The sequence below is a fragment of the Callithrix jacchus genome, chromosome 16 (genome assembly GCF_049354715.1).
Source record: "Callithrix jacchus isolate 240 chromosome 16, calJac240_pri, whole genome shotgun sequence".
NCBI lineage: Eukaryota > Metazoa > Chordata > Mammalia > Primates > Cebidae > Callithrix > Callithrix jacchus.
In genome coordinates, this window is record NC_133517.1 from 50,741,457 (window position 1) to 51,029,814 (window position 288,358).

Consider the following 288,358-nt stretch of genomic DNA (forward strand, 5'->3'; position numbering starts at 1 on the left):
TGCGTTGAGAAAGATTCTGAAGTCACATTTGAGATCAGAAAGAAAAAGGGCCTATGACAATATCTGACCTGAAAATAAGAAGGGGAGGAATCACTCCTGTTTGTCATTCCTGTGGCAGCTGGAGATCCTCTGTGTCAAGACAGAGAGCCCCACTACAAGGCTGTGAGTTTCCTGAGAGCTAAACATTGGCCTATTCAGTTCTGGCACTTATTTGGAGGTGAATAATTGTACATGAGGGTGAAATTTTATGTAGACTTCCTCTACTGAGAATTATCACTAGGAAAATTCTTTGTGATTAAAATCTATTCCACATTTTCTAAATAAATGGAAGAGGAATTGATTAGAAAATGAGATATATCATCCCACTCTTCATTACCACATGATCAAATTGTGCCTTTCTAGTGCATATGGTGTCTTTAGTTGCATTAGTATTTTGATACTATTATCTTCTAAATTTCTACTCCACCCATAAAAGATGGCAGTGCCAAATACAAAAAAGTTAAAGTATATCAAATTGACAAGATATGACAAACATGTAATAAAAGGGGCACATTTTGTCTTCTACCTTTCTGATGACATGGTCTAAATAATCCAAGTACTTATAGGATAAAAATTCAGGAAGTAAAGAGAAATAAGAAAAAAATATATACACTAGTACTCCAACAAAACCCTTGTGAAACTCATTATATTTTGAGACGGCGTCTAGCTCTGTCACCCAGGCTGGTGATCAGTGGCACAATCCTGGCTCACTGCAACCTCTGCCTCCCAGGTTCGAGTCTCCTGACACAGCCTCCCAAGTAGTTGCGACTACAGACATGTGCCACGGCGCCCAGCTAATTTTTGTATTTTCAGTAGAGACAGGGTTTCACCATGTTGGCCAGGCTGGTTTCGAACTCCTGACCTCAGGTGATCCACCCACTTCGGCCTCCAAAACTGCTAGGATTATAGACATGAGCCACCATGCCCAGCCAACCCTCCCCCACAAATTCTTATACTTTCCTCTGAAATAAAAATGTTTTGATATGAGCATATATGGTCACTGAATTTTTCATCTGGACAAATTGTGATGTTTGTTCTAAGAAGATTTTTCTGTTTCTTAAGGAACAGGTATTTTTTCAGTTTTCTCTTTACCAGCACATTTCCTGGGTCTTTCTCCCCAAGTGCACTGTTTGTTCTGAACACCTTGTCATTTCACATGCTTATTTGGCACTTCCCTAAGTGCTTATAAAAAGCCTTTCAAATAATCATTAAACCAGATGAAAACTTTAGAAGAGAATGAAATTTGTACTTTTGTTGGGTGTAGGGTGGGCAATATTTTTAAAAAATTATTAATGTTGTCTATCCCACTTACACAGGCTCATGGTGAAAAATGTTTCTTAATTTATTGCCTTCACCTGAACAATCTATGTAGAAAATCTGATCAAATAACACTCTTTAATAATGCATCATCTCTCACTATTGACATTCTTAAGTTGTGTTGACTTTTACAACACTGATTGTAAGGTAGGAGAAGCCTAACATTCATAAGTGGACTGATATTTAAAATATATATTCTCCACTTGGAGCATTTTGAAAGTTATTTGTATGGTGTCTGGAATCAAATATATGTTTAAAAAATATCTCTGCCAATGGTTTATGAAACAAATATAGGTAAGCATGGACTAGTATTTGTCTCTGCATTTTCTTCTCATCTGTTAGAAAAATAAGACATACACCCTGCTGTGAATCAGGGCTGCACTTTAGTTATTGGGTATCCAGTGGATTGGTCATGAAGGGACTGATTTGTGAGTGGTGAGTTTTCTGATTTCAACACTAGCAAAGGTGTTTCAAGAGTGTTGTCTCCTCAGTCGGTATTCTAATGACCTTTCAACACTGAATTGAGATAAAGCAATGGATGCTACTAATAGAATTTGCTGCAGAGAGGCCCATGGTGAATTGCTGACTTTACCATGAACTCAGTGCTATGTGACACTGAAACAAAGCTAGAGTAAAGGAAGCAAAAGTGAACAGAAAATAAAGAAAAAGCACAATTGTGTTAAAAATCTGAATATTCAGAAGCTGTGTAAAACATTGTATAATTTAGCATCCAACAATTTTGTTTGCTAAACATGCAGCCAGGCAGCTGTCTTCTTAGGTTAAATAAGCTCTATGGCAATGCACATGTTTTATGCTGCTCTGTAATACTTACGGTGGTATTATACATTATAATAAACAAAATGCAGGAATGTCACAGTTGGCTAAATTCCTATCAATTATGAACTTAATTTTTATACACATTTAATGCTTATCTCATTTCAGACTTTGCTATACTGAGAAATTTTCTTTTAAAGAAAAATGGTTTATACAGTTCACTTCCTGCCATAATCAAGGTCTTTCTAACCTGATATCTGAAGGTTATGCTTCAGTGAATAATTCAGTAGGTTAGTGAAACTCTGGCAGCAAAGAAAGTGCTAATCTTAGATGGAAGCTGTGAGGGATATTAAGAAACAATTGCAAAAAGTGACATATTTAATAGAGAAAGATTACGCTGTGCTACATCTATTTAATTTGAATTGAATAAATTTTGCCAGTATTTGATGAGATGCAGACTAGAAATTATGTGAAACTTCATAGTGTCACTGAAGTCTAAGAGAGAGAATAAAGGCCTTAAAAATATTTTATTGTAATTTTGTAAACTTCCAATTCAAGAGAATTCTGAAGAAACTGAAAAAGAATTCACTCCAGAACTTTGTTGATTTGAAATAAAAATAAGGAACAGTAGAAGGTGATTTGTCAAAAAATAAATAAGGTGTAATAAGGCACGGACCTAAAAGGGAATAGTCATTTGAGTTTTCAAACCAGGATTGCCTTCTGGACTGTAACTGAGTGAGGCAGGCTTCCTCCTCCATTTTTCAAAGGGAATTTAGTTGATCTTGTTAAGACAAGTCTAAAATTATGAATAATTGTAAGTGTGAAAAATGATATGGGGGCAGATGGGGGCCTTGATCACTAACTAGATCCTCAGATGAGCCCATCTCTAACACTTACACTTACCTTTTGCAGTATGTTCACCTGACATAATTTCTACAAAAGAAAGCATAAATATCTCAAATGCTCAATCTAGCACTACTTAGTTTAGGAAACTTAGAATGTCAAATTTATTAAAATATTAACTTGAATGGCATTTAATTGTGACGAAGATGTCTAGTATAAAATATCACAGACCCATTCCATCTATCCAGAACCTGCCCATGAAAAGTACAAGTCCATATCAAATAATTTGGGGAAACATGTACACTTTATCTCTTTCCTGGATAGTCACAATATAATTTAATATATTAAAAATTCTAAAATGTCCTGAAGTAAAACAAATTAAAAGGTTAAAATATATATTAACCAAACTAGCTGCTTAATCTCAAATCTCCCTAGCTTATTTGGCCTCCAAAGTTGATCCCCACTGCAGACAATATCTACTAACATTCTGCAGAATACATTTTTCTGAATTGCTCTTCCATTGCTTTACTTACTTATTTATTTATTGGCTAGTTTGAATTGATTTTTTTTATCCTTTAAGTTCTGGAGTACATGTGCAGAACATGCAGGTGTGTTACATAGGTATACACGTGCCATGGTGGTTTGTTGAGTCCTTATGTTTTATCTATTCTATATCCTTGGGTCACCAAAGGTTCTTCTGTCTTTAGCCCACATTGGGACATGGATTTCAGTCTTTTAAAGTTAGTGGCTTTTAAAAGCGGAAAGAATCATGGCCTTGCTATCTGTCCTCACATCCAGGTTCTGCTACTGTGTTTCCTGGACTCATGTCTATACTTTCTTGAGCATTAGCCCTCTCATCTAAAATTGAGTGCAGCGATGCTGCATTGCTGAAGTGATGCAAAAATGAAATGTTACCTTACATTAAAAATTTAGAACAGCACCTCTAGATGGTAGCCTTTTAGTGTGTGGCAGGAAATTATTATAAACATTATTAAAGGAAACCTAAAAACCAAACCAACTAATTAGACTATTATCAATATGCATTTGCATGCTGTAATAATACCACAGCAACTTTGAAGCACTTTAACATAGAAAGCAGCCTCAGAACACAAGTCCACTGGGTTTCTGATCCCTTTCCTGATTAGTCTTGTGGCAGATTGAGAAATAAAACCTTGCCCATTTAGTTACCGTGGCAGATGCTGTCAGTTTCCCTGCTCGCATCCTGCAGACCTACTGATTCAGCGTACTCCTGCCAACTTGCAGTCACCAGCCAGCTGTGTGTGGGCTAAGTATGCCTGAGGGGCTTTTTAGTTGGCCACTTGGTCCATGTGCAGCAGGCTGGAAGTGCTGGAGGAATCTTTATCACCCCCCCAGGATGTTTCAAGAAATTTCTCTTGAGAGTTGAATATAAATCCCCCAGTTCACTTGCCCTTAGGTAGGATAATTCTGAGCTTTAAGGACATTTCTCAGAATTTCCTTGAGGAATTAAGCTCCCTTCCTTCCCTTGTGGTGTTCTCTATACTTTCCAAACAAACTACTTGAGCTTGAAGCTCTTTCTCAAAGTCTGGTTCTCGGAGAAACCAACCTAAGACACTTGCAGCTCCCTAGAGTGGACAGGAGAAAGCCTGCGTAGATTGTCATGCACACACATAGAGAGTTTCTTCAGGGATGATATTGTCTTGGTCAAGCTACTTTCAAAGTCCAGGCTTCAAACTGCAATTGTATGAGTTCCACTTGACTTCATCACCGTTTCCTAAAAATTTTAAGGATTCATTTTTGGCAACATTATGAAAATATTTTTAAAAAATGAACTAACTGAAAACAGAATCCACACTACATATAACAGGGACACTAATAATATGATTGACTCTTGAGTTTCAAATCATCTTGTATCCCTGGACTCCATGCTGAAACAGTAAGTCCTTATCAAATGTCTTGAAATTTTCAGGGAAGATTATGAATTCTCATAGTTCCCTTTGCCTCTGGGACCACACTTCTGGGCATGCTGTTTAACTTAAACACAATTCCCACTCACATGAATTAGCAGTAAGTGTAACTAACTGACTTTACTGAAAAATGAGGAGGTTGGAAAGCCAAAAGTAGTTTGTACAGTAACAGAAAGGAGAGCCATTTTTTTGCCATAAAGCTTTAGCAAATCCATTGTCAAAATATTATCTGGCCACTATATTCTATGCGTTATAAAATATTCTCTCCACTATGGTAGATGCTACCCTGGCCTTACCTCAAATCCATTCACCGAAGCAAGCTGTCTCTCACGCTTCAACCCATCTTTATCTCTCCTTTCTTTACTCCCCTCTTTGAAAAACAAATTATTTGTTGCTTAGACCCTCCGAGTTTCATCATCTCCCGCAAGGTATTTTCTTCTCAGGTTGAGAAAAGTTCTGTGCCATTTCTTTACATACATATACCATGTACCTTGCATGTACTGTGTACTTTTTATTTGGCTAAAGAGATTAGTAACTGCCATATTAATGTTTTTTTTTTTTTTGCAATTACTTTTCTTTTCACCATGCCAGAGTAAATAGATGTGGTTACATTGTGGCATTCAACACAAAATTATGAGATAGGGGAATATTATTCAATTAGTTATAAACTTAGTTTATCCTTAGGAGAAGCAACATGACTATAATATTAGTATCAAAGTTTTAAAGAAATTGTTGTGTAAAAAGAAACTACTTTAAGAAATTCTGACTCAAATTAAAGTTGATATAAATAGAAATATTATAAAGAAGGGGCAGGCTTGGTGGCTCTCTCCCATAATCCCAGCACTTCAGAAGCCGAAGAGGGAGGATCATTTGAATTCAGGAGTGTAGGCAACTTGGTAAAACCCCATCTCTAATAAAAATACAGTAAAATAGCCAGGTGTGGTGGTGTGCACCTGTAGTCCTGGCTACTATGGAGGCTGAGGTGGGAGGATCACTTGAGCCTGGGAGGTGGAGGCTGCAGTGAGTCAAAATTGCACCATTCCACTCCAGCCTGGGTGATGGACAAGAACTTCTCTCTCTCTCCCTCCCCCACCATGTGTGTGTGTGTATACATATATATATAAGGTAGATTGGTAGGTAGGCAGGTAGGTAGGTAAGTAGATAGACAGACAGATATATAGGCATGCAGGCAGACAGGTAACAGACTGACTGACAGAGAGAGAGAAAGAGAGGAAGAGATAGATGATTGATAGATGATAGAAGATAGGTAGAAGTAGATAGATAGATAGATAGACAGATAGATATAGGTATAGAGTTAGATAGAGATGGAGTGACACCTTCAACTTCTGTACTGTTTCAGTGTATGGTCTTCAATATTAACACTTACAAAATACATCTTCTATGCTCTTCTAAAGTAAGTCAGCTTCTGTAGACTACTGTGAATTTGAAATTAAGAGCCTAACAAATCTTAAGCTAAGCACTTCCTCAAAGAGGCTTTCTTTTTACCTTTTCCTTAGTTTTTTATTTCTAGATTTTTATTTCCTGGTCCCCAAATTTCAGAAACCATGACTAAAACTGACCTTTTATGCCACTGTACTAGAATTTTATTATTTAATGATTTTTGGATAGTTTGTCAGTTAGACTGGTTCCAAAATTTAGGATAGGACAGGATGAAGGTTCCAACATCCTTTCTGAATGCCTCTGAACTTCAGCCGTTATTCATTTATTCAACAAACAAGGATCAATCATTCTGCTAAGATTAACATAGATAAAAGCAAAATGAATCTTGGTGTAGAACAAAATTGAATTTTGTTGTTTATTTGTCTATCTTTGGGGTTAATGCAGGAAGACATTAGTGTTTATACTAAATATATAAATATTTATCTTGTATTGACTCAATAGGCCACAGCCCAACTTCAGACTTTGCTATCAGTATAATTTATTTCAAAGATGAGACTAAAATAGTTAAGCAAATTTCATCTATGCTTCTTTTTGTCTTTGCATAGCATTTTATACTGTTTTTTCCAAAATGTTATCTATATGTTACCTAACTTCACAACAAACAACAACTGAGTAGATTTTGTCTTTGCATCCAATTCATCAATAAGTTATGAGAAGCTTGCAGCCCTTAAGAATGACAAACCTGCTTATTTCTAAATCTTCATCCCAGTCTCTCCTACCTTGGTTAAATGTCCCATCTCCTAGCTTGCCATGGACAAGTCTTACTATAAGATTGTAGTAGCTAGGGAAACAGTTGTTAAATTGTAAATCCCAACCATCCAACCACTACCTTAAAGCAACCTGAATTGCTCAACCTGTGGTGAGGACTGTGCCCTGACCTGTGTAACTATTAAATTATTCAGATCATACTACATGTCTCCCAATCATTCTTATTGATACAAACACAAACAAAAGAATAACCCATCAGCTTTTGTCCAAAGTATGTGATTCAGTGGCTTTGTTTAGACACCTCATAGAAAGGACATTTGTCTTCTAAGATACCAGCCTTTCCACTTCTGCCCTAAATCCTATAATTTTCACTTACCTGCTATTTCATTTCCTCTCCATTCATCCATCTCCTCACTCCTGCCTTCGAGCATAGCCAGGACATTTACTATTAAAAGAAAAAAAAAAAAAAACACTGCAGCTTCCAAGTAGTATGTATTTCATTTTTCCTCCCATTATATTTTTCAAAGTTGAACTTTTCACAATTTGTCTTTAGATAAACTTTAAGTAATGTATGCTCTGAGTACTTGATTATGCATAAAATTTGAACTATATTAAATGGTACTTAGTGAAAAATACCTCTTCCTTCCTGGGTTCCATCAGAAGCCCAGCTTTCTTTCCCAGATGCAGTTGTTTTTATCACTGTCATTCTTCCAGACAGCCTAAGCATATATGTTTATATCCTGCTTATACAGCTGATTATATACAAGGCACACTGTTCTGTGTGTTAATTTTTCCACCTGACAATATGTCTTGGAGGCTGGAGAATATCAGTACATGTGAGACATCCCAGCTCTATTTTTGTTGTTTCTTTTATTTGTTGGCTTGCTTATCTGTTTTCATAGCTGCTCGGTAGGTATGGCATACCATAATTTATTTACCTCTTGAGCACTCAGGTGTCTCAAATATTTGATATTATAATGGTATCCTAATGGTTGTCCTCTATACATGTCATTGCTCACCTGAGCATATATATGTAGAAAAATTTCCAGGCATAAAATTGCTTGTATAAAAACAGAAAACGAAAAGCTTCATTCTAATCTTTTCTTTCAATGTGTTACTGAATGACTATGCTCCAGTTAAATAAATGACTCACTAATCCTCCCTACCTCTATTCTCTCACTTTCTGCTAACATGCCTCCTGTGCCCTTCTTTGTAAATGCTCTTGCCGCCACCACCACCTCCACGAACTCAATTTTTCCTCTTTTCAGTTAACCAAAATCTTTCTCCTTCATGAAACATTTTCTAATTATTCATTCCATGAGGACATACTCATTTCTTAACATCTCCAATGCATCTTGTCTATAATAAACTCTTATGACCCTTATGGTTGCAACTTGGTAATGTCATTATTTGTATTAAAACTTAATTTCCTCTAGGTGCTTTGAGGACAGACTGTATCTTTTTGCTTGGCTTGTTTGACTGCTCCATAGGTGTACTTAGCACTAACCTGGATGTTTATTAGACTCTTAATAAGTATCTGTTGCAGAAGTATATTGTTAGGTAAATAAATACAAATGAATGAGTGAATGAAAGAAATCTAAGTTTTGCAGAAGACTACATTGAATTCAGTCATAGGGGACTGTGTCTGTTCTCTGGGACTTTCCTCTTTGTATCTACTTGACATTTTTTTGTCCTTAAAACCTTCTTTTTAAAATAAAGAAAACCTTATGGTACTTCAGAAAGTGGAGATGAATTGTAATACTTTTAAGTTCTTTGCTGCCCATATAAATTTGGCATACAAGTGAAGACACTGTTAAGAAAATGTTATTATACCCTGCTCATACTAGAAATTGGTTTCTATGTAGTAATTGGTAACATAGGCATTGTCGTGGAATATCTTATCTTCATCACAGCTTGAGGAAGTGTTGCCTTTTTTGTGTCCTCTCTACTGCTTTCTTTTAGAGTCCAGATTCCACTGGAGTTTGGGAAAAAACAAAACAAAACAAACAAAAAAAAACCCTAGTCTTCACATAAAGCGGAATGCATGACCTCTGACTGGTTCTGGGCCAGATACGCAATTGAAAGAACTGCTATCATAGGCAATATTAACCATGTTTACTCCCTCCACTGTACAGATAATAGAACTGGTGATCTTGTGTGATAAAGCTCTGTCTTTCTTAATAGGGCAGGCTATAAAAACCATTTTCTTGTCTCTGATTCCCAGGGTTGGGTAAACTGCAAAATAATTATTATAAATATTAGAATTTTTTTAAAATTCAGACATTCTCAAACTGTAGGAAGAAAATATTTAAAATGCTGATTACAGAATATTGTGGTATAGAAAAAAAGATCAATGAATTAGAAATTACAATAAAAAGAGAGAGTAAGAAAGAGTCTTAGTCTTAAATCTGTCTCTATGTCACATTGTCCAGGTCCTTTTCTTCCCGGTCCTCCATCTTCTCATTGAATAAATAACGATTTAGACTAGAAAATTTGAAGGTCCATTTAAGTGCTAATGATCTATTTAGGAGGGAGAACTCTGGAGATAGAAAACCTGCCTCCCAGATATAGTTCCACTATTTTGTGCTAAGTGAGTCTTGGCAAGTTATTTAAGTCTCTGAGCCTCCATTGCCTTATTTTTTTTTATTTGGGATTAATGATGCTTTCTTTAGACAGTTATTCTGGGTTTAAATGAAACAAAGTTAAGTATAAAACTCTGTAAATTCAGACTCACTCCATACAAATAGTACGATTCTAATAGTATTGTTAATTTTTTAAAATTATTAATGGAGACAATCCTCATTCTCATTTTACAGTGGTTTTTAGGTAGAATATGTGGTAAAGAAACCTGGTATGCAACACATTGATTTCCATAATCTAAGCTCTATTTTATACATAAGGATTAAAACTTTGGGAAGGTGACATTATCTCTGTTAGCCATAGCTTTCAATATCTCTAGGAAACAAACAAAAAAAAATCTTTGTTTCTTAAAGAAAGGAACAAATGTCAATATAAAAGTGCCAAATACTATTCAGAAAGGTTTTGAAATAAATACCAAGAAATGCTTAAGGTTTACTAAACTTCATGTATTTCTAACAACTATAATAGGAATAGGTAACATTTTACATTTGACTTCCAGATATTTTCCTATGGTCTGCATACATTGACTCAATTAATACTGAAATCAGCTCTTTATCTTTTTAATTTTGCAGGTGAGATGAATTGAGAAAGCGGTTAAATAATTTGTTCAAAGTTACATTAGTTAGTAATTTAGCCATCAATTCAGTTCACATTTTCAGTTCATAATCCAAGATGACGAATATAAGCTACCTCACTCACAATAGGTGTTGAATAAAAAAAACCCTAATAGTAATAATTACTCCAGACTCTGATATCAGCAAGAATCACAAAGAGAAAATTTAATACTGAAAGTTTTTATTAATCTCATGTTTTTAAATATGGAGAGAGAGAGATAATTTGGGATGAGAAGTCAGCATGTAACAGAAGGAAGAGTTGAGAAAAAGATATGTGAAAGTTCATCATGATTTTTGTCCCCATGAGGTAAATGAAAGGGCCATTCCTTAGAGCTTATCATTTCTGAGGCAGATGAACACGGATGGCAACTGCAATATTGCAGCCAGTTACAATAATTTCAGCAGTGGCATGACTATCAGAAGAGCAGTTAGCATTAGTACATAAAAGATGCTACTGAGCATCGAAATTATAAGGAAAAGTGCATTATCCAGTTAGTTTATTTTTTCGTTGAATATTTGTATGTCTTTAAAAGATCACGTCAAAATTAATGGAAAAAAAAGTAAAGAAATGCTTATAATTAAGCACATCCACCTGCCCTTGGAAGCAGCAGAAGTACAATGTTATCTTGTCATGTATTTCTTCACAAAGGTTTGAATTATTTGTCTTTTATATAATTTATTTTGTTTGGTTATAAAATGTAGCATTTTTGTAATTAATGACATTTATCTCTACTCCAATGAGGAACTAAATGGAAAGTCTAAAACCACCAAACATAATTATTGCAATAATGGTATCAATGGAGAGGAATTGGAAATTTTGAGAAACTTTAAATTGCCTTGAATTCTTTATGTTTAAAAAGTCTTAGAATCTGAATATCAAGGATTTTGTCAACAGAAATTGGTTAAATACCTGCATTAGAAAAGATGGTATCTGATTGATCATAATGCATTACTTTCCATATACACAAAATGTTATTTTTAATAAAAGCAAGCTGCTGGAAATATGGCAAAAGTCAGTGTGAGCATGTTTATGTAGAAATAAAGGACTGCAGGCACAGACAATCACAGAGAATGGAAGGAGAATAGTTTTCTCAAAACTCAGTCACTGAGTTCATTCACATATGATCAAATGTAATTAATAGACCTAAATGGTTTGCCAATGCCAAGAGATCCAGACTTTCCTTTGCTTCATTTGCTTGTTTTATGATATGTCTTTGGTATAGACACTGTAATGTACAAATACACCTTATTTGTACATGTATCAGTAGATGAGAAGTGGCATTATCAGAGACATCACCATTTTATTTAGCCTTGAACATTAGAATTACATTTCTTCAGAAGGCAGTGAGAGATGTTGTCTACCAAGTATTAGATTCTGTGCTTGTTAACTCAGAACTACACTAAACTAGCTCTTGAAATTTTGCCACCCCTGGATTTAAGACAGTTCCTCCAAGTCCTTTGTTTTAAATCTAGTCTGTACTTAAGTAGGGAAGAGCATCTGTGCCTTACATTGTCTGCAGAGTTTAAAGCCACTGGTTTCCAGGACGACACTTGAAACAAGAGTCACAGGAAACACTTTGTCTTCTTTAAAATAGCAGGAAAGGCGAAATATGATGCTTAGATTTCTAGAAATATGTAACTAGCAAATACGGTTTTATAAAACAAGTACCCACATGAAAGACAGAAATAAATGAAGAGTCCTCCTCTTAAAAGTGGAGCCTTCATTTCTTGCTTTTTTACAGTCCTAACTATTCATGTTTATATAATGTGTGTATACACACACACACACACATAGCATTACATTTAAAAATCTAATATAAATGTATGTATGTATGTATGTATGTACATTTCCAATAAATAATTATAGAGATAAATGAGCAAGAGACAGAGACAGACAGAGAACAAGGCAGATTTCTAAAAGAGAAGAGAAGGAAAGGAGACAGAGAAAAAAGATAAGAAAATAAGAGAGAAGAGAGAGATTCTATGAAGAGAATATCTTTCAGGATCTGGAAACCACTTCATTTGCTTTCATATCCTTTTCTTCCTGGCAGCTATAGGGCTAAGAAGAACATTCTCACCTGGCTTAGAGAAAAAAAGAAAATCTCTTATCTCTTTTCTAACCCCTCCAATTAAATCCCTCCAACAACCTGTACTTAGTCTCAAAGCATCTTTACATAATGCTGGGGATTGCATTTCACTATACTCTGGAATTGAGAATACTCATTTGTATATTCCAACACTTGGAAGGAAATTATTAAAATGAAACCAAGTCAATCAGTGGTCTGCACTTTAGAATCTATACCACAACACAAAAACGAACAAACAAAAACGAAATGTAGACAAAGGTAATATTCAGAAAAAATATAGATTGACATCATAATATTTATTAAATGCCAATTAAAAGGTATATGTTCAAAGCGTGAAGATGAATATTCTTTCATAGCATCATAAATGTTCAAGTTGTCCTAAACCTAAGAAAAAATAAAATTATATCTCCACCTAGTGGATACTGATGACAAAGCAGACGTTAAGAAGTAAAATTTAACAAATTCCCACCATGTAATAAAAAGCAGCAAGTCAGGCTTGACACAAAAATATTGGAAATGAACCCCACATTGGTTTATGATATCTGAAGAGATTCTAAGAAATGCTAGGGCACCCTATTTCCAATTGTTTATCTACGACCAGCTTATTCTCTGTTACAAAAATGGTCCTTACCCCTTTGTCAGCAAAATGTTTTCACTGAGCTGTAGTAAAAGCCGACTTTATATCTACACATTTGGATTGTGCATTGCAGTTGGTCTTTGGTGGAAAAATATGAATTTTAAATAAAATTAGCGAGCTTCGCTATTATTACTGGGGCCAAAGAGAACTCCACATAAAACAGAAATAGAAGAGAAAAAGAGATCCTCGGATTGCATTATGGACCAATTGTTTGGATGTTTCTGAGTGAAAATCTGGACACTTAAGCAAACTCATTCAAGACCAATGGTTATGTACAGATTATTGGGTGTAATTTAACATCTTGAGGAAAACTGTGGTATTTTTTAACCACTACAAGCATTTTAAGACTAGGAGAAATAAAAAATTTTATTTTGGATTTCCCCCTTAAGTTTTCAAAGAAATGTTATAAATATTTAACAGCAGTGATTACGGCTATAAGATCTAGAGTAGTGGACTGAAGTAATCTGCACTGTGTAATATGTTCAGCACAGTAATGTCCATCACAAAGATGTAAGTATGGGGTGTGTGTTAGGCAAGGGTGAAAAATGCACTTCCTGGAGAGCCAAAGAATAGATCGCATTAAAATACCATGATTTGTCAACACAAAAAAGTACTTTGAATTATATTGCAAGAAAACTTAAATCATGTTTAAGTTTTTAAAAATTATTGAGCCCAAAACTAACTTTAAAATCATAGATTAAAAACAAAGAAAAAAGAAAAGAAATAATTTTTTTAAATGGGTATAGTAAAAAGTAACAGAATTGATAGATTCCTTATGACAAACAGGGATGAAGATTTATGATTTATTAAGTAGATAACCACATATCTAAAAAAGCATATTATTTCTAGCAAAAAATATTCAACGATAAGAAAATCATACCACTAAAAACTGTAGTTGCATGTAAACGGTAAAATAAAATGGCAACAGAAAAATGAAAGGAATACGCTTTTAAAATGGTCCAGCCACTGATACGCTGAGATATTTTTTGCTCTTGCTTTTATGGTTTGTTTCTATTTCTAGTTTGATTTTGTTTTTAATTCCTCTGACTTAAATTATGATATTTTGTCATTCGTTTTATTTAAATATTTTGTGATATATTCTTGTTTTATAGGTAGGCCTGTCTCAACTACATTTTATATCGATAGTTTCAAATACAATGGAAATAAAATTTCCTACCTAATTTAATTTTCTCGTGGAAGGTTGGAAATAATTTATAACCTTCTTGTGTATTTTTTTTATTATTTCTCACAGTCTTTTGCTGTTCGTGAATATGGAAAAGATGTTGAATGACATTTTCATAATGTTAGCATATTTAATTTTCTGCTGCCTACTTCTATGATTTTCAAAATTCACATTTAAATACAATTTTCTAATTTTATAACTTTTTTAAAAAAGAAAAAAACTTGTAAAAACATTAGAAAAGATTTTTTAAATATTGTTTTTGGCAAATTATCCAAAACTCATGAAATTAAATCATGTTTCCTAGTATTTATTGTCATTTTTCAGGCCTGTGTCGCAGTAACTGAGATAGCTAATTTAGTCATATAGTTTCCTCCAGCATGTAGTAACAGCAATCAGACTCTTTTTCCACGGGTATATTTCTGCAAATGCTTTTGGATTATTTTTCCTAAGCCTTTTCCTCATTTCTTGTGAAACTAAATATGTATACCATGCCTTCTGTTGTCCTTCTACTAAAGATTTAAATTTAAGAAATAATAGATGCCTGTCTAGACAACCCTAAAATTGTTTTAGTTACTGATGTATGGATGACTGATAAATGTCATCTTTTCTGCCTGCAGTGCATTTTGAATCTAGTCTACTGACATTTGTCTATAGCTGACCTGTGTCTGCAATTTAGATTTACATGAAACATTTAAGTTTTACAACTATAAACCTTTCAATTTCATTGTTCCTACTCTACATTCAATACAATAAAACAATTAGATCCTATACCATGTTTCTTCTTCCTCACATGGATATTTTTAATTAAACCAGCAGGGAAGATTGTAATCAAACGAAAGGCAATGGAATTTACTTCATCCCTTACCTAGTGAAACAATTATTAAATTCCCTAGCTTCATATTTCTCATACCGATAAAATTAAATCTGCAGCTCTGCTAGGAAGGGCAAGAAAAAAAAAAAGCAGTCCCAAGTAATCAAAGCCTATAGTTCTTCAGAACAATAATGCAAAATATATAATTCTGTTGTCCGGGAAATTGTTAGCTTACTCCTGTAGATTTCATATCAGTTTTTCTTATTTTCACATTATTGGGAAGTGTTCCTATATTTTACACATAATAACAGAACGCTATTCCTTAGAAATGTTGTTATAAGCCCTAATTAGGTTATTTCTGAACCATGTTTTTATAGAATAATGGCTTACCTTGAGTTGACCCATGATTCTATTGAAAGAAATAGTTTTCCTTGCCTATGCTATATTATAAGAGAGAAATTATCAAGAACATGAATATGAAGAAGTGCTTTTCAGGTTGTGTGTCTATGGGTCTATGTTAGACATCTCATTACCCTGATACAGTGTGACATGTGACATTCCCACTTTTCACCTTTTACGCTGTTTACACCGCTTGGACAGGTTTAAAAATTTATGTGAAAAACAATCATCTTTACATTTCAGACATATGGAGGAAGCAATTTACATAATTTCTAGCCAATAAAAAGAAAACAAAGAATTTGAGCAGCTACGAAAGTGATAACTTAAGTAACATGAACAGTGATTGCTGACAGCCCTTCATCTGATAAAAGTTTGCACTAGACTGTTAACTAGCAATAGTCAGTGAAGAAGCACTTTCCATGCGCATACCCCTCTTTCAGCACTTATCTCAAATATATTGGTATTTGTCTCACTTATTTGACTGCAATTAAGAGCAGAAAACATAACATTTGTCGCTATCAAATATTTGACACATGGTAGGCACTCTATGAATATTTAACGAATTAATAAATATTAAAAGAGTGAATAAATGTGTTGGGTGACATGTTGTTACTAAATCCAGAGACCATCTTCTTTAACACGAAAATATCAAAAACACTTGTTAACGTGCCACAAGGCCTTCTAAAGAGACACGAAAGTCATAAATAAAATTAAGCAGCAGATAAAAGCACAAAGAACTTGAGAAGGAAAAGAGGGAGACCTTCTAGATAAGTAGTATATTTGCATAATATGAGAAGAGGGAAAAAAAACAATTAAGATGGACATAATTTTATAATATTTTTATTATGAACGTGAAACTTGAAAATTAATTGAAGGAACTTAGTAAAAATTAGGCTGCAGTCCCAACCTCATGGCTCTTTATGATTTATTTTGTCTGGATTCAAAAATAAATTCATGTTCTGTGAGGAATGCTGACTGTAATTTATGAAATGATTTATACAGGCAGATGCAGACGACTTTGGCTGAAATTGGTGTTTGTCCAGGGATACGGGAAATCAAGTTATTATATCTGTGGTCAGTGTTACTGTGTAAATGTGACTAGAGTCAATGCAAATTTTTCAGACAATATAATTAGTAAGATGATAATGATTTTTGAAAGCAATTTACAAAAATAAATCATGCTATCCTATACCATTTTGGATATGGGTATGGATATAGAAAGTCAAAAATAGAGTACACAGAAAATAAAAGAAATCCTCTTAGAAAAAAAAAGAAATATTTCCCCAAAGGGGATATGGTTAATGAAATAAAGCAAAATATAGATAAATCCATTATTACTGTTCTTAAAAGAGTAATTACCTCTTCATTAATTTCCTTAGTTATTATTTTTCATAAATTTGTCATTTATTCTCTACTAGCTAACATAAATGGAAAGTGAAAAAAGAACTTCTCTCCAAAAATAAATAGTAAGGGGTCATTAATCAAACTAAAAAGGCAGAAAATAGTTCATAAAACACAATTGAATTTAGATAAAAGGAAAAAAATTATCTTTAGAATAAAGTTGAGTTTGAGTTTCTAAAATTGTCTTTACAAATTATCCCAGCCACTCAAAATGAACTTTATAATGCTGAGCCATATGCTTTCTTGAAAATTAAGGGATGTAATCTGCAATAGCTATGTGTTTAGAAGGTGAATGTTGCTCAAGTTAGCTCAGCCTACCACACTGCAGAAACCTCAAATTAACTTGCATTGTGAATGGGTAATTAAAAAATTAGAAGATAGACAAAATAAATGTACCCAGAATGCACTACAGAGATATTAAGAAATACAAACAACACTTTAAGATATCAAAGCTAGAATGCAAAAGTACTAGATATGTCTAATAGATACTGTAAAGTTTCACTTTTGACATAATGGAATAAGTTTTCAGTGGGCCGAACTTCCTGTACCTATTTATTGTTATAAACTCTGGGTAAAATACCATTAAACAACTACCTTAAGAGTATGAAGTATGCACAAAAGCCATCTATTTTGGATGGAAGCAGAAAATTGGAAATATAAACTGTCCAAGGGTGAATGCCTTGTCTTTGTAGCTTTGGCCTAAAGGCAGGTTGGCATTGTAACATGGTGTAGAGTGACTCAAGCTCCTATAGAAAGCCTGCTATCTTTCTGGCATAAGAAAGAAACAAGGCAGGCTGAATTCCATCATTGTGGGTGGGAAGCAGGACTAGATTGGAGTTCTGAGTCAAAGAGACAGAGCAATATGTGGAAGCCTGCATCATGAATTTTAACTCCAAAATGATTGCAGGAAGAAATCAGGAAACCCAAGAGGACCCACAGACCGTCTGAAGGAAGTGGATTGTTCCTGCAAGGCTTTGAAGACACCCCAAATACTATGCTGGTATCCATGGCTGAGAGACCCATAGATGGTTCACATCACAGGACTCTCTGCAGAGAGCCCCCAGTATCAGCCTGAAGACTAGTAGACTTGCTGGGTGGTTAAACCCAGAAAAGAGATAACCACTACAGCTCAGCTCTTATCCATAGAAAAATGGGGAGAGTATTACATCAAGGGAATGCCCCAAGGGACCAAAGAATCTGAAAAAAAGCCTTCAGCCCTAGTCCTTCCCTCTGACACCACCTACCCAGATGAAAAGGAATCAGAAAATCAATCTAGTAATATGACAAAAGAAGGCTCTTTAACACTCTAAAAAAAAAAAAATGACACTGGCTCACCAGCAATGGATCCAAACAAACAAACAAACAAACAAAAATTACTGATTTACCTGAAAGAAATGCAAGATAGCAGTTACTAAGCTAATGAGGGAGGCACCAGAAATACACAAGAAGTGAAGGCAGAAATATTAAATGAAATAGCATCATAAATTAAAATAAAAAATCTTTAGGAAACATTGGACATACTTATATAAATGCAAAATGCTCTGGAAAGTCTCAGCTATAGAATTTTAAAAGTAGAAGAAATTCAGCGCTCAAGGACAAGGTCTTTGAATTAACCTAATTCAACAAGACAAAGAAAAATAAAAGAAAATATGAAGAAAGCCTCCAAGAAGTCTGGGATTATATTAAATGACCAAACCTAAGAATAATCACTTAAGAAGATAAATCTAAAAGTTTGGAAAACATATTTGGGGGAATAATCAAGAAAAGCTTCCCTGGTCTTGCTAGAGACCTAGACATGCAAATACAAGAAGCATAAAGAACATTTGAGAAATTCGTCACATAAAGATCACAGCCCAGGCACATTGCCACCAGTTTATCTGAAGTTAAGACCAAGGAAAGAATCTTAACAGCTATGAGATAAAAGCACCGGGCAACCTATAAAGGAAAACCTGTCAGATTAACAATGAATTTCTTATCAGAAACCCTACAAGCAAAAAGGGATTGGGGCTCAATTTGTAGCCTCTTCAAATGAAACAGTTATTAGCCAAGAATTTTGTACCTAGAGAAACTAAGCTTCATATATGAAAAAAAGATACAGTCTTTTACAGACAAACAATGAGAGGACTCACTACTATGAAGTCACCACTACAAGAGCTGCTAAAAGGAGCTCTAAACTTTGAAACAAATTCTGGAAACAAAACAGAACCTTTTTAAAGCATAAATCTCACCGGACCTATAAAACAAAAATACAATTTAAAAAACAAAAACCAAAAAACAGGCAACAAATAGCATGATAAATGGAATGGTACCTCACATCTCAATATCAACAATGAATGTAAATGGCCTAAATGCTTCACTTAAAACATACATAACTGCAGAATGGATAAGAATTCACCAATCCAATATCTGCTGCCTTCAAGAGATTCACTCAACGCTTAAGGACCCACATAAACTTAAAGGGGCGGAAAAGTGAATTTCATGCAAATGGACACCAAAAGGGAGCAGGAGTAGCTATTCTTATATCAGACAAAACAAACTTTAAAGCAACAGCAGTTAAAAGGCAAAGAGGAACATGTATAGTAGTAAAAGGCTCTGTCTAACAGGAAAATATCACAATTGTAAACACATAGGCACCTAACACTGGAGATCTCAGATTTATAAAATAATTACTAATAGACCTAAGAAATAAGATAGACAGCAACACAATAATAGTGGGGGACTTCAATACTTCACTGGCAGCAATAGACAGGACAACAAGACAGAAAGTCAACAAATAAACAATGGATCTAAAATGTACCTTGAACTTAACAGATACACACAAAACAAATGGACTTAACATTTATATACAGAACATACTATCCAAACACAGCAGAATACAACAATTCAACAGTGAACAGAACTTTCTCCAGGCCAGACCATATGATAGGCCAGAAAATGAGCCTCAATAAATTTAAGAAAATTGAAATTATATCAGGCACTCTCTCAGACCACAGTAGAGTAAAACTGAAATTCAGCTCCAAAAAAGACCTTCAAAATCATGCAAATACATGGAAATCAAGTAATCTGCTCGTGAATAATCACTGGGTCAAAAGTGAAATCAAGCTGGAAACTAAAAAATTATTTGAACTGAACGACAATAGTGATACTATCTATCAAAACCTCTGGGATACAGCAAAGCCAGTGATAAGAGGAAAGTTCAGAGTCCTAAATATTTACATCAAAAAGACTGAAAGAGCACAAACAGACAATCTAAGGTCACACCTCAAAGCACTAGAGAAACAAGAACAAACCAAACCTAAATCCAGCAGAAGTAAGGAATTAATCATGATCAGAACAGAACTAAATAAAAATGAAACAAAAAAGATTTGCAAAACTGAATTAAACAAAAAGCTGGTTCTTTGAAAAGATGAATAAAATTGATAGGCCATTAGTAAGAATAACCAAGAAGAGAGAATATTCCAAATAAGCTCAATAAGAAATGAAATGGGAAACATTACAACTGACACCACAGAAGTACAAAAGGCTACTATGAATGCCTTTACATGCATAAACTAGAAAACCTAGAAGAGATGGATAAATTCCTGGAAAGATACAATCTTCCTAGCGTAAATCAGGAAGAACCAGATACCCTGAACAGATCAATAACAAGCAGCGAGATTGAAATGGTAATTTTTAAATTACCAACAAAAAAAGTCCAGGACCAGACAAATTCACAGCAGAATTCTACCATTCAAAAAAAGAATTGGTACCAATCCTATTGACATATTTCACAAGATAGAGAAAGACAGCAGCCTCCCTAAATCTTTTTATAGAGCCAGCATCATCCTAATACCAAAACCAGGAGAGGACACAACCAAAAAGAAAACTACAGACTGATATTCTTGAAGAACATAGATGCTATAATCTTTAACAAAATACTAGCTAACTGAATCCAACAAAATATCAAAAACATAATCCAACATGATCAAGTGGGTTTCATAAAAGGGATGCAGGGATGGTTTGACATATGCAAGTCAATAAATATGATACACCACATATACGGAATTAAAAATAAGAATCACAATTATCCCAATAGATGCAAAAAAAGCATTCAACAAAATCCAGCATCACTATATGATTAAAACTTTCGCAAAATCAGTATACAAGGGACATACTTCAATGTAATAAAAGCCATCTATGACAAACCCGCAGCCAGCATAATACTAAATGGGGAAAAGTTGAAAACATTTCCTCTGAGAACTGGAACAAGACAAGGATGCTCACTCTTACCACTCCTCTTCAACATAGTACCTGAAGTCCTAGCCAGAGCAATCAGACAAGAGAAAGAAATAAAGGGCATACAAATTGTTAAAGAGGGAGTCACACTGTTGCTGTTTACTGATGATATGATCACTTACCTTGAAAACCCTAAGGACTCCTCCAGAAAACTCCTAGATCTGATAAAAGAATTCAGCAAAGTTTCTGAATACAAGATTAACGTACACAAATCAGTAGCTTTTCCATAAACCAACAGTGACCAAGTGGAGAATCAAATAAAGAACTCAATCCCCTTCACAATAGCTGGAAAAAAAATTAAATACTTAGGAATATATCTAACCAAGGAGTCAAAAGATCTCTACAAGGAAAACCGCAAAATACTGCTGAAAAACATAAATGACACAAACAAATGGAAAAAAAAAATAACATTCTTTTGCATGGGTAGAATCAATATTGTGAAAATGACCATACTGCCACAGGCTATATAAAAATTCAGTGCAATTCCCATCAAAATACTGCCACCATTTTTCACAGAATGAGAAAAACAATTCTAAAATTCATATAGAACCAAAAAAGAGTCCTCAAAGCTAAAGCAAGACTAAGCAAAAAGAACAAATCTGAAGGCATCACATTATCGAATTTCAAACTATACTACAAGGCTAAAGTCACCGAAACAGCATGGTACTGGTATAAAAATGGGCACATAAAATAATGAAACAGAATAGAGAACCCAGAAATAAATCCAAATACTTACAGCCAACTGATCTTCTGCAAAGCAAACAAAAACATAAAGTTAAGAAAAAAAAATTCTTTTCAACAAATGGTGCTGAGTTAATCATAGCCAAATGTAGCAGAATGAAACTGAATCCTCCTCTTTCACTGTATACAAAAATCAACTCAAGGTGGATTAACAACTTAAATCTAACACCTGAAACTATAAAAGTTCTAGAAGATAACATTGGAAAAACCCTTTTAGACATTGGCTTAGTAGGAAAGGATTTTATGACCAAGAACTCAAAAACAAATGCAATCAAAACACAAATAAATAGCTGGGACTTAATTAAACTAAAGAGCTTTTGCATAGCAAAAGAAACAGTCAGCAGAGTAAACAGCCCACAGGATGGGGAAAATCTTCACAGTCTATACACCTGACAAAGGACTAGTATCCAGAATCTACAACAGACTCAACCAAATCAAAAGAAAAAGACTAACAATCCCATCAAAAAGTGGGCTAAGAATATGAATAGACAATTCTTAAAAGAAGACATAAGAATGACAAAAAATAAATAAAAATGCTCAACATCACTAACGATCAGGGAAATGCAAATCAAAACCATAATGTGATATCACCTTACTCCCAAAAGAATGACCATAACAAAAAATAAAAAAATACTAGATGTTGGTAGGATGAAGGATCAGGAAACACTTCTACACTGCTGGTGGGAATGTAAACTAGTAACCACTGTGGAAAACAGTGTGGAGATTTCTTAAAGAACTAAAAGTAGAACTACCATTTGATCCAGCAATCCCACTACTGGGTATCTACCTAGAGGAAAATAAGTCATTATACAAAAAAGATGCTACACACACATGTTTATAGCAGCATAATTCTCAATTGCAAAATTGTGGAACCAATCCAAATGCCCATCACTCAACAAGGGGATAAAGAAACTGTCTCTGCAAATGCTTTTAAATATTTCTTCTTATGGCAGAATAGTATTCCATGTATATATCATGGAATACTATATATAGTATATATAGTGTATATATATATATAGTATATATAGTGTATATATAGATATATAGTATTCCATGTATATATATTATTATATACATATATATGAACATCATTAACTATGAAGGTCAAAGAGTAGTAATAAAAGAAAAAAATTCAACAAATCGTTTAATATAAATAAATAAAATAATAAATAATAATATTAAAAATCCCCTTTCAAAAAAAATAAAAAAAAAAAAGAAATAAAACAAAGAGAATCTATTTCTGGCAAACCTATCCTATAAATGGTAGATTTTTCAGGCTGAAAAAAATAACAAAAAACTTGAATCTTTAGGAATAAGGAAAAGTATTCCAATGATTATTTAAAACAAAAATTATAGCATCATCTTCTTGAATTTGTCACATGTGGCTAAAATACATAAGGCAGCTATGTCAGAGGTGTGTGAACCACAGCAACTCTATCTTACATAGGAACAGGGTAAAGTGAGTCTGAAACCTACTGGACTGCATTGCCAGATGCTTAAGGCATTCTAAGTCACAGGATAAGCTAGGAGGTCAACATAAAATACAGGTTATAAAGACCTTGCTGATAAAACAGGTTGCAGTAAAGGAGCCAGCCTAAACCCACTAAAACCAAAATGGCAACAAGAGTTACCTCTGGTAGTCCTCACTGCTACACTCCCACCAGCACCACGACAGTTTACAAATGCTATGGCAATGTCAGGAATTTACCCTGTATGGTCTAAAACGGGGAGTCATTAATAATCCACCCCTTGTTTAGCATATCATCAAGAAATAATTATAAAAATGGGTAACCAGCAGCCCCTTTTGGCTTTTCTGTCTATGTAGTATCTGTTCTTTTATACCTTTACTTTCTTAATAAACTTGATTTCACTTTGCACTGTGGACTCTCCCTGAATTCCATATTGTGCGAGATCCAAAAACACTCTCTTGGGGTCTGAATTGAAATCCCAGTCCTGTAACATATTTCTGGTGAACCACAGAAGGAATGATACTGAAGAGACCACCCCAACCCAAAGGAAAATCATCTGAGTGCACCAATTGGCTGACTTTGGGTGAGTGGAGTAGGCATACCCAGCTATACCAGGGACTGATTAGAGGCTCGATCTGGGGGAGTTAGAGTCTCTCCTAAGATAGAATGGGTCAGAGGCCCCTCTTAATAAAAGCCAAGGAAGCTTGACTGACCTTGGTCTAGAGGCCAAACTTAGGACAGTTAGAGTCCCTTCTAAGATTTAGGGGGTTAGAGACCACTCTCGACAAAGCCTCTCTCAGCTAAGAACAGGTTTGCCACTATGGGATGTTAATTGCTATTCTCTTTGGGTTACTCTGCCTTGCACTATTTGATGATGGCTGTGGGTGAAAGAGTTTGGTATGTGCAGGATTATGGGATATGGGGAGCTTTTTCTTCCCTAAAAGGGGAAACCTGAGAGCTGATGGGACTGCTGGAAAAGCTCCCTTCAGCTACAATGAGTCGGTTTTTTCTCTGATCTCTAAGCTCTTCACCTTTCCTGTTCTGCCAGACAATACTTTTCTTCTCTACTTTTCTTTTCTTATCTTTTCAGTTACTCAGGGCAACCATCTTGCCTGAGACCATGTGTTGAAACTCCAAGTTGGAGGTTGGATTAAAGATGATGTGGGGCAAATTTTTGCCTTGCCAGTTTGATATAGGGTGCTAAGCAGAGTGACTAATTGTAAGGTCCAGCCCTACAGGGTCCTTCGAGCCCCTCTCTATAAGCGCAGAGGCAAGAAACTGTGGAAATAAAAGACACAAGACACTGAAAAAGAGAATACAGAGCTTGGGCCCAGGGGTCCACTGTCAACCAGAGTGCGGAGTCCGGCAGTGGCTCTGAGTGCCGGGACACTCTGACTTTTATTGAGTACAAAGCAGGGGACAAAGTAGGTGGGGTGAGGTAATGGTGGTCAGTGATAGAATCAGATAAATCATGTGTCTTGGAGATAGGTGCCCAGGTCTTTCAAGTAGCTGAGGCGAGGAGAAAACGTAATGCATCAGCAGTTTTTCATCCTTGTCAAGAAACAATAAACACATTAAGATTTTTGTTGATATTACAGATTTTGTCTTTTAAGAAAAAAAAAGGGAACAGGTGCAGAAGCAGAACATGGAAGTAGACATAGAATGTGACCACTGAAACACAGCATCACATAGAGACAGTGAAGCCCCAGGATGTCTGTGGGCCTACCTGACAGCTGTCAGGCTACTGCAAAAGCTTGGAGGAGCAGTTTTCTCCTAACTCCCCTGAGAAAGGAGATATCTCAGACGTTTTGTGCATCTCCTCCCTAGCTGGCTAACTCTTGGGCACTTTCCAAGCGCTAGCACTGCTGCACAGCCAAGGCACCCTCCAGCAGCCCTTATGCAGGTGTGACAGAGCTTAGTCTTGCCTTAGGATCACTTTGTTCACAATGTCACCTCAGTTCCATGCTTCATAACCTGATAATCAGTAAAATTAAAAGGATATATTGAGTATATATATATTTATGTGATTGCATATGAATAGCTATGTGATTATTTATGATTATATATGGGAATAACTATGTAACTATATCTCTAATTCTTTTCTAGTTCTGTATTCATATGGGAACAGGCTGAGCCTTCTGACCTTTTTGCCTTGGCACTTGTGGAGTCTCCCACGAGTTTTCCCACCCACAACTAATGCCTATGTTTTATCACACATATTTAGCTATGGCCAGAACAAAAAATAATAATTTTTCTTTAGGATGTGGCTTGGTCCTCAGAGTGATGGTGCTACAAGTCAATCACTAGGGCCACTCAGGAAAAGGAAACCCAGAAGCTTAGCATGTCAGCAAAATGGTAAGAATTTATTACCAGTCAGATTTCTGTCTTCTCTCTCTCTCTGTGAAAATGGTTGAATGAATTGTTTAAAAAAATTGAGTGTTTATATAACAGATTATAAAGACCTTGCTGATAAAATAGTTTGTAGTAAAGGAGTGGCCAAAAAGCAAAATGGTGACAAAAGTGATCTCTGGTCATCCCCACAGCTACATTCCCACCAGAAAAATGACAGTTTACAAATGCCATGACAATGTCAGAAAGTTACCCTGTATAGTCTAAAAAGGGGAGGCATTGATAATCCACCCCTGGTTTAGCATATCATCAAGAAATAACCATAAAATGGGCAACCAGAAGCCCTCAGGGCTTCTCTGTCTATGGGGTAGCCATCCTTTTATACTTTAACTTTCTTAATAAACTTACTTTTAACTTGTACGGTGGACTTGCCCTGAATTATTCATTGTGCAAAATCCAAGAATCCTCTTTTGGGATCTGGATCGGGACTTTTTTCCTGTAACAGCTACAACAGAAACAATTGTTGTGGGGACAGGGACAGTCAGGGAATGCAAATTTACCTATACAGTTGTAAGGCTATTGCATTGTACATTAAGTGGTACCAGTTTATCACTGTCAACTATTGAAAGTGGAGGACATATATTCTAGTTCTTAGAGCAACAACTTTTAAAAAGAAGTTCTATTTTCAAAAAAATCAGTACGTAATAGGCAATGCAAAAATGAGAATATATAAACATATAGAAAATAAGCTAATTTTGAATTAGTGATATCTGTCTTAGAAGTGACATAATTCTAAGGGAAATAAATACAAATAAATGCACCTTTAGGTATATTTTAGTAATACCAAAGATAAATACAGCCAGAAAATAAGGCCCAATTTTATGCCTAGGGCTCATTAAATTTTAAATGAAAGCATAATTCTTATAAACGAAAAGATGTCAAAAGACAAATTAATACTTCAAATGCTGGGGAAAAAACCTCTCAAACCTAGAATCCAATATCCAGCTATGTGATTATCATAGAAAAATGAGAAAATAAAGATATTTTCAAACAGAGCCAATACGTAACTTTCATGCCCTGAAAGAAATGTTAATATATGTAACATATATATATATACACCTCTCTTAACAGCAGTTCCCACACTGGGGGACACACACAAAAAGCATAATTTATGCAAAAAAGTTTAACAATATTTTTCAATACAACACACACTGGGAGAGTTGTATTTTTAGAAAATAAGGACTAACTAGTGAGCAACATTACCACCAGAATGAATGCACCTTAAGGGACCAAACATTAGGATCATGGATTGTTATATGATGATAAAGTAAAAAAAATACCATAAAGAGATAACTAATTTTCAATCTACATACATTTAACATATTGCCTATAAATAGTAAAAAACAAAAATCAAAGAACAAGAAGGAAACGTGAAAGTAAAATAACAGAGTTGAATAACAAATTGGGGCTAAAGTTAATGTGTGTGTTTGTGCATGGAGGTGGGCATATGTACATATATATGTGTATATGATAGCTGCAGGACGCCGATAAGGGAGGGTACTAGGAGAATCTCCAATCTGCCCCACAAGTTTTTACATCAAATGCTTTTGTGCAGATGAGGGAACCTGTCCAGGGCCTTTGGGCATGCCCCTAGAAGGCTGGGGATCCACCTGCAAAATTGGTAGAGTGAGGTGGAACCACTGAGAATTCACATCTCATACAGATGGGTGGAGCCTGACCTCTTAGTTCATGTGTGGTGATCTGACATTCAACCTGTGAGATGTGTGCCTGTTTGCAGGACCCCCTTTTTTTATTTGCTGAGAGCTTTCTTTTAATACATTCTGCTCTTATCATCTTTCAATGTGTCCATGTGATTAATGTTTTCCAGTCCTAAGACAAGAACCTGTATTTTAGTTGAACTAAGGAGTAAAATATCCTGCATCATTGGATAGATAGATAAATAGATAATAGATGGATACATAGATGGATAGACAGAGAGAAGAGAGAGAGAATTCTGAACACATTACTTAAAGAACACATATGCTTTACTAGTTATATGGATAATTACAAAAATTAAGATTAGTCTTCAAAGCAAATTTTACAAATACCAAATATCATTCCAAATTGTTTTTTCAGGTCATACTGATTTAAAACTAAATTTAAGCTTTAGTTTAAAATTAGAAAGCTTAATTTAAAAAAAAAAATCTAAACTTTTAAAATATATTTTTAATTAACATTTGAGTAAAAGAAAACCCTAATGAAAATTATAAAATATTTATGACTAAAAGACAATAGTATTACTACATATTATATGCATGTGTACATAGCTAAAATTAAAAATTTTAAGGTTAAAATATATATTAGAAACTAATGAAAAATTAAAAATCAATTGTTAAAGCATTCTATTCAAAATATTTTTAAAATAATGAAATAATAGTAGAAAGTATAAAAAATAAATAAGACAAAACAAAAATGAAGAAGCAGAAAGATTATCCAAATCTAAAGCTATTTCTTTGTTATTAATCTTTAACTAAAGGACTAAAGAGTTTGTGCAAATAAAATTAAAAACTTAAAAATATAAAAAGTTACATACCTGTAAAAGTAAAATATTTTTGAGAAGGCATCAAATTATATTATGTCAGTCAATGTTTAATAAAGTAGACAATTATCTATGAAAATATTACTTTCAAAAACTGAGCTAGTAAGATACAGTAATCCTGAGTAGACATTTAACCATTAAATTAACTGTGTCAGTAGTCAAGTATTTTTTTATAAAGTCTCCAAATAAATTTATTTTAAAATTGAGAGTAAGTGAGTATGAAGATATGTGTTAAACAGATATTATAAATACCAACAGAGTTAAAGCATTTGAGATACGGTGCAGCCAAAAGTCTGAAAGTAGGAGTAGTGATTGGGGTGTGTTTTCCTCTTGATCCTGAGGATTAGGGAGGATTGAAGCAGCAAATCAAAGTAATATATTCAGGAGAACTGCAAATCAACACTGAGGAATAAAAAGATAGAAAAAGCAATTATGTTATTTCATAGGAGTCAGAAGTGGTTGACAGTCGTATGTAAAGAATCCTTCTACAGAGTAGAAGGAAAGATGGCTGTAAGGGATTGATTGAAGATAAACTCAGAAAAAAATAAGATTGAGCTGCATAGGATTGAAAGAAGTAGAAGGCAGATTTTTTAAAAAGATGAATTAATTACCCACAGAGATGTAAATATGGATAAATGGATGAAAATAATTTATTGCTAGGTGTGTATTCATGTGAATGTATGTGATCACGACTGTGTGTGTGTGTGAGTGTATGCGTGCACACACAAATGCATATGATGAGAAAAACTGCGTGTAAGAAAAACAAAGACTGGAGAGTTAGTGAAGGATATATTTTTTCCCTCTGGAAACTTCTTGGATTAATTTAATAAGGTCTGATTGGACTAGAGTAAAATGGGATGATTTCCAAAAACTACCAAATATGCTTAATGTTGCTGTAGGAGGCAGGTAGTCCTGAAAGCAATTCCATTTCAAGCACCTTTTATTTTCAAAAATGGTTATACCATTTGTACTCATCTAGAAGTTTAGAGGGAATACTTTTTATTTGGGGCAATACGCCTTGAACCAACCTAATACCTCACTGATTTTTGTAAACACAATCTCTAACCTAAATAAATGATCGTCTCTCTCTTTGGCAAGTACAAATTTACAATGCCAATGATAATTGAAGGTCCATGGAGCAGGATGGAGAGGAAAAGGATAAGTTAACTTTTATAACTTAGCCCACAGTCACTATCAATGCCAAGTTTTTTCTTTGACAATAAGAACAACAAAAGCACATTATATTTAAAAAAATTTTTACGCCTTCATGTTGGCATAATTTTCTAAATCAAGGACTAAATATGGTAAAATGAAACAGATTCCATTCTGTCACTATTCTTCAGATGGTACTGTTGACCTGGATTCTCACTCTTGAGACTAGAATAGAAACTCATACAGTTGTCTGGTCCATAGTAATATAATATCTAGTTGCCATAATAATATAATATCTAAATCAGCCTCTCACAGAAGTGAAAACCTTTTTTAAGTTTTCAAAGTTTTAAATACATTTTCTTCTAAAAAAAAATGGAAACATATATTTTTAAAAGTAATAATAATAGCACCATTCAAAAATTAGCAATATCATAATATCTTTAAATATTTTAATTAGATATATTTAACATTTTCTATCTTAGCACACATGTAACTTGCAACTTTATTCTTTATGCCACAGTGAAAAGAATTTTGCTACTTCTAAATATAATCCTTTTAAATATTTGAATATTCCATTACTTGTTTGTAAAGGTATTCTTTTCATTTAATTCAGTTCCTTAACGAAAAGTTTAATTGCAACACAAAACACTGACAATATGAAAACCTGAGAGAAAATAGTCTTATACATACAACACACATATGAACATATGAACTGTAAATTGATCAATGTTCTGATGTTAACTGCCAAATCTTTCTCATGAAAATTGATGAACTCTTCTGTCAGTTGTGGGTCTGGAGAATGTCTCTGTTCTGATTCTAGGCTAGGTTTGTGTATTCTGTTATTCTGGCTCTTAATTATTTACTAACTGATTTCTGCCAGTGTCACTCATCAGTGATGCAGGTAAAATGCATTTGCAGAAGATTATTTTTCAAGTTTGCAAATGTTTAAAAGTAGAGCATTTGTCTTCTACCATTTGTTAAAATATTGTTTCCATAGTGTTCACAAAGTTCTGGCTGTTTCTATTTCTACTTGTAACTGTACACATTTAAGAAGTTCAAAAACTCCACTGTGCCTATTGCAGGTGAGTAGGGATGCTGAGGAAAGCCTTTTTAAAACCACTGCTACAGTGACAGAATTTCGTAGCCCTCCATGCCACTTGGTGGGATATAAACATCTTTTACTACTGGAAAAATGTTGTTGTTTCTGTAATTTGGATATCCTATAGTTATAGAGGATATGAATTTTGTGTTACATCACTAACATTATTCCCGGTGACCATAATGATACTTGAAAATAGTCTAATGATTACCTGGGATTTATGTTTTAACTACTTGACACTGCAAATATGTAAATTAAACTTAATCTTCCTTATAGCGCACAGCATAAATATAAATTTATTTCCCAGACTATGTAAATATCCCCAGAATTATCCAGAAAAAATATTAGAAGCAGTTATATATAAACTGAACAGCAGTTACTCTTCTCTCAGATATCTAGTTCACTATAAGGAGATGACAAACTTTCCTAGATCTAGCCTGGTGGAGTCGCTGTGACAATTTATTTAGTGAATATTTATCCAGTACTACAGGATGAAAGTGATGAAATAATATAAAGAGGGAAAGAGAAATGTGTTATAAACTTTTCTTGCTGGTTTGTTATTGTTGATTTGAGGTTTCATGATTTTCTTCATTTTATTATAAGTAATTATGTAAAACAGTGGCATATTTTTGTCTCCTTCAGTCTTCAATAACCAGGGATAGACTAGATGGATGGGCAACCTAAGAAACCTTGTAAACTGATACCCCTTCAAACAAATATTGTCAGACTACTTACTTTTCAGCACATTTTGATAAGAAGAATGCTAGGGTGTACCAGGGAAGAAAGGAGAAGAAAGAATTGCTGTGTCAATACTATATTGTCTTGGAGAATGCACCTCCAAACTTCAAGCTCCAGACTTGCATTTTCCACTTAGCAGATGATATGGTTTGGCTGTATCCCCACTCATCTTGAATTGTAATCCCCATAATGCTCATGTGTTGAGGGAGGGACCAGGAGGGAGGTGATTGGATCATGGGTTCATTTTCTCCCATGCTGTTCTTGTGATAGTGAGTGGGTTCTAAGGAGATCTAATTTTCTTTCTTTTCTTTTTTTTTTATTTTATTTTTTTTGAGATGAAGTTTCGCTCTTGTTACCCAGGCTGGAGTGCAATGGCGTGATCTCGGCTCACCACAACCTCTGCCTCCTGGGTTCAGGCAATTCTCCTGCCTCAGCCTCCTGAGTATCTGGGATTACAGGCATGTGCCACCATGCCCAACTAATTTTTTGTATTTTTAGTAGAGACGGGGTTTCACCATGTTGACCAGGATGGTCTCGATCTCCTGACCTCATGATTCACCCACCTCAGCCTCCCCTGCTCTTACTCCCTATCTCTGTACTCCACCATGTAAGATGTGCCTCTTCCCCGTCCATGCAAGTTTCCAGAGGTCTTCCCAGCCATGCAGAACTGGGAATCAATTAGATCTCTTTTCTTTACAAATTACCAAGTCTCAGGTGTATCTTTGTAGCAGTGTGAAAATGGACTAATACAACAGAAACTACAATTTCCTAAGAGGAGAGTTTATATAAACAAATGGGATTGGGAGTCAAACTTAAACGTTCCATCTTCAAACTACTCAGAGAACTGTCCACAAGAAGCATCTAGCAAATGCTATTTTTCTTAATCTTATTGCATTTTTGGTGGTATTTAACGGCCGGAGAACATTGAGCAATTTTCATTCTGGTCTTCCTCTTAACCCAGCTCTGACATTTTCAGCATGAATCTTATTAGTGCAAATCTGAAAAAAAAAAAATTACTTCTATGTCTTGTAAGCATTATACATGTGATGCTTTCAAAAAATTCTTTATTTGCTCAGTATATAGATGGTTATTTGGAAAACAGAGACTGGTAGGAGATATACGTGATACCCTAAACACTTTTTCAGTTATCACCCTTTTATTCATCCAAAGCCCTATATCAGAACTGCTTTTCCTGACTTGATTCCCACATGCTTATCCCTTCAACTGAGCTGTGTCACAACCTTACCTTGTCCCTTATAATGTAACCTTTTGGGGTCATATGTCTTCAAAATAATAGCTATGGATGCAATGAATGATACAATTGGATGCAGGTGAGTTCCTTGATAATTTGTTTGCATTATTGAATTCATTGCTATAAAATTTAGATTGAACCAGCAATAAGTTATTTCCAATGGAATAGCTATCTTAAATCCTTTATATAACATCAAGTAGAAGACCTACAAATATTTATTTATTTATTTATTTATTTATTTACTTACTTACTTAGGTAATGGAATCAAATACCTACCAAAAGATCTCTCTATAAATCTAGGTAGGTCATGATTCAGAGTAACCTATGAATGCCATTTACTGCGTTTGTCTGCTGGAAAAGTCATGAAGCTTCTCTAAACCTTTATCTCCTTGTTCTAAAATGTAGATATTAGTAATACCTATGTTATACAAGAGTTTTGAGAGTCAAATGAAAAATGCACATACAGTACTTAGTACAGTATGTGGGAAATAAATATTTCCTACTATTGATGTTATTTGCTCCAAGTAAACACTAAAATAATTAGGATACTATTGATTTAATGGCTTAATCTAACCTGTTTTTTACTTAAATATTGCAGTATACAAACAGCAGAATAAAAAATCATATAACTTCTATGATATCCTCAAACCCTGGAGTCTAGTAACTCTCAGCTATACAATCATGAATTGTATTTTCAGTATGTATATAGTCAAGAATACTTCTAAGGACAATGCTGTTTTTTAAAAATAGATTCATTGTAGCAAGCTGGTGGCACTCAAAATCAATGAGACTCTAGTGTCAATTTCCTTATTTTACTTAAGTATCAATATAACAAATGTGGGGGTAACTGTTTTACTGGTGTTGAGAAAATGGAAGTAAAATCACCATTGAAACAAATGGTAGTTGATGATTCCCCCTTCATATTAGATGACATAATTATTAAACATAATTTCTTTGGGGATGTGTTTGTGATCGAGTCCTGTAGACTTCAGTGAAGATGACTTTATTATCTGGTTGCCCTGATGGAATGTTTATGCAGTGAAACTTAGAAAGTTTTTCTGCTGGTACACAGCAGCAATTTGATGATTTTAATGTTTTTGCTCTTTCAAAACTGAGATTTCTTTTTTCTAAACACCCAAAGGCAGTAATGCCACATACGTTGTCTGATTATCGGGTTTAAGAATCAAACTAAACTCCTAAATCCAGTTATCATCTTTTTGGCAGATTTTGAAACAGACCACCAGAGCTACACTACAAACTGTCAAAAAAAGTTGTGTTTCAATTGTGTAGCCTCCCCAAGGCCTGGTTACCATTTGGTATCCTTAACTTGCTTATTGAATTTTCACTCAAGTAGTCTGGGTTTCTGAGAATTGTCAAGCTTCTCTATTAGCAAGCAAAGTTTATTTGTAAAAGGGCAATGCAAACATGGCTCAACCAGAATTATGACAATTCACTAATTTTCACCTCTCAGATGAATATATTTGGACATAGTCTTCAATTGGCTTGGAATAATCAATGTCTGGAGATTTCTTGGTGGAATGTGTATAGATAAAAGAAAACTGGTATTTAATTTTATTTTATATCAAATTTAAACATTTTGTTTTAAATCACTATGAATATTGCAAAATAGTTTTGCAGATTATATTAATAGGATGTAGTAGTTTTCTAAACAGAGAAATCTTTTGGAATACCTTTTTTTTCTTAAAAAACTGAAGTAATTCTTTTGTACATTTTTGACATTTTATTCTGTAGGCAAAGATATAGTGTGTGTGTATACACACACAGGGAAGATAGATACTTAGATATGTGGATATGTGCATGTGTGTGTGTGTGTGTATAGTTTTTTATATTCTACCCCAAATGTAAAGTTTATATAATGACCAATTGCTAATGGCACTAGAATTCAAGTAATTTATAGATTATAGGTGCTCCAGATATAAATTAAACAGGGCAAGCCAAGCTGCTATATATGTGGCTATACGTTTGCTTAAAAATAAGTCTTTTTTTAAATAGGATATCAGGTAGATTTGCACTTCTATAAGTGCATTTTAGAGAATATGTAGAATAATTATCTCATTGTTCTGGTATGTGGGTATTGTATCAATGAAGGTGGTTAATTTACCCATAGTCATATCTATAGCATCAAAGCCACCATTATCTTGATTCCCAGTTCTGATGGTTTGCCAATAGTTCATGCTACCAAGCATTTATTTATTTATTTAGAGACAACATCTTGCTCTGTTGCCCAGGATGGAGTGCAGTGGTACAGTCTGGGCTCTGCCTTTCAGGTTCAAGTGATTCTTGTGCCTCAGCCTCCTGAGTAGCTAAGAATATAGGTGTGCACCAGCATGCCCAGCTAATTTTTGTATTTTTAGCAGAGACAGAGTTCTGCCATGTTGGCCAGGCTGGTCTCAAACTCCTGGCCTCATGTGATCCACCCGGCTCAGCCTCCCAATGTACTGGGATTATAGGCATGAGCCACCATGCCCAGTGCCCAATCATTTATTAATTTCAACTTTTCAACTCAAACTGGTGTATGCAACAATGAAGTTAACAGAGAAAAGTTCTGGTAATCACTTACCAATTACCTTTTTCTAACCCTCTCCGTACATTAAAAAATTTTTTTTGCAAATAGTAGAACAGCAATTCAAAACAAATCTACAATCTGAAACTTTTTTCTCTAAGATTAACCCAAATGCCCATTGATAATAGACTGGATTGGAAAAATGTGGCACATATACACCATGGAATATTATGCAGCAATCAGAAATGATGAGTTTATGTCGTTTGTAGGGACATGGATGAATCTGGAGAACATCATCCTCAGCAAACTGACACAAGAACAGAAAATGAAACACCACATATTCTCACTCATAGGTGGGTGATGAAAAATGAGAACACATGGACACAGAAAGGGGAGTACTAAACACTGGGGTCTATTGGGGGGAAAAGGGGAGGGCCAGTGGGAGGGGGAGGTGGGGAGGGATAGCCTGGGGAGAAAAGCCAAATGTGGGTGAAGGGGAGAAGAAAAGAAAGCACACTGCCATGTGTGTACCTACGCAACTGTCTTGCATGCTCTGCTCATGTACCCCAAAACCTATAATCCAATACAAAATTAAAAAAAATAAATAAATAAAAATAATAAAAAAAAGACTGTAAAAAATAGTGTTCAAATATAATTTTTTAAAGTAATTTTTGTGGTAAATGTGGTAGAAAAGACAAAACAGAAAAGGGAAATATTTTGTACTTTCACATTGGGAAGTTAAATTTTAGTAGACATAACCTTCTTTATTTCAACCTCAATTACACATTCACTTCTCTGCCAGAGAAGTTCCAGTGTTAGTAATTTTATATATTTGCATATGTGGATATACATGCAAATATACACATATGAATACATGCAGAAAAATAAGAGAGAAGACTAAAATTGTCCATAGGAAGTTTCTTTTTTTTTGTATGTAAGTCCTTCTCTCATAGCATTTACATATTAATTCTCAACTTCAAAGTTCTTTCACATTTTGTTTAAAGATCATGAGCTCTATACTTTTATACTCTTCCCCTCTCCTATAAGTGTGAAGATATCTCTCAAAAATTCCACCATTTCACACTGCGGCCATGGCCACTGGCAATAAAATGCAGTGATAGAAAAAAAGATTATCTAGAGTGCTATGTGGTTACCATATTAATACTTTCTGTCATTTTTATTCAGGTGCATGAATGACGTACTCTATAGCTTGTTTGATATTGAATGATAATATGACTATTCTAATTAAAATGTGTCAGTTCAAATAAACATTATGGAATATGTAACAATTTTAAATGCAAATTTAATAAGATGATTTGCCTGTATACCAGTTGCTGAGGTGTATGTTGTCATTAAGATTGAAAAAAAATAAAAAGCTTTTGCAATATTCTGATGATTCGGCATGAATTAGTGACAACAGACCTTTTAAGAAATTCTCCAGAATCTCTTTGGCTACTTTTGACCAATCATCTTAGAAAAGAAATGAAAGAGATGGAACAAAGGAAGAATACTTGCTTAATATGTATTGTACGTCCAGCAGCATAATTTGAAATATGCAGTCTATAGCTCAACATTTACACTGATAGAAATAAAACATCATGCATATAGCTTAATGTCTATCAGTTTATTCTACTAGATTATTAGAGGATACTGTAACACTATAAAATCAGCTAACTTTTTATATTTATTAATTTTTTTGCTACATAGAACAAGTATCCAAAATGCTCAGCATCTCAAACTCAGATAATAATACACTGGCTTCAGAGAGATTTGCTGAGTAAAATGTACTTTCTTCTTTATAATTACCTGCTGTCAGTCTTCCTTCGCCTCTTTTCCCTCTCACTTTAGATCAGCAGCATGGGTATTCTTTTAAAAAATATGTGTGTGTATATAAGTAAACTTTATATATACACACATATAGGCATAGATAGATAGATAGATAGATAGATAGATAGATAGATAGATAGATAGATAGATAGATGATAGATAGATAAAAATAGCTTTGACAGTGTCAAAACTATATAACTCCTAATTATTTAGCTCTCTAATCTTTTGAGATAAACTTCATTTTTGCAAATGACTAAGTGGAAGACTATACAACTCCTCCTCCTGCTCTCTCATTGTTAATTCCAATATGGTGTATGAACATATATCTGGGAAGTTTGCTTTCTAAATAGGTTATGGCAGAACCTAAAATCCACTCAGCTGTGTGGGTGCCCTGCAGCAGTTCCTATTTATTTCACTTGAAAAGACAAATTGCATTTCTGAAGCTGTGAAAAATATTATGCCAAAAGAAGCAGAAGTTGATCTAGCATAAAGAATAAAAAACTAAAGCAAAAATTTGGAAGTTCTTTTCAGTTACCTGCTGGTGTGATATAGGCAAGAACTCATAAGAAGAAACAGTAAGAGGGTACAGAGGAGTTTCATATCCTTTAGGAGAGAATAAATGGATTGAAGTTGGACTGTTTTGGGTTCGGTCAGTAGCCAAGTACTACAAGACAATTAACATGAATTCCCAACGCTTAGGAACTGTGCTTGAGGAAATGCTTGACAACCAAGGTCAGCACAGAGGCCTAGAGGAAACAGCAGGATAGCTAACACGTAGAACAGGAGCATGTCCATTGTGGAGTGAAAAGCTGTAGCACCCACTAAGCCATTTTTCATGAGAGTTTCAATTATTAGTAGTTTACATTGTTTGTCCTAAGCGAGGCTAGAAACAATAGCTTTTCACATTTTTAGTTAACAAAATTACTGTCTGAAATCCTCAGGTTGCCTCTGTGAAACTCACAGGAGGCCACCAGTATAATGGTTGACAGTCTTCTTCCATCTCAACGTTGAGTTCATTTGTCCTTCCCGAAGGTTTCAGTTTGGCAATATGACCTGCATTTATTTCACGTCACACCTTAAGTTTCTTTCATTAGTTCTCACTCTTCAAGGATTAGCTTTTTTAAAAAATTAGTTAAGGGATTTATATACATCCACACATGAATGTGGAATTAATAAAAATTAGCTTTTGTAATAGAAAACTATACCAAAGGAACATCCCTAACTAAAGCAATGAGAGAACACAATGAAAGTATACAAGTAATTACTGGTATACTTGATAGAGTTATGTACTAAAATACGACTGGCACAAACTCCAGAGAAAATAAAAATATTCCGATAGGTAATTTTTAATAGTAAGGATGAGAATACATCTTTAAAAAAAGCCTTTAAACTGGTTGATATCTTATGAATTCATATCTCACATACCAGGAAGAGACAGTGAACATAATTATGTTCTGAAAAGCCCCTTGGTTAGCCAATTGATCACACATTTAATCTAATAATTGTAATCATACACACCCTGCCAGTAAAATAACACACAAAAAAATTCTAACATCCAAATTCACTTCACATTTTTTTCTAACTGGTCTTTCCTTTCCACCCAAAAGTTTTAGTTAAGGTGTCAATAAGTCATTTATTAATCTTAGCACGTTTACTCCTCTGTAGAAATGCTATTACTAAAAGAATTTTGTTCATTTGTTTTGCCAAGGTTTGAACCAATTGTAAGGTATTGGTAGAGAGACAAGCACCTATTTCTGTAACTTAATATTAACACAACAGCTGCATCTTTAAGGGTTCATGTGGCACACATTTAACTCTTAAGTAAATGGTATCTTCAAACATAATAGGCTTCTATGACTACGTATTTTAAAAGCTTTTTGTTTCTCAGAGTATTCTAAAAGTTAGAATCATTTATAAAATGTATTTGGGGGCCTGGTGCTCATGCCTGTAATCCCAGCACTTTGAGAGGCCAAGACAGGTAGATCACAAGGTCAGGAGATAGAGAGCATCTTGGCCAACATGGTATAAATCCATCTCTACTTAAATACAAAAAATTAGCTGGGTGTGGTGGCATGTGCGTATAGGCCCAGCTACTCAGGAGGCTGAGGCAAGAGAATCACTTGAACCTGGGAGGCAGAGGTTGCAGTGAGCCAAGATCACACCACTGCACTAGAGCCTGGGGATAGAGCAAGACTCCGTCCCAAAATAGAAAAGAACAAAAAATATTTGGATACTGCTTGGCATGGTGTAGGTCTTTAATGGATGTTTAATAAGATCAAATCCTGAACTGATATAAAATCTAACAATGGAAAACTAGAATCAGATACAGTAGCATTCGCTCACTGAGATTTAAAATGACTAACACCTGAGATGTTTCTTCTGTCCTATTTTTATGCTTAAATTGTTGCCATAATTAACTTTTTTTAAATTGATATCTTATTCATTTCCTTCATTGCTTCTGAAGAAGCAGTAACACTATGGCAAAGTCATTGAAACCAGTTAATAGAGCACTAAAGAGCTGATACATATCTCAGCAAGCATCTGATGTATGAAGTGAGATAGGAAATGATTTGCTAATTTGTGATTTTTCATGGTCTCTTCTTATTATGCATTTTATATCACTTTTTGCTTCCCTTTATGTTTGTCAAGATCTGCTATTTTTTCCCTCCCAAATATTTCTCCATCTCTCTCTCTCTCTTTCTTTCTCCTTCTCTCTCTCTCTCTCACACACATCTCTCATTTGTAAAATAATCACAATTACTGTTTCTACATTGACAAAATTGAGTTTTTTCCCAAATATCAACTTTTTATTAGATTCTATCCCTTTGGGTTCTCATGAATTTTTGTGCATTAAGATCAATTATGATACTCAAGGTATTTTTCTTTTGTCATTTTGACAAAAATAAAATGTTAATTCTACATTTTATTCCATTCTTGTCTCATGTAGTTCTTTAATTATTACTTAATAGTTTAAATAAGGGGTTTAATATATTTTAAAGTTTCCTCTATCCACCTAAATTATATGCAGCATGCTGAATTGTGATCATATGTGCATTATTATAAGTTCAATCAGTCTCATTAAATTTTTTAAACTTTCAGTTGGTTGAACTTTTATGACTAGCTTACATAACAGCTAGGGACAATTAACAAAGTTATAAACTGAAATGTCCCTTAATTGGACAAGTAATCATATACCAAATCTAATAATTTTTATTATACACCTTACAAAAAGAAAGCTTAGAGGTAATTATTCACACATCCCAAATAGCTTCATGTTTCTTTTTATTGGTGTTTTTTTTTTTTTTTTGTTATAACCAACAAAAAGTTGAAAACTGCAGGTTAATCTTCAATGCAGCAAATATTACTATCAATGACAGCAAGTATACAATAAATTATTGAGGATATGAATAATGAAGGAGATAATATACAGAAGAAAACAGAAATACTTGTCTATTTAATTTTGCTGAAAACATTTTAATGATTTATATAACACCATATAAGCTTTTTTTTTTTTTTTTTGGTCCACGTATGTACTATTAATGGTAGCTGCATTTTTTTTAAATATGACAATCTCTGGGAGAATGTTATTTTTTCCATTAGAACTCAAGCTATTAAATCCATTATCCATTTTTGTTTCCCTGTCAATGCAATCTGTCTCTTTGCTTTGCCCCTATTAATGCCACATTGAAAAATTGAATCTGTTCCCTAAGTTAGTCTCTAACCTCTTTTATTATTTGAAAGAGAGTTTAGTGCTTGGAAACTTGCTTGGGGAAATAGAATTCCCTTCCTAAAATTTTCCATTGCACAAACATCAGTATTGCAAGCATGTTCACCAGTGAGCCTCTGGCCTGCTTTTGAAGAATTACTGAACAAAATGACTGAGGTCAATATAGGACTTCTCAGAGGCTCTGCTAATTCATATGTTATAGGACGCTGATCCCTTCAGACTAAATGAAAAGCCACTGCTTTCTAATGCCCACTGTATGTGGGGGGAGTAGAGATGGGAGAGGGGAAAGGGAGAGATTGTCTGTTTGGTCTATGGGCTTTGTAGAACTATAGAGAAAAGCTTAATAAACTCAATGCCAGTTTCAGATATCTTAAAATACATTTCTTTTTTAGTCTCAAATGTATTCTGTTTTTTAATATTAAATTATTTTATTTATTGCTTGCCAAAATTACTTATACATAATTTGCAAATATTAGATGAGCTAGAATAATTTGAGTGCTCAGCTTGAACATGTACAGTGGCTGAAGTAATCAAAAAATCATATCAAGGTTTTTTTCTCAGATGAATGAGAAAATAGGGTAGACTTATCAGCACATTTCATACACCTCAGCCACCCTGAACTTTGATCTCTGTCTCCTGGTTTCTTCAACCCATTGAGACCACTCTGCTCTGTGTTGGATTTCCCTGCCTATGTTGTGGGTTACCAGGTTGGACTGATCCTCCAGGCAAAAAGCTGGGGTGATTGTAAGACTCACAGTACTTGAAAAAAACACTTTCCCACTTATGCATTTTCCGCTCTCCAATGTCTAAAAAGCATAGTTTCATATATTTATCTAGTTTTCTCTGTTTACAATGGGAGAGTAAATCCACTCCCATCAACTCTCTCATGAGAAGAAGATGAAATCTCTACCTTCATTTTTAAGTTGGAAACTTTTAAATTGAATTACATGGCTGGGCATGGTGGCTAACACCTGTAACCCCAGAACTTTGTGAGGCCAAGGCCAGTGAGTCACCTGAGAACAGAAGTTTGAGACCAGCCTGACCAACGTGGTGAAACTTTATCTCTACTGAAAATACAAAACTTAGCCGGCAGTGGTGGTATGTGCCTGTTATCCCAGGTAATCAGGAGGCTGAGGCAGGAGAATCGCTTGAACCTTGTTGGCAGAGGTGGCAGTGAGTTGAGATCACACCACTGCAATCCAGCCTGGGTGATAGAGTAAGACTCTGTCCCAAAATAAATAAATAAATTAATTAAAATCCTCATACAAAAAAGTGAGCAAATCATAAGCTCACAGATTAATTTTCATAAAAGAAACAAACTCACATATATAGCACTCAGACTAAGAAATGAAATATTAACAAAACCACAAAGCCCACTGGTTACTTTTGTATCTTTTTGAAGCTTTGCTTAATCCAAGTCAACAGTGATATTCTCATTTTTTTTTTGTTCCAAAAAGCTTTGTTGCTATGCTTTTTAACATTCTGAATTTGATTTTTAACATGGATGAAATAAAGGTCTTATTTTGTTGATATAAATATTTAATTGACACCACAGCTTACTAAAAAGATCAACTTATCTCCACCGTGCTGAAGTGTCAACTTGTGATATATGGGTGTGTCTGTTTCTAGACTCACTATTCTGTCTGATTGCTTTATTTTCTGTCTTTGTGCCATTTATGCACTCTTAATTTTTGACCTTTAAATAGGTTGATTATATGGCGGTATACCTCCTCCATCTTTATCTTCTTCTTTAAGAATTCACTGGCTGTTTTTAGAACTTTATATTTTAATTCAATTTTTACTTGAATTAGATTATTGATTTCTACCAGATAAATGCTGGAATTTTCACTTTGGATTGCACTGAATGAATATGTTTACAATATTAAACGTTTCTAAGGCATGAACATGAGTATCTTTGTCTTCATTCCTATGCCTAGAACATCTGGAGTGATGTCCCTCTTTTCAGTTGTGAGGATGAATTTTTAAATAAACTGTTTGAATAATTTTACTCATTTTTTATAACTTTTAGCTTTCATATCTTTTTCTAAGGGACTTCTGCTCTTATTATGCATATGTTACATGTTTTTTAGTTTTATATTATTATTGAACTTATTGTAATAAAAACAGGTCATTTAATTTCTATCACTTTTTTTTTACAAATATACATTAAAATATAAATTTTCTACAAAGAACTATTTATCTACATCCCATAAATTTAGGTACCTCACATATCTGATTCCATTCAATTAAATATCATAATTAATTTCATACATAAATTCTTATTTCACTCATGATTATATAGAAGTGTATTGCTTAATTTTCAGGCAGTCATATATTTTTGATTATTGATTTCTAAGGGAATTCAGGGGTACTTTGATTCATTTAAAGTCTTTCAAAATTTTTTGAAGCTAGTTTTATGACCTAGAGAGTAAATTTTATTAAATGTTTCCTGTGCACTTGAAAAAATATTTATTGTCTTATAGCAGGATTCATTGTTCTTTATATGTCAATTTTTTTTTTTAGATTTGGGGCTCAGAATTTTTTTTTTTTTTACTGATTATTTTGCTTTTTTTCTATGAAGTATTGACACAAAAGCACTAAAGTCTTCCAGCACGATTGTGAATTCATCTCTTTAATCCATTAAATCTGCCAAATTTTATTTTACATATTTAAAGCGGTTAATTGCCCCTAATAAACTAGAAGGCTTTGCCTTAATATTTACATAATACATTTACCATGCATTCTTTTTCCAATTATATAACTTTTACATAAAACGTGTTCTTTTAAGCAATATACAGTTTTGTCTGTTTGCTTTTTTGGTTTGTTGTTCTTTTCCCCCAGCCTCAGAGCTTTAATCTTTTAATTAGAGGATATTCTTCATCTATAAATAGTGTACATATTTGTACATTTGGTTTTACAGCAATCATTTACTATTTGTTTTCATACTGTACAATCTCTTTGATAATAACCTCTTTTATTCATTTAGTTCAATCAAATCATTTGAGTACTCTTTCCATTAACTACTTGTTATACACTTGTTACCCACATTAAAATGCATTAATTTTATAGTGTAATGCAAAGTATTTCTATTAGTACTTATATATCTGAGGATGTGCATGTGTGTGTTAATGCAAATGTGTTTGCATTAAAATGTCTCAGTTTTGTTTGCAGCCACCATCTTTACACTATGGACATATTTGCGGGAATTTTGCTAGTATTAAATTTAGAGTTAGAAGGTGTGTGCATTTGTGTGTGTTTATGTGTTTAAAGATAACATTTTATAACCATCTACCTTCCAAATTTTTTTGAAAAAATAATTTTCAGTGTTATTTTTACTTTTGGAATGCAACATATTAATTTCCTCTTGGAACTTTTAAGATTTGTTTTTGTCCTTCATTTCTAAAGTTTTGTTATGATGGACCTAGATGTCATTGGTATTGTCCTATTCTTTTGTTTTGTTTTTGCCTTTATTATTTCTAGCTTTCATATTTTGTTGCCTCTGGGGTAACAGTTTTAATGGTTTGTGAAAATTCTCCACCCCTATTTGTTCAAATATTACTTTGCTCCTCCTCTTCCACTTACAGACATGTTAGACTTAAGCATTTCTCACATCCCTTAAACTGATTCATAGGTTTTTTTATTTCAAATTTCTAAAAATCAGTAATATAATGTTTCTTTAACTTTTTTAAATTCCAATTTTATGGTAAAATGTACAAACTTTCAATATTTTTCCATTTTTTCAATATTTCTTTTAAATATTAGCCATGCTATTTTGAATTCTTTCTCTGAGAACTCCAAAATCTGGATCATCAGTTATATTGTCTTATTTTTCTTGATTTCCTTAGTATATCTGTGGTCATTGGCCATAATATTCATCATACTGCATGATAAAATAATTTTAGTGTCTCTAATTAATATTATAGTGTTCCAGAGACTTTGTCCATTTATTTCCTAGTCATACAGAGGGCAAGTTGGTTATTGAGCACCTTCAACTGAAGAATTGGTTTATTCATCACACCTCTTCTCCCACAAAGATTTCTCTTTGGCAACACAAGATTGCTGGAAACTCCATTTTTACTTTCAGAGTTTTTCAGGTTGCCCTTTAGTCACTTGCCATGCATAACTTCAAAATTTATCAAATATCTTGAAACAAATTTGGCTTTGTGTTGGAGGTATTTTAAGACTATAAATTTCTATTCTGCCCTAGCAAGACCATCAAAAACTTTACAAATATCTTTGCCCCAGTAATGAACTTTATTGGATACAAATCTGAATTTCTAATCTTTTTCCAGTTTTTACATAAAATAATTGTCCCAGAGAAAAAGATGCCAAAAATCATCAACTTTTCTCTCAAAATATTTTCTTTCCAAAATCATAACACTTAGTACTTACTTTGCTTTATTAGCTCCCCTATACTTTTAAAAACTTACTTTTAAAAACGCATCCCAATTTTTTAACTTTCATTGTCAGAAAAACAGTCTGCCACAAAAAAACTGCATTACACTACATCATTTACATGCAGCAGAAACCTCACTTTTTTTTCTAACATCGACTGTGTTTTGGATGATTTTCAGGTGCCACATCATTTAACACAAAGTCCTTTTATAAGATGTTATTACATGCTCAGTCAACATAGTATATTTCTTTTGTAAGAAAACACATGGTTATATTCTTATAAATTGGTTGTTGAATCTACCTCTCTTGTAGAAAGGTGATATTGATCTAAGTCTTGTATAGGGACATTAAATCAATGGGAGTAGGACTTTATAGTTTCCACTTGTCATTAAAAGTATCGTAGGAATAATATCAGCAACGTGGGCAAATAGGAGGCTCCTGACTATCCTTCATTCTGCAGACACATCAAATTAAGACATACGCACAGATCAGTTGTCACCAAGATGTAGCCAAAATCCAGCTGAAAGGTTTCCACACATCAGACTACTGGCAAGATATTAACATTAAAATGGGGAGGAAAAGCAAAAGTAGAGTTCATGCTTTTGTCTTCTTTCTTGACTTTGGTGCTTCACCAGATACTTATACTCAGAGACTGTGACCCTTGCAGCTCTTTCAACTGTATCCGCTGCTACTGCACTGGAGCTGCCTTGGTGTGGTGGTAGAGTGTGGGTGATGATGAGCATTCTGTAATATTCTTATTAGTCTCCTTTTTTAAGTGGGCCTGTGTCTCTCGTCTGTGGCCTTCACACGATTCCTTCCTCCAGTGGTATAGCTCTTTCCCCTGCACCTACTTCCTTACCTGGAAGCAGCATTCTCAATCTATTTTTTTAAGGTCTCTTTCCTTTGGACTGTTTTGCTTTTTGATTTTTTTCTCCATAAGTGAGACAAGATGTGAGGGTGTTTTATGGGAGATGCTCCCTTCCTTGAGAGGAAATAAAGTTTTAGAATTGCATCTTAGGAATGTCTTCCCTTACAGGGTAGACATTTGTTATGGAGAAAGTTGTGGGCATGTTTCCCAAGGGTTACTCTTCCCCATCCCCTGCTGGGACTATAAAAGGATTTTTTTTTTTAGTAGTGTTTGTGTAGGAAAGTCCAGGAAATGTTGAGGAAGGACCCTTGCAAAACTCTGTTCTCAAAGGTGTCTCACTCTCATGATAATTACCTTCTAGAAAACGTGCATCAAAATTGCCGTTATAGTATTTCTACCAGTTTATGGCTCCAGCAGCTCCATGTAAGTCAGTCTAAGTTGCTATATCTCTCTGGCTAATCCTGTGTCGCTAAATTTTAACATGTCATTTTTTCATGTGGCTTAGTTTCTCTGATGAGTCCAAGAAATATTTTTGGCTTTCAACTTGTTAATTGTTCAGCTTTTTCTTGTTGCAATAATGGGAGTAATTACTTCTAAGCTGAAACTAGAAGTACGACTTTTGCTTTTAATTTTTCTGTAAGATAGTATTGTGCGAAATGAACATGCATAGGCTTTCGTTTTCAACAATTCTAGATTAAAATTCTGTTTTTCTACTTAATAGGTGAGTGGCCTTAAGTAAGTTTCTCTTACTAAGAGTTCCATTGTTGGCAATGGTGTACTAGATATTTCAGAACAAAACTTCAACTCAGAAAAACTAAGGAAAAAAGAAAAAATATTTTTAAAATATTTTTAAAAATATGTTTGAAGCCATTTAGGTAATGAGGTATTATATGAGTTATGAGAAAAGGAAAACCCAAAGAGCCCACTTTTTCTTTCAAAGTAGTTACCTATTCCAAATTTGGTGGCTGAGAAGCTAAGCAGAGTTTTTGCTAGATTCATAGATTGTGGAGGCCAACCATTGAGGTCAGGGCCCTAAAAGCAAGAGCAGCCCAGGAAATTACATGAGAATTACAATTGAGATTTTGAAGGTCTTCAATCTAGTAGTAAGGGTAAAGCAAATATAGACTAGTCTGCTTTTAAATTGGTCTTAATCTGTGATTGAATTAAGGTTATTAGAACATTAGGGTCCTGAGCCTAGCTCCTACTACAATCAAAAGTAAATTATCTGTGGAGGAAGAGAACGTAATCCAGTGCCTCAAAGTAGCTTTATATTTTGTAAAAATAAAACTTAGTACTCAAGCAAAAATAATCAAGCATATATAATCACAAGATACAACTGAAAAGAAAGGGAACACGACAATAGGAATGAATTGAAGGCGACTAAGATATTAAAGCTGTAAAACAAAAATTTCACAGTACTGGGTTTAACATGTTCAAGGAATTAAATGGCAAGGTGTAACATTTCAGCAGAAAAATGGAAATTATTTGTAAAAGATCCAACTATACATTCTTTATTTGAAAAACAGGGTTAATTAAATTATAAATTTGAGAGATGAGTTTAGTTTCAGATTAGTCACAGCTAAAGGGAGAAGAAGGGAATTCAATAACAGAGCTGAAGGAATATGCTGCATGAGGTACAGAGAACCAAAGGGTGAAAAAGACATTTAAATGGATTATATATATAAATGTGCTCTTTATATATATGACATACATACCTATACCCATAATATATGCATATACTGTAAAAAGCTCTATATACTTGGACCCCTAAAAATAGAGAAAAGAGAAAATAAAATGAAAAGCAGTAATGTTTGATGTAAAGGCAGAGAATCACACAAATCTGCTGATACTTTTTAAAATAAAAAAGGCCAAAAAAACTAAAGTTTCAAGAAGCACTAAACACCCCAAACAAAATAAATACAACTATCAGAGTAAAACTGATGGGGAAAAATAAATAAAGGTAATGTTAAAAGCACCTAAGAAAATTGTCATATTGCCCTTAAATAAGCAAGAGTAAGAACAGCATCTGACTTTTCAAGTAAACATCTGTCAAACAAAAAACTTACTTCAAAAAATATTTGAAAATACAGGTGAAATAAAGACATTTCTATAAAACACTATTCAAGAGACTTTAGCGCCAGTATGCCAACATCAAGGAAAATACAAAAATGCAAGTTAAAAGTTCAGATCTGCAGTATGGAAGAATAATTACAATGGCCTATATATGCAAAAAACCTAAATGTGTACTGTATTAAAATGTCTTATAGAGTTTCAAATCTATATGAATTGAAATTCAAAACAACCATAACAAAAAAGGTAAGAATCAAGTACATGAAGTCAAAGCATTCTTACTTATTTGTATCTTATGTGATGTGTTAAAAGTATTCATTTATGTTACCTGCTAATAAATCAAGGGTACACATAAATCTAAGGTAGCCACGAAATAACAGTAGAAGAATATATTAGTAAGCTGCTAGACATAAAACTTAAATTATAAGCATTTAATTAAATAAAAAAAGCAAAATTGAGAGAAAAGATACAAAACAGGTGGGTTAGGCAGAAGACAGAGAGTAAAAAGGTAGATTTAAGTATTGCTATATCAGCAATTACATTATATATGTGGATATAATATCCCAAATAAAACCCACAGATTTTTAAACTAGATAAAATAATAAAACCAAGCTATATAAACTTATGAAACATACCATCAAAAGTAAGAAGCTTAGCTCTACCAAATTCAAACAAATTGACTTCGAACCAACGATAATTATGAGAGGTATAAAGCATATCTTCCAATAACCAAAAACTTGCTAATCCATAGATATATAAAAACTATTGTGTATGTACCTGATAAATTTGTATCAATATAATAAGGTAAAAATATCATAACTAAAAGATCTCTGGAAAGGCCAGGTATGGTGGCTCACACCTGTAATCCCAGCACTTTGGGAGGCGAGGCTGGTGGACCAGTAGGTCAGGAGTTCGAGACCATCCTGGCCAACATGGTGAAACCTCATCTCTACTAAAGATACAAAAATTATCTGGCTGTAGTGGCATGGCCTGTAATCCTAGCTACATGGGAGACTGAGGCAGGAGAGTTTCTTGAACCCTGGAAGTGGAGGTAGCAGTGAACCAAGATCTCGTCATTGCTCTCCAGCCTGGGTGACAGAGCAAAACTCCATCTCAAAAAAATATATGTAATTATTAAGATTTTAAAAATAAAAGATCTGTGGAAAAACACTAAACTCTTTAATAATATTATAAATATGTGGCAACAGTTTTACAATAATTTAATATAGTGGATTGTTTTCAAATGGGTTATGTATGAAAAATTTTATTTTTCATGAAATTTGAGACAGTTTTAAGTTCTCAAATTTATATTAGAATATAAAACTATATTTTTTACCTGCTTGGTTTCATGTTGGTAGGCTTATTAACTTCTATTCTTGCTCAAAGAATGCAAAATTAAAAGATTGTTGAAGTAATGATTAGGAATACAATAATAAAATAGGTATGTCACTGCAATTATGAAGAATCTCACAAAGTTGTAACAGAGCCATAGTTTGATTCACAAAAATAGGCAAGGTTGTATCACACAGTGATTTTTAGAGCATGATTAATATGCAGCTGATTTTTGCATATTTTTCTACTCTGTACTCAGAGGAAAGTACTTATTGAAAACACTAGTACAAAGTTCAGAGACAATCTACATAGCAGGATTTTATCAGTGAAATCTAACCGCTTAATAGGAGTTTTGGATAAAAATGTTAGAAAGTTAAACTTGAGAACTCAAGTTTTCTGTTTAGAGATCACTTCTACTCCACAAACTCTCTTTATTCCACACTACCCAGAACCTGGCTTTAATTCTCTTTTATTTTGTTTTTCATGTATGCACATTACCTCAGTGTTTGGAGCACTGCCTGTAGATTAATTATATGAAGAATCACGTGGATATGGTTACGTAGATATTATATATTCATACATATTTTATATCTAATTATATAACATAATTTATAAAACTATATTAATATTATAGATATATAATCATTTATATCATATATGTACAGGTTATAGAAATTACAGATATTTAATGTCATAAATACAACATTAATTGAACACTGTGTAACCCAAAGATTTCATTATTGCACACTCCTAAGCCCAAAGTCCAAATCAAACAAATGAGTCACAAGTGAGCATCAAGTACTATCATTGGAAGGTTATTTATAAACAAAATAGGGCTCCTAGTTTTATGCTTAAATACTAAATTCACTTGTTAAGATGACTGTGTCTACATGTTTAATTAATTATGGAAGATACCTAGATAATAAAGGAAAGATACTTTTGATTTATTTGTGTAAATATTTTCAACCAAGTCAGTTATGAGGTTGAACTGCTGTAGTGATTATCTTAGTTTAATACTTTAATTAATTGGTTCTCCAATCAGCTATTCAATCCCTACTTGGGACCCTCCCCATCTGTTTCGGACCATTTTCCTTCCTGTTCATGGTTCCTACTATACTTACATATTTGCTCCCCCCAGACTGGAAATCTCCTTAGATGAACTAGGTTCTGATGGGAATTCTTTCAACACTAAGTATTCTAAAACCAAACCTTGACAACTAGTTGGATCAGACTATTGCTATGTGCCTCAGGCACAACAAAAAGAATAATTTTATATACACATAATAACTTGAAATATTTTAAGAGTTCTCTCTGAAGACCTTAGAAACATCTTTCTGGACTTACGGAAGATTGAGAATACATTTTAGCAGTAGAATCCCAGTGCATGACTATATTTCATTCACTGATGAAATTACAAGATAAATCTGAATGTGAATACTGGGCATCAGTAAATAAAAGTAATTAATAGAAAATCCGAGAAAGAGACAAAGTAAAATAAAAGGATAGTATGAAGCAAGTTCTTAATTGAAGAACTTCTGCTAGCCAAGAAATTCAGGACTTATATTTTAAAACACACTGTTAAGAATTATCTTCCTTTCTTTGTTGTAACATCCCTAGTTTTACCAGTCAGATATGATTTAAGGTTTGGGGTTATTTTAAGCATTAGAGTATCACTGTTCCCTAGTTTCATTTTATACTCGCTGCTATTCAGTGTCACTCATACTAAACTTGGTAGAGTCAAAGCATTTCTACATTGAAAGATGGCCAAATTCAAAGACTGTAGTTTTGTTTGTTTGGTTTTTCTAATTTATGCTTGAGAGCCACTTTTATTTTACATTTTAGATGCTTTCAGAGTTTTAATAGTAGGAATGCTTGCCTTCAAGAGTCATAGTGCAACTTCCGTGACTGTCAACAATAAAACTGTTATGAGCACACCACTCATGTAGGATAAAGCTGCTCAAAATGAAAGATTATCTGAAGTGCTATTTTGAGAATTATGCTTCTTCAAAATATGTTTATTTGAGATATACAATTCTATGACATGAAAGGCCTGAATAACTGTGATGGTTAATTCTGAGTGTCAATCTGATTGGATTGGAGATACAAGGTATTAATTCTGGGTGTGTCTCTGTGGATGTTGCCAAAAGAGATGAACATTTGACTCAGTGGGCTGGGGAAGGTAGATCTACCCCTAATCTGGTGGACACAACCTAATCAGCTTTCAGGGAATATTAAGCAGGCAGAAAAATGTGAAAAAGAGAGATGGACCTACATTATTTCTCCTGTGCTGGATGCTTCCTGCCCTTCAATATTGGACTCCAAGTTCTTAAGTTATGGGACTCAGACTGGCTCTCCTTGCTCCTCAGCTTGCAGACAGCCTATTGTGGGACCTTGTGATTGCACAAATTAATAGTAAACTCATATATATATATATATATATCTCCTATTAAATCTGTTCCTCCAAGACAACCCTGACTAATACAATAATTATTAATAAAATTCTTGGAAAATAAAACTTAAATTTGCCAGTACATTCCCAAATTCCCCAGTGTAGTTTTTTTTTTTTTTTTTTTTTTTTTTTTTTTTTGAGACAGAGTCTTGCTCTGTCACCCAGGCTGGAGTGCAATGCCACGATTTCAGCTCACTGCAAACTCTGCTTCCTGGGTTCAAGAGATTCTCCTGCCTCAGTCTCCTGAGCAGTTGGGACTACAGGTGCACACCACTATGCCCAGCTAATTTTTTTTGTATTTTTAGTAGAGACTGGGTTTCCCCGTGTTGGTCAGGCTGATCTTGAACTCCTGACCTCGTGATCTGCCCACCTCAGCCTCCCAAAGTGCTGGGAATACAGGTGTGAGCCACTGTGCCCGGCCACTTATTTTTGTATGATTATAATAAGAGTAAAGATTCATGGACTGTAAATCTAATTTTCAGTATCTGTTTTCATTAACTTTATTTCAAACATTTTGGAAATTTTCACACTTAAAGCAAGATTTTCTGTTTGTGTTTATATGGCATAATACAATAAATGTATATTTTAAAAATTAGTTGCAACCGAATAATAAATTTAGTATTTACATGAAAATAGGTGTCACAAAGGTGGAGTGATTAATATCAAGTTGCCATATCATCACATACTTAGGATCAGTATGTTACAAAAAAAGCAAACTGACAATATTTAAAAATAAAAATAACAATAATTTAATGTTTAAAACTATAATTTTAACACATAAGCAATGTAGACTACAAAATTGAACATGACTTTACATGTCTACATTACTTTTCTTTTAAACTAGATCATCAATAATATCATACAAAACATAGAGAACTCAAATTAAACTGTAATTAGAAGTACAGTGGACATGCAATCATTGCCTTGCCGTGGTCTGGAGCTGAGTTATGAAAGTCTACTAGCAGAAAAATTAGCCATACCTTTTTTGCAATAATAGGTTTGTCATGGAAACCATCATTATTAAACATTTTAGAAAAGTTTTTATTTCATTTTAAAGCAGAATTGAATAGACGATATTTTTAGGTCAATTTAAGGTTCACAATAAAATTGAACAGCAAGTACACAGAGTTCCCTTGTATTCTCTGCTCACACGCACACAAACCACACTATCCATAATACCACAATAATAAGTTTGTTAAAAGCAATAAATTTTCCTTGATAGTTTATTATCACTCAAAATGATGTCACTCTTCATTGGAGTGCACTCTTGGTGTTGTACATTCTACGGGTTTTCACAAATGTATAATACGTATCTACAATTAAAGTGTTACACAGAATAGTTTCACTGCCCTAAAAATCCTGTGTTCTCCCTATTCATCCCTTTCTCCCACTAAACTTCTGCCAACCACTGATCATCTTGTTGTCTCCACAGTTTTACCTTTTCCAGAATGTCATATAGTTTAAATCATATAGTATATAGCCTTTTCATATTAACTTCCTTCACTTAGGAATATGCATTTAAGTTCCCTCTGTCTTTTCATGGCTTGATAATTCATTTCCTTTTAGTATTCAATAATATCATATTATCTGGATATACCACAGTTTATTTATCTTTTCAACCACTGAAGGGCATTTTGGTTGCTTCCAAATTTTGACAATAGTGAATAAATCGGCTATTAACATCAGCGTATTTGTGTTTGTATGGACGCAAGTTTTCAGTTCATTTGGGTAAATAGTACAAAGCAAAACTGCTGTATCATGTGAAAAAAGTACGTTTAGTTTTTCAAGAAACTGCCAAATTATCTTCCAAAGTGGATCTACCATTTGATATTACCACCAATAATCAGTGAGAGCTCCTCTTTGTCAACATCCCCACCTGCTTTTGATGTCACTGTTTTGGATTTTGGCCATCCTAATCAGCCTGTAGTAGCACCTCATTTTATTTTGCCTTTCCCTGATGATGTAGAGCATCTTTTCATATGCTTATTTCCCATCTGTATATATTCTATGGTGAGGTGTCTGCCTAGGTCTTTTGCTCATTTTTCAGGTTGTTCATTTTCATTTTTGTGTTTGTTTGTTTGTTTTTTGATACAGAGTCTCACTCTGTCACCAGGCGCCAGGCTGGAGTGCAGTGGCACGACCTTGCTTCACTGCAACCTCCACCTCCCTGGTTCAAGCAATTCTCCTGCCTCAGCCTCCCGAGTAGCTGGGACTACAGGCGCGCACCATCACTCCCAGCCAATTTTTTTGTATTTTTAGTAGAGATGGGGTTTCACCATGTTGGCCAGGATGGTCTCGATCTCTTGACTTCATGATCTGCCTGCCTCGGCCTCTGAAACTGCTGGGATTACAGGTATGAGCCACCAAGGTTGTTTATTTTCTAATTATCAAGTTTAAGAATTCTTTGCCTATTTTAGATAACAGCTCTTAAACAGATATGTCTTTGGCAAATATTTTCTCCCACTTTGTGTCTTCTTATGTTCTAGATGTTATCTTTCAGAGGTAGAGAAATTTTTAATTTTAGTGAAGTTCAGGTTATTGGTTATTTATTTTATGGATCGTGACTTTGGGATTTATTTTAAAAGTCATGGCCATACCCAAGACCATCTAGGTTTTCTCCCATGTTATCTTCTAGGAGTTTTGTAGTTTTCCATTTGACATTTAGGTTTATGATCCATTTGAAGTTAATTTTGGTGAAGAATGTAAGGTCTGTTATCTAAACTTATATACTTTGTTGAACTAATTGTTTTCAACCATTCCAGTTCTGTTCCAGAACGATTTGTTGAAAACACTATCTTTTTCCATAGTATTGCCTTTGTCCTTTGTCAAAATCAGTTGACTATATTTGTGTGGGTCTACTTCTGAGTTGTCTATTAAGTTTGCTTTATGTATTTGTCTATTCTTTTACTGGTACAGTACTGCCTTGATTACCATAGCTTTATAATAAGTCTTGATATTGGATATTATCCATCTTCCAACATTTTCTCCATCAATATTTTATTGGCTATTCTGGTTCTTTCAACTCTCCATACTAACTTTAGAAATAGTTTTTCTATATTTACAAAATAATTCCTTGAGATTTAGATGGGATTGCATTGACTGTATTTATCAATTTGGAAAGAATTGACAATAAAATTGAGTCTTCCTATCCATGAACATGTAATAGCTCTCTATTTATTTATTATTTATTTGTTTCTCTTTTAAAGTTTCACTCATCAAAGTTTTATAGTTTTTTAAAATATAGATTTTCCATTTTTTTTAGATTTATAACTAGATATGTTATGATTTCGAGTGCTAATGGAAATGGTACTGTGTTTTTAATTTCAAATTCCTCTTGTTTATTGCTGGCATAAAAAGTGCTTAACTTTTATATATTAATCTTGCATTTCTTAACTTTGCTATAGTTGCTTATTAGTTCCAGGAGTTCTTTGTCTGTGGATTTTCTACATAGACAATCATGTCATCTGTGAATAAAAAAGTTTTATTTCATCCTTACCGATCTGTATACTTATTTTCCTTTCTGTTGTTCATAATCTTAGTGGAGAAGCATCTAGTTTCTCACCATTAAATATGAGGTCAGTGTCAAGTATTTTTTAAATACTCTTTATCAAGTTAAATAAATTATCTTTTATCCTAGTTTGCTTAGAGTTTTTATCATGAATAGGTACCGGATTTTGTCAAACGATTTTTCTATATCTATTTATATGATCATGTAATTTTTCTCTTTAGCCTATTGTTGTGATTGATTACATTAATAGATTTTCAAATGTTGAACCAATCCTGTATACCTGGAACAACTCTCACTGCCTGTGATGTTTAATTCCTCTTACACGTTATTGAATGTGATTTGCTAATAGTTTGTTGAGGATTTTTGCATCTATGTAACATTTTAGCTGGCGTTGGTATTAGGGAAATGCTGGCCTCATAAACCAAGAAAGCATTTTCTCACCTTTTATTTTCTGCAAGAAATAGTAGATAATCGGGATAATTTCTTCCCTAAATGTTTTGGAGAATTCATCATTACACCCCTCTGTGCCTGTTGTTCCTGTTTTAAGAAGCTTAATTATTAACTCAATTTATTTAAAAGGTGTAAGCCTATTCAGATTGTCTATTTCTTCTTGTGTGAGTTTTGGCAGATTATATCTTTCAAGAAATTTGTTCATTTTATCTAGATGATAAAATTTGTAGGCATAGCATTCTCTATAGTATTTATTTATTCTTTTAATTTTTATGGAATCTGTAGAGATGATAGTAGTAATTTGTATTTTCTCTCTTCTGTTAGCATAGCTAAAGGGTCACCAATTTTATTGATCTTTTCAGAAAACCACCATTTGGTTTTGTTAATTTTCCCTTTCAATTTCCTGTTTTCAGTTTTATTGATTTCTGGTGATGTTTTGATTATTTTTGTTCTTATGCTTACTTTGGACTTAAGTCTTTCTTCAGTTACTAGTTTTCTGAGGTGGACATTTATATTATTGATTTTAGATATTTCTTCTTTCCTAACATATGCATTCAATGCTACAAATTTTCATCTAAGCACTGCTTTCATTGCATCCCACATTTGGTAAGTTGTATTTTCACTCTTACACAGTTTAAAATGTTTTAAAATTTATCTAGATATTTTTACTTTGAACCATGTATTATTTAGAGGTGTATTTTTAAATCTCCCAGTATTTTGGTATTTTTAAACTATTAGTCTGTTACTGATTTCTAGCTTAACTTTATTTTGGGCTTAGGCAGACATTATAAAATTTTTATTTATTCAAATTTGTTCAGATACAATTTTATGGTCTGGAATGTGGTCTGTCATAGTGAATGTTCCATGTGAGCCTGAGAAGAATGTGTGTTTTGCTGTTATTGGATGAAGTAAGTTGTCAACATATGTATCCAATATCCTGTTGATTAATGGTAGTATTGAGTTCAACCATGTCCTTATTGATTTTCTGCCTGCTGGATCTGTCCACTTCCCACAGAAGCACATAAAAGTCTCCACATACAATAGTGAGTTCATCTATTTCCCTTTGCAGTTTGATCAGTTTTTGCTACATCTATTTTAATGCTCTGTCATTAGGTGCAAACATATTAAGGATTTTTATATCATCTTAGAGATTTGACCTTTTTATCATTATGAAATGCCAACTTTCTTGCTGAGAATATTCCTTACTCCAAAGACTGTTCTGTCTGAAAATAATACAGGTTCTCCTCTTTATTTCTATTAATGTTAGCATAACATATCTTTCTCATTTCTTTACTTTTGGTCTATATAATACTTTGTATTTAAAGTGGGTTTCTTATAAACAAGACATACCTGAGTCTTGTTATGTTTTTCCTTTTTTTAGTCTAGCTTGGCAATCTCTGCCTTTTAGTTGGTATTTTAGACCATTTATGTTTAAAAGAGTTGATAGATTGTCTTAGTCTGTTTGCATTGCTATAAGGAAATACCTGAGTCTAGATGATTCATAAAGAAAAGGTGTTTATTTGTACTATGATTCTGCAGCCTGTACAAGAAGCATGGTGTGTGCTAACATTTGCTTGGTGAGGGCTTCAGGAAGCTTCCACTCATGGTGGAAGGGGAGTAAAAAGAGGCAAAAAAAGAGGAATGAGATAGGAGAGAGGTGCCAGACTTTTTTTTAACAACCAGATCTTGCAGGAACTAAGAATGAGAACTCACTGAATCTCATGAGAATAAGAATGAGCTGTTCATGAAGGATCTGCCCTGTACCCAAATACCTACCACTAGGCCCCACCTCCAACTTTGGAGATCAAATTTCAACATGAGATTTGGAGGAAACAAATGTTTAAACTACATCATTGATATAATCGAATTAATATCTCCCATGTCTGTTACTGTTCCTTTATGCATTTTTTTCTATGGATTTTCATTCACTTTTTTACTTCACTTTTTTCTTATTCATAGTTAACATAATATATAATAATTTCTTCAAAATAATAACAACAATGTATTCCAGCAACATAGTTTATTGACAAGTGGAATGAATAAAGCAATGAAATGAGGCAGAAGGGAAAAATCAAGAATATTTTGTTACTATAAGGTACTTGTACTAGTTGTGAAATGTGATAGTGCTATTTGAAAGCAGATGTGGATTAATTGCAAATGTATATTGCAAACTTTAAGGTAACTACTGAGAAAAAGCAAAGTTAATGCCACATGCTGGCAGCCATATAACTTGTTCAGGAAATACTTATTGAACACCTACTATGTGTCAAGCCTGATGCTAACTAGTAATTACACAAGAGTGACCAAGAAATCGTTTCTGCCCACAAGGAGTTTGACTTAAATATCTTCTCTATAGCAACAGAAGCCTATTTTTGAAAGTTATATAAAATTGAATAAATATTATGAAAAACAAAAACTTAATATTGAATATTTGATAAATTATGTAATCCAGTTGCATCTTGCTTAAAGATTGAGTTCTAAAATTAGAATTAACATGAGAATTGAATTGTAAAGACTTGATTCCCTTTTAGCATCGAAATCACATCAAGAACTACCAGATACTCATAGTCTCAAAGATATCATGGTATTAAGCTTTGCAGGGAGGCTCATGCCTGTAATTCCAACATTCTGGGAAGCTGAGGTAGATGGATCACTTGAGGCCAGGAGTTAGAGACCAGCCTGGGCAACATGGTGAAACCTTGTCTCTACTAAAAATACAAAAGTTAGCCGAGCATGATGGCACATGCCTATAATCTCAGCTACTCATGTGGCTGAGGCATGAGAATCACTTGAACCTGGGAGGTGGAGGTTGCAGTGAGCCAAGATTGTGCCAATGCACCCTGCCCAAGCCTGGGTGACAGAAAGAGATTATCTCTCTCTCTCAAAACAAAAATTGGAATTGAAATGGAGACGAGCAAAAAGCAAATCAGTAACTGTTCTCTCCTACTCTCTCCAAGAACAACACCTTGTGAAAAGCAGGTGAAATCTCCCATACTAAAATTGATATTTCCCTTTTTATTTTCTGAACAAAATGTTAAAGGTCAAATTAAACTTGACTATGGTTCAATTTCACAATTTAGAAGAAGAAAAACTTTTAAATGTTATCTTCACTTGTTCCTTCTCTAATGTCCTGTTTTTCTTTATATAAAGATCCCACTTTCTGAACTTTATTGTTTTCTCTCTCAAAAAAAAAAAAAAAAACTTCTAATATCTCTTCCAAGGCAAATCTACTGGCAGCAAATTATCTCAAAGTTTGACTTTCTGAATGGCCTTATTTTGTAGGGTAATTTTGCAGAATACAGAATTATAGCTTGGTGTATGGTATTTTTCTGTCAGCATTTAAAATATGTCACTCTACTCTCTTCTTGCTTGTATGGTTTCTGAGGACAAGTCAGTTGTAATTCTTATTCTTGTTTGTGTATAAGTAAAGTGTTTTCTTTTTCTGCTGGCTTCTATCAGGATTTTTTCTTTGTATATAATTTTCTGCAGTTTGAATATGATATGCCTAGTTTCATTTCTTTTTTTTTTATATTGCATTTTAGGTTTTGGGGTACATGTGAAGAACATGCAAGATAGTTGCATAGGTACACATGTGGCGGTGTGATTTGCTGCCTTCCTCCCCTTCACCTATATCGGGCATTTCTCCCCCTGCTATCTCTCCCCAACTCCCTACCCCCCGCTGTCCCTCCCCTATTCCCCCCAACAGACCCCAGTGCGTAGTGCTCCCCTCCCTGTGTCCATGTGTTCTCATTGTTCAACACCCCCCTATGAGTAAGAACATGTGGTATTTCATTTTCTGTTTTTGTGTCAGTTTGCTGAGAATGATTGTCTCCAGGTTCATTCATGTCCCTACAAAGGACACAAATTCATCGTTTTTGATGCCTGCATAATATTCCATGGTGCATTATGTGCCACATTTTCCCCGTCCAGTCTATCCCTAGTTGCATTTCTTTTAGTGTTTAACCTAGGTGGTGTTCTCTGAGCTTCCTAGGTCTGTGGTTTGATGTCTGATATTAATTTTAGAGAATTCATTATTATTGCTTCAAATATTCTTCTGTTCCTTTCTGTCTTTCTGGTATTTCTATTACATGAACCCCACACTTTTTGTAGTTTTTCCATGGATCTTTAATATTCTTTTATGATTTCTGTTTTGTTTTTCAGTCTTTCTTTTTTCTTTGCTTTTCAGTTTGGGAAGCTGTTATTGACATATTTTCAAGCTCCAAGATTTTTCTCAGCCATGTTATGTCTACTAAGGAACTCACAAAAGGCATCCTTCTTTGTTTTTGACTTTCCACAGTTATTTTTGGTTCCTTTTTAGAATTTTCATCTTCTTCCATTATCCATTTGTTCCTGTATAATTGTTTAATTTTTTTCACTACAGCTTTTATCATATTAACCATATTTATCTTAAATTCACACTCTATTAATTCCAACATCTCTGAAACATCTGGTTCTGGTTCTGGTTCTGGTGCTTCTTGCTTGCTCTGTCTTCTCGAATTGTTTGGTTATTTTCTACTATGCCTTGTAATTTTTCATTGAAAGGGGGACATGCTTTATTGGGTAGAAGAAACCCCAGTGAAGGTAGTGATAAGATGTGGGGATAGAAGAAGCTTTCTATAGTTTTAAGATTAGGTCTCAGTCTTCTAGTTAGCCTGTGATATAGTTTGGCTGTGTCCCTATCCAAATCTCATCTTTAATAGTAGCTCCCATAATTCTCACATGCTGTTGGAGGGACCTGGTGGGAGATGACTGAATCATGGGGACAGTTTTTCCCCATACAGTTCTCATCATAGTGAATAAATCTCACTAGATTTGATGGTTTTATAAGGGGAAACCCCTTTTTCTTGGTCCTTATTTCCTCTCCTAGCTGACACCATGTAAGATGTGCATTATGCCTTCTTCCATTTCAAACAGGATCAGTTTGAGCTGCATTTCTCAAATTATAATCACATTTTCTTTTTCTTTTACTAATATTCCACAACTAAAAATAAGTTAATGAACTCCTGATAGTCCCATCACAATATCCCATACTATATAATTTGGAGAGTTTTCTCAACATTGCTGATCATTAGAGAAACGCAATCAAAACCACAATGAGAAACTGTCTCACACCAGTCAGCATGGCAACTATTAAAAAGTCAATAAACAGCAGATGCTGGTGAGGTTTCAGAGAAATAGGAATGTTTTTACACTGTTGGTGGAATGTAAATTAGTTCAACCACTGTGGAAGACAATGTGGCAGATCCTCAAAGATTTAGAACCAGAAATAACAATTGACCCATCAATCCCATTACTGGGTATATACCCAAAAGAATATAAACTATCACATTATAAAGATACATGTGAGTCTATGTTCATTGCAGCACTATTCATGATAGCAAAGACTATCATGAATAGTGGAATCAACCTAAATGCCCATCAGTGGTAGACTGGATAAAGAAAATGTGGTACATATACACCATGGAATACTATGCAGCCATAAAAAGGAATGACATTATGTCCTTTGCAGCAAACTAACACAGGAACAGAAAACAAAATATCTCATGTTCTCATTCATAAGTGAGAGTTGAGCAATGAGAACACATGAACACAGGGAGGGGAACAACACATACTGGGGCCTGTTGGAGGGTAGAAAATGAGGGGCGGGAACTTAGACAATGAGTTAATAGGTGTAGTAAACCACCACGGCACACTTCTATGTATGTAACAAACCTGCACATCCTGCACATGTATCCTGAAACTGAAATTAACAAAAAAAAAAAAAAAAAAAAAAAAAAAAAAAAAAAAAAAGGAAAAAAAAACTAGGGAAGGCCATTCTCTGTATCTGATCTTATCTGAATCGCTCTTGGAGTCAGGAGACAATCTTGGCCCCAGAGTAAACTGTTGTGATTAGCTGGCCAGATCTCAAATCCATGTGAGATGAGTACTTTGAGCCTTCTGTAACTACAGAAAACTCTCAACCTACAAGAATTAGAGTTGTTCTAATTTATGGCACTCTTGCAATTGCACCTGTGTAATTATTTACAGCACTTAGATGAGCAAGAGCACAAATCATGTCACTCAGGCTGTCTGAAATCTTGAATGTAGCCACATAAAACTTCAACCCTTACGTTGTGTCCTTGAGGTCATTCTAGCTACATGTTTCAGATACACCGTCAGTTCCTGGACAAGGATTAATCACATTTTTCACATCTCTACCATTTCTTTTCCAGCCAGGCACTTCTTATATAATCAATAAATGTATAAAAATAGATATTGCATTTCCCTTTTAAATTAATATTTACAAGTTCAAAAGCCCTTATGCTATACTGTGTACAGATATTTGTTTTTCATTTCATAGTTAAATAATTATAATACTTTTAGTTATGTTTATAAGCTGTTGGTGAGTAGGTCTTTGGGTAACTATTGCAATGCTTTACCAGAATTAAAAAAACAGCTTTATTATATCAATGTCCCATACAAATATTAATATGCAACATGTTTGAGAAATTTTTGCATATTTTGGAGTTATGATTAGTATTTGATTACATCCATGACTTTTCAAATAATGACTATAGTTTGCAAATTTAGGTTAAAAAACGGGTTTATTTATCTTAGCTCTTAAAATTAGCTCTTAAAATTCACATGGCAGAATTACTGATGATTTATCATAAATAGCCTGAAAAAGTAACACATTATTTTTCTAAATCATATTTTAAAGATAATTTTTTTCCAAAAAATATTCTAGGAAATGAATGAAAGGGGTATATTAAAGTTAAAATACACTTAAGACAGATATCTAGTATCTTCATCAAATCATGATTTACAAGCCATAATTTAATCACATTTTGTTGAAGTTAGTCCTGCCAATGAAATATTAAAATAAATTTTAGGCAATTACCTTTACATTGCATGTGCCTATTCTTTCGATAGATTTTCCAAATTGAAAAGAAATTTCAGAATCTTCCTGGGTTTTTCCTTAAGCTGGATTTTTATTTTTCCATTTGTAATGTGCGTCCCTAAATATTTCATCTCCATTCTCTGGGTTTTGCAACTTGCCTCTCAGCTAATGCTTTCATTTGAGTTACAGTCATTCCATTATATGACTACAATGACCTTATTTATAACTTTCCTCAACTTGTATGTTCTTCATGTCTTTGGTTCCTCATCCAAAAATGTACTTCACAACCCCTTCACATATTGTTCTGTATTTGAGTCCTGCTTACAAGCTCACAACAAAAGTATGTCCTCTGTTAAGTATCCCCAGTAGTCATACATAGAAATAATTGACATTTTATCTGTGCTCTCAGACTCCATTGTTTGTATCTTTGCTGATGGTTGCTAACATTTATTTTTAGTGCTTGCTAATTCCCAGATCTCATGAGAAGCACATTTTATAAAACTTCTTGATTCAGTCAAATAGCAGTGTAACTCATGTCAGTATTATAAATATTGTTTTTCTTTGTTTGGAAACTAATACTCAAGAAGAATTTGCAGGTAATTTTAAAGAGATTACACACTAGAGCCCACATCTGTATCTAGGCTGAGCCTAAACTCTCAATCTCCATGATGCATTGCATCTTAATACTTATCACATTCTCTGTTATAAATATTAGTGTGATCAAATCAATCTTCCTCACTAGATTTCAAAGTCCTTGAGAACAAAGCTACATACATATCACTCATCTTTGTTTCTGGTCCCATCATACTTAGTGCATTTTTTGACCCTAGTCTGTACAAAATAAATACTTGTCAAGTATTAAATATGCTTATATTGAAATTCTCAATTTTACTTTTATTCTAGAATCAGCAGGATATTTTTCATGGAAGATTTTTTTCTGTATATTGGTAGAGAAATGTAGAGGTAATTTTATGGCTATTCAGTATTGTATTACTTCAATTATGCTGCTGAAATACCATCATGTTGTGTGTCTTGTGATGCCATTAGAAATCATTTCAGAATTTCCTTTTTTACACAAAACCCTAACTCTAGACTAAGGTCAGTGTTTTGCTAACAAATGTCACTATGGGTTTTGATTTAAACATCTGATCTTATCTGTCAGCTAGCTACTCATTCAATCTTTGTATTTACATTTAGACTCAATTATTACATAGTGCCAGGGCAGTGATGATTTATAAATAAAACAATGAATTATTTAACTTTATTTAAATCCTGTCTTTTACTACCATTATCTAATGGTGAATGGGCTTTACATTTTTTCTGTAAAATATCATTGTACTACATTCATGTTATTTCATGGCTGAAAAAATAAAATAAACAGGCTGTATTGTAAATGTAATTACTAAACTACCTGTGACCAAATATCTAATATAACTAGGAAAATAATTGTGTGAATAACGATTCAGATCAAATGAACACAAAAAGCCTAACCTATTAAAAGGGTAAAAACGTTTGTGTTTTGATACTATTTTTGCCACATAAAAAATAATACATTGTGTTTTAAGAAATACATATTATTTTAATATGAAGAATACAAGCTGAAATCTGTATTAAAAATATCCATGAGAAAAAAATATAAGTTAAAAAATACAGGGATTAAATGACAATGTTTCACTTACTAAAAAGTTGAATAAATTTTTATTTTTATTCTCAAAAATTTTCTTTTTAAAATCTTGATTATCTAAATTATAATTTTAGATAACTAATAATTACTTCAAAGTGACCCATTGAATAAGTATATGTATTATATTTTCTTCAGCACATTTCTTTCTCAAACTTTACTAATCAAAAATAATGAATAGTGTGACTAATCTTTTGTCTAATTTACAAATCTCTATTGATCCCTTAATAATTGCTGGGAATTTTGTTGAATCTTGGAAATCAACAAATGTAGCCAACATGGTCTTTGCTCTGCTGGGATTCATTGTAAAGGGTAATAAACAACAATTAAAGTATTAAAATAAATGTCATAAATAGAAGTATGTACAGCAAATAGACACATGAGAGAATTCCTTAATTTTACACAAGAAAGTTGTGAAAAATGTTTGCTGAAGGGTGAGGGTAGTAGGCTAACTAAATTTTTCATCTAAATCTTTAAGAACAAGTAAGAGCAGGCTAAGAGATCAAAGAAAAAAAGAAAACACTAGTCAGAAGAAATGGTCTGTGAAAGGCCAAAGCTAGAAATTTGTCATCTGGAATCTGTCTATTATGAAATTCTTAACTATAGTACCTTCTTCTAACCAAAACTCAAATCTTGCCAGCCTTTTTTTAATTTGTTATTAGAAAACATCTCTAGCTCAATCTCCTCCACACTTTTTAATGTCTCCCTTTTCTCCCAGTTCATTTATCTTTGATGCTTTATTTTACCTGGAAATACATTAGAATCATTAATGTTTCACAGTTTTATTTCTTTCAGTGTATTTTTAATTAGATTATTTTATAAATTCAAATTCTGATGGTATTATAGCCTACAAATCTGATTTTTACAAATTTAAATCTTACAAATTTGATTTTTGATGATATTATAATCTATATTGTAATTAATTTCATTTTATAACTCTCTTTCTCTAATATACAAATATATTTTATATGTTATTTCAGGACTTTGAGATTCATGCACAGGATATTTATTAGGAAATGCTCTAAAGATGCACACCCAGAAGCGAGGTGGAGGCAAACTTTGGTAGAGGAAGCCAAGCTGTGTTGGTGACTCAACAAGGGGATCGTCCAATCCCAGAGTGAGAGCTAACATTGAAATGGCTTTCAGAGTTTTTTGGAGTTGAGGCAAGAGGTCCAGGTCTGGCTCCTCAGATTGACCATTGTAGCTCTCTATTAAGCCAACATCGTTAGATGAATAGGAACAAATATAACATTCCATAAAACATTTGATCTAGTATCTTCTGACTAGATGATGGCAACGGGAGAGTTAGCATACCCTTGGATTGATATTTTAAATATATACTGTTTCTGATATTTCTTTCTGGCAAGAGTGCAAAAGAACATGCATTCATATAGACTAATAGACACATACCTCACAATTGCAGCCATGCTAATCACTACAATTAGGGCTACTGTTTGGTTTAAGTCTGTGAGAGTCTAATATCAGTCTTCAACATCTATCTTTTAAAACAAAATGCCCCTTTAAGACATTTTGATGAATTAAGTGAAGACTTAATGAATACAACTATTCTTGCATTTTATAGCTCTTTAAGAGATCATAATATTTGCTCCCCCTAACACAGACTCATTTCCACTAAAATGACTAAAATTAAAAAAAGACCCATCAATTCTAACGTGTTTATTTTGATTCTTGTTTAAAACTTTTGAATTTATAAATGCTTTTATGTGTAGTCCTTTGACTTTATCCCTAAGATTTAAATGTAGTGTTACAGGCCAATAGAACAGAAGAGAACCCAGAAAGAAATCCATGCATTTAAGTCAACCAGTCTTCAAACAAGCTGCCAAGAATACACATTAGAAAGAGGAAATTTTCTTTAATAAATGTTACTGGGGAAACTGGGTATCCAAGTACAGAAAAATAAAATTAGGCCCTTACATTTACAAAAATTAACTGTAAGTGAATTAAAAACTTAATGTAAAAATGTGAAACTTCAAAAACGACTAACAATCATAGAGGAAATTCTTTGTGATGTTTTCCTAGACTTTGGCTATGGTTTAGTGTCTTTCCACCCAGAAAGATTGTGGCTTAATGGTTCCCCCTTTGTCACCCCAGAATCTCACAGGAAACCTGAGAGCTCCAGGGTCTACAAGTTTGTGGCACATGTTAAGAATTTAATTTACACATATCTGATCAGCCATAAATACCTCTTTTTGGATCACTTTATGAATAATCATGTACTGTAACAAAACCAAGATGAATTTTGTGTTCTGATCTGATCTAAAAATAATTAAATTGTACTAACCAATTTAATTTTCTAGCCAAAACTTAATGAGATACCTGAGTTTAGTCTCATATTTTCCATATTATTTTTTATTGTTTATGCTTTCTTGATCATTTTGGAAATTGCTGTGGCCCTGCCCCTTCCTTTCCCCTTTCAGCCTGTCTGCCTCAAGGAAAATCAGTCCATCACCTCAAGTATAAGCTCAAGTATCAGCTGAGGGTTGGGCAAGTGTATGGAGATTCTGTCTCTACAAAATATTCAAAAATAGACAAGCTGGATGGCTTGTGCCTGCGGTTCCAGCTACTGAAGAAACGGAGATGAGAAGGCCCCTTGAGCCTGGAAGATCAAGGCTATGAGCCCTGACTGCATCACTGCACTCCAGTCTGGGGAACAGAGCAAGACTCTCAAAAAAAACAAAAAGTATAGTCTCAAATAACCACATTGAAAAGAATGTCAAATTGCACTCACATATAGTGTTACAATAAACCATATTATTAATAATTATTTTCTAAAATTCTGTCATATTCCTCCTATGACCCAGAACAAAGACTTCCTTCTCATTTTCTCTATAATATTCAAGTGTATCTTACCTACTCTCCACTGAGACATACAAATTATCTGTTTAATATTTTAAAAAATGGTTTGAAATTATTTAAATAATAACTAATAATGTAATAAAAACAGATTTATAAAGTAATTGGGAAGATATATAGGTTACCTGTGTGAAAGTAAATGTGCTAAAAACCTGTTCTTCCATAGTAGAAAGACAGCAAGTAATGTCTAAAACCAGAATAAATATATAAATGTGATTTAAATGTGTTTTCAGACTATGGAGAAAAAAAATACCTGACAAAACAGCTGTGGTGTTTGAATACTGTTACTACAGAAGCAAACTTGGATAACAGGTGAATAGTAGGAAAGAGAGCTCCAGGTTTTCATTGTAAGCCTCAAGTGTAATTTGTCTTTTTAAATGATGTACACATATTACTTTAATATGAGTAAAAGCAAAATAAAACTTAGTAGAATTCCATAAATATAAGATTAGCAGGTCCTTATATTTAAGACATTTTACAAAGACACTTTACACATAAACAGAGGATACCGGCAATTGAAGCATCTAGTTTAAAAATTTATATGGCAAAAGTACATTCCTACAATGTTTAAGCCTACTTAGGGCATATGTTTGTATTACTATGACAAAACTAGAAAGCAAGAAAAACTACATAACTAAATTACAAATGTGAGGATTCTCTTTTCAATCAGTGATCAGTTGTTTGATTATTTGGGGATGTGCTAATTAATTTTGCTTTGGACTCTAAAGACAAGTGTTAACATATAAATTTAATTAAATAATGATATGGCTTGGCTTTGTGTCCCTGTCCAAATCTCATCTCTTAATTGTAATCCCCACATGTGGAGTGAGCAACCTGGTGGAGGGTGATTGAATCACGGGGATGGCTTCCTCCATGGTATTCTTGTGATACTGAGTGAGTTCTGTGAACCCAGAAAATCTGAAACAGGTCTCAGTTAATTTAAGAAGTTTATTTTGCCAAGGTTGAGGACATGTCCATGATACAGCCTCAGGGAGTCCTCATGACATGCACCCAAGGTGGTGGGGGCACAATTTGGTTTTATACCTTTTAGAGAGACATAAAACGTCGATCAACATGTAAATGTACATTAGTTCAGTTTGGAAAGGAGGGACATCTTAAAGCAAGGGCAGGAAGACTAGAAGCAGAAAGGGAGCTTTCAGGTCACAGGCGGGTGAGACACAAACAGTTGCATTCTTCTGAGTTTCTGATTAGCCTTTCCAAAGAAGGCAATCAAGTATGCATCCATCTTAGTGAGAAGAGGGATAATTTGAATAAAATAGGAGGCAGGTTTGCCATAAGCAATTTCTAGCTTGAGTTCTCCTTAGTGATTTTGGGAGTCCAAGATATTTTCCTTTCACAGTTCTCACAAGATCTGATGGCTTGAAAGTATTTTTAGTTCCACTCCCTTGCACTCTCTCTCTTCTGCTGCCTTGTAGAAAATAAAAATAAATAAAAGTTCCTCTTCAAATCTTTCCTCTTAGTTCATTATAAATAATAGCTTCTTTTAAAGTTAGTTTACTCTAGACCATTTGCTAATACTCCTGAGTAACTGTTAGTCATAATAAAGAAATAAGTGTATCCAATGTTCTTAGTTCTTACGCTTTAACCTAGGTATTTGCCCTGACATGCCTGGACAAGTCCAGACAAGTCTTAGATCATAGCTTATTCCTCTTCCTTCTTTGGAGTAGTTTTGCCTCTCTAAGAATTCCTCAAGTTACTTTCTCTTTTCCTTTGTTCTTTTCTGCCTTTACCTATTTAGGAAAGTTTTCAGTTGTCAGCCAACCAGGTGCAGCCTAGATTGTGAGGTCCAGTTCCAGCCAATGGAATCAGGGCACAGTAGTAGGCCAGATGTGTTAAATATAAATGGCTCTGCCACCTTTGTTCTGTGTACTTTCCTGGCAAACTGCTGGTGAGTGTACCCTTTCTGCAGAAAGTAAAGTTGCCTTGCTGAGAGAAAATTTGTATTCAAGTGCTACTTATTTTGCAGCACTGAAAATTTACATACATCACTTGTGAAGAAAGTGCTTGCTGTTTGGAGGCCTCCCAGTCATGCAAATCTGTGAGCCAGATAACCCGAAAATGTGGAATAGACTTTAGAACTGGGTAACAGGCAGAGGTGAGAACAGTTTTGAGGGATCAGAAGACAGGAAGATGAGGAAAAGTCTGGAACTTCCAAAAGACTTGTTGAATGGTTTTGACCAAAATGCTCATAGTGATATGGACAAAGAAGTTCAGGCTGAGGTGGTCTCAGATGGAGATAAGGAACTTCTTGGGAACTGGAGCAAAGTTCCTGCTATACTTTAGCTAAGAGAGTGGCAGCATTTTGGCCCTGCCTTAGAAGTCTATGGAACTTTGAACTTAAAAGAGATGATTAAGGGTATCTGAAAGAAGAAATTTCTAGGCAGCAAAGTGTTCAAGATGTGACCTGGTTTTTCCTGAATGCATACAGTGATATGCATTCACCAAGAGATTATCTGAAACTGAAACTTTTGTTTTAAAAGGAAGGCAGAACATAACAGTTTAGAAAATTTGCAGCCAGACCATGTGGTAGAAAAAAAACCATTTTCTTGGGAGAAATTCAACTGATTGACTGTAGAAATTAGCATAAATAAAAAGTTGAATATTAGTAGCCAAGACAATCGTGAAAATGTCTCAATCATCACAGCAGCACCTCCATCACAGGCCTGGCGGCCTAGTGGCTGTGTCCCAGCCACTCCAGCTCCAGTCAGGGCTAAGAGGTACAACTCACATCTCAGCCATTGCTTCAGGGGGTGCAGGCCTCAAGCCTCAGTGATTTCCACATGGTGTTGGGCATGTAAAATTGGCATGTGGGTGCACAGACTACAACAGTTGAACTTTGGGAGCTTCTGCCTAGATTTCAGAGGATGTCCAGAAACGCCTGAATGCCCAAAAAGAAATATGCTGTAGGAGCAGAGCCCTCATGGAGAACCTCTACTAGGGCGATGCAGAGAAGCAATGTGGGGTTGGAGCCCCCACACAGAGTTCCGATTGGAGTACTGCCTAGTAGGGTTGTGAGAAGAGGGCCACTGTCCTCCAGAACCTAGAGTAATAGATCCTCTGATAGCTTGCACTGTGCACCTAGAAACACTCAATGCCAGTCCACGAAAGCAGCTTTGGGAGGGTGGCTGTACCCTGCAAAGCCACAGGGGCAGAGCTACCTAAGACCCATGCCAGGCGACACTGGGCATGTCTTGCACCAGTGTGCCCTGGTTTTGAGATAGGGAGTCAAAGGAGACTATTTTGGAACTTTAAGACTTAATGAGTATCCTGCCTGGTTTTGGACTTGCATGGGGCCTGAGGCCTCCTTATTATGGCCAATCTCATATTTGGAATGGGAACTTTTACCTAATGCCCATATCCCTATTATATGGTGGAAGTAATGAAGTTGTTTTTGATTTTACATGATCCTAAGATCTTGCCTTGTCTCAGATAAAACTTTGGGCTTGGACCTTTGAGTTAATGCTGGAATGAGTTAAGATTTTGGGGAATTGTTGAGAAGGCATGTTAGTTTTAAAATGTAAGAAAGACATGAGATTTGGGAGGGGTGAGGGGCAGAATGATATGGTTGGGCTCTATGTTCCCACCCAAATCTCAAGTCAAAGTGTGTCGAGGGAGGGAGGGACCTGGTGGGAGGTGATTGGATCATGGGAGCAGTTTTCCCCATGCTGTTCTTGTAATAATGAGTTCTCACAAGATTTCATGCTTTAACAGTGTTTGGCAATTCCCCTCTCACTTTCTTTCTCTCCTGCTGCCTTGTGAAGAAGATGTTTGCTTCTCCTTTCACCATGATTATAAGTTTCCTAAAGCCTCCTTATCGATGCCAAACTCTGAGTCAATTAAACCTCCTTTCTTTACAAATTATCCAATCTCTGACAATTATTTATAGCAGTGTGAAAATGGACTAATACAAATGAGTATATAAAATATGAGTATCTGTAAAAATATGAAGTGATTTTTGAACATTAATGAAGCACCTGATTTCAGTGATTTTTTTTTCTCAGTTTTTATTTAGAAAGTTTAATGAAATAAACATGGTGTCACAGTTTAGAAATACTTTAATCTCACTTTAACATTGTAAAAAATCTACTAATTTTTGATTTCCAACAGTAAAATTTATAAAAATAATTTTATATTTATAAAATGAATTGTCATTTCACAATAAATTATCCATTTCTATTACCTGAAAAAAAAGTTGTATACTATATAAAAGCAATAACTTCCCTTATCAATGTTTTGAATATATGCTGAAAACATCAGTTTCTTTTTTCCAGCATCTTTGGCAGTTCAATATATAAAAATATAATATTTTAAATTCCCTGACCATAGTTATTGAAGCAGAATCATCACTAATAATTTCAGAGACCTAGCTGTTTAGTAAATATACATGAATAAATTACAAGTTTCACTAAAAATAAATTTTATCTTTTATACTTTAAAGGTATTTGCTATTTTCTGAACCTTTGTGTTTTCCAAAATTCATGTGCTGACACCTAGTCCCCAGAGTGATGGTATTAAGAGGTGGGGCGTTTGGGGGGTGATTCAGTCATGAGGATTAGTGCCTTTATTAAGGAAACCTGAGAGAACTAACTTCTTCTTTTCATGTGTAAGGACACAGGCTAGAAGTTGCCGTGTATGATCCAGAGGCCTAATTTGTTGATTCCTTAATCTTGGACTTCCCACCATTGAGAACAGTGAGCAATAAATTTCTGTTTTTTATAAGCTACCTAGTTCATTGTATTTTGTTACAGCAGCCTTCACAGACCAAGGCAGTATGTTTTTTTTAATATCTTCTAAGGGAACCTCCCAAAAAAAGTAAATGAAAATCTATAAAAGATAACATTCTTATTTATGAAATAGAAACTACAGTAAATTTTCAAAAAATAAAAGTTAAAAAATTCCCCCTACCTGATATGTTTTACAGTTTCACAGGGGTACTAGTTCTTGAAGGAATTATATTAAACATATCAAATCAATGATAGCTTTTTAATGATCATTTTTCTACTTTAAGAGTTCAATTTTACTTTACAAACCAATAAGTTACTTAATATTACTATAGCCTTTTTACTTATAGGGTAAGTGGGAGATATGACATCATAATCTAGCTATTTTTAAAAGTCCTGAGACAGATTATTTAATTTAATCTGTTACAACTTGGGATCCTCTTTTAAAAAATATATTATTGATAATTACTCTACCAGTTTTTCCAATTTTCCTTCTCCTCAACCAGAGAGGAATCACTGCCTCCTGAGGTGGCCCATGCTTAATTTGTTTTAAAATAAATTCCAGCTTTAGGTGATATCAGAGAGTTTAGGTCTCCAATGAACTGTACTCCTCAGTCTAGAACTTGACATTCAATACATCCCTGGGCTGCTGGATTTTAAAAAATCTGCTAAGCCAGTTATTTTGCTTTGTTTTTGTTTTCATCAAAATCTATCTGGTGAATCTTTTATTTTTTCTAATGACTTGTTAAAACTACAAAAGGAGTTTTTTATTCAAGCCACAACAATTTTACACTCAGTGCTTATCTGTAAATATATATGATAGGCAACATGATGAATAGTATCCAATCATCACTCAACTGCATATATTTAAAAAGCCCACTATGAGGAAGAAGTTCACATTTTCATTCCACAGTAAAGATTCATTCAAGTCAACTAGAGCTGGGCTTGAATGTGGTTCTCTTACTCGTTACGTTTATGAACTTTGGTTATGTTCCTTAAACCCGCAAGCTAAAGTTTCCCTTACTTATAAAAGAGAGATGATGATATCTTCCCTAAAGTGTTATTGTAAGGACTAAATGAGGAAAAAGGGTGGTAGATGGCTAACTTGTCCACAGAATCAGTTTACTCAGAGTGGCATGGCTTTGGCTGACACAGGCTTTGCACCTACAGATAACTCTCCTGGCCACTCTGGGGACCAGCTGTGGGTATATGCTAATTTCTAGTCAATGGATAACTATTTCTAAATCAGAAAAAATAAATAGATGCCTCTATTGGTTGAGTCACTGTTTTAGGGGTTTCTTTGTTACAATTTACCCTGTATCCTAACTGATAAACCCAACATGTTTTAGCTTAACACACATCTTCAAATAAAGTCAGATTTCAAAAAATATCCAGTCATCCTTGGAATGGCTTTTTATAATTTTCTAATCTTAAGATAGGAATATTTAACTGTAAAACAAAGAGTTAATTCTTTGCCACAGAATGTCCATAAAAAATTCTTCTTGAAAAAGATACAGCCTATTCTACAGGAACTGCTTTATTTTTCTAATTTGCAAGTTTATAATTTATTTTTAAAAACTTAGCTCATTTTATATTAAACTGGTTCTGAACTACTATTCTCAGTCAAATATCAACACTTTGTTCTACATCACATCACAATGAAGCAATTATTTACAGATTTAAATTAACATTAATGAAACAAATGAAAGTCATACATAAGATTCAGTTGGTTCAGGCACAGTGTAGGAGCAGTTGGAAAAAATACCCTAAATAAACATCTTCAAACTCAGCTATACATTGGTTGCAGGTGAAAGTTTTACATAGTAGCAACAACAAACAGAATGAACATATAAACAAGAAAATAGGACACCATCTTCTAACAGCACCATGAAGAAGCCTTGGCTAAGAGTTTGCCAAAAGTACTATCCTGAGATATTTCAAGACCAACAACTTTTCACATTTATGTAGTGCCATTCTGAAGTAAACACATTTTCACAATTGCTTTTGTTTGGAGAGATGCTGGTGTGAAATGACTGATGCTTGGTTTGCAGCTATTTTGTACTGTTCTTGCCCAGAGCCTTGTGGTGGGGAAGGGAGAGGAGTTTCAGGAGTTGCTGAAAAAGAATTAGAGAATTGCATGTGATATGATGGTGGCAGTCAGCTTTCTTCACCCCATTAAACCCTACACAACACCAATACACATTAGCATAATTTGGAAATGTTTTTAAAAGATCCTATATAGAGCAGTGATTTGTAGAATGCATTATTGGCCTATGACTTACTGTTAGAGAGTGCTCTCACCTTACCTCCCCAAATAGCATTAAATAGAAAGAGGTCGCGTTAAAAAAAATTTTTCATGTCACTTTAGGGTGCTTTTTGCCTTTCTTAATAGCATTTAGAAGCATTTGATTCTCTAATAAACGTAGCAGGGAAAAAGACAATGAAAAGAACTAACAGAAGAATAGTTTTCTCAAATATTAGAAAGCAATCTTTATAATTCTTACAATCAAAATTCACAAAAAATAAAAATATATTTGTTTGGATTCCACTAATTCAGACATATTAGATGACAGAAAAAATTAAGGTTAAGATATTTTATAAATGTTCTGAAATCTAAGTTGTAGTCAAAAGCATCTCTAAAATACTGCCTTTTTTTTGCTTCTAAATTATTCTATTACAATCGAGCTTGCCTGTCCCATCCCCTCTGATGCAAAGAGCAATCCTGAGTAATTGAATAGAAAGTAATTGAATATAAAAAGATTGAATTGAACATAAAAAGTGACAGTTTCAATACTTCATTTTCTAGAATAGTATTTCTTTCTATTGTAAAATCTAACCATATTATAAAATAATCTAGGAGTTATTCTGTAATTTTTAGAAACTTGAAATATTTTAGCACTCATGCTTGTTATTACTGTATTATTCCACATAGTAAGCAGAACTAACAGAAAATGTTAGATGATCAGATTGAGGATTTGTAAATTTTATAGCTTATTTCTCAACAGTTTCAAAACATTACATACAACACAAGAACAATCTCCCTTTGCCTGGTATTCATTAATGCATTAGCTTTATATTATTGATAAGTATGGATTAGCAATTACTTAGAAAGAAAAATTTTAAGTGCAGTTTAAATGACAAATGTATCAAAATCTGCTTTAAAAATTATTTCTGGCTATTTAGAATGGATCTAAAACTACAGTAGCCTTTATAAAATAACCTAAATTTTTGGTTGTGTTTAATATCCTGCTTTGCATAAAATATAAATTATTCCAAATAATCATAGTAAAGTTAAGTTTTCTTTTACAAATAAATCCCACAAATAGTACGTGGAAAGAGCAAGAATGAAAATGAGTATAACAATGTGATTTTTAAAAGAGTGGAGTCAGCAAATATGTTTTTAAAATACTAGAACACTAGCCCTTAAAAAGTAAAGAATTCAACCACCAGCAGAACTGTCCAACTCTCTTGCCAGTTGACTCCTACAATGCTTAATGTGTTTTATTTTCCGAATTTATGAATAACTGATTTTTAAAAGACATAACTCCACAATTCTTTAGTATGGTGTTAGACTTGCCCTTCTCTTTCTGCTCTTGATTAACTATTAAATGAAAATGGTTACATCTATTGTGCAAGGAAGCTCCCAAATAATGTCTTTCAAGTACATTGGAAATCCCAGATTATGCCATATTTTTCTATAATTTATATTTTTTCCTAACAACTTCATTTCTTCCTCTCTCTTGTATACTAAAAGAATTTTGGTTTCAGATACTATTTACAAAAATATCTACCTGTGTTTGTATCTAAAAGAGCATGGGAGCATACAGCTCTGTAGCCTCTATGCACCCTATTAATGGCTAGAAATCAGGTGGTACTTGCTAAATTGTTGTGGCATTGCATACAACATTTGGGGGAAAAAACAATGTTGTAGCTAGTTATTAAAGACTCCTGTAAATTCAGTAGGCAATAAAAGTATGCATAACAATCACATCACAACTCAAGTCATCTCAGCGAGTTAGCGGGTTTGGTGTTCAGAGGCAATAGATCAAAGGTAAATCTAAGCTTAATTAGTGGAAATTCAGAAGAATTAATCAGTTAATCTAGATATTTTATCAAATAATTAGAGATTTGTATCACCAGAGTAGCTTAGAAAAATAGCATTAGCAGGAAGTCTACAATAATAGATGAACTTAAACACTAGCAATCTCTATAGTATTTACATAGTCATTTGTGTTCCAAGGAGTTTTCATAAGCAATCCTCACTGCACAATTCTGATGTGAATGAATTGTAGTTACCATAGCTTAGTTAAACAGCACCAGTCTGGCAACATGGTTCAAGTTTCAGTGACCACGGTAACTTACAATTAAGTGAGTTAATTGAATAAATACAGACTCCACTGCCAACTCTTCAGTCGGCAAACAAGTACCTGAATAACAGATGTGCTTTATGATAAATGGCTGATTATGTCACAACTTTTAGTCTGTCCATGATTGGTCATTGAGCATCTTTTATTCAGTTCAGGCATGGAAAACAAACTGCATACGGTGGCTGTGTTGCCTCCTTGTTTCTTAGTGGAAAATTTACATGACATTTTACAAAATTGAATAATTAAATTAGAATTAACCAACAAAGGTAAAAGTGCAGAAAAGGAATAAAAAGTGATAATGCTGGAAGTGACATACAAATAGAACACAAACAAAGTCACAGAAGAAGTAGCTGACCATGGGAATGTCGCTGATGCTGCTGTTTGAGTCTCTACATATGCAGCCAGGTACCTAGTGAAGGCAAACGTGTCCACATAAATGAAAAAGCTGGATATGTTGAAAAGGGAGAAGATGTCCCAAAAGAAGTGAAACCAGCAAGAAAATGTCACATTAAGTGAATTCTCGGAAACATATCAGAACACTGAGAATGCAATGGATAAAATGTTGAAAGCTGATCCAAATTTCCCACGAGTAAAACTCATCAGGGTGTAGAAAAGATCCTCACTTCCTAATTTAAGTTTTAGAATGGGACAAGAACTGTTCAAACTGTGTTTCACAATTGTTTTATAAAGAAATATAACACTTTGATTCTCAATATTGCTAATGTTTAAAATTATAGTGTATCAACTGAAATGTTTTATACTCAATTCCACAAAATAAGTATAAAGATTACATTTATTTTGTTTCCATAAACATTAAGAGAGTTCTCAATGTTTTGACAAACATTTTTAAAGGTCTCAAGCAGTAAATAATTTTCCCATTGATTATTAAGGTTGCCTTGCATGGTTTCAGCTTGCATTGCTGTTTTTATGGTCTCACACTACCACGCAAAGCAAGAACTACTAGTATACTCTTTTGTACTCCGCAGACCTGTGAGGTAGAAAGATTTTTCCTACATTTTCATTTTAAGAAACACACTTATGTTTAGGGAGAATAAGTGACAAGCTGAGTAACAATATGTTACTGCTGAGTCCCAGATGGGAAATTACACCAAGTTTTTGCCATTTCTGGTTACTAATAGATTCTTCCCCACAATTCCACTTTTTCTTGGATAATTAAGAAATACAGTGGTTGAAAAGTAGCCTACATACTTACAGATCTGGTCTGCATGAACCAGTGTTGACATGGGACCTAAAAGTATAGTTTGTCCGGTTAATGGATCCTGAGACAAATGTGGATGCATTGGATGATGGAGATGACTACTATCATTGGAAGCCCCTACACAAGATAAAAATAAGCTTTGTTAGTGATATTTAATCAGGAACAGCAAGTTTACCTTGAAACAAATGTTTTGATTGACAGCTTAAATATTGCTATTTTTGCCAAGTGCTTTTTGGGAATTCAAAAATAAATTGACAGAACCACTGGCATATTAAGAACAATGTCAGCTTTCACTGTACATTGGCTAGATTAATGTTGTATCATATTATGTTGTATATTAATAATGGACCTTGTGTGCCATTTCCTGGAATCATTAGGTTTGCTGACTGTTGTTAAGACAATTCCAAGAATCACTTACCTCAAGTTTATAGTATTTGGAATGACAGTAATAGCATGAACAACTTTCATTTCAGAAAGATATCATTAGGAACACATTATGCACCAGAAAACTAAAAATAAATATGATAATTTTGCAAGGAAATTTAACCTAGATCTGAATGCAAAATAAATGATTTCTTAACTTATTCCTGACATTTATTGCAACAATAAAACATCATTTTCCCCTTCTACTATTTTGTGTCAATTAATTATTTTAGGAGCACAGTGTTCATTTTAAGATATATATATATATATATATATATATATATATATATCTTATAAATATATATATATATAAAATTAGGTTATATTGCAATTCCAGTATCCTTGAGGTTTTAAATAACTCAGGGCATGAAAAACCATGATATATTTGACGAGGTCATATAAACAGGAAATTTCTTTCTGTTTGCCATGTTTGGAAGGATCTGAAAATGGAAATCAGAGGGGCTGTGGAGTAGAGGTAGTAGAGGGTAATAACAATGAGGATTTGAATCTGTTCAAGTATTTTTGTCTCTCTGACAGGTCTTGCAAACTTTCTAAATGTAAAAACTTGAGTTCATTATGTCATAGCAGAAGAGAAAAATTCAGGAGCATCACAGCAACTTCAACAGATGAATTAAATATGAACAAAAAAATTGATAGGTCAAACCTATATTTTGTGAAATTCTAACCAATAAAGTAGAAATTCTTCAATGTACTCACCACCTAGTAACATTTCCTGAAGTAAGTTGTCAATTTTAACCATCCCAAAAAGTTTAGCGAACTGTATTTGCTCAATCATTTGCCAAGTGATGCTCTGCAGTGTGGGCAGGAGCAGAAGCAACTCTCCAAACCTCCCCCGGGAGTCATACTGCCGATCATTGATGTAGTCCTCCAAACCAATCTGCACTTGGAATCGCATGTTCTTAATTTTTATTGGATCGCTTAGTCCTTTTGCATCTAACAAAGGAAGTAGGAAAGGCAGTGTAGAGATTTAACCTAATTAGAATGTGAGAGAGTAAATATGCTAATCTTGAAAAGTAGTTTAATTTTTATTATATTAATTCTTTAGTGGCACTTTGAAAACCAACCTGGATCAAAAAATACAATTGCCTTTAAACAAGCGTACTCATTGTCATCAATCTGGATTTCTTGAAACGGTCTAACCAGCTCATCTAGAACCCGATTGGCCACACGGCTAATCTCAACTTCACAGCTGTTGCGGTGAATAACGTAGTTGTTTCCTATGTGAGAGAAAACAAAAGAAAAATAACCACCTCTCCCAAAATTGTCAGCACTGCTTAAAATTTAACAAACCTGTGTTCAAAATAGTCTACCCTTTAAGGAATAGTGATGTACTTTCTCACTCAGTGGTGGTCTTAGTTATGCTAGAAAATCTTAAGAATGCTTAAAGGACTGATAACATTGATAATGTGATCACATGCATTTTAATGATCTCAGTCACTGGCGATAACACAAAAGTGCAAACTAATAACAAGCTAATAATTGACAAGAAAAATATCAGTATAATGATTAGTTTTTCTCTGTTTCAGTCATCTATTAGTTTTATGCACTAATGACTATAATGCAAACCCTAAAGAATCTTTCTTGTTTACAGCAGATTAAAAACACGACGTTGATACTCAAGGCATATAAAGGAGTAAACACTATTGAGACAGTTTTAACAAGCCTAAGTAATGGAGGCTGATTTTTTTAAACTAGCATGTGAATTATCATGAGTTGCCTCTGATAGTATGTTTTCTTTTCCTGGACTTCTTTAAATAGAAGTGGGACAACCACTTTATAAGCCTGACTTTAAAAGAGTTCAGAAAATGGGCAGAGAGCTGGAAGACCTAATCCCTAAAGATATTTCTAACTTAGAAATTCTCTGGCTATACTATGATGAACATTTTTATAGCTTCTAAAATAACAGCTAAATTGTTATTTTCTGGTTTTATAAAAAGACAAATATTCTAAATTCTTTCACTGCAGGCAAAGACAATGCTCAGGGTAACAGCATGTTCATCAGTAGCCTCATTCTTTTTTCTCCAGCTTTACTGAGGTATGAAGGCCAAAAAATTGTATATATTTAAGTCCTAAAATGTGATTTTTTTTGTTTGTTTTTCTGTTTGTTTGTTTGATTTTATACAGCATTTCTCTCTATTGCCCAGGCTGGAGTGCAGTGGCATGATCTTGGTTCACTGCAACCTCTGCCTCTTGAGTTCGAATGATTCTTGTGACTTAGCCTCCAGAGTAGCTAGGATTACAAGTGCCCACCACCATTCCCGGTTCATTTTTTGTATTTTTAGTAAGACAGGGTTTTACCATATTGGCCAGGCGGGTTTTGAATTCTGAACCTCAAATGATCCTCCCGCCTCAGTCTCCCAAAGTTCTGGGATTACAGGAGTGAGCAACCATGCCTGGCCCAGTGTAATGTTTTAATGTGTATCTACATTGTGATATAATTACCATAGTCAAACTGATTAACATATTTCACCTCACATAGTTACTACCTTTTTTTGAGCGTCACTTTTTCTTTATGAAAAATTAGCTTACCTAATTATTCAGGGTAAATCAATTTAGAACTAAAATGTATATAGTGACACTTTGTTTTCTAGGTATATTGCATTCAGATCTATACAGAGAAGAGTACTCCAGGTGTTTACTAGAAATGCAGGAGAGGTATTTCATAGCATTTCAAGGAATAGTCTCCACAATCACAATATGTGGTTTAGAATCTCAGCTGTATTCTTTTCTAGCTTTGTAACCTTTGGTAAACTTTCTCTGCCTCCATTTCTTCATCCGCAAAATGGGCTGAAAATAATAATACTAATCCCTTAGGGTCATTTCAAGGATTAAATGAGAGAATACATATATATATATATATATACATGTAATGTACTTAGAGTGGTGCATTTACATAGTAAACCCATAGTAAACACATTACATAGTAATACTAGATATTGTTATATTATCTTCAATGTATTTATATTTGGGGCTAAAACATCTAGTGCAAAAATAAAATAATCTAGTCATATTTTCACACATGCCAGACAGAGGTAAAGCTAGTAAGTGTCAGAAGGCTCTCAACCCTCAAAATCTAATTGTGTAAGTTGAGTAAGATAAACGGATGAGAAAAATTAATGAAGGCAAAAGTTTTTTTTACCCACCAGCCCACACGTATTATCCCTCTTTTGCCTCTCCTAGTATTTCTGTCTATCAAAGTTGTTCAGTCATTACCACCAATACTTTTTTACTTGATCATTTTGTAGCATATCATGGGCTATTACGGGCAATACGATCATAGGATGTAAACATGTTTTTTAAAAGTGTATAAAATAAAAAGCAGACTCTGAAGAAGTGTGAAAAAACATTGGGACTCTATAAGGTGGCCATTTAAGTCACTAATTATTCATTCTGATATAATTTGAATATACCTCAATATTATGTTTGTTGAACAACATCTCTTTTTTATTTTTAAAACGTAATGTTCCCTGATCATCTCGTGGGCTCTGAACTTACATGCAGTCAAGGCAAGGAAAAATAAGGTCAAGTGAGGACACAATTAAATCCAATTTGTGAAGTGACAGCACCATTTGACAGTGTCTGCAAATACTTGGTACATACAGAACAGACCCTGCATATTATTGCAAGAATAAAATATGCATAATTTCTTTTTAAATTAAAAAAAACTTACCCAAAAGCAAAATATCTTTATACATCATGGATCTCTTTGTAGCTCCAAGCAGTAAGTGTTCCCCTGCGTGAGCTCTCAACAATGCCACCTTAAGAAAAAATTCTAAGTTTAACAATTAATTGTAATATATAATGATTAAAAGATTACATGAGTCTTGTTAACTTACAGTGTTCTTTCAGCCTGGGACTCTTTTTTGTTTTAACAAACTATAGTATTCATAGACAAATGTCATCATTAAGACTTCCAGTTTTCTATAATAGCATGTCAATAGATTTTACTTTAAAAATATTTTTAAACTATCTAGCAAGCCAATACAATGACAGTAGAAAAAAAAAAATCAGACAAGTTAGAAAAGCCAGCTGTTTGGAAGCTAAACAGAATCAAACAGATGAGAGTTCAAATCTCAGCTTGGCCACTTCCTACCTGTTTAACCTGGCATAAGTTAACCAGTATGTTTGGAACTTACTCATTTGTTTTCATCTATAAAATGGGAGCAAAGATAAAAAAAAAGTCTCAGTATGTACTCATGAGTACTAAATTATAAAACATATATAAAACATCATCTCCTGCATGTAATAAACTAAATAAATAAAAGCAATGCAAAAACTTGTAGTGAGGAAAAGATGGGAGGTCTGGGTTCTGCCACATTCTACAACGAACCTCTAACTCTTTGCAGAAAGCTCTCAACTGAGCTTCATTCGTACACTCAGTTACCTGCTGGGCATCACCACCAGGAAGTATAAAAGCATTACAAATGTAATACCTACCAAAGTAATGCTTCTCCAGTATCTTCATCTAGTAAATGACACCGTAATCCAAAGTGCTTGTTCACATCAAGATACTATTTTGAGTCCTCTCTAACTCCACAGCAAATTCGAGTGCTGATTCTCAAAAATATAAGCCAGAGTGATCCTCTTCTTTTCATCTCCAATGCTACCACCCCAGTCCACACTGAAAGCTCTTTAACGATTTCTTATTGTGGCCTCAAACGTGACCTCGCAGGTGATGAGAGGAGTGAGAGTGGGTCAATGCTTTGCCTCCCAGCCCTCGTGTCTCTGACTTCATCTCGCAACACCCCTTGTTCACCTTGTCCCTGCCTGACTCAGAACCTTGGACTTGCTGTTCCTGCATCTAGAGTGCTTTCTTCTCAGATTCTCCTGTACTTGGCCCTTGTCTTTCAGGATCTTAGGCAATAACTTCTCTGATCCTCAGTTTAAAGTATCTCTTTTCATTTAATCCCATTCTCCAACAACTCATCCTATTCCATTTTATAGCATTTTATAGAGATTATCTCCACTTAGAATGAACTTTCTCATAATTTGTGCATTTTTAAGTCATCTATCTCTCTCAAATAGAGTGTGCATTTATGAGACTAGTGAAAAAATCTGTATTTATGCTGCTAAATACCCACAGTTCTTAAAACTGAACACTAATATCCTAATAAATATTCATTTGATGAATTTATTGAATGAATTTTACTGATCCAGGGTTCAGTTTTTGAAACTGTAAAATGGAGATAATAACACCTGTCACAGAGTTCCTGAGATAACTACATGAAATAATGTAATTTATAGTGCAACTGAAAGCTAATTTCCCAGTGCCTTATCCATCATAGACATTTACTAATGTGTGGCTAAATAATAAATGTTATACTGTTAGTATTAAAGAATCAGTTGGTAAATAAAAACTAGTTTTTACTGGTTACTGGATTTTAATTTCCCAATTTTTAAATCATTGTATGTGTAAGTCAGCAACTTCTAAAGAAGAATGATAATAAAAATATAAAACTGATAAATAACTTTACTTATATTGCTTGGGGTGAGACTGGTAGGTTTTAGCAATTTAGCATTATTCACTCTGGCATAATCTTCTGAGCCAGGCTATCTTTATGATATGTCAATACTCATGACTCACACCAGGAAGGCAGTTACAGAGCATTTTAAGAATGATTTCAGATTTCACGATATTTTTTTCCCTGTCACCAGGCGAAATGCTCTCTTAAAAATAAATATTCACGGGATATAACACTTATCATGGTTAATTTAAGGTGAGAGAAATGGAATTTTTCAAGTTATTTTCATCTACAGAAAATTATACCCTACTTAGTAAGAATAGTTCAGAATGAATCTGAAACCAAAATGCTTATCTTCATAAATCAATTGGGAAATTCAAGTTTCTAACCTATTTATTAAAATGTCATAATGGACATATGACAAAATATGAAAATATAAGTATTAGTAAAAGATCACTATATCTTTTCTTCTGTAAATTTTACTTCTCTATAAATTTCTGATTATCCTTTTACAGATGTGTTTTGTTTTTGTTTTTGCCAGAACTATAACTTTTATACAATAAATACTAGAATAAAACTGACAGCATGAAAGGCAAAACTTTATGTTAATTGAGTGAAGTACCTACCAAGACAACACCACAACCTGTGTGATTTCTGTTTAGGAGTTACCTGGTATTTCTGAGGAGTTTCTACAGCACTTTCAGTAAACACCAAAGCACAATATGCACCATTTGCTTCACAGACACACACTCTTCTAATACTTTGCTCACAATGATAGTTACATGCTGCCTGCCTTTCTCCCTCACACAAACCTTTTAAAATTCCAAGAGGGCAGAGGAATGTTTTGTTCAGTTCTTATCCAATCAATAAATTTGCTACACCCCTAAAATAGAAGTCAAACAGTTGTGCCTCTCAATCGAACAAGGTGAATGTGTGAGAAAACCCAATCCTTTCTCATAATTTATCTTTTGTCAAATATAGTAATATAGTATATGCATTGCAAATAAAATGGAAAGAACACAAACTTAGCAAAGTTCAAAAAGCATTTTTAAAGCATTCAGAAATTTTTTAATTTATACCTGATCATCCAATGGTAATTCACAGAAGGCAGGAATATATTTAGCCCATTCCACCAAGACTAAGAGCTGCTGTTTCATTGATTCACAGACATCACCAATACTTGCAATTTTCTTAACATTTATGTCAGTGCTTGACCCAGGGCTTGTGACTGAGATCTAGCATTAAGAAGAACATTACGTTATCATTTAAAATAATACATGGCCAACATTCCCCTTTTTTCTTTTGACTATGATAAGACCATTGAATCAGGCACTATTGTTGTTACAGTATCTCACAAATGCTAAACATTTTAAATTGAAAAATAAAATACCTATTGGTTTACAAGTTAATTTAAAAACATTTAATATATAGCACTATCCTCTGGGAGCAGTATATTATGTTATCGGCCAAATCTGTACACTTAGTTTTACCCAAACTTTTGGAGAATTTAACAAGTCAAAATGGCTATACAAATAGATAGTATCCATATAAAATATGCTCTTTGATTTTATTTTGAATTAAAGGTGATATATTCTTTAATTTGTGAAAGTTTATGAAAAAAATGTTTTCATAAAGTTTACCCAGTTGAGGAGACAAGGAGCAAGTACTATTTGTCTCAATGCATTAAATGGAAGCCCATCAAAATTAAATTAAGAAAGCAATGTGTTACTCAAGGTGTTAAAGAGGTTAACGTATAATACTACATTTGTAAGGTTATATATCATTTTAGACTATATAAAAATATAAGTTGTGATAATAAAGCTTTTCTGCTGAAAGAAAACACAGTCTAAGAGTTTTTATAAACTTATTTTTGAACATGCATGTGAGTGTATCTTTAGCTGTATCTGAATATTTTCTCGTGGCTCCCCTTTAAGTGATTCTCTAAAAGCTTTATTGCCTATCAAGTAATCTTCAAGTAATAATGATAACAGTGATGTTAACCTCATCATATTACCCTTGTGTTATCAAAAATGAAAGTAGTTCCACTGACTCATTGTAGGACCTGATTAACTACTTGGCAATTTTATGATCTGCTTTATAATAGAAAAATATTATTAACATTTCTAATAAGGGCAATGCTAAAATAAGTTTGATTTAAGGATTCCTTCATTTGACACTAAATGATTTATTCTTGTGTATATAACTAATGATTTACTTTTTTTTTTTTTTTCAGATGGAGTCTGCTCTGTTGCCAGGCCAGAGTGCAGTGGTGTGATCTCAGCTCACTACAACTGCCTCCTCCCTAGTTCAAGTCATTCTCCTGCCTCAGCCTCCCGAGTAGCTGGGACTACAGGTGTGCACCACCACGGCCAGCTAACTTTTGTATTTTTAGTAGATACAGGGTTTCACCGTGTTGGCCAGGATGGCCTCAATCTGTTGACCTCATGATCCGCCTGCTCCGGCCTCCCGAAGTGCTGGGATTACAGGCGTGAGCCACCAAACTTGGCCATGATTTACTTTTTCAACTGTGGAACTGATATTTGAGAAATTTTAAATGATTAAGTTTTCTTTCTTCTGTGTCTTCTGAATTCTGACTCTTCATTTAAATGTCTGTTTCCAAACCAGGTCCCAATAATCCAGAAGCCATTTTCAAGGAAAGAAGCTCTAATAACAAATCTCAACCAAATTCTCCCAAAGTTGTGGTAGCTGGTTGTACACCTTCAGTCAATAAAATACTGCCCCAGGGCTTTGTACTATTCATTGCTTTTAATTAACCTTGAAAGCAAACTTTTTTAAAAACAATCTTAGACTGAAGTTCATTTCATTTTTTTTCATTTATAAATAGTGTTGCTCAAAAATAGTCAAAGTTAAGTCAGCAGTCCCGCTGAAACTTTCAAGGTAAAACTCTTAAATATGTGTAGATGTAACTTATTTAGTAATGAGCACATTTGAGTAAACTTAGATTGTTTTAGCGTGATGCCTAAAGGGACATTTGATTTTATCAAATAGGGCTGGATGCTGGCGTGCCGCAGGTACCTGGCGAGACCGAACTTCAGCTTGTGCCAGGGTGTTAATGGAGGGGATGTTGCTGCCATCAAATGTGCTTCTTCGGGTGCTTATTCTATCACGTTCATTCTGCACAGCTAGGGGGAAAAACACAGTATTCATTGAGCACTTCTCTTTAGTGTATGTTAGGATACAGCTTTTGAGGGTTTTTTAAGTTAAAAAAAAAAGTGAGAAAGGGTCTTTCTAAAAGACTGGGAGAAAGACAAGATATTTTCATTCTGTACTACTTTCAAAAAATAGGAATAGTCAGGCTTGTCACTAGAGCTCATAAAACATTGCCCTTCATGACATCATGCATGCTAGAAAGTGTTGGGTCAGTCAGTTCTGCCATGCTGTATTTTTAATAGGGTGGTTTTCTATTCTCTCAAAGTTAATAAAACCATAAGATAACTAGAGGAAGATCATTGCCTGTAAGATTGACCAGGTCAAAGATAAGAGTGTATTCACTGTCAAAAAAATATGAGTCATAGATTTTGAAACTTCCATTTTCTTTCCTCTATAAAACACTAGCAAAAGTGGAAAAGTAAGCTTTTTTTAGTTAAGATGATTTTAGGATTACAATATTATAATTTCTTATAAAACACCATCCACAGGACAGTTTACCAATACTAATAAAGCAAAAGTTGTACCAGGTAGCAGTCTCTTCTGAGAAAATTGACGTTTGAGCACCAGTATTTTGGAAAGATGGAGAAATCCTATATGTAATATAGGTTTCTAAGACAGAGCTAGATCTGCTTTTTCACTTTAGGATAAAAAAAAAAAAGAGTAATGTAAATCCCCAAATCTTTTACTAAAACTGAATTTTTAAATATAAGGAAAAGTGACAGGGGGAATATTAACTCACATGTTTATTATACAGAGAATAAAATCAGGCCAGCTGTGGCTCATGCTTGTAATCCCAGCACTTTGTGAGACTAGGTCAGAAGTTCGAGACCAACCTGGTCAACATAGTGAAACCCCATCTCTATTAAATATATACAAATTTGTCCCAGCTACTTGGGAGGCTGAGGCAGGAGAATTGCTTGAACCCAAGTCAGGGGTTGCAGTAAGCCAAGATCACACCACTGCATACCAGCCTGGGTGACAGAGAGAGACTCCATCTCAAGATAAAAATTTTTAAAAAAGAAGAGAGAGAGAATAAAATCAGTCAGATATAAAAGCTGAATTTAAAAACTTAAGAGGTAAAATTATCTCCCATTTGCCAAAGAGAAGGGAAATAAGGCAGGCAGCCCCTAAATTATTAGGTTATTAGGTTAAGCCTGCAATTTGTTCTCCTGGAAAAATCAGGTGTTAAAATATCATATTTTTCTGCAAATATGCTTTTATTAAAGAAAGCCACCAATTTCTATCCCAAAATCTAATAGATTTTGGCCAAGCAAAGACCCAAAACTTACTATTAAATATCAACTTCATTAAGTTGAAGGAGGAATTACAGGACATTTTGCCTTTAAGAAAGAGTAAGTTGTTTGTAAGTTGGAGTGAATCATTAATATTTTATTTTAAAATCATACTTACTGGTAGCTTGCTCTTTTTGCTTTACAGAAATTGTTATTGATTTTTAACCTAAACTGACTCATTTGGAAATGTATATGCAGAGATAAAAAATTAAGACATTAGCTATGCTTCTATGAATTTCACTTACATGATCATTCTTCAGAAAAATGCTAAAAGATATTGTAAACATTTATAATCTTCTCACTGCTATCCTTTTTGACATAAAACTGTTTCTATTTGTTTCCATCGAATTAATCTTGCTACTATGCTATTAGTGTAAAGAAGAGAAATACATCAACTTTGAAACTCAAAATTACTTTTTAATTTATTTAAGAAGATTAACACATTTTCTTATAAACAGAAGAAAAAATTTCCCTATTTTAAAACATAATTGCATTTCACAAATTGTAAAACTCATAAAAAATGTAGGATTGTTATTTGCTTACACTTTAGTGGGAATAAGGATGGGGTTCAAATAGAATGGAGGAAGGCAATTGACCAAGTGTGCAATTAATCCTGTAAACAGCCGAATAGAGCTTCCTATGAAATTAGAAGTAAATCACTCTTTAAGTGAGAAAGTGCTTCTTTTTTAACTTTGTGAACTTAATTTTTTGTCTTTGAGACTACCAAACTGAACAAAACTAATATGGTATTTTTGCATCCTTAAAATATTGAATGACAAAGAAAACTCTATGCTCAAGATGGGTTTGATATCTTTTACACTTCATTAGTATAGTGATTTCATTTGTTTCTTTATAGTTTGTGAAATAGTTGTGAAAATATCTCTTTGCATATAATAGGCATGAGCAAACAGCAAAACTGACAGGCATAAAATTTTGTAGCTGTTACACTCTGTCAAATGTTATGAATGTGTTCAATACATTTGTTTCTAAATTAATCATATTTAGAATAGAGGATATTATAACCAGATTACTTAATATATTCAAGATAAAATTCAACACTAAAATAGCACATCTAGTCTATTGTCTCGGTCCTTTAATATAATATAAGCTCTCTGAAAAGGAGGATTATTTTGTCTACTATGTTCACTATTGAAGCTTTAGCACCTAGAAAAGTGTTTGGAAAGTCGCAGTGTTCACTAAGTATTCAGTAAATAAATGAATGCATAATAAGCAGATGTTCAGTTACTGTTCATCAAAAGAAAAAAGATATTCAGTTCTTATTAAAAACAAAAATATACATTTGTGCAGGGCATGGTGGTTGAAGCCTGTAATCCCAGCACTCTGGGAGGCTGAAATGGGAGGACTACTTGAGGTCACAGTTCAACATCAGCCTGGCCAACATGGTGAAACCCTGTCTCTACTAAAAATACAAAAATTAGCTAGGCATGGTGGTGCGCACCTGTAGTCCAAGCTACTAGGGAGGCTGAGGTGGGAGAATTGCTTGAACCCAGTAAGTTGCAATGAGCCAGGATTGTGCCACTGCACTCCAGCCTGGTTGACAGAGCAAAACTCCATCTCAAAAAAAAAAAAATCTGTAATTTCAACCCACTAACAGAACATTGGGATACTATTTAGTCAATAATTTTGTTGCCTTGGACAATGTAGTGATGAAGAGAATGATACCCATAATCAAATAGTCACCAGATAAATACTGGCTACAACACTTAATAGCTGGATGTCCTTGGGCTAAATTATTTTACTTGAGGAACCATAGATTCCTCCTTAGTATATTGAAGAAAATTAGAACTCATGTAAAAAGGTTATTGTGATCAATGAGAATATGTGTATATGTTTATAACTTTTCATCAGTAATGTTAATTATCATCATCATTGCTATTACCTTCTTTTTTCATTCCCGCTCTAAAACACTTTCTTAATCGACAATATCTACATTGATTCCTTTTGTCCTTGTCAACAACACATTGTCGACTGAACCTATAACATCAAACAAAGATATATTAGCTCTCAGAAAATGATGATTTACAGAAAAGCAAACAGACAAATGGGTTTTAAATATGTATTGTCACATATGATAGGAACAATCAACTATGACCTTCCCAGTCTCACAATCAGCATGTGCGTGAAAACACAAGCCTCACCTCTCAGTCTTTATAGCAAAATAAAACTGAATGACTATCTTCATTTTGGATGGTGTGCATAACCATTTCTATTATGAGTCATGAAAGCCAAACCTAGTTTGGAAACTCTTTGGCTTACAAGTTTTTGTTGCTTTTTGCCAAATGATTTCAGTATGAAGGAGGCTATTATCAGAACTTCATGGCTCTGCATCTTCATGCTTTTCTCTTTTTAAATATTCTATTAATTTTAAGTGTACCCCACATCCCACTGAAGTTTACCCTAAATGGCAAATTATATATCAAGAAGTCATTGAGGACAACACTGAGAGTACAGTCGGCATAATGGAGTAAGACTTCACACTCATTTGAATGGCTATAAATGAAACAAAGGAAAAACAAGTGTTGGCGAGGATGTGGAAAAATTGGAACCCTCGTACATTGCTGGTTAAAATGTTAAAGGATGCAGCTGCTTTGGAAGGAAGTTTAGCACTGTCTTAAAAAGCTGAACATAGAGTTACAGTATAACACAGCAATGCCATGCTTCGTCTGTATGGAGAAAAATGAAACATATGCACACATTAAAAACTTGTTCATAAATGTCTATAGCAGCGTTATTCATCACGGTTAGAAAGTGGAGACTATCCAAATGCCTGTCAATTGATGATAGAAAAACAAAATCTGGATGATAGAAAAACAAAATCTGGTATGCCTGCACAGTAGAATATCATTATTTGTCTGTAAATAATGATATTACTTTATCAGGGATGAAGTACTGATAAAGGCTACAACATGGATAAACCGTGGCAACCTATTCTATTCTAAATGAAAGAAGTAAGACACAAGAGATCACATATCATATGATTTTGTTTATACAAAATGTCCTGTAATGGCAAGTCTGTAGAAACAGAAAATAGATTCATAGTGGCCTCATATTGTTGAGGAGGGAGTTGGGAGGAAATGAGGGAGTAACTGCTAAAGGTTTCTTTATAAGGGGATACAAATGGTCAAATTTTACTGTACTGATGGTTGCACGACTCTGGATACACTAAAAAACTCACTTGTATACTTAACCAGACAAACAAACAAATAAAACAAACAGTACAGCCTCTGAAATGAAATCTGAGCTTGATTCTACCATCGACTCTCAGCAGAACTTGGGGATGTTAAGTAACATCAGTTTACAATTGTAAAATAAAGAGAAGTATTTGCCCTAAAGATTGTTGTGTGTATATACTTCAAATAGTTGGAGACAAACAGTAAACGCTAACATTTCTTCAAAATTATGGCACAAAATTATCTATACATATTGATATTACCTGTTTATTTATAGCTGATAATGATAAGAATAAAGACATGTATTGTGTGACCTATACAAAATATTTCTTCTAAAAACTACTGGTGGCCACTTAAAATTGAATGAGAAGCAAAACCTATCATCAATAAATTGAGCTAGAAGAGAAATGTGCTTTCAGGGTGAGGAACAAGTTATTACTCATTTGGGAACAAATGAATGAGACTCAGGAGAGAGGACCAGATTGATAAAAAACACAAGGAGAATGCATTCGATTAACATTAAATTAATAACAAAAATTGAATAAACATATTCTATTAAGCACCTACAGAATACAAGATCCTGGTGTAGGGATTAAACAGATTAGCACTACTTGTCTCCTCTACTCAAGGAAATCACAATCTAATAGAGTACACATACAAATTGTACATAATGTGAAAAATGTAACATGAAAAGTATTGAAACAGCAATTAAAAGTGCTTTTGAAGGAAAGCCCAACCTCAGTGTGATGGAGCAGTTAGAGTAGAAATGGAATTTTGTAATCTAAGAAAATAGATAAATTTGAGACCAGCACAACCTGAACTCAGAAAACCTCCATGACCCTAAACTTGCATCAATATTCTAACGATTTTTTCAAATAAAAAATTATAACATTTGCTGAATACTAAAATATATACAGAAAGCTAGGTCGGCAGTAGCATTCCTAATACGAAGGTGCAGGAGTTAAACTGTATCTGTTGTTAGAATACTTTTTAAACCTCTAAAAACTGTTCTGAGAGCATTCCTTTCCCACTCTTCCATACAGAAAGGACAGACATCCTGGCTGCCTTTGTGATTCTCTGATTATCACAAGTTGTTTTGGATTTAGTTGTTTGGATCACCATTACACACACACACACACACACACACACACACACACGTATTTCACTTTTAGCAGAGCACATAACTCCAGAAGCTATGGTTTACAGCTTATTCTGTATTTGTTTTAGTTATTAATTTTTAGAACCACTCATAGAAAAGTATTTTTGATGAAGGAAATTGATCTACCTTTAGAGTTTTAATGTAAATAAAAGCAAAACTCAGCTAAATACACTTTTTCTGTTTACCTAGAAAGTTTTTAAAGTGGGCAATTTATAGTTCTGTTAACCTGCCTCAAAGTATCTTGAAATATTACTATAGAACTAGATTACCAGAGAACTAGATAGACATTTGGGTAGTAATATATTAACTTGTATTGTATCCCAGGAAATCACATGGCCACACTTTGAGAGAGTTAATTTCTTCCCAAATGTTCAACTTGTTCTTAAAAGAACATAATTCTATACATATCTTTTATTGATAGAACAAATACAGTTTTTTTTCTGTTAATCAGTCATTTTTGTTAATAGCCTATATTCAATTTAAATGTAATCTGCATTCAGGACAGTCATATAGATGAATAATGATGCAAATGTATACCTAAATCATGTTATAATGTTGACTAGGTTTTAATCTAAAATTAAAAAAAAAAAACAAGAAAACAGCCTACTGGAAATGGGTGACACATATAATATAGTTAAATAAGCATCCGACAAAACATTTAAATTTAATGACAAAAGATATGGCATGCGAAATACATTTTAAATTTTAGGACTGAAAATTAAATTTCACTCATTAGTATCAGCAAACTACCCAAATAATCTGCACTTTTATAATTCTGTTTTTAGACCTAGGATGTAATGGCATTTAAAAAATCAACATGAAGAAAAATATTCATATTGAACAAGCTTTTGAATGCAGATTTTAAAATATTGGAGGTATATGAACATGTGGTAAAACAATAAAGAAACACAAGGAAAAGATAACACAAAATTGCAATGGTAATTACCTCTAAGAGACTAGGGAGGAAAAGTGACAGAGAAGGTGTCCATTAAAGGCTTCAACTATATTGGTCTAAGCTGGGTGATAGGTGGATTTTTATGTACCTTCTATAGGTCTAAAATGTTTCATAAAAAATTACCACCTATGTGAATAAATCCTGCAATGCATACCTACACATTCTTACTTGTTGTGCGAAACTGAAACACCTATAGAGATAACTCTCCTAAAAGGGCATTTAAAGTACCTGCAAGAATAAATGTGACTCTTGCGAATGCTGCGTCTGAAGAAACCCTTGCACCCGTCACAGCTCGATGCCCCATAGTGTTTTCCTGTTGCTCTGTCCCCACAGATGGCACACAGACAGTTGACACCGTTGTCTGCGGTATTCATACTTGTCTCTGGGGCAGAACTATCTGTCAATGAAAAAGGAAGATTGCAGCTAGAGTTAGCACTGTTTCCTGATTAAATTGTTCAACTAATTATTTATAGGCTCAAAACAGTCCATTTGTTGGCTTCTGGGAGACCCAACACTAGTGCTTCCCTTTTAACCACTGGCTGCTTCCGTTCCAAGCTCTCCTTGCTTATTTCTGAACATTTAACTCAGAGACACCATAGACTTAGTTCTCCAACTATACTCTTTTCCAAGGGAAGTTTATCAGTCCCATGACAATAAGTATTGGCTGTAGGATGAACAAGTCCAATATTTTATCTCTAGCCCTGATGTCTACAATGGGCACCAGTCTGAAATGCCCAGGCACCTGTTGAAGAACTTCATTGTGAAATCTAATCAGAATTGTAAATTAATGTATCAAAAACAAAACTCTCATTTTTCCCCTAGAACTTGTTCTTCCTTCCTTCAGTCTCCCTATATCAGTCCATGGTTCCATCCAATTTCCCAGGGCCAATAATCTGTGAGTCTTTATTGTATTCTCTCCTTTATCTTTTATAACCAATCCCTTGGTAAGTCCATGTTTACAATACTTTTTATTTATTTATTTAATTTTTTGAGACCGAGTTTCCACTGTCGCTCAGGCTGGAGTGTAGTGGTGCGATCTGCACTCACTGCAACCTCTGCCTCCGGGGTTCAAGCAATTTTCATGCCTCAGCCTCCCAAGTAGCTGGGATTACAGATATGTGCCACCACACGAAACTAATTTTTGTATTTTTACCAGAGACAGGGTTTCACCATGTTGGCCAGGCTGATCTTGAACTCCTGACCCCAGGTAGTCCACCTGTCTCAGCCTCCCAAAGTGTTGTGATTACCGGCATGAGTCACCACACAGGGCCTGAAATACATATTTAATCCACAACTTTTTACCATGGACATCCTTGTTCAACCAACCATCTTTCCTCTAGATTATGGTAACAGGTTGCTATCTAAATTCATTCCTTCCATCCTTGCTGCCCTACTGTTTGTTACCCCACAGCCACCTAAATGATCTTGTTATGACAAATTTACAACATTGGAGGAACAGGAATGCTTTTACACTGTTGCTGGGAGTGTAAATTACTTCAACCATTGTGAAAGACAGTATGGCGATTCCTCAAGGATCTAGAACTAGAAATATCATTTGATTCAGCAATCCTATTACTTGGTATATACCCAGAGGATTATAAATCATTCTATTATAAAGACATATGCATCCATATGTTTATTGTGGCACTGTTCATAATACCAAAGACTTGGAGCCAACCCAAATTCCCATCAGGGATAGACTGGATGAAGAATATGTGGCAAATATACACCTTGGAATACTATGCAGCCATAAAAAAGGATGAGTTCATGTCCTTTGCTGGAACATGGATGAAGCTGGAAACCATCATTCTCAGGAAACTAACACAGGAACCGAAAGCCAAGCACTGTACGTTCTCACTCATAAGTGGGAGTTGAACAACGAGAATATATGGGCACAGGGAGGGGAACATCACAGCCCAGGGCCTGTCAGGGGGTAAAAGGCTTAGGGAGGGGTAGCATTAGAAGAAATACTTAATGTAGATGATGTGGTGATGGATGCAGCAAATCATCATGGTACATGTATATCTGTGTAACAGACCCGCATGTTCTGCACATGTATCCCAGAACTTAAAGTATAATAATAACTTTTTAAAAAAGAAATTCACATCATGTCACCCTCTGCATCCAACCCTGTTATAATGAGATACAGAATAAACTATAGGCATCTTACCAAGGGCTGTAAACCCTGCATGTCAGCCCCTCACTACAACTCCCCCAAATCTCTGATCCCAGTATCTGGTACCACTTTTCATCCAGTTCACTATTCTCCAGCAATATTGTCTTCTTTTTTTTTTCTTCCATCGTCTCAAAACTTGTTCACTTACCGTTCCTTCTGTCTGGGAGGAAAGCTCTTCCCTAAACCTATCTTTGAGCTAGCTACCAAGTTTCTGTTAACATTTCACGTTTTCTGTGAAACCTCTGAACACACGTTTAAAAAGTCACCTCCCATCTGTCCTTCAAGTAGAACCTAAAGCCCTGTGTATTTTACATATTATCATTATTTTTTGAGTCAGGGTCTTGCTTTGTCAAGTGCAGTGGTGCAATCCTAGCTCACTGCAGCCTGGGCCTCCTGAGCTCAAGCAATTCTCCCACCTCAGCCCCCTGAGTAGTTGGCACTACAGGAGCACCCCACCACACCAAGCTAGTTTTTAAAGTTTTAATTGTAGAGACAAGGTATCACTATGTTGCCCAGGTTGGTCTTAAACACTTGGGCTCAAGCAATCCTCGGGCCTCAGCCTCCCAAAGTTCTGGGACTGTAGATGTGAGACACCACACCTGGCCTTAGTTTTTAAAATAACTTTATTTCTGAAAAATATATTCTGTATTGGTCTGCTCATTTATTACCCATCTTTACAAACTGACTCTAAGCCCCATGATGGTAGAGAATTTATCTGTTTTATATATTCCTCTGTTTTCCAGATTTTAGGATTATGCCCAGAATATGGTGGTCATCTAATACATAGTTCTGAAGAAAGAATTATTTTTAAAATGTAGATATTTATAATAAAATAAATATTCCTTAAATGAGTTAATATCATGGATTACATCTTAAGAATCTGTATGCATTCAAAAGATATTAAATATGTAATACAGTAAAACTTTATTATAAAATTATATATATTAACTAATTATTGTATGTCTAACAAAAGGATGAAACTAAAGGTTGTTATGTCCTGATTACATTTCATGACATTACATATATGCTACTTACTAATGCTTCTGAGCAGACAAATATTGTCATATATAATTTCATGAAGTTGGAAAAAAACCTTAATGAACATATGCTTAGTTAATCATGTGACAATATAGGATTAAAATGCCGCAAATTTTGTTTTTGGTGACATTAACAACACATATATTAACAATATGAAAGTTAGAACTGTTTGGAGTTTATTGTATTCTGAGAGACTACATAGAAATATGAAAAATTCACCTCTTGCTTCAAGTTTAGTGCCATACTTACATATTGCTGAAAACACTGTTACAAACAAGTTACATCACACTTTGCATATAGCCATACAAATTCATTATTTTAGAATATTTGTTAAACACTTATAGTAAATAAGTGTTATGATATGGTAATTATGCCCTTGCCATTTCTTAATCATGAGTGTTTTTTTAAAGTCATGATTCTGATGAAATACTCTATTAAATATCCCTAATCAAGTCTAAACATAAGACACAAAACAGTGACTTCCTGAAAGTTGCACTACAGATTTATTTTAACTATATGTGTGCTAAAGTTTCAGAATTCAACTTTTAACTATGTTTTAAACCTCCACTAAGAAGGAACTGCTTATTGTAAATAGAACCAGAACACCAGTCATACAAATTGTGCAGTACAGTAGAATAGTAAGAGGTCCTCAGTACAAGATATATTCTCAGTCTTGCATTAAACACACACACACACACACACATTTTCCAAAGTATACATAATTACTCAATCTTAGGAGTTCTATCAGTTATAACATATTTTAAACAAGATTTTTTTTACTAGGAATTAAGTCTAAATTCAAAGTCAAAAGTAAGCTGTACTACATAAAGGCACAAACCCTAAACAACTCATGTCTTATTTAAAGTTAAAATGTTACAGTAATTAAATACCAACAGCTTTGTGCAGCTAAACATTAGCCTGACAAGTTAGGTTAGAATATAAACTTTATTTCCTTTCATATTAGCATTCAATGCAAAAACCTGATAGTATTTTAAATGCGGTTTCTCATCAGTAGCATTTGAGAACTGGAATAATAATGAAAAGAGTAGACAATCAGTAAAACTCCCTAGTGTTCTGTGGAAACTTTGTTCCATAGGTCATTTTAAACATTGCATAGAAAATATACTTTCACAGCCCATCTGCCGATATTACTTATTACTGTGATTTACAGCAAATAAAATAATGGCTGCATCTACTCTTTTTGCCTCTCTAACTGGCCCATGACAGAATTCTGAAGTTACTTTATTACACAAAACCAGGTTTTTTTCTACCTCTAAGATAAAATAGCCCTAGCATTATTAACTTAAATTTTGTAAGAAAGTGCAAAAGCTCAGATTTGTGGCTTTAAAAGAAAGACATAAATTCTCCAGAAAAAAAAGTAAAAATAATACATTGCGCCACCACCTTTGGAAGCTCAGTCTACCTTCTCCAATTATATTTACTTTTCTTTACATATATAAACAGATGATAACTCACCATTTGAATTATACAGAATCTGCATAGTTTCAAACTCCAAAGTCGTGTAAGTTGGATCCAAAACTTCACTGTAATTTGCCATGTCCATGTCTAATATTGGTTCTGATACCCTCATCATTGATTTAGAAACACACATACAAGTGGAACCACAAGCCCAGAGTGTGTGATGAGTGTTTTGCTTTCAATCTGTGAGTGATAATCCAAAGTTAATGTAAATGAGTGACTTAAGAGCTTCAGTGGGAGGGGCTGTAAAACTGTAACCTTCTTTGGCAGGCCATATTCAGCTTATTTCTTCTTTTATGGCATATGAAAGCAATTCCTTGTGATAATCTTGGAATGCTTCATGAAATAGCCTTATCTGAAGGGCTTAGTGGACTAACATGATTTCCTAAATTGATTTCCAGTAACAATAAATGAGATCATTAGGAGAATAATTAAAAATTGAAAAGAAAATCTCACAGATTTTAAACCATAATAATAATGTCAGGTATCCCATTTAAGGAGCTGAAATTACATACTTCATATTCTGAAAAATGGCACTTACTTTACTGTTACAAATTTGGTAAATCAAGTCTGGAAGTTACCATTTCCCATAAACACTTTACAATTCCAAGTTTTCTTAAGTGTACAATAAAGCTACTTTTATTCTGGAGTAAAGGAAATTTTGTAATTTGAAATGTGAGGATTTGTGACATACTCTGATAGCCCCTAGGCATAACCCTGATACGGCCTTTAACAATATTCTCTTTAATTATCTATTTATGGGCCTGTGTCACATTTATGTCAGTAAACTTCCCAAGCACAGAAGTAGTACAGCTGCTAGTACATTAGAGGCATTTACATAGCTGCTACATATATCATGTTTCATTTCTTTTGAATCCTGATGCCATTAAACTGAAATAAAATCATCCCTAACATATATAGATCTGTATATTCCTATAGTCAATCCTCATCTATATAGCACAGTATATATTTTATGTGTATATTTGACAAGGAACATCTAGGGTTTGGGGAATATTTAGACAATAGTACTCAATGAATATATTTTACTTCTGAAAATACATTTATTGATGTTATTTTTAAAGACTTCCAACCCCATTTGCATTAGAAATTTAGAATGTTCTTTTCCACATTCATTAAAGATTGCAGCAAAGTAATATTTCTTAACCAATTTTTTAACCATAATCCTTATGAATAATTTGTCTTAGAAATTAGTGTACTTTTCACCTGAGAAGGCTGGTCTCTTAAAGTACTCTAAACCATGTGACAAAATGTAAAGAAAATAGCTCATCGATGATAGACTGGACTGGGAAAATGTGGCACATATACACCATGGAATATTATGCAGCAATCAAAAATGATGAGTTCGTGTCCTTTGTAGGGACATGGATGAATCTGGAAAACATTCTCAGCAAACTGACACAAGAACAGAAAATGAAATACCGCATATTCTCACTCATAGGCGGGTGATGAAAAATGAGAACACATGGTCACAGGGAAGGGAGTACTACACACTGGGGTCTACTGGGGGGAATAGGGGAGGGACAGCACAGGGCGGGGAGCTGGGGAGGGATAGCCTGGGGAGAAATGCCAAATGTGAGTGAAGGGGAGGAAGGCAGCCAAACACACTGCCATGTGTGTACCTATGCAACTATCTTGCATGTTCTGCACATGTACCCCAAAACCTAAAATGCAATTAAAAAAAATAAAAAAATAAAAAAGGGCAGCCAAAGAAAAAGGAGGAATGGTAATTAAAAAAAAAAGAAAGAAAATAGCTTAGAGTCAATTTGCCAGCCAGATTCACTAAATCAAACAGCGATCATTGGAATAGTCCTCTTGTCCTCATATTCTGTATATTCTTAATTGTAAGGATATCTTGAAATAAACTTTCTTTTTTGACTGACTTTCTTTAATGAAGATTAGACATAGGTTATTCAGTTTTTAGAGAAGTAGACAGAAGTGGTTGTTAGTCTGTGGTTTTTATTTGTGTGAAGTGGTCCTTATTTTATTTTATTTTATTTATTTTTTTTTTTTTGAGATGGAGTTTTGCTCTTGTTACCCAGGCTGGAGTTCAATGGCGCGACCTCTGCCTCCTGGGTTCAGGCAATTCTGCCTCAGCCTCCTGATTAGCTGGGATTACAGGCACGCGCCACCATGTCCAGCTAATTTTTTGTATCTTTAGTAGAGATGGGGTTTCACCATGTTGACCAGGATGGTCTCGATATCTTCACCTCATGATCCACCCGCCTCGGCCTTCCAAAGTGCTGGGATTACAGGCTTGAGCCACCGCGCCTGGCCAGTGGCCTTATTTTAAATGAGTTAACAAACATATGTTTTCTATAGGAACCAAAGGGACGAATTGCGCAGGGCCTGAAAACTTTTTAAACTCTGAAATAACTAACCAATATAGAGGGATGTCACTGATGGAAATGTCCCAACAGAAGAAAAGGTAAAAGAGAAAAAATAGAAAAAGTTTATTTATAGATATGGAAAACACTGAAAGAAATGTGGCTGTAGCTCAGGAGAACAATGCTGCCATAGTTTTATCTTTCTTCCCCAGTCTGTTCGCATGGCTGACTGACATCACTGGATCAGAGCATTCAACTCTCAGGTGAAAGGGGCTACAGATGAATCTCAGCACAGATCTTCAAGTAGCAATTAACGACTAATCAGAGCTAGCTTTTAAGAAGAAACCTGTGTCCCATTTTTGTTACTGTAAATTGTTTTCTTCACTTCATAGAGTAAGAACTCAAGAATTTCCAGAAGATACGGTAGATCTGAATAGCATGCATGTCTCCTCAAGTGGGTAGTCTTTGTAATGATCTTCAGATGTAGAAACACCTATGGAATTCAGTCAGCCTCAGCCTAGCAAAGAAAGAAGTTTCTTCGGCTTTTCTCTGGAGGAGAGTACAAAGCACAGTGGAATCCCTCTTTTCTTAAATTCTAGGACTCATAATTTATGGAACTGATTAAGCAAACAAAATAATTAAAAAAGAAAGTCATAAAAAAGGTATATCCTTACTTCATAGCTTCTTTTACATAGCGGGATATGGCTGCTGGCTGCTACTGTTTATAAAACAAAGAACTTTTCGTTAAGAATACACTGATTAAGATTCTTAACTAATTTTTTTTTTTTGCATAAGTCTCATACATTGCCTTTGATTTCTAGAAAATTATTGTTTATGAAGAAAAAGTTAAAGCCACTCATAAAGCAATCCAAAGCAAAAGTTCTAGAAGCCTTCTAGAGTTTTAGTTTTTCAAAATATTGTCTATACTTCAATTGGCTTTTATCTACTGCCACAGTATTTCCCATGGTTTCTATAAGGGAGGAAAAAATGAAAGTCTTTTGGCCAAGTACAGTGGCTCACGCCTATAATCCCAACACTTTGGGAAGCCGAAGTGGGAAAATTGCTAGAGGCCAGCAGTTCGAGGCCAGCAGTTCGAGGCCAGCCTGGGCAACATGGTGAAACCCCATCTCTACTAAAAATACAAAAAAACTAGCCAGGCATGGTGGCGTGGGCGTGTAATACCACATACTGTGGAGGCTGAGGCAGGAGACTTGCTTGAATCTGGTAGATGAAGGTTGTAGTGAGCCAAGATCACGCCCCTTCACTTTAGCTGGGGCAACAGAGTGAGACTTTGTCTCAAAAAAATAAAATAAAAGCCTTTTAATGATCATGTTGTATTAGATTGCACAATTTTTAAATGAAATTGTGAAATGAAATAACAAGAACTAATGGCAGTAATACACTAGGTAACAAATACAAACAATTCTTGATAAGTGTATAAAGTTGATAAGATGTGTCTAGCCTGAAAACTAATTCGTATGATCTACAAAGGAAATTGAGAATTTGAGTTAATTTCAAATTTTGGCTACATGGAAATTAGAGTTTCTCTTGTATTGATTTTAACTTGAAATAACTTTTATTTATAAATTAACATATTTCTCTTTATAACGAATCTTCCTCTCTACTTCTGAAACTAGTTAAGCCATATTGAGAAAATTTTTATTTATTTAAAGAGGAGAAAGGGAGCATGAAGAGGGAGAATGAGAAATAAAAAAAGACGAAAAGAAGTCACAGAGAAATAATTTAAGTTACAGTTCAATTTAGGTTTTCAGTTATGCATCATAATGAGAACAAACAGCATTTTCTTAATACTAATTCTTTGTGTTTCCCATTTATTAATGATTGTGGAGTTTTCTTAACTCAGTAAACATGTGTATGGCACAATTGAACAAAATGAAACCATTAAATTAAGTTACATAAACCTTAGATACCTGACACAGTTATGGTGTTTCTTTATACATATTCACATTAAATTCAGTAATTTTAAGCAAAAGGACTGATGGTTATCAGCCAAGCAGCCTTTCATTATGGCTTAATCAAGTATTATACATGGGTAAACTAATCAAGGCTACATTAGATTAAGAGCTTAAGTAGAACAAACTAACAAACAAATAAAAACACTGTATTAATTTTATGCATAGGTGATAGTTGAAAAATATTATCTTTAAATAAATGAGTCCTATATTATTAAACTCTACATTAAACAGAAATTTATGAGTGCTTTTAAGTTTACTTCTAAAGGTTTAATTGGGAAACGCATCACTCATACGTTAGCGTATAAAACAGTAATTTATAATTAGCACATAAAACAGTAATTTATAATAAGTAGCACACATTTTCTAAAGATATATAAATTTAATATAGATCAAACAATATAAATATATGACAAACTATGAACTACTGAAAATCTCTCTTAACATTACTTTCCAGTATTTGTTCTCTAAATTGAACAAAACTTTACTTTTACTTAGTGAAATCTCATGTTTTGTAGGCTAAGATGTGCCATCTTAGCCCTAGTCAGGTCAAATGCTCCAGAGAGAATGACAACATTATTTGCAGATAAATGGTCACTTTTAAATAGCACAACTAATGATGTTGAAAAATGTTTCTCTCACAGCAATGAGTCTCTAAACTAGCATGTGAAATATTTTATCTAAAGTTCTTTAAAGCAACATAACAAGCAGTGAAAACAGCATAGTGTTTAAAGAAGACAACAACTCAATTCACTATTGCTTCTCCAAGATAATAGCAGAAATAGTTCTATCTTATCTGGAAGACTATTAAGCCATTTAAATCGTTCTATACTTTATATTTGATTTAATCATTCTTTCACAGCATGATTTTAAAATAGAAAACAAGCTAATAAAATGAAGGATATTTTCATGAAATAATTTTCATGAAAGTAATTTGGAATGCTAATACCAATACATAAACATTTTATTGTAAAATTGAGTTAACAAAATTTGTTTCCTAAACTTATTTCTTTGAGATTACTTTTCACTAGCAAAAGCACAAAGCGCGTCTGTAGTTTCTTGTTATTTTCATATTCTACTTTTCAAGTATGAAGATTACATACATGTGATCACTAAAAGCTAGATGAGAAGAATAATCATCTAAATCAACCCAGTGTACTTTTCAGTGTAATCAGGAAATCATTAAGTGGAGAACTCTACCCAACAAAATGGCCTTTTAATTCAAAGCAAAGCCACGTTTTGTTTCTCAAAAAGAATTTCAATTAAAAAAAAATCATATTTCCTTACTGCCACTGTTCTGATCTAACCATTCCTCCTCTTTTGAAATAAAAACTGGTATTTTCCTCTTCCTAATTTTGATGGGAGAAAACAAGCAAATTCAAAAATTACAACAAACAAAGATGGGTAGGTACTTTAATATTTAAGGCAAGTCACTACCATACACACACAAAGAAGTTTAAAACTGTCTGTTATGATGGGATTCTATTTTCAAAGAGCTTTACAAATTTTTTTCCTAAAGCTGAGATTATATGTAATTATTAGATAAACAAAATTTTTTAAAATCTTTTTCTTTTGTTGCTCAGTTTAGATCTATGTAATCACACTAACTCATTAACATATTTAAACCAAAGTTATTACCAAAATGTAAAAATTCTAACTTTGACCTTATTTTTGAAACATGTTCCTGTCCTAAATTTGCTGAAAATTTTTAAAATTTAAACTACCCTCTATAGATTTGCTTACATAGTTGTATAATAATAATAATATAGCTTTGCTTACATAGTTTTATATAAAATAAAATTCTATAGCTCATTTCTCAATTCATATGGATATTTAATTCCCAAAATGTCATCCAAGGAGCCAGTTTTAAATCTTTATCACATTAATACTAAAAAATGCCACGTGACAGTAAAGTCCAAAGAAAGTGGACAGAGACACATAAGCACCTTGTGAAATAGCTGAATTTGTTTAGAAAGATGCTATATTCTTTCTGGTATTTATGATTTACCTTAACTATTCATATTTATTTGCACATTAAAAAACTACATTATTTAAAACTAGTTATACGAATAAATGTAAAATCCAAAACTAAAGAAGAGTAAAAACCATATGATTATTAAATCAGTTACTTAAGACAAAATAAGGATTGCACAGCTCAGAGCTAAATGTAACCAAGAAAATAGTCTGAGTAAAAAGGGCTTCGAGGTGATATAAGAAATCTGCATATATTAAACCTACCTTCAAGGTCAGCTGCCTTGTGATTCAAAGCAGACTCTCCTTTCGGAAGATAAGGAGCTGATTAGCACTAAATTATTAACTGGAGTATAGATTATACTGGTAAAGAAAATAAAGTGTGGATATAAGGAACATGTTAGGATTTGACAGTCACTATTTCTGCATTTCCTTTTTACAATGGGTATTATCATTGTTGCTACTGCAAACTCAGCAAAGCTGTCAGAATATTTAAGACTGTGGTGGCATTCTGAAACCAAAGTTGCTGCATTATGCAAAATGAAGGGAAAGAAGTTATCAGTTTGGGCCAGTACCTATGGCGAATATGTTCTGAAGAGGCATAATGTTTAAGAAAAATAGCAGCAGTTTCTCTATGCTGAGTGCAATTTAGGCTTGAACTTTAAACAAGTGTACTATAATGAACTTACTTTTTAGCATCTGGAAGCCAGATAAATAAATAAATATATAAATAAGTGTTAAAGTTTCTCTATATAAAAAACAATAATAGATTGTACAGTCAAGTAGTCAAGAACTGCTCAAAATTCTTTTTTAAAGCTTTTTTAGATACATATGGAGAGCAACTTTTAATGTGATATTTGATTGGGATAAAAGTAAACAATATTTGCATCTCCATTTAATAAAGGAAGATGTATAACGGGCTCAACTGAAATGTTAAATATTTCACCTCCTTTTTGATAAATGTATTTTTAGAAAAATAGTGTTGGTTGGTTTTTCAAAAATACCACAAGGAACTTTTTTTTGGTGCAAGAATATAGGACATAATTAAAATAATATTCATAGTAAAGATATGAATATAATGTGAGCTAAACATAGTGGGTAAAGTGGTGGCTTTTGTAACACAATTATCACTCTCAAGTAAGAAATCTGCAGTTGCTTAATGCCTAATTTATATATTAAGCCAGTAATTAAAAAATTCTGTTGCACATTACAATTATCTGGAGAACTTTTAAGGGCCCCCAAGTTTCAAACTGCATCAGACATGAATTAAATCAGAAAGTCTGGAGGTAGGAGCTGGTATCAGTGTTTAAAAATGTCTTTAGGTGATGCCAATGTGCAGCAAAATCTGAGAACCACTACTTTAAGAAGTAAGTTCTATGAAGGCAGAGACCTTCTATTTTCCATTTTTTACTATGGAAAATACTGTTACACAGTAAATGCTCCACAAATACTTATTGAAAGTATGAATAAAATACAATGCAAATAATAAACTTTGAAGCGTATAGCATTTACATTGAGTACATGAATACATTTTATGTGTGAAATACTTTTCTAGTGATTGGGTATTTCTGCATAAAAAAAATAGAGAAGATTCCTGGCCTTATGGAGCTTATAATCAAGTAATCATGATAAAATAATGTTTATTATGATAATGATGAAGATTTATATCTGTATAAAGAGACAAATAGCTGAACCATTGCTTTTCTATAGTATTCATGAAGCTGGATTGAGAAACAGAATTAATATCCTATACATTTAGACTTCTATAACAGAAAAAAAGTTATTGGTTTGCAGCTACATAGAGATGTAAGCCCTGTACTGTCTGACTCTTGAATGTCTGTCTTAATTTTCACTGTAGTTTAGTCATGGGTATTTCAGTGGGAAGTAGTAAAATATACGTATAGGATTACTAGCCTAAGGCTAGTTTAAATAAAAAGAAAAACTTATTCCATTTTTCATGCAGTCCCCATATCTACATCATGATACCAATCCTGACTTTCCAGATGTTCTTTGCCCCAATTCACTTCCACTCCAGGATTAAATATAAGAGGTAAGGTCTGAGAAGCACAATACAATGTGGTATAAAAAGCAAGCACTGGAATAGAAGGTGCCCACATAAATATTATTTTAAAAATATACCAAAACAACATTGAATATGCTTCCAGTAGTGTATTAAGAGCATTTCCCTTAAAATACTACAAGCATATGCAATGCAATCTCACTATTATTATTTTTTATGTTCCAGCATTTCCAATAGCAAAAGAAAAAAATAATTGGTATAAATCTTGGAAAATGCTATGAAAATAACATTTTAGAAAATAATCATCCAGAAATGAAAACAGTAATAAAGATTCAATTTCTTATATGTTAAAACTAGTATCATAAAAATAACTCTTCTCTCAAAATAACATATGCAGTTCTAAATACAAAGCCAGCTACAGATGAGTTTTATTTATTTATTTATTTTTGATGAGGTAGAGGAGTTTTTAGATGATATGACTTCAAACTCATATTAAAGAATAAAAATTTTAAAATAGAAAAAGTTATAAATGAAAGAATAGCAAAGATGATATTATCTGATATGCTAACATAATATAAAGTCATTATAATAAAAACAGAATAGTTGTGTTTAAGAATAAATAGGTTAGGAGATAAAAAATAAACTCAAATTTATCTGGTGTATATGGCAAATGAATACAGTTGTCTTTTGTTATCCACATGGGGCACTTTCAGTAACCCCATGAAACCAAAATCCTCAGATGCTCATTTTGTATAAAATGGCATAATATTAGCATGTATTCTCTGCATATCCTCTTGAATACTTTAAATTATCTTTAGACTTCTTATAATACCTAATACAATGCAGATGCTATGTAGTCATCATAACTGTTTATTTGTTTTATTTGGTTATTATTTATTTATTTTAAAAAATATCTTCAGCCTGTCATTGGTGAAATATGTGAGTATGAAACCCATAGATATGAAAGGCTGACTGTATAATATAAAAATGTGTGTGAAAAGAATCGTATTTTATTTAAATAATTATTTCCATATTTTATTATCCTAGATAAAAGTAAGTTGGACTCATATGACACACCACATAGAAAAATAAATTTTGTGCATATTTAAATGATGACGACAAAGTGTAACAATATAAAATTGAGTAGAAAATACCTTTCTTTAACTGATAAATAATATCTTAGATAGTGGAAAGATAATATGTCAATGTCCTTTAATCTATTAATTCTAACCTCTTGTGCTGAAATGCTAAATTTGACTGTTGATATTTGGAATTGAGTTTGATCATATGTCTAGGAGTGCATCTTTTAATTTATTGTGTCATAGTCCTTCTTGGAACTTTATGAGCTCTTTCTATCTGTGCTTAACATTTCTTCATCAAGAGAGAATTCTTGTATTACATTTTTACAGTCTGTTTTTTCTTTATTCTTCTATTACATAAATTTATGATTCAAATGTTGTATTTCTCTAGAATTTCTATCTCAAAGGGTTCTTGTAAGGATTAAGAACTTTTATCTCTAAGTTAGAGACGAAAAGTGCATTAAAGCCAGCACGGTGGCTCATGCCTGTAATCCCAGCACTTTGGGAGGCCAAGGCAGATGGGTTACCTGAGGTTAGGATTTCAAGACCAGCCTGGCCAACATGGTGAAACCTAGTCTCTATCAAAAAAGGACCAAAATTAGCAGGGCTTGGTGATGCATGCCTGTAGTCCCAGCTATTGGGGAGGCTGAGGTGAGAGAATCACTTGAACCCGGGAGGCAGAGGTTACAGTGAGCTGAGATCGCACAACTGCACTCCAGCCTGGGCAACAGAGTGAGATCCTGTCTCAGAAAAAAAAAAGGCACATTGAACAATGCCTGCCACAGTCTTCTGTCTTGTATGTTTTCCTTTATGATTACCATATCTTTGCAGCTTTGCTCTTGTTCAGGTGTTTATGTTAGTGCACCTTCGAGATCACTAATTTAGATCTCCACAGGGACTATATTCTCACTGAATTCTTCTAAATTTTTGAACTCAAAATCATACAGTTTGGCTTTAGAAAATGATTTACATCTAAAGTATTTATTATTTTATTCTAATTGTCACCAACCAGGTGCAGAAATTCTGCCTAAATGCCAGTTGACCACCTAAGTGTTCTACTTATATTTCCTTTCTCTGGCTGCTGGGTTTCCTCAGATGTTTTTTATTGTTGCTGTTTTTGTTTTTTTAATTACTGATGGATCTATTCATCTTCATGTCCCAGATCTGCCTGCCTAAGTATCATAAATAGAGTCACACAGCAGTGTAAGGCACAGCAACCTTGTGGGCAGGTGCTAGAACAGCAAAAAAGTTGCCAGTTCTGTTGCAAGGTGACAGGTAGAGCCTCTTGTGATGCCTTCAACTACAAAGTGTGGTGAGGATCAAGGATAAGGGATAGGGGAAGTCAGCTGACTATCACAGCTGACTTTTTTCAGAGGTCTAGAACATCAGAAGCTCTCCAGATATAACGTAATTAGACTAGCACAATCTATCCTTGAGGCGAGTTGGAAAGGTCCAGGTACCTTGGTTGGAAATCTGGTTCTTGCTTCAGGGCCCTGAGGCACAGGTCCCCAGGTTCACATCTGGAGCAAGGAACAGTGGCCTCTGCACACTTACTCTGTTCTGCTTTGTTCTCACCCTCCTGGCCTTACTGCCAGCTTATTTTGGTAGCTCCTCTTCTTGAGAAAGGTGGATGGTGGTTGAATAAAGGTTTGGAGGAGAGCACAACAAAATTATGTGTTTAAAAATTAAATATTTTTAAAAACTCAAGATAAATATTGTGATGAGAAAGGTATCCAAACTGAGAATCTTAAAAAATACAACAGGAGTCCTGAGTATGCCTAAATAATTCAAGTAGAAATTATTGAAAGGAAATTCACATCTAATTTAAAGTAAATATCCCCAGTAGTTCTCTCTCACAGAACACGTTTGTTTCTTTGTAGTTTATTTGGTAGTTATGTAATTAATTTCACTTACATGATCATAGTCCATTTCCTATATTAAACTAATAGGACAAATAAGCATCACTCATCCTTACTACAATAGAAAATGGTACCCTACCTCCACCCTGCCTCCTAGCCTTATATTTTTGAGAGAATGGCATTTCTAGAAAGTTAAAGGAGAAAGATATATCCCACTCTTGCCTAAAGCTCAGATGATATGGTTTGGCTTTCTGTCTACCAAACCTCATCTCAAATTGTAATCCCCATGTATAGAAGGAGGGACCTGGTGGGAGGTGACTGGATCATGAAGGTGGTTTCCCCCATGCTGTTCGCATGATACTGAGGGAGTTCTCACAAGATCTGAGGTTTTTAAAGTGATGGTTTCCCCTCTCTCTCTCTCTCCTGCTGCCATTCAAAATGTGTTCTGCTTTGCCTTCTGCTATGAATGCAAGTTTCCTGAGGTCTCCCCAGCCACACAGCACTATGTCAATTAAACCTCTTTCGTTCATAAATTACCCAGTCTCAGTATCTTTAGAGCAGTGTGAGAACAGACTAATACACAAGAAGGACATGAAAAAAGGAGTTTAGGCTTTTTACTTTTTGGGCATCACTATACAATGAAACTAGAGAACCAGTTTCATAAATCCAAACAGAGAGGTAACAGTTTCTTATGAATTAGCCTGTGCAGACCCCTCTGAACTCATTCTAAGACATCTGCATTGAACTGTTTTAAGAAAAACTATTGCAACATGTTACAGCTTTAGAATTAAATGAGTCATTCTCCCATAATACTGACCTTGCTCTATGAGGGACCTCATTTTTCAAGCATAAAGTATTTTACAGAAGAAAAGATAGATTACTAAAAATGCCTTTTATTCCTTGATAATCAGAGTAATGGTGTGAGAGAGTTATAACAATTGTTCAAATCTTTTTTCTTGAAAGTAGAGAAAATATGTTTCATTGAGGTTTTTAAGGCTGCAAACATGAGACCTAAATGTAACCACTCATATTTCCCCATGTTATAGTCTCATCTATATTTTGGCAGTGTATCTAACAAAAAATTTAAAGCTGAAAAAATCTTCTAGGAGCCTTGGTAGGCCTATATTATGGCATGCCACTAATACCAAGACATGGATTAGATATCCATGGACTCGCCCTCATTTTCTACCTACTACATGAGCCACCCATTATTATCACTTTTCCCAGCCTTAGGAATAAGCAGATAAACAGAGAACAAATGAGACAAGAAAATTGCAAAATGCACACTTATGCACTCTCACATGAACAAGGTTAGAGATAAAGGTGTTGCTATCAGGTTTAAAGCCTTTATTCAACATTTCAAAAAGACAAAATGTGTTTTGGTAGAAGAGTCAATTGATTTCTCTGAACTACTAAATTCCTACCAAATAACAGAGAGCTTAAGAAGCATTGTTTAAATAAAGTTAGCAGAGAAAGTATAGAACTTTACCTAATTTACACAGAAAAAGAAAAATCCTAATATAGACTCACTTCAAGATACATATTATAAATTAGTCAATCACAATAACTGAAAGATTTCACATATCTACATTTAAAAAATTTACTTGTTTATGGTATCAAAACAGCTAAATGGTGCACCAGTTTCACAAAGAAATATTAAAATTATTTGAATTCTGATTATGTGTAATATAATGAAATTTACTAACTGCCAAAATATGTTTTTGTAGTTGTATTCTTGGAGACTGTAACTAATACTGGTATACCATAATTTTCTACTTTAACTTCTTGTGTGTCTGTGTATATATATGTTTGTATGTCGATTCTCATTATCCATGGTAATTACTTTTTAAAGGGTCATCATGAACATTGAATTAGCAAATATCAAACCACTGCTCCTAGGAAAAACAGGGCTATGCACCTACAAGCCTCTGGTCACAACGTTTTTATGAACCAATCAATATATAACCTTTCTTTTGTGTGTGTTTATATTTAAAGACACTGATTTAATATATATTGTTGATTCATTAACATTGAACTCATAGCCAACAATACTATAACTCATCCCTGAAAGCTTATCTAACACATATTTTCTCTATAAGGCACATCATAGCTTTTTTCCTCTGATGAACCCTAGACAGTAGTTCAACAATATACTTGAGGACCATTTTAAACAGTGAAATCACCAAAAAAAGCACAAAAATGAGAAAAACACGGCACTAAATATGATGTGAAAAGAATGCTTGCTAGCCTGAACAACAGAGTGAGTCCCTGTTGTCTCTACTAAAAATTTCATTTTTTTAAAAAAGGAACACTTGTTTACAGTATGAAAGCTGAAATAAGAAGGAAGAGTATTGCCCATTGCCTCAGACTTCAACTGGGAATCGGCACGTTGCATAACTCAAACATTTCCACCACTCTGCATATGTCAAAGAATGAATGCAAAAGTGTCCATGTATTGATTTGGGGGTTAAACATAAACTTGAGGGCAGGTACAGTGGCTCAGGCCTGTAAACCCGGAACTTTGGGAAACAAAGGCAGGAAAATCACTTGGGCTCAGGAGTTCAAGACCAGCTTGGACAAGATGGCAAAACCTGTTTCTACAAAAAAAAAATTAATGTGGTGACGAGCTCCTGTGGTCACAGCTACTTGGGAGCCTGGGAGATCGAGGCTTCAGTGAGACATGATAATGCTACTGCACTCCAGAATGGGTGACAGAATGAGACATTGTCTCTAAATAAATAAATCTGAGCAAGTAGAAAATCACAAATATAGAATCTGCAAATAATGAAGATCTGTTCCATTTACCTGAGTCCTGATATTTCAGTGTCTAGCTTTGTTTGAAATCTCTCTCTCTTTTCTTTCACATACAGTAAAACTCTGCCACAACAATGTAAATGTGGACCAAAGTATTCCATCTCACTACTATGAGGTTAATAAAATATCACAGGTGAACCTATGGAGCTAGGTGGCTTAGAGGTGAGGTGTCAGGTAGCACATTGCAAGTCTTTTCAGGTCCCAGAGGTGGTTTGCACAGGGTAATAATTGCTCATTAAGGCTGAAATGTTAATAGGAAAGATGCTGGAAAGTGTTATTGGTTAAAACTGCCAAGACAGTGACAACTCTTTGTCTTACTAGTTCTCACTGTGGGTTTTCTGCTATGACCTCATCTGTCCTCTTACCCTCTCTAACACTGAGAACTGGGGCTTTAGGAAGAATGAAAACCACCTGCCAAAAACTGACATTGTGCCCAAACTGTCATATTTATGAAACAGTCTAATACAAGTTTTAATATACATACACTGGAACCCATTTGTCCACTGCAAATGTAAAAGCTTGCCTTTATAATTTCCCTAATTTTATTTTGGTGTAATTATTCTTCAAATGACCTATATACTAGATAGGGACACTTACGGTTTTAAAAAACAGCAAATTCTGTCTATTTTAATTTTTCTATCAATTCAATAGCCAAGTTATATTGACTTACCCTAAATAACACTTTTCTTATTTGTCTCTACCTATTCATTCCCCTTGTCTTCCTAATTCAAGGTGAAATCACTTCCTGTGTAGGGTATTGCAATATCACCTTTGAGTACATTTACTTCCTCCATCTTTTCTCCATCCATTTCATCCTGTGTACTGTATACAGGCTATCGGTCTTAAAATACTTATTTTATGTCATAATCCTGATAAACAAATTAATGGCTACTGTAATATAAAGCATCTAACATATGGACATAAATACATCAAGTAGATTTTCAAAGCTGAACATGATACAATACTAAATAACAAAACATTTCTCAAAATTACCATTTTAATCAGACAGAGTGATCACTTGATTTCTTGAGTATTTGTTCCTTTCTAAGGAAGATGAGGTTGAGCAAACAGCTGTAGAATGTTTTGAATTGTTGATCAAAGTTTCCATTTATGTACCTCCCAAATTCAAAGAAATTCCTTACATTATAACTTTGCATAGTTATTGATATACCTTATGATGCCTAATAAAATATTATATATAACATTTACATCATGAATTTTATTTAATAAATACATTAACAAAAAGTCAAACTATATGAAATGTGTGTCCACTATAGGTCTTTAAAAAATCCTCATATCTCTGTGCTTAAATCCTAATCTGTAGATACACAGGCATGTATAGCTGTGAAATTTTATCCAGCTATAGGTGGAAAATCTGTGCACTTTACTGTATCTATATGATGAGTATATAAGTATACCCATACTTCCTTGATATATAATCTCACAGCAGATTAATTTTTAATTAAAATTAAAAGGTATCTTCTAGCAAATGTTTACATTACACTTCATATATTATTACACTAAGAATACTGTTTGATAAAGATATGACAATTATCAACATTTCTATGAAAAATATAGAAGTATACAAAATTATTTGTTTCTCATCAGCTATAATCAGTGTGTTACTGCAATGACTTGGTTATTTTTTTATAATTTAATACTCTGTGTAGTATTATAAAAGGTAGGGAGAAGTTATTTAAACTTCAGTTAAAATTCATTGCATCTTTGTGTTTTAGAAACATATTTGATTTTTCACTAGTCATATCTGGATGCTTAGCACTATTACACATAACAGTTTCCCCATACATTTAACATACATTAAACATTAAAGGAACAAAAACACTAGGGTACTTAGTAATAATAAGGAGCATCATAAAACGTTATTAAAGTCAAGCTACATACACGCAAACATACCACATCCATGAATGTCAACACCTTTCAAGTTAATCTACAGCTTTAATTCAACTTTGACCCACAGCAAGTACTGTTTTAATTGTACTTTAAGAAGGACTTCTACAATTGCTATGTAATCAAAGAGAAAAAGGCCAAAGGAGACCAGAATAATTCTGAAGAAGTGGGAAAGACTTCCCAATTACATATTAAGGCATATGTACATGTAATAAAGGGATTGTGGTATTGTTATAAAGATATAAGTAGAAGAGAATAAAGAGCTCAAAATAGAGCTATGCATGGACAAAATTTGATATCCATATGACATTCCAGTCTAGAGGGTAAATTATTAATTATGTAATCCTAGTTAATTATACCTATAGAGATCAAAAAATGAAATCTTGAATACAAACATATAGATTAATGGCTTACATGTAAAAAGCAAGGCTTTTAGAATATAATAATAATGTCAAATATATTTATTGTCTCAGAGAAGAAAAAATGAGTAATAAAAGATGCAAAAAGCACAAAAGATAAAGAAAATATTGACACATCTGATTACATTAAATTAAAAAGAAAACTGTGCATCAAAGGATACCAAAATTAAAAGACGAAGTGTTAAATGGAGGAAGCATTATTAGTCAGCAATTTAAAATGATTGAGAAATATGAAGAAATACTATGTAATTAAAAATAATTCTGAAATTAAAATTAAAATTTATAGAAATAAATGCCCACATGAGAAGCCAAGAAAGATCTACAATCAACACCCTATTCTCAAAATTTAAAGAGCTAGAGGAGCAAGATTAAAAAAAATCAAAAGCTAGCAGAAGACAAGAAATAACTAAGATGCAGAGCAGAATTGAATGAGATAGAGATCAAAAAACCCTTCAAAAAATCCATAAATCTAGAAACTGGTGTTTTGAAAAGTTGAACAAAATAGACAGACCACTAGCCAGGTTAATAAAAAAGAAAAGAGAAGAATCAAATATATGCAATAAAAAAATGATAAAGGGGATATCACCACTGATTCCACAGAATTACAAATTACCATGAGAGATTACTATAAACAGGTCTATACACATAAAGCAGTAAACCTGGAAGAAATGAATAAGTTTCTGGACACTTGCACCCTCCCAAGCCTAAATCAGGAATAAGTTGAAACCCTGAATAGCACAACAACAAAGGCTGAAGTTGAGGCAGCAATTAATAGCCTGCCAATCAAAAAAAGTCCAGGTCCAGACTGGTTCAGAGCCAATTTCTACCAGATATACAAAGAGGAGCTGGTAGCCCTCCTTCTGAAACTATTCCAAATAATTCAAAAAGAGGAAATCCTTCCCAAATCATTTTATGACACTAATATCATCCTGATACCACAAGTCAGCAGAGACTCATTAAAAAAGGAAAACTTCAGGCCAATATCCATGATGAATATAGATGCAAAAATCTTCAATAAAATACTGGCAAATCATTGCAACAGCACAATCAAAAGCTTATCCACCATGATCAAGTAGGCTTCATCCCAGGGATGCAGGACTGGTACAACATATGCAAATCTATAAAAATAATCCATCACATAAATGGAACCAAAAGACAAAAACCACATGATTATCTCAATAGATGCAGAGAAGACCTTTGACAAAATTCAACAGCCCTTTATGCTAAAAACTCTCAATAAACTAGGTATTGATGGAACATATATCAAAATAACAAAATCTGTTTATGACAAACCCATAGCCAATAGCATACTGAATGGGCAAAAACTGGAAGCATTCCCTTTGAAATCCGTCACTACACAAGGATGCCCTCTGTCACCACTCCTATTCAATATAGTATTAGAAGTTCTAGCCAGAGCAATCAGGCAAGAAAAGTAAATAAAGCATATTCAATTAGGAAAGGGGGAAGTCAAATCGTCCCTATTTGCTGACAAGATGATTTTATATTTAGAAAACCCCATTGTCTCAGCCCAAAATCTCCTTAAACTGTTAAGCAACTTCAGCAAAGTCTCAGGTTACAAAATCTATGTGCAGAAATCACAAGTATTTCTATACACCAATAACAGACTTAAAGAGAGCTAAAGCAAGAACTAACTGCCATTCACAATGGCTACAAAGAGAATAAAATGCCTAGGAATACAACTAGCAAAGGATGTAAAGGACCTCTTCAAGGAAAACTACAAACCATTGCTCAACAAAATAAGAGAGGACACAAACAGATGGAAAAACATTCCATGCTCATGGTTAGGAAGAATCAATATCATGAAAATGGCCATACTGTCAAAAGTAATTTACAGATTCAATGCTATCCCCATCAAGCTACCTATGACCCCCTTCACAGAACTGGAAAAATACACCTTAGATTTCATATGGAACCAAAGGAGAGTCTGCATAACCAAGACAATCCTAAGCAAAAAGAACAAAGGTGGAGGCAACACACTACCTAACTTCAAACTACACTACATGGCTACAGTAATCAAAACAGCATGGTACTAGTACCAAACTAGAGATACAGACCAATGGAACAGAACAGAGGCCTCAGAGGCAATACCACACATCTACAACCATCTGATCTTTGACAAACCTGACAAAAACAAGCAATGGGGAAAGGATTCCCTGTTTAATAAATGGTGTTGGGAAAACTGGCTAACCATGTGCAGAAAGCAGAAACTGGACCCCTTTCTTACACCTTACACTAAAATTGACTCCAGATGGATTAAAGACTTAAATATAAGACCTAACACCATAAAAACCCTAGAAGAAAACCTAGGCAAAACCATTCAGGACATAGACATAGCCAATGACTTCATCATGACTAAAACACCAAAAGCATTGGCAACCAAAGCCAAAATAGACAAATTGGATCTAATTAAACTCCAGAGCTTCTGTACAGCAGTAGAAACAATTATTAGAGTAAATCAGCAACCAACAGAATGGGAAAAAGTTTTTGCAATCTACCCATCTGGCAAAGGGCTAATATCCAAAACCTGCAAGGAACTTAAACAAATTTACAAGAAAAAAACAAACAACCCCATTAAAAAATGGGAAAAGGATATGAACAGACACTTTTCAAAAGAAGACATTTATGCAGGCAACAAACATATGAAAAAATGTTCATCATCACTAGTCATTAGAGAAATGCAAATCAAAACCACATTGTGATACCATCTCACACCAGTTAGAATGATGATCATTAAAAAATCAGGAGACAACAGATGCTGAAGAGGATGTGAAAAAATAGGAATGCTTTACACTGTTGGTGGGAGTGTAAACTAGTTCAACCATTGTGGGAGACAGTGTGGCAATTCCTCAAGGATCTAGAAATAGGAATACCATTTGACCCAGCAATCCCATTACTGGGTATATAGCCATAGGAATATAAATTTTTCTCTTATAAAGACACATGTACACATATGCTCATTGTGGCACTGTTTACAGTAGCAAAAACTTAGAACCAACCAAAATGCTCATCAATGATAGACTGGATAAAGAAAATGTGGCACATATATACCATGGAATACTATGCAGCCATAAAAAATGATGAGTTCATGCCCTTTGTAGGGACATAGATGAATCTGGAAACCATCATTCTCAGCAAACTGACACAAGAGCAGAAAATCAAACACTGCATGTTCTTACTCATAGGTGGATGTTGAACAATAAGAACACATTGACACAGGGAGGAGAGCAGCATACACTGGGGTCTGTTGGGGGGGAATAGAGGAGGGACAGTGCGGGGTAGGGAGGCTGGGGAGGGATAACATGGGGAGAAATGCCAGATATAGGTTACAGGGGGGTGGAGGCAGCAAACTACATTGCCATGTGTGTACCTATGCAACAATCGTGCGTGTTCTGCACATGTACCTCAGAACCTAAAGTGCAATTATATATATATCTCGACCTGCCACTATTTCCAAATAAATCATGACAATGCTTATTAAAATATGTGTCCCATAATGCACTCTATAATAGGCATTAGAATGTTCAGTCTTCTCACATCCAACCCTAATTGCAGAATTTCTGTTGCAAACCACCCTCCTCTTGGCATGAGGTCTCTTCAGACACATCTTAGATCCAGGACACCAAATAAAAATCTTTGACTCCCAAAAGTTTGCACTTTCTACTTCTTTCTAACATCGACTCAATCCTTGGCTCTTCACAAGGAAAACTTTCCCTTACACTTCCCCTAGATTTGTTCTTGCAATCTAGAACACACTAGAACTAGGAATTTGGCCCTAAGCCTAACTACAAATATCTCAGCTTGCTCCAGCCAATCCTATTCTGATTTCTCTGCTTACAGACCTCAGCTGAATTATACATGAGTGGAGTCATATGGGTATGTCATCCTCTATGATACCTTAGACTCACCCTCTTAGCACACATTTATGTAATTTTCTCTTTGTGTCTCCTTAACCAGACTCTCAGGCCTATAGTCACTTCTACTCCATCTTCCTTATCAGTCAGTAAAACTAAATTTTCTAAAATTCATTTACTCAAAACTCTTCAGTAGGTTTCCACTGCTCTTGGGATAGAGTGTAACTTCCTCCACATGGATTATAAGACATTTCAAATTCAGAACTGGCCCTCCTATTTAGCTTTATCTTTTGTCACTCATCTCTTCCCATAGAACCTTCAATATTAATGAACTTCTCAGCTCATGTTTTTTCTTGCCTCTGTATTTACCTAAGTGATTACAGCTTCTCTCTTTCCCCTTACTATGATCTGTTTTTCCCCTAGTTTAAAGATCAATAGTTATTTTCAATACTTGAGTTGTGCTTTCAGCTAGATTCTAAGTTCTTTGAAAAGTGGTTATTTTGTCTTAAAGCTGTATACCTACTGGCTAAAAAATATGACGTTTCAATAGCATTTAAATAGATGAATAATTTTAAACCAGAAAGTTTTTCCTCAAGAGATTTAATAAATTTTTCCTGCAGTTATTAAGGCACAATATTTTATTTGACTATATAATACATTTAGAATTTATTTGGGGCCATGATGTAAGATGGGGATCTAACTTCATTTTCATTTGTAAAGTAAATACTTTTGTACCCACATGTAAAATCCCCACAGAAACATATTTTATTTGGATATTAAAAGATTAGCAAATAGTTCAAGGCTTGTGCCCAGGCCCTTTTCTAAAACGGAAAAGTTCCTTCTGGAGCCAGACAGTAGAGGAAAGGAGCGCCCAGCCCAATATCTGCCTGTCCTCGAAGGATGGGTTTTTTCTGTACATAAAAAAAGGTCATTTAGTCTCTCTATTTGTTAAAATATTCTGTCTGCCTATTCCGATCCCAATACCATCATTGTATTCTAATAAAACTGTTTAGGCATTGATATGGTTAGTCTCCCTTTTATTTTTTCAAATTTATTATTCTATTCTGTTTATTATATGAAAATTAACTTTTTACAAGCTTTGTTCAAACCATCAATTAATTTTAAAATGAAATTCTCCACATATTTTAGTTTTCTTATCCAGAAACTGGCAATTTCATTTATTTCTTTTATGTTTAAGCCACTTAATAAGTTTAAAATTGTCTTAAACTTTGCACATCTCTGCATAGAATTATTCTGAAACACCATGTACTTTTAAAACATGTAACTAGTTAAGTTTTGATGAATTAATACCTTTTTAACAAGTTTTACAACTTTATTGTATATACAAAATTGTTTTATAAAATACATTATTTGAAAAGAGAATAGCAATGCTCATCACTACATTTTCCTTTATGTTTTTAATTAGAAAATTACACAAGCTTTGATTGCAAATGAAAAATAAGAGTAAACTTTAAAATTTATGTCCATTAGAATTTTAGAAGTCAATACTTTCCTCTCCAATGCCAAATCTCTATATAGAGATAGAGATTGTAATAACAGAAATGTAAGTAGATAGAATATATATAAAAATATACAATTATCTGTCCACCTATAATTCCTACATATAATCTGTATTATATACAAAATGTATGTTTCACAAACACACATTCACATATAAACATACAAATATGCATGTAGAATTTATAACTATCACATATGTTCTTTTTGTAAACCTATAACATTTTTAAGCTCAAATAAAATTATAATGTTCAACCATCTAAACATGTATATCATTCTACATTAACACATAAAGACCTGTCTCATATTTTTGCCACTGCATGAAAAGCTTTTGTTGTTGTTGATGTTATTGTTGTTGTTTTGCCAAGAAAGTACTTTAACTATCTGGGCCACAAGAATTTGTCTTTGCAACTTATCACAAAATTGTCTGAAAGAGGAAAAAATCCTTACTGGTTAAATTTTGCTACTGTAAGGGAGAAGAAAAGTGGAATTTAGAAAAATCCAGGACATAAGAGCACATTCAAAAATATTTAAGAAATATAATTAAACGTTAGTGAGCCAATTCAGTCATGAAATCTAATAAGCTTTGAATTAGAAAGGAGGTCAAAGGGTATTACATTGTAGTAATCAAAATATATGCTTCCTTGTAAGAATTCAGGGATATGAGAATGAGGTGGTTTGTTAATTATTTTCTCTGATTAGGTTACCCATTTCTCCCCATGTACATTTAAATATTAATCAGAGATTCGCTTTAGTACAGTATTATTCCAAAGGATAAAATGAGGGAAGAGTTCAAGTATAAGATAAACAGCCACTGAACATGAAAGATAAGTTTCATGCTTATTAAACTTAGTATTTAATAATTACTAAAGCTGCTTGTAAATTTTATGATAGGTTATATTATTGCTATCTTATAAACTGAACTTTTATTTTTATAAAATTGGCTTTATATTTTTTGACAAATTTCAAACTTAGATTCCTAAAAACACTAAATCTTGGACTTTTCAGGCTTACAATTATTTAACTTTTATACTACCTAGTTTCTAATATACAAGAAGATTGGTATGAAGACATAGAAAGAAAAGGTACAGCTCTCTATAATGCATGTCTGATGTCATATTACTGACATAATTATTTTAAAAAGTGTTCCTAGATTTTAAAAATGCAAATCAGTTTTATTTTGATTAAGAAAAAAAAACAGTATACTAACCAATTTTAAAAGTTAAAATTTGCCCCCAAGAATCTTAAGCTCTAAGAGATGCCTGTTCTAATTTTAAAAATTAATTAAAATGTGCTGTGTTACTTATTATAAAAAGACTGTCAAGGGTCATTCCACTTAAATTATTGAGTAGTAACAGAGTTAATTATTCAGAGTTTGTGTCTCTACAAAATTTTTTAAATGTAACTCACAGTTAAATGAATAAATTAAATTCTTCCTCAGACGATTTTTAAACTAGATGAAAAAAGTGTCAAGAATTCCCAAATATGTATATTTGCAGCTTTTGTGTTATGTTTTTTTTTTTTGAACTCTTGCATTATGAAGTTTACAGAGTAACTCTATCATAAGGCACATTTATATTTCTTTGTAAATGACAAGGCAGTGAAACTGAAACAAAAAGATTGAGAGGTAAAACAATGTTATTAAATATTTTGCTTTAACTTTGCTCATATTTTAGTGAATGAATATTGTTTCAAAACTTTCTGGATCTGAAGTCACAAACTTTTGAAACCTTTGTACTGTTTGTCTTGGGCTAGAATAAGGGTTAAAGAATGATGTAGAGAAAGAAGCCTCTCAGGTTAGAACACAGACATTTCCAAATTCATTTGCATATTCCAAAGGTGTATCTAAGGCAAGAAATGCATAGCGTAAATGAATCACGAAAGAAGCACAGCTAGTAAGGATCTTAAGGACATCTCAGACTAATGTTTCATTTTGCAGTTGAGGAAACAAGTTAAGCGACTTGTCAAAGGTCCACCAACAAGTTAGCAGAAGAGTTGAGTTTAGAAATCAGTAACTACCAACATTTACTGGGTAAATTCAATACTTGTACTGAAAACTAACATTTTCAGAAAAGGTTTGCATAGAGAAAAAGAGACTTTCCCTCTAAATCCTAATAAAGTATCCATAAAACCCTCCAAAAAGAAAATTTCTCAGTGATAACCTTGAGTGTTAAGAATTGAACACATTCTAGATTCTGGTAGAAATTTCTATGCTCACCTACATTAATGAGTGGAATTAAGAAATAAGTCACTCTTCTTTCCACTCTTGTCTCACAAAATCTAATAGATATAATTCAAAAGTACAACATTATAAAGTGAAACGGATTAGACATTCACGCTGCTTTCCACAAATCACAATTCACTGTATAAAATCTCAGGTTTACTTACAAATAAATAAGGAGAGATCATTTTAATTTGTAATGAAAATATCAAGACCCTAATAAACAAATTATCATTAGTACAATTTTGACAAAGAGAAATATAATAGATAACTAACATTGAAAAATGTCCAAATTTGGTAATAATTACAGTGCATTAACCTCAAAATATATTATGCCTAGAAAATGAGCTTTTTGTAAATAACATTATGTGTTGCAGATAACTGATATCATTCATGCAACATGAATAACAATGTAAGTTTCCCTCCTCCCAAATATATATGTGTATGTGTATATATGTGTCTGTTTGTATAATATATGTGTATATATCAACAGTCACTAAAATACTTGTAAATTTTGTTGTAGTAATGTCAGTTCTAAGAGTATGTCTTTCTTGAGATTTAATAGCCAGAATATTTTTGGTATTTAAAGGGAGAAACACTTGTTAATATAAAAGGTAAACATATGATTTATTTTCTTTCCTGATCATATCCAGAATTTTTTCTTTTTAGGACAAGATCTTACTCTGTCGCCCAGGCTGGAGTGCAGTGGCATGATCTCAGCTCACAGCAAGCTGTGCCTCCTGGTTTAAGGGATTCTCCTGCCTAAGCCTTTTGAGTAGCTGGGACCACAGGTGTGCACCACCACACCTGGCTAATTTTTGTATTTTTAGTAGAGACAGTGTTTCACCATGTTGGCCAGGCTGGCCAGATCTGAAACAGATCCCTAATCTGTTTAACTTTATAATGTTGTAGCTTTGAATTGTACCTATTATATTTGGTGGGACAAGAGTGGAAAGATGGTGACTATTTTTTAATTTCACTCATTAATGGAAGTGATTATAGAAATTTCTACCAGAATCTGGGATATGCTCAATTCTTAACACTCCTGACCTCAGATGATCCACTTGACTCAGCCTCCCAACACACCCAGAATTTTATTGTCTTTTAGGATCATGGAGACAACTTAGACTTATATATTCTAAAAATAGTCTACAATTAGTCGAAGGCCTTTAGATTACCTGGAACTTCCTGTTCACTAACTTTAAACTGATTCCCAACCACAGCAAAAAATTACAGCCTGTGACCATGTGATTTGCTCATACATGACACATTCTCCTTGGCACACCCAGAGTTATCAGCAATTTTCAGAACTCCGTAAGTTCTCCACTCCTACAAATACTGTAAGTACTCCACTCCTCTTTCTCCGATTCAAAAAATCATTTTATAATTTAAGAGAGTTAAAGTATTTATAGGTACAACACTAATTCAGCTCTGACATAGAACAAGCCTCAAACTTCAGCCAAGTATAGTAAGCAACAAGTTATTCAGAACACAAACAACAATGAAAGTGACGCATTCGCTCATCACAGCACCATGGATAAAAAGCTGTGATCTAGACCATAAGGTACTGCAAGAATATCTTGACAACATCTCTCATTGGAAGCCAGAGACACTCTACACCCAACTATCTTGAACTATCACTCTATTAGCAATAATACAGCATTAATTAAATGATCAATTTATGCCAGTCTCTGTGTTACTTTACATATTTTAACTTATTTAATACTTACAGCTCTGTAGGAAATCACCATTTTTCTCTTTATTTTATGTAGAAGAAACTGAGGCTTAGAGAGTTTAGTTAGTAAGCAACACAACCTAACACAAACGCAGGACTATTTAATGTCAAAGTCTGCTCTCTTAACCAGTGCTTTCCTTTACCATAGAAAATTGTTTTTAATAGTTGAGAATTATTTACCTATGAAGTTTTCTACATAAAAGTAATCTCTTTTTCCTTCCAAATCCCTCTTGTTGCCCTTCCTGATAACATCTCACTATTTTATAGATATTATGTATCTGTCCAGAAAAAGTATATACATGTAAAAACTGCATGTGTATGTGTTTGTGTACTTTCAAAATACAAATATATTACAATATGCATTTTGTTTTGTATATTTTGTTTAAAAACATGTCCATATCATCATCTATTGAACTACTCCCTACAAATAGACAGTTACTTCCAAACTTTTGCTATTACAGACAATATCATGACTAGCCTACAAATGTCACTACTAACAATGTGTGTCCTTTGAAAGGAAGAATTTTGGAGTCAAAGGTAGACTCTTTTTTTTTAGGTTAAATTACTTCAAAGCAATTATAATAATTACACACACTCCAACAATATATCATAATAGAATGTCTGTTTTTCCAAACCTCATCAATACCAAATATTAAAAGATATGTTTAAAAATTGATTGGTAAGAGCAGTGTTACATTGTTGTTTACCCTTATGTTTCTTTAATTATTTGTATAGGATGAGGCATTTTACCATATATTTAAAAGCTTGCTTTTTCTTTTGTTCTCGATCTCTTGATCTCATGATCCGCCCACCTTGGCCTCCCAAAGTGCTGGGATTACAGGCATCAGCCAACTATGGATAAGTAAAATAGGTTATATTTTATATAATAGAATATATAAATATATAACCCATTTTACTTAACCATAGGTTAGCTGATGGAAATATAGATTATTTCCTCTATTTGGTTTTTATGAACAATGCTATGGACACTGTTATATAATTTTTAATGTGACATATATTGTAAATGCTCTTGGGTACATGTTCTAAAGAGAAATTGCTAGATCATATGGTAACTCTATGTTTGTCTTTATGAAAAGCTGCTGGCCTGGTATGGTGGCTGACGCCTGTAATCCCAGCACTTTGGGAGGCCAAGGTAGGCAGATCATGAGGTCAAGAAATCGAGACCATCCTGGTTAACATGGTGAAACTCAAACTCTACTAAAAATACACACACAAAAAAAATAGCTGGGTGTAGTGGCACGTGCCTGTAATCCCAGCTACTCAGGAGGCTGAGGCAGGAGGATCACTTGAAGTAGGGAGTCAGAGGTTGCAGTGAGCAAACATCATGCCACTGCACTCCAGCCTGGTGCCAGAGCAAGACTCTGTCTCAAAAAAAAAAAAAAAAAAGAAAAACTGCTAAACATTTTCCCAGAGCCATTGCCCTGTTTACATTTCAACCAGTAATATATGAGACTTCAGTTTCTCCACATCCTCACCAACACTTGTTACTTTCTATTTCTTTATAGTCATTATGGGGGATGTAAAGCATTGTCTCATCGTTTTAAATTGCACTTTCCTAATGACTAACGATGTCGGATGTTGGGCATCTTTTCATGTGCTTATTGTCCCTTTATATATGTTCTTTGGAGTGACATTTATTCAAATCCCTTGCCGATTTTTGATTGAGTTTTCATCATATTGTTGCTGCAGTGTAAGAATTCTTTATATATTCCTCATATGAGACCCTTATCAGACATATGGTTTGCAAACATCTCCCATTCTATGAATTGTCTCTTCACTTTATTGATAATGTCTTTTGAAGCACAATGGTTTCTAATTTGGGAGAAGTCTAATTTATTTTTTCTTCTATAGTTTGTGATTTTATTGTGATATCTTATGATCCATTGCCTAATACAAATTCATGAATACGTTTTCTTTTAAGAGTTTGATAGTTTTAACAGTTACATTTGTGTCATTAGTCACTTTTAGTTAATTTTTGTATAAGTCAAGAAAGCACTCAGCATCATTGTTTTGCATGTAAATTTCCAGTTGTCCTGGCACCATTTTTTAAGAGACTATTTTTTCTCAATTGAATTGTCTTGCTGCCCTTGTCAAAATCAATTGATCATAAATATATGAAGCTTTTTCCCCTACTAGACTCTCAATTCTATTCCATTAAACCACATATCTGTTCCTATATTAACACTGTTCGGCTTTAATTACTGTATCTCTGCAGTAAGTTTTGAAACTGGAAAGTGTGGTTCATTCAGCTGTGATTTTATGCTGTTGTTAAATTTTCCTTTTTGCATATTTTAGGTCTCTTGAATTTTCATCTGAAATTTATTATCAGCTTGTCAAAATCTGCCAAAAAATAAAAACAAAAAGACAGCTGGAATTTTGTTAGGACTATGTTAAAATGTGGATCAATTGTGGAATATTGCCCTCTTACTTATGTATTAACTATTCCAATCCATTAACATGAGATATCTTTCCAATTATTAAGGTATTCTTCCATTTCTCTCAATAATGTTTGTAGTTTTTAGGGCACAAATCTTGTATTTCTTTTGTTAAATATGATTGTTAGTACCTTATTATTTTAATGTCACTGTTAATGAAATTATTTTCTTAATTTCAACTGTTTATTGCTAATTTATAGAGATAAAAGTAATTTTTGTATATTAATCTTGTATCCTATAACCCATTTATTAGTTTGAATAGCTACTGAGGGATTGCTTGGGGCTTTCTATATAAAACATTGTGTCATCTGCAAATTGACATAGTTTTACTTCTTCCTTTCCAATCTCAACACCTTTTCTTTCTTTTTCTTGCCTACTTGCCCTAGCTTCGACCTTTAGTAAAATGTTAAATAGAAGCAGCAAAACCAGACATTCTTATTTGTTCCTGACTTGAAATCTTTCAGCATATGTTTGATGTTTGATGTGGGTTTGCCATAAATGTACTGTATTCGGTTGCTAAAGTTCACTTGTATTTCTGGCTTGTTAAGTTTTTTTTCTTAAAAGTGTGTTGGATTTTGTAAAATGCCTTTTCTGTTTCTACTGAGATGATCATGTGGCTTTTGTTCTTTATTCTTTTGGTATACATTGATTTTTTAATGTTGAACCACCCTTTCACTTGTGAGATAAAGCCCACTTGATTATGATAGATAATCTTTTTTTATGTTGTTGTATTTGGTTTGCTAGTACAGTATTTTATTGAGGATTTTTTTCACTTACATTCATAAGATTGCTTTTCTGTCATTTTTTTTTCCTTTGATGTCTTTGTCCTGTTTTGTTATCAGGGTAATACTGGCCTCATATAATAAATTGTGTTCCCTTTTTCTCAATATTTCAAAGTGTTTTCAAAAGGATTTGTGGTAACTTGTCTTTAAATACTTGCTCAAATTCACCCGTCAAGTCATACAATTCTGGACTTTTCTTGTGGGAATTTTTTTTATCACTAATTTAATTATTTTACATGTTATAAGCCTATTCAGAGTTGCTGTTTGTACTTGAGTCAGATTTTTTTTTCCTAGAAATTTTTCCATTTTATCCAAGTTATCAAATTTGTTAAGAAACTTCATTGTTCCTAGTGGACTTCTATTGCTTTTTTTCCTTGTTAATTTTACACAAGTTAATAGAAGACCCAAAAATTGGGTATGGGTTTTGAGTAATATATATCTCAAAATGAAGAGTCACCGTCAGACAAATAATATTCTTTTAGAGAAATTTGATTTATATATGATGTTGCTGAAACAAAAATATAGTGCCTCTTACATTAAGCATATCTTTTTTTTTTTTTTTTTTTTTGTCTTGTGTGCCGATTAGGGATTCTATAATGATGGAATTTAAAAATTCTATGTGATTGTCAAATGTCCTAGCATTTGTCTGTGGTACGGATACTTCAAATTTCTCTTAAAATTTTCAGTAGGGTCTCTATTCATATCTATACTATACTATTCATATTCCAGTTAATTTTAAGTGGTGCTTGTATATTTTTTTAAAAGATTTTATAGCAAAATCAAAGATATCAGGATATTAAATCCAATTTAAGTTTAGTTTCTAAACAGACATACCATATTATAGGAATGTTCTTTTAATTTAAAAAAATTCCAGGAATCTTATAAATAAACTTTTAGCCTACAGTAACAAAAGCTGGGAACACTGAAATATCTGGAGAGATTTTTTTCAGCACTGTAAAGAAATCCACAATATCTAGGAAAGATCAGGGAACAACTAGAAAGAAAAGCATTTGGTAATATGGGTTCAGAAGAAATGAAGATTTTCTGCCTTGAATTTATAATGATTTGCTCCTCTTCAATAGCTACATGAAACCATTTTATCTTTTCTTCAATAAATTATTTATTAGATATATATTGCACTTTATACCTCTCTTAATTGCTCTACAATGTCTAGCCTTCTCCTGGTCTCTATTGTGTCCAGCAGTTATGACTTTCTTTTGTAAGGAATCAGATGTAGTGTCCTCTGGCTGACAAAATTAGGTGTATTTTGATGACCCACAAACAGAAACATACACCTTTTCTGCCAATAGAGAAAACAGACTTTGTTTTAAAACAGATAATACACAGCCTGTTTGGTTCTCAAGCCATCAAGCCCTTTTAATCTACACAGTATTTGAATACCTCATCAAAGCTTGTGAGGAACAAGCAAAGGGCTGTAGACCCTATTCAACTAGGTTTTCCTGAATCATAGGGCACTGGAACTGAGGAAATACCTTTTCTGCAACAAAATTTGCATTTTATTGTTAAGATAATGTTTCTAAATCTAGTAAAATCTAGCTCTGGATTTTTCCAAAAACTGCATTTCTCATAGTCACAAAACTTTAGACAGTCATCAGAGACATAGCAAAACCTTTTTTTTTTACATATTTTAATGTCCTTCATATATATATATAGCAATAATGCATTTGCTGCTGCTTCATTATAATGTTTCTACATGTGCTTCTATGTTTTCTATGTCTTTTTTACCACTTTTTTGGTTGTAGTCTAATTAATTTTCATGGAATAAAAACCAAATATTATAGGAGCTCTTTCATGACAACCAGTTATGTTCTTGAGCTGTGTAGAGAGATTCTCTTTTTATAAATTAAGTGGTAAGAGATGCAAAATTCTTTAAGAAATCCAGCATTTGGGAGCAAATCCCCTCTGAAAGTTAAGAGATGGAGAATTCTGGTGGCTGTTTAAAATAACTAGGAGTTTGAAACTGCCCTAAGAACAACTGGTAACGTCAAGCTTTTCTGTGAGTAGTTAAGGGTTGACCGACACAGAAAACATAAACAAAAAGACCTTCAGTGTTGTGAAGTTAATGTAACATCCACTGAGTTGTAAAAAAATTATTATGGTAAGATATACTCAGGAAGCTACTAGAACCCTGCCAGTAGGTGTCAGGAAGAGCTCATGACTAGAAAAAAGAACAAAGAATAACTGTGACTATAATAGGATTTTTAAAAGACCAATTATCTTTAAGAAGTACATTTTACTGTAAATTTTGTTTACTCTTATTACAGAATAATTTTCTGGAACTCTGAATTTTTTTTATATTACTTATATTGAATATACACTACTGAAGAAGTAACAGATTTTTCAATATTAGTTTTAATATTACATTATTTTTCCCGTGGACGTTTTGTCATTCAGTTATTAGTTATTAGTAATACCTGCTCATAACTATAATACAAGAGCTCACAAAGTTTAAAGACTTTGTTGAAGAGGGAAGGAATAAATAATTGATCAATAATAGGGGCAAAACTTGTAGAAATATCGATATTTTTCCATTTCTTTATTAAGTTTGGGACTATATTGTGCTGATTTCAGTATTATTCTTTGTACTGCAAATGTGTGTGTGTTTGTACCAAATATTTCATTGTAAACATTTAAAAGTGTTAAAGCAGACAGATTATTTGAGGCTGAAAGTTCGAGACCAGCCTGGTCAACATGGTGAAACTCCATCTCTACTAAAACTACAAAAATTAGGTAGGCATGGTGACAGCGCCTGTGGGCCCAGCTATTTGGGAGGCTGAGGAATAAGAATTGCATGAACCCGGGAGGTGAAGGCTGCAGTGAGCCAAGATCATGCCACTGTACTTCAGCCTGGGTGACAGAGGAGACTCTGTCTTAAAAAGAAAAAAAAAAATTATCACATTTGCCTTATAAAGTTCCAAAGTTGACAGAATGCTCAGGCAGAGACAATTAAACGTCAGGATCCTACTAGTTCCTCAGCATAGTCAATTCTGAGGCCTATAGTTACATTACAAGTTAGTTCTCCAAAGTATCCTTTAATATAATAATAACTTCCCTATTAATAAAATAGTTAATAACTTAACTATTATAATAAATGGGATAATAGTGAATGCCATCACATGGGGATATTAAAAATGGAAATGTCAGAGATATTACAACTTTATTAAAGTTTTCTATATGACTTTGCATGATATGAAATATCACTGTTGGTGATTTTAAAGATGACACAATGAGAAGAGTAGGATACTAGTTTAAGTTTTAGAAACATAATCTGTGAATCAGTTGCAAAAGCATAAATAGAACAAGCAAAAGTTATTCTGTCACATAATCTCTGCCATTATTCCTCTCCTATGATATTCATCTTGTTCTTTCTTCAGTGTTTTGTTATTTGATGAGATATATCAGTGTACTACTGGCATTACTTACTCATGAATGGAGACCAAACTATGAAACAATATAGTTTCCTTAACACCAAAAAACATCACCTTGCATATAGATAGCAGGTGGCAATTCAAAGTAAATTTAAATAAACACTGTTTTTGTTGCCTTTTTAAAGTAGAAATGTTTATTGTTAAATAAATATATTTTTCTATAATTCTGCATTTCAGTGCATGTTTATTTCTACATATGATATTGCCAGTATTATCTAAAATCTGATCCTTTCAAATATTACATTTTGCCACTATTCATTCATTAAAAAAAAAAAAGACCACTTATTATGTTCAAGGCAATAATCTAGGCAATAATTTCAAGAACTAATAAACCACAGTACTGGTCCTTGATAACACTGTTTCTAAATGCACAAGATTCATAATATTTTAGTGTGCAATCTTTACTTATTACATTCAATAAAAACAAACGTAATCCCTAGTCTGGGGCAGTATTCTCAATGGTCACAAATTAAAGCCTAATTTATGCAGCTGTAATAAAAGAACATACTAATGTTCATCTCATTATTTTGGGCAATAAAAATGATTTAAATTTATTTTTGTTACTTATCTGTCACATGATTTTTTTCATAGTCTCCTTGTGTATTGTCAACCAGTGTATGGGTTATCAACCAGTGTTGTATGGGAGAGTGGTAGCTTTTTCCTTACTCTGCAAAAACAACACTTTATCTGATTTTATTATGTCATTTATTTCATGCAGCTTGTCAATGTATTGAATACATGTTTATAATCTCATTAACTGTATTCTCTTAGCAAGAAGGTTTGATGTTTTAGACAGTTCAGATTTTTCTACAATTGTTTCAACAAAGTATGAATTTAATACATTTTGTGAATGAACTCTAAGTTTATAATCATTCAGTTTTCCTAATATATACTGTTACTATTTAAAATAACAATACAATGCTGCTCAGAGTTATCACATTGGAAAAATATTAACATACAAATGGTAGATTCTATTATTTGGCATTGATGTCTATCTCTACAAATTTACCTGCAGTGGAAAATGTAGAAACAGAAAAAATTAAAGAAAACATACCCCCAATTGTTTGGGACAAATTTTTTAACATTTTTTGGAAAAATAATAAGAAGAAATAATCAGGCTTAATAAAATTAACAGGTTCAGCAAAAAAGTCTAATTCTTACATATATATAATCATCAGTGGAACTATATATGCTTATAAACATTATTTAAACAGGCAAAAATAACACTATGAAGCTTACATAAATTGATTTTAAAACACTGTTGTTAAACTAGGTAAACAAAAAAGTTAAGAATATACTATATTTTAAAAAATGAAATGCAATCAGTAAACAACTATATAAAACATTTTCATCCTAAGCTCAATGTTATAAACAGTAATTTTCAAAATTTTCAAACTAGGATTTTATTATTTTTCAATTACAATACTGAGTATTGATAAGAATGGAGTCAAATGGACAATCACCTGTTCAATTACAATACCAAATACTGATAAGAATGTAGTCAAATGGACAATCTTTAACACTTTTGTTGGAAATATCCATGGTATATAAACATTTGGCAAAGCTATTTTGCTGCATATGCCTTTATGACTTTTGCCTCAATAATTCATTTTGTGAGAAAGAAAGCACATCTTTTTCTAAACACTCTTCAGGATGGGGAAACATGTGTCCAACCAACCTCAATTTATTTCCAGGTCATGAAACTCAGACTACTCAGTATAGTTCTGTCTAATAGTTCCTTTCCCTCCAGATATATACCTTTCTTTCTTTCTTTCTTTCTTTCTTTCTTTCTTTCTTTCTTTCTTTCTTTCTTTCTTTCTTTCTTTCTTTCTTTCTTTCTTCTTCCTTTCTTCCTTTCTTCCTTTCTTCCTTTCTTCCTTTCTTCCTTTCTTCTTTCTTTCTTTCTTTCTCTCTCTCTCTCTTTCTCTCTCTTTCTTTCTTTCTTTCTTGTACTTCAGGTTCTGGGGTACATGTGCAGATCATGCAGGATTATTGCATACGTACACATATGGCAATGTGGTTTGCTGCCTCCATCACCCAGTCACCTACATCTGGCATTTCTCCCCATGTTATTCCTCCCTGACCTCCCCACCCTGCCCCCTGCGCTGTCCCTCTCTTGGCCCCCGCAATAGACCCCACTGTGTGATGCTCCCCTCCCTGTGTCCATGTGTTCTCATTGTTCAATACCCACCTATGAGTGAGAACATGTGGTGTTTGATTTTCTGTTCTTGTGTCAGTTTGCTGGGAATAATGGTTTCCAGATTCATCCATGTCCCTACAAAGGACACAAACTCATCATTTTTTATGGCTGCATTGTACTCCATGGTGTATATGTGCCACATTTTCCTTGTCCAGTCTATCATTGATGGGCATTTGGTTTGGTTCCAGTTCTTTGCTATTGCAAACAGTACCTCTATGAACATACATGCACATGTGTCTTTATAAGAGAATGATTTATAATCCTTTGGGTAGATATCCAGTAATGGGATTGCTGAGTCAAATGGAATTTCTATGTCTAGGTCCTTGAGGAAGCACCATGCTGTCTTCCACAATGGTTGAACTAGTTTACACTCCCATCAACAGTGTAAAAATGTTCCTATTTCTCCACATCCTCTCCAGCATTTGTTGTCTCCAGATTTTTTAATGATCACCATTCTAACTGGCTTGAAATTATGTCTCAGTGTGGTTTTGATTTGAATTTCTCTAATAATCAGTGATGATGAGCATTTTTTCATACATTTGTTGGTCTCATATATGTCTTCTTTTGAAAAGTGTCTTGTTCATTATATCCTTCTCCCATTTTTGGATGGGTTTGTTTGTTCTTTTCTTGTAAATCTGTTTTAATTCTTTGTAGATTCTGGATATTATCCCTTTGTCAGATGGGTAGACTGCAAAATTTTTTTCCCATTCTGTTGGTTGCTGGTTCACTCTAATGACTGTTTCTTTTGCTGTACAGAAGCTCTGGAGTTTAATTTGGCCCCATTTGTCTATTTTGGCTTTTGTTGCCAATGCTTTTGGCATTTTAGTCATGAAGTCTTTGCCTATACCTATGTCCTGAATTGTTTTGCCTATGTTTTCTTCTAGGGTTTTTATAGTGTTAGGTCCTATGTTTAAGTCTTTAATCCATCTGGAGTTAATTTTTGGGTAAGGTGTCAGGAAGGGGTCCAGTTTCTGCTTTCTGCACACTGCTAGCCAGTTTTCCCAACACCATTTATTAAAGAGGGAATCCTTTCCCCATTGCTTGATTTTGTCAAGTTTGTCAAAGATGAGATGATCGTAGATGTGTGGCATTGCCTCTAGGGCCTCTGTTCTGTTCTATTGGTCTATATCTCTGTTTTAGTACCAGTACCATGCTGTTTTGATTACTGTAGCCTTGTAGCATAGTTTGAAATCAGGTAGCATAATGACTCCAGCTTTGTTCTTTTTGCTTAAGATTGTCTTGGCTATGTGGGCTCTCTTTTATTTCCATATGAAGTTTAAGGTGGTTTTTTCCAGTTCTGTGAAGAAGGTCATTCATACCTTGATGGGAATAGTGCTGAATCTGTAAATTACTTCTGGCAGTATGGCCATTTTCACAATATTGATTCTTCCTAACCATGAGCATGGAATATTTCTCCATCTGTTTGTGTCCTCTCTTATTTCCTTGAGCAGTGGTTTATAGTTCTCCTTGAGAAGGCCCTTTACATCCTTTGTTAGTTGTATTCCTAGGTATTTTATTCTCTTTGTAACAGTTGTGAATGGGAGTTTACTGAAGATTTGGCTCTCTGTATGTCGGTTATTGGTGCAAAAAATGCTTGTGATTTCTGCTCATTGATTTTGTATCCTGAGACTTTGCTGAAGTTGCTTATCAGTTTAAGGAGATTTTGGGCAGAGATGATAGGGTCTTCCAAATATACAATCATGTCATCTGCAAATAGAGAGAATTTCACTTCCTCTTTTCCTGATTGAATACCCTTTATTTTTTTATTTTTTATTTTTGCCTAATTTCTCTGGCTAGAACTTCCAATACTATATTGAATAGGAGTGGTGAGAGAGGACATCCTTGCCTAGTGCTGGATTTCAAAGGGAATGCTTCCAGTTTTTGCCCATTCAGTACGATATTTGCTGTAGGTTTGCCATAAATAGCTTTTATTGTTTAGAGATCTATTCCCTTGATATCTAGTTTATTGAGAGTTTTTAGCATAAAGGACTGTTGAACTTTGTCAAAGGCCTTCTCTGTATTGAGATAATCATGTGGTTTTTGTCTTTTGTTCTGTTTATGTGATGGATTACATTTACAGACTTGCATATGCTGAACCAGCCTTGCATCTGTGTAATGAAGACTGCTTGATCGTGATGAATAAGCTTTTTGATGTGCTGTTGCAATGGTTTGCCAGTATTTTATTGAAGATTTTTGCATCTATGTTCATCATGGATATTGGCCTGAAGTTTTCTTTTTTTGTTGAGTCTCTACCAGGTTTTGGTATCAGGATGATGTTGGTCTCATAGTTTCAGAAGGAATGTTACCAGCTCCTCTTTGTGCATCTAGTAGAATTCAGCTGTGAACCAGTCTGGACCTGGACTTTTTTGGCTATTAATTGCTGCCTCAACTTCAGCCCTTGTTATTGGTCTATTCAAGGTGTCAACTTCTTCCTGGTTTAGGCTTTGGAGGGTGCAAGTGTCCAGGAATTTATTCATTTCTTCCAGGTTTACTGGTTTATGTGCATAAAGTTGTTTGTAGTCATCTCTGATAGTATTTCTGTGGAATCAGTGGTGATATCCCCTTTATTGTTTTTTATTACATCTATTTGATTCTTCTCCCTTTTCTTTTTTATTAATCTGGCTAGCAGTCTGTCTATTTTGTTGATCTTTTCAAAAGATCCTGGATTTATTGAGTTTTTGAAGGGTTTTTTGCATCTCTATCTCCTTCAGTTCTGCTCTGATCTTAGTTATTTCTTATTTTCTGCTAGCTTTTGAGTTTTTTTGATCTTGCTCCTCTAGCTCTTTCAACTTTGATGATAGGGTCTCAATTTTAGATTCTTCCTTGCTTCTGATGTGGGCATTTATTTCTATAAATTTTCCTCTAGACACTGCTTTAAATGTGTCCCTCTGCATTGTTCTTGCTGGGAACTGCACTCTGGAGCTGTTTCTATTCAGCCATTTTAGATCCTCCCATGCCTTGCTTTTTTTTCTCCAATTGTTTAACAAAAATATCGTCCATTCCAATGATATTTTCCCTTCTATCCCAAATTTTACTAAATGTATATAAAATAAGAAAGATATACATGTTTCAATACATATTTTCACATATATTTAAGTATTTTAGGATTCATATGTATATGACTACATATGTATTTATGTGTTGAGTATATATATATATGTTTCAGTCATATTCCAACTCTGTTCCCTCATGCATTTGTTGCACAAAGTGGTCTGCAGACTTCCACTTGTTTTTTGTGTCAAAGCAATCTTATTGTTCAGAGAATTGCACTCTTTCTCTGCTCCAAAAATGAAAACGGCAGAGACTGCTTGGATGAGAAGTTCCTTGACTTTTTCTCAAGAGAAATCAGCCTCCTTGCTTATAAATCAAAGCCAGAAGATATTTCTGGCCTTGCTTGTGTGGTTCCTATGAGGGTGAGATGAGCCACTGTGTAAGGTCAGCTGGGATGGATAGAAAATAAAAGTAATGGACTTCAGTGTGACTCAAGACAAATCATTGTACCCCTTCTAGGCTTTGGTCCTCTACAAAATGAGGATAAAGTGACCCATCTCATAAAATGTCTTTCAGGAATAAATGAAATAAATTATGTGCAAGCATTATGTAATGTACAAAATAATGTGGTGAAGGCCATCATTATTGGTGAGAATGCGGCACATATGTGAAATGTGCACAAACATAGGGGGTCATGATAATGCTTCCATCTGGTGCTGGACCATGCATTTTATCTGAAAATACTCTGCTTTAACCCGTCTTTGGCTTCTTCTTTAATCTTTCATTAAGACTCTCGGACAGGTTTTAGCTAGAAAGCTAAATAGATAGTTTTACATTAAATAATTATTAAAGCAGACGGCATTATATTTGATCTCAGACACTACTTAGGGTAATTCATACTATCAATGCTGAAAAAATTTAGAAGGGGAGGAAAAAAATAGGTGGTAATAAGAGTGACAGGTCAGGTTGGGGAGGTGGCATTTGAGCTGGGCCTTGAAACATTGGAATAATGTTAAGGAACAAGCATTTTAAGCCAGGAATTGAGTATGAGAACAGGTGTAGAAAACTTATCTTAAAGATGATTACTTTCAGTATGCAAGGAAAGAATGAAATGAAGTCATAGTGATATGTGCTAACACAAAGCCATGCACAAGAAAACCAGCACTGCCCTAGAGTAAACCTGGCCTAAAGAGGCCATCACTGAAACAGACTTCAAGGTATGGCAAGGGCCTCACTGTCGAAAGCCACGTGTTTGGTAAAGTATTCTTCTTCGTGTGCCCATCTCTTAAACACAGTGGCCTATCTAGAAACAGCTGGCCTCTTCTGCTTATAAATCTTCATGGCCTAATCCTTAGTCCTCTAAGTGACTTGCATTCCCCATTTCAATGAGAATTACAGTGATCTGGCCAGACGTGGTGGCTCACGCCTGTAATCCCACACTTTGGGAGGCCGAGGAGGGTGGATCACCTGAGGTCAGGTGTTTGAGACCAGCGGAAAAACCCTATTCTTACTTAAAAAAAAAAATTAGTTGGGTGTGGTGGCATGCGCCTGTAATCCCAGCTACATGAAAGGCTGAGGCACGAGAATCACTTGAATCCAGGAGGCAGAGGTTTCAGTGAGCAGAGATTGCACCACTGCACTCCAGCCTGGGCAACAGAGGCAGATTCTGTCTTAAAAAAAGAAAGAAAAAGAATTGCAGTGATTTTAGAAGTGTGTTTTTGTGCTTTTCATTTTTTTTTTTTTTTTTTTTGAGATGGAGTTTCTTGTCACCCAGGCTGGAGTGCAGGGGCACTTTGTCAGCTCACCACAACCTCCACCTCCTGAGTTCAAGTGATTTTCCTGCCTCAGCCTCCCGAGAAGCTGGAATTACAGCCATGTGCCACCACACCCAGCTAATTTTGTATTTTTAGTAGAGACGGGGTTTCTCCATGTTGATCAGGCTAGTCTCGAACTCCCAACCTCTTGTGATCCACCTGCCTTGGCCTCCCAAAGTGCTAGGATTACAGGCATGAGCCACTGCACCTGGCCAAATTTCTACAACCTAAAACAATTGCCTACAAGATACTATGATTTTCGCATATAATTACTAACTAGATTTTTTATTCTCAACATGTATTTATTAGTATTGCATAAAATATAATTATCATAAAATTAAATTATCAAGTAAAAAATTATGTATCAGTAACATGTTGTAAACAACACTGATACTTAATATATGCCTGTTCTAAGACTCCAGATATACCGCATTTATTGTTCCAGTAATCCTTTGCACAGATATTATTACTACTTCATTTCATAGTAGAAGTTGATGTTAATAAGGCCTAATTTACTTGCTTGAAGTCACAGAACTCATAAATGGCAGAGACAAGATTGAAAGCCTGTACTTTCCAAATACAAGCTAATAAATTTTGAGGGATGGGTGAGAGGGGTAGCTTCTTGGATTTCCAAATTATAAGAGGCCCTGAAATAACTCTAGACCTAAGTCAACAAATTTATACTAGTGCTGAGATGACTGATGTAGGAAGTTAAGAGAGGGAGAGAGGAAAATGCAAATTATTCAGCATAGACTTTTTCTATTGAGTATTTTATATGTGAGTGTATGATTTCAGTTAGCTAAAAGTGGAAAATCAAACTCCACTCAAACTGTTCTGTTTACTAGACAAAAAATATTGTTTTTTTATTACCTACATTATAAACATTTTTAAAATTCTTCAGAAAATCATAATATCTAAGTAAGAACAAATAAGAAAAGAGAGAAACCACTTACCATCTTTTTTCAAAACATTGACTCTGCTACATAAGTGTGAATAAATTAAAGATGTGCATTTGCTCTGATAAAGTTTTTCTTAATACAAACTCTTCCCCATCATTAAATAAATGTCCTTTAAATACTTAAACTTTCTAATCTGAGAATATGCTTATTAATTGCCCAGTGCCAGGCTCCAAACATGTACATATAAACATTTATGATATTTTTTTTTTTTTTTTTTTTTTTTTTGAGACGGAGTTTCGCTCTTGTTACCCAGGCTGGAGTGCAATGGCGCAATCTCGGCTCACCGCAACCTCCGCCCCCTGGGTTCAGGCAATTCTCCTGCCTCAGCCTCCTGAGTAGCTGGGATTACAGGCACGCGCCACCATGCCCAGCTAATTTTTTGTAATTTTTAGTAGAGACGGGGTTTCACCATGTTGACCAGGATGGTCTCGATCTCTTGACCTCGTGATCCACCCGCCTCGGCCTCCCAAAGTGCTGGGATTACAGGCTTGAGCCACCACGCCCGGCCTACATTTATGATATTTTATAAGCAACAGATCAGAAATAAAAACCAATGACAAAAGACATAGTTATAATATAGGCAAGGAAAATCATATTTGCAATAAAAGATAGGAAGGAAAGGATTCCATAAGAAGGTTGTGGTCAGTGTGCACTTTGAGACCTTTCAGTATATATGACCCTAGAAAGCACAAGCAAGTCAAACAAGAAGAAAAGAGATCTTTACAAGGTGTCCACGTAATAAATAATTTACAAAGCAATTTAGCAGCCTCAGCAGGCACCACTTACAAGACTGTGGTAGGGAACGGAGTCTGTATTTGTAGAGAAGAGTAGAATCAATACAAGGAGTAAGCTGTCAGTTTTTTCTATAGTGTCAATATCTCAGACTGGCTGCTTTCACTGGTGCTCCTGTGGAAACAATTTCCAAAAGTATACTATTGAGTGACATGCTGCATGGATTAAATGATTTGCTTTAATCCCCTAACTGCATGTTGAAAGACCAATAGCCCAAAAGGAATACTAGAGAGCCTGAGGACAAAGCAACCTGTAATAACATGTGATTTTGGAATGGTTTATACCTAAGAAAACGCTAATGCCACAGGAAGTTCCACACAAAACAAGTCAACATGAAGTAACAATCATGTCATGATAGACTTAGAGTATCTGGCTACCAGGAGGATCATTCACAACATGGAGAGATCTGACTAAATAGATTTATTGGTCAAATTTTTCATTTGTAAGTCATCAGATAAAATGATAATTTCACCTTGAAAGAGCAATGAGCAACCTAAACTCCCTTTTAGTTTGTATCTGTGTGTATGTCTCATGTACAATTTTTTGAAGTGTCTTATAAAACTCAACCATGGTCTTAGCACTAAATAATTTGATAGTTTAAATCCTTATTAAGTCAGAAAGTTATAAAATTCAATAGAATGTAAGAATAAAGCAGTAGGCAGATTCAGGGACAAGTATAACAGGAAAACACTCCATCTGAGCCATGGAGGTAGGTCAAAACAGTTGGCTCTTCAACACCATTGCTATGTGACTTCAGTCTTTTAAATGAGAAGATGGAGTTCAATTTATGGCTAGTCTCTTCCAGCACTAAAAATTCTATTATTATAAACATCAGTTACTGTTTAGTATTAGAGCAGATCGATAATTTGTGAGCTATTGACATGTGTAGGAATATTTGCCCTTAAATTGAAAGGCACTAAACCATGAGATAAATAAACAAGATGCGAACTTAAAAGTAAGTTTCCTTTCCAGCACAGATTCTGCCATTTAGAAGCACTCACGTAAAATTTGGAAGGTGAAAGAAAGGCAGGAGCTTTACCATTCCTCCAGTAACTGCAGGTGGATAAATACGTAGGCTCCACCAAATGTGAGATTCTATTGTAGCTTCTGAGTTATTTTTCTGGAATTCAGCCACCTCCCTATTGCAGGTCATTTCTTTAATCAGTGCTCTGGATCTCCTTGACTCGCCAAAGAGAGTGGGGAGCCTGTAAGTTAACAGCGGTCTTTTTCTGAATTCTGTTTCTCCAGGTCTTCCATTAGTTTTCTGAGCATTTTGTTCCTGAAATTAAATCCCTCCTACTTCAAACTCCTAAAGTGTTTTCTGCTTTTCTCACCAAACCAAGGATGAAACAGTGCCTTTTAAAAACCTTTTAACAGACAGGAAATATCACACCCCTATATTTCATTTTTTAAATTTGAGGAAATAGAATGAGAAATACTATCAAAGACACTGAGATAAAGGCTATTAAGAATGGCCAATGCATACTGTCCCCATGTAAATTGCAGTTTCCTCGTCTGTAAAATGAAGAATTTGCTATTTAATCCTTAAAGTCCCTAATGCTTTAAAGTCCTAAGTAAGGTTGTATGATTCTAGACGTATTGTTCAAAATGTTCAATGAGGCCGGGTGCGGTGGCTCACACCTGTAATCCCAGCATTTTGGGAGGCTGAGGTGGGTGGGTCACGTGAGGTCAGAAGTTTAAGACCAGCCTGTCCAACACGGTGAAACCCCATCTCTACTAAAAATACAAAAAAGGAAAAAAATTAGCCAGGCATGGTGGGGCATGCTTGTAGTCCCAGCTACTTGGGAGGTTGATGTAGGAGAATTGCTTTAACCCAGGAGACGAAGGTGACAGTGAGCCAAGATCATGCCACTGCACTCCAGCCTGGGCAGCAGAGTGAGACTCCATCTCAAAAAAAAAAAGAAAAAGAAAAAGAAAAAAGAGTCCAATGGCAAATTTTGCCAAATTACATTTAACAACAGCAATTTATAAACTTTCTAATAAGTGGCCTTTGGTTCTAGAGTCTAAAGATATAAGGAGAAATGTAAAACATGGTTTCTACCCTCAAGGAGTGATATGGTTTGGCTGTGTCCCCACCCAAATCTCATCTTGAATTGTAGTTTTCATAATCCCCACATGCCGTGGGAGGGATCCAGTGGGAGGCAACTGAATCACAGGGAATGGTTACCCTCATGCTGCTCTTGTGATGTGAGTAAGTTCTCAGAAGATCTGATGGTTTCATAAAGGGCTTTTCCTCTTTTGCTTGGCACTTCTTGCTGATGACAAGTGAAGAAGGACATGTTTGCTTTCCCTTCCACCATATGTGTGAGCTCCCTGAGGTCTCTCCAGCCCTGCGGAACTGTGAGTTAAATCTCTTTCTTTTACAAATTTTTCAGTCTCAGGTATGTCCTTATAGCAGCATTAGAATGGACTAACAGAAGGAGTCACTCTTTATGGAGAGAAATATTAACAATCTTAATTAACATGAGCAAGAGAGAAAAAAAGTTATTCTAATTCTTGTCAGTCCTGAAATTGAGAGGAACAATTTATAATTGAAACAGGGCCTAAGCTGGACTTTAAAGAATAGGTAAATTTTGATTGGTGGGCAAAAGAAAAGAAGACTTTTGGGTTGAAGAAAGGCAAATAATTAATGTGTGAAAGGATGTGTGAGAAGTGTGATTACACAGCAAGAGTGGGACTGTTTTATGGGGGGTTTAGAGAGAACTTGACAGAAAATTAAAGTTTTCATGTTTTACATGAATGATTGGAAGCCATATCAAATTTGTTGAGCAGGTAAGTGATATTATGTGTACAAACCAAATGACAAATATAAAAGATCAAATATGTATCTATCCTGAAAGTCTTAAACATGGCAGCTTCTAGAGCCAATGGCATGTTAAACTTAAAAAAAAATAACAAAATAAAAGAATCACTGATTCACACATACAAATACACGTAAAAGAAAATCTTGTCTGCAAGTTGGTAAAAGAAGCCTATCCCAAGGTAAATATTGTTATAATGTCATAGTGAAACACTATATTGTTATAGTGGAACAACAGATTGTCAAAATGAGTTTTAAAGCATTTGTATCATTCAGAAATGAGTAAACAACTGAGTTTTTAATCTTTAACTTTTTTACATTGTTGAAGTAAGTGGGATTTTAACATTACCCAGTTTTGTTTGTTTGTTTGTTTGTTTTTTAGACAGGGTCTCGCTCTGTTGCACATGCTGGAGTGCATGTGGTAAAGTCATGGCTCACTGCTGCCTCGATCTCCCAAACTCAAGTGATCCTCCTGCCTCAGCTTCCCACATTGCTGAGACCACAAGCACATGCCACCACACTCAGCTAATTTTTTATTTTTTTATTTTTTGTAGAGACGGTGTTGCACCGGTGATCTCAAACTCCTGGGCTCAAGAGATGCCAAAGTGGCCCAACCTCTCAAAGTGCTGAGATTACAGGCATGAGCCACCATGCCCAGCTACCCAGTTTTTAAATTCACTTTTGAAAAGTGAAATTCCAAAATCAACTTTAAACTTCTAAGCATAGAAAATTTTTGTTTGTTTTTTGCTTAAATTTGGTCAGTTTCCATCTACAAAGGTACAGATAAACTGAAATTGATTTCTATAAACAAACTATAGTAATTATCACTAACTTAACTTAAGGATGAAATACTGTTAGTCAAGGAATATTGTTTATAGGTATCTTGTTTCCATCCTAAGGGCTTAGCTTATTACTTTGCACAAAACAGAGATTCAACATGTATATGATTAATGAAGGAAAAAAAGATGGTAAAATCAGGTTACTCAAATCTGGTTATTAAAATACAAAAAAAAGGTACTGTTAAGGTTCAAGCAGAAAGCATGTTGAGGTCTCCATAAGAGGAACAATAAAGACTTATACTTTAAGACATGCAGAAAAATTAAGGGAAAATAATTTGGCCAAGGCTGATCATAGGGACAGTGTCCATAGGAAAGACAATGAGTTTCATTTGTAAGGTTAAGGACAAGAAGTCAAATTTGATGGTCAAGAAACGATAGCTAGAAATTAAGAATCAAGTTAAGGCAGGGATTGTCATTCATTCAGTCATTCATTCATCCTGAAGACTGGCATTAAGGCCTGAATAAAAATGGGTTCTATATAATCATTCAAGGTTCACATCTGATGCTTTGGATAATGGAAATGGTTGGCAACTAGATCAGACCAAGTGGAGAAACTAGTGTCTGCAGCAGCCACTATAATCTGTGTAGGTAGCATGACTTAACTCTAAAACAAGTGCTGTATCTTAAAACACACGCCCCTGTCTAATCAAAATATCTAACAAACTAGGGCAATCTGAGCCCAGAGTTCTTCAGGGTCCTTCAAGAACAGGGACAGTCAAGGCAGAAATCACTGGAAAGAAAACCAAAATTAAAAGTATAAGAAAAACATCTACAGAGATAGATTTTTTTAAGTATGTGCTACCTTGGTAGAATTGTGGTAGAACTGCAGTAATTGAGTTTCAAGAACAAAATTAATTTTTGAAAGGCAAGTTTATCTTAAATATTGATGTTTAAAATAAATAAAATAGGTATCTTTAAAACTGGATGATATAAATTTGATTGCAAGCCAGTATTAGTGATAGAAAAATATCAAAAAGTGCCGGGCTCAATGGCCTATAAGCCCAGCACTTTGGGAGGCCGAGGCGGATGGATCACGAGGTCAAGAGATAGAGACCATCCTGGTCAACATGGTGAAACCCCGTCTTTACTAAAAATACAAAAAATTAGCTGGGCATGGTGGCGCGTGTCTGTAATCCCAGCTACTCAGGAGGCTGAGGCAGGAGAATCGCCTGAACCCGGGAGGTGGAGGTGCAGTGAGCCGAGATCACACCATTGCACTCCAGCCTGGGTAACAAGAGTGAAACTCCGTCTCAAAAAAAGAAAAATATCAAAAAGTACAAAAGGTATAGAAAGAAATATATTCAATCAGCTCAAGATTTTAATTAACAGTTTCTATGATATAGGCTTAATGTGGCTACATTAAGAAGGAAAAATAGTGATCGTTGATCACTGTCTTGTGCCAATTCACATGACAGTGATCAACTTTTCAATATACAGAACTCTGATTTTTCTCTTTTGATGAGTAAAATCTCTGGAATTTGGTGTCAGAATATTTACCCTTGAAACCTAGTTCTAACATGCTGAGGTGAATAGACTTTAATAGTTTTCTTCCTTTTTGTAGAAAATGGCAAGTATTTGGTATAGGGAATTTGAGAAATGTAGAATTGTGTGCAAAAAAATAAGAACCTCTGCAATTCTACAACAATTTCCATTTTTAAATATATTTTCTTCAGAATTTAACTTGTTTATAAATTTATTAACAAATTAATATAAAGTTTGTAATATTTCTGCATATTTGACCTACAAAGTTGGCCATTTAGATATAGTTACCTTAGTTACATTCAGTACAACCACTTACAATTGGTGACTAAGAGCTTGTGCACAACATTCAGAGACATCAGGTTTACATTGGAGCTGTCTGCTTACTATGTAACTCTGGACAATTTTCTTCCTTTACAATTTAGCTTCCTCATCCATAAAATGTAATAAATATGGTTTCTACTTCATAAGGTTTTGGTGGAGTCTCAATGAAATTACATCAAAAGCACTCAGAGAGTGCCTTGCAATTCACTCATGTGTTCATTTCCTCAACAAATGTTTGCTGAGCTCATTCTATGTCCCAGTCACTGTGACAAGCATTGAGTAAACCAGGACACAGTTACTGCTTCAGTGAAGCTGATAGTCTACTGGGGAAGACAGACATTTAAAAGATACCACAAGGCGATTAAGTATAACCAGAATATATACACCATGAAGAAAAAATAGAGTTTTATGAGAACATGTAGCTGGGAACATAATGTGGTCTGAAGTGGCCCTGCAGATCAGCAAAGGCTTTCCTGAGAAAGAAACACTAAAGCTGAATCTGAAGAAGTAGCCAGACAAAGAGGATGGCCAAAAGAATTCTAGAGATGCCCTTGAGATGGGCAGAAGTTCTCGAAGGCCCTTGAGCACTGGAGTGTTTTCGCTCAGAACTCAAAAATATGTTTCCGCAATTGCAATCAGCAGTACCATTCATTTCTATATACCACTCTTTTCAATTATAATTAACCTGGGAGCATTTTTCCATTTTGCTAAACACATGATTCATAATGACTGTTTATTGCTCATCATGAAGATGTACAATACTATGCTTAGCCAGGCTTCTATTTAGTCACGTGATTTGTTTCTAACAATTTCTATTTAAAGAAATGCTGAGATAAACATTCTAATTTACTTAAAATTCTTCTTAATGACACATTGGGTCAAAAGGGAAATATATTGCCAGTTCAGTCAAATTTTCTTTTGTTAAAACAGTAAAAATTTGCATTCTGAAAAGCAGCCATCTACTTGGCTTCTCTAACTGGAATATTTCTCTCTTTCTTTCTTTCTTCCTTTCTTTTTTATTTCTTTCTTTCTCTTTCTCTCCCTTCCTTCCTTTTCCTTCCTCCTCTCTCTCTTTCCCTTTTCTTTTTTTCTTTCTTTTCTTCCTTTCTCTCCTTCCTTCCTTCCTTCCTTCTTAGACAGAGTCTTGTTTTGTTGCCAAGGCTGGAGTGCAATGGCACGATCTTGGCTCACCGCAACTTCCGCCTCCCTGGTTCAATCAATTCTCCTGCCTCAACCTCCTGAGCAGCTGGGATTACAGGCACCTGCCACCACGCCCGGCTGATTTTTGCATTTTTAGTAGAGACCGAGTTTCATCTTATTGGCCAGGCTGGTCTGAAAGTCCTGATCTTGTGATCCGCCTGCCTGGGCCTCCCAAAATGCTGGGATTACAGCAGTGTGCCACCCTGCACGACCTACTGGAATATTTATTAACTTCATTTTTGAATCTGTAATACCAATAATAATAAAGTTGTGATAATCCAGCTGAAGTATTTTATGTGAAAGCGTCCATGTATATAGCACACTGTTCTAAAAAGTCAGTTATTCTTATCAGTGCTGTTTATTATCGGTCAACATATATAAACACAGAGATAATATATCTAAGAAACTGATCCTTAAGTGTTATTATAATAAATTTTAAGAGAATATTTGATATACAGTTTTTAAAATATTATATGCATTTTATTTAAATGCATAATTTCCCTCAGTTTTAAGAGAGTGGACCTTTTGTTTACCTAAGCCCAGCATTAAATACACAATATTAAAAGGAAGAGTTGCACCAATGGTAGGTTTACGTTTTAGGGAGAAAAAAAGATGAGAAACCTGAACCATTTAGACTGTGAGTCCACTTGGTGAGATGCAGGGGGCAGTGCAACAAAAGCTGAGAAAAGAAATGGCCGCCTTGCAGACGTCATTGCAGGGAGGGGCCGAATACCACAGGGAACTTCTCTTGGTGGAATGGGTGGATTGTTCCTTTTTAACAAGAGAAAGCATCCGCTTGCTTAATGTTAATAGCCCTGCTAAAGAGAAAAGATACAGAGAAATGCAGTCTTGCCCTGGGCCAGCAAAACCACTTAAGGAATTACATTTGTAATTGAAAAGAGAAAGTGACCATCCCTTGACTAACTGATTAAGATAAAATTACCAAAAAAAAAAAAAAAAAAAAATTATGTGACTTATTTGAAATAAACGAATAAGTATTTTAATATATCAACATTTATTGTTTCTAAATATAATCCATTTTTTATTTATTTTAGAAAAATGTAATATGATATTGTCCATTTCCTCATTAACGAGCTATTGTTTTCTCATAAACAAATCATTTCAAACTTTATTTTATGATAACTGCACATGTTCAGTTCACATGTCACTAAGTTTAGAAGTTCTCAATTGTCCTTCCTAATACTCAGTTACTACTGAACACTCTGCTATTTGGTGATAAAGAGAACAAGGAGTTAGATTACAATTTTAACCAAAAAGTGAAAAGTTAACTAGGAATTACTTCAGCCAACAATAATAAAACAGTAGTGTAAATATGTTATAAACACTACCGCTGTTAGATGTAGAATTAAGATATGACTGTGTCAAATTTTGTTTTACAGGTTAAAATTTAAACATATTCTTAAGAAAAAAGCAAGCATGATGACCAGCAAGTAATATTTTAAAAATTATAAACTTGTCAGTGTTTTAGTGACAAACATCTAAAGGTGCTCAGTAAAGAATCTAAAACAAAACAAAACAAAAATCAGGCCAGGTGAGGTGGCTCAAGCCTGTAATCCCAGCATTTAGGGAGGTAGAGGCAGGCAGGTCACCTGAAGTCAGGAGTTCAAGACCAGCCTGGACAGCTTGGTGAAACCCATCACTACAAAAAATACAAAAAGTAGCCAGACATGGTGGTGTGAACCTGGAGTTGCAGCTACTTAGGAGGCTGAGGTAGGAGAATCACTTGAACCTGGTAGACAGAGATTGCAGTGAGCAGAGATTGTGCCACTGCACTCCAGCCTGGGCAACAGAGAGAGACTCCTTCCAAAAAACAAAACGGACTTTTAATTCAAACTACATCTTTTGAGATGAGATCTCATTAAAATCCTCCCAAATTTTCAGATGAGACTTAAGTTTTTCTTGGCAACTAGCTAATCTATCTGCTGCTTAATGAACTGTAAAATGTTCCTTAATCTCATTTTTATTCAGGAAGGTTTTATACTGCAAAGCCTCTAGTAGGGGACATTCTGAGGGTAGGAACAAGAGATTTTACATTTGAAGATGATCCACTTAAAATTTGATTTTCTTGAGGACATTGTCATATTGTTCTTGACAGTCATGTGCACTAGATTAAAAAAAAATCTATAACATGATTTTATTCAAGTTTATATAAAAGGCTATCTGAGCATTTCCAATAAAATTCACAAACTTTCCTTCAAGTAGATTATATTCATATTAGAGGAGGAAGACAAGCACAGGGTATGCAGTCCACAGGTTTTTGTTCGTACATTTTACATTTTTAAAATGAGTTTTCAGATGTTAAAAATTTCATTAAAAATTTAGATGCTGGCCAGGCGCGGTGGCTCAAGCCTGTAATCCCAGCACTTTGAGAGGCCCAGGCAGGTGGATCACCAGGTCAAGAGATCGAGACCATCCTGGTCAACATTGTGAAACCCCGTCTCTACTAAAAATACAAAAAATTAGCTGGGCAGAGTGGCGCGTGCCTGTAATCCCAGCTACTCGGGAGGGTGAGGCAGGAGAATTGCCTGAACCCAGGAGGCGGATGTTGCGGTGAGCCGAGATAGCGCCATTGCACTCCAGCCTGGGTAACAAGAGCAAAACTCCATCTCAAAAAAAAAAAAAAAAAAAAAATTAGATGCACAATTTGTATTGAAATAGAATTTGACCATGTTGATATTAAATTTCCCTGTGGACAGTACAGAAATCTCATTAAGGCTATGACACTCCCTCTTGATAGAATGTGTACATCCTAGAAAGTGCCCTGGGATTCCATCATTATCTTCTATTCATTGCCCTATTCTTACTTGTCAGATTTTCCCAGCTTCTGCAGGAATGACAGAAACTCATCAAGTACACAGCAACCACAACAGAATGGAAGAACAGTTAAATGTCTCAAAAATAATACTAACCTACTGTTTTCAAAATGCCAGGGAAGGAAAGTTTTCCCTGGCTGATAATCCAATTCATCTCAGGGATAGCCAGAGTTGGACCTTGAAAAACAAATGGAATTTCGACTAGTAAGAAGAGCAGATGGCTATTCCATGAAAAGTCTGAAGCATAAGGCAGTTCCAGAAGTGGAAAAGCACAAAATCTGTATGGTAATTCCCATGTCTGCCTCAAGCATAGGAATTAGGAAAAAAATAAATGGCTCATAAAATGTTAAAAGTAAGAGAATTTCATATGTAATCTAGCCCAGGGGCTTTTCAAACCTTTATGGAAGTATCTAAATAAATTCCAAGCATGCAACTAACGGATAAAAGTCAGAATTGTTTGGGAGATTAAAAAGCATTTCAAATCTATAGGACTCTGCAGAGCACTGTTTGAAAACCAGTGATCTAATTCACTGATTTTCTCTGGTGAGAAAAATGAGATCCACGCACTTTGGGATGCCACGGCAGGCGAATAACCTGAGGCCAGGACTTCAAGACCAGTCTGGCCAACATGGCTAAACTCCATCTCCACTAAAATAAAAAATATAAAAATATAAAAATGACACTTTCAACATTCAATATGTGGTGCTGCGCCATGGCTAAGCCTATATACAAACAAAATGTGTCCTGCTCCAAGAAGAGGAAATGATTTTTCCCAAATTTAGATTTAATTTTACTACAGATATTACGTACTTTTCAGTTAATCTTATTAAAATTCTGTATTATTAATTCTTGACAACTTCTAAGATTTTAAATTAATAGGCCAGGAGCGGTGGCTCACGCCTGTAATCCCAGCACTTTGGGAGGCTGAGGCGGGTGGATCACAACGTCAAGAGATCAAGACCATACTGGCCAACATGGTGAAATCCCATCTCTACTAAAAAATATACAAAAATTAGCTGGGCCTGGTGACGTGTGCCTGTAGTCCCAGCTACTCGGGAGGCTGAGACAGGAGAATTGCTTGAACCCAGGAGGCGGAGGTTGCAGTGAGCTGAGATCATGCCACTGCACTCCAGCCTGGCACCTGTCAACAGAGCGAGACTCTGCCTCAAAAAAAAAAAAATTTAGATTAATAAACCAAAAGTTACTAGATATATCACATAAATAAGCAAGATATGTAATAGACAATTTAGCATGCATTTAATAAGAATTATATTGTTTTCAGATTGTATGAGAGAATTAAAAAAGAACTCTTATCTAAACACCAAATAAATAAATAGAACTTAAGGACTTTTTTCCTGTTAGATAAATCATAGACTTTTGTAATATGCTTTTGCTGTTTTGGTAATATAGTATATCCTAATCAATTAAAAATATCGTGATTTGAGACCACTTTTCTCAAATTGATGCAAATAAACTTAAAAAACGTTGATGTGATGGATAATCTTCTGGAAATATATTATTTATTACTACTATAGAAGGTAAAGAAATTTCCCTTTTTTGCCATACTTTTCAACATGTAAAATCCTCCTTCACCTCTGTGGTAGTTTAACAAATGCAGAACATTTTTCTTATTCCCCCTTGTTACCCAGTTTCTAATTTTAAGAAATGTTTTTTCAACAAATATGTAGGCATACACAGCATAGCTATTTCTTTATTTAAGAGACACACACACCAAAAAAACATGCAAATCAAATGACAGAATCTTGTTGATGACATAGCCCTGATATTAATTTCTACACTTGCTTTATCTCTGAATATTTACTATGTCCTGAACAAGTGTATGGCTCTAAAGACAGTCTCCTTAGTTCAAATCTGGCCTCTGCCAAATAATCTACACAAAGATTGCTGAAAATCAGTTCTCTCCTACATATGATTCACTTGATTCCATACAACCTGTATTTGAAAATCATATTATCTGCAAAATATGCAAGAAATAAAAGGTTTGATTGGTACCATATGCAGGCCATTTTTTAGGTGCATGAATCCACTAACTGTTCAAGGGCAATTGTTTTTATTCCTTTAGATAAATGAATCCTTTGCCTCCATTCATGAGCAAAGCTAAGGAATATGTAATCTAAGAGGCCAATCTATCTCTTAACAAGGGTGGTAGCTTGGTCAGAGATGATTTGGGAGAGTTCCCTTGGAAATAATATTGTCCTTAACAAATAATAAGGGCCAATTCTTTGCTACACATTTTTCAAGCCCTTTCATATACCTTTACAACTATGAGCTGCTATCTCCAATTTTATACATGAGCAAACTAAGACAAAAATGTACACTAAATTGAGCAAGAATACATATTGCTTGACAAAGCCAAGATTCAAAGCCTAAATTTATCTAGGATCAGTATGCATTCTCACTTCATGTTATACTTTGGGACTGTAGAGTCTTAACAAACCACTTTCATTAATTTTCGAGATGGAATCACAAGCTCCTGTGCTATGAATTTCAATGTCTTCAGTAAAGAAAAAAAATATTTGAAAATCTGTACAAAAACCTGGATTTTAGAATACATAAAACAAAAGGTTTTAGGACTTTCGAATGCCTGTGGAAGTATTCCAGAATTCTAATATGCAGGATTCCTTTAAACAAACAGTGTTCATCCTTTTGTCCCTAATATTATTTAAATTTGGATGTCACTCAGGCTGGAGTGCAGTGGTGGGATCTCAGCTTACTGCAACCTCGACCTCCTGGGCTCAAGCGATCCTCCCACTTCAACCTCCCAAATAGCTGGGACCACAGGCATCCATCAACACACTCGGCTAATTTTTTGCATTTTCTGTAGAGACGGGGTCCGGCCATGTTTCCCAGGCTCGTCTTGATTTGCTGAGCTCATGCGATCTGCCCACCTCGGCCTCCCAAAATGCTGGGATTACAGGCGTGAGCCATCACACCCAGCCTAAATTTCAACGTATATTTATGTAACCTCATGCATCATGATAACTTTTTAAAATATACATTTTTATATGTTGTTAATGGTGCAAATAGTAATACAAAGAAATGCAGACTGGGCACGATACCTCACGCCTGTAATCCCAGCACTTTGGGAGGCCGAGGCGGATGGCTCACAAGGTCAGAAGATTGAGACCACCCTGGCCAACATGGTGAAACCCCGTCTCTACTAAAAATACAAAAACTAGCTGGGCATGGTGGCGGGGCCTCTAATCCCAGCTACGTGGGAGGCTGAGGCAGAAGAATTGCTTGAACCCAGGAGGCAGGGGTTGCAGTGAGCCAAGAACACACCACTGCACTCCAGCCTGGGCAACAAGAGAGAGACTCTGTCAAAAGAAGAAAGAAAGAAAAGAAGAAAAAGAAAGGAAGGAAGTAGGAAAGGGAGAAAGAAAGAAAGAAAGAAAGAGAGAGAGAGAGAGAGAGAGAGAGAGAGAGAGAGAGAAAGAAAGAAAGAAAGAAAGAAAGAAAGAAAGAAAGAAAGAAAGAAAGAAAAAGAAATGCAAGGTCAGCAGAATAGCAAGTACTGAATTTTTAGTTTCATTTGATTTGGGTATGCATCCTATTTTAAATATTAACAAACTCAGAAAATACATGTTTCTCTGTTGCACAAATTTCTATTGGCCTGTTCTCTTTACATGTGTTTCCAAATTTGGTCACCTAGAAATTAACTATTCTTCAATTTCTGTATATATAATGAGACTTGAAGAATTCGATCATAAAGGGTTCAATAGACAATGGTATTGACAAAGTCTAACATTTCTCATTCCCCACAGTATGATTTTAATATTTTAGCACTAAATGTCCATGATTTAAAAAATTAACCTAAGATCTTTAGAAAATTTAATGGTAGTCTCTGACCTCAGGGAACATATGCATATATCAAATCAAATGGTTTCCTTTTTCACTCCAATATAATCTTCAAAAACTAAAATATTTCAGACTCTTGAAGCAAAACTGGCAAATGCTTCTATTTTATTCCTGCAAAGTCTGCTAAAGGTGCTATCAATTAAAATTGACAAGATGTTGACAAAACTGAGAGTTTGAGAGAAGCTAAATAATTATAAAGCTAAATACTCAGTTTTTAGTTCTACTTGAATATAGAGAAGACAGATTATCAAACACGACATTAAACAAAATGTTTATACTTAGTTTTTAAATTGAATCTACTCATGAATATTAAAAACATTAATACTGGGATGGGAGGAGGCACTTATGCCTTACTCTTGATATTTCCTTCTGTGCAACTGGAGCTGACTCCCGACCTCACTTCACTCCATGCCCCAGAGCAGGTGAAGGAATTTATCTGGTTGGCAAATTTGGGAAGATTAAATTAAGATGCATAACCCTGCCCCTCCCCTCTTTCTTTGAGGAGAAAGCTACAGGTAGTTACTACAGGAAATTAAACAGACAGGAATTCCTAGCATCTCAACTCTTGATAAAATAGACATAAGTAACCTATAGTGTATGCAAAAACAAAATAACAAATTCTAAAAACTATGCTTGCATTATGTTATCTTCTCACAAATGCTAACTCTCATAACAGGGTTATTTTTGCCATCAGTTCAGCCTAAAAAAAAAAAAAAACATTAACCTGATATTTAATAGTTGATTTCAAAACATACCCTCAAACTCAGAAGTCCAACAAACTCAGAAGTCCAACAATTTTGGCAAGGGTGTGGAGGAAAGGGAAGGCTGATGCCCTGTTGGTGGTGTACTCCTATGTTTATTACAGCACTGTTCACAATAGCAAAGTCATGGAACCAACCCAAGTACTTGTCAGTGAATGATTGGGTAAAGAAAATGTGTATATATATATATATATATATATATATATATATATATATATATGTATATATATATGCCATGGAATACTACACAGCCATAAAGAAGAATAAAATCACATATTTTGCACCAGTTTGCATGGAGCTGGAGGCCATTATCCCAAGTGAGATAACTTAGAAACAGAAAATCAAGTATCACATGTTCTCACTTCTAAGTAGGAGCTAAACAATGGACATGGACATAAAATGGAAACAATAGACACAGAAGACTCCAAAGAATTAGAGGACAGGAGGCAAGTAACTGTTGAAAAAAATGGTCTTCTGGGTATAATATGCACTATTTGGGTGGTGGGTACACTAGAAGCCCAAATCTCACTATTATACAATATATCCATGTATTGAACCTGCACATACAATCCCCAAATTCATAATTAAAAATTTTAAATTCAAAAAAGGAGTTCAACAATTTTCATCAGAAAATGAAAGTACATTAGTGTTGCATATAAATTGCCAGTTATATACAACCCTGCATACACTTTCATTCCTTCTCTATAATATAAATTGTACTTTTGTAGTTTATTATAAATGAAAAATAAGACTGGGAACTGGGTGTTTGCTTCTTGGCATGTTAAAATAAAAACAATATATGAAAAAAATTTTTTTTAACTCTGGAGCTGTATGTTTCGAGTGTTTATCAATATAACCTATCCATGAGCCATTAGCGAGTCATAAAATAAGAAAGCTCAATAAAATAATCATAACCTCACATGTTTATTTAGTTCTGAGACTTAAATGATGGACCTTTGTACCTGGCCATACCTGGAGACAGAGTGTCATTACACACATACACACATATACATAAATACACACACAAACACACATAAGCATACCTAGGCTCATGGTCTCTCTCTTAATTATATAGATTCACATACACACGTGCTCACAGGACAACTCTATAATGTTGTCATATATTTCTTTTAAGAAACAACAAAGGGATACTATTTGGTTTCCTTTTAAAAATGAATAACACAAACCATGGATTTTAAAGAATAATTATTCATCATTCTTGACCTCTGAATTTCCTCTGAATTCAGGCAAACTCAAATCAAAAGGAAAAGTTCAACTTGTGTGGACATATTTCAGTTATTTGTAATTAGATCCAAAACCTTCATACAATAGTCAATCTTTCTTCTAACTTTCTAATCAAGCCATAATATGGAGAGGGCTCAAAGTTACATAATTTGTCAAGAAACAGTGTATATTAAACAAATTTATGTCAAATAAAGAGTATCCTTCTCAACTAGCAAAGTAAATGTTTTGCACACTTAAAAATGTCTTTCGTTACTAACACAAATTAGTAGGCGAGTGCCACATTGTTGATTAAAACTGCTGTTCTAGTCAGTGTTCACATTAAAGTAAGAAGCATTTATTAACTGTTTCTTTGAGTTTTATTGTCTACATCCAGTATCCCTCTCTTCCCTCTGGTCTTAATAGACAGATTTCAGGGGAGGAGGAATCTCTTTCTTTCAAAATAATCTTTATAACTAAGACCTTGATGTCTTCTTTAGATTGATTCCTAGCTGATGTCTAGAGATCTCTATTGACTATTTCTAGTTGACCACAAAGATTCTTACCTCCATCCTAACCTTCTCCTAACTCCTACTTTTTTGTTCTCTTAATGTCTTTTTTTTTTCCTCAGACAGCCATTCTGTGAAATTGTTCACAATTGGGTCTCCATTTTGTCATCACACAGTCACATATTTTTAACCTCATCTACCTCACCATGCCCAAGAAACTGGTTTTCTTTACCAGGTGTCACAAGTCAAGGCCATAACGTTCCTACTCTGTGCTGCCTCTTTGGCATTGTTCTCTGTCGGCTCCCCCCGGCTCCGATCCGAGTGAATCACTGCTGTAAAATTAAGCTGCCTAATCTTCCTACATGTAGTTTTGTTAAGTCTTCTTATTGTGAATGATGGAGACAGTCAGGAGGTGAAGTGGATTCCTAGTAATTCTTTAATAAAGAGCCAAATGGATTCTTCTTCCCCCGGATAGACTTGATTTCATTATTGTTTTCACCTCAGATTTAGCAAAACTGGAAAACTCACTATTTTCCCACAAAGCACTCCATGCCCACCTCAAACTTTAGTATTCCCGTTGTCTAAAACTGTATTTTTCAAACATTTTTAATCATGACCTAGACAGTCAGACTTACATTTTAACATGCGACCAAGTATACACATAAGCGTATTAATACAAATGTATTTTATGTCTGTATCACATACAAAGCTAAACAATTTCAATGACATAATGACACCTTTATATATAAATCGTGATCTGCTAAACATATGTCATTGCCCAACAATGAAGACCAGTCCAAAGTTTAAACACTCTGATCTAACTTTTCTAAATCTTTGCCCTTTTTCTAGGACTGGTTCTTTTATATATCTCACTTGGCCATTCACTTATTTAATTTTTTAAAAGTATTACTGTTTATAGGAAACCAGGCACTTCTCCATGCACTGGGAATAAAATAACAAGGAGCACAACAAACAAGTTCCTGCCATCATAAAGTTTGTGGTGTCCGGCCCCCCAAATCAATGATGATCCATGCTCATCAACTTAATGTAACTTCCATCTACACAAATAGACTGTAACAAGAGAGGAATCTGGTTATACATATTCGCACACCATATCTTTACTACTAAGGGAACAACAGGGTAAGGCAAAGAATGACTGAGTTCCAGTCTTAGCTCCTCACTTACCAGCCTCACAAGCTTAGGCAAGTCTCTCCACTTCCCTCAAATTCCTCCGTTTGCAGGATGAGAGGCTTAGGCTACATCGGTGGTTTTCCAAATTCTACTGCACAAAGTTTACAGAATTCAATGGAGATTTCAAAGTGGGCAGGAAGGGGTCTTTTCTCAAAGCAGGGCAGAGAGCGTGGATCCCCATCAACTGAAAATTACAATTTTCTTTAGAAAAAAGAATTTGTAAGCTAAATCCTTTCTAAATTATTAAATCTTGAGATTCTCCAACATGTTCTTTATCTTTTTGTGTCACATGAAGTTGAGATGGGAGGATGAACAGTAAAGTGGAAAGACAGGAGGTAGGAAAGAAGAATGGTAAGAGGGAGGAAGGATGAAAGAAGGGGAAACACTTTCGATAGGGCATACAACTCCAAGTTAGGAACTATGCTAGAATCAGCATATATGTCACCTTATCTTTCAGCAGCTTCACAAGATATATATTGTTATGCCCATTTCACACATAGAAAAATAAAGCTTAGAAAGGGTAGATTACTTTCTCCAGTACCATAAGTAAGGAGCCATGAAGCAAAGATCTGTTCTCTTTCCATCATCCCAGGCTCTCCTTAAAAGAAGCTAACATGAATATCGCATTTGCTCTTTTAATTTTTCCCCTATTTGACCTTAATTAATCCTCACAACATTGGGGAGTATACTTTAGCATTATCGTTATTTTGCCAAATAGAAAACCAAGGTTCAGAGAACTGAAAGTGATCTCTCCAATGTCAGAGTAATTCAAGACAAGGATAAACTAAATACTTGAATTCATATTCTATGCTCTTGCCACCACACCCAACTGCCTCCTTTAAAAGAAAGAAAGATAAATAGGAAGTTAATAAGAGGGAAAGAGGCAGAAGACATGGAACAGGTTGGAGAATTATCTGAGTTCCACTACTTACTTTCAGAGGGCTGTTGAGTCGAATGAGAATGCTTTAATGGAAAGCACCTTGAAAATACTGAAACACTCTATCAATGTGAAACATCATTTTAATTATTCAAACTATGTGCATTGAAGATGACGTTTTATATTTTTGTAAAATTCCATGTGGTAATTGCAAATATAAGAGAGCTGTATAATGAATTAATTGCTTAGATATACTGCTGAACCTTATATAAAAGGAGGGCAAGCTGACACTTTTCAGATTATGCTGCAAGAGTCAGTTACATATGCCTGCTTTTCTGTTCATGATATACAGTCCCTACTGGCAGTAGAGTAATTCAAATTTTCAATTTTTCTTGGATTTCATCACAAACTCAATCAAACGCATGAAAGTCAGTATTTTAATATACTTGCACTGAGTGAAAAATAATAGTATGCTCTACTACCTGAACTTTTAAGGCATTTTTTATTTTGATTGTCTTCCCATTATACTGAGAGATTGTCAGGACTTTATCAGGAAGATCATCCAAACAAACTAGAACATTATTAAGGATCCAGCAGTGCAGTAACTCACTGAATGTATGAGTGATTAAAAGCCATGCAGTTGTGACAAGGACCATAAGGAGATCAGACAAAGAAGGTACATGTCTTTCAAAAAAGAAGAAGAAAAAGACTAGAGTGACTTAACCCCTTATATCTCTTACCAGTGCTAAAACTACAGGATTATTTGACTAATATTTAAAGTCTTACGTGACTGGATTTCTTACAACAAATAATTTCATGAGTTCAAAAAAATAGAAAACAGGATTAACACTGAATTATAGCATAACTATTGCCTTGATGCAATGGCAGGCTTTCGAAAAATAATATTTAATATAAAAAGATGCCAAGACTTTAGTAAAATACAACTTGTTTTATAATTTGTCATTGACTTATAGTTACACTTCTTTGTTCACTGAATTATTTAGAACTTAATAATTTAACATTAACACAACTGTTAAGTAAATGCTTCCTATTTGCCAAAGAGTGTACCAAGCACTGGAAATAAGGTGTAAACTGAGAAACGATGATCCTTAAAGAAATGAACAATCTGAAGGGGGAGAGAAACAGCAAAATTAATTTTTACAACAGACTACAATTGAAGAAATGCTATGCTATATTGTTAAAGGAAGTAATCCTTTCATAAAAACATAGTACCAAAATGTTAACTGTATTCTCTTAAAATGAGAACAGTGATTATACTTTCTTCTTTACACTTTATATGTCCTCTGATTTTATAAGGTTTTTGCTTTTAATGCTTTTATAATCAAATGTAAATAATTCATGAAACAATTCTTGAATGGATAGTTGGGCAGAATGTGAGAACGCCGGGAGAAGACCATTGACTTTGTGTGAGAATCTCGAAAGGCTCAAGAGCAAAGATAACACCCCACTTTGCTCTGGAAGATGAATCAGGATTTACTGAATGGAGAAGGCAATGGAGGTGATATTCAAGTAATAAGAGAATCATCTAAAAAGTGAGAGTTTTGAAGTCAGTATTCCATGTGCTTTGAGTGGTGAATAGGAAGGAGAAGATAGCCAGGGCTCCAGCAGCTGAGAGAGCCCTCTAAACACGGGACACTCTCAGATTTCTGTTTTTATAAGATGCCTCTGGCTCTAGAGTTTTTTGAAATAAAACTCTTAGTTAAAAATGAAAACACAGTGAAAAAAAAAAGTTGACTGAGGGGCCTTGAAAGGAACATTTCATTGGAACTGACAGGATTTGTTCACAAATAAGGCATAAGGATGAGAAAGAAGAAAAACTTGAAGATAACTTGGGGAGATTTGATGATGAGAAATTAAGGCATGAAAGGTTTAGGATAAAAAATTAATAAAATTATGGGTGCTCAGTGAGAAAAAATTGTAGATGAGTTGTCGGACAGTTTGAAACACAGGTCTCAGACTCAGGCAAGAGACTGAGGCCCTTTTTCTCTGGCTTCTGCCACTTCTACAGTAAAGGAACTAATGATGATAAAACACAAGTAAGTAAATGAGTGGTATCCTTTTTAATCAAGTAAGTGAAACCCTTTAAAAAAATCTGAGAAAATTTCTGATAATGGCAAAGCAAACAAAAAATTATGTATAGCAAGAATCCTCAGAATCATATACTATCCCTCTGATGTAGATAGGATTATTGACCCAATTACTCAGTGCCTAGTACTAGTATTATGCCTCCACACCCTGTGTTATGTAATTTTACAAAGCCTCCCACTGAGGGTGGGGTATATTTTCCCATCCCACTAAGGTTAGGGTTGCCCTGAAACTGCTTTCACTAAGGAAATATGAGTGAACATAGTGTGATTCCTTGCACGGTTGGGCTTGTTCTCTTGTGCACCTGTGATCTGCTACAAAAAAAAGAATTTCCATTGTCTTTACTACTCCTTCCACCTGCACCTAAGACCTGATGCCAAATCAGAAGCCTGCAATGTAACTAATTCAGAAAATCCTAGCCTAGATCATCCAAATTAGTTTTTTAAGTGTAAAAATAAGATACCAATAAGCCACTGAAAGTTTTGTGACCCTTTTGTCATGTAGCATTTTGTAGCTATAGCTAACTAATACAACTTTTTTTTAAACCTCAGAGTAAAGAATAAAGAATTGATTTGGTTTGGTTTTGTTTCTCAAGACTTAGGTTTCCCATAAAATTATAATCTGCTTGTTTTAACTTGCTTCCCAGATGATAGGGAGGTGATAACAAAGCTATCATATTAGGAAGGAATTTTCAATGAGTAACTTACACAGGGAGAGGGTAAAACATTGACTGTTGGAAAATTTTAGCATTAGAAACTCTACATATATTATATGTTGACCTTTTAGTTCATTAAATGAACACAAACTGGGAGATGCAGGCTAAACATGGTTCTTGAGAAATACCTAAGACACCTCTGCAGAACCTTACGTGTAGAGGAAAAGACAAAGACCAAAGAATGCCAGCATATAAATGAATGGTAGGAAGGAAACCAATGAAAACGACTGAAAAGAGGGTAAATATACAACTAGAAAAATTATATTATAGAATTAAATTGGAGAAAGAATGCAAGAGATTGAATAGTGGAAGCTATATTAAAATGGTTTTTCCTTTTGACTATCATTTCCTGCTCAGGCATCTATTGCCAAGATATAATTATTTGTATGAAACACTACATATATATGCCTATATGCATATGTACATTTTTATATAAATATATATGATGATATCGTTTATAACAAGAAGTCAACGTATAGCAGTGGTTCTTAAATTTAATGTGAATATGAATCAACTAGAACATTTGCTACTAACAGAGATTCTGCAAGTCCATCCTAGCAACTCAGTTTCCATGGTCCAGATTAGAAGTCCCCATTCTGTTTTAACAGTGCACAGAGGTAAATCTGATGAATGTCATCTGGGAATGATATTTTTTAAAATGATAATTTGAAATGATTTTTAAAATGATAATTTTCTTGATGTCTAGAAGAAGGAAGTTAAAAATAGGGATAGATAAAAACTTGTGACTTCAGTATGCTGTTTGCTAACATAAAATTTTCTAACAAGAACCAGTGAATACTGAATGATAAGAGAAATGCGGCCATTTCAATGAAATGGAGTGCAGGTGAAGGACACTAGTGGAAAGAATGTGTTGCTAAATGTTCTGCACATAATGAGCATTCACACATTTCTTGAATAAATAAATATTTTAGTAAAGAAACTGTCTCAGGGATATATGTGAGCTGATCATAGAGAAAATCAAAAACCTAGAAACCACCTTAAATCAAGAAAACAAATGAGAATGCACAGGAAGATTATGTAAGACTAAAAAATTCTAAGGAAGTATTTAGTGAAAAAGTAAAAGAAAAAAAGTGTACTCCCCAATTTAAAAAACAACAACACAGAGGATAAAGGAGGAATGGTTGCGCCAGGCATAGTGGCTCACACCTGTCATCCCAGCACGTTAGGAATCTGAGGCAGACAGATTGCTTGAGCCCAGGGACTCAAGACCAGCATGGGCCACATGGTGAGATCCCAGCTTTACAAAAAATACAACAATTAGCCAGGTGTGGTGGCATGTGCCTGTTGTCCTAGCTACTTGGAAGACTGAGGCAAGAGGATCTCTTGAGCCGGGGAGGTCAAGGCTGCAGTGAACCAAACTCACATTCAACCTGGGTGACAGAGTGGGACCTTGTCTCAGAGGAGAAAGAAAAAAGGAAAGAAAGAAAGAGAGAGAGAGAGAGATCAACAAGTCAAGCAAAATCAAGAAAGTGGATTTTTACAGAAAGAATGCCAAGAAGGAAAATTCAGCAGCACAGTCTAATAAAACAAATTGGATAAATAAAATAAAATCCATAAAAATAAACTTGACTATAAGGAAGACATTGGCAACTTGAGAAAAGAAAACAGTTGGAAGACAAAGAGGCAGTTGTTGCTTGTTGACAGATGAGAGGAAAGAAGGGAGAATGTACTAACAAAATAATCCTTGAAAAAAGAAAATTTTGGTATGACTATCAAGGAGCAGAATTCTAGCATTGTGAAGTCAGACAACCTGGTGTTTAAAGTCTCAGAAACATATTTGCATTTTGGAGTATAATGAGCCTCCACTTAATACTTCCTTAAACTGACTAAAGAACAGATACTAAAAGCTGATAGGAAAGAAAAAAGAAGCTAATAAATAAATACTGGCCTTTTCCTAATTTTCATGCGTATTTACTCTGTATATATTATTTCATCAGATGCACAAACACACACACATACCCTGTGATTAGGAAGGAACAAAGTGAAGAATCTATTATCCCAGGCTGCTTTATTTCCAATAGAAAAAAGATTCCAGGAAGATTTAGAAGCAGAATAAATAAAGGAAGAATTGAGTTAGTTAAGAAAGCTCAAGTTTGAAACATATGTCCTGGTAAACTTTGAGGATGTTTTCTAGTTTTTATTTTTTTCCCCTCTGATCAGTTCTTCTTTCCCATTTATTTGCTTTTTTTTTTTTTTTTTTTTTTTTTTTTGAGATGGAATTTCGCTCTTGTTACCCAGGCTGGAGAGCAATGGTGCGATCTCGGGTCACCACAACCTCTGCCTCCTGGGTTCAGGCAATTCTCCTGCCTCAGCCTCCCGAGTACCAGGGATTACAGGCACATGCCACCACACCCAGCTATTTTTTTTTTTTTTTTTTTGTATTTTTAGTGGAGATGGGGTTTCACCATGTTGACCAGGATGGTCTCCATCTCTTGACCTCGTGATCCACCCGCCTCGGCCTCCCAAAAGTGCTGGGATTACAGGTTTGAGCCACCGCGCCCGGCCTCTTGTTCTTATTACTACTAGTTGTACCTCCTAAATTAGTTTTTTTTGTCTCTGCTTTTTTTTTTTAATTTCATGCTTTTGTTGTCTTTCTGCTTTTGCTCTTTGGCATAATACATATGTTCTTTGCTTACCTTTTAGGCTTCCAACACATTTTCCATTTTGCTGATTATAAATTTAGTCTCTGAAATTTCTGATTATATAATTGGTTCTATTTGTTTATTTTAGTTTTTGAAACCTATAAAATATGCCATATATGCATAAAAGCAGATAAAATATTGCCTTCAAGATTTTCTTGACTTTCTTATGCCATTGAAAGATATATAGATGATTATCATGAGCTTACTAATATTCACTAAAAATCATGCTTGGCTTTTCGCAGAAAACACTATAACTTTATTGATGAAATTGCAAATAGGTGACAATCGTAATTTATGAAATCACTTAATTCATGAATATGATATATTCTTCTAGTTTTGTATATCATCTTAAACTCTAAAATTTTTTTGCATATAAATTTATATGAGGCTACATGGGTTTTATGTAGGATCTTTAGAATCCTATATGAGGCTATCTATAAGTTCTTATAATACCATATTACCCCTTACCAACATCTTAGGAAGTCAATCAAAAACAAGAGTTCCAGTTAGGGTAAACAAGGTGACTATTCCTCTATTCAAGGATGTCTTAGAAAATGTAGGGAGACACCTTTGTGCCTCTGTTCTACCCTAATCCAGCCAAGGATTAGAAAACAAGGTTTACCACTTTCACATCATGCCTCAATCCTTTTCCTTTCCCAGCATGTTCTTCTGTTCTTTCTATTTGCACCTCATTAGTGAATTATCTGTCCACATTCGGATGATGCCTTTTGAACCTGCAGTCATGATTTTGGAATACCTGTTCCCTGGTGTTTTCCTGTATACTACTTCAGAAATAAGGGCAGCCTCGTGTCTCATGATCTAAATGAGAGGAATTAAAAAGCAGTCATGGGTAAAGATAAACCAATCTCTAATATCTCACACCACTAATACATAATCGGATAGACTCCATAAAAGTTAAAACAATAATACATAGACAAAATTACACTGAGTAAAAGAAAATAAGAATCTCATCCAAAACACAAATTGAGAGGATTTGGAATATGACAGCTGTACAGCAAGACTAAAGAGGCCACACATTCTGAAGGAAGAAGGAACACTATATAGAACTCAATGAAGGACATTTCCAAAGGGAAAAAGATCTGAGACAATATAAAACATTGAGGGGTTAAAAAATTAGGATAAGACAAATTTGCGCTAAATTTGCAGGAAACAAAAGACAATTTGAAATTTCAGGATAAAAACAAATTTGTGTGAAACTGTCAAGATCAAATAAAGCAAATACAAATAAATTTGGAATGGTATTATACTAAGTAAATATAAATCTAAAGTAAAGGTAAATTTGAAATGATTTCAAGAAATTGAGTTAAAAAAACAAAAGTATGAGAGAATCCATTTTTACATGGTGAACTTGTTCCCACGAATGCCCTAGGTTTCCTGAGAGTGAAACTACATCAAAGAACATAGCACACTATGTGACTCAGCATCAAATAATATTTGTGGTTTGGCAATATTGTTCATACATTTCCAGCTTTAAAGTCAATGTATTCATAAAAAGAAGAGTTGGGGGTGGTTATAGGAAAACTGTAAATATAAACAAACTTGACAGCTGACCAAAGTTAAGGTACTGAAAAAAGAAAAAGTCAAGGAAACAAGTAGGAGTATTAATATCTTATTTAGAAAATGAAGAGTATAGACTCTGTTGAAGAAAATAAATGAACATTTATCCATATTATTTTCAGTTGTAAATGTAAACAATAGAAGAATAAAATTTAAAATATAAATGTCAACTATTGAAAGGAGGGACATGGAAAGACAGTGTAGTTAAATTGGCCAGATCCTAGACTTTCATACCAGTAGTCAACAATTGTTTAAAAAGTTGACAAGTATGTGATCAAGAATTATAAGGTAACATTTTAAAGAAAAAGAATTAGAACCCAACAGTTAGGAGTTGCCTCAGAATAGAATCAAAGTGAGGGAATGATGATGCAGAGGTGATACTTTATATTATGACTTTTCTATAATATGAAATTTTTTAGTGATTTTTAAAAGGCTGATGCAGGATTTATTTTTCATAAAATTGTTGGTTGTATACCTATAATATGAAGCAAGAATAAAGAAAATTACATGCTAAGAAATTAAGTTTCTAAAATGGAATGAGGAAAAGCCATCATCAAACTAATGAATTAATTCAGATTCCTAAATTTAACAGGCATTATAGAAAAAAAAAAAAAAAACAAGCAGACATTGACTATCAGAGGAGGAACAAAAAGAGCATATTGAGCAGTGGAATACTATTTGTAAAATAAAAATAAGGCCCACAAAATGTTTAGTATATTTAGAAAATAAGTAGTTTTGCAAATTTAACTATTATTGGACATTACTTATAACACTGAAATGCAACAGGTACTATCTTATTTTGTCTGCCTTCTCTATATTTGTTATTTTCTAAAAAATGAAGGAGAAGGAAAAACAATTTGTAGAACACCTACCAGCTAAATATTTAAATGTTTCTATTTGTTCTGAGGAACAACATTCCTTATAACTCACCACTCTATCGACTCTGAAGAGATGACGCTAAGAGATTCATCTGAGGTTATACAGTTAGTAAATGATGGAGCCAGAATTTTTTCAGATTCAAAGCTATTTCTATTACAGTACATGACCGTAATCGTTGTAGTGATCATTAATCTGTGTGATTATATTTTTTCTCCACCAAATTATATTGATGTATTAATATTTAAATACAAGTCTTCCCTGATCCAAGGTTTTGTGTTCTGCAGTTGCAGTTACCAGCAGTCAACTGCAATCTAAAATATTAAACTGAAAATTCCAAAAATAAGCAATGTATAAGTTCTAAATGATCACTGTTCTGAGTAGCGTGATAATATTTCATGTCATCCTGCTCTAGATGTGAATCACCCCTTTGTCCTGATATACCCTATCCAGCCATTCGTCACTTAGTAGCTATCTTGGTCATCAGATCAACTGTCACAGTTCGAGTAACAAAAGCACTATGATACTGTGACAGTTTTTCTTATTTTACCTAATAATGGCCCCAAAGTGCCAGAGTTAATGGTGCTGACAATTTGGATAAGCTAAGAAGGGTGAGTAAAGTACAATAAGGTATTTTGAAAGAGACCACACTCACATAACTTCTATTACAGTATATTGTTATGATTGTCCTATTTTATTATTAGCTATCATTGTTAATCTTTTACTGTGCAAACTTTATCCTAAGTATGTATGTATAGAAAAAATATAATATATGTAGAATTTAGTACTATCCATAGTTTCAGGCATCCACTTGGGGTCTTGGGATATATCCCCCAAGAAAAAGGAACAACTGTATGCACACAACTCTGCTATACATGCCCAGATCTTCAGCTTTTGTAGTAGGCAGAATAATGGTCTCTCATAGATGCCCTAATGCCTGGAAACTGAATGTTTCCTCAAATGTCAAAAGTGACTTTTCAGATGTAATTAAGGATCTTGGAATAGAGGAAATTGTCCTGGATTATCTAAGTGTGCCTGATATAATCAATCATAAGGGTCATTAAAGAATAAAAAGACAGGAAGAAGAGTCAGAAAAGGAGATATGGGAGCAGAAACTGATGTTGGGTAATGAAATTGTGGGCTTTAAAGAAGGAAGGGACCAAGGAATGGAGCCCAAGAGTGGAGGAAGACCCTGGAAGCTAAAAAGGGGAAGGAAAAAGATTTTCTGGCTTCTTCAGAGGAATACAGCCCTGCTGACAGCTTGATTTTAGCCCAGTAAAACCCCTTTTGGACTTCTGACCTCCAGAGCTGTAAAATAATAAATTTATGTTAACACACAGTTGGTGGTAATTTGTGACAGCAGAAATAGGAAGCCAAGAAAAAAAACAAGCTTAAGTTTTGTCCCTGCTGTGTAATTTTGGGCAAGATTCTTAACCTCTATAAACCTCTCCTTCTTTATCTGCAATGTTGGAATCCTAAATATATTTGAACAAGTGTGATAATAATTAACCTACACTAACGCATTAAAGGGTGGATATTATTAAGTACTAATTATAGAAGAAAAATAACATTTCTAAGAAAAAGTGGTGAAGACTCTTTCCTTCTGCCAAACCCTCAAAGTTAGCTAGCCAGTGATTCTTCATAACATATTAGTTACAAGTTGAAATATGAAGGGGGAAAACTCTTCCAATATTGAAACCACTTCATGATTTGAGCTCATTCACTCCACTCCTTTAATATCTAGCCTCTTTGGGGAAGAGGCAATATCCTTGACTGTCTATAAATTTATGAGTGTAGTTTCTTTTATGGCTCTGAATGTAATAGAACCTAAGTAAATACTGATAAGTTCTCTATTCTTCTGAGAAGTTTCCACCCACATAATATTGCCCTATCATTGGAAATCCCCACAGTTTTGATAAGAATGAAGGCAAGAACTCTTTTATATATAACACTTGTCAATTAGAATCAGGACAGCATTCATCATTTTAGTTGGAAAGTCTATAGATTTTTTAAAAACCCATTTGAAGTCTGTATAATCAAAATTTACCCTTATTGTCTTTTAAACACCTTCAGCTGGTTTGGGAGGTTAATGCTGGCTTTCAAGTTTATTTTATTCAAACATCCTTTAACATGGTTTGCATTTATAGATTAAATGGGAAACTGAATTAAAAAGTATCAAGTATTTTATGTCATCACACTCTTCCCACATAACTCAACCTGAAACAGAACTAGAAACCATGACCATCTTTTCAATATAGGGATAGGTAATGTCTTTATTAATTAGGCTTGTAGGAAACAGTATTAACTCTTTCAAACCACTTAGTTACTAGTCATTTTCAGGAACACTGTTTTTTCTTTATATGTACTGTGAAGAGATTGTTTTTCTATTTCTAGAGAAAACCTAGAGATTTTATTCTATTTCTCTGCAGAGAAGCTATATATTGATTTAAGCTTTCTTTATACAGAATCTTAACACAGTGTGAGTCAACTAGTATCTACAAGGCCTCACAACTAGGCAAATTCTTATGGAAAACTATGATCACTCTAAAAAGTATAAAATATGACTAAGGAAAAATGATTTACTATGTAACTACCTCTATTCCATGGTGTATGATTTTTCATTAGTATGTGAATTACTTTAAGACATAGCTTATGTAACTTGAAAAACAACTCCTTTGGATTCTGAGCACAGTCCTGAAGGACTTTTCTAGGTGGCAAGCATTCTGAAGACAAGTGCCTGTCCATGCTGCCATCAGACCATCCAGGTCTCAATCACATCAATGGATAAGAAATAAGAATAAATGCATATATTACTAAACGCATAAATGAATGAATACTTCTGGAATGAACATGTATATAAATTAGTTACTGGGTTTCACATGAAGATACAGCAGAGTTCACTTGTCTTTTCTAATTGAAATCAAAGTATACCGCTCATTTATAAACACTGCTACACAAGCCAAGTATGAACCCAAGACTTATGATGTCAAGACTAGAATGAATCTTTTATGATCAAGAATCCTATCACTCAAAAAATAGACTACATTTTTCATTCTCCTATTGATTTCCTGAGCACATTTTAGATAGCTTATTTGCATACCAAAGAGAAATCAGAGTTTTTGCTACATAATGAGAAGAATTTAGGCACAAGCTTAAGATTCTGCATGTACATTAGGCTTCATAATTTTTATAGGCCAAAGTGATTTTCCTTCCTAAGAACTCATGACACTTTACTGACTAAGAATGTAGTCATATACTACTCTGAGATATGTTTGTTGTTATTATTTAGCCAACATTCTATCAAATTTTATACAAGTGTTATTTACCTAGCTAGTATAGAGTTTCTTCCTACTAGGGAATATGAATTACCTTCCTTTATATAATCCTATTCTGCCTGAAGGGTGAAGTAGCTAGATATACAAATATTTGTTGAACAAATGTTGAAGGAATGTAGTCACTGTAAGCAAATAAAAAATAATACAAAAATGTAAAATGTCTAATATTTTTTAATATAATTGCAGTAGTTTGTTTCATAATCTTTACTTCCTGAAATGAAGACCATTCCTGATCTTTTAAAATGTACATTATTAAGCATAATCAGAATGTTTTCATCAATAACATATCCATTAAATAGTAGTTAACATATAAGTCATTAGAAAAATAAAATAGAAGCAGAGAGATTATCATTATTCTCTTTAGTTTTCACTTTTGATTTAAAGACACACATGAAATGAAAACTGTGTTCTTAACTTTGACCCAGTTATGGTGTTGACGCAACAAGGACTATGCCCCTAAATGCCAACCTGTATGTGGAAGTTACTGCTTCTTTCCACGAGGGCATAAATTCAATTCACCACATGTACCAGGCACTTAGGAAACAAAGATATTAAAGAGATACAATTCCTGTCTTCAAGAAACTTAGAGGATAGTAGGAACATTTTTATGCTTTTTTAATACTCAAAGGCAAAACAGCTTTTTGCATGTTTGTTATTGTTGTCTGAGTAGATATCACAAAAAATTTGACCCCACATCATGTGGGAAAATGAAGCTTTGAAAAATCAGTCTGAGTGTGTCTATCCTCAGAGTTTCCCTCATTTTGACAACTATTCCCTCTTAGAAGTAAAAAATGGTTAGACCATTAAATATAAACCAACAATAGTCTCCTTTCTGCTGATTTTTTCCTTTCTCATCTCCTTAGTAGGTTTTGCATTTTCCTCCCATTCTTAATTCAAGACTGGGTATGTAACCCTTTCTTATCTATTTATTCATCTCTCTGTACATTCATTCAGTCATTGTATGTACAATAGGAGCTGCTACTTCTTTCGTTACTTCTTAAACGTACAGGTATAAACCTAACCGCCTACCAGTAAGCAGGCTAGTCTTAAGATACAACTGAGGCTTGGCACGGTGGCTCACACTGTAATCCAAGCACTTTGAAAGGCTAAAGTGAAAGGATCTCTTGGATCTAGGAGTTTGAGACCAGCCTGGGCAATATAGTGAGACTCTGTCTCTACAAAACATTAAATATATATAAAACTGAATAAATCATTACATTTTCCTCAAAATGAGTGTCTTTCTTTTTTTGTTTTCTACTGCAAAGAGACCATCATATCACTTCTAGCAATATAAACACACTCCTAGCTATGTCAACATACACACACGCATGCACACACAATGTTGTATATAATTCACACTCCTACATCCCTGTCTCCAGTAAATGCTTTACTCCATGGCAGTGCTCTTACGAGAAAAATAGCTTTTTGCAGAGCTAGACCTGAGCAGCCACCACCCCCATTGCCCCTGATCCCTGCCCCAGATATTCCACATGGCTTTCAGAAGTATTCTCTATAGCAAACAACAGAAGATCTACCTATTAGATTCTTTGTAGCATGTCAGGCCCCAAGGGATTTCCAACCTCTCTAAGAAACTACCTCTGTACTCAAATAATTCATAGTAAAATCTAGGGAAATGTCATTAGAGTCACATAGACTCAGGTTTTAATTCTGATCCTGTTACTTGCTGTCTCATTCTGGTCATCTTCAGTTTATTTATATAACCATGTTAAAAATATTTATCTCAGAGGTGTATAGAAGAACATGCATAAGGTGTATAGCCATAGTGACCAACATCCTTTCTATCTTAAGGTCAAGACACAGGAGCATATAAAGCTGACAAGTCAAGGAACCACCTGATTATGTCAAATAAGGAGCATGGTGCCAGGGCATTAATACAAATCTTCACGTGATCACTTTCTCTTAGATTATGTGGTATGTAAGAGGTGTGGTTCCTCATCTTCAGAACTGATGTACGTAGGTCCTCTTTACAACTGGACTGAAGAACTGTCTATTGATATAATAAAGAGCCTTAGGATCTGTTCTGAATACTTCAGATGCTTGGTAAATGACTGAATCAATAAATTAGCCAATGGATCTATTCTGGATATACTAGAGACAGGGTAAATATTGAAACAAATGGACTAGTTAAAATATTCTTAGGCCAGGTGCAGTTGTTCACACCTTAATTCCAGCCCTTTGGGGAGCTGAGGCAAGAGGACTGCTTTGGTCCAGGAGCTCAAGACCAGCCTGGGCAATATAATGAGACCTAGTCTCTACAGATATTTTTTTAATTTATTCAGGCATGGTAGCAAACGTCTGAGTTCTCAGCTTCTCAGGGGGCTGAAATGGGGGAATCGCTTGAATCCAGGCAGTTGAGGCTGCAGTGAGCTATGATCATGCCACTGCATTTCAGCCTGGGCAATATAGTGAGACTCTGTCTCAAATAATAATAATAATAATAAATTAGTTAATTAAAATATGTTATATAAATAAAATTTTTTTTTCGATGTGACTTTTATATAGAATGTTATTTCTTACCATCTTCTGAAGACAAGGAATAGATTTTGGTTACCAACCTGGAAAGACTATCATTCTTACACTTTCTAAGGAAGTATTTCTCAGTCAGTGCATTATGTTCTATTTAAAAATAAATCAAGCTTGAAAATGGCCCAAACAAGATAAAACATTGAATATAAACTTAAATGAAAACTAAGTAATCCAATAACACAGGAAAAGTTATACTCTTTAGAGGACCGTGCTTTCAGGGAAATAAAAAAAAAATTGATTTTGGAATAATACTTCAAGTGTACAAATCAGCAAATGCTTATAATATTCCCTAAATTTCATCTCAAACTATTGTATCTCAGGCCCCATGCCACTTTCAAATGTTTTTGTTTCATTCTTGGTAGGTACTCAATGAATTTGAGATTCTTTCTCTTCTTTTCTGTTTACTTCTTCATTATAATATAAATATTATGTTGAATTTTGCACTACTCAGTTAAGATCTTGTACAGAGAATAAGATCTGAGATAACTAGAAAATAAGCCTCACTGGATATATATGAGGCTCTGGACAGGTTTATAAAATTCTGCGAACTTCTGAACAAAGACATCCCCAGCTATCCCCAGAGAAGTGTTCTTCACAGATCTCATAACCACTTAGTCAAATTACATTCATAAAATGGCAAAGTTCGTATAACTTGTTGCAACTAGTTCTGATTTAAAATATCTAACTCTATAGAATTGTAATAATTCTATTAGTTAACTGAATTAAGACCTTTCTGTTTTGATTTTTTTTGTGACTGAGAGATGATGTCAGTCTTAACACAGAAAGTATGCAAACACTGCTACCACTAGTATTTTGGAAGCAGCAAAAGTAACTTGTAGAAGAAATTATATTCACAGTGCATTATGGTTATTTAAAAAAATTAACATCTGACTGAAAAATATAGAGGCAATAATCACTTCTATGAGTTTTTTTAGGGTTATTATATTTTACTAATTCAATGATATTATGGATGTGTCTGCAAAATTAAACATAGATCTGAAATGATTTATCAGAATAAATATTAACAGAAGAACTTTAATTACTCACACATTTCATTTTGCTTTATTTAAGTTGAATTATTCAGAAATTTATAGTTCTTCAAGTTCATGCATAACAGGAAAAACCAGGTTGGAGCAATTGATTGAATTGTTCTCCGGAGCATAGTACCTAAACATTACTCACCACATTGATTACCATTGTTGCATGTGTGTAACTAAAGATACCAACACTTTATGGAACTTAATTTTTAATTATTAATCACTTCCTATCTGCCTAAAAGCAATATGATTAAATAAAATCTTTCTAGATAAGACAGTTGGAAGAGCTATACGGAATATAATGCTTGAATTTATTTAAAAAGTTTCAAAACTTCTATTTTTCAGAAACTACATTTTGTTCTTACAAAAAGTCTATGATAATCTGGTACCAATTTGTTAGGAAGTCAGTCTGCAAAAGCTTACATCACTGTTTATCATTTTGAGAGACGATATCCTTAATTTTGAAGATGAGTTATTTGTTTGGTTTTTGATGAGGTAGAATAATACATCTAAGGAATGTACAATTTACACCAAAGGGATGATGTGAGGGTGATAAGGAAGGAGGGGCTCAAAACCTTTATCTTAATTTTCACATATGAATGGCAAGCATTCCCTCCAAAATGCTAACATATATATGTGTTTCTATATAGTTTAGTTCTTACTAGAAGCGTTTTCTTAAAAAACTCCTTTCATTCAATCACTCAAAAATAGGCTGTTAATGATACTACAGATGAGGTACTCTTCTCAGCACTGGGGATAGTCCCTGCTCTCATGGAACTTATTCTGGTAAGCAAGAGGGATACCCCAAAAATAACTACATATATTAATCAAAATGTCAGTGACTGCTTAAAGAAGGGTGAGGAGATAGAGTGATCAGGGCTATTTTGGGTAGGCTAATTCAATAGGCCACTCTAAGAGAATGACAGGTAAGAGACCTGAGCAAATAGGGAGAAGAGGCCTTTTGTGGCAAGCACAGCAGGTACAAGGCTGACACAGCAACAACCTGTGTCTTCTGGAAACCTCAGGTAGACCAATGTGGTTGGAGAGCAAAGAGGTGTGTAAGCAGTTGGAGATGACATAGGAAGGTAACATATAGTCTACTGTGTGCTTACTAGCAGTGGGTATGAAGTGCCAGGCATGCCATTTGATGCCCAGGATAATAAGAATTGCATGTACTAAGGTTTTATGATGTACTCGGAAATGTACTAAAAATTTCATACTTTTCTCATTGAACCTTCAGTACCACTGTCTTAGTTAGCTCAGGTTGCTATAACAAAATACCATAGGCTGAGTGATTAAACAATGGAATTTTATTTCTCTTGGTGCTTGAGACTATAAGTGCAAAAATCAGGGTGCTAGCAAAATTGAGTTCTGGCGAGGGCCCTCTTCCTCCCCAGCTTGCTGATGGTTGCCCTCTTGCTCTGTCCTCACAGTGTCTTTTCTCTGTATGTGGAGTAGGGAAGAGAAGCAGAGGGAGAGAGAGAGAGAAAGAAAGAAAGAGAGAGAGAGAGAGGGGCCTCTTCTTCTTTTAAAGCAATTAATCTCATCATGAGATCCCCACTGTATCACCCCACTGTATCACCTTCTAATCTTAATTACCTCCCAAAGGCCCCGTCTCCAAATACCATCACACTGGGGTTTAGGACTTTAACATATAAATTTGGGAAGGACAAAAACATTCAGTCCATTACACCAACCTTGTTTGATATATTTTTACTTATTTTGCAAAACAAAGAAGAAAACGGTAGAATCAGAGTTACAAAATAACTTGCCCACAATGAAGGCAGATTAAGGTCTGAGTTTCAGGAGGCTCAAATCAGTGTAATTATTCTTGGTGCCATTCTGCTTCTGGCAAGGAACAGCACAGATGCATGCCTACCATCCTGAAACAAGGAGTCTGGTTGCAAATATTAGAACAGCCTTACATCAAAAATAGAAAGCTAAAGTTGAGAAGGCCTGACATGACTGTTACTCTCTAGGTGAACTTTAGCAATCACTTAATCTTTTTAAATTTATATCATTGTTCATTTCCTCATTAATTTATTCTAAATCCATATAATATAGAGCAGGCCATGTGCTCAAGAAACAAAATTAATAATAGAGAGTGCCTTCACTAATCTCTCCTTCAAGTGGAAAAGTAAACATATGCACTCTTCGTAAAAGTGTTCATATTTTGACTATCTAATAGTGAAGAGCGTAGGCTTTAAAATAGGACTGGCTGGTGTGGAATCATGGCTCAAGCAGTTACTAATTGCATACGTTAGTCTTTAAATTCATTAAAAAGATACTCATTTGGAAAGTGGTGGCAATAAATGTGTCCAAACCTTGAGCTTGGGTTAGGAATAAAGAAGTCTGTCAATTGCATACTGTGGTGCTGGACACATACTAATATTGTAACAATCATTTGTTATTATAAATATTACCACTGTAACCACTAGACATGGTAAATACCAACACCAAACATGATAACTTTTATTCTTTAGTAATATTTATTTATATTATTTATTATAAAATTATAAAGTTATTTTGAATTTGTTGGATACAGTTTGGCAGAGACATCCAGTAGTACCCTAACATATGATCTCCCTCCTTCCAAAGCAAAAGATTTGTAATTGGGTGGCCGGGCATTGTGGCTCAGGCCTGTAATTCCAGAACTTTGGGAGGCCAAGGTGGGCAGATCAGGAGGTCAGGAGATCAAGACCATCTTGGACAACATGGTGAAACCCTGTCTCTACTAAAATACAAAAAAACTAGCCAGGCATGGTGGTGCACACCTGCAGTCCCAGCTACTCAAGAGGCTGAGGCAGGGGAATCTCTTGAACCCAGGAGGAAGAGGTTGGAGTGAGCCGAGATTGTGCCACTGCACTCCAGCCTGGTGACAGAGAGAGACTCTATCACAAAAAAAAAAAAAAAAAAGAAGAAGAAAAGAAAAGAAAAAGAAACAGGATTTGTAACTGGGCACTTTTGAAGTGAAGATCATATTCCCAGCCATGCTTGCAGCTCAGCGAAGCCATGGAACTAAGTTTGCACAGTGGAATGGCATCAAAAGCGATGTTTGCTACTTAGGTGCCTGGGCTTTCAGACATTGTGCATGAAAGCTTCCATGCTGACTCCTTCCTGCAAGCTGGAGTACAGGTATGCCTGTGATTAGGCCTCAGCCTAACAGAACAAGATAAGGCCCTAGAGCAAAAGCTGTAAAACGACCAAACTGTCTGTTTTGTAAATAGTTTTATGAGACAAACAACAAAGCTGGAGACATCACACTAACTAATTTTAAAATCTACTACAAAGCTCTAGTAATCAAAATAGCATGGTACTGGCATAAAAATAAGCACATAGACCAATATGGAAGAATAAAGATCCCAGAAATAAATGCAGACACTTAGGATCAATTGATTTTCATTACCTATTCCAAGAACACAAAATGGGAAAAGTGCAGTCTTTTCAATAAATGATGCTGAGGAAAATTGAATGGCCACATGCAGAAGAATGAAATTTGACCCTCATCTCATACCATTTACAAAAATCAACTCAACATGGATTAAAGATTTAAATATAACACCTGAAACTATAAAACTACCAGAAGAAAACATGGGGGGAAAGCTCCATGGCATTTCTCTGGACAATAATTTTTTTGGATATGGCTATAAAAGCACAGGTAACAAAAGCAAAAATACACAAATGAAATTATATCAGACTAAAAAGCTATGCACAGCCGAGGAAACAATCAACAGAGTAAAGAGACAACCTGCAGAATGGGAGAAAATATTTGCAAGCTATAATCTGTAAGAGGTTAGTATCCAAAATGTGTAAGGAACCCAAACAACTCAATAGCAAAGAAACAAAACAAAAACAAGTAACCCCCTAAATGAACAAAGGATCAGAATGAACATTTCTCAAAAAAAAAAAAAAAGACATACACATGGCCAATGGGGTATATAAAAAAATGTTTCTTATACCAATTGTCTTAGTCTGTTTTATGTTGCTATAATGAAATACCACAGACTAGGTAATTTATAAAGAAAATATATTTATTTCTCACAATTTTGGAGGCTGTAAAGTCTAGTAAGATGCCGGTACCTGGTGAAGGCCCTTTGTTGCATTATCCCGCAGTGGAATATGGAAAGACAAGAAAGCATACAAGAAACACAGAGAGAGAGCTCTGAACTCCCCTTTCTAACAAACCCACTCTGGAGATAATGACTCACTCCTATGATAGTAACATTAATTCATTTATGAGGACAGGGCTCACAAGACTTAATCAGCTCTAAAAGTTTTATTTCTCAACACTTGTTGCATTTTGGATTAAGTTTCTAACACATGAACTTTGGGTGACACACTCAAACTGTCCCACTAATCATCAGGAAAATGCAAATTAAAACCACAATGAGATATCCCCTTACACGTGTCAGTTGGCTGTTATCAATATCAAGGTGAAAGACCGTTAGTGTTAAAGACAATATGGGAAAAAGGGAACCCTTGTACACAGTTGGTGGGAATGTAAATTAGTACAACCATTATTTAAAACAGTATGGCGTTTCCTCAAAAAAATTAAAAATAGAATTACCGTATGATCTAGCAATCTGACTACAGTGTATATATTCAAAGAATGTGAAATCACTATGTTGCAGGCCTTAGGAATACTTATGGCTATTAATGTTTGAATTTTGTTTCATTATTTTTCTGATTGGAATTGGATCGAATATTCAAAATCCCTCTAAAACATGCCCATATTCATTGCAGCACTATTCATAATAGCCAAGACAAGTAATCAATGTAAGTGTCCATCAATTGATGAATAAAGAAAATGTTGAATATATACACGGTAGAATACTATTCAGCCTTAAAAATGAAAATTTTATCATTTACAACAACATGGATGAACCTGAAGGATGTTGTGTTAAGTGAAATCACCTAGGCACAGAAAGACACCAGTCACAGATCACATTTTTATGTGGACTCTAACAATGTCAAATTCATAGAAACAGACAGCAAGATGTTAATTATCAGAGACTAAAGTGGTGGGGAGTGAGAGATGGGGGAAATATTTGTCAAAGGACACAAAATTTTAGTTATACAGGAAGAACACCTGTACATCAGGGGACTATAGTTAGTAACAATACATCGTACTCTTAAAAATGGCTGAGAATGGATTTTAAGTTGATTTTAACTATTCTTCATTTCTCAAACCAGTATGATAGAGCTTACAACAAAAAATATAACTGAGATAATGCTTCTTATTACCAATTGTCTTAGTCTGTTTTGTGTTATATGAAGTAGCTTGACCTAGCCACTCTACAGCATACCCATATATCAAAACATCATGTTGTACATCACAAATTTATGTATTTTTGTTCATTAAAAACCAAATTTACAAAAGTTTTATAGAAAGATAGCTATAACCATTCGTTTATGTGTTTATAGCTGCTTTTGTTCTACAATGGAGGAGTAGAGTAACTGCAACAGAAACCATATGGCCCCCAAATTCTACAAGATTTATCATCTGGCTCTTTACAAAAAAATTGCCAATGGCTGCCCTTAGAGATAGCAAAGGAAACACAAATATCATTCAACCTAGACCAGACACTTTGGTGTTGTTATATGAGAAAGAAACTTCTACTTCATTTGAACAACTTTCTGGAGGCCTTTAGTTGTAGCAACACAATCTTTATTCTAACTGCTATGCCCCCCAAAATCTCAGTTTTTGTGAAAATTATGCTATTTGCTTTTCTTTTTAATAGGGTTTGGGAATTTTCTTCATAATTTACAAAGTCTTTCATGTTTTAGGGAGTTAAATCTATGTAATACTCGTGGAAAATAATGTCAATAGGTTGCTTGATTTATATAATTCCGATATAATCCTTTGTATTTTTTAAATGTTTAAATTTCATCAAATCTATCATTACTTCCTTGTATGATTTCTTACTTTGCTTTCATATTTAGAAAGTTTTCCTTATCTCAAGATCAGATAGATCGTTGTCCTTTTTGGTGTTTTTTTAAAAATTTTCTGAATATTTTACTTAAAATTTTTCATTTCCAATGAATATTCATAACAATATCCAGCAGTACTTGTCAAACAGTTTCCCCCTTATATATTTTACAACTTATAAGCATGTATTATATTTAAATCATATAATTTTATATTAGAAATTTATAAATATTAGGTTTTCAGAGCTTTTGTGTTATTTCATTGCTCTATTCTTCATAGAGCTTTAATGATTATAGTTTTAGAGTTTAATTAATATCCAGTATGACAAGTCACCCTTATTTATTTATACTACTCACAGTTTCTAACTTTTGAGGAGTATGAAGAAGGGAATGACTTTTAAAATTTTATTTGATCAAATAATGAACCTAGAATGAATTACAACTTTATTTATTTATTACAACTACAATAAAAGATTGACATAGAAGGATGCATACAATATAGATAGGTGAAAAAAATCAGATGACATATATACCATATGTTCTTATTTTTCATAAGTAAACCAGCAAATATGAAGAGCACATTCCTGTAATCCCCACCACTCTGGCGACTAAGGTGGAAAGATCACTTGACCCCAGGAGTTCAAAATCAGCATGGGCAACATAGTGAGACTCTCATCTCAAAAGAAAAACAAAGTAAAAAACAAATACTTTAGTTTTATATAATTCTTCATTATGAAGCTAAAATAAATAATTTTTGACTACTAATGTAAAGTTTGTTTTACTTTTAATAATATAATTATTGCAATAATTCAAAAGTTATTACTATTGCTATTTTCATTTTATAGACTGGAAAACTGGATAATGCACTTAAGAGATCTGATTAAAATAATTAATTGTCTTTGTTCATTCAGGCTGATATAACAAAATACCAAAAATTAAGTAACTTATAAATAATAGGAATTTATTTCTCACACTTCTGGAGGCTGGGAAGTCCAAGATCAAAGCACCAACAGTTTTGGTATCTGATGAAAGCCCAATCTAAATTCATAATGGTACCTTCTTCTGTTGCCCTCACATGACAGAAGCGACTAGCTAGATTTCTAGGGCCTCTGTTGTAAAGGAACTAATCTCATTCATGAGGGCAGAGCCCTCAGGACTCAATCACCTCCTAAAGGCCCCACCATCCTAATACCATCACCTCAAAACTTAAGATTTCAGCACATGAATTTTGAGGGAGATGTAAACATTCAATAATGAAGGCATTATGTAGCAGAGCCAGAGATTGAGCATTCCCGTACTCTGTCATGCTTTCCAGTCACAGTCATCTGATCATTATTTGTTTTATAGTTGCTTTGGCAAACTCATAGAATGTAGGCATTTTATTTTTATCACAGAACACCTTAAAAACCAGATTTTTATGTTGTCATGATCAAATTTCTATATTCAAACTCAATATAAAACAATGACCTCCCATCCCCTATAGGCTTTAGGAAATATTTAGGGTATTAATTTTTGACATTTTTTTCTGATTGGAATTGGATCGAACATATAATTTTATGTCTTCCCATCCAGGAATTTCTTCCTATTTATTCACATATTTTATTTTATTTTTTATTTATTTTTAATTGAGACAGGGTCTCTGTTGCCAAAGCTGGAGAACAGCAGCACAACCACAACTCACTGCAGCCTTGACTTCCTGGGCTGAAGTGATCCTCCCACCTTGGTTTTCCAATGTGCTGAGATTATAGGCATAAGCCACTGCGCTGGGCCATTCACATGTTTTTAAATGTATTTCAAACATCCTATTTTTTTAAGTCTTGCCCACTTATAATTGTGGTAATTTTATTATAAAATATATATCTGCAAAAGAATATGTGTGTTGAGTTAAGCAATGAAACAAATATTCATATACCCAGTACCCAGGTTATAAAATGGAGCATGAACAGGAATTTTGAAGTGCCCTGGGTATCTTAACTTGATTGAATCTCCACTCCCTGGGATAACTTCTGTCCTGTGATAATAACTTCTTGCATTTCTTTGAGTTTTACTACATATCTATGAATTAGTAACAATTTACTATTTAGTTGTTTCTCTTTTGAATCCTTATATAAATGAAATATTACTGTAATACATTCTTCTCTGACTTGATTTTTTTCCTGAACATTGTGTTTATGAGATTCATCTATGTTAATGGACACAAGAATGCTTTATCTATTTTCTGTACTTTATAGTAAATCATCACATGAATATAGCACAATGCATTTATCCATTCTACTATCAGTGGACATTTGGGATGTTTCCAATTTTTCCTTTTAGAAACAGTGCTGCTATAAATATTCTGGTGTATGTTTCCAGTTGCAAAAATCAATATGTGGTTCGTGGACCCAAGCCAGTTCCCTGATTGTTTGCTACAAGTTTGTGATGGAATAAGTACAGAAATGAAGAGCAAACATTTAGAAACTTTAACAGTAATCTGGTTTTGCTATAATATCCAAGCACAGAATCAGTGAACTCATATTATTGAAAAGAACTTTGCTAGTTTGATATTGTTGAACTCACAGTATGACAAAACACAGTTATCAAGATCTGCTGTACATTATGCCTACAGTTAATTATATTTTCTTATACACTTAAAAATTTGTTAGAAAGCCCAGGCACGGTGTTTCACGTCTGTAATCCCAGCACTTTTAGTGGCTAAAGCAGGTGGATCACTTGAGGCCAGGAGTTCGAGACCAGCTTGGCCAACATGGTGAAACCCCATCTCTAATAAAAATATAAAAATTAGGCTGGTGTGGTGGCACGCACCTGCAATCCTAGCTACTCAGGAGCCTAAGGAATGAGAATTGCTTGAGCCTGAGAAACAGAGGTTACAATGAGCAGAGATCGTGCCACTGCACTCCAGCCTGGGTGACATTGCGAGACTGTCTCAGGAAAAAAAGCCAAAAAACAAAAAAACAAGACAGATTTTAATCCTGGGTTTAAAACAATAAAAAATACAAATTTGTTACAAGGTAGCTCTCACGTTAAGTATTCTTAGGACAATAAAATAAAAACTTTAAAAAACACACATAGAAGTCATGCACAATAGAACCATAGAATATTTTAAAAATTAGATTGGCAACAGCAATCTAAAAGTGTATAAACCAGCACTATAGCAAAACCTTATCTCTACAAAAAAATTAAAATTTAACTGGGCATGGTGGTGCCTGCCTGTAATCCCAGCTGCTCAGAAGGTTAAGGTGGAAGGAAAACTTGAGCCCAAGAGGTTGAGGATTCAGTGAGCCATGACCACATTATTATACTCCAGCCTGGGCAATATAGCAAGATCCTGTCTCAAAAATGAAGAACAAGAAGGAGGAGGAGGAGGAGGAGAGGAAAATTAATTTAAGTCTAAAAATGGGATGAAATGAGGACATATATTTTTATAAATACATGTATAGTCTTTTAGTTTAAAGTTAAGCCTACTTTTAAAGTTTATAATTTAATATTAATAGTTAAATTGGGGCTGTAAAATTTGTGTATTCATTTTTAATATTTAATTTATTGATGGCAGTATAAGTTTTACTTTTTTTTCTTTAATTTTTGTCAGGACAAGGTATTACTTTTCAGAATGCAATCGTAGTACTAAACAAAATAATGAAAAATAAGCAGTTTCAAAGAAATAAAACATTTAGTTTTTTAACCATAATTGTTTGCAATCTGTGCAACTATAGCCATTCCCATTTAAACATAAACACTTCATATATGTTTCTTAAAAACACTTAGTGTTGTTAAAGCAAAAATCCATAAACATTGCTGAGGCATTAGTGAAAGACTGCATCAAAAGGATGTTAGAAATGACAGCTGCAACCACTGCAAAGAAGGCAGCTCAAGTCCCACTTTTCAATGATGGCATACTTGAAAATGCTACAAAAAATGAAGAAAAATAGTGGAACCACTCAAAGAATGAATAAAACTAGGAATTGGATGAATATAAAAATATCACTAACTTGGCAACTATTTTAATCTCTGTGTAAACTGTATAGACTAGTGATATAGAGAAATATTTTCTCAACTTCACTGATGACTAGAATCAACCAGCTATGGATTTGTAAAACTGAAAAGGATCACACTGACATAATAGTTAGGAGTTTAAACTTTATTAAGATAACGTTCTGATGGCACAGTGGCAATGCCAAGACAATATTCTGGAATAGTTATACAGCTTAAGAAGCATTTACTTTCAATGCTGTGTGTGGAAACTGGAAAGAAAAAAGTATTTAAAGAAGCTTTCATGAGAATAGAAATCAATATTCGGATTGCTTCACCAAGAAAGACTTGCTATAAAAAAAAAAGTCTTGGTGATGTAGTAAAACTGATTTCTCTAAAGAACAGTTTGAAAGAACAGGTTTTTTTGCAGCATATTTTTATTTGGAATCACATTCCAAAATATAAATTATTATATATTATGATTATAACATGTAAGCTTATTGTATTTTTAAAAACTCCTTATTTCATGTGGAGATATCATGTTTAATAAAGGAAAATGTTCAGTAGAGAATGTTTGAAGTTTTTGACATAATTCCGTATATGTGAACTCTTAATGTCTCTGCAATTTATTAAACTATTTTGATCCCAAGTAGATATGATTGAGATTGCCAGACTTACTTCATTGTCTTTATCTTTAGTATATTTATTGCTCTTCATATTTCTAAGAAAGAAATGTAATATCTCTTTTAATGTCAGATAGAAAACAAAAATGAAAGTCAGAAGCCTAAAAAAGCAAAATTTTTAGATTGTTATGACATGTCCTACAATTTGACAATATTATCAGTGAAAAAGTAGAGATCTTGATATTGTACACCAGCAAAAAAATATCCTTAGATCCTATGAATCTTATAGAGTACTTTGGATTTACTTTTCATCAAAATGCATACATGTAAAAAATTCATCAGTTAAGTAACTACAAATTAAAACAGATTATAAATGGAGATTTGAAAATTAATTTTTAAAATACTAAATGATTATGGCATCTGCCTGTAATCCCAGGCTCCATGGGTTAATTTTGTATAAAAATTAAAAATAATGATATTTTCATTTACTCTTCGGAGGCTGTAATCTCATTGCTATGAATTAATCTTGAAGATACACCTTTGACCATGATAAAAATGTGTACGTTATTCATTATAGGATTGTTCGTAATTGCAAATATTGAAACTGCCTAAATATCTAAGCCTAGAACGCTGGTTAAATATACAATGAATACATATGCACAATGCAATACCATGCAACTACAAAGAAATAATGAGGGAGAGCTCTATAAATTGATGTGGAGTAACTTTCCAGAGATATAATCAAGTGGAGAAAAAAAATCAAAGTGAGGGAAAAAGAAAAGCATATATATTTGCCCTGCTCATGAAAGAAAAAAAACAAAACCTGTTATACATACAACTTCTAATCTTTATAAGTAACCCCAGTGAAATTGGTTACATATGGTTAGTGTATAGAATGGAAGAGATACAAGAGAGCATGAGTCCCATTGTAATTCTTACATATATATAGTTTTTACTTTTGAAAATGTAATATACATATTCAAAAACTTCATTAAATAAGAATGGGAGCAGAAAAAAACATAAAACAGAAAGAAAACAAGGTAAAGTGTGTAAAGATAAATTTTACTTTTTTTGGATTTATAAATATCCAAGTGAATATCGTAACTGAAAAGGAAGAAAGGAAGGGAGGGAGGAATGGAGAAAGAGAAAGCAGGAGGGAGATTGAGAGGGAAAAAAGGAATTAATCCAATTAATGAGTTGCCTGTGAACTCATTATTTGTCTGTATTCCCTCAGTCTGCAGCAGGGTTGGAAGTTGGGGACAGGGGACAAAGTGTGAACATATCCTAAACTTGTTTTAGGTTTTACAGTGGTACAGTGGAAGTAATTCTGAAACAGTTTTAGATGTTAATATAGGACTAAGCAAATGAATAAGTGTTTTGTAGTTTTTGGGAGCCAGGGCTCTGGCTGCATATATAAGAAGAGACAAATAGAAAATGAGGAAGGGCAAGAAAGATTGTGTGGTGATGGATTAGAATTGGTGGTATGAGAAGGAACTCATGATTTCTTAAATATGCATATGTTTATGTATAAGCGTCATTACATGTACATACATGTCAACATGCTTTTGTGAAATTGATTTAGTGTAACAAAATATGGGAACAGTTTCAATATACAGTATTCCTTGTAGTGTTGTCATCAATCCACTCCAGTTCAGATACATCAAACAAGCAAGAAGCAAGCTCATTTGTCACATTAAAAACTCTATTAATACATACAATGAATATTCAAAGTGCTCCTATAGTCATAAAATATATGAAATGCCTATTTCACTCATGGAATTTTATTTAGAAATAATTATAGAATGATAAAAGGTGACAAGTGTAATAGTGATTCTTTATATTAGTTGCTAATAATCACACTTTCAGTAAACAACCTGAATAGTTTTTCTAATTATATTTTGTCAGTGTTGTATTACTTTATATTATTTTATTAAAATATAATTATGTCTACTGAATCAAATAATAAAAATGTGTTTATATTTTTTATATCAATGTTTTTAAATTTATTGTTTTCCAAAAATGTATTAACCATTCTTTTTTCTAATAATTTATTTGTGTCATCTGTTGTAAAGGACTGGGAATTTTAGAAAACATTCTCTCTTTGTCCTGGACAGTTTAAGACCCCTTGCCCTGACATATATTATAGCTTAACTTTACTATTGATTCCAAATAGATTTCTAAAGGGATTGTAGAAAGATTCACTTTGCCTACAGTGTATGCCAGTTCCTGTTGCTCACTAATGCTGATAGTGTTACACATTTAATACCTGGAAATATGATGAGTATGACATAGGAATTGCAGTTGAAACTTGCTTTTCTCTCATTATAGATAAGAGAGAATATGTTTATAGATATTTATATGAAATGCCTATGTCTTATTCCCATTTTTCTATCAGTTTTCTTTTTTCGGTTGACTGACTCCAAATTTTTATATTCCAAACTTTGTTGGTCATGGTCAATGCAAATATTTCCTCCCAGCTTTTGGAATGCCATTGCAGTCTATTATAGTGTCTACCCACCGACAAAGTGGGTTTTTTGTTATTATTATTTTTATTATTATTATTTTTACAAACAGTGTTTTCCTGTTGCTCACCCCAGGCTGAAATGCAGTGGCACAATCATAGCTCACTGAAGCTTTTAACTCCTGGGTTTAAGCAATCCTCTAGCCTCAGCCTCTGGAGTAGCTGGCACTACAGACATGCACCACCATGACCAGCTAACTTTTATATATTATGTGGAGACAGGGCTCTCACTGTTTCCCAGGCTGGATGCAAATTCCTGGCCTCAAGTGATCCTCCCATCTCATCTTACCAAAGTGCTGACATTACAGGTATGACCCACTGTGCCTGGCCAAAGTTCTCATTTTAAACTTTAAATATGTTTCAATGTCCCTTTACAGCTTTGCTTCTTTTTAGAAGTAATTCTTTCTTGAAAAGCAATCAGAAGGATATTCTCTTATGTCCCTTTCAAATTTAACTTATTAAACCAATTGGAATTGAATTTTAAGTATGAGGTGGGATGTAGTTTCATCTTTTCTATATTAAGCAGTTTTCCCAATACCTTTTCTTCAGGCAACTACCCTTTCCCCACTGATCTTCAATGCTGGCTCAGAGAATGAGTTTCCACATAAGAGTGGGTTGTTTATGGGCCAAGCATTCTGTTTCAGCAATATATTTCTAAGCTAACAATAAATTGTAATAATTACAATAGATTCAAAGTAGATCTTGGTATCTGATAGGGCAAGAGGTCTCTCCTTGTCCTACTTTTTCAAGAGCAAATCAGTAATTCTTGTCTATTTGATCTACCACATAAATGTTCAAATGAGCTAGTTAGTTTTCATGAAAATTCCTGGTGAGACAATAGGATTTGCATTAAATCATAAACCAATTTGATTAAAATTGTCGTTTTAATAACAGTGTCCTCTTATTTATAACATAACACGAGTTTTCATTTATTTAGGTGTCTTCTAATGTTTTTAATACAATTTTATTCTCTCCCATGTAAAAAACTCATTTTTCCCATTATTCTGAGGTATCTTATAATTTATGTTGCTATTATAATAGGATATTTCAAAGGTAAGACAGTAACAACAGACTATTTATAGAAATGCATATAAATGCTGTATTGGATTTTATAGTAAAAAATTACTAAAAATTTATCTATAGCTTTTTAAAAAAAATAGAAAGTCCTATTTTCAATACAACATTAAATTTTTTAGAGGGTTGGGTGTGCTGGCTCACACCTGTAATTCCAGCACTTTGGGAGGCCAAGGTGGGTGGATCACTTGAGGTCAGGAGTTCAAGGCTAGCCTGGCCAATATGGAAAAACCCCATTTCTACTAAAAATACAAAAATTAGCTGGACATGGTGGCACACGTATGTAATCCCAGCTTCTTAGGAGGCTGAGACAGGAGAATCGCTTGAACCTGGGAGGTAAAGGCTGCAGTGAGCCAAGATCATACCACCACACTCCAGCCTGGGTGACAGAGTGAGACTGTCTCAGAAAAAAAAAAAAAAAAAAATCTTATTTTTCTTTTCAGTGCCTAATAATTTACTGTTTTTGCTCTTGCCATTGCCCTGGGCCCAGTTTGCAGTGCAATGTTGAATTGATGTGATGAGAATAGGCATCACTGATTTACTCTGGATTTCAGTGTTTCACCGTGAATGAGATATTTAGTAAAAACATTTGGTAGCTAGCTGCATATTATTATAGTAAAGACAATCTCTTGTATGTTTAGGTTGTTAAGCTTTTTAACAAATACAGGAATTGATGTTAATTTTATAGGTTGTTTTTCTGTATTTTTAAGAAGACCATAATGGATTTTATTTTCAACCTATAAATTTGGTGAATACATTAGTAGATGATTTCTAAGGCTTAATGAGGTTTGCATTTCTATAATAAACCTGTGAGCATGTATTATCTTTTATAAACAAATTTGGTTTTGCTTTATTAATATATTTTATAAGACCTTTGCATCTGTGCTTGAGTCCTTCTTCTATGGTGTGTTCGTTTGATATCAAAATTAACACTAGCCTCATGAAATAAGTTGTAGAGTGTTCCCAAATGTTCTAGTCTTTTAAAGATTTAAAATAAGACTGAAATTATAGGTTCCTTAACTGTTAAATAAATGCACATGTAAAATCATTATTCAGATTTGTATGTTCTTTATGGAGAGATTTTTGACAATGGTTTCAAGCCCTTAATGATTATCATACTATTAAATTTTTCTATTTCTTCAGGTTATTTTTGATAAATTTTATTTTTGTGGACATGATTGCTTTTTAAAAATTTTTAAGTGTACAGGTGTAAGCTATTTATCGTGTTCCTGTATTATCATTGTAATCCCTGCTACATTGTAATTATATTCCACTTTTCTTACCTGATGTGTGTGTGTGCGCACGTGTGTGTGCGTGTGTGTGTGTGTGTGCGCATGCGCATGCTGGCCTTGTTGTTTGTGTTCTGGAATCATTTTGTTGAGAGTTTTCAAACTTCTAGAGTTGTTTTTCACTCCCTATTCTTCGTTCTCTATATATTATTATTTCCTTGTTTATTAAATTTTTTTCATTATGACTTCTTTCCTTCTATTTCTTTGTGCTTATTGTGTTGTGCCATTTCTGACTTCCTTAGTTCGGTGTTTAGCTCATCTATTTTCAGTGTTTTTCTGTCTGTTATAAGCTTCTTAAGGCTTATCTCCCCTTTCATTTCTACTTCAGTGGTATTCCAGGTGGTTTGATATGTGGCATTTTCATGATCGTTTATTTTGAAATAATTTCTAATTTCCATTATGATTTCTTCTTAGAAACGTAAGTTATTTAAAAGTGTCTATTTTTGATTTTCAAACTAGAGGATTCTTATCTTTGTAATGAATACTATCTTTACTGTGCTCAAGTCAGAGAATATAGTTATGTGACATTAGTCTTTTGGAATTTATAAAATCTTCTATATACTTACTTTTTTTGTCTGGTCAATATTAGAAATGCTGATATAGTTGTGTTAAAGTTTTCAACTGTAATGATATTTAAAATGTACGCAAATTATTACCAAGTGTTTATTTTGACATTATACTCATATGCATAAAGGTTTAAAATTCAACTGGGCATGGTGTCCCATGCCTATAATCCCAGAACTTTGGGAGGCTGAGGTGGGAGAGTTGTGGAAGCCTAGGAGTTTGAGACCAGCCTGTGCAACATAGTAGGAAGATCTTGTCTCTACTGGTACTACTAATGGTAATAATAAAACATTTAAAAATCAATCAATAAAAAAAAATTGTATTTTCTTGTTGAGTTCAGTTGCCTAGAGATTTAGTGGCCCAAAGCAACAATTAAAATTTATTATCTTAAAGCGTCTTTTTTATGTGTGTTTCAAGACAGGGTCTTGCTCTATCACCCAGGCTGTAGTGCAGTTGCCCCATCATGGCTCACTGCAATCTCACTCTTGGGCTCAAGTGATCCTCTGCCTCAGCCTCCTGAGGTGCTAGGAGTACAGGTGTGCACCACCATGCTCAGCTAATATTTTTCTTTTTCTCTTTTGTAGAGATGAGTTCTTGCTATGTTGATCAGGCTGGTCTCTAATTCTTGGCCTCAAGCCATCCTCCTACCTCAGCTTCCAAAAGTGCTCAGATTAGAGTCATGAGCCAGATGACCTGGTCTTCTTATACCTTCTACAGTTCAGAAATTTCAAAGCAGTTTAGCTGTGTGGCTCTGTTTTGAGATCTCTCATAGGGTGCACTCAGGGTGTCAGCAAGGGTACAGACATCTGAACACTTGACTGCGGCAGGGGATTTTCTTTGAAAATAGCTCACTCAAATAGTTGGCAAATTTGGAGGGTCCATTGAGACTTCAGTTGATTAAATATGTACCTCTCCACAGAGTTGTCTAAATGTTTACACAGAATCCCACTCCATAGAGTGTTTCAAAAGAACAAGGTGAAACAAGTGTTTTATAACTGAACCTCAGAAATCACACATTGTCATTTCTGGACTATCTTATTGGTTAAAAAGATCATGCCTATTCATTCTTAGATGAGCCTTTAAAAAGCCATGAATACCAAGAGACGAGGATTACTGGGTGGTATCTCAGAAGCTAGCTATCATATAGACAATATTTTTGTTTTAGAATTTCCTTTTTCTGATACTTAAAAAGTAAATTCTGGCTGGGCATGGTGGCTTACACCTTGTAATCCCAGCACTTTTGGAATCAGAGGTGGGCAGATCACCTGAGATCAGAAGTTCCAGATCAGCCTGACCAAGATAGTATAACCTCATCTCTACTAAAAATACAAAAATTAGCCAAATGTGGTGGTACACGCCTGTGACCCCAGCTACCAGTGAGGCTGAGGTACAAGAATCACTTGAACCCAGGAGGTGGAGGTGGAAGTGAGCCAAGATCGTGCCACTGCATACTGGCCTGGGCAATAGAATGAGATTTCATCTTAAAAAAAAAAAAAAAAGTATTTTTTTTCTTTCAGTGTATTTTTTCCCATCTTTTTACTTTTAAAATTTTCTGTATTTTAATTTTTATTTTTTGATACAGGGTTGTTACCCAGGTTGAAGTGCAGTGGTGCTACCATGCTTTAACCTACAGCCTTGGCCTCCTGAGCTCTAGCTCTTCTCCCTTCTTAGCCTTCTGAGGATCTGGGACTACAGGCACACCACAACTCCTGGCTAATTATTTTTCTTTTTATTTCTGAAGAGATGGGTTCCCCTATGTGACCCAGGCTGGTCTGCAACTCCTTGGTTGCAGCTATACTCCCACTTTGGCCACTGTTGTAAGTGCTGGGATTACATGTCTAAGCTACTGCACTCAGCATCTATATTCTTTAGCTTACCTGTGTTCTTATAAACAACAGAGGAGGGATTTTGTTTGCAGTTTTTTGGTTATTTGTTTTCTATTTGATCATCTCCTTTAGTTGAAAATTTAACTCAATTTATATTTGTTGTGATCACTGATATGTTTAGATTTGTTTTTACCATATACTACTGTCTTCTATTTTCTATATTAACTTTTTCCTGCTTTTTAAAATCTTGATCAATGTTCAGTGATTTCACTATAACAAGCTATTCTGTGATTATACCATAATATATAATTGACTTAAGATTTGTTTTACCCTGTGAATATGAAGATCCATGTCTTTCATCAATTCTAAAAGTATTTCAGCAATTACCACTTTAAATTTCTCACTGGTGTTTTTCTCTTTCCTCTTTCTGGATCTCCAATTAGATGTATGTTGCACTTTCTCTTTCTGTCCTCCCTGTCTCCTAAAGCCTCCTGCATTTTTCAGCTACGTTTCCCTGCTCTACCTTCTATGTAAGTTCTTCAGATCTATCTTCTATTTCAAAAATTTCCTTTTTAGCTATGAGATATGTCTACTCTGCTGTGTAACACATATAATAAATTTCAACCTTCCTTTTTTTTTTATATTTCAAACCACTCTTCTGTTCTTTTTAAAATGTATCTGTTTGTTTTATAGTCTTCTGTCTTTTACTATATTTTTAATACTCTGTATAATTTTGAACATTAAATATAATTAATTTACATTTGATAAATAAAATTTCTAACAGCAACGATCTTTTAAAATCTACTTCTGTAGTTTGTTTTTACCGATTTGTCGCACTGAGATGTTCAACCCTGTCTGTATTTAATGATTATCTTTTTAATACAATATAATGTCCTCTGAAATTTTATCTATGAGAATTATTTGGGACCTTTATTTAAAGTGTTTCTTTTCACAGGATTTTTGCTAGCTTCTGCAAAGTACTTGGGGATGCTATCAACCAAGTGTCACTTAAAAGTAAAATTTTACCTTTAGAGGTTTTTAGGTTACATATGTCCTATGAATCTGGCTTACATAAAGGAGAAGTTATGACTTTTCTTCTGATGAAATTTTCCTTTTCCTGTACCAAACCCAGAACCAAATATCTCCCTCAAGAGCATTCTCTCTCTCCCCTCCTGACCCTCTCTAATTTGCTTATTTAATTCAAAATAATTATTGCCTTTCAGAGATCCTGAATAGATATTTGCAGTCAAATCTGCCAACTTTTGCAAGTCCAAACTAAATTTCTTTATTAAAAAAATGGTCTTTTAAATCCTAGGCTGTATGCAGTGAAGAAGTGCCAAACATCTTCAGAGAAAATGTCTGTTTTAGTTACATTCATCTTATACTTACTTCTCTTGATGTGTGATTTCAGGCTGATCATGGACTCTGAGAATTCTTCTTACTTTCCACCAACTCAGCTGTGCAATTAAATAATTTTTAAATATAAATATATCAGCAAAAAAACCTAAAGATTCCAGACAGAATATGTATATATACATATAATTATAATATATATATACATATTCTGTCTGGAATCTTAAGGTTTTTTTGCTAATGAAAGGATTTCTCTAGACATTCAGTCTACCATACTGTCAGAAATTCAAGGAAAGGATGTCTGTGGGGTTTCTCACTGGAAGATTGCAATGAAATGCTGTAATTCTATCCTTCTTTCTTAAACTCAGACTTTCGGCCCTGATTAGCCTTTCTGCTTTAAAAGGAACAAAAACACAGAGCTATCCTTCACTCTGCTACACTTTTATGAAATGTCATGATCGTCATTAATCCTGAAACAAGCCTTACATTAGAAACTACCAACTTCATTACGAGAAGAGAGTGTTGATTAACCATGAGGAGTAGCAAGAACCAATAATCCTCCATTATGTGGGATTTAGAGGCAGAAATTCCTGTGGTAGAAGTAAGGCCAATGGTCAGAAATTGAAATGAACTAGAGAAAAACAGAGTCAAAACACTCTCTTTATATTGATAATCTGTATGTTGCCTAAATAAATAAAAAAGGAGAGAAAGAAATGAACTTACCCTATATTGAAGATTAAACTCCAGAAGAAATGCATTGCAAAAAAATAACTCTTGAAAGGCAAAGTCTAAATTGAATCAGTATCTGCTCTCAGAGATCTAAGATGTGCAGATGTTAGATGTACAAATTGACCATGTAGAGAGTCCATTTAACCTTCGGTCTTCCTATAGTCTCTCTCTCTGTGAGGAGTACCACCAACTATTCATTTAGACCAGGTAGAAGCTTAGAAATTATTCTAGAGGAATTTCTCTCACACTTGCCATTTTCAACTTATTACCAAATCCCTTATATTTTGCCCTGAAAATCTCTCTGAAATCAATCTACTTCTCATATCCTCTACCAGTAACTTCCTTTAAGCTATCATGATCTGGTGCCTGAACTACTTAAATATTTTCTTGACTGGTCTTCCCATATCTAACTTTGCCTCCACCCAATCTGTTATTCACCTGCCACCAGAATGATACATTCAAAATGTAAATCTGTTTACATCATCTCCCTGCTTAAAATATCTCAATAGCTTCTCATCAATGTAGACAAAGGCAAAAGGGTTAACATTATCTATAAGATTCATATTTTGACCTTATTACCTCTCAAATAATATTCTTCATGATACCATTTTCTCCAACTACACTGGGTTTCTTTATTTTCTTCATATTCAACCATGCTCTCTCCTGCACTACAAGTTTGCAAATATCAGTTTCCCTACATGGAATACTCCTTCTTTTCCTTTGTTTTCTAAGTTAATTTTCATTCATCATTTAGATATCAGCTCAGTTACCACATTCTCAGTGAAGCTCTTTCTGCCCTTTCTTGATTGGATTGTGCCACCTACTGCATGGTCTTATGGCACCACATACTTCTTATTAAGTAAGCCTAGAGAAATTGCAGTTATTGAAATAATGTCTACCTTTAATATAGCTGAAAGCTCCATAAATACCTAACACATTACTGTCCCTAGAAAAGAGTTTATTTCTTTTTCATTCTTAAATATATCAGAGATGAAAGCATACATATAATGCATTTGTGTGGGTAAAAGGCTAACAATAAATGAAACACCAAGTAATTTACCTAAGTGAAGGAAAACACTGAGAGTCTGGGAAAGCCCCAGTTGTGCCTTTCCCCAATCATATACCCAACTGCCAGGTATAGATTTGAATAATTCAGCATTAACCTGAGTTTTTGATCAATATTCCTACCTTCCCTTTACAAAATGTAATAATACTAATACTCATGTTGATGGGTATACCTCTAGTTTATATGTTCTCACCACAATGTAATGTTCCATTATAGGTATATAAAGCAATGTTTTATTCATATTGATGGATATTGGGGTTATTTGTTGATTTCTACAACTAAAAACAACGTTGCTTTGATTGATATTACTGTACATACTTCCTCTTGATCATGTGAAAGACTTTGTGAAGGGCGCACATCTAGGAAAGAACTGCTGACTTAAAGTGCTACACGAACCTTCAGTATTCATTTGCATTAACAAAATATAAGTTATTGGATATAATATATATCCACTTATAGGAGTATTATATAAATTCTGTTTATTTTCTACATTTCTCAATATACCCTACTATTATCTAAGTCAAGGAAATATAGACTTATTAAAATTTAACCTATTTTATTAATATAGCCATTCATTCAGCACATACTTATCAAGGCATTCACTATGTGTCAAGTACTATACTAGATTCCAAGATACTCTTTGTTTATCTTAGTTTTGAGACAGGATCTCACTCTGTTACCCAGGCTGGCATGCAGGAGTGGGATGTCGGCTCACTGCAACCTATGCCTCCCGGATCCAAGTGATTCTCCTGCCTCAGCCTCCAGAGTAGCTGGAACTACAGGTATGTGTCACCATCCCCAGCAAATTTTTGTATTTTTAGTAAAGATGGTGTTTCACCATATTGGCCAGGCTGGTCTCGAATGCCTGACCTCAAATGATCCACCCACCTCGGCCTTCCAAAGTGCTGAGATTACAGGTGAGATCCACCTCACCTGGCCTATTCTTAATTTTCTAATACTTTTATTTCAACAGTTAATTAGAGTCTGAATGCCTGTCAGATGCTCAACATCACAGCCTACTCACTGATATTCACAAGGTAACATGCATTCTAAGAAATACAGGGAGATCACGAGTAAATGAATACCTGCCAAAAACCAGTACATGTCGTAAATTTCTGATAAAACTGCCCTAAAAAGATTACTTATTATCACCTCACTTCTCATGTAATAGCAATATATTTGAACATTAACTAAAACATTTTTTTCAAAAATAAAACCACTTAAAAAACAATATAAAAAAGAATACACAGATTTAAAAGTTTAAATTTGATTATTATCTTGCATTAAAAATTAATCATTGTATCTCTCCCTAACCCCCTCATCATCCCAGGCCTGAAAATGGTGTTACATGATGGAGTTTTAAGAAGCAAGTGTAATATTCACAAGTACTGAACTAAACATTAACATAGTTTGATCAGTGTCAGGAAGTTCCATAGTACTTAGCCAATCATTACCTCTTTCCAGCTACTCTTTTCACTAAACAACCTTTTATCTTCCAAAAAGTAAGAACTGCAATAATGGAAATATTGTCTGGTCTATACCCCAACAATATTATTAAGGTTCAAACCGTGGCCATAATTTAGGTGTCCCAGAGACAAAATATTTATTGCAGGCACACCCTAAGAAACAAATGAAAGCTGCTTACTAAGTATGCATGAAAGCCTGCATTGAGGGAATTTTTTTCTGAGCTCACTTCCTGGTTCAGGGCTATAAGAGAAGATATAAAAGAAATGTCTGCTTAATTTAGAGAAAATTATGCTCTAAGATGATAAAAAGAGATAATTTATAAGAATAGCTTAAGTTCTTTAAAATGTATTGTTCTGATAACCTTACTTAAATAAAAAGTATGATAAGTCTAGAGGAAGTGCAATGGGGAAACATATAGAGACTAGGGAAGATGTGACTGGGCAGACACACTGGCATGAGCGAAATCCATGAGGAATAGAAGTGAAGGGAGCTTACAGCCAAAACAGTATGCTAATAAAGGTCTAAAAACTTAGAAATATATTGTTGTGAAAAAATAGTTATGTAGTAGTAGCATGTACAGTAAGCTCATACAGAAAGGAAAAAATGACCAAAGGCAAGTGGAATTTGTTGCTTCTAGACTCTGATACCACTTTTCTAAATGATTTAATCTCTCTCCTTTTAAGTGATAGTATAATATTCTTACAGTTGATAATATAGCAATATTTCCATTCATATTTTAAATAGATTTTATATCTTAAAACACTAATTTAGCTAAACACATGTATCCCCTATGGTCCAGTAATTCCACTCTTGGAAATATTCCCATCAGAAACGAGTGCTCAAGTCCAATGAAAGACATGTAAACTATGCTCAAGACAGCTTTATTGTAATAGCAGAAAACAGGAAACCCAAGTGACCATCAACAGTAGATTTGGTAAATTATTTGTCATATATTCATCCAATGGCATACCACAGAACAACAAAAAAATACACAGCAAGACAATCAAATAGGTGAAATTAATCTATGCCTCATTAGAAGCCCAGTGATACTTTTGGGGAGCTGGAAATTTTCTATGTGGGGTAGCAATGGTCACAAAAGTGTGTGCGTGTGTGTGTGCGCGCGTGCGCACGCACACGCGTGTATGTACGTATATGTGTGTGTATTATATATATGTAAAAATTTGAGTGTATGATTAAGATGGGCTACCATTCAATAAAAGAAATTCATTTAAAAGCAAAAGCAATACAAAAATATATGTAAAAAGCCAGAAAAAGGCTAATTTGTTGACTTACTAAATTAACTTCTGGAAGTTAATTAAAGATAAATTAAAGACAAATTCATTTTTTAAAAGCAGTGTTGGATTGAATTTGATTGCTCACACCTGTAATTCTAGCACTTTGGGAGCCCAAGGTGGGCAGATTACCTGAGGTCAGGAGTTCAAGACCAGTCTGGCCAACATGGTGAAACCCCGTCTCTACTAAAATACAAAAATTAGCCAGGCATGATGGCGGGTGCCTGTAATCCTAGCTACTTGGGTGGCTGAGACAGGAGAATTGCTCAAACCTGGGAGAGATAGTGGTTGCATTGAGCCCAGATCACACCACTGTACTCCAGTCTGAGTGGCTGAGTGAGACTCAGTCTCCAAAAAAAAAACCACACACACAAAGACAAAACAAAAAAAGCTGCATTGATGTTGGTGAAGCTGCAGAGAAAAGGAAACGCTTGTACACTGTTGGTGGGAATGTAAATTAGTTCAGTCACTGTGGAAGGCAGTTTGGAGATTTCTCAAAGCACTAAAAATAGAACTCCCACTTACCCTGGCAATCCCATTACTAGGTATGTACTCAAAGGAAAATAAATGATTCTACCAAAAGACAAATGCTTTTGTATGTTCATTGCAGCTCTATTCACAATAGCAAAGACATGGCATCAACCTTGGTCCCATCAACGGTGGATCAGATAAAGAAAAGTTGGTATGTATACATATACATATATATATATATATATATATGTGTGTGTGTATATATATATATATATATATATATATACACACACACACACATTCCATGGAATACTATGTAGCCATTGAAAAAGAAATAAATCATGTTCTTTGCCACAGCATGGATACAATTGGGGGCCATTATCCTAAGAAAATTAACACAGAAACAGAAAACCAAATATTGCATGTTACCTATGGAAGCTAAATCTTAGGTACACATGGACATACAGTTAAGAACAGTAGACTCTGGGAACTCCAGAAGGAGGGAGGGAGAGAAGGGGGCAAGGGCTGAAAAACTTCCTACTGGGTATCATGTCCACTATCTGAGTGGTGGGATCCATAGAAGACCAACTTTAGCAACACCCAGTATACCCTTGTAACAAACCTGCACATGTCGCCCCTGAATCAAGAATAAAAATGGAAATTTAAAACATAAAATAAAGGTAAACAATTTTAAATGCTGTGTTAATAAACATTCTCAGCCTGCACAAAAATTTTGAAAAGGATTAGGTAGATTGTATTATTTCCATTTAATGAACATTTGATATTAAGAAAATAATTCAAAATATTACTCTAATAAAAAAATAATTCAATAATCAATGTAAAAATCCATATACAAATTACTCATAGTGAATAAATATAAAGCATACATCTGCAAACAAACATACACATACAAGAAACTGGACAGAAATTGCAAAGGACGTATGTGTGTGCTGGATAGTTATTTAATTTTCATTTAAAAAATTATTTGAGTGTTCCATTTCTGCTTTTATAATTAAGAATACCCATAAATATATGGAGAGTTATGAGAACTAACTAATGTAAAATGTTATTAAGGGTGGATCGGGCCTGGTGAAGTGGCTTATACCTGTAATCCCAGCACTCTGGGAGGCTTAGGCGGGCGGGTCATCTGGGGTTGGGAGGTCGAGACCAACCTGACCAACATGGAGAAACCCTGTCTCTACTAAAAATACAAAATTAGCCAGTTATAGTGGCACATGCCTGTAATCCCAGCTACTTGGGAGGCTGAGGCAAGAGAATCACTTGTACCTGGGAGGCGGAGGTTGTGAGCTGAGATCACACCATTGCACTCCAGCCTGAGCAACAAGAACAAAACTCCATCCCCTCCCCCCCAAAAAAAGCAGATCTAAGCCAAAAGAAGAGGAATTAGAGAAGACATGGAGGGAGGGAAAAGTAAAAAATTAAGAAAAGGGAAAAAATTCCAGGCCAAAAATATTTCAAATGGATGCGTAGTTGGGTATAAGTTTACAGAATAGGAAGAGGTCAAGGAAGAAAGAACAGATTAAGGCAGCTGAATCTCATAGAGGAAGATATATAATGTTGCAGTTAAGCACAGCAGAATATCATCTCTGCTCCTAACTGATTGTGTAGCACCCATCTGTAAAATTAGAATGATAATGATATAGTCATCAGCTTATTGACTATTAATTTATCATCATAAACGTATGAATGCTGATAAAGCATTTAAACAGTGCCTGCCAATAATAAGTGCTCAATAAGTATTAGGTAATGCAACAGGGAAATAAAAATTTTCAGAGAACATAAAGAGCAAATATTAGTTTCACTGGATTATTTCCTAAATTTCACGTAAGTTTCACCTTTTAAAAAAAATCTTAAAATTCCTAGTCTTACCAAAGTTAATGTGTTTACTTTCATAATGATTTTGCTCATCATTCAGAAATTTGACCTCATTGAGGCCTGATTCACACAATTGCAGCTTTGTGGAAATCCAAAATGAAACAGTAGCTGAATGAGCACTGCCCTGATCATATAAACAATGGCACTTATTTCCATGTAAGCCTCAAAGCTAATTTAACACTTGGAATTTAGTGGATATCATAATGGCTAGAAAAACAAATAAATTACTGTGGGGAAAATGTTAGCTTTTTGGTTGAGTATTCAACAGAGTTATTATTACTTCAGTAATAGTCTGTCATCTGGACCTAGAAAATAGACACAGTACAGGTAAAATACCTCCCTATTTCCCCATCCCTCACAGCATAAGAAGTAAAATATATGGAATAGTCACTAGGGAGCTTGTACTGACCACTGATCTCAGTTTCCTTCTCTGAACTTTATCTTGTTATGCTTCTCCTAAAGGTCTTTTACTGCTGTTTTCTTGAAGTAGAACACAACACCATGATGAATGCGTACGCAACTTGCTCCACCCACCATCCACCTCTCGTGCACACACACATGGACGCAAATAAACAAAAAAAGAGTAGTTTCCAGGGTCTGCATCATCAACCACATAAAGAAAAAGAATGCCCTGTTGCTCAAGGCAATCTCCACGTGCACTGTGCATGCGGAGAGGTGAGATGGTCCATGCCAGTACTGGCCTCTACCAACAGCAGCAGCATCTGAAAACTTGCTACATCATCATCCTAGACCTACTGAGTCCTGGGGTGAAGCCCAAAAATCTTCAGAGTTACGAGCTTCCCCAGTGATCCTGATGCCAGCGCAAGTTTGCGGACCACTTGCACGTGGAATTGCCGTGCAAACTGCCTCTTAAATAAATCTTAAAAGTCGCGGAAAGTCTAGCAGCACTGTCAACTCTCTGTTGTAAACTAACCCCTGTCAACCTTATTTATCTTCAAACATAATTGAGATAGAGACGATAGGTTTTTCATAAATGCCAGAAAATATTTTTCCCATAAATCTATTTAAAAGCCATTGAAAATAGAAAGCTGGTACAGCTAACCTAAAAAAGAATTCAAATTTAGGTTGTCACAACATTGAATAAAAGATCATCCCAGACAATAAAAGAATCGTACAGATTAAACTTCCTTTAAATAACCTTTAGACCTAGACTGACCAACTAGGTAGCCACTGACCACATGTGGTCACAGAGCACTGAACTGTGACTGGGAGACAGTGAGATGTGCTGTAACTGTGAAATGCACAGATTTCCAAGACCTACTATGAAAAAAGAACATAAAAGATCTCATTATAATTTTGCTGTCTTTGTTTTTTCTCATTAACAGTTTATACATTTATATTGGCTAAACACTGAAATAATTATATGTTTAATATATTGGTATTGGGGTAAATAAAATAGATTATTAAAATGACTTTTCTTTGTTTGTACTTGCCTGCAATGTGGCCATAAGAGAACTAAAAGTACACAAGAGCTGAATTATATCTTTATTGTCCAGTTCTGCTTTAGAGTCCTTAACTGGCACTTCTTAGTAATAATCATTCTTAATCCAAACAAAAATAATTATGCCATGTAATACACACTTTCAAGTTGTATGTAAAGAATGAGTCACAGTTATTTTGTTTGCTTGTTTTGCTTCATTAAATACTCAATATCCTAATTTCCCTTCTCCTCTTGCTTCCCTGGTCTTCTGTGACAATATCCACTCAAACTTCTGCTGCTGAGATCTCTCAGTCAGCTAGGTCTATTGAATTATCTCCAACCACCAATAAATATGAAAAAAGACACCTGTGCAAATCAGAGGAAACTCACCAAAACGGAGAACTAAAGGATAACATATATTCATGTGATGTTTATGTGTGGGAGGTTGGGGGAGGGTTTGGAAGGAATATTGACCGCAAAGGATGAAGGCCCTGAGATTAAAAAAAAAAAAAATAGCTTGACTAATTTGAGGGGAATGAAGAAAACTCAGATGTGACTAAAACTTCAGGAGTCAAAGAAAATTACAGGAGGTAAGAGAGAGATGGCTGAGGCGGGAGCATCAAACACCTCACAGGCCGCAATAAACTGTATTCCTAGTACAATGAGAAACCAGTCAGATGATTTTAAGCAGGAAGATAACATGCTCTTGTTTATGTTTTAAGAATGTCATCCTTGAAGGGAGCAATGTGGTTATTGAGAAAGCAGTTCATGGACTACAGCAGTTGTCCAGGTACACAACTGGCTCAGACCACATAGTAATAGCAGAGGCAAAGACAAGTGGAAAACTTGAGGCCCATTTGAAGGTAATATTGCCAGACCTCTAACTTACCGATGAACTAGATAAGATGTGTAAGGAGAAGACAGAAATTAAGAAAGACTATTGGCTTTCGATTTAGGCAAAAAATTGGGAGTTATTTTTTTCTTAACCTAGTTCCAATATCACAAGAGGAAATTAAAAATAAAGGAGAAAAAATATTTCAATTGATTAAGCAACTACCAAGTACCAGAAATGGTGCTGAGTGTTGTCTTATACATGTTGTTTAGTTAAAGATTCCCAGGAATCTTATGAAAGTAGGTGGTAGTCTTCCCAGATTAGAGAGGAGCAAACTAAAGCATAAAGAAGTTAAATAGCTAGGACCTGATAAATGTATCTAAATCAATAAACTTCTGTTCCTAATATACTTATTGCAAGATAGCTAAAGCCATAACACAACTAATCACCCATGGTTTTAAAAACAGAATCACTGGAGTGAACACGCTCTTCCAAACACCCATGAGCTGAAATAAAATTGTTCATGACATTGAAGTGTTTGCGAGTGTGAATCCCGGAGCTTGTACTGCAATCAGAGTTGTTAGGATTTTACCTGAGAAACTCTGAAATAACCTGTTTAATGCATAACTTCAAATACAGAAACTGCCCTTTGTATCTTAAAGGCTATGCATATTTATCTCTTTCAAACAGGACAGAGAAGATCCCACCTTAGATAGTGTCGCTTGGAATGGGTCTGACATCTTGAAACTTGCTAAGCATGAAGGGTGCTTTGCTGTGTTTTTCTTTGCACTGATTCAAGAGAAGTACCCAGTTTAGCAGACTCTCGATTATTGTTTGTGTACATTCAACGCTTCTTACTAAACCTCACCATTTATAAATAAAACTGTTTCATAAATGCCTCTAGGAGGACCTGAACCAAGCAGAGTACAAAAGCCTCAAATAAATACTTAAACTGTTTCTCCCAAATGCAAACACTGTACCTGCCTTGCTTTGGAGTTCAGCTTACTATGGCATCGTTAACTTCTGATAGCTTCAGGGACACCAACACGCAGGCCCACAGAACTTCCCTTGGCTGCTATTTAATCAAAACACTATCATTTACTCAAAGGCCATGATGGGAAAATAGTGGTTTGTACCTAAGTAGCAGACAGAAATAATTTTTTTAAAACAAGAGACTTATCACTAAGTTATTCATTAAAGAGTCTTCTTTCTATATATTCAGTGACTCCAGATATCATCCTCTAGCCATATCAGTTTTGCCATTTGTCCTAGCCAGAGAGACTTGTCAAAAGGGGACTATACTAAGCCTAACAGTGAGGAAAGTATGGATGAGGATGGGTATTAAGAGAAAAGAAAGTTTTCTACAAGTAAACATAAATGGTTTTGTTTCTAGATGTTTGAAATAAGTTGATGTGATTAATAGTCAAAAACAAATATATGCATAGACTGTAAGGAAGATTTAAAACATCATAGCTTCTAACAAGACATAATCATTTTATGGCTGCTCTATTATTACTGGCTGAACTATGTGGCCCTCCCCAAATCACATGTTAAAATCTTAACCCCCAGTAGTACCTCAGAAAGAAATAGCTAAGGTAAGATTAAGTTATGTCGGTGGGCCCTAATACAGTATGACTGGTATCCTTATGAAAGGGGATTAGGACACAGATGACACACCAATCTAGGAAGCAGCCATCTGCAAGCCAAGGAGAAGGGCTTCAGAAGACACCAAGCCTGCTGAAACCTTGATCTTAAATGTCCAGCCTCCAGAACTGTGAAAAGATAAATATCTGTTATTTGAGCCGCCCAGTATGTGGAATTACATTATGGTGGCCCTAGCAAACTAACACTTCTACTTAAAATGTGTGTGTGTGTGTGTGTGTGTGTGTGTGTTTGCGTGTAGTTCCATCCTATTGTGTAATTCAATTCTATTTTTTAAAAGGTGATATGCAATCTCTTTGTCATGCATATTTTTATAGAAATGAATTTATATTATTCTAGATTACATTAATTTCCCATATTTTGGTCCCATTTTTTTCTTTTATTAAAATAATCTTCATTAGTTTTGATAGTTATCACCATTTTGCTCTTTGTTTTAAATTGACAAGTTGTTCAAGGAATAGTACTTTAAAGTATAAGAATGGCACTAATGATAGATAATGGAAAATACAGCAAATGATTAAGAATGGTTAAGTTCTTTAATTCAATTAAACTTAGAATGAAGTATTTCATATATTTACAATCTAAATACACATGTGTTAATATTCTGATGTATGTTATTAATGGATGTTATTTATGCATAAATAATATAGAGATATATATGCGCAAATGTGTATTTAATATATATGCTCTGTGTGTGTGTGTGTGTGTGTGTGCATGTGCACGTGTGAGTTTCTATGTATGTATGTATATTAGTATCCTGGCATAAGTGATTTGTATATTACAACACTTACCATAATCCAGCTTCAGTGAGACTTGTAGTTATTTTCCCAGCTAGTTTGCCAGTTCCTAAACTTCAAGGATTTTATTTTTAAGTCAATTGAGCCACAGCATGTTTTGCAAATAAAATCCGTTCAAAATTTCTTGTCTAATTGAATTGCAACCCTTTTTAACAAAGGATACATTTTTATCATAGCTACTTCTTTCAAAGAAATGTTAGTTCAATTTTACAAATGAAATGTCAGATTTTGGACTATGTATAAGAAAAAAATATGTGCTTTATATAGTAGAAAACCACAATGTTATCCAAAATTGTTTTGGGTTTTAATAATAAAACTACATGCTATGTAGGCATACTATTTATTCTCCATTACAACTTGAGTATGTACGGCAGCTTGAGGACATAAATCAAAAATATTCTCTATACACAACAATTACTTTGCAAATTATAAAAGTTTTAGCATTCTCGAATCTATGAATAAATAGAAGAAAAATATGACCATTAAAATTCATAAGCCACATGGCAATGGAGAATAATTCAATATATATTCCATGTGCTAGGTACAAATATACCCAAGTTTCCTATTTAATATACCCAAAATGAGGATAGTTTCAGGTAGCAGGATTCTTTGTCTAGAAAGGAAGTGTCCCACTAAATTAAGAAGAAAAGAAAAATTAGCTTTTAAAGCACTCCATTTCTTTTAAATTGTAAGCCTCATTTCCCAAGAAGTTTTACTAAGTAATTACCAATCATGAAACTTTCTAAACTAATACTTATTTGTGATTTTTGAAGAGAAGACAGTAAAGCATACACATTTCTAATTAACTAATCAAAATGTATTGTGCAAAACTAGATAAAATTCAATATCATAAGCACCAGGTTCTATCTGATCAAACATCTATTATGATTTTTATTCCTGATTTCACGAATTAGTTTCAATTAAAATACCAAGTTCGGGGTTTTACAAAATCTAACATGTCTCAGAAGGTCAATCGTCCTTTGTTCATTTATACATAAAATATCAGTTAAATTATTTTCACCTAACAGATGCTCAAATTGAATCCAGTGAAATCATTGATATGCTTCATGTAAATAATTGATGGAACACAAAGAAAGAGAAAAACAAAATTACTTTATTTCATTTTTAGTTTTAGAAGACACTGTAAAAACTGAAATGAGATTAGTAGCATAAGGCCTTAGTGTTAAAGTTATTATAAGAAGAAACTGGACTCTGGAGACAAATGTCCTTGGTTCATATTTAATGCCTACACTAGTTTAGTCTCTACTGGGTATTCATAACATCTCCTTGACTCAGTTTCCTCAGCAGCATAGTAGAGATAACAATAGCTTATATCTTAGAGAGTTATTGAAATAATTAAAGAATTTAATATATGTGAAGCACTTAGTGTCTAGCACACACAAACTGAATAAATGTTAACTCCCAGTAATCCCAGCTATTCGGAAGGCTAAGGCAAGAGGATGGTTTGTGGCCAGGAGTTTGAGGCTACAGTGAGCTATGATTGCACCACTGGGCTTCAGCCTGGGTGACAGAGACACTCATCTATAAAAAATAAAAATAAGAGAATGCTGACTAGTCACAGCATTGTGTGTGTGTGTGTGTGTGTGCATGTGTGTGTGCTCACATGTGTGTACCAAACATACAGAAATCAGAATAAATATATAGAAATAGTAACAAAATAAAGAAGAGTCAAGATAGCAAGCAATCACAATATTTATCAAGTACATCTGCCTTTTACCAGACTCTATGCTGAGCACTTTAAATGCCATCTTATTAATGTCTCACAATGTACTGTGAACTGAGCAGACAGAGCTCAGAGAAGTTTGCTAACATGCTCAAAGCTTTGGGCTTGAATCAACTATATTTAGCTCCAAAGCTGGCAAGTGTTTCTCATCACCCCAAATGAATTAAGTATTATGAACATAAACAGACTGATTTTGCAAATGTATTTTTTAAAAAGCTCGGGCCTTCTAGGTTAATCTGTGAGAAAGTGGCAGATCCAGTGCGAAGTCTACATAGACATGCTGCACAATACTTGAACAGTTCTTAAAGTGATTTTGAAATGATCACACAAATGATATACAAGTAACATACAGTAATGTTTATGAACATATTAAGCATAATTACTTTTTAAATCAGTTTTACCTTCCTTATAAGGGTACAGTATTTTAATATGGAGAAGCCACACACTTGCAAGTAGATTTCAATTTCTCTGGATTATAATCTACAGTTACTTCACCCTAAAAAGAAGCTATAGGAGTTTAAAAATGGGTGAAAATTTTGAAAACAGAGCAAATCAGCACATTTCAGAACTTCCAAGTGAGTTCAAAAAACTAGAGGAAAATATTAAAATTCCCAAGTCATGAGCCTGTTCAGCAGTAATTTTTATTCATGTTTCAGAAGCTGATCTGAGGTTCGAATTGCATGACAGTGGCATGGAGAAAAAAGTCAAGCCAGAGCCCTGAGCAAGACAATGAAAACAAAATACACTGAACAAAAGGAATATGTCTGAAAAAGTAAATTCTTTGAATTCCCATGAGAAACTAAAATAATAAAATTAAAAATAAAGAACTTGATCACATTATTTTTTCTTAACAAATTATCACATATAGTTTTACTTTATTTATCTAGAGTCAGGTAAAAATAAAGGACAACTAAAAGAAAATTCACAGAACCTAAAATGTCTTCTGAGATTCTGGAGTTTTTGTGAATCATTCTATAATAACCGTGAATTGCCATTTTTAAAGTATAGCTATACACCCCAACTTTTATCAGAGCCTGTTGTACCACCTGCCAGAGCTCAACAGGACACTGTTCCCTGCCCTACTGGGAAAGTGCCCTCCTCAGCCCTTGCAGACCAATCTAGCTGTCATTCTTTCCTCATACTCCATTAAATTCACACATACATGTCCCCATGCACATGCACACATGCACATACTGACATTGGCTTAAAACCCAAAAACCTATATTTAATACTGATTACACATGGTTCCAAGTCTCTGTGCTTTCACATAGTTGTCACAGTACTTAAATAAACTAATGTAGGGGGAAACACTATAGACTGTGTATATAAAAGAATTCTATAAACTGTAATGCTCAACTCAGTGTCAATATTGTTACTGTATTGATATTTATTAGTATTACTGTTCACAAAAAGAGTCTAAATTCCATAGCATGACACAAAGAGGTCTTTACATTCAGGTTAATCTCTGTTTTTGTAAATTCATTTTCTAACATCTTTTTCTATTTTACTATATATTGAGGCCTCATAGGCCCAACTTTTAATTTTTTTCATTTGTACATACTATTTCCATTTATGATTATGATATCCTTTACCTTTTTTCTCTTGGTCAAATCATATCCCTTGTACAAGAATAAATTCATGTGGGGAGAAAAGATTTTCAAAAGCCATATCTTAAAAAGGACTGATGGCCAGGCGCTGTGGCTCAAGCCTGTAATCCCAGCATTTCGGGAGGCTGAGACAGGTGGATCACAAGGTCAAGAGATTAAGACCATTCTGGTCAAAATGGTGAAACCCCGTCTCTACTAAAAATACAAAAAATTAGCTGGGCATGGTGGCACGTACCTGTAATCCCAGCTACTCAGGAGGCTGAGGCAGGAGAATTGCCTGAACCCAGGAGGCGGAGGTTGCGGTGAGCCGAGATCACGCCATTGCACTCCAGCCTGGGTAACCAAAGCGAAACCCCATCTCAAAAAAAAAAAAAAAGAAAAGAAAACAAAGGACTGATATATATAATATATATAGAACTCTTCTAACTTGATAATGAAAAAAAATTAAGTTTTTAAAAGAGGGGGGCTGCATAGGATTTGAACAAAACTTCACCAAAGAAAATCATTTATGTTACATAAGCTCATGGAAAGATGTTCAGAAACATTAGTCATTAGGGAAATATAAATTAAAATCACAATGAAATATCTCATAACTTTTATAATGTCTAAAATTAGAAGAGTGACCATACCACGTGTTGGTTAGGATGTAAAGAAACTGGAACTCTCAAGCCTCACTGGTGGGGATGTAAAATGGGACAACTACTCTGGAAACCAGACTGACAATTTCTTGCTTATGACCCAGCCATTCTCTTCCTAGGTAATCATATGAGACAAATGTAAGCAAACACACCAAGACTTGATACCAGAAAGTTTATAGCAACGTTATTTGTAACAGCCAAAAACTGGAAGCAAGCTAAATGTTCATCAACAAGTAAATAGATAAGCAAATTGCAGAATATCTATATAACATTATGCTATTTAGCAAAAAAAAAATAATAATTTAAGAACTATTGGTACATGCAACCAAATAAATGCATCTTAAAATAATTACACCAAGTAAAATATGCCAGACACAAAATAATACTGCATGATCCCACGGATATCACATTCTAGAAAATGCAAAGGAATTTACAGGGGCAGAAAGTAGATTAATGGTTGCTTTGGGACATGGGAGGAGGAGATGGGAAGGAACAAGAGAAAGAGTGTATAAACGAGGTTTAAAAAAAATCTTTGGAGGTGTTGGCTGTATTCCCTATCTTTACTGTGGTGATTTCATGGGTATACACCTATATCAAAACTTCTCAAACTGTACACTTTAAATATATGCAGTTTATGGTATGTCAATTATACCTCATAAATCTAGGCGTTTCTCCCCCAAAGGAATAAACTCATGATCCATACAATAAGATGAAAGAATCTCAAAATAATTATGCTAAATTAAAAAAATAGTAAGACATAAAAGGGTACATACTATATGATTCCATTTATATATTATTCTGGAAAAGGCAACATTAATGACAAAAATCAGATCGGTGGTTGCCTATGGAGTAGTGGAGAGGGATAATTACAAAAGAGCACAGGGAATTTGAGGGGGTTGGGTGCAGAAATGTTCTTTATCTTCATTGTGGTAGTGGTTGCAAAACTACATACCTTTGTCAAAACTCACTGAAACACATGCATTAAAAGGGATTTTACTTAATGCAGATTATATTTCAATAAACCTAACTTAAAAATAAATAATTTACATGGATCTCTTATTTAACATACTCCAGGTAAAGTGAGTGGGCCTTTCACTAGGTTTTTATAATACTTCCCCAGGACTCAACAATTATACTTATCATAGTGAATAATAATTTTTTTATTTTTATTTTTTGAGACAGAGTCTTGCTTTGTCACCCAGGCTAGAGTGTATTGGTATGATCTCTACTCACTGCAACCTCCCCCTCCTGGGTTCAAGCAATTCTCCTGCCTCAGCCTCCCAAGTAGCTGAGATTATAGGCACCTACCACCATGCCCAGCTAATTGTTTTGTGGGGTTTCACCATTGGCCAGGCTGGTTTCAAACTCCTGACCTCAAATGATCCACCTGCCTTGGCTTCCGAAAGTGCTAGGATTACAGGTGTGAGCCACTACGCCCAGCCAATAATTCTTTTTTATAGGTATCCCCAACCAGATTGAAGAACCTTAGGAAAGGATTGTTTCTAAGTCATTGCTGAGAAATACAGAAATGTAGGTCAGTTTCAATCTCTCTCACCCCTTCATCTTACGTATTCTATAGTCCTTCAATTCCGTTTAAATACCTTTGAAACATGTAGATTTTAATCTCTTCTCATCTTCATTGCCACTGGACACTACAGTAGTTCTTACTACTCCCCTCCCCTCCCCTCCCCTCTCCTCCCCTCTCTCCCCTCCCCTCCTCTTCTCTCTTTTCTTCTTTGCCCTCCTCTCCTCTCCTTTCCATCTTTAATTCATCGTGCAACATGCTGGCAGTCAATCTTTAAAAAAATAATCATAACTCAACCTGCTTAAAGATTTTGATGACTTCCCGGTGCCTAGCAGACATCGATCCAATCCGTGTTACCTGTATTCAATATTGTTAGAATCTGGCACAGTGGTCCTTCCCTACTTCATCTCTTGCCACTATTCCAAACTCAGGTGCAATCTCCTCTGCCCCAAAATAGTTTTCTAATTCTTCTCCACTCAGCAAATTCTCATCAGAAGTTCATTAACACTTCCCTGAAATATCTCCAGGCTACTCAAGCCAAATGCATCCTTTGTGCTTCTGTTTTCCATGATATTACACTAATTATAATTATTGTCCTAATATAATCATGTCACCTTATGTTTGTCTTCAAGATAGATTATTGTTTGCAGGTAGTATTTATATTTGTATTCCAGATACTGTGTATAGACCCTGTAACTTAATTCCTGCTAAAGTAATAGATATTAACTTTATTTGGAACCTATAACTATGATGTCTGAAATAAGCAAATGCAAAAAAAAAATTGTAAAACATAATCTTCAGTTAGCCAAGAGCATAAGCAAAGCACAAGACAGTGTGTAAGCCCAAAGGAGTAAAGATTCAAATTATTTAAAACAGCATATTGTCAGGTCCAGGTGATATCATACTTTTAAATGATATCCTGCTATTAAATAATGATACTTTTAAATGAGATGGTGAAAAACTGCCTAGATTTCTTGACAACTTTTTGTTATCCGGTATAAATATGATTCTTCCATACTGAAATACAGTGTAGGGAGTGTCAAACATTCAACAGATAAAATGGTTGGTTTAAATAATGCAGGAATTTGTCCACATGTACTTTGAGAGTAAGAACTATTTTGTCATTTCACAGCTATGTAATCTGAAGAAACAATTAAGTGACCTGCTCTGGGCTGCACAACTGACAGGGGGCAGAACTGAGATCAGCACACAGGTGGGAATGATTCCAAAGCCAGTGTTCTAGGCATTGAACTATACTTGGTGTGATTTTTCTCTACACTGCTTAGCTGAAGGCTCTAAGAAATTAGGGACTGCCTTTCTTATTCATCTGGTTTATATAATTCCCAACAATGAGGAATCAATTTTTCAACAATCGATTGATAACATTCTAAATAAATCATTATCATCAAGTGTTGGCAAGCATGGTACAATAAATATACTGTGGGTGTTTAGAAAGGCTCTTGGCAATATCTACCAAACATCTCCCTGATGCCAGCAATTTCTTCTCAGAATAAATACACAGCGGTGCCCATGCAAAGATAATGTACATAGATACTCACATCATTGTAATATTTGAAAACTGAAAAATCCAAATGAATATTCTGAGGGATATTGGCTGAAAAACTGTATATATTGACAGATAAGTATTTTAAAATATTAGAGAAAAATAACTTTCAGAATACTAGTATGATATGAACCATTATTCAGATTTTAAAAAAACAAAATTTCTGTGTTATACGTGTGGAGATTAGAGAAACACAAACCCAAACATCAACAGAGGTTACATATACCTGGAGTGGAATGAGGAAGGGAGCTCTTTTCTATTTTACTACAATTTTGATGTTGTTTTCACGAGAAAATATTACCTTCGGAATTCCGATAAATAACCAGAATTAAAAAAAAAAAAAAAAAAAAAAACAAACAAACAAAAAAAACAGGCCAGGAACAGTGGCTCATGCCTATGATCCCACCACTTTTGGGAGGTTGAGGTGGGTGATTACGAGGTCAGGGGTTCGAGACCAGTCTGGGCAGCATGGTGAAACCCCCATCTCTACTAAAAATACAAAAATTGGCCAGGAGCAATGGCGGGCACCTGTAATCTCAGCTACTCCAGAGGCTAAGGCAGGAAAATTGCTTGAACCTGGGATGCCGAGGTTGCAGTGAGCCAAGATCATGCCACTACACTACACTCTAGCCTGGGTGACAGAGCAAGACTCTGTCATGGAGGGGTAGTGGGGAGGGCACTCAAAAACAAATACTTATTATTTGAATGCGGAATTTCTTTTTAATCTTAGCAATCCCCAAAATAAATTTGTGCCGTCCCATATGCCTATAACCCTGATTAAATAATGCAATATATGTGAGATCTTAATAAACACACTTTACTAAAAGGGTTGAACTTTCATAAAGCATGTTGGAAAGTTTTCCTTATTTATAGGACCATAAATGGAGCTTAGGAGAAATAGGAAAAAAGACAAATGGCTCTCAGTTTTCCACTCCATTTTGAAAAGTGAAAAATGAGCAGTTTACCACCATTCACCACAACCTCCCTCTCCTCACCATGCCTTCAAATGATACCAGGAAAGAGTCCAACACTACTTGGTCACCTACTTCAACCATACAGCAGATCAGGTGGCCTGAGTGAGAGTGTGTACAAGACATTAAAAGAGAGGGAGTGGTGGTGAGGAGGTGGGGACAGGAGGATTCCTGTGGAAAAACTGTGACAGCTAGACAGGAATAATGGTTTAATGACGAATAACTGCTTCTAAAGGGAGAGGAGAAACCTGTAAAACGAACAGGAAAGCAAAAGAAACTAACAAAAACAAAACCAGGAAATGCTGCTATCCATGAGTGTTTAGTTTCCAGGACATCCCATTCACTTTTGAGCTTCTGAATTCTGTATTCTCTTGCCCTTGCCCTCAAGTGAAAACTCAACCTGATTGTTTTGCTTGTTGGAGCAGTGCTTTGACTCAGTTCCCAGCAAGCCTCATAAGCACAGATCATCAAGTATGAAGCACATATATTCCATTCTAAGATCTTACCACGTGCTGGCTTATTTCAGTTAGACACAGAACGGTTATTGCTTAACTGGCACGTTGTTAACTAACCTTCCAAAGGGCATTTCATCCCAAAGTTAGCTAGGAAGTTCTCAATCCTGTATTTAAAATATCCTCCAACGGCATCACCGGCAGATACCCACTCCCAAAATGTGTCCGTGAGACGATTGGAAGCTGAGACTTGAGCAAAGGCCCTGGGGTGATGCTGCAGAACCAAGCACCTCCCCCACAGACCTCCAGGGTTCAGGAACATCCGCATGTCCTGGGCTTGTCCCAGGCCACAGAAGTACTTCCACCGAAGCCCCCCAGAGACCTGGGAATCACATGACTTGCTATAGCCACCAAAGCTTTCTCTGCACTCAAACAAATACAACTTTTTTCTTTCTTTCTTTTCCCGGGTAAAGAACTGGCACCTTTCCCCCGCTCCCTCCACACCCCGCTGCCCCACCTCCAGCGCCTTCTTGCCTCCAGCGCAGGCTGGGCGAGGCCTCGGGATATCTGCTTTCAACACTGCCTGGCCTAGGGGTCCCAGGGTTCAGCCCTCCTTGAGCCGCCCGAGGGGAACCGAGGCTCCTCCTGCCCGGCAGTCGCCGGGGCAGTGCACTGCGGCCAGCCCGGGCCCCGGGCGGCGGCGGAGAAACTTACCTGCGCGGGCCGCTCCCGGAGCTCCCTAGTCGCAGTCAGCCGCGCGGCCGCCGCCGCATCTCCCTGCAGCAGGTCCCCCACCCACCCCGCCGCGCTGTCCCGCGCCGCACTTTTCCCAGGCTGGGAAGTTTGCTGAAAGCGAAGAAGTGGGAAGTGGGGGTGGGGCTGGGGGGACCTGGGAGAGGAAGCTTAAGGAGTTTGTTGTTGTTTGTTTGTTTGTTTGTTTTTCCCGATCTCTAGCAAAGATTTTAGACCATATGCTGAGAGAATATTAGCTTTGCTCAATGGCGACAGGGCAGCGCCCTGACTCTCACAGCCCGATCGATTTACTAAACAAACTGAAACGTGGGTGGGGACGTTAAACAGTAACCACCAGACTCAATGAAAACTGAAAGCAGCGAGGCCGCCACCGCCTCGGCTCGCGCATTTCCCGGTTCCCAAGGCCCCAGGGCGACCGGCGATCGGACCAGTAAGTCCCAAGGCCCGGCCTCCGGAGACCGCAGCGGCTCTTCCGGGCCTCCGCGGGGCCGCCAGGCGGTGACTGCAGCCACCACATGCCGGAATCTCCACCTTCCGGGTGAGGCGCACCGCGCCGGACTTCTCGGGGCTGGAGTGGATCGCTGTGCGCCGCTCGCACGCGGGGGAGCCCCAGAAGGTCCGCGCCTGCAGCCCGAGGCCAAGGCGTCGTTCCCGCGACGCGGGCGCAGGCCCCTCCCCCGCCCCGCGTCCCGCCTAGTCTTGGGCGATGTCAACCCTGGCTTTGTGGAAGTGCTTTTGGACACGCGGTGGCAGGGAGAAGCCTGCTGACCCTAGAATGCTGATTTCATCCTGAGCTCATGAGAGAAAAAAGGCTGGAAGTATAATTAAAGGGAGTTAAATGGGTTCCTCGGGGCATCTCTGAAGCCACACCACTAGGGGAAGCCGCGACCTTTTCTTCAAACTGCACCTTGGGTCTCTGGGGTTGTAATCTAAGGACGCTTCTGGCCATCTAGCTCGGCAAGAGTTCTGGGAAGAGGAGGGGGAATGGTTTTCCGTTCCCAGCCACGCCGACTACCTGTGGTTTTAGTCTTTAAGTACCTTTTTACATATGTATTTTGTATTTACATAGGTATTACATAAGTTTTCTTGGAAAACTTCCCTTTCTCCCTCCCATATCCTTCAGCTTTAGACTTGCAGAAGTGGGGCTCAGACTCATCCCAGAAGCGCTGATCTTGATCAGGCATTTGTTCCCCAGCAATCTAGCCAGAGCGCTGGCTTTTAAAAACATCTCAACAATTTAACTTCGTGGTTTCAGGAATGAGTGACTTCAGGTCAAACAAGTAATTAACTTCATGAGATAAATAGTTACTTAATCCGTAAGATTTTTCTTTTCCTACCAGAGGGTTGGCTGATATTTTAAGGCTGTAATAACAATGTCAGGGAGATCAAAGGGCTAGGTGTTTTTTCTTTTTCTTTTTAAATCGGATTTACTAAACTTTCTCAGTTTCCTCCTTCTGAATGTCCTGCTGAAAGCCTCTTTGAAAAACAGGTTGTTGGCTGTTTTAGAAATGAGGACAAAGGGGAGACATCATATACTATTTTTCTTTAAATCGACCTTTTTGAACAAAACACATTCTTTGGGTCCTCGCGCCCCACGCGGTTTGCAAACCGTGTCAGGAAAGCGGCCTCTGTTAGTGTAGCCCATGAGAAACCATCCTGACACGGCGAAGGCAGAAGAGTTACAATTAACGGGTTATACTTCTTATGCAAATATTTCATAGATGTGTTATTTACAGAGCACCTGTGGACATTCTGTTTAAACATATTTCCGGATACTTGGAGAATGAAGGTTATCGTGTTCTATGCCAAAATGTAAATTTATAGTTTTCATAAAACATAAAGTCTGGTTCATCCTCATCCACAGATGCTTTAATGACACCTGACATCTCTTGTTCCCAGCAGAGAAATCATGTTTTAATTCAGTAGTCTCAGTTTATTTCACTGTTAATCTGGGATGTAAGTGGTTGGGTTTTGGATAATCAATTCATTACTGATGTGTGGTAGAATTGCAGATCTACCAGAAAATAATCACATGTTCTGTGTACAAAATTATTTTGACACAATATGTAGAACCTTTGCGATAAAATTTATCAACACGAGGATTTTGAATAATGAGAAAAACAGTCACGTATTCAAGAAATTAAACTGTGAAGTCTTAGTTATCTAAAAAAAAAAAAACACTGCATTTGTTCAATTTTTAAAAACCTCTGAGAAGAGTTTAGGTAACACTGCCAATCCTCCTGGGCCAGGAGCAAAAAGGGAGGGGTTTCAGGTGAATGAATGGATGAATGAATAAATAACGATGTTAAGAACTAGAAGAAGAGACAAGGATTTGATTCCACTCTGGAGCTTGGCAGGTTTTACTAGATAAACCAATACTACAAGACCAAGCTTTAGAGCATCACTTATATTGTTCCTGAAACTAATTTATTACGATTCTCCATGGCATGGCTTTAAGCTGCTGAAGATGAAAAATGTGCTCTATGGAGAGTTGTCCCCTGATGCTTGGGGGTTGGGGGGTGGGGGGTTGGAGAACAATGAGAAGAAAGGCTCATGATAATTTTTCAGGGAAAGGTTTTCAGCAGATATAATGTTCCATTTCGCTAGTTAGTGGTTAGGGGGAAATTATACATATATATATTTATGTTGCATCTGCTCTTTTAATCTAAAACTAAATGTACAAAATGTGACGTCAAAAAACCCTTTACTTCACTTTCCTATTAAATGTCTCGTTTAGTGTGTACTTTTCCTTTTCGCTTTGGTACTTAATCTTTTTTACACCATTTCCCCCACCCCACCCCCACTCTCGCGCTTCCTTATGCCACCAAGATGGTCTTGATAAGAACTCCAGGTTCTCCCACGAATTCTTCTGATACTATTAATTAAAAGCAGTGGCCTCAGGCAGAGGGCTCAGGAAACAGGGAGGGCTCGGGCAGGCGCGCACAACCTCGGGGAAAAGGTCTGTATGATTTCAGCATTTCAGAGGGCAACTCCGCGCCCATCTCTTGGTACAAAAAACCATCACCAAACGGGAACGAGAAGTGTCCTCTTCCTGCCTAGGTGCTGCTGGGGCCGCTGCCACCCCTGCTGGCCGGGTTCAGAACCCGATCTTTCGCGACCGCTGTGGCACCCATGCCGGTGTCGTCACCTCCCCGCGCGGGCTCAATCAATGGGGATTACCTCCCACCCTTACTCGGTTTACACGCAGGAAGAGGGGAGAGGAGGAAAATTTAAATCTCATGCAGTTCCTCTCCCATTCTTTTCTAGATTTAGGCAAAGCTCAGTGACACCTTCAAAGCCACTCGTATGGAAAGGACCGTGGGCTCGACGCGGCCACCAGGACTCAAGTTAAATTTAGTCTGTGGCTTAGCTAATCGCTCCTCTAACTCACCCAATGGACCTGTGTTTGACCCAGGGGGCGAAACAACGGATAAAGCAGCCTCCGCCAGAATTTCAAAAACTCCCTAGAGGCCTCTGAATGTTTTATGCATCAGAAGGGAAGGCTAGGATTCTGGTCACCGTGGCTAGGAGCGGGGAGGGCTCGGCCAGCAGGGTGAGGGTGGGGGTGGGGGCGGGGGCGGTTTCAGCCTTAAGCCATCCAGGCCCGGGGTTTAGGGCCCTAAGCAATCCAAGCCCCTTCTGGCAGCGGCTCTCTACCTCGTTGCCCCGGCCTCTTTCAAAGAAAGCACAGGTCTTTCGCTCCCTGGCGCAGCCCAAAGCGAGGGCACAGATTGTCCGAGCTGTAAAGCTGCCTATTGAGCCCCTGGGAACCGGGATGCGGGGCCATTTCATCTTTTCCGATCCTGCACCCGCCTCCATCGAGGTCAGCCCCCGCTCGGCCTGGAGCAATAGCAGACTGTAACTAGGACCCCGGGACTCTGGTACCCTCCTCTGCTGTTTGATTTGTCGGGCTTTGCACAGGGCGCCCACCTATTAAAGACTTGAATTTAACACGGTAAAACAAGAACAAAAACATCGGTAGAACAGGCAGATTGAGCATGGCACAGGGATTGATTACTACTCCCAATCCTACTATCACTGTGTAGACTCTAAAAAGAAAAGAAAAAAGTCCATACACTTGCATGACCCGTTTGGTGGTCAGATATTTATTTAAAAACACTAAAGCTGCAGGCCTGGCCTTCAGGACTGGCCACCTTAGTTGGCCCCACATTGACATAGATAAAAATTAGTCTTTATTTTGCACTCGAGTCACAGATCAGAAGCACCCAGAGTAAGTTCAGATTAAGGAAGGCCACAGGAATGTTCCCAGATTCTCGTACCTGTTAATAAAAATGCAAAGCATTGAGCGTCTAAATTGAAACTGCTCTGCGTATGTTACCCATCTGGCTGAGACACTGTGAAAATCGAACACTTAATAATTTTCAATGTCAAGATATGGTTCTTGTACCAAATAGGCAAACTACTAGGCTGGATCCCTTCTCTTCCCCACCCCCTCTTTGAAGATTTCCTGTGAAGTATTGATTGCCAAGGTCTCTGCAAGATTTGCAAACTTTTACAGTCATTTATGGTGTGTGCAATAAAAACAGGTGATATGAGCATGCTAGTTCAAGGTGTAATGCAAAGATGTATTCGGTGGTGCCCTTGGCAACTATCTGTGAGACCTGTTTGTCTTTGCAGAACCCGCCCTTTACTGCAATGAACCCCTCTGTAACAAAGATTGGCCCTTTACATTTCCAGGGCCTTGGCCCCTCAGTGGAAAGGCACACAAGTTCCAAGCAGAAAATGCAGTTATTTCAAACGTATTTCCAGCCAGGAAAAAAAGAAAGAAAGAAAGAAAAACTTTAAACAAAACAGTGGAAAAGAAGGAACAAAAAATTACTTAAAATTTTCCAATTTCCTACTCTCTTTTTTCATAAAGAAAACAAAAGTAAATCTATGACTAATTTACAATGTACTCTCTCCCTGCCCCTGGCAACTGGGCAACAGGTATCTTTCCACTGTGAGAAAATAAGAGGACTGAGATGACACAGAGACTACGCCACATTTTGGATTGTATGTGTCCAAAGGAGAAAGGAAAAAGGCAGAAAATGAGTGTATCGTGTGAGAAAGCTTAAAAGCCTTATTGGAAAAACTCTGTCATCCTTTACCAGTTTTGTCAGTCCTTTTTTTGGTTTGTTTTTTAGGATTTCTGTGGGAGACTGGGACAGGGGCAGAAGCCAAAATGATTCATTTCTAAAATTTTGTACTTTGAACAAAATCAGTTTTCTCATCTAGTGTGGCAAATAAAAATAAGCAACAAAATAAGTTCAAAAGATCTATTGTACAACGTGGAGGCCATACTTATGGACAAGGTGTTGTACTTTTAATGCTAAGAGAGCGGATGTTTGAGTATTTTTCTCACAAAGATGATGAGTATGTAAGGTAATGCATTTGTTAATTAGCTAGACTTCACAATTCCACAATGTTTATATATTTCAAAACATTACGTTGTATATAATAATACATACACTGCTATATGTCAAAAAATAAATGAATTTTAAAATAAAATAAATAGGATATTTCCAGTACTCCATAAACACTTCAAGTTACTACCTGACTTCTAACTCAATTAGTTTTGACTATTTTTGAACTTTACATGAATGTAATTATAGCGTGCTTAAAAAAAAAAAGTTGACAACATAGCGCCTGGAAAACATTCAGAATCCTATACCTGCCATCTAGTGGGCGTAAGAGAAAACGCTGATTCTAGGCATCCTCCAAAGCCTCTGAGACTGGCTGCTTTCTTATTTACAAACGAAACAAGTGTAAGAAATGAAAGAAAAATGTAAAATTAAAGCTAAAAGGAACGAAGCAGACTATTGCATTAGGGAGCATTATAACATAATTATTCAATTCATTCCGTTTCCTTTTGTGTGTATTAATCACTAAGGTTATTGACCTTCAGATCAACAATTTGTTATAATACTAGTTTTTCTTCTGCGTATCTTCATAAAAATTTTATGTTATTTGTCTATTTTGGATTACATTCACTATCAGCTTTGGATCCAATTGATATCCAAATTTCAAAAATTCAAAAACCCTCCTGTTTGGACTCAAAAAATACATGAAGCCATCTCCCATTTTCACAAAAAGAGAGAGAGAGAAGGAGGATGAGAAGTAGAACGAGTAGCAGCAGCAGCAGCAAAGAAATATGGAATTAATTATACTTATACACTCAGATGCTTGCTTTTGATACATTGCATGAAGTTTTATACTCCTTCAGAATTTGGCCTCATCAAATACAGTTGGCCCTTTCTATCCATGGATTCTGCATCCCTGGATTTAACACGCTGAAGGTCAAATACGCACACACACACATATGTATGTGTATTTAAGACAGAGTCTCCCTCTGTCACCTAGGCTGGAGTGCACTGGTGCATCTTGGCTCACTGAAATCTCTACCTCCTGGGCTCAAGCAATCCTATCACCTCCGCCTCCAAAATAGCTGGGACTACAGGCATGCACCACAATGCTCAGTTAAATTTTGTTTTTAGTAAAGGCCAGGTTTCGCCACGTTGCCCAGGCTGGTGTTGAATTCCTGGGCTCAAGCAATTCACCCATTTCAGCCTCACAAAGTGCTGGCGGCATGAGTCATTGCACCCAGTGGAAAATATTTGGGGAAAAAAAATGGATGGTGAAAGACAATTTTTGTTGTCACTAGTCCTTAAAGAATACAACTATATATATAATATTTACTTTGAATTAGATATTATAAGTAATCTAGAGATGATTTAAAGTATACAGGAGGATATAGTAATATTTAGGTTATATGCAAATACTACACCGTTTTATATTAGAGATGATCATTCTCGGAGCTTGGCATTTTCAGGAAGTCCTGGAAGCAATCACCACCATAGATACCCAGGAACAACCACATCAAAAAAAAAAGTAAAAATCTATTTGGTAGGGCAACTTAAAACTACTTTTTGTTGAAGTTCACATTATAAAATATTTAGCAAACATAGAAGTTTTGCTGAATGAAATAACCATTAAAAAATCATCACTATATTTTAATGATAGTGGCCTTTTTTATTTTAAGGGTGCTTTTAATGTTCCAGAATTGTTTTATGAGGTTTTAATTAGTTAACACCTTCAGTACTTACAACAACTCTAGAAGATCTGTATCATAAACATCATTTTATAGGTGATCACGGAAGCTGAGGAATCAGGAAGTCATGAGGCTGGTAGGTACAGAGCTGATATGATTCCGGAGCCAAGGGTGGCATGCATACTGCCTCCCATAAGGAAAAAAGGCAAAAAGACATTACTGCAATTCAAGTTATGGGCTAAAAGAGATACAAGATACATCCGAAAAAAAGTATTTGCTTGAAGGCAGGTGGTCTGACACATAGCAGACATCCAATTAAAAAGAAAAAAAATCAGTTAATTAACACTAATTGTAAAAAGTACTAAGAAAACTAAAGGTAAAAAAGAAAAAATATATACACTCATTTCATCTATTTATTATAATTTTTGACCACTATCATTCAAATCTTTATCGTAGATTGATTCTACAGTCTATGCCCCTCTGTACTTTAACTCTAAGTAATGAAGTTACCACTGCTACTGAAAATAGTTCTTGAAAAGCCCTCCAACATACTGCCAAAAATTTGTTCCTGAACTTGGCTGGCCTCATCATTCCAATTATTTTTCCACTTTGCCTCATTCTAATTTCCAATTTTATTTACTAAACAAATTGTGAGTGTGTTCTGAACATACTTTTCCATTATCTAATTGCAGATATTATTCTCCTCTTTTCAGGACAGTGACCATATAAACCCGAGCTGGTTAAATGTATTCAAATTCCTCAATAACTGTCATGAGAACAAGGTTTCTCTTCTGGAAGCATAGTGCTCATTTTAGAAACTGTAGGTGAATCATCAGTTTATGACATAATATGTTTTTGTTTTGTTGTAATTCACAACATTTGAAATATTAACGATGATTAATTAAGTAGCACTGTAGCATGCAGGTACTGATTTATGAGTAGTGAATGCTTCCAAAAGCTGACAGCATTTGGCACAGGATTCCTGCCACTGTTAAACACAAGAGAAGCCACTAGTTCTGCCTTCCTGATCTCTTACATGCCTCCAATCAAGATCAGACAGCAGATAAAAGCTGAAACTGCAACAGTCAGGCCCTTTGTATCTCTCTTGTGTATCCATGTAGATCTAAGTGCACCTTTCCCTTCTTAGGAAGAAATATTCACGCTCTCACAGGAAGAGGAGATTCAACTCCCTTTTAAGGCTAATCCGTCCACCTGTGTTCTTGATTCCATCCCATCCTGCCTATGCCTGGCCGTGTTCTATCAATTATAGCACTTCTTTTTCTTATATCTTCACACTCTCCCTCTCCAATGGTTTCTTCCCTGCAGGCTATAAATAAGTTCAAGTCTTACCAACAAACCAAAAAAATTTTAAAAAGCAAAAGCAAAATTTGCTCTCTACTTAGTTTCATGGTATTGCCCTATTTCTTTGTCCTTTGCAGCCAAGATTCACTAGCCAAGTCGACTTATGGTCTCCTTATCAACACCTTTCATTCACTCTTCCACCCACCATAATCCGGCTTTAGCTGGTTCCACTCCAGGGACTCTGCTCTCAGAAAGGGCCTTAGTGGCCTTCTGATTGGTAAATCCAATAAGGACATGTTCAATCCTTATATTAAGCTCGCCAGAGTCTATGTCTAAACCTCTTAACATTCTTTTATCTGTATTTCTTAACACTTGGCTCCAACCATCCTATAACAACTGGTATTTCCTAAGATTCTTCCTTTACAAGTTTTTCTTCTGACTCTTCCTGGGAAATCCATGCACTCCAGCAGTTTTACCTACCACAACACTGGTTGTTGATTCCCTAAATTATACTAAAACTCAGATCTTTCCTCTAAGTATTGGTATTATAATAGCTTTGTCTTGCCACTCACCTTCCAACTGGTGTCTTCTATACCTTTTACAGGCACTTTAAACTCAGTATTTTCTAAATTTGTCTTATCCCAAAATATGCCTTTTCTTTGGATTAATGGAACCATTATACAGTTGACAAAGCTAGCAAAATAGGAACCGTCAGTGACTCCACCTTCTTTCATACCTTGAGTTAGTATTTGCATTCATTTATTTCAGTGGATTAAAGATTTTCTTTTTCTCAGATAACAAAAAGTCTGGAGATTGTGTAGTCCTGACCTGGCATGGGAGCTAAACTGCTATCAGGGCTCAATCTCTTTCTATTTTTCTGTCCTACCATTCTTGTTTTTGTTTTTGTTTTTTTTTTTTGAGACGGAGTTTCGCTCTTGTTACCCAGGCTGGAGTGCAATAGCACAATCTTGGCTCACGGCAACCTCCGCCACCTGGGTTCAGGCAATTCTCCTGCCTCAGCCTCCTGAGTAGCTGGGATTACAGGCACGCGCCACCATGCCCAGCTAATTTTTTTGTGTTTTTAGTAGAGACGGGGTTTCACCATGTTGACCAGGATGGTCTCGGTCTCTTGACCTCGTGATCCACCCGCCTCGGCCTCCCAAAGTGCTGGGATTACAGGTGTGAGCAACCCCGCCCAGCCCTGTCCTACCATTCTTAGAGTGGGACTTTTATTTCATGGTTGCAATATGCTTCCTTTATTTTATCTGTATGTCAGGCAAGAAGGAGGAGGAAAAGCAAAGGCCAAAGAACCACACTAACTGAAAGAATTGCCTCCCTTTAGATGGCTCCACTAGCAGACACCAATTAGCAATGTATGTGTATGCTTCATTGGCTAGAACTGGATCAAGAAGATACTATTTATAGCTGTAGATTATAGGAAGTTATCTTCAGTAACCAGGTTGCCAAACCAAATACATTTGGGATTTTGTTAATGGGTACTAATAAATTGAATTTTGCAGTATAAGAAGCCATCTCAGAATGTAATTGCTTAAAACAATGATAGTATTAGATCTCTCAATTCTTTGGGTTGGTGGAGCAGTTCTAAGACAGCTCCACTGAACAATATGCAATGTACTTAAACTCTCATCTAAGATTTCAGCTGGAATTGCTGAGCCTTCCTCTTTCTCTATTTGACCACTCATGATCCAGGAGGGTAGGACTTCTTCTCATGGTAGTCTCAGCACTCCCAGAAAAAAAGGAAGGCAAGCTCCAACACACTAGTACCTTTTAAGCATCATGTAATACTATGTTTGTTAATGTCTCATTGATTAAAGCCAATGACATGGCTAATCCAAGATTCAAGTAGAAGAGATATTACTTCACAATGGGAGGATGGCAAAGTCACAATACTTATAGAAAATGGGAAAATTTATGTTTTTTCCCCCAATCTACCAAAGTAAGGACGTATAAGAGAATAGATATTGTGTAGGTAAACAGTGGCTGTCTCATCTTTAATATTTTAATCCCTCTAACCTGTTAATGTCTTAATTAATAACACTTAAAGAAAATCCGTGCATCCTAAGCATCCCCATGACTTTCTGATTTCCACATCAGTGATTGTTAAATTGTCTTAGGTTTGGGTCACTTTGAAAATCTGATTGAAATTATGGTATATGATGGACTGGATGTCTGTGCCCCTCCAAATTTATATGTTGAATCCTCAACTCCTAGTATGACTGTATTTGGAGATGTGACCTCTAAGGAGGTAATTAAGGGTAAATGAGGTCATAAGGGTGGGGTTTTAATCTAATAAGATTAGTGACATTGTAAGAAAGAGACACCAGAGAGCTCCTCCGTCTCTTCCTCTATGTGTGCACACTGAGGAAAGACCATTGGCAAGCCAGGAGAAGAGTCACCACTAGAAAGCCAGCGGGAGCTTTGGTCTTGGACTTTTAGGCTCCCAAACAGTGAGAATGTAAATTTCTGTTATTTTGGGCACCCAGCATTTTGTTATAGCAAATCAAACAAGGCTAATACCACTACCTTTTATCTAATTAAAAGTCTTTACATTAAGTTTGTGTGTGTGTGTTGAAATTCCAACTGGGGTTTCAGTCTCCTGAGTGGATCCTGATAGATCCAGGAGAAAGTGGTGACAAGGACAGAGGAGACATTTATCTGTGAGTTCCCTTCTAACTACTGCTTCCTATTGGTCCCAGTTCTCAATGTCCAGTGTTTAGCTCATGGAGAGTTACCTCTCTAGACATTTGTATGATGTATCCTATTCCCTTTGGAAGCCTCTTAGTAAGCTATATTACTCAGGTCGAATGGTGATGGGAAGAATCAGAAATTTAGTAGTTACCTCAGGAGGCAGAAGTGCCCCTGTATCGACTGAGATAAGTACCATTTATATTTAGTTGCCTCAGTGGTGACTGGGTGGAGGCCCTGCAGAGTTGGGCACCATGGTGGTGACAAGGACTTGATCCAGATAATGAATGCTCCATCAGCCTGGGCTACAAAAGTGGGCACAGAATGGAGTAGGTCTCCAGCTGCTCCACGAGGGATACTTACATAACAAACAAAATTCCTTGTTTTTTAAGCTGAAATTTGTGAATAAGCTTGGTAATGTAATATCAGCTAACCAATTTTAACTGAAACAGAAATTCACACCAAAAGTGGGGTGCTAATTTACAGTGATGCAAAAACCTTATTAAGTAGGTGGCAAGAGTTAAAGGGCTGGGCATACAGGTGGTGAGAAAACTGGTTTCAAAAACTGAAGTCCATGAAGTGTGTCAGTGAAGCATCTGGTAGACTGTTGATTGTGTTAACTTGGAAGTCAGGTTATATACCTAGTTAACTCGAGCTCCAGGAAACATGTTCTGAAGATATATGTCGGTAACAATGTTTGTTGCTGTTGGCTGTGTTTGGCAAGATATTATAAGAAAAAATGATTTTGCTGATTTATACATGTAAGTGAAGGAGAAGAAAAAAATTTAGGAAAATTGTACACTTGGGAGATTAAAATATTTCTTAACTCTAACAAGTAAAAGGTAAACAGAGGTCACCCAGCACGTGGCAGGTAAAGAGGACATCATCCTGGTTGATAAGTGGAGTACAGGCTGTCCCTGGCACAAGGTGGCAGAATAATTGCCAAAGATTTCAACAGAAGTGACCTCAGAAATTGTTCCAGTGTGAGGGTGTGGACGGTGTTGTGGAAGATATGATAATGATATCATTTGGTGTAATTTGAAAAGAATATGTATTTGGAAAACTATGAGGGTAGTAAAGCTGAGTTCATTGATTACTCTTAAATTATCTTAACCCTGCAGAAGACTAATGAGGAAATAAGGGCCGTAAACCAGCAGTAAATACCTAAGTGTGAAAGCCAGAGAGTTTCCATCTCAGTTTACAAAAATGCTCTTATACTTTGAGTGGATGGGCAGACACAGTTAAGGTTACACCTAAGACCTAATTGTCAGAATAACAGAACTCCCGAGATATTTGAATGCTTGCTTAGCCATAGCACGTCTGCTATATGAAAGTTAGGGCCCTGGTAAGGAAAATTTCAAATCCTGAATCATGGTACACAGCCAACCAGATGGACTGACCACAAGAATGTTGTCCCTGTAACTCCCCTGGGTCTTCTGGGGGTGCAGAAGTGATTCACTATTCCCTATTAAGAGCTAGCATTTCTTCTGTGCCAAAAGATGGTGCAGAAACCACTCTCATTCAAGAGAACAGATGCCTCCCTCTCCCCTTAGAAGCTGCTCACACTTTCTGGTCTGCATGCCAAGTTGATAACTCAGGTTCTTTCCCAGCACGACCCACACATGACTGTGGGATCTATGCACAACTCAGAGTCAACCAACTTCACCAAAATATGGATCAGCCTTCCAAGGGTATAATTGGGGCTGGGTGTGGTGGCTCACATCTGTAATGCCAGAACTTTGGGAGACCAAGGTGGGAAAGAACACTTGAGGTCAGGAGTTTGAGACCAGCCTGGCCAACATGGTGAAACCCCGTCTCTACCAAAAATACAAATAGTAACTGGGTGTGGTGGCACGTGCCTGTAATCCAAGCTACTTGGCAGGCTGAGGCACAGGAATCACTTGAACCCGGCAAGAGGAAGTTGCAGTGAGCCGAGGTCATGCAACTGCACTCCAGCCTGTGCGCAAAGCGAGACTACATCTCAAAACACCCAAACCAAAGCAAAACAAAAAGGCGTAATTGAAACAAAAAACAAAAACAAAGGCATAATTGAAGTGCCACATTAGAGAAAACACTTTAAAGATGGATATATTTACTAAATCAAACACTTCTACATGGTCTGTGTCCATAAGAGGAAAAATACCTGAATCCAGGAATCAAGAGGTGGAAGCAAAAGTGGGCTCTGTAACTACTGCTCTCAATGACACAGTGGGAAACGCTGTACTTCTTGTCCCCACAAATTCTGGGCTCTGCAGTTTTCCATCTTATTCTCCAAAGGAATGTGCTCTTAAAGAGAACACAGCAAGGTTGCTGTTGAACTACAATTTATAGCTGCTATCAGAGCACTTTAGAGTCCATGTGCACAGGTGGGCAGCAGAAAAAAGGAATACTATACTAAGCAATTCCTGATGAGCAGGAATAGGCAGGAGTGCTTGTGGACAAGAAAATGCCAAGGTGATAGCTGAATGTGAGGGGAATTCGAAGGAATGGTGCAAGAGAGGATGAGTGCTATATCTAGGATCAAGTGCAACAACAGTGACTCCTTGTTCATCTCACTAACCTCCCTCTTCTAGGCTCCAAACAGGAAGATGGATCCCCAGGAAGCATAAAGGAACTGCTCCCTGAACCTGTTGAGTATATCTGAATGACACATTAGATGGATTGTGGTGGCCATAAGCACGTCTTGCAGAACTCCAAAGACAGGGAGCTTCACTAACCAATCTGCTGCACTTTGACATCCCTTATCAAGCCTGCCCCAGTGGCACATTTCCCACAGGCTTCACACTGTTAATGACTGAGTGTACCAAGGACCCAAAAGGAGTCCCATTTCTACTAAGGCAGGCTCACTGAGATACGGGATTACTCTAATGGATGACTTTGGCTCCAGAAACCCCCAGTGGCCTTGTTGAAGCTTCTTTTGACTGTGTGGCCATGGAGGATTCTTCTATCCCACCTTCCTGTCCTCTCTCCTTCATTTCGAGTCAGGTTTACATCACGCTTTGGTGTCTCCCGCAGCTTCCCCTGGCTACTTCCCTATCTTTTTTTTCTCACAAGTGTTTCCCATAATAAAACAATTGCATATTGACTCCCATCTTGGGCATTTTCCTCTTGGAGGAACTGAATGAAAATGCTGTTCTGAGGGTAGAAGACCCTTGCAGAATCTGATGAGAAGGATTTTAGAATTGCTATGGAACAGAGACTGCTGCATCATGGCCATTCATCACTTGTCTATACTGAAATATTTTTAGTGGATAGACTGTCCTTCTTCATCATTTAATATTAGGGGAAGAGTAACTTGCCCTTTTATCGTGATTATTTGAATTAGGAGGAACTATATCCAAAGCTGTTATAAAGACTATCACATATAAGATATATTATATTAAATAATATAATGCTTTACCCCAAAAATGTGGAGTTTGGGCTCAGTGCCATATTGGATGGGACTTCTGTTTTATTTATTTATTTATTTATTTATTTATTTATTTATTTATTTATTTTATTTTTTGAGGTGGAGTTTCGCTCTTGTTACCCAGGCTGGAGTGCAGTGGTATGATCTCGGCTCACTGCAACCTCCGCCTCCCAGGTTCAAGAGATTCTCCTGCCTCAGCCTCCCAAGTAGCTGGGATTACAGGTGCATGCCACCACACCTGGCTATTTTTGTATTTTTAGTAGAGAGGCAGTTTCCACATGTTGGTCAGTCTGGTCTTGAACTCCTGACCTCAGGTGATCTGCCCATTTTGGCCTCCCAAAGTGCTGGGATTACAGGTGTAAGCCACTACACCTGGCCCTGTTTGATGTGTCTTCATCAATGGGTGAGTATATTTTGTCTACAGATGAGAGAATGAGCCAAACATTTAAGTACAAGATTTAGGCACTGAGGTGATCATAAAAACTATTTACTATTTTTGATTTCTTCCTGTCAGGAAAATGTTAGATAGCAGTTCCTGATCCTACTGCACCGGGTGGGACTGAGTAACCAGATATGGATAGTAAGTTCTAAGCGGAAGGACATTGTAGGCAAGAACGTCTAATTGCCAGATGTCGTTTTTCCCCTAAAATGATGGCAGCAATGTTTCTTCAGCATGGGTTCTAAAATAGGGACATCACAAAAGAGAATAGCCAGATAATACACCAAAAAATATCCTGCATAAGTGAGAAACAAACCTTTCGTGTTGTTTTTTGTTTTGTTTGGTTTTTTTTTTCTTTCTTTTCAGAGAGAATCTCCCTCTGTTGCCCAGGCTGGAGTACAGTGGTGCCGTCTTGGCTCACCGCAACCACTGACTACCGGGCTTAAGTGATCCTCCCGCCTCAGCCTTCCTAGTAGCAGGGATTACAGGTAGGTACCACTATGACTGTCTACGTTTTGGTAGAGACCAGTTTTGCCATGTTTCCTAGGCTGGTCTTAGATTCCTGGGTTCAAGTGTTCTGCCTGCCTAGGCCTTCTAAAATGCTGAGATTACAGGCATGAGATACTGTGCCTGACCTACCTTCTGTGTTTTAAGCCTTAAAATATTAGTTATCTGAGCATAATTCAACCCAGAGATTCTCAGCCTAACTGTGCATCAGAACCACCTGTAGCATTTGTTAACATACAGATTGGGAGCCTAGTTTTTGTTTCTAATTAAATAGGTCTGAGGTGAGACTCAAGAATCTGCATTTCTAAGAAGTTTGCAGGTGATGCTGCTGCTGCTGGTCTAATGACCACACTCTGAGAAACTGAACTAACCAATCTCTATGTTTGCAAGTATTAACCTTGACATTCTTTTGCAACCTATATAACTAGGAGCATTAAGCACTTAAGGACACACATGATGAGATCATTTTCTGCACAACAGGGCTTCTATTCAGTTCCTAAACAATTGGAAAATTGCTTTTACCGTCAATGGAAATGGGCTATAGTCCCATATGTACTCTACAGTATGGACATTATATTGAGTCAGCAGCAATAGCAGATTCATGGAAAGACAATGATTTGGGACCATGCAATTAGAAAAGAAAGCATTAGCAGCTGTAAATCACTGGTCAGCATTCCGAGAACAGAATTGACTCTAGTTAGTTTAACCAGGAATTGTTTTAAAATGCAGTATTAAATAGATTGTAAAAATGTTAGGGAGGATAAAGAAATTAATCGTAGGGGCTGTGTCTGTCCTGTTGACTACTTTATCTCCAGTATCTGCAAGTGCCTCGTAATTAATGTATATATTTGACTGGATAATAACAAACAACTTATGAATTTTATTTTAGTTTCTTACTGCTGCCCATTGTGGTTCATTATCAGCAAATGTGTGGAAGTTATAACTGAAAACTGTTCAACATTAAATTGTTTTGGCAGAAAGTTTACTCTTAGATTTGCTCTAAATAGGTAACTTATGGGCTGTGCCTGGTGTTTAGAGCAAAATTTCTCAAGAAGTGAGTTTAGAGATATTATGGATAATTTTCTAAAAGCAATCAATTCCTCCTTTTACTGAAGAAATCCTTTAGAGACTCATGAAATAAATCATGTTTTAAAATGAGCATATTTTCATTAAACTATATACTTAAATTCATTCTCTCATGGAAATTGATTAGAAAAGCTAAAAAAAAAAGGGGGTCGTTTTGCTTTTCCAGGAATTTGTGAAAATGTTAAAATAAAATACATTCAAAGCTCCTGAAAATTATGCACAAGTAAAGAACTAATCAAAAACTAGATAAAGAGATTTATTTACTTATTTATTTATAGACCTGGCAAGGTGGCTCATGCCTGTAATTTCAGCAATTTGGAGACTGATATGGGTGAATCACCTGAGGTCAGGAGTTTGAGATCAGCCTGGCCAACTTGGTGAAACCCCAACTTTACTAAAAATATAAAATAAAATAAAAAAAGAAAGAAATAGCTGGGCACGGTGGCAGATGCTTGTAGTCCCAGCTATTTGGGAGACTACGGCAGGAGAATTCCTTAAGACCAGGAGGCGGAGACTGCACTGAGCCAAGATTGCACCACTGTACTCCAGCCAAGGTGACAGAGCAAGACTCTGTCTCGGTAAGTAAATAAATATTTTAAATTTTATTTTTAAGATGTTGTTTTGCTCTTTCGCCCAGGTTGGAGTGAAGTGGCATAATCTCGGCTTATTGCAACTTCTGCCTCCCAGGTTCAAGTGATTCTCCTGCTTCAGCCTCCGGATTAGCTGGTATTGCAGGCACGTGCCATCAGGTGCAGCTAATTTTTGTATTTTTAGTAGAGACGGGGGTTTCACGATGTTGGCCAGGCTGGTCTCAAACTCCTGACCTCAAGTGATCCGCCTGCCTCAGTCTCCCAAAGTGCTGGGATTATAGGCCTGAGCCACCACACCCAGTGACATTTATTTTTATTTAATACAGTTTTTTAAAATATTTATTTTTCTATTACAGAAACTGAATCCAAAACCTAATCTATTTTACTTATAGAAAAATAAAGTCACATTGAAGCTTGTGTTCAGGAGTAAAATAACTATTTTTGTAGCTGACCATTAATTTTTTAAAAAAAATTCTAGCAGCCAGGTTTTTGAAACCTGAATGATTAAGAGAGTAAGAGTTGGAAGAAAGATCATGGCTATTGAGTTCATTTTTAAGCAGTGTTAGAAAGTAAATATGGGAAAACATACATTTCCTTAATCCTCTTTATTTCTGTGAGCCAACTTGTTCAGGAAAATACTATATTCTACTAAGCATGGTATTATATTATATCATATTATATTACTATACCATGCAGTACTCCGTACACATAAGGCTAACGCTCTTCCATTCTATGTTAACATCAGTAGAACATTAATTGGTAATTGCGTAGTAACTATGCAATTAACTCAAGTCACCACTGTACCTTTTCATTAGTGTCTCCAAGAGTAGTATTACCCTCTCAGTGACCTCAGCATGAGTGATAACATCCTTAGCTGTTAAAGTGAAAAAAAAAACATTAAGTGAATTTAGTGTTGTGAAGGGTGATGGAGTGACAGCCTTGGAGACTGGAGCCCTTTTTATCTATTGCATGGCGCAAATAACGAAAATGCAAACCTTTCTAAGCAGCATCATTAGTACATCTCACCTCTTTTCTCCAAGAACAGAAGATTTCTTACTTATGCTTTTACTTGCTAAGATGACTTGCAAAGTCACCTATTGTGTTTGCAATTTTTCCCAGGGAGGTTAACGGCTGTGAGAGCTCTCTCAATGTCACAGGCTCATTCCTTTCTCTGTTCCCAGGCAGTACTCATGCTAACTAATACACTTGGCATATATGTTCTTTAAGCACAACTTTGAAAATTCTTACCATGGACTCTCACTTATCAAGTGTCTACTTGGGGTGTAACCAAAAACTATTAAACATTAAATTACTTTTACAGAAAATTCATTCTTATATTCAACCTCGGTCAAGTTTTTTTCTTTAAGTTTACATTCTTCCTGAAAATAAAATAGAAAGTAGATTATATATTCAATGGCGTAGGCTTTCTCAAACTATGGGACATCAGTGAGGAAAACTTTTAAGCTGGAGAGTGGGGGTATCTTAAGTGATTAAATGCATGGGCTTGGAAATCAGAGTCACCAGGATTTGAGTGCAAGTGATGACATTACCTGAGCACATAAGAAGATATAAGAACACAAAAGCACTGAGGTATTAGAAAATGCTTCATTGAGGAAATACTCTCTGATCTGTGATATGAAAAAGAATCAGAGTTAGCTAGCCACAGGAGAAACATTCTAGACAGAAAGTCTAAGGAATTGGCATTCACAAAAATTCTATTATGAGAGAAAGCCCAGCACACCCAAAGAAACATAAGACCTCTGAAATGGAGCTTGAAGGGGAGGGATCTTTATAAAGTATGACAGCTGAAGAGGCAGACCATCATCTACCCCTGAAGGACACAGAGTTGGGGTGAGGCTGCAATTCGGTATGTTCTGGGCAGTAGGAAGCCGCCCATGAGTCATAAACGTGTGTGTATGTGTATGTGGGTTTGTATATGTATGTGAGTGAACAGAGGAGGTGTGGAATGTAAAGTACAGTAGAAGGATTTTAATAAAATTTATGCTTTAGAAACATCACTCATTACAGTATGGACAGAAAGGGCAAAAGTCTATGTGGGGAATCTGTTAAAAGCTTATTTCAATATGCTGGGCAAGAAATGAGAGTAGTCTACTAGAGTGGTGGCAGTGAGGATGGAAAGATGGGTACAAATTCAAGCAATATTTAGGGGGCAGAACTGATAGGACTTGAATATTGGAAGGTGAGGGGAGGGAAGATGAGAGAGGACTCTCAGGTTTAGGCTGACCAAACTAGATGATTGTCTACTCACATGGGAGATGCTAAAGAAAAGGAGGTTTTTATGAGAAGATCTGGGATTTATGGAGGTGACTTTAGGATCTCTGAGAATAGGTGAGTCCATAGGATCTTATATCAACTCTTTTAGTAACTTGTATCCACCTTTGTCCCCTTTAATCCATTTTCCTCAGTGAAGCTAGAATCATCCTCCAAAGTGCTAAATTTAATTACAACACTTCTCCTCCTCCTTCAAACTCTTAAATGACTTCTCACTACACTTAAGATTTTTAGAAAAGTTAATAGAATCTAAAACGCCTGTATGGACTGGTCCCTGGTTCTTTGATTAGTATTAAATTATACCACTCTTCTCCTTACTATTATACAGCCTTTACTCTGACCTTCTCATTTCCTGAAAGCACCACATCCTACAGTACACATGCTCAACAGTCTTGGCTTATTTATCTTCTACCCATTCTTCAGTTGTCAGCTCAAACTTATTGAGGAAGGCTTTTCTGTTACATGCTCTCTTGGCCTTTGCAATTTTCTTTCATAACATTCATCATTGTAATGTATCATTCTGTGACTGTTAAATTCCATTGTCATCATGGAAGCTTATATGTGGGTTGGCAGAATACAACAGTTTATTTGGATGATTGGGGTAGGCAAAACAATAGCCTGCCACCTATTTCCACACCCTATCTTGGAATCTATGAATATGCTTATGTACATCCAAAGGAATTTGGTAGAAGTGATTAAGAACCTTGGGCATGCGCATAGCCAAGTCAATTCTAAGCAAAAAGAACACAGCAGGAGGCATCACACTACCAGACTTCAAACTATACTACAAGGCTACAGTAATCAAAACAGCATGATACTGGCACCAAAACAGAGATACAGACCAATGGAACAGAACAAAGGCCTCGGAGGCAACACAACATATTATCTACAATGATCTGATCTTTGACAAACCTGACAAAAACAAGCAGTGGGGAAAGGATCCCCTGTTTAATAAATGGTGTTGGGAAAACTGGCTAGCTATGTGCTGAAAGCAGAAACTGGACCCCTTCCTGACACCTTACACTAAAATTAACTCCAGATGGATTAAAGACTTAAACATAAGACCTAACACCATAAAAACCCTAGAAGAAAATCTAGGCAAAACCATTCAGGACATAGGAGTAGGCAAGGACTTCATGACCAAAACACCAAAAGCATTGGCAACAAAAGCCAAAATAGACAAATGGGACCTAATCAAACTCCACAGCTTCTGCATGGCAAAAGAAACAGTCACTAGAGTGAATCGGCAACCAACAGAATGGGAAAAAATTTTTGCAGTTTACCCATCTGACAAAGGGCTGATACCCAGAATTTACAAAGAACTAAAAGAGATTCACAAGAAAGAAACAAACAAGCCCATTCAAAAGTGGGCAAAGGATATGAACAGACACTTTACAAAAGAAGACATACATGAGGCCAACAAACATATGAAAAAATGCTCATCATCACTGGTCATTAGAGAACTGCAAATCAAAACTACATTGAGATATCATCTCACGCCAGTTAGAATGGTGATCATTAAAAAATCTGGAGACAACAGATGCTGGAGAGGATGTGGAGAAATAGGAACACTTTTACACTGCTGGTGGGAGTGTAAATTGCTTCAACCATTGTGGAAGACAGTGTGGCGATTCCTCAAAGCCCTAGAAATAGAAATTCCATTTGACCCAGCAATCCTATTACTGGGTATATATCCAAAGGATTATAAGTCGTTCTACTATAAAGACACATGCACACGAATGTTCATTGCAGCACTGTTTGCAATAGCAAAGACCTGGAACCAACCCAAATGCCCATCGATGATAGACTGGACTGGGAAAATGTGGCACATATACACCATGGAATATTATGCAGCCATCAAAAACAATAAGTTTGTGTCCTTTGTAGGGACATGGATGAACCTGGAGACCATCATTCTCAGCAAACTGACACAAGAACAGAAAGCGAGCATGTTCTCACTCATAGGTGGGTGTTGAACAATGAGAACACATGGACACAGGGAGGGTAGCACTACACACTGGGGTCTGTTGGGGGGAATAGGGGAGGGACAGCAGGGGGTGGGGAGTTGGGGAGAGATAGCATGGGGAGAAATGCCAGATATAGGTGAAGGGGTGAAGGGGAGGAAGGCAGTAAATCACACTGACACATGTGTACCTAGGCAACTATCTTGCATGTTCTTCACATGTACCCCAAAATCTAAAAAAAAATAAAAAATAAAAAACCTTGGGCATGGGATAGTGACTCACACCTATAATTCCAGCATTTTGGAAGGCTGAGGCTGGCAGATTGCTTGAGCTTAGGAGTTTGAGACCAGCCTGGGCAACATAGAGAGATCTTGTCTCTCTGTAAAATAAAATTTTTAAATATAAGAAAAAACATGTTGAGAACCTTGAGATGGGGAGATTATGCTGCATTAACTGAGAGAGCTCAATCCAATCTCATGAGTTTATAAAGACATTAATTGTTCCCAGATATTGTCAGAAAACAGGTGTGGTTACAGAAGCAGGGTCAAAAAGATGCTACTTTGCTGGTTTGAAGATGGAGGAAGAGGGACAAAGCAAAGGAATGTAGGCAGCCTATAAAACCTATTAGGTTGGTGCAAAGAAATTGCAGGTTTGCGGTAAAAGTAATATGGCAAAACCACAATTACTTCTGCACCACCCTAACAGACAAAGCAAGGAATTCTTTTAGAGACTCCAAAAAATACTGCAGCCAAGGCTGTACTTTGATTTTAGCTTACGGACACCTGCGTTGGACTCCTGACCTATTGAACTGTAAGATAATACATATATGTTTTAAGACAATGAAGTTTGTGGTCATTTGTTATGGTAATAATTGAAAACTATTAAACATTATATTACTTTTACAGAAAATTCATTCTTATCTTCAATCTTAGTCAAGTTTTGTTCTTTAAGTTCGCATTCTTCCTGAAAATAAAATAGAAAACAGATTGTATATTCAATGGTTTATGTAGTCTTTTTCAGACTTTTTATGGGACATTGGAGAGGAAAACTCTTAAGCTGGAGGATGGAGATATCTTAGTGATTAAATACATAGGCTTGGAAATCAGTCACCTGGGGTTTGAGTGCAGGTGATGACATTACTTGAGCACATAAGAAGGTAGAGGAACAATTACATCTCTAAGATATAATATAGGTGCAATTGTGAATGATGTTTACACTATGAGTCATTTAAAGTATGTTTCTGCCTCATTGGTTTTCTAATTCTAAAGTTTTCATAGTTTTATCATGCTGCTGAGTCTCGTGAAAATACAGTATTCTAAATTGTCCATACCAAAAATATTGTCCTTAACTTTGACCTTTTTAATGGAATTCTTGGCAGCATTCATAACATCAGATGTTCCACATAAGACAAAAAAAAACTTCTAAGACTCTATATTGATCCTATAAATTGATTAATAAATTATCAAATTATTATTAAAATTAGCTTAGGTGATTATTATTTTTAGCATCTTCTGGATTTGATATAAAACTGGCATCATCTAACGCTCTATGAAGTTCTTCTTTTGCTAATGGACCTAACATTCTATCAACAACCATTTCACAGGCAGGGTGTGGTGGCTCACACTTGTAATCCCAGCACTTTGGGAGGCTGAGGGAGGCAGATAGCTTGAGCTCAAGAGTTCGAGACCAGCCTGGGCAACATGGCAAGACCCCATCTCTACTAAAAATACAAAAAAAAAGAGAAATAGCAGGTATGGTGCTCAGCACCTGTGGTCCCAGCAACTTGGGAGACTGAGGTTGGAAAATCTCTTACGCTCAGCAGGTGGAGGTTGCAGTGAGCTGAGACTGCACCACTGCACTCCAGCCTGGGCAATGAAAAAAGACGCTATCAAAAAAACACACAAAAAAAGGATGAGGCACCTTAAAATAGGGACATAAGATTGTATTATTTTTTACTGTGTTCAATCTGAAAAAAAAACAATCATTTCATGATTCCATAAGAAATCATGAAATGAGTAAAATGAATGATTACCGTCACATAGTCACATGCCACATAATGAAGTTTTGCCCCAAAACAGACTGCATATATGATGCTAATCCCATAAGATCATAATATGTATGACATTTTTACTCTACCTTCTCTATATTTAGATGTGTTTGGATATACAAATAGTTATCAATGTGTTACAATTGCCTACAGTGTTAAGTAGGTACAATAACATGCTGTACAGCAGTAGTCCCCAACCTTTCTGGCACCAGGGACTGGTTTTGTGGAAGACAATTTTTCCATGGAACTCAGGGGTCAGGAAGATGGTTTTAGGATAATTCAAGCACATTACATTCATTGTATTATTACATTGCAATATACAATGAAATAATTACACAATTCACCATAATGTTGAATCAGTGGAAGCCCTGAGCTTGTTTTCTTGCAACTAGATGGTCTCATCTGGGGTTCATGGGAGACAGTGACACCTGAAGTGTGTGGCTTATGTCCGTATTTCATAATCTCATTTTGGTTGCTGTCACCACAGAAAACCCTGCTTCAAGAGGATAGGAAGCTGGAAATAGAAGCAGGCTTTTCAGTGCTTTTGTGGCAATCTCAAAATATTCTGCCTTGACTTTAATCCAGAAGGTATAGAGATTTGAAGTTGTCTCAAACATACTTTTAAGGCCGCCAGATGCAGCTTTACAACTGAAGTACATCAACTCACTTACCACTATAAAGCCTGCCACCAGATACAGCTTAATTGTCACTTGTCCACTCACTGATAAGGTTTTGATATGAGTTTGCAAGCAATTGATTTATTATCGTCTCTGCAGTCAGACCTCTCTGCTAATGTTAATCTGTATTTGCAACTGCTCGTCAGTGCTAGTATCACCGCTTCAGCTCTTCTTCAGAACATCAGGCATTAGATTCTCCTAAGAACCTTGAAACCTGGATCCCTTACCTGTGCAGTTCATGATAGGGTTTGTGCTCCTATGAGAATCTAATGCTGCTGCTGATCTGACAGGAGGCTGAGCTCCGGGGATAATGCCTGGGATGGGGAGTGGCTGTAAATACAAATGAAGCTTCTCACTTGCCTGCCACTGGCTCACTGCTGTGTGGCCTGGTTCCTGACAGGCCACGGTCCAGTACCATGCCATATAGCCTAGGTGTGTAATAGGCTCTTCTATCTAGGTTTGTGTAAGTACACTTTATGATGTTCATACAATGATGAAATTACCTAATGATGCATTTCTCAGAATATATCCTGGTTGTTAAGTGACTCATGACTGTATATGAAAAGTCATACATCACAGTGTGATAAGTCAATGTACCTTCTGCAACCACACTTGTTCAATCTTTGTCTTCAAGCACAATCTTTTCACATTAACTGCTTGTTTTGGGGATAGTTGTTGATATTTCTTCATCAGACATACTTCCTCTGGTTTTTAGGTGGTCAGTGATATCCTTATAACCCCCATAGTGGATGGCAGAGTTCATCAAATATTTTGAACATGTTAACACATTCATGATCAACTCTCTTGAGCACTACTAAATTTTTCCTAAATGTGCGTTTTCTCTTTTGTTTTTTTTTGGTGGGGGGGATGGGTTGTTGCCAAAAGTGTTTCGAAATAAAACAGCATATTTTGTGACATGTTTTATGACATAACGATTCATTCTCTATTTCTAATTTCACATAGTTCTAAACTATAGATCTCTTTGTGTTTTACTGGCACCCATGACTAGTGTCCACTGGAATAGCTGGAACACCAAGTGGTCATCAGAGAGAGCACATGCCATTCTTCCAGCATCATTAAGGCCATAGGAGTTAACTGCTTCAAGCCACTTGTGTCCATCTGTGTGTCACACAAAATGTTCTGCTAACAATTTATCTCTGCCTCCCAAAGTGTTCTTTGATGAAGTCTGTGTGACTCTATTTTAAATAGGATGAATTTCTCAGGGTCCTTTGCCTCCTTCAAAACTTAATAGTTTTGTCAAAAAAATAAGCTAGGCAAACCAATTCATCAATATCTATTTTTTTTTCTATGAAGCATTCCCATCCCTGATGCAAATAGGCTTCTTGCTGGTCTATCATACTTGCAGTCCCTACAGGCCAGGGCATATCTGCCTTCACAATTTGAGGAGCTTAGGCCTTTTCTCTGGAAGATCTGCCATCTATCTGCTTTTCCTCAACTCCCAGCATTCTTGTCATTTCCCAGAATAACAGAAACTCCTCAAATTTAGCAAAGTTCTAAACTTGTAGTAACTGACATGATTAGCTGTTCTCTTGAAACGACTTTGCTTTTCAAGTTAATCAAACATGCTTCTCAGTTCACAAAGTCAATTGGACTGTAAATGCTTATTTATTGATTTATTGAGACATGGTCTTGCTCTGTCTCCCAGACTGGAGTGCAGTAATACAAACATGGCTTACTGCAGTCTCAATCTCCCAAGTTCAAGAGATCCTCCTGCCTCAGCCTTCCAAGTAGCTGGGACCACAGGCATACACCACCATGTCTGGCTAATTATTTGTACATAGGGGTCTTGCTGTATTGCCCATACTAGTCTCCAGCTCCTGGATTCAAGCAATCTTTCTGCCTTGGTCTCTCAAAGTACTGGGATTACAGGTATGAGCCATCATGCCCTACCTACATTTATTTTTTGATACTGAATTTAAGGTCCATTTTGACATTCTGTTCTCTGTGACAGAAATTTAACTTTAGTGAGTTGCAGATAACTATAATTAATTCAGGATCCTTCCTTAGTCTTCTGCCTTCACTTCTCCAAAATTCTCAGTGGCTTCTTCATCCCAAACACTGACCAGCAAGGAAGGGTCTCTGGTGTCTGGCTATCCCAGTTCGCTTCTTCTGAGGTATACATGTGCTGGAAGACTCTTGATTTTTGGTCCAGCCAGTTGTGACTGCATTACTCTTTGATCTTGACTGCAACCTTTGCTAGATTCACCTCATTATTCTGACAATATTTAGACATGGACATGACTATATCTCATCCAAAGTACATGTGATCAAAATGGTGCAGAGGAAAATCAGCCACTACCAGCTGCGATGTTTGAGCCTCGACAGAAACCATACTTCTAAGTCAGAAATCAAACTACATCTGACTAGTCTGCATTACAACAAAAAGAGCTACTAAATAGCTAGATCTTTATTTTAGTAAACTGGGACATGTTTTCTATGATAGAATTTAGGTAAAGGCCAAGTTTCCTCCCTCATCACTGTCATTTTTTTTTTATGTTCTTGGTTTTCTGTATTTGAAATTCAAAACATTATTTTCATATTTCCGTGTATTTGATTTTTACAGAAGTGTTTTATAACTAGAAAAATTATGTAACCTGAATTTGAAAGCATCATGGAGTGTAGAAGACAAAGATACATGATAGTTCATGAGAAATTGACTTGTTCAATGTATATGCAATTTTAGACATTTATTTGGTGCATTAGTAAGTCCACAGATGTAGGGTGAGCTCTGCAAAGAAGAAAACCTATGCCCCCACCTTCATCTCAGAAAAGACAGATTACATAAAACCTTTTTACATGGGGCTTATCATTAGTTTCCAGCCTGTACTACTTGCTGCTTACCACAACAATGTGGACTAGTTCTTCTTCCCCCACTTTCATTGACCCTGAAAATACGTAATTGAGAAAGGAACCCTAACACAGATACTTTTTTGTTGTTGTTCTATTTCAGGTGAGACAAACAAAATAGACTTGGATCACATTTGAAATAATTGTTTTATCTTTAATTATATATATCCTACCATTTTCTCCAAAGAATTTATAACAAACTCCAAGAGAATTTAAATTGTTGTTCCAGTCCAAATTAGATGTGTTTACAGAAGCCAGTTGAGCTTCTCATGCCTTCCCCTTTTTTGATTATTAATACACTTCCAGGGGCATAAGTTTACCTGTCTATCGAGGATATAGGGCTCTGATTTTAACCTTCTTTTCTTTTTTTCTAGAAGAAGAAGGATGGGAATGACTTGGCATCTCTAATAGTAAATACAAAAATGCATAGTTAGCAGACCTCATGTTTTTTTCTTAAACTACCTTCAAAACAGTAACAAGATATATCCTTCTGGAAATTCTTAACATTCCATTCTGATACTTTACTGTCCACAAACATTAGCTGAAGTACTGTGTATTCAGAGCTATTGTCAAGACTAAATGGGTTTAAAGAGCAGCAGGAGACATGCCACTTTCTGTTAAAAAATCTGGAACCTAATTCAGAAATCCAAGACATATTTTTTTTTTTGGCTCGTGTACTTGCCACCAAGACATATTTGTAAGAAGTTATTAAAGACATAAACATCTCATTATTCTGTGATTTCAAATAAATGATCAAATGTATACTTTGTGGCATTGCAAAACATGTTATAAACAGAGTGGGATTACTGCGCAGAGAGGTTGATGAAGATTGGAATTCCATAGATGTCAAGATTGAAAAGAAGGTGTATAAGTCATGCCTGGAATTATGGATAAGATTTGGAGAGACAGAAAGAAGAAAAGTAATTACAATTCTCTTCCACTAAAAAAAATGTATTTGTTCTTGTGTAACTGTTTGTATAAATCTTTATTCCACGTTCAGTATCTTTACCCTACTCTCTAAACCTTCTAACTTTCTCTAATTTTTTGACACTGGTACCTATCTCATCAATGTTTAAAAAAAAACATTATTTTGACCCATACATAGTTGCAAAGCAAAGTCTCTTATGAACATATTTTAAAACTCTGTAGCTTTGATCCATAAATTCAGCCCATAGATATTTGCTATGATCAGTTTACCTCAGAAACCACTCTCTCTGTTCAGAGGAGAAGTGAGGGATAGCAGGAGAGGAAGACACTAAAAAACTGTAGTTTCTGCTTGCCAGGAACTTGCTGTTGTTTTCATCTGCCCAGCCTTCCTCTCATTTTCTGGGTAATATCAGAACATTCCCAACTCCAACTCGCCTCACCTGCCACATAACCTTTAAGACCTACTTTGCCTCACCCTGTGGTTTTTAGTAGTTTATAATGGGTGGCCAGTCAGAGTACTCTGTCCCAGTCTATCCCATTCTCCAGCCAAATGGAGGGACACATCTTGGGCTGAGATAATGATTAGTTTCTATATCTTGGGTTATAGTGCCCAGAAGGTGAATTTTTGATCCAAACTGGGACAGTCAGAGTCCCTCCTTGAATTTCTACAGTGGAGGGATAATATAGCTCTTTCCTCTTGAATCAGAAACTGTTAAGATATAAACTCAGGCAAGTTCCCCCATGCAATATGAGTCCATTTTCTGTTGCATGTAAAAGAATACCTGAAACTGGATAATTTATAAAGAAAATAAATTTATTTCTTACAATTATGGAAGCTGAGAAGTTCAAGGATGAGAGACTATATTGGGTGAGAGGCTTCAAAGTCTCAAGGCAGCACAGGATATCACATGGTGAGGGGACTCAGTGTGCTTGCTTCTGTCTGTCTTCTTTTTATAGTGTCATCAGTTCTACTCCCAAGTTGAAGGAATGTGTGTTTTGATAAAGAGCCAAAAAGCCAAGAAAAACCATTATACTCTTCAAGAAAAATAAAAAAGAGAGAGGAAACTTGCCCTAACAGTGATCAATACTTACCCTAAAGCTGCAGTAATTCAGTGAAATATTTGTGCACTGACAGAAAGATAGGCACATACACGTGGAAATATCAATTGTGTTAAGCATATTTATTCTTCAAACCTTTTGAGAAATGGAATTCTTCAAATTTTTATTGTGCCTCACTTTCTTGGATTAACATTACATTGTGTCTAATATGATCACAGATTAATGGCATGCCTCTAAAAATCTAGAAATACCCATGGCAACAAGAAAAATACAGTCAAAATAAAAATCACAATTTTGGTCAGGCATGGTGGCTTAGGCTCATAATCCCAGCTATTTGGGAAGCTGAGGTGGGAGGATCACTTGAAGCCAGGCGTTTGAGACCAGATTGGGCAACACAGAAAAACCCTCTCTCTACAAACAAATAAAATAAAATACAAAAATTGGCCAGGTGTGGTAGCACATGCTTGTAGTCACAGCTACTCAAGAGGATGAGGCAGAAAGATTGCTTAAGTTCAGGAACTTGAGGCTGCAGTGAGCTATGACTCTGCCACTGCACTCTGACCTCAGTAACAGAGCCAGGCCCTGTCTCTAAAATATATATATTTTTTGCAAAAAGAAAAAAAAAATCACAATTTTGCATACAATTAGCAAAGAAAAGTGGATACAAAGAGGCTCAATAAATTGAATTCTAGAGAGAAACAAGCTCTCCATAGGTGAGCAGGCAACCCTGGTGTCAGTTTCTATTACTAAGGTTGGGTATCTAGTCTAGATAGGCGAGGGCAGAGAAAAAGCCTGACATAGGAGAAACTCTTCCAAGAACAGCAGAAATCAGCTAAGCCTTAGACGACAGAGTAGGCTGAAGAGATGAAACAGAACCAGAAAGAGTGCAATGATAGAACTAGCCCAATCTGGTTCAACTTTGGGTAATAAAATAGTGAGTTGTTTTTCAGTTGCCATGGACCCCAAGTTACAAGTGATGTCATCTAAGTATGCCTCGATAAACCAAATGTGCAACCACAGGAGGAAGGTAAATGCTTGGACCAAGAAACAGGGCCAAACTAAGAAACTGACACCACATGGCATGATCCATGATCTAATCAGACTAAGCCCCGGCATCACTCCATGGTGAGATCCAATAAGATCACACCTCCCAACATCACTTCATTGCAAGATCCAATCGGATCGTGTCTTACTGCCTCCTGCCTATAAAACAAGCCGCAGCCTCCAGCTCAGAGAGACAGATTTCAGCAAAGGGTCCTATCCTCTTGCCAGCTGACTCACAATAAACCTTTCCTTCAGTGAAAACCTGATGCTTTGGTATTTGGCTTTCCAATGCATATGAGCAAACAAAACCAGTTCAGTTTGGTAACTAGGGCCTTGAGTCCAAAACAAATTGTTCTACCTGACAATTATCTTTTGGCTCCAATCAATACAAGCTTGAATTTTGCATTCTCTCTGTAAAAAAAAAAAAAAATTGATTTGAGAGAAAAGTGGGACGAAATCAACATAAAACTACATTTAGTCGTGTAAATCCCAACTCTTGGTTCAAGAACATCTGAAATTGAAATCCAACCAATTTACATCTCAAATACAAACAAAATAAAAATAGTAGCAACGTGGGAGATTGGGAATGCCCCTGATCATGATCAAACTCAACTGAATTTAAAGATACAATACATCTTTAGTTCAATTCAACTTCAGAAATTATCTAAATAGTCTTTTACTCATTGTCAGGTGGAAGAAAAGGCTTGCATTTTGCAAAAAATAAATAAAACAAATTCATATTTTATACTCCATTGCTCTTCTGTACACAATGTCTAGTATACAATTAAAAGTAATAAAACAGCAAAGAAAAAGGAATATGTGATCCATGAATAAGAAAAAAGCAAGATTTAAATTAAATTGTTTAAAATGACGGTTACAGATATATGAAGGAATTTAGAGAAAAAGGTGGATATAGTGAGTGAAAGGATGAGGTAGTCAAATATAGAAGTGGAAATTCTGAGAACAAATTTTCATATATATATACATGTATGTACACATGTATATGTATATATACATATATACATGTGCATATGTATATTATGTATATGTGTGTATACATAATGTACATATATACGTGTATATATATGTATATACGTGTGTGTATATATGTATATACACACGTATATATATGTATGTGTGTGTATATGTGTATATATATACATATATATATATATATATATAGTCTGAAATCAAGCATCTATTCATTGGGTTTAATAAAAGATTGAATACTACAGAATGATTAAATGAAATTAATATAGAGTCACAGTAATTATCTAAATTGCAGCAGACAAAGAAAAAAGAGTGAAAATAATGAGCAAAGCATCAGCACCTGTAAGATTTTATGACGTGGTCTAACATTCCTGTAACTGAAATTTTAGAAAGAGGGAAAAAAGGAATGGAACAAAATAATTGTGAGGGATTTTACAATTTTTTTTTTAAGATGGAGTCTCACTCTGTCACCCAGGTTGGAGTGCAATGGCACAATCTTGGCTCACTGCAACCTCCACCTCCCAGGGTCAAGTGATTCTCCTGCCTCAGCCTCCTGAGTAGCTGGGATTAAAGGCATCTGCCACCATGCCCGGCTCATTTTTGTGTTTTTAACAGAGATGGGGTTTCACCATGCTGACCAGGTTGGTCTCAAACTCCTGACCTCAACTGATCCACCCACCTCGGCCTCCCAAAGTGCTGGAATTACAGGTATGAGCCATCGTGCCTGTCTGATTTTACAATTTTTATAAAAAAGCACAAACATACAGGTTCGTGAATCTCAACCAGAATGAATACAAAGAAAATCACAGCTCTCCATATTACAGTCACATTGCTAAACAATCAAGAAAGACAAAAAAAAATTATTTTAATTGCTTGAACCCAGGAGGTGGAAGTTGCAGTGAGCCGAGATTACACTACTGCACTCCAGCTTGGGTAACAGAGTGAGACTCTGTCTCACAAAAATGAAATAAAATAAAGAAATAGATATTTAAAAATCTTTAGAAAATATTTAAAATGCTCCAAGAAAGGTGGGGAGAAGACATATTAAATAAGCAACCACAATAATTTTTTTCTCAAAAACAAGGCAAGCTAGAAGACAGTGACATGACATCTTTAAAGTTTTAAAAGAGAGAAACCTGTTATATAAAATTTGATGCAGCAGGTATTCAAAAGTCAAGCTGAAGTAACGATATTTATTTTTTCTTTATTTATTTTGAAACAGGGTATCGCTCTGCCGCTGAGGCTAGAGTACTTTAGCAGGATCATAGTTCACTGCAACCTAGACCTCTTGGGAGCAAGCGATGCTTCAGTCTGAGCCTCAGAATAACTGGGATTACAAGTGAACACTACCACACGCAGCTAACTTTTGATTTTTTGTAGAGACAGGGTCTCACCATGTTGCCTGAGCTGGTCTTGAATTACTGGGCTCAAGCGATCCTCCGGCTTAGTCTTCCAAAGTGCTGGTATTACAGGAATGCACCACCATGCCTAGCCTCTATAAGAGACAAAATAAATGGCCAACAAGGAAGTTAAAAGGTGATCAACCCTATTTGTAGTCAAGGAATTGTAAATTTTTTTTTTTTGAGACGGAGTTTCTCTCTTGTTACCCAGGCTGGAGTGCAATGGCGCGATCTCGGCTCACCGCAATCTCCGCTTCCTGGGTTCAGGCAATTCTCCTGCCTCAGCCTCCCGAGCAGCTGGGATTACAGGCACGCACCACCATGCCCAGCTAATTTTTTGTAATTTTAGTAGAGACGGGGTTTCACCATGTTGACCAAGATGGTCTCAATCTGTTGACCTCGTGATCCACCCGCCTCAGCCTCTCAAAGTGCTGGGATTACAGGCTTGAGCCACCGCACCCGGCCAAGGAATTGTGAAATTAAACCAAAATGTGATGTCATTCGAAAACCTACTATTAGGCAAAATTTGAAAAGTCTGACAATAACATATTTTAGGAAGTGTGCTTATTAAAGGAAACTCTCTGCCAATAAGAAGATGGGGCTACATACTGGAGCAACTAGTTTGAGAAAAAAGTTCAGCCATAGAATTGAAGATATGATACAAGTATAGTAAACCTAGCAATTACACTCCTAGAATCATGCCCTAGAGATAGTCTCGCACATTTTCTTCAGGTTACATGTACAAGAATCTTTATAGTGATTTTGTTTGTAATAGTTCTAAACTGGAAATAATACAAATACCCATTGATACTAGAATAGAAAAATACATATATATGTGTGTGTGTATTCATAGCTGTGTGTGTGTGTGTGTGTGTATATATATATATATATTTCACAGCTGTATACAGTTTGAATGAAAGTATATATATATTCAAACTCTCTACAGCTGTGAAAATGAAGTCACTGCAGCTGCACATGACATGAGTATATCTCACAAACATAATGTTGAGAGAAAGAATCAAGATATAAATGAATGAATATGGTATGATTTCATTTATATGAAAATCAAAGCTAGAAAAACTTTAAATATATTGTGAAATGTTTTTGCTGATGTAGTAAAACTATCAAAAAAAAGCAAGACTATCAAAAATAAAGCAATATAAAAGGGTCAGATGGTGAAGTTTTGGTTATAGGCAAAATTCTATCTCTTGACCTATGTGGTAGCTATTTGATTGTTCACTTTGTAATTACTCACTTACATATAATGAATACATATGTAATCAATTCTCTAATTTTACAATAAAATAATTATTATAATACTAATGTTCTCTTATTATTTTCAAGAAGGGATATTTATTAACCAGTAGAGTTGACATTTAGACCAAAAATGTGTGCCTCTGTAATCAGTACTCTTATTCATTCATTAAAATACAAGCCAACAAAAATGGTTCTGAGAATAGTTTAAGAATAGTTCTGAGAATTAAAGGCTTTAATAGTATTAAAATCCTTGGTATAGAACATTCACACCCATATTCTAGACAAAAATCTTAGGTAGGTGTAGCTGATAAATATTTGGTTCTTACATATGATTTAAGCATATTTGCTTATTCTTTTGTAACTTTAAAATTTGAGGTTTTTAGTTGTTTTTTTTGTTTGTTTGTTTGTTTTGTTTTGTTTTTGGCTTGAGCAGGACAGAATTGTACTTGAAGCCAGGAATTGAAGGAGCCAGTCTTGATCATCTTCCCTGTATTGTATCTACAGAATGATTATAAAAATCACCAGTTTAAATAAGAACTTATTATTCACATTGACATTTCTAGATTGCAATGTTGAAATTGAAAGTTTAGTGTTGTTGAGCATTTTAATTTTTTCTTTGGTTTCCTTTGTTATCAGATTCATTGACTTTTAAATTGTCATCACTACCTCACTAAAACTTTGTGCATTGTTTCTATACATTTTATTGACTGAAAAATTTACTATTCATAAAGTTAGCAATAAAATGACATAAAGAAAGGTTTTTTCTGAACAATATTTGTACTTAAGCCTTCACATTTAAATAAATATTGCCTTATATATAATATACAATGATGGCACAAATGCCTAGTAAAATAGTGATAATATTATTGTTATGCAAATGCACTGCAAATCTCATAAACTTGCACTTTTTAGTAACTGTTATATTTTACTATATTAAGAATATTATTGCCTTTTGGGAAAATATATCACACATGAATTTTTTTATTATTGATTTGTTTTATTTTTAAAACATATATATATGGCAAAATATTCCTCTGGTAAAATTACACATTATTTTGCCTCTATTTACAAAACTTCACTAATAATATTCATAATAACTTTTTTATTTTATCATGGTCATATTAAATTATAAACTAGCTTTTATTTTATTGCTTAGGAATAGCTATATTGAAAAAAATGTTTATTTTTTTAAAAAGACATTCAGAATATTCATAAAATTTTCTAAATGAGCAATAATTTCTGGAAGCGTCACACAGGTAATGCATTACATAGGTAATAGAAATATGTAGGTAAATCTATATAGGTAGATTTTTCTCTTGCAATTAACTTTCTTTAAACAACATATGATCTTGATGTTTTTGTAGTTTAGTTAAGTTTCACAATGTTAAGATATGTTTATATATTACCACTTGTGTATGTCTTTATGCTATTTTTCAAAACCTGATCTATACTTTTTTATATGATAATGGAGCCTGACACTTGTCAGTATATATGTATTAATATAGGCATATTCTTTGAAAGGTCTTATATGCAAATATAAGTATTACATAGCAATTTATAAAAAGCTTATCCCTAATTATTCAATGTTTTTTCTTTAGTATATTAGGGCCTTATATTTTAAAGGGGCTGTCATATTAAACTCTGATGATGGCGTAATTTATAATTAGTAGCAACAATGATGTATATTTCCTAGTAATTAGTATATAATAGAATGAGAAAAGTATTATGCCTCAAAGAAAAATATAAAAGTAAATATACATTTATAGGAAATTAAAATGTTTTAGTCAATTTTTAGAGTCATGCAAATATTAAATCAGTATAAGAATGATTTATTTTGTGTTAAATGCTATATAACAATTTTCACTATTGATGGGAAGATTCAAATGTATTTCCCTTGGTAGCCACCAGATGGCTACATGAGCCCTTTCTTGATAGTGAGGTTTTGTTTAGTATTTTTCTCCCCTCTCTGCAGAACTAAAAATGTAAGCAATTCCTTACATAGTTTTGATTGAATTTTGAAACAATTGAAGTATAATAATATAATAGATATAAATGTTATGACAAATGTTTGTGTGTAACTGTTTCTTATGATTTAGTGTAAGTAATGAAGACTAACATAGATGAATTTTAAAGAATCCCCAAATAAGGGAACTTTAGAACATTAAAATATTTAGCCATAATTTGGTCCAAACTCCTAATCTAATGGATTAGGTAACTGAGATTTAAAAGATGTGAATTCATCCTCTTTTTGGGCTTATTTTCGCTGTCAAAGTCAAGTGCAAGTGCATTATTCAGATATTCAATTCAGCATTGGAAAAGGACATCAAAACTACCTGTAAAACTATTCTATAAATAAAATCCAAGATGTTAACTTATTTGAATTACTCAGGAAATTATATTTATCCAAACATGGACATTTTTGCTTTTTTGTTATTTATTATATATTTTTTATTTTTATAATTTTGTTGGTACCAGTTCAAGTCTGTTATGTGGATTTGTGAAGCAGTAGCATAATGGTGAAGCCTGGCCTTTCAGTGTAACCACCACCTGAATAGTGCATATTGTACTCATTAGGTAATTGAACATCCCGTACCCCCTTGCACCTCCCACATTTTCAAGTCTCCAGTGTCTATTATTTTGTATGTCCACAAATATGAACCTTTTTATTCTGCTTTCATTCCTTCAGCACATTCATAGGGAAAAGTAGGCAAAATAGGAGAAAGTCTAAAACATTTCTTCATGATTCAATTTTAACAACATATTTTTCTCTAAAATACAATTTTTAAAAATTAGCTTTACATTACTATAGAAAATAACTAAAATAAGGCCAACCACAGTGGCTCTCACTTGTAATCCCAGCACTTTGGGTAGCTGAGGCACGTGGATCAGGAGTTCGAGACCAGCCTGGCCAACATGGTGAAACCCCATCTCTACCAAAATATAAAAATTAGCCTGGCATGGTGGTGTGTACCTTTAGTCCCAGCTACACAGGAGTCTGAGGCATGAGAACTGTTTGAACCACGGAGGCGGAGGTTGCAGTGAGCAAAGATCATGCCACTGCACTCTAGCCTGGGTGACAGAGTGAGACTGTCACACGCAAAAAAAAGAAAATCACCAAAATAAGAGAATCGAACTCTATCAAGTATTACCATTCAATGTAATAAATACTTAGAAATATTTTTATAATGTATATTAATTTAGTACAATTTAGAAAATGTTATTTTCCAAAAATAGCATTCAGCATGTTATAATTTTTCTGAGCTATAGTTTGTTTTGGATACATGGCTTTGAGTATAGCTTTGTATTTTTATAAAATCGTATTTAAAATCATAACCAATGATACTAAAATGATTACAATTGGCTCTTATTCTTTCTTTTGTGGGAGAGTATAGTTGTGTAAGCTCACAACTATGAGATTTTACTCAGAATAAACAAGTTTCCTTTTTCTTCCAAAAATTCAGTTTAAGCATGGGAAAGTTAGTACCACCTTGCTACAGTCCCACAGCAAAGTATGGAAACAGAGCTTGGGGGAGTGCTTTGGAATGTCTCGGTAATGCCACTTTACACACTCAGAATTTACCCACTACAACTCAGATATCTCACCTGTGGCGTGATATATTTTCTAGAATTGATAGCATCTTCATCTCAAGCACCCTTTCTCAGGGACTAAGGAGAAGATAAAAGAGAAAAGGAAAATAAAACTTCAATCTTGATAAGCCAACACTTATTCCAGTCATTTGTGTCTCTTAGATAATCACGTCAAACTTCTCATCAAGAAGAGTTTTCTCTTCCCCTTTTCTTTCCCAGGAGGTACGATAACGATGCAGAGCAAAGAATCTCTAACCTCGTGGTGGGGAGAAAAGGACCTTTATTTTGCCCACCATTTTCTGAGTCCATGCTATCTCCATGGAAATGTCCCTGGGGGCTTCGTGTCGCTGGGTGTCCTGTAATACTGCCACTTTGAAAACCACCTTTTCATCACTTCTATATCCTTCTATATCCAGCCATCAAAAGGCCCTGTATGTGCCACAAAGGTCACAGGCACTGGTCCACACTGCTCCATGACCTGAAACCTCTACTCATGCTCTGTTTCAGTGGAACCCTGATGTTACACTGTTTCCTATGGTATAGCCTCCTCTGAGCTTTCCAAACCTCCTTCTTCTGTTCTAACACTTCTCAGAACATCCTAGCTCCTCTTTTAGGGCTGACCTGAGTGGTTGAGTAAAAGGGAAGTTGTTTCTGCCTCACGGTTTTCCTCTTCTCCAAATCTTCCCAACTCCGTCCCAATGCCAAAGCTTGGTCTTTTTCCTGTGAATTACACTGATGTTTTTTACTTCTTACTGTGACTTTTATAGGAAAACCCTATGCTGAGATCCCTAACCTTTGCTCTGGCTTTGCAGTGGGAAGGTTTGTGAACTGCAAGATGATTTCCTCCTTCAACATTGACCAGTGTTCAAAACTTTCGTTTTTCAAACAAAAGTATATATCTAAAAAGGTAAATGTGATACTCAAAGTTGAGCAACAACTACTTTATATTAGGATCTGTTCACCCTCTGCTATGAAGTAAGAAATTAAAAAATTAAATAGGTATGCAGACTAGGAAAACAAAAATCTGTAGTGGAAACATATATATTGATTTTATATCTCCAGTCGACTATAAATGTTTCATTATTAAGACTTAAGTGGTAAAAATTCTCACACAGAATCACTCTCTTCTTAATATTGCTCCACAACTCTCAGCAATACACACTGAAGCAGCATAACCTTTGTATTTGATTGCCCCTGTGTTTTGTTGCCTGGCCGTTTGTCAGGACAAGAGAAAACAAAACAATCTGGCTCATGTGAAAGCTCATTTAGTTATTCCTTCCTTCCTTCCTTCCTTCCTTCCTTCCTTCCTTCCTTCCTTCCTTCCTTCCTTCATTTATTCATTCATTTAGTGGTAGATAAATATAAAGAATAATAACAAAACAATTCCATTTTTACCCCAAACAGTATCTTTATACAGCATCATAGTGTTTGAAAAAGCTTTCGAGACATTGTTTTTTTAAAAGGTCAAAATCAGGGCATCTGTTTATGGTTAATTTTTTCATGGTGCAGTTAACTTGAGAGAATCCTCTGGGGGGAATAATTGGTTCTATTGTTTTATTATTACTTTTATAATCAGAAAAAAGAGCATCATAAAAAGACATGATTTTGACCTCACACTGGCCCAGAGTTTGGCAGCTCTAATTAAAAAGTGAATGTACCCAATATCTTACAGAATAAAGCCCTTTTATAACAAATAACCTTTTGATGGGGAAACCACACTGTTTGTACACCAAAAAGTAATTTTAAGGCTTATTTTGAGTTAATGCCAGGGTAAATAGAAGCTGAAGCTTCTTGCCCTTCTTTTCTCTTTACCAAGGAATCAAAGCAGATCTATTTCAGCATTCTGCTTTTACAAATATTCTACTGTAAATTTTATGCAGTTTGCAACGGCAAAATCCCTTCCAGTGACATTTTGGAACAAAAATGAAAATTCTGGATCTATGGTTATGTGGTGACTAGATTTAACAATCTGTACAGAAGAAGTCTTATTGTGAGGGAAGCCAAATTAATCCTGCAATGTTCCAAAGACTTGTCAACAGTTCATTTAAGGAAACATTAAGGAAACATCTCACTCTTGAAATTTAATTTTGACCCATTTTATGAAAGTTGGAAAGCCTGAGTATTTTTGTTTTAGTTAAGAAACATTTTTGGGAAACCTGAGTTTATCTCCATAACTTAATGTATGGAGATGCAACTGCATTAAAGATAGATTTATTTGAATAGAAACTTTAAACTACATAGTTCTATAAAATTGTCCAATGACAAGTTAACAGATAGGATAAATTTTAACAACCACCAAAAAATCAGCTCTAAAAGTACAGCCATTTGGCAGACTTTAGTCTTTTAACAATTGATAATTTTAGTCTTTTACTTAAACGACCCAAAATGATAGGCAGTTAGTTTACAGAGCTGCACTTCTTGTTCTAATAAACATTTCAAACAGATCATTACTAATGAGTATTCATAGACTAAGCTCAAATAGAGCTTAAGTGGTTCTTCATATGGTACTTTGTTTATGTCCCACAATATCCCTGGAGTCCTTTACAATTTACAAAATGATTTCATGTGCTTTATTCCACACTTTATTCATGTTCCACTTTATTTCATGTACTTGCTTCATTTCATGTGTCTACTATAGGCTGGCAGTCTTTTTTGAAATTTTGTATTTGTACTCACTTTACACATAAGTAAATATGAGAGTTAAGTATGTTGACTAATGTTATGTAACGAAACAGTGGAAGAAACACGATATACTCACGCGAAGGATTTCTGATTCCAAATTCTTTGCAAATACTTTATAATCCCTTTGATAGGAACATACCACTCATTTATAAATGTATCTTCTTTCTTCTTGCCGGATATTTACAACACCAAGACGTTAATCGGTTTGACTAGGCCTGTTGTTGGGCAGCACCTCTCCATAGCCTTTAACCACAGCTTCTCTCCCTTTAATTACATCCGTAGATGCGAAGAGCAAACTCTGGAGGATAGGACACACATCTCATTTTGTGCACACTGAATCTGTGCACTTAGTGAAATATCTATTATATAGTAACTCCTCAATAAATTGCAGCTGAAGGCATTCATGAATGAGTAAAATAATAGGTAACTTCTTCACATGGAAAGAAATATAGTACTTGTTTTCTCTGATGTCTGCTCTCAGTTCTAGCAGTGAATTGCAGATCATTGGAAGAGAGTTTGCATTTCTCCCTAGCCTGGAGTGCAGTGTCACTATCATGGCTCACTGCAGCCTCAACTTCCTGGGCGCCAGTGATCTTTCTACCTCACCCTTCCAGGTAGGTGGGACTACAGAAGTACAAAATCATGCCCTGCTAATTTTTATTTTTATTTATTTACTTAGAAATGGAGTCTCACTGTGTTGTCCAGGCTGGTCTCAAACTTGTGGGCTCCAGCAATTCTCCTGTCTCAGCCTCCCAAAGTGCTGGGGTTACAGGTGTGAGTCACCATACCTAGCCAGTTATTTTCCTAAGGAAAACAAAGAAGCAAAGCTTTAATTACATCAGTCTCTTGCTCTTAAACCTTAACTGGCTTCTTATTCTCTAAAGCAGTGGTTCTTACAATGGAGGATTCACAGCAAAATAACAGGTACTATTTCTAACAAACTCATCAGGTGATTTTGGAGAACACCAATAGTTAAAAGCAATTGCTCTGATGTATAACATCTATAATCAAGCAGGGTATTCCGTGTCCTTGGCCACTTTATTCCATCCTACCTTCATCATCTTATGTCTTCCCCTAACTTCTTTTGCCCTACATGTGACCTCAATTTCAATCAAACCAAATTTCTTGCCATTGCTTAAGTTCACCAAATTTTTCCTTCCTTGAATCTGTGCCTCTGTACATGCAGTTCAGTCTGCCTAAAATTTTATACTGTATGCATTTCTTTTCATTAAGTATGTATTCAGGCTTTCTCTAGTACCTAGAAAAATAAAGGAAATGTAATAGAGTTGACTCTGAATATTTTCCCTCACTATGCAGACTTCAAAGATCGTTCTATTTTTGGAATCCAATGAATTGCAGACCTTATACCAAATAGTGTTGCACTTACTCATACACTTTAATTGTATACATGTCACTTTCAGTCATGAAATTTATCCGACAATCTCAAATATTTGGAAACCAAATAATAAGAAACTGGAAGAAAAAAAAAACCTCTGAAACTCAAAATAGTATCAGTAACCTAATGTTTATAAATGCTACTTACTAGAAATGTATGAAACTATTCATTCCTAATTTAGGCAGAATTTTAATAAACGCATTTGTCTAGTCTCCTAGTATGCAAAAAGTTAGAATCAAAACTTGGAAAAGAGACTTGGATGAAAGATAAACTGACACTTACCATTAAACTAGAGCTGACATCTAGAAAGCAAAAGAAAGAAAGAAAGAAAGAAAGAAAGAAAGAAAGAAAGAAAGAAAGAAAGAAAGAAAGAAAGAAAGAAGGAAGGAAGGAAGGAAGGAAGGAAGGAAGGAAGGAAGGAAGGAAGGAAGGAAGGAAGGGAAGGGAAAGAAGGAGGGAGGAAAGAAAGAAAGAAAGAAAGAAAGAAAGAGAGAGAGAAAGAGAAAAAGGAAAGAAAGAAAGAAAGAAAGAAAGAAAGAAAGAAAGAAAGAAAGAAAGAAAGAAAGAGAGAAAGAAAAGAAAAGAAAGATTGATTCCAGAGCTCAGAAAGCTCCCTAGCACCCTAGGGATCTTTAATATAATGGGAAATATTATTTATTCTTTAGTTAAACTTTTTTTGATATCTATATATCTTTGAAAATTAAAATGAGTAAGTTTTGTTTCCACCATCATGAAACCTGAGAACCACAATTATGTCAGGAAACAGCGAATGATGTTGATAATTCGATTATTAGAAAACATCCTCCTTATATTAAATGTTTTCTGTTTATGAAGGCAAGAAACTATTCAATGCATTTAAGAAAGGTTCTAACTCAAGCTGTTTAGAAAATAATAGCAAAAATTGAAATTCTACTGTCAACTTTAGACCTTTGATGTCTGTTTCATTGGTAAAGTGGTCTTATCCACTTGATTACATGAAAGACCCCAGTGGTGTCTATTAGACTTCTAGAGCACCAGTATGGGCTGAGGATATATTAGGCAATTAATACTTTTTTAAAAAATTTTAAATTATTTTTTATTTTTTAAGACAGGATCTTGCTCTCTTGCCCAGGCTGGAGTGCAGTGGCATGATCATGGCTCACTACAGCCTCAAACTCTGAGGCTCAAGTGATTCTCCCACCTCTGCCTACCAAGTAGCTCGGACTATAGGCATGCACCACCATGCCTGGCTAATTTTTAAAAACTTCTTGCAGAGATGAAGTCTCGCTATGTTGCCCTGGCTGGGCTTCCACTCCTGGGCTCAAACTCTTCTCCTGCCATGGCCTCTCAAAGCAGGTGTGCACCACTGGGCTCAGCCCATTTTGTTGCCTAATGGACTGATAAGGGATTCTGAGATCTGGAAAGGTGAATTGAAGATATTCAAACATTTTATTTGGATTAAGAAAATAAACCTATACATATTGTTCTGTTTCAACCTTTTTAAATGAATGTGTAGTACGTAGACATGGTCTCACAAATCCTAACCAACAGCTATGGTTAAAAATATCCAGGCAAGCAAGCGAACAATCACTACCCAGTGTATCATCTGAATCCTGCATTACTCTAGGCCCAAATTTCATTTTCCCACTTTCACCCTTCTCACTTTTTAGCTAACCTGCTTTCTCGGATTGCAGTTTCTCCTGTGACTTAATCTCCTTCGATTGCCAACTTGTTCTAGGCTTTGACCTTCTGCATCCTTTTCAAACATGACTCCTACTGCTGAGACATAGTAGAAATATAATAAGCATTGATTGAATGATTTCATATCTCAGCATCAGTTATGTCTAAGGATAGAGCAACAATAGTAACGCTTCTCCCCAAAAAAACCCACCAAATCCTTTCTATATAGCATACTATGTGCTTGACATGGTACTCATTTAGCTTTTTGTTCATTTCCTAATTTTCAAAACCTTTTATAAAGGCTGTCTCACAAATGTATTATCTCCATTTCTCAAAGATGTATGTGGGGTTTAGAGACATCAAAGTTATCAAATATCAGCAGCAATTTTAATCTGGGTCTGTTAAACCTTAGGTTGTCCTCAATCATTACGAACTTCAAGTTCTGCTGGTACTTAGTGAATCAGTGTTCTGTTTATTTACATACTCTATTCATATTTATTTATGCCAGATACTGCAGATAAAAGATGAGTAAAAGAAAGTGTAGTTTATCAAAAGAAATCCAACTTGTCGAGTAGATACACACATAAACAAACAAGTACAATGCAAGTGATGAAGGCTCTAATAAAAGCAACTAGAAGAATTAGAAGATGCTGTGAAGATACAAAGAGGAAACGTTCTGACTTTTCTCTCGAGCCAAGGAATGAAGTGATTATAGAAGATGTCCCAGAAGAGGTAAAGCTTAAGCTAAGCTTAAGGGTAAATATAAAATTGTCAGGCCAAGGATGATGCATACATATATGGAAGGATATCTCAATCCCAAGCCTCAAAATTAGTTTAATATTAAGAATTAAGAATAAAAAATTAAGCATGTGTATTGCATTCTGATTACTTGAAAATTAATTTTGCAAATAGTATATTCATGGTAATATTCCACTAAGAACCATTTTTGTGACTGTAAAAAGACACCAGTTCTATCAACAGCAAAAATTCCAAATAAGGAAATGTTTTCACAGTGTGTAGGATTAAGTTAAACATATCAGAGTTTCAAATTAATGGAATTATTGTGCAATTTATTTGCATATATATATTTAAAATTTATTTTTTATTTCAACAGTTTCGGGGAACACGTGATTTTTGGTTACATGGATAAGTTCCTTAGTGGTGATTTCTGAGATTTTGGGCCACCCAGCACCTGAGCAGTGTACACTGTCCCCAATGTGAGTCTCTTATTCCTAACCCTCTCCCATCATTTCCTCCAAATCCCCAGAGTCCATTACCTCATTCTTGTATTGTTGCATCGTTATAGCTTAGCTCTCATCTATAAGTGAGAACATAAAATATTTGATTTTTCCATTTCTGAGTTGCTCCCTTAGAATAAAGGTCTCCAGCTCCATTCAGGTTGTTGCAAATGCCATTATCTTGTTTCTTTTTATGGCTGAGAAGTATTCTATGGTCTCTATATATCACATTTTCTTTATCCATTTGTTAGTTGCTAGGCATTTAGATTTGGTCCCATATATATATGATCTATTTTTAATTCTATAGTTTATAGGGAACAGGTAGTGGTTGGTTACATGAGTAAATTCTTCAGTGGTGATGTGTGAGATTTTGGTGCACCCATCACTCGAGCAGTATACCCTGCACCCTATTTGTAGTCTTTTATCCCTCATTCCCTTCTCATGTTTTCCTCCTGAGTCCCCAAAATCCACGGTCATTCTTATGCCTTTGCATCCTCATAGCTTAGCTCCCACTTATGAGTGAGAGCATAAGATGTTTGGTTTACCATTCCTGGGTTACTTCACTTACAATAGTAGTCTCCAATCTCATCCAGGTCACTGTGAATGACATTAATGTATTCCTTTTTATGGCTGAGTAGTACTCTATCATATATATACGTATATATCATATATACATATATATAGCCCACAGTTTTTTATCTACTTGTTGATTGATGAGCATTTGGGCTGGTTCCCTGTTTTTGCAATTGCAAATTGTGATGCTATAAACATTCGTTTGCAGTATCTTACAATGCCTTTTTTTCCCTCTGCATAGATACTCAGTAGTGAGATTGCTGGATCAAAGGGTGGTTCTACTTTTAGTTCTTTAAGGAATCTCCACACTGATTTCCATAGTGGTGGTACAAGTTTACATTTGCACCAGCAGTGTAGAAGTGTTCTGTTTTCACCATATACATGGCAACATCTATTATTTTTTGATTTTTTAATTATGGCTATTCAATATCCCTCTTACACTGTTCTAATTATTTTCTTAAATTTGGTTAAGGATTTAAAGGAGCAGGTGGTTTGCCTCCCCCACGGTCTCCAGCCCTCCTGCTGCCCCTTGCTCTTGGTTTTCCTGTCCCCTATTTGGTGACTTGCATGGAGGAGAAACAGGGTTTTTCACTAGGCAAGGGCTTTCTTCTAGGCTCTCCTTCTTCTTCTTCTTTGAGAGGGAACATGGGAGCTAATTCCTTGATCCAGCAGAGAGTGTAACCTATCTCTTCTTATGAGGATGACGTTTTATCATTCACAAAGAGGATTAAAGCTTGGCACACTCAATCTTTATCTGAGCCAAACTTAGGCCAAAAGACTGAAGGCTTATGAATGGTGTCTTTGGGCCAGATAAAATAACAGTAGTTTATCATCTTTTCTTTTGCCTTATCCCTGGTTGGAGGGTTGTCTCTCCAAACCTGCAGCATTCTCCCCAAAGGATTATCTGGGGGAATATCAGAGGGAGTATTTTTGGCTCCCTCTTTCATTTGTCCTCTAGGCCTAGAATTTCTGTTTCCCATTTGTGGTCAGTCTCTGTGTCTGAGCTTTTTCTCATCTATTCAACCCTCCCTACTGGAGGTTTCTTGCACACCCAAAGAATCAGTTCGACCTTTGGCCATTTCCCTCACGGGAGAACGAAGCCAGGATTGTGGAACTCCGCACTTGCGTGGTATCTAGGATATGTCTCAGTCACACACACTCGACCTCTGAAAATGCCCAGCCACCAAGGAAATACTTATGGTTTAATTTTCCCACCTTGGCGCATGCACAAGGTTGCCTGGTTGCTGTAGTGCCTGCTTTTCTCCCTGTATCACCTCTGTTGCCTCCTGAATAACAGTCTTGGGTTTCTTTATGGCCTCTGTGGGGAGATGGGACACCAGGACAGAGTGGGCCACCTAAATCTGGGTGGGACAGTCTCCCCTCTCAGCCGGAGTCCCACTCCACACAGGCACAGAGATCCCAGAAAGGACCCCGGGTTTGTGAAAAACACACATTCACTCATCCAAACCCAAAGAATAGACTCAGAGATGTGAAGAACAGAGGAGTGAGACTTTTAATGGCGATCTTGCAGGATCGGGTGTCTGGTAAGTAGGCACACCTGGCAGTTACAGCAGGTAATTTACCTCCTAGAACACAAGTCCCTCCCCGAGTTCCTCATTGGTCGAGTACTATGAGGTTACAATTTTCTTGATTGTTGCCTAAGTTTCATTATTCCCCTTATATATCCCAGCCCCCTTCTCCGCTTAAGTTTCAATTCTCCAATAACAACACTTTCTTTCTTTTTATGGGCTGAACCCTCCTCCACATTGTTTGCCTATTGTGACCTTCGAGGTGCATGAGCCATGCAGTTTGTTAATCTGCAGGCTGGCTGCCAGTACTTAGATTTATCATGCCTTGAAAATGGACCATTTCAAATGTTTTCTCACACCAGGGATTTTGATAGATTGTATCACTATTTTCATTCAGTTCAAAGATTTTTAAAATTTTCATCTTGATTTCATTTTTGACCCAATCATCATTTGGAATAGTTTCTGTAGATTTGGTACTAATTCCTTAAATGTCTGATAGAATTCAGCTGTGCATCCATCTGGTCTTGGACTTTTTTTGTTGGCAATATTTTTATTACCGCTTCAATCTTGCTATTTGTTATTGGTCTATTCAGTTTCTTTCTTCCTGATTTAATCCAGGAGAGTTGTATATTTCCAGGAATTTATTCATCTCATCTAGATTTTATAGTTTGTGCATTTAAAGATGTTTATAGTAGCTTTGAATAATCTTGTATGTCTGTGGTATCAGTTGTAACATAAAGATAACATCATCAACAAAATAAGGCAAACACATAACCTAGGACAATATAAAAATGCCATCATTTAGGATTAATGGTTATGAAAGCTGTTATAGAAAAGATAGCATGCAGTCTTCTATGCCTTGAAGATTTGATGGCATTTGGGTAGGTATAAAGAAGAGAGAAACAATTGCAGACAAAATGAATCCAAGACATTAGTAAATATATATAATATATATTTACTGGCCATCACAACGAATACCTTTATTCCTTGTACACAATGATAACAGAGTTCTCCAAACTTGGAATAATTTTTATAATCCTTCTATATAAAGCCAATATTAATTAATTATGGTTGGCATAAAAGCAGAAGCCAACTTGACACTGTTGAAAGAATATAGGTGTGATATTGTGATAAAATGATAAATATTTATTTGGTCTCTGTTTCTGCTCTACTGAGGCTACTCTTGGTGGGCTCCCAAATAGCTTCAAGTTAGAGGGTGATCACCAGAATGAACAAGCCACGTATAGAAACCTGGAACTTTCAGTCTTATTGCCCATCCTCAAAGAAGACAAGAAGGGCTGGAGATTGAGTTAATAATTGACCATGCCTGTGTGATGAAACCTCCATAAAAATCTCTAAACTATGGATTTTGAAGTACTTCCAGATTGATGAACACATTGAGGTACCAAAAAAATAGGGTGCTCTAACTCTATGGAAACAGAAACTTCTGTGCTCAAGACCCTCCCAGATTTCAATCTATATATCTTTGTATCTGCTGTTCATTTGCATCCTTTATTATATCCCTTATTATCATCATCATAAACCAGTAAATATGTGTTTCCCTGAGTTTAGTGAGCTGTCCTAGCAAGTTAAACCTGAAGAGGGAGTCATGGAAACCCCAATTTATGGCCAGTTGTCAGAAGTATAGGTACCAACTCATTACTTATGACTGGCATCTCAAGTGGGAGGCAGTCTTGTGGCACTGAGTCTTTAACCCATGGGGTCTAACGCTAACATCTGGTAAAGAGAGTCAGAAGTGAATTGAATTATACCAATTGTGTGTCCACTGGGGCTATCTCCCTATACATATTGGTGACCAGAAGTGTTCTGTGTCATTTTGAGTGTTTACTGTAAGAGAAAAAATGTTTTCATTTTGTTTATATAATGAGCCAAGTTTTAGTGACAAGAAAGGACATTTGGAGTCAGAAATAGAGCAACATGGTGTAAAGAGTTTTTTTAATAGTTAAGGATGGGAAGATATTGGGGCTATAATGTAGGGATCTCAAATAGCACATTAGGATTTTCTACTTTTTAATGCTGTGTTATATCCATATCTTTAATTTGTCAATATACTATCCTATTTTCTTTTCTGGTTACCTCAACATTTCACACTATAATGCTGGCATCATTTTTACTTTTATAGCCTATTAATAGCTTTGTAGTCTCACTCAGATTTCTTTACTGGACTTTATGAATACATATTCATTAATTTAGCAAACACTTTTCAGAACTTACCACGGGTTGAACACAGTTTCAGGGTCTGGAGCTGTAGCCATGCGGTACAGATAGGATTTCTATTCTCATAAAGTTAATAATATAATACAGAACAGAATTAACTAAATAATTAGATGAAAAGTTTTATAACAGAATGTACAGAATACTTAGCTCTTATACAAACTTCTCTGACATTGATTTATTCCTATGATTCCAAAGAGCTTTTAAAGTGTTTATAACTTTTTGGATTTTTACTCGTTTTTTGACATTTCTGTAGTCCCAGGTATATAACCATATCTTATATTGAAAGGTAAATTCATCTTTTTTGATCTTTATGATAGTCCTAAAGATTTTTCAACCACAGCTTCTTTATTCTTGCTTAAGAAATACTAGTGTGCTATATTCCAACTGAATTATCTTAACAGAATGGTAATTTCAGCACCTATGAGATACAGCCCAACTCAGGCTAACTGGAAAATTATTTTACATAACAGGACCAGGTCGTGGCAACCCTAGGGCTTTCTGCATGGGAGTGCTTTAGGAAATAATAATAAGACAGGAAGTGACCTAACCAAGTAGAAACATTTATGTTCCTTTGAAAATATGGTGTGATAATACACTGCTTTTTCCCTTCCTACTATATGAATTTCTTGTGGATATAGGACAAATTTTTTGACACTTCTAAATTTAGAAAAAAAAATTGCACCTCTTAGAAATGAAAGTGAGATTGAAAGTTACTATCGGATTTCCAGTGAGCCACTCACATTTCAGAACCATAGTTTAATTTTCATTTATTACTAGACGCAGCAAGCAGTACCTACAGAAATATGACTGTAAGTAGAATCTACAAGTAAACATAGGTAGCGAATGTTTTGGAACTCTACACATACACATCTTTATATGAAATTGCATTTCAGAATATATTGACTGTTAAGAACCTGACGTCTTATTATCATGATGAGACAGGAATAGAAAACAGCAGAGGACTACAAGCAATTTATTTTCATGACAAGCCTGCAATATCATAAAGAATTGTAAACATAAACCATTCTCATTGCCATCTCAGGACTGTAATCTCGTCCTCCAAAGATGTCACACCTGGGCCTTAGTTGTTTTAAATGATTCATTTCAAATTTCTTGATATTCTTGACCAGTCAAGTTATCAGGTTCAACAGTTTCAAAAATAAATGATATTATTCTTACTTACTTTATTGAAGAAAATTGTGTCAACATAAAATGCTAGGTTTGAATATTTATAAAGCATGGAAGCAACTTGAAAAGAATTAAAGTGATTTTGTTAAAAGTATGGTATTTGAGTTCACATTTTGATGTGTACATAAATGAATTCTAGAGAAGATATTATAAAACATGCCTTTTAAAATAAATTAGACAGTGGAGATGTATGTGTGAACGTGTGCATGTGTGTGTGCATGGGGCATAATTAGAGTTCTTGTGACCTCACGTGCCTAAATTATATTGCAGGCATGCCAACAGAGGGGCAAATAAGTGTTAGAAGGAGAGCTCAAGTAATGCTACAGGAGAGACTTACATGCATTTTATAATTCAAAACAATTACATATTCATTATCGTATCTATTCTATGGGAATTATAGGGAAAAAAAACTTTAATTATGACAAGTTAAAGGATGATTGAGGTTACAATGAATCTATTGTTATGAATTACTAGCTAAAAATATTGACCTTGATGTAATAATACATGTTTTCGTGTGGTGTGTCCTTTGAGAAATACAATGTTATTATTATATTGATATAAATACTGTCATATGCCTATACATTTCTACATTTATTATTACAATTTAGCAGGAGTGATTAATGAATGAACTTGATTTCACTTATTTCTACTTGATTAATTTATTTGAACTCTCTTTTTACTACCTTCAATGCTTCTCCTCAGTTAAGATAGATGTCTTGTCAAAAAGAAAATATTCACTGCATTTCTAATGTACAGTATAAAGAATTTATAAAAAGTACACTTTTAGATAACTAGGAAACAGTACTTAATACTTTCTAGTATAGCTTGTAATCTCTTTTTTAGAACACATAATATTTTAGAAATCCGATGTAAAGATGGAGTTCTCCTTAGAAGAATCTACATTTGCACATCTAAACTAAATTTTGCATGAAATTTCATGGGATTCATTGTTTTCTTCAAATTTAAGATATGTCTTGGTTATAAAATCTTGTGAAAATCTTGTTGGACTAGTCGTACAACTGTGGGTAGTTTGTGTAAATTAACTGTGCCTCAATTTCCTCATTTGTATGTTCTGGAAAATTTAGCTGCTTATCTCTTGTGATTATTGTATGGATTAGAGAAGTTAATACATGTCAGAAGATATATTCAATGCCTTTTTCAATGTAGTACTATATATGTCTTTGTTCTTATTGCAGTTTTAAAATGATGTAGGTAGGCTGAAGGGGAATGGAAGCTTACATAGTATATGAAGGTATTGAAATTGGGCAAGGTCTTGAGATTTGATTTTGAATTGACAGAGAAGAGATCTAAGTGTTCTTAAAAACTATGAAGATCTTTTTAGAAGTAAGAAATTGTGTGACATGAATCACTAAAATATTTTCAAACGCTGGATTCTCTATTAATGAAAACAGGGGTAGTTGACAGAATGAGTGAGGCACCCACACAGAGTGAAGAGCTCTTGTATCATGCTAAAGAAGTTTGGGTAAATCAAGCAGGATCCACATTTCTGTCATACACCTTTCCATCTTCACTTTAATTCTGTTTTGTATAAGTCTAGCTTTAAACTGAGGAACAGAATACTCAAGCTCACATTCCCTGCACATAGCTGAGTGGTAAAGATAAATTAGTATTTCCAAAACAGCATCAATAAACCTATGGAAAATATTGCTAAAAATAATGGCATTACACTGAATAAAAAAAAGGAATGGTAAAGAAAGAAAAAAATAATAATTTGGCTTTAACGATGCAAATATCATGTGAAGAGTGAAACAGTTCTAAGGTCCCATGTACAAACTCTAACACTAATGGGATGCATTACATTCCCATGCATTTAGTTGCAATGAGGTAATATTTTGAAAAACACTGACAGCTAGTTCTCTCTCTCTCTTTCTGAGGTATACTTTACCCTGGCAAGCCACAGGCATTTGTTCATCTACCTGGTAGAGGTGGATAGAGATGGAGGAGAGTTTTAGAGTATGCCACAGAAGAAATGAGTTATGTTCAACTTTTAATATACAAAGCAGAATTCTCCAGCAAGACAAAAGCCTAGAGGGGAATTTCCCATGGCTCCTTTTTCTCCTTTCCTCAATTTAGCATATCAGCAGGAATCCAAAAGAACATAACTCCAAGAGTCATCCCACAGGATGGAGAAGATGCATATTCTGCCTATGACAGTTGGGCAAATGCCAAGGTAGCTAAGAGGGTATGAAAGAATAGAAAGAAAATTCTACCTTCATTCCTGGCATTAGGAATGGCAAGAAAGACAAGTGAGGCTAGAAAGAGGGTATCTCCCCTGTTTTCCCCTGAAGTTGTGTGTGCTAGATGAGGTGAGGGACGTGGGAAGAGGAGAGAATAAATCCTGTTCCAGCTTCTAGTTTGGGTCCATAGAGAGGCCATTTTTCAAGCTTCTTCCGGTGCATTCTACAGGCTGGGTAGCTGATAATTTCATCCAGGATGGTGAGCTCTTCCTAAGAATATTTTAACGATCAGGTTAGTGTAAAATTTAAGATAAATTGGCTTCTTTTTCTGCTAATAAATAGGCAGATCATAGAAAGTCCAATTGCTTAGAGACTAAATACAAGTTATAACATTAATGTTCTGCCTATTTGAATATTGATGTGACTTAAATTTACTCACCTATTTGAATATTAATGTGGGTTAAATTTACTCAATCTATTTTCATATCCATAATTTAAAATATGAAGGTGAGGAGCTGATATTCATTTATAGTATATGACAATTATGAAGTTACTACACTACGTTCTACTTCCAAGACACTGAAATGAAACTGAAGTTCTAAAACATAAATGCCCTCTGCTGGAAAAATTTTTTTTTAGTACAATATGCTTAAGCAATAAGCAAGTAATAACAATGAGATATCTTTAGTTGCTTTGATTTTAAATTCATTCTATTTGGTAGTTTCAATTATTTTCCTATCGTCACAAACAACTGAGGGCAAAATGTAATACTGTGTTCTGTGGTTTGATTTTTTTAGATTGTGAGATTTTCTACTTCATGAAACAATGTATTGAAATGAAATTCTCTGCTAGTACTTGTAATATGCTTTGCCTTACAAGTCTCTAAGCAAAGTCTGGAAAATCTCTGCAGAAAACAGTTGAAAAGCATTTTAGACTTTAGAAATTTTCCACAACTAATACCTGAGTAAATTTATTTCAAGTTACTGGGGAAAGGGAGAAAAGAAACTTACTAAAGTGTAGACTATAGACAGAAAGACTGCATATTAACCTTCCAGTTTCTTTTTCTGCTTGTTTGTTTTTTGTTTTTGAGAGGAAGTCTTGCTCTGTCACCCAGGCTGAAGTGTAATAAGACGATACTGGCTCACTGCAACCTCTGCCTCCTGAGTTCAAGCTATTCTCATGTCTCAGCCTCACAAGTAGCTGGAATTAGAGGCGACTGCCACCACGCCCAGCTAATTTTTGTATTTTAGTAGAGACGAGGTTTCATCATGTTGTCCTCAAACTCCTGATCTCAGGTGACCCACATGCCTAGGCCTCCCAAAGTACAGGGATTATAGGCATCAGCCACTGCAGCCAGCCAAACTTCCATTACAATTAACCAATAATTATACTAGAGAAAATGCTGATTTGGTAAATGTATGAAAATAAAATAAAGACTGATGGTTTTATAATTGGGAAGAATTCCAGAAATAAATGAAAGATGTTCATGCAATCTATTTTATAGCATTGCTTTTCACATAGTAGTTACTTAAGAAAATGTTTGCTGAATGAATCAATTATCCCTGAGAACACCTGGAATCAGTTAGCCAGTACATGTGCCTGGAATACAGAGTGCATTTTTCCAGAGCTAAAGAATTGTCTGTAGCACATTTGAATAATGCTGCCGTTTCATTTCCTCCAGTTCATTTCCCTTCACCTCCAATCTTGGTTTTCCTGTAAATGCCTTCAAATGAGCTAACAATTTCACCACTGACTACTCTGCCAGTGTCGAGGCCTAAGCAATGGTCCAGGCCCAGACCAATTGCTTCTGGGCATTTTCCTCAAGTAGCTTGAACATTCAGTCCTAGGGTTTGGATTTAAAAATATTTGCTAACAATATAATGACAGTACAATGGACTTTTAGATTTTTCTTTCTTTTTTATCAAAATGTTTTTTTAAGGTCATAACTAGTTATTTTTTTAAGGACTTGTACTCTCTTTAAGATGCTTCCTAAGTAAAATTATTTTATTTGATACTACCTAGAATGAGCTCAGTGGCAGGATGGATATAATCCTGAGTTTTATTTTATTCTATTTTTATTCCCGTTGTTACTTAGGAAAAACTCCTAATATACTTGTTTATATGCTAATTGTGCTAAAATTTTAATTAGGTTGTCTGCATACAAAATGTGTTTTCCTTCACTTCCTCCATTTATTAATTGGAAGGATTCTAAAACTGGGGGTCAAAAATACCTATTTCTGAATCCCTGTACTCTTCTATAAAAAGCTGCTGCCTTGGACAAGTCACTGTTTTGCTCCAATTCAATTCCCTTTTGCCTTCATCATTGCTACTAGGAGAAAACAAGTATCTGCAGACATCACACAGAGTCCGAAAATAGCTAGGCATGGGCCATTACACATAGACTTAGCTAAGGGTGCCAATGACATAAGGAGTCATATTCTGACCTGCAGTTTTGGCATCTTTGAAAGCAGCATCACTGTGTTCTGTTAGGATGTCTTTGTCTGTAGAGGCGTTTGACAGCCCCTTGATGATTATTTCTTCTGCTGTGCATTGTGGGAGTTTGTTTTTGTTTCTTTAGAAAAGATAAATTAACACATCTGTTTCTTCTTTTAAAAATGTCTATTAAAAGTCAGCTCAAAGATGGGAAGTAGGTAGTATTAGTCAATGCTAACAGGTCTCATACAGTAGGGGAACAATATGGGGTTTTGAGACACAGAAGCAGATTCAAATCCTAATTCTGCCTCTAACTAGCTGTCCGACTGTGTGCACATTATTTAACCTTTCAGAACTACCTGGTTCTTCATTTCTAGAAGAAAATAATACCTCCCTCACAGATTATTGTGAATACAAATAAAATTTTCATAAATTGTTTAGCACACAGTGAGTTCTCTCCCCACTATATTTTATAATAGAATCAGAAATCTTAGAGCTAGTATATATTAGTCTCTTGTTTTCCAGTGGGAAATTGAAATCTGGCTAAGTTAAGTGACTAGCACAAAATCATGCAATTATTTACTGCCAAGATTGTTCTGTAATCCACTTTTCTTAATAATATCTAATGCCCTTTTTACTCTAGAACAAAGCCACCTTTATTAATTGAGTACTACCAAGATCTTATTTCTGACCTAAAGAATGATTACATTCCTCATTGTGATAAGAACAAATTTTAGTAATCTTATTTCATATTGGACATTTACGTTAGAATTTTTTTGCCTAGAGAAAAATTTTGCTCAGAAACTAATGCATTAGCAATGTATAATTTACTTAAGGACAATATAGCTAAGTTCAAAACAACTTGATTTCCCTGGTGTATACTCTGAGCTTCACTCTAGCAATCAAGGATAGTATATTTAAATGTGATTTAATAGTACTTAGTTGATACATTATTTAATATATTACATCATGTGCCTGCACGATTTCATCATTGTAGTGAAAAAGCAAGTTTACTGAATAAGTGCTATGGTTTCAGCTCCTTCTTTAGTATTAGAATGTAGTTTTCTCCATTATTTATGTATGGTTCATTTTATACCATGATACTTTTGAAGTAAAATGCCATTTCTTACTTTCCTCATGTAAATGTATATTCATCTCATGTCTAATATAATCAAGATAAAGTAGTGCTCAGTTCAAAAGTCCTTTGCTGTTCAAAATAAATGGTTTGGTAGGATGAAAGCCTAAACTGAAGCACTATGCACGTGATGGCTTAATGGCTTTCCTAAAAATATATGTCTGACAGAGTTAATTTTGTTAAAAACATCCCATGCCAAACTAACGACGCTTAAAAAAAAAAAAAAGGTAATAGTGCCTGTAAGGTACAGATCTTCTGTGGAAGGAAGCGTCTTACAATGTCTCTGTAGGGTGGTGAAACATTAAAAATGGAATTCTAACAGTTACTGGTATATCTGGTACATCAGAATCTTCTTACACTAATTGGCCATTATAACTTTGAGTAAATCACTTAATCTCTCTGAACCTCTCATTCCTTTTCTCTCTAATCATAAACAGTAATCTCTGACTAGGAATAATGAGACATTTAAGCTTTTGCCATCCCTGAGAGAAAGCCACGTTAAATTAATTTTTTGCCTGGGCCTTGCTCTATCAGTGATGCTCTTGGTGTCCAATAACTTCAAAGTCTCTCTCACCACATCCCATTTTGTTAATTCATCAAATCCTGACCCTAATTTCACTGTCATTCCCCTACTAAGCCCTACTCTTTCTTTTTCTTTTCATAGCTAATTTTCTTAGTATTTTCTCACTCTTGATGTAACCACATATGATGTTCCAAAAACATTGGAAAAACTACAACTTATTTCATATGCCCAAAGTAGAAAGACAGATTCAGTGAAGTCACAGGCATAATTAGAGGTATTTCCAGTTTCTGGTCCTTCAGGTAGGGAGCTTGGAAATCATCATTTTATTCTAAGACCAAGTAAAGAGCTAAATGAATTGAAAAACCAACTCTTCTTAGATCCATCAAAGAAATGAGGTTACAGGTCAAACTGCTGCCCTCAACACTGGAGAGACAAACAGGCAAATACATAATATACCAGAGCACTAACCATCCAGCAAAAACCTCTGAGGGAACCCGTGCTGGGTTAGGAAAACCTGAACTGTAATTGATGCCTTGCTGGAGGCTCAGAGCAGACAAGTTTGAGAGTTAAGAACTCAAGGGGGACTTAGTGGTATGGGGACTCCACAACCTTTGTGAGTTGACCTGCAGGAGCGCAAGCTGGTTCTCAAAGTAAATAACAGAGAAAAATCCCCTTGTGCTTCCAAAAGAGAGAAGGAAAAAGGAACCATTTTGAAATGCACCAGAGCATGCTGCTCTTCTCCAAAGGCCTGTCCTCAGGAGAACCTATTTAACCAGAGTCTAAATTACTGTAGTTGTATAAAGGCTAACCAACCTGGGGAAAGAAAATATTCAACTTCAGCCCACTCTAGCCATTCTGTCCTACCTAAAGAGTGTGGGTAGGGAAACTGTATGTGAATATGCTCGAGAGGAACAAGTTTACTAACAGATTGAGACTTAAATATGGGACAGCAGAATGATTCACCTCCCCCCCACACCTCACGACCACATTATTAAGGCTTATTTACAACAGTTCCATTTACCCAATATATATCTGGCTATCAAGAGGAAAAATCAAGGTGTGCTAAAAGGCAAAAACACAGCATGAAGAGACAGAACACACATCAGAACCAGATTTAACTTTGATAAGGATGTTGAAATTAATATATGGGGAATTTGAAACAAGTATGGTTAGCAAGCTAGGGGCTTTAAAGGGAAAGTAGATGACAGGAAAGTAGAGAGATGGAAATTTTAAGAAAAAAAATTTAATGCTAAAGATGAAAAACACTGTTACAGGAATGAAGAACTCCTTTGATGGACTCATTAGCAAACTGACAAGGCTAAGGGAAAAAACCTCTTTGAGCTTGAGGACACATCAGTAAAAACTTCCAAAAAGGGGACAGGTTATCTGAGAACTGTGGGAAAACCATGAAAGGTAAAACATAAGCACAATGGGAATTCTAGCAAAGGAAAGGAGAAAAGAAGAGAAGAAATATCTGAAGGAATTATGACTGAGAATTTTCCCAAATTAATGTCATTCGTGAAACGTTAGATCCAGAAAGCTCACAGAACACCAAGTAGGATAAATGCTGCAAAACCTAAACCAAAACACCTAAGCATGTCATATTCAAACTGCCAAAAAATCTAATGTAAAGAGAAAACCCAAATAAAAGCCTGAGAAAAAGAATGCCTTGCCTATTTGGGAGCAAAGGTAAGAATTACATCCAACTTCTCAAAAACCATGCAACTAACAAGAGAATAGAGTAAAAGTTTTGGCCAAAAATAAATAAACACACACACTAAACAAAAGGATTTACCAACCTAGATGTCTGTAACATGCAAAATTATCCTTGAAAAGTGATCAAGAAATAGGGTTTCTCAGACAAACAAAAATTGTGAGGATTTGTTGCCAATAGACTTGCCTTGTAAGAAAGGTTAAAAGAAGTTCTTCAGAGAAATGGAAAATCAGAAACTCAGACCTGCATAAAGGAAGGAATAGCATCAGAAAAGGAATAAGTGAAAATAAAACCTTTTTCTTATTCTTAATTGATCTGATAATGGTTTATTAAAAATAATAATAGCAATGACGTATTTGATTGTATATATGTGTGTGTATATATGTATTAATACATCCTTATGTGTAAGTGAAAGGAATGACAGCAATAATATAAGAGACAGAAGAGAGTCATTGCGAATATTTTGTTATTTTAAGATACTTGGACTACCTGTGAAGCAGTGTAGTGCTATTTGAAAGTAACCTTAAATTAGTTGTAAATATGTATTGCAAATTCTACGGCAACCACTAAAATATGTTTTTTTAAAAGTACAACTGATATGCCAAAAAAGGAGAGAAAATAGAATCATATAAAATGTTCAAGTAAAACCACAAAAGGCAGAAAAAGAGTGGAAGACAAAAGTAGGAATAAACAACAAATGCTAATGAGGAGGATCTCTTGTTTATCGCTGGTGTGAATACAAAATGGTATAGTCACTTTATAATACAGTTTGGCAGTTTTTAATAATCTAAACAATACTACCATGTGATTCAGCAATTGTATTCCTTAGAATTTACTCAAATGCAGTGAAAACATGTCCACACAAAAATCTGCACTCAGATGCTTATAGAAACTTTATTCTTCATTGCTAAAATGTGGAGGTAACAAATATGCCCTTCTGTAGATGAATGGATAAACTGTGGTACATTCAGACAATGAAATATTATTCAGTGCTAGAAGTAAATGAATCATCGGACCATGAAAAACATGGAGGAAACTTAAATGAATATTACTAATTGAAAGAAGCCAATCTGTGAAAAGCTCCATCCTGTATAATTCCACGTATATTAATTTCTAGAAAAGACAAAACTATGGAAACAGAAAAATATCAGTGGCCAGTAGGGGTTATCAGAGAAGAATGAATAGATGAGGAACAGAGAAATGTTAGTGTAGTAAAGCTATTATATATGTTAGTATAATGATGCCATATACATATTATATTATATAAAACATTATATAATTTATATCATTATGTTATAAAATTAAATATTATACTATTGTATTATTATGTTACATATTGTATTATTTTCACAAATGTGAAAACTCACAGTATATATAACACCAAGAGTAAACCCAATATGTGCTACAATAATATAATGATATAATGTAATCTAAGGTATCTGTAGTGATATTGGCTCTCTTCTTGCTATAAAGGCTGATTAGCATCTTTGGGAGAAAAAGATAAAGACATATTTTGATTAAAATGAAATTATGACTAAGTAAAAAGAGCTAAAAGTAACTGATGTGCATTAATACACTCACATATAAACCCATGTTATGTTCACTGGCTGTGTATCTTCTTAAATATTTTCAAGCACTATGAGCCCCATAGCTTGGAATACATAACTTAAGAGACTAGTGTATGATATTTTATTACTTGGACATTGCAAATCACATTTTTTAGCAATCAGACCAAGACTGTCTGCCCTAAAACTCCTGTGTGTTTTAAGAGTATCTGATATTCTTTTTACGTTTTTTTGTCTCCACCTCATAATATACAAAGGAAACAATATGATTATTTGAGGGGAAGGTTTAAACTTTCATATAATTTTTAGATTTTTAAAGTAGAACTTCAAAAACAAATTATTGTGACATATCTTTAATTTCTCCCTATCTCTTCCTGGAAGATTGTTGATTCCAACTCAAGGACTAAGATAATTTGAAGCATATACTTATTTTCTTGAGTTTTGCTTGCTCATTCTCTGGGGGAACCCTAGTCTTAATACTGCATTCATACTTACTGGGTTGATGCAAAAGTTATTGGAGTTTTTGCCATTGAAAGTAAGGGGAAGGCTCCAATTACTTTTGCACTAACCTAAAAATTTAACAGAGCTTTAAAAAAGAAAAAAAACTTTTTTTTTGTAATTTAATGAAGTTGAACTATCTGAATTTGTGTACATTATATAGTGTACATATAACTACATATGTTAATATCACAAGAGTTCTCCACCCCTTTTTTGTTTGTGAAAGTCAAAACATTAAAGTTAAAAAGTCAACCTGAAGAATTCTACAGTGACATTATTAATTTAAAAAAAGTCTTTAAATTAAAAAAAAATTACCAGGGGGAGGACTCAAGATGGCGCTGTGAGAACAACCCAGGATTGGAGCTCGAGTTGAATCCGCAAACGGTGAGTCCGAGCTGCATTTCCAGACCGATCGTTGTTGCCCACAGAACGGGGAAACTCCCAAGTATAAAAAAGACACGGGACGCCAGGCAGTACATCTGCCTGGCGAAGCCGGCAGCCGGGCGGTGGCGGCCGGCCCTACCCAGCAATCCCCACAGGGCGCGCTTGTCCAGGTGCCCTGTTGAACTGGCAACCTGAGACTTGAGAGGGCTGGACTTGAGACTGAACGAGACTTGGACAGTAGGCCAGCCCAGGGGATTGCAGGATCAGATCGTTTGGGATACCCAGTGGGACGAACAAAACCGCTATTTCAAACTATCCCGAGCAGACCGTCCGAGACGCTCTGTGGGGGAGGGGCGTCCACCACTACGGAGGCAACCCGCCCCAACTGAGATACACGCCCACTGCTGACACAGCCTGCCGTTGCCGAGGCAACACGCTACAAGGAAAAGACTCCGCCGCAGGGCATGGCGGAGAGCACAGCAGAGCCTGCAGGAACAGGGCGAATCACACAACAGCAGGGCGGAGCCTCGGCAGCCAAACAGTGGCTAGTCTGCCTTCTAGCTGGGCAGGACACCTCATAGAACATCCAAAAATAAAGCCCAAACCCCTCAACACAGAGCATTTGAGAAAAAAAAAAAGGGTTTTTAATGAGCTCTGTTGCAGCAGAATCAAACATAGCAGCCTAACAGCCCTGAATGAACAACAGAGCTCACAGCTCAGCAATTAAGCCCATATAAAGTACAAACTGTCTCCTCAAGCAGCTACCTGACCCCTCTATATCCAAAAGACTGACATTAGGCAGGCATCATCCTGGGACAAAGATAGCAGAAAAAGAAACTGGTAGCATCCCTCGCTGTGCCACAGCTGCTAGAGGTGCACCCCAGACAAGCAGGGTCTGGAGCGGACCTCAGCAGTTGTACAGCGAAGGGGCTAGACTGGTAGAAGGAAAACCAAGCAACAGAAATACTTCATCATCAACATTCTGGGTGTCCACTCAGAGACCCAATCGAAAAGTCAGCAACTACGCAGACGACCAGCAGACAAATCCACAAAGATGGGAAGAAACCAGTGCAAAAAGGAGGAAAACACCCGAAACCAGAACACCTCGCCTCCTAGAAAGGACCAAAACTCCTCACCAGCAAGGGAACAAAGCTGGACGGAGAATGACTGCGACGAAATGACGGAATTAGACTTCAGAAGATGGATAATGAGAAACTTTTGTGAGCTAAAAGATTATGTATTAAATCAATGCAAAGAAACTAAGAACCTTGAAAAAAGATTTGAAAAAAGATTCGAGGAAATGATAACAAGAATGGATAACTTAGAGAGGAATATGAATGAATTAAAGGAGCTGAAAAACACAATACGAGAACTTCGTGAAGCAAACACAAGTTTCAATAGCCGAATTGACCAAGCAGAAGAAAGAATATCTGAAGTCGAAGACCAACTCAATGAAATAAAACGAGAAACCAAGATTAGAGAAAAAAGCGCAAAAAGGAATGAACAAAGTCTCCAAGAAATGTGGGACTATGTGAAAAGACCTAACCTACGTTTGATAGGTGTACCAGAAGGGGACAAAGAGAATGAATCCAAGCTGGAAAATACTCTTCAGGACATCATCCAGGAAAATTTCCCCCACCTAGCAAGACAGGCCAACACTCAATTGCAGGAAATACAGAGAACACCACAAAGATATTCCGCAAGAAGAGCAACCCCAAGGCACATAATCGTCAGATACAACAGGGTTGAAATAAAGGAGAGAATACTAAGGGCAGCCAGAGAGAAAGGTCGGGTCACCCACAAAGGGAAGCCCATCAGACTCACAGCAGATCTCTCGGCAGAAACACTACAAGCCAGAAGAGAGTGGGGGCCAATATTCAACATTCTTAAAGAAAAGAACTTTCAACCCAGAATTTCATATCCAGCCAAACTGAGCTTCAGAAGTGAAGGAAAAATAAAATCCTTTGCAAACAAGCAAGTACTCAGAGATTTTGTCACCACCAGGCCTGCTTTACAAGAGCTCCTAAAAGAGGCACTACACATAGAAAGGATCAACCAGTACCAGCCATTCCAAAATCACACTGAATGCTAAAGAGCATCAACATAATGAAGAATCTACAACAACTAACAGGAAAAACAGCCACTTAGCATCAAAATGGCAGTATCAAATTCACACATAACAATCTTAACCATAAATGTAAATGGACTAAATGCACCAATCAAAAGACACAGACTGGCAAATTGGATAAAAATCCAAAACCCATCAGTGTGCTGTATCCAGGAAACCCATCTCACATGCAAGGATACACAAAGGCTCAAAATAAAGGGATGGAGGAAGATTTACCAAGCTAATGGAAAGCAAAAAAAAGCAGGAGTTGCAATTCTCATCTCTGATAAAATAGACTTTAAAGCAACAAAGATCAAAAGAGACAAAGAAGGCCATTACATAATGGTAAAAGGATCAATACAACAAGAAGAGCTAACGATCCTAAACATATATGGACCCAATGCAGGAGCACCCAGATACATAAGGCAAGTTCTTAAGGACTTACAAAAGGACTTAGACTCCCACACAATAATAGTGAGAGACTTTAACACTCCACTGTCAATACTAGACAGATCAACCAGACAGAAAATCAACAAGGATATCCAGGGCTTGAACTCAGACCTGGAGCAAGCAAACCTGATAGACATTTACAGAACTCTCCACCCCAAAGCCACAGAATACACATTCTTCTCAGCACCACATCACACCTACTCTAAAATTGACCACATAATTGGAAGTAAAGCACTGCTCAACAAATGCAAAACAACTGAAATTATAACAAACAGCCTCTCAGACCATAGTGCAATCAAGTTAGAACTCAGAATTCAGAAACCGACCCAGAACCGCACAGCTTCATGGAAACTGAACAACTGGCTCTTGAACGTTGACTGGGTAAACAATGAAATGAAGGCAGAAATAAAGAAGTTCTTCAAAACCAATGAGAACGAAGACACAACATGCCAGAACCTCTGGGACACATTTAAAGCAGTCTCTAGAGGAAAGTATATAGCAATAAGTGCCCATATGAGGAGAATGGAGAGATCCAAAATTGACACCCTATCGTCAAAATTGAAAGAGCTAGAGGAGCAAGATCAACAAAACTCAAAACCCAGCAGAAGACAAGAAATAACTAAGATCAGAGCTGAGCTGAAGGAGATTGAGACACAAAAAAACCCTCCAAAAAATCAATAAATCCAAGAGCTGGTTTTTTGAAAAGATCAACAAAATAGACAGACCACTAGCCAGATTGATTAAAAAGAAAAGAGAGAACAACCAAATAGATGCAATAAAAAATGATAAAGGGGAAATCACCACAGATTCCACAGAAATTCAAACCATCATCAGAGAATATTACAAACAACTCTATGCACATAAACTAGTAAACCTGGAAGAAATGGATAAATTACTGGACTCCTGTGTCCTCCCAAGCCTAAACCAGGAGGAAGCTGAAACTATGAATAGACCAATAACAAGGTCAGAAGTCGAGGCAGCAATTAAGAGCCTACCACCCAAACAAAAGCCCAGGTCCAGACGGGTTCACAGCCGAATTCTACCAGACACACAAGGAGGAGCTGGTACCATTCCTTCTAAAACTATTTCAAACAATCCAAAAAGAGGGAAGCCTTCACAAATTATTTTATGAGACCAACATCATTCTGATACCAAAACCCGGCAGAGACCCAACGAGAAAAGAAAACTTCAGGTCAATATCCATGATGAACATAGATGCAAAAATCATCAATAAAATATTGGCAAGCCGATTGCAACAGCAAATCAAAAAACTTATTCATCATGATCAAGTAGGATTCATCCCAGGGATGCAAGGCTGGTTCAACATACGCAAGTCTATCAACGTAATTCACCACATAAACAGAACCAAAAACAAAAACCACATGATTATCTCAATTGACGCAGAGAAGGCATTTGACAATATTCAACAGCCCTTTATGCTAAAAACCCTCAATAAACTCAGTAGCGATGGAACGTATCTCAAAGTAATAAAAGCTATTTACAACAAACCAACAGCCAATATCATACTGAATGGGCAAAAGCTGGAAGCATTCCCTTTGAAATCCGGCACTAGACAAGGATGCCCTCTCTCACCACTCCTATTCAATATAGTACTGGAAGTTCTAGCCAGAGCAATCAGGCAAGAAAAAGAAATAAAGTGTATTCAAATAGGAAAGGTGGAAGCCAAATTGTCTTTATTTGCAGACGACATGATAGTATACCTAGAAGACCCCATTGCCTCAGCCCAAAAATTCCTGAAACTGATAAGCAACTTCAGCAAAGTCTCAGGATATAAAATCAATGTGCAAAAATCACAAGCATTCCTATACACCAATAACAGACTTAAAGAAAGCCAAATCAAGAGCGAACTACCATTTGCAATTGCTACAAAAAGAATAAAATACCTTGGAATACAACTCACAAGGAATCTAAGAGACCTCTTCAAGGAGAACTACAAACCACTGCTCAACGAAATCAGAGAGGACACAAACAGATGGAGAAACATTCCATGTTCATGGTTAGGAAGAATTAATATCATGAAAATGGCTATACTGCCCAAAGTAATTTACAGAATCAACGCTATCCCCATCAAGATACCATTGACTTTCTTCACAGAACTGGAAAAAACCACCATGAACTTCATATGGAACCAAAAGAGAGCCCACATAGCCAAGTCAATTCTAAGCAAAAAGAACACAGCGGGGGGCATCACACTACCGGATTTCAAACTATACTACAAGGCTACAGTAATCAAAACAGCATGGTACTGGTACCAAAACAGAGATATAAACCAATGGAACAAAACAGAGGCACCGGAGGCAACACAACACACATACAACTATACAATCTTTGATAAACCTGACAAAAACAAGCAATGGGGAAAGGATTCCATGTTTAACAAATGGTGTTGGGAAAACTGGCTAGCCATGTGCAGAAAGCAGAAACTGGACCCCTTCCTGACACCTTACACTAAAATTAACTCCAGATGGATTAAAGACTTAAACATAAGACCTGGCACCATAAAAACCCTAGAAGGAAATCTAGGCAAAACTATCCAGGACATAGGAGTAGGCAAGGACTTCATGAACAAAACACCAAAAGCATTGGCAACAAAAGCCAAAATAGACAAATGGGACCTAATGAAACTCCACAGCTTCTGCACAGCAAAAGAAACAGCGAAAGTCATTAGAGTGGATCGGCAACCAACAGAATGGGAAAAAATTTTCGCAGTCTACCCATCTGACAAAGGGCTGATATCCAGAATTTACAAAGAACTCAAACAGATTTACAGGAAGAAAACAAACAAGCCCATTCAAAAGTGGGCAAAGGACATGAACAGATACTTTACGAAAGAAGACATATATGAGGCCAACAATCATATGAAAAAATGCTCATCACCACTGGTCATCAGAGAGATGCAAATCAAAACCACATTGAGATACCATCTCACGCCAGTTAGGATGGCGATCATTAAAAAATCTGGAGACAACAGATGCTGGAGAGGATGTGGAGAAAAAGGAACACTTTTACACTGTTGGTGGGAGTGTAAATTAGTTCAACCATTGTGGAAGACAGTGTGGCGATTCCTCAAGGCCTTAGAAATAGAAATTCCATTTGACCCAGCAATCCCATCACTGGGTATATATCCAAAAGACTATAAATCGTTCTACTATAAGGACACATGTACACGAATGTTCATTGCAGCACTGTTTACAATAGCAAAGACCTGGAATCAACCCAAATGCCCATTGATAATAGACTGGATTGGAAAAATGTGGCACATATACACCATGGAATATTATGCAGCAATCAGAAATGATGAGTTTGTGTCATTTGTAGGGACATGGATGAATCTGGAGAACATCATCCTCAGCAAACTGATACAAGAACAGAAAATGAAACACTGCATATTCTCACTCATAGGTGGGTGATGAAAAATGAGAACACATGGACATAGAAAGGGGAGTACTAAACACTGGGGTCTATTGGGGGGAAAAGGGGAGGGCCAGTGGGAGGGGGAGGTGGGGAGGGATAGCCTGGGGAGAAACGCCAAATGTGGGTGAAGGGGAAAAGAAAAGCAAAGCACACTGCCATGTGTGTACCTATGCAACTGTCTTGCACGCTCTGCTCATGTACCCCAAAACCTATAATCCAATAAAAAATAAAAAATAAAAATAAATAAAAAATAAAAAATTAAAAATTAAAAAAAAATTACCAGAAACAAAGAAAGATATTTCAAAATAACAAAAGGATTAATATACTAGAAAGATATGATGGTAATATTGAATAAACACTCTAGAAAACAGAATATCTGAAACAAAAATTCCAGGAATTGAATAGCAAAATGAACAAATTAAAATAAAAATCACAGATAAAGATTCTAATACTTCTCTCCAGTAATTGCTATAACAGGTAGAGAGAAAATCAATTTTAATTTGGAAGACATGAACCAGATTATGTTTACAGAGCATTCCACTCAACAGCAGAAAGCATATTCTTTTCAGTGAAGATAGAATATATTCTAGGCCTTAAGTTGAGTCTTAATATATCTAAAAGAACTGAACTAGTACAGAATATATGATTTCTGACTACCAGTGGACTTATAAATTAGAAATCAAAAACAGAAAGAAATGTGGACAATACCAAACTATTTTGAAATGAAAGACTTCCAAATAACTCATGGATAAAACAATAAATCACAAGGGTGATTATAAAGCATTTTGAAGTAAATGAAGATTAAAATGCAACCTGTCAGCATTGTTTTATATAGATAATGCAGTTCTCAAAGGGAAATTCATAGCTTATATTAGTAAAGAGTAAAGATTGAAAATTATTATATTAGTTTCTGAAGCTAGAAATTAGCTAGAAAATAAGATCAGATTAAATCCTGAGCATTGAGGAAAAAGGAAATTATTAAGAGATCATGAATAAGTGAAAGTGTCTAAAACATAAGCAAAGAGAAAATCAATGAAATAAGTGTAACCAATTTATTGAAAAGATCAATAAAATTCTAGCTAGACCAATCAACAAAAGAAAAAAAATATGATTCAACTTAGCAGTAACAGAAGAAACATCCTTACAGTTTCTTCATATACTTAAAGTATAATAAGATGTTATAAGCAGCTTCTAAGATGGTCTCTAAAGATGCCTACCTCCAGGTATTCTGGTCCTTGTATAATACATACTCTCTCCATGAGCAACTTGCTTCTAACTAATAGGTAATAGATTACCCCAACATTAGGGATATCATTTCATTAGTATATAACAGGAAATTATAACTCTCATCATCTTAGCACACAATTTTACTTGTTGCTGGCTTTAATGAAATAAATTAGCATGTTGAATGCCCCATGTGTCACTGAAGGTAGCCTCTGGTCAATAACCTGCTAGGAATTACTGCCCTCACTTCAATAGTTCAAAAGAAACTTCTACTCTGCTAACATGTAGGTGAGCTTGGAAGCAGCACTTTTATTAGTCAGACATTCAGATGAGACCCAGATTGACACATTGATTGAAGGCTTATGATAGACTGAAGCAACAGATCCACCTAAGACATAATCTGATTTCTGACCTACAGAAACTGTGAGAAAACACAGTGTGCTATTTTAAGCTGTTAAGTTTGTGGTCATTTGTTATGCAGCAATAAATAACTGATACGCAATATAATATGAACAAGTGCACACCAATAAATTTAACAATTTATATCAAGTGGATGAATTCCTTGAAAGACACAAGTTGCCAAAACTGAATTAAAAAACAGTATGCCTAAATAGACCTATATAAAATTATTATATTCATATTAGGGAACATTCTCACAAAGAAATTTCCAGATTAAATGGCTTCAGTGATGAATTCTATCAACATGTAAAGAAGAAATAACATTAATCTTATAGTACTTCTCACATAATAGGGGAAATGAAGCATTAACCAACTCATTTTATAAGGCCAGTATTACCATAACGACAAAAAGATCAAAAGGAAACAAAACCATGGACTAATATTTATCATAAAGATAGATGCAAAAATTATTACCAACATATTATCAAATTCCAACAAAATATAAAAAGTATAATGCATATAAAAAGGGATTTAGCCCAGAAATTAGAGGTTGGTTTGGCATCTGAAAACCATTTGGTGTAATTCATCATATGAACAAAATGAAGAGAAAACAGACATTCATATCATTTTAATAAATGCTCAAAAAGGATAGGACAAAATTTAGTATCAAAACAGAAGAAAAGAAACCTTCCAACTTCCATATAGGATTTATGAAAAAGCTACAAGTTATATTGTCCTTACTAACAAATAGCTACTTTTTACTAAAGATAAAAGATAGAAGGCAAAGAGTTCTGCACTCATCACTTCTAGCACACATTTTACTAGAGGATCTAAGCCAATACATTATGGCAAGAAAAAAGAAACATAAAGATTGGGAAACAAAGAACTCCAAGTTTCTTTATTCACATATAACATAATTCTGTTCATTAAAATATCCAAGAGTCTTTTTAAAAGCCACTAGATCCTGTCAGTAAATTTAAAAATAATGCTAAAATAAGATCAATATACAAAAGCAATTGTGTCCTTTTTTTAAATTAATTAATTTTTTATTGCATTTTAGGTTTTGGGGTACATGTGCAGAACATGCAAGATAGTTGCATAGGTACACACGTGGCAGTGTGTTTTGCTGCCTTCCTCCCCTTCATCCATATTTGGCATTTCTCCCCATGCTATGCCTCCCCAGCTTTCCCCCCCACCCGCTGTCCCTCCCCTATTCCCCCCAATAGATCCCAGTGTGTAGTGCTCCCTTCCCTGTGTCCATGTGTTCTCATTGTTCATCACCCGCCTATGAGTGAGAATATGCAGTATTTCATTTTCTGTTCTTGTGTCAGTTTGCTGAGAATGATGTTCTCCAGATTCATCCATGTCCCTACAAAGGACACGAACTCATCATTTTTGATTGCTGCATAATATTCCATGATGTATATGTGCCACATTTTCCCAGTCCAGTCTATCATCAATGGGCGTTTGGGTTGGTTCCAGGTCTTTGCTATTGTAAACATTGCTGCAATGAACATTCGTGTGCATGTGTCCTTATAGTAGAACGATTTATAGTCCTTTGGATATATACCCAGTAATGGGATTGCTGGGTCAAATGGAATTTCTATTTCTAGGTCCTTGAGGAATCGCCACACTGTCTTCCACAATGGTTGAAGTAATTTACACTCCCACCAGCAGTGTAAAAGTGTTCCTATTTCTCCACATCCTCTCCAGCATCTGTTGTCTCCAGATTTTTTAATGATCGCCATTCTAACTGGTGTGAGGTAGTATCTCAATGTAGTTTTAATTTGCATTTCTCTAATGACCAGTGATGATGAGCATTTTTTTCATATGTCTGTTGGCCTCATGTATGTCTTCTTTTGTAAAGTGTCTGTTCATATCCTTTGCCCACTTTTGAATGGGATTGTTTGTTTTTTTCTTGTGAATCTCTTTTAGTTCTTTGTAAATTCTGGATATCAGCCTTTTGTCAGATGGGTAAACTGCAAAAATTTTTTCCCATTCTGTTGGATGCGGATTCACTCTAATGACTGTTTCTTTTGCTGTGCAGAAGCTGTGGAGTTTGATTAGGTCCCAATTGTCTATTTTGGCTTTTGTTGCCAATGCTTTTGGTGTTTTGGTCATGAAGTCCTTGCCTACTCCTATGTCCTGAATGGTTTTGCCTAGGTTTTCTTCTAGGGTTTTAATGGTACCGGGTCTTATGTTTAAGTCTTTGATCTGGAGTTAATTTTAGTGTAACGTGTCAAAAATATGGAACGCTTCACGAATTTGAGTGTCATCCTTATGCAGGGGCCATGCTAATCTTCTCTGTATCATTCCAATTTTAGTATATGTGCTGCCAAAGTGAGCACAGCAATTGTGTTCTTATACACTATCATTGAAGAACTGGAAATTGACATTTAATAAGACATTGTTTAAAGTTGCATAAAACTCTAATCGTTACATTTAATACAAACTTGTAAAATGTGTATACTACAAATTTCAAAAGTTGCTGAAATTTTAAAAACCCTAAAGAAATTGAGTACATATTATACCATGTTCATGAATTAGAAGTCTCAATAATTTTAAGATGCTAATTTTTCACAAATTTTTCTATAGTTTACAAAAATTTTTAAACACATTCTCTTGGCCTTTTCTTCATTGATAGAAATTAAGAACTTGGCCAGGTGCAGTGGCTCTTGCCAAAATTAGCTAGGCACAATGGCTCATGCCTGTAGTCCCAATTACTTGATAGGCTGGCATGGGAGGACCACTTGAGCCTGAGAGTTGGAGGCTGCAGTTAGCCATGATTGTGCCTCCGCACTCTAGCTTGAGTGATAGACTGAGATTCTCATGAAAAGCAAACCAAAGCAAACAAAACAGAAATGAACAAACTGGTTCTAACATTTACACGGAAGAGTAAAAATCTTAGAAAAGCCAAAACAATTTCAAATATATATTTACATAGATATACATATATAGATATATAAATGAAGAAATAATAGTTTTTAATTAAGTAATTGGACAGTCATATGCAAAAATAAAAGTGAATATTAAACTTTATTAATCCCCATACAAAAAAAATTAATTCAAAGTGCGTCATAGGCCTATTCAATAGTGCTAAACCATAACTCTTTGAAATGAATCATCAGAGAAAATCTTTGTGGCTCTGGGTTAGACAAATATTTCTTATATGACACACAAAAAACACAGAACACAAAAGAAAAAGGTTTATAAATTTAATCTCATAAAAATAAAACCTTTTGTTCTTTAAAAGACACCATTATAATGAAAAAGACAAGCCACAACTTAGGAGAAAATATTTCAAAATATATATATGTGAAAAGGGCTCATATCCAGAATATATTAAGAATAACTTATAACTCAGTAATTAAAAGCAGCCCAATTAAAATGATGGACAGATGATTTATGGATCTTTCACATATATACTATATAAATAACCAATAAACACAGGAAACAATCTTAGTTCTTAACAACATTAGTTTGCTGAGAAAGGCAAATTTAACCACACTAAAATATTACTAAACTAGAATGACGGAAAGCAAAGCAAATTAAAAAATAAGACCACAAAAACAAACAAACAAAGAAACGTAGCAATACTGAGTATTGATCAAGACCGTGTCACAGCTGGAGCCTTAATATATTGCTGATGAGAATGTAAATAAATGGTACAGCCACTTCAGAAAACTGGCAGTTGTTATAAAATTAAATATAAACATCATATAATTCAGCATGTATATTGAATTTTTATCCAAAATAAATGAATTTATTTTCACACAAAGACCTATATATGAATGCTCATAGCAGCTTTATTTATAATAGTCCTTAGCTGTAATTAATTAAATGTCCACTAAATAGTGAATGAATAAACAAATTGTTTTATATCTGTAGAATGGAATATTATTCACCACTAAACTCAATCACTGATATGTATAACAATCTGGGTATTTCTTCAGATCATTAAGTATAAAAATCTAGATATAGAAGACTATATGTGATTCCATCTTACAAAATTTTAGAAAAGATTAATCTGATCTATTGTGACAAATAGCAGTTCAGCAGTTGCTTGGGAGCAAGGTGGGGGAAGTGAGTTGACTACAGGGGCATCAGGGAACTTTTGGGGGTGACGGAAATGGTCAGTATTTTGCTTATGGCAAAGTAATATGACTAGACATTTCCCAAGGTCATTAAACTCTATGTTTAAAACAGGTAAGTGTTAGTGTATGTAAATCATGCCTCAGTAAAGCTGTTTAAAAAATTCATCCTGTCCAAATAAGAGATAAAATATACAGGTAAGATATTTTAATTTGTCATTATTAATATTATGTCCCTTCTCTTTCTCATTGATGGTAGAAACATGCCCAATATAACATATACTCAGATATTGAGAATTTTAGTTTCTATAGGGCAAAATGAGGTGGCTATCTTCAAACAGCCACTTTATGTAGACCTGCAAAGAGAGACAAAACAGTTTTATTTAGCTTCAGAAAGACATTTAAAAATAAACAATGTCCAGCCTATCAATAATCTTTTAAATAAACAGAATCACTTTGCCCTCTCTCCTTTTTATTCCACACCTGGGAGGCCTTAGTCACAGCAACGGCATTTGTGCTCTGCTGGGTGTCAGGCTCTCTCTGTTTTCTTTGGCAGTTCTTTGGAGGCATCATTGTGAAATTTACTCAGAGGATCAAAGTTTAGATATGCTTGAAGAAATTCCTGGTATTCCTGACATCATATGATTAGAAAAAGCTCTTGGGTATTGGAGTAAAGGAAAGAGATGGGCAGGTGGTAACAGTGTTCTAACTCTTTAGCCTGAAGAGTTCATTTGTGATTTGATGTTGTGGCAAAGCAGAACTCATGTCATTTATGGGGAAAATAAACATTAATCACAGAATGAATGCAGATAAGATACAGCATTTGGACTGGAATTATTTAAAGTGTACAAAAGGTAATCTCTTTATTTAAAGAGAAGTTCTTTAAGATCTGAGAGACAGAGCAAGGTTCAAACATATATGGTTTTTAATTAAATATTTAATTAAGTATTTTTTCTGACTTTATTAGTCCTTGAAAGAGCAATATTTCTTTGTATTTACTAAGAGGTTTTGGAATTTTTTAAAAAATTTTTTTGGTTGAGACGGCATTGCTCTGTCACCTAGGTTGGAGCACAGTGGCACAATTACAGCTCACTGTAGCCTCAACCTATTGGGGTTAAGCACCTTAGCCTCCCACCTTAGCCTCCCAAATAGTTAGGACTATTTTCTGTAGAGACAGGTGTCTGGAACACCTGGCCTCAAGCAGTTCTCCTTCCTTGGCCCCCCAAAGTGTTGGGATTTCAGGCATGAGCCACTGCACTCGCCTAAAATTCTATAATTTAAAAACTCCACCCTAATCTTCTAGATGAAAGCAAATAAAAGAAATAAACCTGAAATTTCTTCTTAGCATCTAAATGTATGCGTTAAACATTTTATATTTGACTAGTATATTCTGCAAACAAGAAATCAATATGCGTCTGGAGTTTTCCTGCATTTTTTTGAAGAAAACTTCTTTTCCCTTCTGTAAGAGAAATTTGATGTATGGCTCCTTTGAATTATCTGGAAGAGCAATTATTGGGTTTAGACAATCAGACTATGTAAATGAAAGCATTTAAAAGTAGTGAGTTTTTGTGACCAGGCATCATGGCTTACATCACATTTTACTTTTGCTACTTATCTTTGTGAGTAAACTATTCACTTGTTCTAAATCTATTTACTTTATTCAAGTAAATTTAAGTAAATATGTTATTCAAACCCTTTGGAAGCCCGAGGCAGGAGGATTGCTTGAGTTCCGGAGTTTGAGACCATCCTAGGCAACATGGCAAAACTCGGTCTCTACAAAAGTTAGCCCGGCATGGTCACGTGCTCTTGTAGTCTCAGTTACTCAGGAGGCTAAGGTGAGAGGATCACTTGAGCCCAGAAAGTTTAGGCTGCAGTGAGTCATGATTGTGCCATTGCACTCCAGACTGAGCAACAGCAAGACCTTGTCTCAAAAAAAAAAAAAAAAAAAAGTGACTTTTTCAAGAGCTGCCATTCAGTATGAAAGAAATTAGAGATATCAAAAGGCCTTAAAAAATAATTGAAAAATATTATCACCATCCTTAATGATTAGGATTAAATAGTCTTCCTAGACAACTCCCTTTTGATAAAGCTTTATAATTTAAAAATATAATATTAAAGAGAATTAAAGTAAATAGATTTAGAACAAGTGAATAGTTTACTCACAAAGATAAGTAGCAAAAGTAAAAATTATCCAATTGGTGGAATGTAAGGTTCAAATCTAAATAAGTTAGGCAGAACACATGTATTTTAAAATTTAATTTAATTCTATAAACCAGTGGGGATCATTTGAAGACTTTCTCTCTTCATTGTTCTGTTTCTGTTTTAAAGAAATGTATTCTTATTATACAATTAAAAGAATATACAAATATATGTAATAAAATACAAGTGTTTCTTAAACCTTCATTTTTCTCACATCTTCCTCTAATCAGGCCCAACTAGTGAATAGTTTGGTTAGAATTTTTCCAGAACTTTTTCCTATGAACTCATATATAGTTTCCCTGGTATGTAAGTAGGATGATAGACATTACATTGCAACTGTATTTTTAATTAACTGTTATTTCAACAACACCTTTTCTGTCTGTACATATAGATCTTCTGTATTCTTTTTAAATGCGGTGTCATAGCCACAGGATATATATGCCATAATTTTTTGATGCACATTTAATCTGATTTCACTATTTTATATGGTATTTTAACTTTTTATTTTGAAATTATTTCAGACCAACTATATTTGTAAAGCTTCCTTAAATTTTTACATCTTACATAACCATAGTACAATAATTGTAACTAGGAAATTAATATCAAGGCAACACTATCAATCAATAAAGAAACTTAATACATAAATTCAACTATCCCACTAATGCCCTTTTTACTGATTCATATCTAATCCAGAATCACACATTGTATTTAGTTGACATGTCGTTTTAGTGTGTTTCATTCTGGGACAGTTCTGCCGTTTACTTTGTCTTTCATGTGTTTAACACTTGAAAATTATTGGCCACTTATTCTGTAGAATTTTTCTCAGTGTTTGTTTATGTGTTTCTTCATAACATAATTTCAGTTATGCATTTTGGGCAAGAATCTCACAGAAGTGAGGAGAGCTTTTCAGTACATCATATCTGAAGAGACGATAACAATATATCACATTGCTGGTAGTTTTAAATTGATCTCTTGCATAAATTTGAGTATTCTAGGTTTTATCACTTTAATGTTGCTATTTTCTGTTTGGAATTATTAAGTATCAAAGGAAAATGATCTTGAAAATATGAAAAATCCTAGTTCTTATTAAACTATTGCCCAATAATTTTAGTATCCATTAATGATTCTGGTCTGCAATAATTACAATTTTTTTCTGAGCAGTTTCTTACTTTCTGAAACTTTCCATGATGCAGACCTAGAATCAGCCATTTCACCAAGAAATTCCAGTTCCTTATATTGGAAAATAAAATTTAAAGGTCAAGATCTGAATGCTAGATGTGTACTCATTACTACTGGGAAATCGTTGCTTATAGGCCCTCAGTGGCCCTCTGTCCACTTATATATATATAAATAAATACATATATATATATATATATATATATACACACACACATATCTTACATTGGTTCTATATAGAGAGAAATAAATAGAACCTATATATATGGAACCAATAAATATGCATATGTATGTATATATGCATGTTTAACCATATATCCACACACACATATATATGCATGTTTAACCCTATGTCTGCACATATCTAAATTGATTTCTGTATGGGTCACCCACATACGTACATGTAGTATGAGAAAACATGAGTTCCTACTAATATTTTCAATTTCCGTCTGCCAGCACAGTGCTCTTTCTAGCCTTTGCCCTACCTTATATGAAATTTCCTTCCTCAACAGTGAGAAGCTTGGCTGTCATTATCTACAATATATTTATGTAATTGTTTAATCCCAGAGTGTACATGAAGTATTTTTAGAATTGCTAAGATATATTCCATGAAAACAAATTTACAAACTATTGAACAATATTTGCATATAGTTTTTGTTTGTTCGTTTGTTTGTAGTCTTGCCACATGTAATCAGAACACTGTTTTCCAAGGTTACTTGTATTAGCTCTTTTCTTCATCACCCGCTTCAGTGTGGTTATGTGATTCATTTGTAATGCACTTAGGTTCTTATTTTATTGCTCGTATCCCATTTGGGTTTTCCCAACACCCAGTTGATTTTACGATTCTCTGTTACATTTTGAAGGTATTTCTTCAGTTTCTTTTTGACTATGTACATTAACTTTTAAAGAATTAACAACTTTATAATAGACTTTGTTTTCTATCAAGATCCAAACCTGGATTATTTAAAAGAAGTATTGTTTCTCTATCATTTATAAGGCTTATTTGAATTATTTTATACTTAATTGCTTTCCTGAAAGTTTGCTGTGCTATAATATGCTACTTTCTGAAATACTGATACATATATTGTCATTATTTCACATAAAACCAAGAATCCTGTGATGCTCAATGACAGCAGGATGATATTATGAGAGCATAGGGCTAATGAATGAGATGGGTAATAGAGAAGCTGAGATACTAATGGGAAGAAGGAAAAACAGGAGAATGGGAAAGGAACAATGGGAAAGTAAAATAAAAATTTTTGCAGTATATCTTAAGGGATAAAAATT

General features: G+C 35.1%; 1 protein-coding gene and 1 non-coding gene across 3 annotated transcripts; both read right to left on the reverse strand.

Annotated features, from left to right (window-relative positions):
• Positions 1 to 71,127: 71,127 nt before the first annotated feature.
• On the reverse strand, positions 71,128 to 211,863 carry HNF4G (hepatocyte nuclear factor 4 gamma). 2 transcript variants are annotated; one of them, XM_008982803.5, is made up of 11 exons: positions 211,799 to 211,863; positions 138,986 to 139,105; positions 93,350 to 93,518; positions 89,717 to 89,811; positions 86,390 to 86,496; positions 84,433 to 84,588; positions 81,562 to 81,649; positions 78,956 to 79,108; positions 78,588 to 78,824; positions 77,442 to 77,564; positions 71,137 to 73,975 (listed from the first exon to the last, which is right to left on the reverse strand). In XM_008982803.5, the coding sequence occupies exons 3-11, from the start codon at positions 93,493 to 93,495 to the stop codon at positions 73,854 to 73,856; spliced, it is 1,227 nt and encodes a 408-aa protein (XP_008981051.1). In that variant the 5' UTR covers positions 93,496 to 93,518; positions 138,986 to 139,105; positions 211,799 to 211,863; the 3' UTR covers positions 71,137 to 73,853. The 2 variants fall into 2 exon arrangements, with proteins under 2 accessions (XP_002759056.3, XP_008981051.1); XM_002759010.6 differs by lacking the exons at positions 138,986 to 139,105; positions 211,799 to 211,863 and adding an exon at positions 97,812 to 98,013 and having other exon boundaries at positions 71,128 to 73,975.
• Positions 211,864 to 281,846: 69,983 nt separating this feature from the next.
• Positions 281,847 to 281,953, reverse strand: LOC118148635 (U6 spliceosomal RNA). Its single transcript, XR_004735557.1, has one exon. It is a non-coding gene; the product is annotated as a U6 spliceosomal RNA (small nuclear RNA).
• Positions 281,954 to 288,358: the final 6,405 nt, after the last annotated feature.

Coding starts and splice junctions, on each gene's coding strand:
- HNF4G (XM_002759010.6), bottom strand. CDS start 97,947: ATGTGTGTTTCTAAATCAATGATGAGGGTATCAGAACCAATATTAGAC. Junction 93,519..97,811: donor GATTCTGTATAATTCAAATG/GTGAGTTATCAT, acceptor TTTCATTGACAG/ATAGTTCTGCCCCAGAGACA. Junction 73,976..77,441: donor GGTTCATGCAGACCAGATCT/GTAAGTATGTAG, acceptor ATTCTTTTTCAG/CAACTCCTGAAACTCCTCTC.